Source organism: Schistocerca cancellata, chromosome 4 (assembly GCF_023864275.1).
Source record: "Schistocerca cancellata isolate TAMUIC-IGC-003103 chromosome 4, iqSchCanc2.1, whole genome shotgun sequence".
In the NCBI taxonomy this organism is placed as follows: Eukaryota; Metazoa; Arthropoda; class Insecta; order Orthoptera; family Acrididae; genus Schistocerca; species Schistocerca cancellata.
Genome location: NC_064629.1, coordinates 853,062,751 through 853,351,108, shown reverse-complemented (window position 1 = coordinate 853,351,108; position 288,358 = coordinate 853,062,751). Strand labels below are relative to the sequence as shown.

The window sequence follows — 288,358 nt, the reverse complement described above, 5'->3', positions numbered from 1 at the left end:
ACTGGCTGTGTCGATGTGTTCTACTTCAAGTACATGTAATTCTCTACCTATGTCAGGTAGTGACTAGTGACTATATGCTATACATAGGCAGAAAACACATCAAAACTCTTAGCAAAAAAAGGTTGTGGCAAGTGAGTTCTGTAAGTGTGTACCATGTATTTCCTAAAAAGTCCATGCACATACTCACAGCACTCTGAATGGCTGGGATAGGTTTGATTCCTGAATGTGAGCGCACTCCTCAGTGTCCCAGTTGCTATATATCTTTACTATTTTTGGGTAGTCTAGTAGCAGAGGAGGTATCTGACTGTTAAACATTGCACACCATTCATTGTGTAAAAGCATTACATTCTCAGTCATCACAACTACATTGAACCCTCAATCTGAAGATGAACCTATGCATTTAGATTGTATGTTATACAGAGTAACATCACCTTAATAGACGAAATATTTCATGGTGCTGATAACAAGAACAGTTGATGTATATCACTATGCTGCCATGTGGTTTAGTCTGAGATTCATAGTGGTGCTGCATTTTAAGTGGTGTATTTTACACATCATCTTTTGGTGGCATCTTATCAATAATGCTTCTCATGTACAACATGAAGAGGAATAAGCATAGCTGTCAGATGTCGCTCCAGCAAGCACTTATATGACACTGTGTGCACCAATGGCATATCTCTCTCTCTCTCTCTCTCTCTCTCTCTCTCTCATGTTCAGGTGGGCTGCTGTGCGACACTATATCTGCAGAAATAATTTGCAATATGTATACACAAAGGTCTCTGCAGTGTTCCGGTGCTGGAGAAATGTCTCAAACAATATAATGTGCACAGCACGTAATATGCATCAAGTACAACACACTGTTATGTGAAAATAACACACTGCTTACCTGGAATTCATACTATTTCATAGAGTTTGTAAAATGACACACTGGCAGCATCTCGAACAGCCACTGTGCAATGCTGTATTTGCTGAGAAAATTACATCTTCTCTGTGTGTTGCAAGGGCAGAAAATGTATCATGATTCAACACAGGCCGTAGTGCTTAAAATAGGAGCAGAAAACGGGCACACAAACGTGGGGTTTGTGGAGGTCTTTCAGCACCATGATCAGCCCTGGGAAAACACTGCTGTAAGGCATGGTAACACTGAAATGAACAGGATGCTCCAGACACCAGCAAAATCTCACATAAGTGTTGTTCCAGATGATGCTAGTGGTAGGTGGGGATACAGTACACATGGCCTGCACCTAAATTGAAAGGGGAAAGGTAAGTTAGCTTCTCTATTAGCAGATACTGCAAGGGAAGCCACAGTCACACAGGGGATGATCCCTGTAGTTAATGTGACCAGGCAGACAGGTTCTTTAGGTTAAAGCCAAAGTCCAGACAGACAACAATAAAGAAAAACAGAATAAAAGAAGCTTCATGTATGGTAAATAGGGATAAAGCTAAGGGTGGTATCAGTTTACTTCATCAAGACATCAGAGAAATAAAAAATAAAGTAGATGAGCTGTTAGTGTGATGATGATCTCAAAAACAAGAATGAGATTGATATACTGTGTCTGACTGGATACTACGTTGCTGTGGGGATGGAAAGTGTCAGTATAAATGGGTATAATTTAGCATCTTACACTTGCAGATCTAGCATGAACAAAGGAAGAATTGCCATTTACACAAACCAAGGGTTAAATACAAAACTGTAGAAGTAAGCAGATTTTGTGTTGATCAGCACTTTGAAGTTTGGGCATGTGAACTCATCTGGATAACGCAGTGTTTATATTAGCAACAGTGTACAGGTCCCCAGTAGGAGATTGGAAGCTATTCATAGAAAAGTTTGACTCCCTATTATGCTGTCTGTCAGACAAAAAGAAGAAGTTATTAATCTGTGGTGATTACAATGTAAACTTTCTAAGCAATTCTGATAGGAAAAGCAAACTTACAATCAGTAATCAATATCCCTACACATATAGCTCAAGACAGTAGCACTCTAATAGATAATGTATATTTACAGCAAGAGGCTGTAAAACTAACACATGCTTCCCCTGTGATAAATTGATTATCAGACCATGATGCACAACTGATTAACTTACAAGTTAGGTGTACATTTCACAAACCATTAAGTAAAAGTGCAAGACTGCTCAACCTGATATCTACAGAGCAGTTCAGAGAAAGTTTAAGAAATGTTAATTGGGAAGATGTATATAATGAGGCAAATGCTAATGATAAATGCAACATATTTCTTGATAGATTTATATCCCTTTTTGAACATTGTTGCCCAAAAAATTACTAAATGTAACACCAAACCTTGGCTAACTACAGGTATTAAATTATCTTCAGAAAGAAAAAGAAAACTATATGAGACAGCAAGAATTAGTAAAGACCCAGAAGTAATTTTACACTATAAAAATTATTGTAATATACTGAGAAAAGTTATTGGAAAATCAAGAAATATGTATATTAGCGTTGAAATTAACAACTCAGGCAGTAAAATCAAATCAACATGGAATGTGGTTAGAAGGGAGACAGGAAAAGTAACCACTGGGGTTGGTAGTATTACTATTAGAGAATGAGTCCATCTTTAAAAAACAGTAAAAAAATTGCTGATGTATTTAATAACAATTTCTTAAGTGTAGGAGAAAGAATTGGTGAGAATAGTTCAAAAGAAAAAGCAAGCAGTACATGGAAGAGACAGTTCTGAGAAATCTAGGTCACATTAATTTTCACCTAACATCATCTTGTGAAATAAGGAAAAATCATTAAATCTTTAAAAAATAAATGTTCTTTGGGGTAGATGACATCTCTGACAAGATATTAAAACAATTTGGAGCAGTTACAGCTGATTTTCTGCATCACATATTTAACGCATCACTAACACAAGGTATTTTCCCAGACAGGTTAAAATATGCCACTGTCAATCCTCTCTACAATCAAGGGGACACTACAGATGTCAATGATTACTGGCCAGTATCCTTGCTTACAGCATTTTCAAAAATCGCCAAGAAAGTAATGTACTCAAGAGTGGTTAGCCATCTCAACAGTAATGGGATACTTAGTAAATCATAGTTCGGATTTCAAAAATGCTGTTCCACTGAGACAGCAACACACAGTTTCTCTGCCCACATAATAGAGCCTTTAAATAGCAAAATGTCACCAATAGGAATTTTCTGCAACTTATCCAAAGCATTTGATTGTGTGAACTATGACATTATGTCACAGAAATTGCAATTCTATGGTATAAATGGAACAGCATATGAGTAGTTTAAAGTCATATCCACAGAACACAAAGCAAAAAGTTTCTTTATATGGTTTAAGTGATTTAAGGAAGTTTGTCACTTCATCTAACTGGGGTGAAATTACATTAGGTGTTCCACAGGGTTTGATCATGGGTCCCCTTCTGTTCTCGATATATGTGAATGACCTGCTTCTATCTGAAACAGGAAGCTGAACTGACACTGTTTGTTGATGACACAAGCATCATTATTAACCCAGTAAAAGAAACTCCAATGGTAAATGATACAAATAATGTCTCTGGAAAAGTTATTAATTCGTTTTCTGTGAATGGGCTTGCTCTGAGCTTTGAAAAAACACAGTACATCCAATTTTCTGCTGCAAGGAGTACAGTTCCTTCAATAAATATAACACATCAAGAGAAGTCAGTAGACAGGGTAGAGAATGTTAAGTTTTTGGGTCTACATATTGATGAGAAACTTAATTGGAAAATTCATATTTTGGATCTCCTAAGCTGACTAGGTTCAGCAACGTTTGTAATCAGGATAATTACCAATTCTGAGGATACAGAAATTAGTAAGCTAACATACTTTGCAGACTTTCACTCTATGATGTCATACGGAATAATATTTTGGGGTTATTCAACACAAAAAGTATTGACTGCTCAAACGAAAGTGGTTAGGATAATGCATGGGGCTCATAGTCACATATATTGAGGCATCTGTCTAAACAGTTAGGAATTTTTACAACAGCCTCACAGTAAATTTATTCACTAATGAAATTTATTCTCAACAACGTGGACCAGTTTGAAAACAACAATGACATTCATGATTATAATACCAGAAGAAAGAAAGACTTACATTATCTTCTGCTTAACCTACCTTTGGCACAGGAAGGGGTAAAATATGCTGCTGTAAAACTTCTCGACAAGCTACCAGATACCAGCAGTAATACTTTCAAAAATAAATTGAAAGCATATCTCTTTGACAACTCCTTCCATACCACAGACGAATTCTTGAATATGAATGAATAAAACTATAGTTATATCATGTGCATTTTGTGCCATTTAAGGTGAAGGGGTAGGTAATAAAATTTTTAAGCTTCTTTTTTATTTTTTTAAAAAATACCTTGATTCATGTGTGCATTTCTTATGCACTTGACATCTTCCGCATCATAACGGTTCCCATGAGATTGAGCAATGGAACACATAACTAACAATCTAACTAACTAACTAACTTGACACTGACATTGGTATGATGCCAGTTTTGCATAATTGGAATAATTTGTTACACCAATAAAAAATTGACCAAAGGGTCTCTTCACTGCAGAGCACAGAATTCTAATAACTCCTATTAGATGGGGAACAGAAGGAAGCTCGATTCCCATTGGAAGACCTCCCCCTCCTCTCTCCTGAGCGAACTTTCTGCATGTCAGCATCGACCTTCAATATGACATGCACAGATGTAATATGCTACCAGCCAAGAAGTACTAACAGACGCTGTGTCAGCAATTTCAGCCAGTTCTCTCCCATTTTACCAGAATGCAGGCATAATACATGATGTCCCACAATAGGTGCCTAGGAGGGATCCACAGATTGTGTGGTGCATTTCCCCGCTGTTGCTGCTGCGTCTCCCAGTTGTTGCTATGCATAGTTCTCGGACACCAGCACTTTTTGCATGCCCACTACACTGTGTGACTGAGTTTTTTGTCAATTTTAATCACTTCTAATATTGTTGCTGGATGTCTTTATTGCAAATGCACCAAGTCTGGGGCTTTCCCTGCACCTATGTCGATGAGCATAATTTTATGTGGAATGTCGGCTTGAATTCATATGAAAATTTCCCAGTGTGCATGTTCCCAATGATCTGACAATACACAGATTAGTGAAGAAATTTCAAGAGGCTGGAGCCATGTTACACAAACAAAAGCACAAAGAACCTAGTGTTTTAACTGAAAGTAAACTAGACAAGATAGGGTAGGCCTTGGTCAGAAGTCCAAGAAAATCTCTGTGCCATTTGGCACATCAGACTGGTTTGTCAAGAGTATCTACGTACAAGCTGTGCACAAACTGAAATTGAAATCATATAAAATAATGGTAGTGCATCAGCTGAGGAACACAGATAGTATTGCTCAACATCATTATTGCAACTGGATGTTACAGTCTGTGCATGGTGAGGAAGTTGATCCTGAGATGCCATTCTTTTCTGATGAAGCATGCTGCATTTGTCAGGGTACGTACATTCTCAGAACATTTGACATTGGAGTTTTGAAAATCCTCATGAATTATATCAGCAAACTCTGCATGATGTGAAAATAGGAGTGTGGTGCGCAATTAGTGGAAGACAAATTATTGGACCAGTCTTTTTCCACAAAACAGCATGTTCTGACAGGTATGTGAATAATAAAACAATATAAAGCATCTTTCCCCCCCCCCTCCCCACCTCTCCCCCCCCCCCCCCCCCCCGAGAACTAGCACCTAACAAAAAGATATATGGTTATTTCATGCAAGACCACACATCACCAATGCTTCTATGACAGACAGAAATACAAAGTGTTTTTGATGATAGGATAATTGACTGGTTTCCTCGTTCTCCAGATCTAAATCCACATGATTTTTATCTTTGGGGAATGTTAAAAACATGGTGTGTGCAACCAATACACACACATTCGAAGTGTAGGATGACAGGACTCAACTAGTCACTTCCCATATTTCAGCAGCTGAAATTCATTGAGTGCTTGCTGATGTGTTCAGGATGTGTCAGGCTGCTCTTTCCACAGGGAGACATCATTTTGAGCAGCTACTATAGAAAAAGGTAACCTTAAGTTAATCAGATGGCAATGTAGTTTATGCTTAACTCGGAGGAAGTGTGCATGAAGCTGACTACCAGCAGATTAGTGTCCGATAGTCGGTCACGATGGCAACTGGAAGATGTAGTGGTGGTTGCCGGTGGCTGTGTCACGTGATCCATGGAACCCTCTCGGGAGTCTTTCATGAAACACACTGTATTTTCATTGTATGGAGTTCATAGACCCTGGGGGATTGGAGCTTCAAATTTGTGAAGCTACTTCATTAAGTTCAAGCAATGACAACTGCTCTGGGCAGTGTTTACTAGTGCTGCACAGTTATCCTAACATCATCAAAACAAGTTCGAGTGAACATCTAATATGCTCAGTTAAATTTTGATGCTCTAGTCAAGTGAAAAATGTATTTGTGATGATTAAAACCATCACAAGCTGATAAGGTAATCCCTAGGCCACCAACTGCTGTAAACAGCTGATCCTTTCCAGGGAGGTCAGGCCACTGCCTTCAGCAGGGAATCATGCTAATCACCATCAGCCAAACTAGTATGTGGCTGCCCAGGAAGAATAACAGATTTTCTGGGCAGATTTTCATCTGATGTGGAGAAAATGCAGACCACACAACCCAGTGTGATCCTCCACTGTGGACTGCATGAAGAAGAAAGATGGCAAATGACATTTTTTATCGGTTACTGGTGGCTGCACAAAATCTCCAAAAACAATGAATGACAGTACCCACCAGCACAAATTGTATTCATCGTGGACTGTCTGAAGAGAGAAAAGTATTTCCTCAGTATGGATATTCAGAGTAGCTACTAGCAGATCTAATTTGACGAGGCTGACTGATAAATCATTGCTTTTGCAACATCTAATGGCCTTTATGAGTTTTAAGTTATGCTGCTTGGTGTGTGCAGTGCTCCAGCAACCTTCAAAGGCATGATGGACAACCTGATTCCACAATGGACTAATCAATTTTGTTACCTGGATGACATTGTTGTTTTCTCAAAAACATAATGAGAGTATCTACACCACCTGACAACAATGCAGAAGGGTGTCAATGATACAAGTCTTCTCCTGAATCTGATAAGTTGCTGCTTTTTCACTTAAGGAATGGAAAAAAAACCACCCTTTAGGAGATTTCAAATTCATTCAAGAGTTATTGTTGCGACAGTAAGCCCAGACATGTCAACACAAACTGTTGCAAACCAATTATTAGCACACATGCCTGTAGCCTGTCTTCCACAGCATCAACATACATGGCTGGACTGGTGCCATCAGAGGATTGCTTGGCAAATGAAATGGCATGCCAAGGTCTTCAGTGATGAAAGCAGATTGTCTGCATGCAGAGCATCATTGCACAACTGACGCAGCACACAATGGATCTTATAGCTACACATAGGCCAGACCTTATCGACGATGTTGATACAGAAATGGGGATTAGCGATCATGATGTCATTATAGCAACTATGATTGTGTAAGTTAATAAATCAGTCAAGAAGGCTAGAAGTGTGTTTCTACTAGGTACAGCAGATAAGCAGTTATAAGCAGCTCACTTAGGCAGTGAACAGGCATCACTTAGTTCCAGTAAGATGGATGTAGAGGCATTGTGGACAAAGTTTAAGCAGATTGTAAATTGTGGTCTGGAAAGTTATGTGCCTTGTATGTAGATACATGATGGAAAAGACTCATCATGGTTTAATAATGAAATCTGGAGAATACTGAGGAATCAGAGGCTGTTGTACTCTCAGTTCAAAAGGAAACGCACAAATGACTGCAATTGAAGGTTAGCAGAGATTCATGCATCTGTGAAAAGATCTATGTGTGAAGCATACAACAGCTACCATTGTCACAGCTTAGCAAAAGATCTGGCAGAAAACTGAAGGCCGTTCTGGTCTTATATAAAATTGCTACATGGGTCTAAGGCTTGCATTCAGTCCGTTCTTGACAACTATTGTAGGGCAGTTGAAGATAGCAAAATGAAACTCGAAGTTTTAAATTTCACATTCAAGAAATTGTTCACACAGGTGAATCATACAAAAATACTGTCATTTGACCATCAGAATGACTCCTTTAAGGACGACATAATAATAAGCATCCCTGGTGTAGAGGAACAACTGAAAGATTTGAAAGCAAATAAATCACCAGGTCCGGATGGAATTCCAGATTGATTTTGCAAAGAGTACTCTATGGCATTGGCTCCTTACCTAGCTTGCATTTATCATGAATCTCTCACCCAGCACAAAGACCCAAGTGACTCCAAAAAGATGCAGGTGACTCCAATATACAAGAAAGGTAAAAGACTGGACCTGCAATATTACAGACCAAAATCTCTAACTTCTGTTTGGCGCAGAATCCTTGAACATATTCTCATTTCGAACATAATAAACTTTATTGAGTCTAAGAAACTCATGTCCACGAATCAGCATGGTTTTAGAATGCATTGCTCATGTGAAACTCAGCTTGCCCTTTTCTCACGTAATATTCTGCAAACTACGGATGAAGGGCAACAGGCAGAGTCCCTATTCCTAGATTTCTGGAAAGCACTTGACATGGTGCCCCATTGCAGGCTGTTAACGAAGGTGCAAGTATATGGAATAAGTTCACAGATATGTGAGTGGTTCGAAGCCTTCTCAAGTAATACAACTCAGTATGTTGTCCTCGACGGCGAGTGTTCATCGGAGATGAGGGTATCATCAGGAGTGCCCCAAGGAACTGTGACAGGATCGTTGTTGTTCTCTATATACACAAATGAGTTGGCCGACAGAGTGGGCAGAAATCTGCAGTTGTTTGCTGATTATGGTGTGGTGTATGGTAAGGTGTCAAAGTTGAGTGACTGTACTTAGATACAACACGACTTAGGCAAAATTTCCAGTTGGTGTTATGAATGGCAGCTATCCTTAAATGTGGAAAAATTTAAGTTAATGCAGATGAGTAGGAATACAGTCAAGTTGTTTAAATATGTGGGCATTAATGCTGCAAAGGGATTGGAGATGGAACAAGCATATGAGAACTGTGGTAGGGAAGGCAAATGGTTGACTTTCGTTTATTGGAAGAATTTTAGGAAAGAGTGGTTCACCTGTAAAGGAGACCGCGTAGAGGATGCTGGTGCAACCTATTCTTAAGTACTGCTTGAGTGTTTGGGATCCATACCAGGTCATATTAAAGGAAGATGTCGAAGCAACTCTGAGGTGTGCTGCTAGATTTGTTATGGTAGGTTTGAACAACACGTAAGTGTTACAGAGATGCTTAGGGAACTCAAATGGGAATTCCTCGAGGGAAGGCAACATTCTTTTTGAGAAACACTGTTGAGAAAATTTACAGAAACAGCTTTTGAAGCTGACTGCTGAATGATTCTGCTGTTGCCAACACACATTGTGCGTAATGACCGTGAAGACAAGATATGAGAAATTGGGGCCCATAAAGAGGCATATAGCTAGTCGTTTTTCTCTTGCTCTATTTGTGAGTGAAACAGGAAAGGAAATAGATAGTTGTGGTACAGGGTACCCTCCACCACGTACCGTATGGTGGCTTGCGGAGTATCTATGTAGATGTGGCTCTTGTGTTGCAGTTCTCCAAAAGGGCCATCCCGCCATTCAGAAGGCCACAGTTGGAGTCCTCTCAAAGTTGCTCAGTTGGCTGTTGAAAGCATGAATGCATCTCTGTTGCATGTTTGCTGGCTTGCTTCACATCATTACCTATTAAAGGGTAGTCACAGACGGAGCTCTGGTAGCTATGCCACTATGCTACCTGTTCGTGGACAACACTGAAATCATTAACAGTACATCTACTATCCCCCAAGTGGAACATGTCATCATGGGATCAAAATTGATGTCATTTTTCCAGGTGTACTATTCCCCCACCCCTCTGGCAGTGTATTTCCCAACTCCTTGGCACATTCATGATGTGATAGGTTTCCTCGGAATTTGCTCCTACTACATAACCTTAATAAAGGATCACGGCATGTTTGAGAGCATGTCATTTGGAATCATCCTTCCACACACACATATATCTTCTCACAAGTGATATCATTTAGCATCCCCTCCCCATCCCTCAATCATTAACACATATTTACCCTTGTTGGTTTTCACTTCTAATTATGATACAGCTTCTATAAAGATTTTGCACTTGCATGCCTCTGGTGCCCCTCTCAGCTTGGCACCCCAAGCAACTGCATGTGTGGCTTGGGCCTTAAGCTGGCCCTGCAAAGACTGTCAATTGAAAGACACTGCCACTACAAGAACTGCTGCAAGCAGATGAACAATTTCTTGGAGCGAGGAGAAAGAAGGACCTTTCTATATCTTTATGGGACACCTTTTACTGACAGTGCTACTGTTAGTCACACTGACCCAGTCTCTCAGTTCAACATCAGCATACATTAAGAAAATATCTGCCAATATCTTACTCATACAGTAGTTGAGGCCATTCAACTGCAGATGTTAAACATAGTGCTCCATACTTTATGGAGCACTGGCAGTCGGTATAACACTGATGAAAGTGTAGCAGGCTAAGTGGTCAGAGCACACTACTGTCCACTGGAACGCTGCCAATCCAGTTGCTCCATTTCACCTGATTAAAACTGAATTCTTGAAGAGGTTTCTGATGTGGACAAATGGGAATAAATGGATAACAGTGTGCACTGACTGCTGAGACTGCTACATGGTCACCACTTCTCTACCAACTGCTAAAGCTTCACGAACCACCAGGTCTCTTGTAGAAGACATAGTTTTGAAGCATGGAGTACCACATCTGCTGTTGAATGGCCTCAAGGTATGTGCGAATAAGACCTTGGCATATTTTCTCAATGTGTGATGATGTTGAACAGAGAGACTGGGATATGATACTGCCTATTCAGACATTCGTGTACAATACAGCAAAGCAGGGCACTACTTATTCCATGCTGTTTTCCTGATCTGCACTCAAGAGGCTGAAACAACAATGGATACTTTTTTTCTGTTTCAGCTTAACAATTGTCAGGATAATTATGTCAAACATTTCATCAGCTGAACTGAAGAACCAAGACAACTGGTTTGCATATGAAACTTGTGGATTAAGGATAAGTCTGCAAACACTAAACACCATCCTGTAAGTTACAATCCAGGCAACCTCATATGTATTTTTACACCTGTGCAGAAGGAATTGCTGTAGGTAAAATTTTGGATAACATGGTTTGGAGATGACAGCAAACTATTACTAATTATAAATTAATAAAACAGTTAAGATCACAATAATAATATATTTAGAAATGACGACTGATTTCAGCCTTTATGCGGGGCATCTTCAGACTTACCATAATGCACCATATGATTGCTACTGGAGGTGCATGGAACACTTGCATAAACTCACGGGCATCGACTATGGAATTGTTCTGTGCACCATTGGCTGCAGCCATATGTTTTGTTGAATCTGAAAATGGCCAGCATAAAGGCCAAAACCAGTCATCATTTTTAACCCTCTGCCAGGCATGCATTTTTTTATTGCAGGAGCAGTCGCACAGTGCATTTTGTGCTCCACTTTCACTGCTCAGTTCTATAGTTATTTTCACACGCTATCACACTAGTATTGATATTAACTAGTTTATTGTTTTTAAGGGTAGATGTAGTATCACTCAAAATGATAATAATATCAAAATAACAAATTTTGTTATGCAATTAATACAAATAATTTATTATGGACACAGTGGAAAATACTAAGAAATAATGTTACATATCTAGCCAAGAAATGTCTATATGCTGTTGCTCACTTATAGTGGGAAAGAATTTTTCATCATTTAACATGGCTGTTAATTATGCTTTATTTAGAAAAGAAGATATACATCTAAACATATAAATGACATAATTCTAAAAAGATCTATGTTTCACTATCAGCATTGAAAATTACTATATTCGTAGTGAATGCCTACAGAAACCGTATTATAGCAGATTACAGACAGGTCATGTTCATTACTTAGTAATTTAAGAGTTGTCAAGATTCAGATCACTAGTCATCTGAGTCTGCAGGTGTAACTTGACACTTTTCACAGGTGTAACTAACACTCATATGCTTCCTGCTAACAAAACTATTACAAGAATCACACTTTATTGCTGTGTTAATATTCTTGGCCCTTCCACAAATAACACAGCATCGCCGTTTCTTAGCTGAATGCTTCTCAACTTGCTGAGATGTTTTCCGGTACCTTTGAAGGAACAGCAATACTTCCTTGGGAAGGTTCTGAATTTTGGCTCTTTCTATTAGATGCGGTTTCATGAAGTCATGAGCCAGGGTATTCAGAAATACTCTTCTCGTATCCTTTCGATTTTGTCCATTGGAGTAAAAAAGGATCTTGGTTTTGATACCTGCAATGTCTATCAGACTGAAAAAGATTACCAAAGTCCACCTTCTTGTTATGTGCGCCACACATCTGGTCGATTGTATCAATGCCACACTTAGTGGAATTGTAATCTAACACAATCTCTGGGTTTCAAGAATCTTCATTGATAATACCTGAATGGTGTATAGTTGACAATAACAAAGCCCCCTTTTTCTTCTTTGGTACATACAAAACCAACAACAAATCGTTTTTATATCCAAAGAGGGATGAATCAGGTACTCGATTTTTCTTAGGCAGGAATTCCAAGGGAATTTCTTGTTTATTCTTTCTGAGTGTCCCAACACATGTAAGCCTTTTACCTAATAGCGACATAGCCAAGGGACAACTTGCATACCAATTGTCCAATAGTTATATTCCACTGGGCCCCTCTATATGACTCACAGGTCTGTGAACTATTTCTGATGCTGAATTTGAGACTGCTTTCCACAATATACCTCAAGGTTGCTTGTAATAAATGTTTTTGCATCACAAAGTGCAAATATCTCAATGCTATATTTGGCAGGTTTGTTGGGGATATATTGCACAAATCCACAATGACCATGAAAAGCTTGAAGTTTCTCATCAGTGGCTGCAAACTCACCAATGCTGTATGTAGTTTTGCAATTGGTTGCAAACTCATCCAGAATCGAATGTATGGTGCCAAACTTATCAGCTCTTCTCCTCTCTTCTCTTGTGGTTTTATCATCAAAACGAATGCAATTCTGCAAGAAGAAAAACTGCTTGTAGCACATCACAGCTCTCCCAGTTTCGATTCGTGATCCATCAGTATTCCATAGTTCCATTGCATTTGTGTGGTTTGCTTTCTTCATTCTGAAGAAATAAAGTAACCCAAGGAGTGGCAGTATTTCACTTCTCTTCATTTCTTTTTTGTCTCTTTCTCTCTGATAGTCAGACAGTTCTGGTTTGAGCTGAATATATTTGTTTGTACATTTCACAATAGTATCAATCATTTCCATGTTAATTATCTTGAGGAATCCAGAAACCTTGGTTGTTACATCCCTGGCAATAGCCTTGGGTCCAGGAAAAATATTTACAATATTTTTCCTTCTCACTTTGTTTGTGACAGAGCTAGTACTTTTCCTCCATTTAGAAGTTTTGCCTCTTCTCACAAACCAATCATGAATAGAACCTGGCTGACAATTATTGCCTTCATTTTCATCTGACTCATAATTATTTTGAACATGGGCCATTTTCATACAAGGGGCTGAAAGACATTTGATTTAGGATATCAGCACCATCATTGCATTGGTGCTAGGTCAACACTGTTTTTTTTAATGTCTTTTTACAGCACAGTATTCTTGGTACATATTAGTCTGAGCATTACGTAGTCTGCATTAAGTTGTTTTAGTCTGATTTCTGTTGTACTCCTCCATCTCAGGGTTAGGGAACTCTTGCTATGTTAAATGTTACAGGATTCAAGTTAGCTTCTTACTTCGGTAGAGAAAATATGGAGAAAGGAGAAGTTGCCACATTTGTCTGAAACTGTTTTGATTTCAAGAGCATTGATATTAATAAATTTTGCTCAGAGCAGCACTTAGAAGCTTGTGCAACAGAAGTAGTATCTCATAATAAGTCCTTAATAATAATAGATATATACAGATCACCTTCAGGAAATTTTAACCTCTTTATAAAACATCTGGAAGCTCTGCTGTTCCATCTCTATGGTAAAAAAAAAAAAGGAAATAGTGGTTGCTGGTGATTTTAATATGGATTTATTGAAAAGCTCTGTCAGTGAACAATTATTGCAGTCAGTAACACTATCATTCAATTTAGTTCCTACTGTGAACTTTGCTACTAGGATATGTAAATGCTCTGAGACTGCTATTGATAATATCTTTGTTGACAAATCTAGGGAACAAAGTCATATCACAAACCCAATAGTAAATGTGCTATCTGATCATGACATGCAGCATCTTGTGTTAAGTGTTGAAACTTATCAGGATAAAAAATCTATTAAATCTGAGAACAGGAGGGTAATAAACAAGTCAAAAATCGAGGAATTCAGGAAACTGCTCAAAGACATGAACTGGATAGATGTTTACAATACTTCTGACTCAAATGGAAAATACAAAGCATACATTAATAAAGGTACCTCAACTTTTGAAAATTGTTTTCCCATAAAGGTAACTCAAGTCACATAGAAGTCGAAAGATAAAACATGGATTACACAAGGAATAAAGACATCATGTGGGAAAAAAAGGAGACTGTATCTACTATCTAGGAACAGCTCTGATGTTAGAATCATAATGCATTACAAAGAATACAGCAAAATACTGAAGCAAGTAATCCAGAAATCGAAGCAGCTTTATTATGAGAAAAAGATCATTACATTAGGCAACAAAATAAAAACTGTATGGGATATAGTGAATACAGAGACAGGTGGGGCCAAAAAGAGAACAAGTACGTGTAGTGTTGCAAACCTCTTAAACAAGTACTTCATTTCTGTTACTGACAGTTTGGAGTTATCATGTTTGGTGAACGGTGCAATGGAGCATCTGAGGTCAGTCTTTAAAAATAACTTCAGTAAAATGGAAATGACACATCTCCCAAAGAAGTAGCATCCATCATAAAATCCTTAAAATCTAAGTATTCTAATGTGTATGATAACATATCAACTAAGTTAATTAAAGAGTGCTCTTGAAATTCGAGTTCTATCTTAGGTTATTTGTGTAATCAATCTCTTATCAGGGGAACATTTCCAGACTGGCTAAAATATGCTGAAGTTAAGCCTCTTTATAAGGAGGGAGATAAAAACTATCGACCAATTTCACTTTTGCCAGTTTTCTCAAAAATATTTGATAATGTTGTGTTCAAGCAGCTCCTTAGGCATCTGACTGCAAATAATATACTGTCCAAGTCACAGTTTGGATTTCTTAAGGGTTCTGATATAGAGAAAGCTATTAACACTTACAGAGAGAATGTACTTAATTCATCAGATAATAAATTAGAGGCTACTAGCATTTTCTGTGCCCTGCCAAAAGCCTTTGACTGAGTGAACCACAGCATTCTCATAAGTAAATTAGAATATTATGGTTTCACTGGCAATGCTGTGAAATGCAGTTCAGAACCTGTAAGAGATTTCCTTCCAGCATGTGTATAACATATGAAGACATGCAGATCGAAGAGGTTGACAGTGTTACATTTCTGGGATTAAAGCTCGATAATAAATTCAGTTGGGAAGGGCATACCACAGAATTGCTTAAGTGCCTAAACAAGTCTGTATTTGCAGTGAGAATGATGTCAGATGTAGGAGATATAAATATAAAAAGACTTGCATATTTTGCTTACTTTCGTTCTGTTATGTCATATGGGATCATATTCTTGGGCATCTCATCAAACTGAACAAAAGTTTGTAGGGGGGCAAAAGTGTGGGATAAGAATCGTTTGTGGTGTAAATTCAAGAACATCATGTAGAAACCTGTTCAAGTAACTTTGTATTCTAACTACTGCTTCTCAGTATATTTATTCTTCAATTCTTAGTAAATTGTTGCAAGTAATACATCTCTATTTCCAACAATAGCTCAATACATAGTATCAAACACCTAAAATCACTTACCTTGGTCCAAAAAGGGGTCCAATATTCAGGAACACACATTTTCAATAAATTGCCAGCAACCAGTAAAAACTTGGTTTCAGATAAAGCACAGTTGGACAGAGTTTGAAAGACTTTTTGATAGGCAACTTCTTCTACTCCGTAGATGAATATGTTAACAGACTGCTAAGCCAGCTTAAGTAAAAATGTGTTATATTTCATTTTTGACAGTACTTGGTCACAACAGTCACGATAACATATTTTGTGTATGATAAATGTATTAATGTGCATAACAATGTTTCATTCTGACAGCATGCTAATTATGTAAATATTAACTGTTCCAGTTCACCACATTGTGTTCACGTATTTCGACAATCTCCTGACCAGCGATCAGGGTAGTAAGTATTATATTCAAACATTTTATGTTTTTATGTTATACTTTCTGACATGTTCCACACCTACAAGAATCATCTAATTTTTTGGGTCTATGGAACGAGAACTGAACCTAATCTAATCTAATGAAGACTACCACTGTTTACTTTTTGGAGTGATAGAGATTCTGTGTTCCAGAGACACTAGAAAACTTGCCAAATGCTTAACAGAGGGTATTCTGCCACATGGCTACTTTACAGCAGAAAGGTCACAAGTTCACAGCTAACTTCCATTTGCTAAACCAGAAGAGGAATCATTTCCACAGTATCACTTATTGAGTAGTAGTTTTCCACTGCTAGCAAGTGGTGAAAAAGAGGGAAAAAAGTGCATAACCATTAGTACAAACAGCACAATAACAATATAAACACGAAAGTGAAGTCTTTTGTGTAAATGTAACATAACAACGATACATTTCCAGAGCTGGGAATAACGTAACATACAACAATACATGGTAATACGACTGAAAGTACAATACAACTCAACCATACAATTGTATATGGCCCTAATGGTTAGACTAATGTACACCTGGAGTACTATGTTCCATAAAGACATAAAAGCATTCTGTTGACTGAGTGTCAATGCAACGACTATGCTCATATGAACAACTGAACGTCTCTCAGCCTCTCATCTGTCAAATACTCATCTCTCATTTTCTGCTCTGGATCTATGTTTCTGCTGGACTCGTTTTCATGAGTATCACTACCTCTCAAAATATGTGAAACTTTTTCAACTCCCTGTATATATGTCACAGCATTCATCTATACACGGTGGAGAAAAATTGTGTCACGAAATTTTAACCCTGGATAGCTGATGCCAGTAGGAACCAAAATTACTAATGTTGTGTAGATTGACAATGCACCATTTTTAAACTACAGATACTTTGCACCACACACTCCAATTGGCCACAGGATTGCACTGTTGCCAGATGCTCTGGACAATGCATGACTGCAAATGCTTTGCCTGCCGCAGATCGTGATGTATCCAAGACGGCCTGCACACTCGGTGGAAGCACGCCAGCCTTCTGCTATGGCGGTGAACCCGCCGGGGTCCCAACACATCCATTTTAGTTTCATGATAAGACCTACCAGGAACAAACATGTCAACAGCTGTTAGTTTGTGTACAGGAAATCTTTTTACAAATTGTGATGGCCCTGAAAGGGTCTTTTTTGTAGCTAGGGCATTGTTTACTTAAAGGAACTGCTCGAACTGACGACCCTCTGATGTGACACAAGCTTGGTAACGTTCAACGGTGTTTTGCCGAACTCTTTCAAAGATTGCTGGCATTGCCCTGATGTGATTGGTGGCATGTTCAATGTGATCCATTGATTCCTCTTGGTTTCTAGGTGGTTCGTGTCTGAACTAGAACCTTGAAGAATCCCCACAGGAAAAAGTCCGGTGGCGTGAGGTCTGGTGATTGCGGGAGCCATGTCCTATAAGGAACTCTGCCAATTACCCAGCCATCGAAGAGTTCATTTAAATACCCGAGCACAACAGGACTCTTATGTGTGGACATCACATCATGCTGCAACCACATGTGTAGCCATATGTCCAGGAGAACATCTTCCAGCAGGCCGGGTAGAGTCTCTTGCAAAAAGTGAAGGTAATTTGCCCTGGTACGTCAAGAAGGTAGATGGACCAGCCCAGTCAGATAGTCACCCACAATGCCTGCCCAAATGTTGAGTGAAAATCATTCCTGGTGTCTGTGAATGTACGTGACATGAGGATTTCCCCTTGCCCAGTAATGAACGTTTTGAGTGTTGTAAAGGCCATCCTGATGGAAGGTGCACTCATCGGTAAACAACACAATGGCGGGGAAGTCAGGACCTTGTACAGCATGTCGCAAAAACCACCAGCAAAACCCTAGCCTGTATTCATAGTCCGCCACAGGATTTAGATCTTGGACAGGGTGGAAACTAAATGGATGCTGGCTGTCATCCATCAAAACCTCCCAGACTAACTGATGAGTGACCCCCATGTCGTGTCCAACCACTCTAGTACTTGTCATAGGTGCTTCCTTGAAGTGCTCGAGAACAGTCTCTCCAAATGCAGCATCCTGTAGTGTTTGAGGTCTTCCAGCATCACCATGATATCCTACTAACGAGCCTCTTTTGCCAAGTAAACATTTGCGGGTGTGAATGGTGTCATGCTGGGTACCATTCCTCATACAATCGTCAAGGTTCACGCACATTACTGTACGCTACTCCATAAACAAGAACCATAACTCATTGTTCCTCAAACGAATGCTATGCCGCCATGCTTACTGCATGACTAAATCACAGGTGACGTATGTGTGCTCCGAAGTGAAGCTTACATGTGAACGCCTCTGACGTGAGGTACAGACAAACAGCAAGACCTATTCAACACATGTGCATATCACGTTGGGGCAGTGACAGGGTGAGGGACATTTGTATGTGTGAACCGACATCCATAGTGCTGCACATGAACCGACAAATGGCAACAGGGTAATCCCACGGCCAATCGGAGCATGTGCACCAAGTTTCTGTAGTTTAAAAATGGTGCATTGTCGACCTACATAACATTAGTAATTTTGATTCCTAATGGCATCAGCTATCCAGGGTTAAAATTTCATGACACAAATTTTCTCCACCCTGTATAGTCATTTATTCCATCCCTCAGTGACCATAATGGTACCGAAAGATGACAGAGAGAAATCTGAAATACTGAATTTGGTCTTCTGAAACTGTTTGACGATGGAAGATAATAGTATGTTGCTTCATTTGAAGCACTGCATGAATGCTGAAATGGCAGATATTGAAGTAAGTGATTGTGGTATAGAAAATCAACTAACACAGCTCAACGGCAGAAAGGCAACTGCACTCAATGAGATACCAGTCAGATACCAAGGATTATGCGAAAGAACTTAATCACCTTCTAGTAGTAGTTTATCTTACATTCCTGGAGCAATTAAGGCTACCTAGTAATTTGGAAAAAAAAGTAGAAGTCTTTGCCATTTTCACAAGGCTTCATTGTGCAGATGCTTACATTGCTGACATCAATCTGTTGTAGAATGAAGGAATGTGTTTTATGTTCAGCTGTTGTGATGTTTTTGGGGAACAAAACTCTCCTCTATAAAAAGCAACATGTATTTCACAAACACATAGGTTGCAAGACTCGCATTCCTCTATTCTTTCAAGTTCCAGTAAAGAGCAGTGCATTTCATCATTGGATTGTTTACTTGGTGTGAGTGCATTTTGGAGAGGTTCAGAAAACTCCTGTGGCAGATGTCACAAGAGAGTCATGCATCACAGAGATTTAGTGTTGAAATTTCGAGTTTTAATGTACACAAAACAGGAATGTATCAGACAGACGACAGCTTGCTGGTATGATAAGGATGAACATCTAACCGTGCAGAAGAGCAGGAAAAAGGGACAGTCACCATCTTTAGTACTTGCAGGTATCATCAACACGTATACCTTTTACAGCATGCTGTGAATTCCAACCAACAGTTGTAGTTCACCCCAAATGGATACTAATATTGACAGTAATAATTATTACTACTGATTTTATACAGGGTGGTCCAGTGATCTTGACCGGGCTAGATATCTCACAAAATAAGCGTCAAACAAAAAAACTACAAAGAACGAAACTTGTCTAGCTTGAAGGGGGAAACCAGATAGTGCTATGGTTGGCCTGCTAGATGGTGCTGCCATAGGTCAAACGGATATCAATTGTGTTTTTTTAAATAGGAACCCGCATTTTTTATTACATATTCGTGTAGTACGTAAAGAAATATGAATGTTTTAGTTGGACTACTTTTATCGCTTTGTGATAGACGACACTGTAATAGTCACAAACATATGGTTCACAATTTTAGACAAACAGTTGGTAACAGGTAGGTTTTTTAAATTAAATTACAGAACGTAGGTACGTTTGAACATTTTATTTCGGTTGTTCCAATGTCATACATGTACCTTTTTGAACTTATCATTTATGAGAACACATGCTGTTACAATGTGATTACCTGTAAATACCACATTAATGGAACAAATGCTCAAAATGATGTCTGTCAACCTTAATGCATTTGGTAATACATTCCTCTCAACAGCGAGTAGTTCGCCTTCCGTAATGTTCGCACATGCATTGACAATGCGCTGACACATGTTGTCAGGCACTGTCGGTGGATCACAATAGCAAATATCCTTCAACTTTCCCCACAGAAAGAAATCCGGGGGCGTCAGATCCAGTGAACGTGTGGGCCATGGTATGGTGCTTCGATGACCAATCCACCTGTCATGAAATATGCTATTCAATACTGCTTCAACTGCACGCGAGCTATGTGCCGGACATCCATCACGTTGGAAGTACATTGCCATTCTGTCACGCAGTGAAACATCTTGTAGTAACATCGGTAGAACATTACATAGGAAATCAGCATACATTGCACCATTTATATTGCCACCGATAAAATGGGGGCCAATTATCCTTCCTCCCATAATGCCGCACCATACATTAACCCGCCAAGGTCGCTGATGTTCCACTTGTCGCAGCCATCGTGGATTTTCCGTTGCCCAATAGTGCATATTATGCCGGTTTACGTTACTGCTGTTGGTGAATGATGCTTTGTCGCTAAATAGAACGCGTGCAAAAAATCTGTCATCATCCTATAATTTCTCTTGTGCCCAGTGGCAGAACTGTACACAATGTTCAAAGTCGTCGCCATGCAATTCCTGGTGCAATCGATGTTGATGTAGCATTCTCAACACCAACGTTTTTGAGATTCCTGATTCTCACGCAATTTGTCTGCTACTGATGTGCAGATTAGCCGCGACAGCAGCTAAAACACCTACTTGGGCATCATCATTTGTTGCAGGTCATGGTTGACGTTTCACATGTGGCTGAACACTTCCTGTTTCCTTAAATAATGTAACTATCCAGTGAACGGTCCGGACACCTGGATGATGTCGTCCAGGATACCGAGCAGCATACATAGCACACACCTGTTGGTCATTTTGATCATAATAGCCATACATCAACATGATATCGACCTTTTCCACAATTGGTAAACGGTCCATTTTAACACAGGTAATTTATCATGAAGCAAATACTGTCCGCACTGGTGGAATGTTACGTGATACCACGTACTTATACATTTGTGACTATTACAGCGCCATCTATCACAAAGCGAAAAAAGTGGTCCAACTAAAACATTCATATTTCTTTACGTACTACACGAATATGTAATAAAAAATGGGGGTTCCTATTTTAAAAAACGCAGTTGATATCTGTTTGACCTATGGCAGCGCCATCCAGTGGGCCAACCATAGCGCCATCTGGTTTCCTCCTTCAAGCTATAAGAGTTTCGTTCTTTGTAGTTTTTTTGTTTGATACTTATTTCGTGAGATATTTGGCCTGGTCACTATCAATGGACCACCTTGTATAATCCAAATAAACAAAGTCATAATATTGACACCATTTATTAACTTTTAACCATAGAGTAATATTATTGTGAATATTTGCATGTATAACCACAGATAACTGCGATGGCATGGACTTTTACTTGCAAAGTAATTATTGCTGTGGATATCCAAACTTGAGCAAATCTCTGACCATCTTGGCTGCCAGAATGATCCCATGATCCCTACCCCATCCCAATCAATAACAGTTTCAGACTTACACTACTTTCTGTTATGACTCGCCGATTATTCAAAGTGCCGCCGCGCAATTACGCACGTCCTCTACGTGCGGCGCTGTCTGCCAGCCATGCAGCAGCTGCGCCACCTAAGTGGCCAGCCGAGCAGCGGCCGCTAGACTGAGACTCAGTGTTTAATCGAATGCCGACTTGTACACAGGTCAACTTACTCAGTGACTTATATGTGTTGTTGTGTTGTCCGAAATATGTGTTAAATTTGAAGATTTAACAATTGGCGATGAGGTAGTGGATTTTTCCTTTTCACCGTTGACTCACAGGGTTCCATGGCTACTGTCGAGCATCTCCTTGAACAGCAAACGCTTCTAACAGCGGCGATTCGCGATTTCATCGCGATGTCAAATGCGGGGCGTTTCTCGTCATTGGCTGTACCTCTTTTTCCACCTTACGACGAGATGGCGGAAGACTGGTCTGATTATGAAAAACGTCTTCGACAGCACTTCTTGGCATTTCATGTCACGGACGAACAACCATGTAAGTCTCTGTTCCTTTCCTGGATTTCACCTCAAATGTATCGGTTGTTGTCGCAGTTGGCTCCTTTGAAGGATCCTGCGTCTTTGTCCTTTGCTGAAATGTGCTCCCTTCTGTCTGTCTATTTTCAAAAGCAAACGCATGCGGTAGCCTCTCGTGTTGCCTTTTATCGTTGTCAAAAACAACCAAATCAGTCCTATCGCGCTTGGGCTGCTGAACTTCACGGCCTCAGTCGAAAGTGTCAATTTGTTACTGACGTTCACAAAGAATCCTATGCCGATTCCATGGTACGGGATGCTATTATCCGGTCGGCGCTCGACAAAGAAGTTCGGCAACGTGCCCTTCAGTTGGCGAATCCGACTCTAGATGAAGTTCTCTCCATTGCGCAGTCTTTTGAAATTTCTCGCGCCGCTGGGGCGCAAATAGAAGCGTAGGGTGACGTCAGGGAAATACAACCTCTGTGCGCTGTTGACGATGCATGCGGCGCGTCCCCGCCGGCCGACGTGGCCGCAGTACGCTCCCACGCGCAGCCTCGGCCTAGCCGTAAACAACCCACTAAGAAACTGCAGCAAAATCCCCGGCAACTTCCTTCATGTCCGCGGTGTTTTACAAAACATTCACGCGAGGATTGTCCCCAACGTTGGGCTGTGTGTCACAATTGCAAAAAGAAAGGTCATGTGTCTTCCGTTTGTAAATCCGACCGCATACATGATGTTCATGAACATGACGCTGATTCTGATTCTGTGTTGTCTGTCAATTGCACATCTTCCCTTTCAGTGAAGTTATTCCTCACTGTCCAAATCCTTGGTCGAGATGTTCGCATGCAAGTGGATACCGGTTCTGCTGCCACTATCATTAATTCTCAGACGTATCTTCAGCTGGGTTCTCCACTCCTGTCCCCTGTCACTCGGCAATTACGGACGTACAATAAACAGAAGATTTCTCTCTTGGGACAGTTTAATGCTGAGGTATCTTACAAATCCGTCGTTTGCACTGTTCCCATATTTGTGGTCGACCAGAGCAATGCAGAAAATCTTTTTGGTTTCGATGCCTTTCGCGTTTTTGAGTTCTCCATAGATGACTCTGTCAATATTGTCTCTGACGCTATTCCTTATGCTCAACTGGATTCCTTGTCGACGACATTTTCGTCCCTTTTTTCTCCTGGGTTAGGCCGTGCAAACGACTTTGAAGCTCATATCACGTCATATCACGCTCAAACCCACTGCTCGGCCTAAGTTTTTTTGGGCTCGGCCCATTCCTGTGGCCCTTCGTGATCGGGTAAAACGGGAGTTGCATCGTCTCACTGCTTCAGGGGTCTTGCTTCCTGTCACTTCCAGTGAGTGGTCCTCTCTTGTCGTTGTAGTTGCTAAGCCCAATGGTGATATTCATCTCTGTGGCGATTTCAAAGCCACTGTAAATGCTCAATGCCTCATCGACACTTACCCTATGCCCCGTCCTGAAGAACTGTTCACTAAACTCGCTGGAGGACAGTATTTTTCTAAAATTGACCTGTCGGAAGCTTATCATCAACTTCCTCTCGACGCTGCTTCCCGGCAGTTTCTGGTCCTTAACACGCCTTTCGGCCTCTATCAATACCAACGCTTGCCATTCGGGGTTGCTAGTGCCCCTGCTCTCTTTCAGCGATTCTTGGAACAATTATTGCTTCCTGTCCCGGGGTGTATCAATTACATGGACGACATTGTTGTCACTGGCTCCACCACTGAAGAACATCTTCACAATCTCCGCACACGTTTTAATGTCTGCTGGTCTTAAGTGTAATCTTCAGAAATCACAATTTTTTCAGGCATCTATCACGTACTTGGGGTTTCAACTCTCTCGGGATGGTATTCGTCCGCTTCATCACACTGTTGCTGCGATTGATGCCCTTCCTCACCCTACATCTGTTAAGGAACTGCAGGCTTTCTTGGGGAAAATAGCATACTATCACAAGTTTTTACCGTCTGCGGCGTCGGTGGCTCAGCCGTTGCATAAAAACGTGCCTTTCCACTGGTCCGCGTCATGTGACACGGCTTTCCGGAAATTAAAGACTATGCGGAAACAGGCCCCGTGTCTGGCTACGTATCGACCTGGCCAACATCTTGTTCTTGCCACAGACGCCTCTCAATACGGGGTCGGTGCAGTCCTTGCACACCGTTTTTCTGACGGTTCGGAACAACCCATCGCTTATGCCTCCAAAACGCTCACGGATGCCCAACAGAAGTATTCTCAAATTGAGAAAGAAGCTTTGGCCATCATTTATGCTCTTCATAAGTTTGGTGTTTTCTCTATGGCTCAAAATTTCATCTTGTTATGGATCACAAACCGCTTGTTTCCTTGTTTCATCCATCAACGTCACTTCCCGACAAGGCTGCACACCGCCTCCAGCGTTGGGCTCTTTACTTGTCCCGTTCCAATTATGAGATTCATTTCCGGCCAACGGCCCAACATGCGAATGCTGATGCTTTGTCTCGCCTTCCCATGGGTCCTGATCAGGCATTCGATAGGGACGAACTTTTGTGTTTCCACCTGGATGTTGCCGAGCAGCGAGTTGTGGACGGGTTCCCCATCACTGGGGACAGGCTGGCGGCTGCTACGGGTTCTGACCCTATCCTCTCCCAGGTTTTACGCTATATTCAGAAGGGTTGGCCAGATCGCCCGTCCACTAAGACTTCTGAACCGTTGTGGAACTACTACACTTTGCGCTACCGCCTCACGGCTAGGGATGGTGTTATCCTCCTCTCCACTGACAATGCTTCGCCGCGTGTTGTGGTACCTGCGTCTTTGCGTGCTTCGGTCTTGCGCCTCCTTCACCAGGGGCACTGGGGTGTGTCTCGCACAAAATCTCTGGCACGCCGTCATGAGTACTGGCCTGGCATCGACTCTGAAATCGCACACATGCTCGCTGCCTGGGGCCCTTGTGCGTCACAGGCCGCTGCCCCGAAGTCATCTTTGTCACCGTGGCCTTCGCCTGAGAAGCCCTGGGAGCGCATTCATGCTGACTTTGCGGGACCCTTTTTAGGTACTTATTGGCTCCTCGTAATTGACGCCTATTCTAACTTTCCTTTCATTGTCCGTTGCACGTCACCTACCACCGCGGCAACCACCAGTGCTCTCGCCCGCATTTTTTCTTTGGAAGGCCTCCCCTCTACTCTTGTTACTGATAATGGTCCGCAATTTGCCTCTTCCGACTTTGCGGATTTTTGTGCTCGTCACGGCGTTACACATGTCACGGCCCCGCCGTTCCATCCACAATCCAACGGTGAGGCTGAACGACTGGTCCGCACATTTAAAGCTCAGATGCGGAAACTTCTGATTTCTTCTGCTGCTGATGACGCGCTTCTCCAGTTCCTGGCGTCTTACCGTTTCACCCCCATGGGCGATCACAGCCCGGCTGCGCTCTTACATGGCCGACAGCCCCACACGCTACTTCATCTTCTGCGGCCTCCCGCCTCACGGCCGCGGGTGCCTTCACTTGGCCGGTTCACCGCCGACGGCCTCGTCTGGGTACGGGGATATGGCAGGCGGCCAAAATGGAGCCCGGGCTGCATCTTACGACACCGTGGCAGACACCTGTATGAAATCCAGATGGACACGGGTGTTGCAGTGCGTCATTTGGACCAGCTTCGGCCTCGGGTGCCAGCAACGCCTGTTCTGACTGCCGCCACACCACCTTTGGCTCTACCTGTTGCTAGGGATCTTGGCATCTCTCAATACTCACAACGCAGCCCTCTCACCGTCATCGCGATGCCAGCACCAGAACGGACGGCACCAGGAGACGTGCCCATGCAGGAATCGGAGGACCATCCTCTGTCAGAGTACATCTACTCGCCTCCTCCTCCAACGGACGCCGACACATCGCCGTCTCCTGTCATATCAACTGGACTTGCCGCAACGGGCAGATTGGTGCAGGGGGTCCCAGCAGATTCGACCCCTACGTCTCCTGTCATCTCGACCCGTTATCATCGGGGTCACTTCCGTCCGTACGGGAAGCCTCCTCCTCGAGACTTTACGGCGAGTCAAACAACGCCTATGGACGTTAGCCATCTCCAGGACACCTCCATCAAGCCCAGTGCAACAATTTCAAAGGGGGGAAAAGTGTTATGACTCACCGATTATTCAAAGTGCCGCTGCGCAATTACGCACGTCCTCTACGTGCGGCGCTGTCTGCCAGCCATGCAGCAGCTGCGCCACCTAAGCGGCCAGTCGAGCAGCGGCCGCTAGACTGAGACTCAGTGTTTAATCGAATGCCGACTTGTACACAGGTCAACTTACTCAGTGACTTATATGTGTTGTTGTGTTGTCAGAAATATGTGTTAAATTTGAAGATTTAACACTTTCACATCTGCAGATTTTTTGGTTGTTTCAATTCTCTCAATCACCCTCTAGCTAATATGAATTTTGAATATGGTAAGGTAGTTTGCATTCACAAAAATGATAATTTTCAACAAATACTGGTTATTAAATAACATGGTTGTTTTATTGGTTTATACAATTTTATACTCTCCTCATTCCATTTTACCTTGCTGCATAACATGGTTAATGACAAGTCACAGTTCCTGTAGCTAACATGCATATAATCACAGCAATAATGAATACAGGCACATACTATTAATCACAGAAAGAGAAAAGCAATATGCTGTGAGAAAATACCAGCTGAAATTTTAAAGGAAATAGAGCAATATCATGACTCACCACTCTTACCAACAGAACATATCATGAAGGCATCAAGTTCGAAAATGTATTTAAAACTCTTCTACTCCCTTTACCAAAGAAATACAATGCCAAAGAATGCGAAGATTACAGGACAGTTAACTTCATATTGCACATTGCGAAGGCTATGTGAACACATTCATTCAGAAAATCAGAAAGAAAAATTGAGCAAAACATGGGAGAGGATCAGATTGGACTTAGGAAATGAAAATTAAGATGAGATGCCATTGGATATGTGAGATGCCATTGGATATGAAGATGATACAACAAAGAATTCTAAAAGTCAACAGGGATATGTATATCTGCTCTGTTGATTGAGAAAAGGTGTTTGAAGAGCAGACTGGGGTATCAACTTGAAGATCTTAAAAGAAACTAACATAAACTGAAAGGACAGAAGACTGACAAATAAATTCTATTCAAGACAGAGTATGGTGGCGCGGATTGGTGATAAAACAGATGAAATGATCATCAGAGGAAGTGTAAGTCAAGGGTGTTGTTTGTTATCAATGTTTTTCAATATTTATACTGAGGAACTAATAGGCAATGGATTATAAAAGCAAAGCAGAAGGAGAAGAAAGAATAAATACAATTAAGTATGCAGATGAGCAACACTGTTCACTGAATCAGAGAAAGAACTACAATTTCTGATTGACAAGACAGTAAAAGTGGGAAAAAGAATATCAAATGTGGTGAATGTGGGAAAGACCAAAGTAATGAGACTCCTGAAACCTGTAGGCTCTGCCAAAATATCACTGGAAGGATGCAAAAATATCACTGGAAGGATGCAAAAATATCACTGGAAGGAAAGACCTTGGAACAAGTAAAATCTTTTGGGTACTTCAGAGGACTGGTGGCAAAAGATGGAAGATGTGAGAAGGAGATAGGAGTAGAACATCTATGTGTAAAAGAGCTTATGAAAAGGTATAAGATTCATTGATGGCGTCAGAATGTCTGATGTAATATTATATGACAATGAATTATCAACAGTACAACTGACTGGGGTAAAAGACTTGGATAGTTTTACCATGTAGTCATGGAGAAAAATGCAAATAGTGAAATGGACTGACAGAATCATTGCGAGGAAGAGAGGGAGAGGAAGACGATCACTTGAAATATTTGGCAACATTAAAAATTCGCAGAGGACAGAGGAAACTGGAGAGCATCCAACATATACCTGTCATAAGACAAATAATGTGTATCAAATTCAACAGCAGGGCACCCAAGAAAGTGAGAGAGAGTTTTTTTATATCAAGAATCCAACAGTAGAACGTTCACAATGCTTCAAAGGAATTTTGCTTCTGGACTATAGCAAGCTAAATCAATCTACAGCATATAATACTGTGGAAAGGGTATCAGAACATAAGACATTGAACAAACCTGAGTGAGACATATATTAAAATAGATTATACTGAATTATGGGAGGTATCAGAATTATTACAGTACCAGTTATTGAATTCTTACCAAAAATAGTGTGTACATGATCTGAAACCTTTAGGTCTCCTTTTTAAAGTAAATTTGTAATATTTTCCAAAGCAGTGTCTCCTAAATGTTGTACTTTAAATAAGTTTTTATCTAAAAAGCTGGATGTAAGGGAGCCACATACACTATGTGATCAAAAGTATCTGGACACCTGGCTGAAAATGACTTACAAGTTTGTGATGCCCTCCATCGGTAATGCTGGAATTCAATATGGTGTTGGCCCACCCTTAGCCTTGATGAAGGCTTCCACTCTTGCAGGCATACATTCAATCAGGTGCTGGAAGGTTTCTTGGGGAGTGCTACACTGAGAAGAGGTAACGATGTCGGTCGGTGAGGCCTGGCATGAAGTCAGTGTTCCAAAACATCCTAAAGGTGTTCTGTAGGATTAAGGCCAGGATTCTATGCAGGCCAGTCCATGCACAGACCATGCATTATGAATAAGTGCTCGATTGTGTTGAAAGATGCGATCGCCATTCCCGAATTGCTCTTCAATGGTGGGAAGCAAGAAGGTGCTTAAAACATCAGTGTAGGCCTGTGCCGTGATAGTGCCATGCAAAACAACAATGGGTGTGTCGTATCGGCTGCCGCACAGCAGCCTTGACGGTGCTACAACACGCGCGGCACACAGCGAGTACTGCTGGCGCCGAACACGATGTCAACAATTGGCGCAAGTGAACGCGTCGTTGCGGGGTTAGCCACAGCGTACACACCACTATCGATACGGACTACCCTGGCGGCGCTGCCCTTGCCACCAGAGTGAGCAACCGTATAAGGGCGTCATCTACCAACACTCTGATTGGCTGGACCTGCGGATTTAAGCGAGCTCCCTGAGCCCGTTTTACCAGTTCAATCTTCACCGATGACTGTGTTACTACCCAGATGTTGGATTCACGACGACCGAACCGTACTGTGGCCTCCCTGGCTGGAAACTTGTGACGCGTTGGTATCGACTGGTTGGCAGTGGTTTGGACTGGTATTCTCTACTAGTGACTCTGATTTCCCCTTGGCGCTACAGCCAGCGAAGTGTTGTGTAGTCGAACTTAAGTTTTGTTTTGAGGGACAGAAGGTCAAATAAATTTGGTTATCACGGAATATTTGTTGTGTTATAGTGCGGACATAACGCAACAGGGTGCAAGCCCCCTCCATGACAAACATGACCACACCATAGCACCACTGCCTCTGAATTTTACTGTTGGCACTACACATGCCGGCAGATGACGTTCACCGGGCATTCACCATACCAACACCCTGCCATCGGATTGCCACATTGTGTACCGTGATTTATCACTCCACACAACATAATTCCACTGTCATTTATGAGCAGCCGCTCGACCATAAAATCAAAGTTTTCTCAACTCCCACCTAACTGTCACAGTACTTTCAGTGGATCCTGATGCAGTTTGGAATTCCTGTGTGACGGTCTGGATAGATGTCTGCCTATTACACATTACGACCCTCTTCAACTGTCGGCGGTCTCTGTCGGTACACAGACGAGGTCGGCCTGTACGCTTTTGTGCTGTACGTGTCCCCTCATGTTTCTCTTCTCTATAACATTAGAAACAATGGACCTAGGGGTGTTTAGGTGTGTGTAAATTTCATGTACAGACGTATGACACAAGTGACACCCACTCACCTGACCACATTCTAAGTCTGTGAGTTCTGCTGAGTGCCCCATTCTGCTCTCTCACAGCGTCTAGTGACTACTGAGGTTGCTGATATGGAGTATCTGGCAGTAGACGGCAGCACAATGCACCTAATATGAAAAACACATGGTTTTGGGGGTGTTGAGATACTTTTGATCACATAGTGTATGTGCAATACTGATAGTTGTAATTAATCATACTGCAGTAGTGACTAACAAAATCAGAACATCATATCATTGAAAGGTTAAGCAGAATTATGAAGAAATGGTCTAAAGAGACTGCAGCTTCTGAAAAAGAGATGAACTTTTTTGATGTTTTCTACAGAATGTTCTGCATTTCTTAGCAGATAATCAACTGGAGCATTGGCAGAACACTTTCCCTGCTATTTAATCCAAATTTAAATTCAGCCATTTACAAGTTTCCTACATGATTTTGTGGGAAGTTAAGTTTACTTTTAGTTTATGAAACATTACACTCCAAGCTCAGACTTTCCAGTCGGCTGAAATTTGCAATAAGAGAAATTAGTACGCTGCAAGTTTGTTAATAAGTCTCCATGGGGCTACAGTATCTGGGTCCTTGATGCAAAAATATTCTTTCACTCTCACTCAGACCACATTTCCTTCACTTTTCATAAATCTTTTGAAAATAGATCCTCTTTATATGTTATTTAGCTTCACAACTGAACTGGGTGAAATTGCATAATCTTCAGCCAATGAATAAGCATTTATAAGGAGAAGTGTTTAAATCCTTGCTCAACCTTCCCAGTTAATCTTATATGGTTTCCCTGTGGGATGTGAGGATTATGGTTTCAACAAAACCATGATCAGTTTTTTCCTCATCCTTGTTCAAGTTAGATTTCTCAATGACCTTGGTCTCATAAGGCATTCAAAGGACATTATTCATGGAAACTGATACTCAAGCATAATGTGTGCCTCTGTTGCAATGATTAAAAATTCAACTGTTAAAAAAGTAGTGCAAGAAAATGCATTTATTGCACAAGTTGAGTACATCACACATTGTCAGATATACGGGTCAAAAATATGTACAATACTTAGAAACACTACTATCATTCAGTGAGTACAACAACAATATGCAACAGGTACAAGGTGACACATATAGCAATGATGGAAAGTTAGCACACTTCATCATTATGTCATTTATCAACTAATATGATAGCTACATGATTGTTGTACACAATTATACATTACAATGAAATGCTGAGAGGTATATTCTGAGGAACAAGATATTTCACAGACACAAGTGTATTAATGAACTTTTCTATAAACTTTTCAGTTCAGGATGCAATTTGGAAGTTAGCAAACAGCCATTATATTAAACTAGACGAGGACAAATAATATTTTATAGCACATAATTGAAATACAATCGCTTTATAAGGTCTAAGAATTGATATATGGGCACTTTTACAAATTATGCTTTAGTCTGCAACATGAAATATATCAATATCACCAACACTTTAAAAAAAATCCATGGCAATAAAAATATATGTATGCATTTGTATATGTTGTATCATTCTCTTCTTGAGACTATGGCTTCTACTATGTGGTAACATATTTTCACATCATATTCCTTTCACAAATCTGCTATCACACTAATTGCATATTTTATTGAGACAGTGCCTCATTTTGTAATAAAAGGACAATGGGAGACAAAACAATAATTTCCATCAATATATTCTGGCCCCTTCACATTGTACATGAGATATTATAGTATGGAATAGCCCATATGTCAGTTTCTGAAATAGGAAAGTAAAGAGTAATGTGTGTAAAAGCAGTGTTGATAAATATTGTGTAATGAGTAACAGAATCATGGTAACATTCTTATGGAACTGTCTTACACCAATAAGCAAACTCAACCACTACTATCAACACATTTTTGTGTACGAACATTGTTTACAGTTTTAGATGGTGTAGCACAACTTGGATGCCCTAGTTTAAAAAATACATGTTATCATGGTATCACAAGAGGAACAAACAAATATGTATAATTATTACAAATAAATCTTTATATTATTGATACACATCATCTGAATTTCATTAATAAAAAAGCTGCATGAACATTATTTGTGAATTAGCTGCATGAATATTCATAATGAAAGACAATAACTAGGGCAACTATTTTTTGTTAACTCCATTGTACTTACATTCGCATACATGATTTTATTATTTAAGAGGAAATAAAAGTAATATGAATGCAAACAGTGCACAGTCAAATTTTTATATCCCACCTGACAAGAAACGTTGACCCAAAGAAACTTTGCAACAAATTAAAACAGACCAGGACTCAAACTTGATGCTTAACTTTTGTGGGCAATACTTTTCCTTTACTACTAAGACATTCTCAAAGTCAAATAATATGGTAGTGACATAATCTGAATGAATAATCAGACTATGTCAATAAGTTTATTCTGTGCTAATGGAGATCATAAAAGATTTTACACAACAATCCTGAAAGATACAGTTTTTCAAATAATCAGAACCACTTGCTCCACAGTTGTTCGCTTAATTAATTACAAAGGAAAGAAGAATGAGATTATTGAAAGTGGCAATCCCGCCACATTTCTGCAACCCAGGACTTGTGAGATGGTTGTAATATTACTATTAAAGGAGTCTTCTGTGTTATTCATTAGTTTACGACAAAGGAAGAATAGTAATATTGAGTGCATCAGCTGATTTAACACACAAATCACAACTATTGCAAATTATACAATTTCTCAAATACTGTTGCTTTGCAGGGTATTCAGCCATTTAACAAGGTACTGCATTTTCCATGTACACAGTATATGGTTCTTTGCAAATGGAGAACTTATCTCCACAGATAGGCAGTTCAGCACAGATTGCTGGTACTATTATGATTCTCATTGTAACTGCCTTCACTGCTCTATCAGATGAAATGGTTTAAATTTAAAATTACCTCCAAACTACAACAATGTTGATAAAATTTATTACTACAGTTGCTTTGCTGTTTCCCAACACTTGTCAATATGTCTTGCACTTGCCTGATAAAATATTAAGACGTAAGGCAGACATCTCAACGTGTCTTGTAAATGTGGTTTTGTTTCTAGAAATTCAAATTCAGCTGTACCCCAATTATCATCTTTTTCCATTTTTTATTAGCTTCTTTCATTAACAGTCCATACATCCAAATGTGGAGTCAACTGTTGGAAATCTCATGCAAAAGTAGAAACATTATAGTCAAACAGAGAGTTGCACTGGTACAGTGGCAGTTCACCAGACAGAACAAATAATTAAACATTCATACATATAAACATGTTGGGAACCATCATATCTCTGATTCACATTCCAAGGAGGATACTTTGTTTTCCCCATATGGATCCACTGACATGAACTGATGTACTCAAGGTTTCTCATTCAGCAGTGGCAGTATAAATTTTATTCCTCACTTTCCTTACTCCACTATCCTCAAACTATATTTTTACCCAAACAATGGAAAGTTCAGGATGGAATAACAACAATATTATGAAAATGATAGATTTCTACTCATCACAGATGTTGAGTCACAGACAGGCACAATGAAAAGACTGCTAAACATTTACATTTTCAGCCACAAAGCCCTCTTGGACCCAATTTTTTATGCTGCCTACTGACTTAAAATGGATGGTTCTCACAAAGTACAGAACTACAGTCAGTCAAATAGTTCCTCATGAATGTCAGGATATAATGCAAGCCTACATCAAAAGTAAACTATTTTCCTTAATTTCAATTGGATATGATTCCCTGAAGAAGTTGTCAGTAGCAATTGAGAGCTGTTTTACTAACATACAATAACATATTTTTATAGTTCCATCTGATATATATAAATCACATATTCTTATTTTTGAAGGATTATTATAATTAAACTTTCTGTGAGATTTTACTTGCTTTGGAAGTCATAACCACAAGAAACTGCAAAAGGCTTTTTGGTCGACTGTTTGACTGAAGAAGAAAGAATAGCACTGTTCCCCACAAAAATATTCATTTTTGCTTACATACATGGTGTTGACACATGTGTCACAAGAATTGAGAACTCTATTCTCCCCCCCCCAAACCCCCTTCCCCCACCCCCCAGTATACGAGAAATTTTTGTATGTATTGTGGACTAAAAAAATGGATTTGTGATGATAGCTAACGTTCTTCTTGGTGGGTTCTTTTTCCAATTTATTTATTTGTTGTTAGTGTTAATGATAACTAACACATGAAGCAGTGTAGGGTCTGTTTCGTGTAACACAGAGGAAGAAATAAGCTATAGCCTTGTTAAATAAATCAGACTAGCAATCACAGTATCTAGTATCCCAACTACATCACCACCTGACATGGGTCATGGTATACTGCTTTCAGTGAAAGTATAATGGGTACTGTTCTTCAAGGCATTTCTGACTTTGATATTATAATCCTCTTCATTAACTAAGTGAAGATCTTCCAGGCAGCTAGGAACAGAACATGTTAACTCCTTATTCTCCAAATAATAATATGTTTGTATCCTCTTCATTAACTAAGTAAAGATCTTCCAGGCAGCAAGGAACAGAACATGTTATCCTCTTAGTCTGCAAATAATAATATGTTTGTATCTATTCTGTGTTTACATTGTCAATGAAAATGAAATAAAACTAAAATTACATGATGCCTCAGAACATGTATGCTTTGTAATTTGTTGAATTCCAGAGTACACTTGCTTTGGCCCCTTAGTAGCCACATTTACTGTCACCAAGTGAGGAATGCAACAGAACTGCAGAGGAAGAATACTGGCATGGCTATCCTAACAAAGGGTTGCCTCATTTTCTGGTGAATCCCATAAAAGTTGTAACAAGGTCAGAAAAATTTCTTATTAGTGTTTCCAAATTAGATACTGAGCTTATGATTCTCCTCAACTACATTACTGACACTGGGATGACAAACACTGATGAATAAATACTTTCTATAATCATCTCTATTAGCTTGAAACCAAACTACATTAAAGGAAATCAGAGTGACTAACAATCAAAAGGAATGGAAATAGTTAACAAATACATTACTGGGACACATAAAGATGAGAATTCAATCAAATTACATAATGGGTATTATGTGTGGTGGAGAACGATTAAGTAAAATGTCCAGATTTTGTTAATGTAATAAAAATGAGATTTTTTCCAATAATCATTAATTGCATCTCTCATTTCATTATAAATACAGCCTACATTTATTTCCATTCAGGAATGATGAGGAAATAACACACTCAACAGTTTACTTAGTGTCAATTAACAGTTCAATTTTGATTTTGTATAAGACACTGCTTCTGTGGAAGCTGAACAATCAGCTGAATAAAATATTGCATATTAATAATTATTTTCTTTTTTCATAAATATGCACAGGCTCATAGTTCACAACAAAGGCTGAAATTTTGAGGTTTTGACAATATTACCCTCTGAAACTAAATAAATACTACAAAAATACTTAACTGATTTTTTTCCCACTACAGTTCTTCACTACCTTGTCTGACTCTGAGTCTTAGAAATGGGAATGAGGATGCAATGGGCAGCAAAGTTAAATTTGAAAGCAGGCTGGGCTACTCTGACCCCACAGAAGAGTTTTTATTGAAAATCATACAGTTTATACTGTGGGAAATAATTATATACTTGCTTCTGTTACATAAACTCATAAGAAATGGTTAGCATGCAGACATGTTTAAAAATGAACTAATTTAATGGCCTGTAATCTGACTCATTTCACATCATTAGTCTGGCCTGGTGGCACAGATTAAAAATCCAAAGGTATGGGTATGTTCAGCGGTTGGTCTTGGAATCACTTATTACCTCTTTCTTCTATGGCAATGAATTCTTAATGTGAAAAATGCCACATTGCATTATGCCTCATGGACCATACTAAACTGTATGTCTCCCTACAACTGGCTGCACAAGTCAGTCAAGAGGTTGAAGGAAGGTAAAAGCATACCAACTATGCCTATTAAAGCATTGTTATATTCAAACTAACCTTCAGGTTGAGAACAGCTTTTTACCTTACAATATTTTAATGAAATGTAGATTATCTAAGAAACATAAGTTTTCCATACATACCCAACAACAAAGGATGACCGAGTTAAAAAATGGCAGCTAATGTGCATTATCAAAAGGATGACATTACCACCTAATAATAAAGGATGCTGGTTACAGTTTTGTATGCATTTGGGATTGGGGTCCACAGAGGTGTATTAAAAAGAAACACCCTAGTTGAAGGGGCACTGGTATGTGTCTGAAGTGATTTAGAGAACTCATGAAGAACCTGGATCTGGATGAGTGGTTGGAGATTTAAATGTCACTTCTCCAGAATGTGTCCAGCACATTACCCACTATACCCCCTACATTGGTTAAATTGCTTGGTACCATTTAATATTTTGAACTAAATGAGAAAAGTGGCTGTAAAGCACTATATTTTTAAACACAAAACAACATCTTATTTCTAAAAACATAGTTCAAGCCCATTTCATCACTTCATTCCTATAAATAATAGAAAGAGATTCAGACGTAGGGAAAAGTTGAGGTTTGTAATTATAAGTTATAAAGTGCATGTGATGGGTGTAGTTCAAGGTATATTGGTCAAACTGGTAGAAATTTTGAGATACATTGTAAGGAGCACAATAAAAACCCACACTCCAAATCAGTGTAAGTACCCACCTACAGGAAATTGGGAATTCAATTACAGTTCTCCCCTCTAATCTTCAGATAATGCCTCGAGAAACAAAGGGCTATACATTTAATAGTTTGGAAGAATTGGAAATTTATTACTCCTGAAAAAAATTCCCAGTGAAACACTCAAAGCACATATGAATTTATGCCACAGAAACATTTCGGCAGTTACCAGAAGCATATTCTCTTCATATCACCTTTAGATGTCAGTATATGCATCCCTTGGCTCATTGGAGGATTAGTTTATTAAAATTATACAACCACTTTCCATCCTTCTCATTGGCACACACCACTTGGCCATTCTCTAACTTTGTGCATGCGCTATTTTCCGCAGTCTCACAACAGCATTCTGCCAGTTTAGCTCAGTTTGATGCCATGCTACCTCCATAAGCAGTCTACATATAAGGTATGTGTTCAGCCTTGCTTCTTTCTTTCTGGTTCCTGTTTGAAGTTAGGCTATGTTTATTTGATTTTGTTTATTTGGATGTTCTTACGGCACCTATGGTTTTTCCAGTTTCTTTCGTTTTTAATATTTACTGAGATATCTTTTACAGGTTGCTTTTTGGGCCCAGTCATTATAACTTGGACCACCGCTTTACAGTGAGTTACTTATTTTTATTGTTTTGATGATGAATAATGGGACTTGCCTACATCTGTTTTTCCTGTACAACATAATGACTTAAAATAAAAGATAAGTATACTATTCATAGCAGCATTATGTGATTCTGATCACTTATTTTTATAAAGTGGTTATTCTGAAGAGTAAATAGGTTATTCCCCCATTGTACAGATTACTTGAAGATGCATATTAAGAATGAAAAACTGGTCATGACCTTTCAGTAGAGGACTTTAACAGCCTGATCGTAAGACCGTTTATTCAGCATTATAATTTTCAACTGATCTGATACTGATGATTGTTAACTAGTTACTTACAAGTAAATTATTATAAATGAAAATGATGGTTTCACATTGCACTTAATGTTTGCTGTTCTGGAACTTCCCAATAGGTAAGAATGGCTCATGAGGATTTACAGCAAAAGATAAGGCTCCAAGCTGGAGTCCCAGTCAGCACACAGTTTTAATCCACAAGTAAATATCAAAGTGCAATGCTGATCACTTATACAGTTTCAGAATTTTAAAAGTGCATAAACTAGAACTGAAACATACTTTTGAGAAAGTGCTTGAAGGGTAGTATGTGATGATGTATTAAATAATTGAAACAGTCTCCAATTACTTCAATAGAATGTAAAAGTTCAAAGTGATATCATTTTCACTTTCTGCTGAAATGGTGCCAATTACTATTTACAAAGCCATTTGTAGCCGTCATAAAGCAGCTGGTGGTAAGGACAGGCATTCATAATTCTACATACAGTGAAGTCATCTACCCCAAAAATGTTTTGTAAGGCACAATGGCATGTGTGGTTCATGAACGTACTACATTTCACCAGAAGCAAAATTACTGTACTGACTTTAACAATGTTCAATTTTATCACTTTCTAAGAGGTGCTATGGGAATTTTGAAGAAGCCAACAATTGAATCAACAGACTTATGGATACATAAGACTGAAGGATGAGACGTGTTGCAATAGCAAACACAAATAATGGAGTCACCTGCTGCATACATGTCAATGATGATTAGTCTGTAAATGATTTCTCAGTTCTCTCATTCCCTGATGGGTATTAACTTGGGGTCATTCTCTTCTATCCCACAAACAAAAATGGAAATTTTGTGAAAGCCAGTTTAACGCACACACTACTGAAACATGTAGAACCTGCTTTGTTGGAGAAAATTTCAAAATAACCTGAAAGAATATCAACTGAAAATTTCTTAACATAGAGATCCTTGAAAATATGTTTAAATTTTTGGTAAATAAAATGTCCCTAATGATGTTTGGTGACAAAAACTGTGTGTATTCTTGAATATTATTTTTTTGAGATATAATGTTGTTGCACAGAATGAAGCAGATTAAAATTAGAGCTGAAGTTTCAATCAAACTTTAAAAATCCAAGGGAGCAAATGTAGTAAATAAAATGGCTGAAAGCTGGTCAAAATATTGGTTCTTATTTAATTTCATTTCTAAGTATCACACTGCACTATAGCCCAAGATGATTTCTTTTATTCTGACACTGGCTGCAGAAATGTGTTGAGTTTGATTTAAAAATATTTATGCATTTCTGAATAATATTCCTAATTTAATGTTTGTGATACATAAGACTAATAACAAATGAGGCAAGCTGCCAAGGATAATTTCTGTTATCAGGAACTTCAACAACTTTTATGGAGCTATTCTTAAACAACAGTCTAGGTATTACAGGCTAACTGCTGGGTTGATCTTACAGATATGTGGAACTAACGTGTGTTGTCTACCAGCATTGAAGAATAAAACAGAATATTATAATCATAACAGTTACTGGTTTATGTCTGTATCGTTGCAACAAGCCTGTGAGTATGAAGAACAAAACATTGGTGGGCATATAGAATGGAAATCTTATTACAGTTATTTTGCATACTATAATTTTGATAATATAACATGAATTTTTGACATTTGATTGTTTAAAATTCTACCAATCTTGACTGGCTTGTACAGTGTTGTGTGTTTCAGTGACTATCTATGTCACCGTAAATATAAAATATGTTGAAACATCTATAACTGGTATTGTCAACACAACACATTATCACATATGTAATAAGAATATAACATTTTATAAACATTACAAAAGAAGAACAGCATCTGCTTATCATATATTGAAACAGTTGGTACAAGCCTGCCCCCCCCCCCTCCCTGCACCCCCCCCCCTCCCACACACACACACACAGAGAGAGAGAGAAAGAAAGAGAGAGAGAGAGAGAGAGAGGGATGTTAAATCTCTAGCTTTCAGAACTTTTCAAGCTGCTTGTCCATCAGTATAAAGTGACACACAGGGAACAGAAATAGGTAAAAGAGAGTTTTACAGATATCTGGAGGAAGAATATTTCACCTTTAATCCTAGAGGTGAGAGCTAAAATTTTACAGTTTCTCTTTATTTCAATTTTGTGTGTGCCTACTAATGCAGGAACTGTTCGAATAGCTTTGAAAGATAAAGATTCAATACAAATTTCCCCATTTGTGCATGAACCAGTAGTGTTCTAATTTGAGCTGTTTCAACCACTGGTAAGTTCACACTTTTCTTCAGTCTTAAATAATGCTAACACTTACATTTAACTTTATATTTTTAATTTAAACACATGAAATGTTACTTTCTCACTCAATACAAAAACTTACTACTACAAAGGGTGAGTGCCAAAAGACACATATTTATGTTTTCATTCTTATTTCTGGAGTACATTATGGAGTCAGCAACTATAAATGAGACTTGTTCTTGAATCAAAACAGAAAAATCAATAATTCAGTACCACACTTATGGGTAAGCTCAGGACCTTTTCCACTTAGCACCTTCAACTGTCCATGAGTTCCTTCTGTTTTGTTTTCACATATATAAGCAAGCTGGGTAGTAAGCAGTAATGAACAGTTTCTTTTGCTGGTTTCTTGGCTTAAGACTTTCACAGTAGGATGGTTGAGAGATTGAGAATGAGGAGTAGCCTCAAGCCATTATATGGGGAACTATGAAAAGCATTCAACACACTACAGATGATTACTTCCATTCTCATTTAAATTTTCATTAGTGCTAAATGATTTTATAATTAATTTCTCATACAGTTACAATAAGAAAATTACTTTTTCATGGTTGTGGTTACAAACCAATACTTTTCTGTGTATTTAAATAGAACATGACAGCAATGCCCGCTTCTGTGGTGGAGGTCAACAAATTGTAGAGGACTCATGTAGTTCCTCTACCTTATGCTGACAGGGTGGCTCCATGAGAGAAATCATTTTCACTGGCATGTTGGGTTTGCTGCACAGGAAAGGTAATGTTCCAAAGACAAATTGTTTAACTGTGTTCTAAGCCAAAGCAAAACTACCCAGCAATATCTTATCAAGTGAAGGTCAGTAGTAATTTCTTCATTCAATGGAAACATTAAATTAACCGGTGTTCTACTGATTTTAAGTTAATCCCATTTCCAACAATGCAAACATTATATTATGCTTAATATACACACACAGCCATTGGTTTTTACAGTAACACATTAGGTACAAATAAACTTACGAACAATGCAGTTCTTCGTGGCTGTAGTCTTGGATAAATATTTCATGCCTTTGTTGCCACTTAAATCTCTGAAACATTTACCCACACACATAAGAAGTTGTAAGCTGAGATTAAATAATGGCCTACAAGATGTCTAGTGCTGCACGTGTAAGCAAACTGTGTATGTACAGCTACATGAAATGGCCTGAAAAGGGGAGCAAACATGATGATGAAGATTTCATCGCTGAAATGTATGCTTTCATAATTTGAAAAACTATGCACTGAAAATAATAATTTTGTGTTATGTTATAACTCTACATATTTGCTGTTTAGTAGACACATTGTAGTAACTAATGATTAGTCAAATTCATTAACTGCTAGTGTAAGTTAATCAACTGCCAATGGATCCGTTAACTGTTCAATGAAGTAATACAACACAGTTAACTGTTCTGTTCCAATAACAACAATCAAATATGTCTCATTTGTATTTGCACTCCATTCCCTACAAATTAAATAATTTAATCATGGCCTAAGACTGAATTTGTCGACAGTCTGCATATTACTGAAATTCTGTGTAGGTTGTCACCATTTGCTTGGAAATGTACTCTTACACCTATTCTTCTGAGCTACTTAGAATTATCAGTTCTTCTCTCTGTCTTCAGAATACACAAATACACTTCGTGTGTGTTTTCACCACCCATACCCCTACAGTTTTTCTATTTCATGTATAACAATAAATCTAAGCAGAAGTACTAAGTAACAAACAGATTAGAATTAATTATATAATTGTACTTAAAAACTGCATCAGCATGTGTTCTATAGGTACACAACTTTAAATATAACACAAATAAGACCAGGACAGGTAATTTTTAAAAATGTCTTTGTTTTACAATCACTAGGACAGTGACAAAGGCGTACTACATTCATTAAAAAATTACTTAAGAGCTTTAAAACTTGTTTGGTGTAGTGAACATAGATGTTTCTGAAAATAAAATAACACATTTAATGCATGACAATATTTATCACAAACATGGGAGAAGTACTTTAGCCTATTATAATTTTCTATAAAGTAAGCTGTTTCACAACTGACATTTCAAATACTCTATCTTAATACTGTTGTTTTGTTTCCACTTTACCCTGTACAAGCCAAATTCTGATCACAGTTTACAGCCACATTTGCACATCCTGAAAGTAAAAACTTCAATGCAAAGAATGTGTCTGAAAAAATGTTACAAAACAGTACTGTATGCGCACATTAAAAGTACATCTATCCACACAAAACATATTAATTCTCTGTTTCACTCTTAACTTACAAAATAATTTTGTCAAGCAAATCTAGTAGACTCTCTCCTGTGAAGTATGAACAGTTTAGTCACTGTAGTTTTAAGAAACATTGGACTTTGTAAGAAACAGAAGTGGGCCATCAGTCATCAGGCAGAATATAAGGTACAATGCTAGGGAAATGTTCCCCTAAGAACTTACGTAAACACGAACAAGTACACGTGGGCTCCCTCCCTCCCTTTCTCTCTTCCCTCCCCCCTCCCCCCCCCCCCCCCACAAACAAACACACAAACACACACACATGAGAGAAAGAGAGAGAGAGAGAGAGAGAGAGAGAAAACAGCAAAAATTCAGTGAGATGAAACACATAAGCAAAACATTGACTGTAAGTGTACATTTTAAATGACTGAGTGTGGTAACAATGAAGAAATGCTCAAGGTTCAAGTTGCTGCCATGGCCAGGTTAATAGAATCTGTTACTGCTTTTTCTTTCAACTATGCTGTCTGTGTGTGTGTGGGGGGGGGGGGGGGGGGGGCGCGTGCAAGTGCATACACGCACACAGGAAAGGGGAGGAGGGCACAAATGCATGCACCCCCCCCTCCACACACACACACACACACACACACACACACACACACACACACACACACACACACACACACACACACAAAAGCACATTTGCTCATGATGCATACGTATATATATCCAGGGTGTTCATGGTTAAAGTTCCAGTTTCAAGTTTCAGAACACTGTAGAAAAGAACCACTGCTCAGAAAGACGTCAAATTTGAACAGCATATTATTCGTGCAGAGGGAAACACCATGGAATAAAAAAGAAATTAACAAAAATTTGACTGATAGAGAGTGCTATAAGCATCAGAAGTTGTTCACCAATGGACGTCAAACATGCAGCTGTTCCTCAGTTTGCATCTGAGATGTCCAACATAACTGTCTCCACGAAGGATCGCACATTGCTGGTAAAGCTCTGTTACAAGAATGGTGACTGTGCGCCAGTAACCCTGCGGAAGTTCCAGATACTCAAGGATATGAAGAAGGTTCTGCAGAAAATGATTACAAAATTCAAAAAGACAGGTACTTTTGAAGTGCAATGTGGCAGAGGGAGGAAAGCAGTTGATCCTACATTTGTCGAAGATGTGGCCAAAGCACTGCAGGAGGGGTCAGTGGTATCCAAATATGCATCGCATGGGAAACCGTTCAAATGTTGGACATGCCTGTGAGCATGTTGCATAAAATACTACAAAACATCCCGAATTGCTATCCATACAAAATCATATATGTTCAGGAATTGCTTCCTGCTGACCTGCCAGCAAGACAAATGTTCGCTCTGGAATTTCTTGCTTGCATGGAAGTGGACAATCAATGGCCATGGAACATTCTGTGGACAGACACAGCCTGGTTCCACCTCCACAGACATATCAATATGTACAATTGCAGAATATAGCCAACAGAAAATCTGCACATAAATCAACTGGTACCACTTTATTCTGCAAAGGTGACTGTGTCATGCAGGTTGACTGCATTATTTATCATAGAGCTGCATTTTTTCGAGGATATGAATCCTGCGGATCCTGTTACTTGTACCATCACTGGTAAATGCTATGAGAATCTTGTGCGCACCAACGTTATTCCATTCCGTCTGCAGCATGGATGCAAGAGTCAGATAATTTTTATGCAAAATGGAACTCCTCCACACACTGAATAACCAGTGAAGTGGCTGCTGCAGAGGCATTTTGCAAATGCTAGAATTATCAGTCACCGTTTCCTACAGCCTGGCCATCTATATCACCTGATCTTAATCCATGTGACTTCTGGCTGTATGGTTATCTGAAAGATGTTGTGTTCAGTGCTCCAATTATGAATGTAGCTGAAATGGAGGACCACATTTTGCACCACATTCTGAACATGACTCCCGTCACACTCCAATCTGTTGTGGAATATGCTGTATTTCTATTTCAACTTGAGGCAGAAAAGAGTGGACAGCATACTGAACATGTCTTGCACCAGTCTCACAACAATTATAAGTCACTGTCCTTTTACTCTTTATGTGGTTTCTGGTCCCAGGACAATTAAAAACTGATATAGTTTTGCTTTCTATGTGGTTTTTGGAATCAGGACAATAAAAAACAGATTTTTCCCATCAAATGTAGCATGACTTTGCCACATTGGATGGGCTTACCTAACTAGCAGCGCCACAACTGTAGACTGCTGAGCTCGTACAGACATGCACACTGAACAGTACGGATGGTGTAATGTGCAACTCAAACTACAGCTGTCACTTTGCGATTCATCTGTCATTTTTACTTGACACCATTTATTGGTAAGGTGGTGAAATTTTCATTAATCTCCCCCCCCCCCCCCCCCAGGGATTCTTCCTGTGTCAATAACATGCTGTTTAAATTTAATATCATTCTGAGCAGTGGCTCTTTTCCTATAGCACTTCGAAACAGGAAATTTAATTATTGTGAAGTTCATTAATTTGTTTGTAATGTCACACATAAATAGACAGACAGGATGATGAAATCTAAAAAGGAGAATGAGGTTATTCCTCTTAAAAGGTACCAAAAGGATTTCTGAGTTTAAAATGCCAATTTATAACTATCAAAAGTAGCTTATAATCATCTTTTACTTAACTTTAAACATATAATTGGAGTTTAATTCAGGCCACTGGGCAAAATACAACAGTCAGCTATTATATACCAACATCTCTCTTTCTTTTACTGGACAATGTGTACAGACATAAATTTCTTCCTGGATGAAGGGTAGAACATAGAAAGTTGTCATCATAATTTGATGCCTATGTCTTAAAAGCAGGTGTAGATAAGGTTGCATATGAAAAATACAAAAACTAGATGGGTGAGGAAGTCACAGTGGGTCACCAGAGGAGAGGGAACAGAAGCTAAAATTCCAAAGAGACTACGATGTGGAAATATGACGATGAAAAAGACTGTAGTGTTTGTACACACAGATTACTGTAGCTCTGCAACAATCAGTTAGCATCCAGAACAAATGTAAAGGACAAACAGGCAGTAACAAACAGAAGGAAAGTGCGCAATGGCAATGACAAAGAAATATGGCAAATAGTAAACAAAAATGAGGGTGGCCAAAAAAATATTTAACAAGCAGAGTTTTTAGAGTGAAATTGCGTATGAAACATTAGTAAAAGGAGATGTTGACTGGCTATAACAATGAATCTATGGAACTAAGATGGACCACAGCTAGAATATACAAATTAAAAGCTGGGAAAGAGTGTGACTTTTCACAGACTGCCAACCAAAGTCAAAGCAATTTATATTTTTATTCTTTTATATAAAGAATGCTTTCACACCCCACTCCCCCCCCCCCCCCCCCACTAATTTTCATTCTACTTGAAAAAGTTTTACATACACTAGTAACTTTGTCAAACTCCTCTTCAGTGTGTAGTAATGGTTCCTTCACACAGGCATTAGTTCCTTTCCTTCTAGCTCCACTTTGTGACAGGAGGATACACAATACAAATGTGCACAAAGGTTTATAATTACAATTATCTATTTCATCGAGTAATTATGAGCAATTCACAATAGTGTGATATAGACAACAAAACCAAGCTGCTTTTAATGAGGTGTGTGCTCTCTCTTTTAATATTAGTTCCAAATATGAAATCAGCATGTACTTCAATTTAGACCATCACTGCCAACACTTTGCTGTGATGGAATTCCCACAAATACAAAAAGTATTGTACTAAATTTTCATTCTAGTTGAAAAAATTTTACATACATTAGTAACTTTGTCAAACTCCTCTTCAGTGTGTAGTAATGGGTACTTCACACAGGCATTAGTTCCTTTCCTTGGGGACTAATGACCTCAGCAGTTGAGTCCCATAGTGCTCAGAGCCAGTTCCTTTCCTCCTAGCTCCACTTTGTGACAGGAGGACACACAATACAAATGTGCATAAAGGTTTATAATTACAATCATCTATTTCATCGAGTAATTATGAGCAATTCACAATAGTGTGATATAGACAACAATACCAAGCTGCTTTTAATGAGGTGTGTGCTCTCTCTTTTAATATTAGTTCCAAATATGAAATCAGCATGTACTTCAATTTAGACCATCACTGCCAACACTTTGCTGTGATGGAATTCCCACAAATACAAAAAGTATTGTACTAAATTTTCATTCTAGTTGAAAAAATTTTACATACATTAGTAACTTTGTCAAACTCCTCTTCAGTGTGTAGTAATGGGTACTTCACACAGGCATTAGTTCCTTTCCTCCTAGCTCCACTTTGTGACAGGAGGACACACAATACAAATGTGCATAAAGGTTTATAATTACAATCATCTATTTCATCGAGTAATTATGAGCAATTCACAATAGTGTGATATAGACAACAAAACCAAGCTGCTTTTAATGAGGTGTGTGCTCTCTCATTTAATATTAGTTCCAAATATGAAATCAGCATGTACTTCAATTTAGGCCATCACTGCAAACACTTTGCTGTGATGGAATTCCCACAAATACAAAAATTACTAGAGAATGGGTGACATAGTTGTGTCACAAATAAGTACTTGCACTCACTTTTTTCAGTGCTGAAAACTCTTGAAAAAGGTGTTTACTTTATTAGTACATCATTTAAATAGATTTAGAACATCAGCAATCTTTTTTCATTTCTTGTGAGATGTTCAACATAATCTGAACTGTTATCTACCAGAAAATCTTTTATTTTGAAGATTATTTTAGATGATTGCTCGAATATTACCAGTGAATAGTGATGGATTAGACTTTCCCACAACATTCAAACAATAAAATTTACTTATGATTCTGTCATGATATAACTTTTTTAAAAATCTACACTTTGTTTCTATGTAAAGGTTTTTCTTATTCAACTAAATACTCAATGAAATTAAACAGAGTGCTAAACCACCATCCACTAAACCAAAAATGCAATGGTAACATACTGTTCTCCATATTGTGATAGCCGATTGATAACGAATGTCTGCTGTGAAAGAAAGTAATTATAAATAAAGATGCTCTGGCCTCAATACTGTCGAGTCTCAATGCAGCACCACAAAATTATAAAAATAAGTAAATCAATAATCGTAATCTAAACATGGAGTTCATGCAATCTGAAGAATTGTTTAGTAGTGCTAAGTCCTGAATATGGTATTAAATAAATCTGAGAGTGAAGAGAACTGCTAGGCAATTTTCTATGATTGAAATCCTTAGCATGTCCAAAATAAGACAGAAAAATCTTATGAGATCTCTGTTTTAATAAGAGAACTATGGCACTACTAGCCATGAATATTTGTTTACATCATCAATCAAGCTTTATGATGAAAATAAGGACAGCTGTAAGTACAAGCTGTGATAATTAAAGCTGACGGGAACAAAACTTATTGAAATTAGCCCTCAAACACATAAAATTTGTTATTTTTGAAAATGCATGCAATATATGCATTAGGAGCATGGTAGTATAAATTCCACATAATGATGACACGAAAATGAAGTTATTCAAAATATACTAAAGATATATCTAGTCAAGAGAGGCAATTTTTTCCTAAATGGAGGCAACTGCGACCATAAATTATATATTATATTTTCTGAGAGAGAGGAAAATGGCAAGTTTTGTCATGTTTTGTACTGAGAAAAAAGATGTGTGTTCAGGTTAATTAGGATTAGTGCTCCTACAGTATATAGAAGAATACTACATACTGTATACTGTATTCCGCAAAAACCCTTTTCTTGTGTGTACATTTATGAAGAGTGCAGTTTCATGGCCAAATGTTACATATATTTAACTACATTAACAAGCTAATGGTTTCAATTTTACATTAATTAATTATATAGCCACCAGCTGAAATTAAGACCCAGTACTTTATACACAGTGTGAAAACTGTAGTAAAACAGTGCATCGTAGATACGAAAATGGAAAGAGAATAATTTGAAGTGTACAGGAATGAAAGCACAAAAGTTAAGCTAATTCAGAATGAAGCGCACCTTTTTTTTCCCTTTGCAATAGATGTAAGATATGAATAGAAACACTTTCTCAAATAATTACTGGAAGAGGGAGACACCATACAAATTCTAAATCAGTTCTATATTACCAGATAGAACCAGCTGAAATACACTCTAATTATTTTCCAAAGAGAGAGAGATTTAGTGATATACTTCTGACATTCAGCAATGAATCACATACAAAAATAATGTGCTGAATTGCAAACATACAATACGATAACTGCCCCTAACAGAGAGACAGATCAGTATTTAATTAATAGAAGGAGTATGAAGCTGTAAATTTACTGGATTTTGTAATGACACACATTAATGACCTTCTTAAATAGTTATCTGTCTATAACCAATTACAAGTATACATTAACTCATTGCTTTAATTAAATATTCTGGTAAATAGTATGTGAGTGGTACTTATGACATCTGCTCTAATGTACAGGCTACGAATAGTCTGCACTCCAGAACAGGTGTATACATCACCAGTTGAAGAAACAATTAATCTAGCACTGTAGCTGTATGTTTCCTCAACCTCGATCCCATAAATCCACCCTAAACACAACAAATTTGTCATCTAGTGAAACAGCTGCTAACTACAGTTAATTACATTCTTTATTTCAGGTAAGCATTTCTCTGCCTTGGTGTCCTGCATTTATCTGATGAATGAGGGTCCACTTCTATTTTCAAGGTTCTAAAGAACCAATTTACTTTTGAGACGATACTTGCAACACTTCCACTCTCTAGATGTTTCCACGAAGGTAATACTCTGTGAACTGACAATGTAAGTCAAAGGTACACTGAAATGCAACATAACAGTCATAAAAACACAAAGAATATGCATTTGTCACTTATGCTTTCAAACTCTAGTAGTGTCCATTCTTATAAATTGTTTTCACAATGAAGCTAAGATTTTAGTTTAATGGAAGATACTTCTCTGTTTTTCAACCATTACGTCATGACAGAGAAAATATGTAACAATGTTCAAAATTATAAAAATTACAATGAATGTATATATATATATATGCAACAACTGGGGAGAGACTCACAATGACAACTGGAATACCTGAAGAGAGGAAATGAAGAGGAAGTAGGGTATTATTTAATATATAAATGAAATTTAGAGCTCTGGTTTAACCAAGAACACTTGAAAAATACTGGTGATTCCACAAATGAGAAATACACATGAAGTGCCTGCAAAAAGGATTTACAGAAATGAGTTATTCAGTCAGGTACCACAGTTATCTCATCATCATCTCTTGCACTACTTAAGTTATTAGCTTTATCAACTAGTTGAGCCTGTCTCAGATCAGGGTCAGTAGTCTCAACATTTTCAGGTGATTTTACAAGATTACACGATTCTTCGAAAGAAAATGGACTATGGCAATCACTGTCACTTTTTTCACCAGCTGCAGGAGATCCAACTTCGTTCACATGAAGTTTCATCACTGTCCGTGCATCATCAATCACACTCAAATTTCCACACTGAAAACCACAAGCACTTTGACTGAAATCTACATCAGCTGAATCCCACAATTTAATACCACTGCCACAGACTGATGTTACGGGACACCACATTCGGGTATCACAATCATCATCATCATCATCATTATCACGATCATCCTCACCTGTAACAACTGGTAGGCAAGGTTTGGCTAGATTAAAATTTTCATCCTCATGATGCCTTATTCTCGGCTGGTTGCCTTTCTCATATGATACTGGTGAAATTTCCTTTTTATCATCACATTCACTAACCTTGGCTTCTCCAGTTTTATTGTTATTGATGAAATCTGGCACTGGAGATTGTGACGCTCTAACTTCGGGACCTTCTGGGATTAGCTTTCCAGATTTCTGAAGCATTGCATCTTTAACTGCATTAGCCAATGGCCCTGCAGTCAAAAGAAATGCTGCATCACTATTTGATGTAGGCTGTTGATTTATGATAGCAGCTGTTGCTTTGTACTGAGGCTGGGATTTGTTGAAGAAGCTGCCTGGTTGTTGAAACAATCCCATAAGCTTTTCTAAATTGGAAGTTGCTTTTTGGTCACTGACATGGATGTCTGGTGGTGCAACCCATGAAATCTTTCTTTGTGGTTGAGGAACTGTGCTATGTCCAAACCTACTAACTAATTTCGAACTATTTGAATGAGTTTCATTTGTTGGATTAGAACTGACTGTAACTCCTCCATCTGAATGGGTTGTCACTTTTGGAACTGGAATTTCAAAATTTGTGCTCTGAAGAGAAGAATTACTTTGGATATCTGTTACAAGTTGATTATGCTTTTCAGTGAAACTTTCTGGATCCATAAGTCTCCTAACCTCCATGTCATCATTATCTTCAGAAGTGTCAGAAGCTAATGACAGTAAACTTGCACAACTGGACAAACTTTGCATTTGTTTTGCAATGTTCTGAGATATTTTGGATGTATCGATGAGTTGAGTCGGCATACCTGGAGAACTCTGGGTTGCATCACCTGTAATTATTGATGACGATAATGATGAGCCAGACAATTCACTTGCTCTAAGGGCAGCACTTTCATCCGTGAGGCCGCCTACAGATGGCTTCAAAGGTGTTTCTGATTTCTTAGATTCATCTGACATTTCTAAATGGTTATTTGGAGATACATCATTGTCATTCAACTTGAAAGAAAAGCCAGGTGTGACAGTCCTCCCAATCCTCCTGTTTATATCTGGATTTAAAACACTTGGTTCAACAGAAGTCACCTGGAACCGGGATGATGATGCAGATGGTGATGCTGTTACTGGACATGATGATGGAGATGATGATACTTCGAAGAAAGTTGTCGGTGAAGACATCTCGGATACTCTTGAGACCTATAGACACAGTTTATTTTATCAGAATTTAATGTAAAGTTTGTTGCATAATTCACGCATTTTAAAATGATTAAAAATATGTCATTTGTAAACCAACAATTGTGAATATTCCCCATCATACACTTAGTACTTGCATATTTCTCTTATGAGTATGTTATTCTCAGCCACATAATTAGTTTTGAAGATAATACAAGTATGTACAGAAAATGTTAAGCTACAGAAAAGATCTGTATTAATAATAATAATAATAATAATGCAGTAGATAGGTGGCACAATAGTACTAACATTTTAAAACTGGAAAACTGCATCATATGTACGCATCTATTAAACAGGAGCATGCATTGGAGAGATACTCATACTTATTCCACTGATAGTTCTGCTCATCAAGAAACAAAAACATCTGAACAACAAAACAACTGTTCTAAAAAATAATAATATATTTACACTTTCAGAACATTTTTATGGAATATTTATGATGAACAATACTAATCTTTCTTTATTTTCCTGACTATAGCATTCTATTCACAGCGAAGGATTAAAACTGCTCCACAGTGTTTCATGGAATGAGAACACGTATCATTGTGGAACGTGATTTGTTGATCAGATGGGGGTGTTACCTTCTGTGATCCCCTTGGTGCTATTTGAGAGGAGTACACTATGTGCAGGCACCCTGGGTTTCATCCTTTCTCTTCCATTCCTCATCGTCAACGACGATGACAACAACAGAATGCCAGAATGCTGGTGTCCTTATTTTGTCAACAAAATTGTGTACTGCATAATGATTTCTATTTTTATTTCCCAAATGTGTGCATACTTTGGTAGTTCATCAACAGGTGTAACACGTACCTGTTAAGTGGCTGACCCCATTTAATTTGCGCTGTTTGTGCTCAGTAACAAGTAAAGCATAAGCCTGAAAACTACATTCACAGGTGGCAGGCAAATCAGTACATTTAGTTGTTACAATACATAAGAAGGAGAACATATTTTTCAATAAAAGTAGAAAATATGCTAAACATGTGCACTGTTATTGACTGGGTGTCATGACTATCATATGAAATAAAACTTCCTGACAGAGTAAAACTGTGTGCCGGATCAAAAGTTGAACTTGGGGCCTTTGCCCTTTGCAGGCAAGTGCTCTACCATCGAGCTACCAAAACATGACTCATGACCCATCCTCATAGCTTTACTTCTGCTAGTACCTCACTTCCTACCGCCTGAACTTCACAGAAGTTCTGCCTAACTTGTAGGACTACCACTTCTGGAAGGAAGAATATTGCACGGACTAGGCTTAGCCACAACCTGGGATATTGTTTCCAGAATGAAATTTTCACTCTGCTGTGGAATGTGCGATGACGAGAAATTTCCTGACAAATTAAAACTGTGTGATGGATGTGGACTCAAACTCAGGACCTTTACTTTTTACGGGCAAGTGCTCTTCAATTAAGCTACCCAAGCATGACTGTCCTGCCAGTTAAGCAGGGGAACTGTGAAGTTTGGAAGGTAGGAAATGAGGTCCTGGCAGCAGTAAAGGCATGAGAATAGGTCATGAGTTACGCTTGGGTAGCTCAGTGGTAGGGCACTTGCATGCAAAAAGCAAGGGTCCTTGGTTTGAGTCTCAGTCCAGCACCCATTTTAATCTGCCAAGAACTTTCACATCAGTGCACAGTCTGCTGCAGAGTGAAAATTTCATCCTGGAAACAATCCCCCAGGCTGTGGCTAAGCCATGTCTCTGTAAATCCTTTCTTGCAGAAGTGCTAGTCCTGCAAGTTAGGCGGGAGAACTTCTGTTATATTTGGAAGGTGGGAGATTAGGTACTGGCAGAAGTAAAACTCTGAGGGTGGTTCAGGAGACATGCTTGGGTAGGTCAGTGGTACAGCATTTGCCCACAAAAGGCAAAAGTCCTGAGCTTGAGTACCAGTCTGGCAACATAGTTTTAATCTGTTAAGAAGTTTCATATCAGCACACACACTGCTGCTCTGTGAAAATTTCATTCTGCAAGCACTTTAAGTGTATGAAAAATAATAAATCAGATTAAGTGGAGAAATTTTTAAATTTCTGAGACTTTGAGAGACTACAGCATTTCATTACTACAGCATTGGTATTACAAGCATTGATTTCTGAAAACTCACAAGTAGCCATTATGGAACAAAATGAAAATGACTCTGCAAATGAACAAAGTTGTTCACTAATATGAAGCTCTGGTTGACAACCTTGATAACCTAGTATGCTTGGGGCTGTGTCAATGCTGGATTATCAAATATGCCAGATAATGAAGGTTATTTATAAAAACGTGGTTTAAAAAAAAGGCATATAAGTAAAACCTACAGTTTTAATGTACAAAAACAAGTGACTGTTATTTGTTTAATAGAATAGGAGAGACTACAGTATTAAAAAAATTAAAGTATGTATTACTTTTCTATAAAAATAACACTGAATTAAAAGCCGAATACTGTAATGTTCTATTAAATCAATTTAAGGCTCAAAGTTTTAGAAAAGTTCAATATACACAATTTTTTTGTATGCCAGTTATGAAATACAATAGGCACCACTGGTTTGAAAGGATCAAGAACAAACTAATTATAAAAACTGTTACCAAGGATTTGGTGCAGTTTAACTGGAATACGTTGGACTGGTATTTAACCCCAGTGGTTAAGCTGAAAGTTTGTCCTGAGCTCTCCTGAACATTGCAGGAAATGCTAACTTGTTTCTTGGAATGAGCCCCCCTTTTTTTTGTTTTGAGAAACATCATTTTGTATAATCTGCAAATTCATAACTTCAGAAGTGCTGTATTGTTGGTTACTCTCAGTGACTTTCATAACAGTGCTTCTGAAACCTAAGCCCAGGAGATATGAGTTTTAGCCATATCTTCTTTATCACTCTCAGTTTCTGACAGCTTCTGTGGGTTGAAAACTCTTTGTAACATCAGATCATCAGTCTGCTCTTCTTTGATTGCTGAATATCTATCAATGTCAATCCATTTGTCAACTTCTTTGACTGAAAATGCACTCAGTTCATAAGTGGATGCTGAATTTATCACTTTTACAATTTCAGAGCGATCAGTTCTCGACTCCTAATTGTTTACATCACTTTCCATCTCGGCTTCTTCGAGCAGTTTAGGCCATAGTTTTCTCCAGGACATGTGCAATGTTGCATTTTTCACACAGGTCCAAGCAACTGCAGCAGTTAAAATAGCATCTTTGATGTTAACATTGCATTGGAACTTTTTGATGATGCAGTAGCTTAGCAGCTTTTGCACAAAAATTCCTCTGTACCAGCACCTGAAATTTTGTTTGTTCCCTCAGTCCATGGGTTGAATTAGTGCTGTAACACTGGCAGGAAGATACATGAAAAAAATTCTACATGAGACAAAGTCAGATTCTGGAGGGTGACCTCAACAGGTGTCAGCATGAGAATCACCTTACAATTTGTAGATAGTCCAATTTTTTGAAAGCTTTCTTTCACAACTGGACAAAATGGTGAAAGAATCAGTCTTTGAACAACTCGGCCTTCATCTAGGAATTAATCTGTGCACCGTAAATATCTGGGATACGCGTCATATTTTTTTCAGGTTTAGGCTGTTGATGTTTCCCACTCAAAAACAAAGGAAGTTTATGATCATCTGACACATTTTCACACACTAAGACAGTTATTCTACCTTTATTCTTTTTCAAATGCATTGTGATGGACCTCTCAGCTTCCACTAAGGTTGAATTTGACAAACATTGCTGTAACAGTCCAGTCTCATCAGTGTTGTAAATTTGATGTGGGAACAACTTATGCTCATCAACAAGCTTTTGAAACATCGTTTTGTACTCATCTGCAACACCCTCATTAGTTGATTTCATTTTATTATACCAGAAACATCTAGTTTACGGATGGTCTGACAGATTTTGAATTATGAAGCAACCCTTTCAATAATGGAAGAACTTGATGTGCGGGCATAACTAATTCCTTGTAAAAAAATTTGGCTTTTCAAATAACATATGCCTGATTGATGCATTTCCCTGTGCTCTCTTAGCAATGAAGCACTTATGCAAAAATTCATCTACAGTTCCTTACTGAGGTATTTTTAGAGTATGGCTCATGTCCGGGCTTTTAACCGAAGCAGATTGTGACACAAATTTCTCTAGCTGTTGTTTTTATTTTTTTAATATCATATAGAGTTGAATAAGTGATACTAAATTTACTCATAATATTGTCTCAGTTCTTGCCTTTTTCCAGGATTCATATGATGTCCAGTTTTTAGTGAATTGTTACATTTTTGCTCTGTAAAACGTATTCATTGTACATATGAACTTTTTACTGTGTTGTAATCTTTTGACAGTCATCCAAGCAGCTGAATATCGATATAGTGCAACGATTTTATTAAATAACTACTACATAAAACCTCGCAGCACTGATTCAAATGTAAGTACTGTAAATTTAGGTCTAGTGAACAAAGAATCACTGATACTAGCACAAAGCTAACAATGCAACTGGCTTATCTTGACAAGAATATAATCGCTCAGGGAGGCAGAGAACTATTACTGATGAGACGCTGAACCAAACAGTTCCAATGTTTCTCAAAGGCATTCGAGTGTACTGCCAATTGCGCCAAGCTAAAAATATGAGAAAACTTCTGATGAACAAGGTGTGATCAAAAAGCAACAGGAATTATTTTATTAATTTTGCAGGTTTATACATTCAATTTTCAAATTTTTTTACATCTTTTTGGTACACGTGTTTCTGATGTATGTTTGCATTTTCAGCAGATCTGAATATTTAGTTTATTTTTGATAGTCAGAAATGTATAAGTGTTTTTGAGTACGTGGTGAATTTTTACTTTATAAAAAGATGGATCAAATGATTTGTATTAAATTTTGCTTGAAAAATGGAATACAGTGTAGTGCCGCATTCAAAATGTTGACTGTGGCTTTTGGTGAATCTGCTATGAGCAAGACCAGAACTTACAAGTGGTATAAACATTCCTAAGAGATGTGAGAGGACGTTGAACATGACGACCGTCCTGGATGCCCTAGCACATCAATTACTGACAATTGTGTGGAAGAAGTAACAAAAATGGCTCTGGAAAATCACCAAATCATCATCAGAGAGGTAGCTGATGATGTCGGCATATTCTTTGGATCATACCAAGCGATTTTTTCAGACGTTTTGGGCATGAAACATGTCGCAGCAAAGATTGTTTTGAACCTGTTGAATTTTGAGCAAAAAGGACATCATGTGGACATCACTCAGGAACTGCTGAATGAAGCTGAGAGTAATTCAGAACTTCTCAGGAAAGGTGGCAAAATGTGAGTATACAGATATGATGTCAAAACTGAGGCCCAATCATCCCAATCAAAGAATGAAGAGCCAAGACTGAAAAAAATTTGACAATTTTGAACACATGCGAAGGGTGTTTCTCACTAGTTTCTTCCATTACAATGGGATAGTGCACCATGCATTCCTGCCTTACGCTTGTACGATCAGTAAGGAATACTAACTGGAAGTTATGCACTATGTGTGTGAATCAATCTGAAGAAAATGACCACAATTGTGACAAAACCACTTATGGAAACTGCATCATGATGATACTCCCGTTTACACCTCAATGCTTGCTCGGGGTATTTTGGCAAAAAACAAAACCATTATGTTGCCTCAGCCACCTTATTTCCAGGACATAGTCCCCTGCGAGCTCTTTCTGTTTCCAAGACTGAAGTGAGCCATGAAAGTATATCATTGTGCCACCCTTGATGAGATAAAAACAAAATCACTGAAGGAGCTGAACACCATAATGAAAAGTGAGTTCCAGAAGGACTTACAATATCAGAAAAAGCACTGGTGGAAGTGTATTATATCTGAGCGGGATTTATTTGAAGAGAACAAAGTTGATGTTGACCAATAAATAAAAATTATTTAAGAAAAACAAACATTCCTGTTAGTTTTTGATCACGCCTCATGTGCTGGACTATTGACACTGCCGGATTATTGAGTGCCAGATTGTCGCAGTCTTACTGTACATAAAACTGAAAACAATGAGTTGATGTGCAGCAATGTGAGGAAAAGTGAGTAAAGACAAACAGGTTAAGAAAGTTTAAAAATGCATAAATGAGAATCGAATAGTGCTCTTGAATAACTAGCACAATTTGTGAAGTAACTGAGAGTTTTATACTTCCTATATGGACTAGGAACATCTCATCCTTAACTATTCTGGTGCAGCAGAAACATTGTTTTGTCATTCATTGTCAGACCTTAATGAAAATAAAAAATGAATTAAAAGAGCAAATGAGAATTTAAAAAAAGAGCCTGCAAAGAGCTCTTTATCTTACACACATGTATCCATGTTAGATTATAGTCTGAATCATCATCTGTGATGAGTAACGAGTCATTTCCGAAAAGCACAAATTCATTCCCAAAATGTATTACTGTGAACAGGTATCTGTGTTGCATAAACCATAACTTACGACTTAATGTTTTTAAAAAGGAACTGTACCTGGAAGCGATTCCGAGATGGACTAGGGATAGGACTCGAGACAGGACTAGGGCTTGGAGATGGAGCAGGGCTGCGTAGACGACCACCACCTCCACGTGGTCGCGTTTCTGGCAAGAGGTGATGTGGCTGTGGCTGCTGGTGATTAGCTGTTTCCACATTCCGCATCAATGTTTCACAGGTTAACGAGATTTTTCGAGAAACAGATTTTGGAATACGTAGTCGACGCTCTGGCACTTCAGCTCCAACTGTGTCTTGATGTTCCGATGCTTGCTCTTGATTACGAGTGCAGAATCTACGCACTTCAGCCACCAGTTGTTCATATTGTTTATCGTCATCTTCCTGTACAACCATGAAGAAGTATTAAAAAATGAAACACTCTCACAAGTTCCACCATAAAAAAAACTTAACAGATAATAGCACAAATTCATTTAGAAATTACACATTGGGGTATTTTGAAAGTCTGGTATCCAAGTGAAGGACATCACTGGTTCAAGTATATTAAATTACATGTACTATTCATTCCAGTAGATTCATAGTGAGGAGGTCCGTCAGGATGCAGAACATGTCCAAAAACAAAAACATATAATAAATATTTACATAGAGAAGAAAGATATGCTAACGTACCTTCCACAGATCCCAAGTGAAAAGTCCTTATGAGTGTGGAATAAGTCAAAGAATCTTGAACATATTTTCATTTCAAAGATAACAACATGTTTCTCACTACACATGTAGATTTTCAATACACTGTGGTAATTATTAGGCTATAAATACTTTTGGATTAAAGAAAAGCATAAGTATTGAGTTGTCGACAGGCTCACACTAAAGAAATAAAATTTGCTATTTTTTAGAGCCATTCTTTGATGAGCTAGAGTAAAATACACACACAAAACACACACCTATGCATCTACATCGTGCTGGCTAGACTAATGCTGTATTTTTGGGAGTGAACTGGTTGCAGTGGGGGTAGCATCAGGTGGGGAGGGTAGAGGGAGAGAAAGGCGGGAGGCAGGGAGAGGGACTGGGGGTGAGTCGCTAGAGGCTCGTAGGGAGGCAGCTTGTTTGGTGGCTAGGAGTGTGGAAAGGAGAGGTGGCAAGTATATGGGCTCAGCGGGTAATTCACATTGTAGGGTCCAGCAGGGAGTTTTGCAAGCTGAAGATGGTATATGGACATGAAGTGGGACAGGGTGACAGGACAGAGGAAGGGGAAACTGTCAGGTGAAGGGTCAGTGAGTTACCTGAGACTGAGGCCAGAACAATTATAGGAGTAGAGGATGTGTTGTAAGGATAACTCCCAACTATGTAATTCAGAGCAGCTGGTGGTGGAGGGAAGGATCCAGACGGCCTAGGTTGTGAAGCACCCACAGAAACTGAGCACATTCTCCCTATTGATAACTCAACATTTCTCCTTCTTGCTGAGTGGTCTCCTTTAATCCAAAATCAATAAATTCTACAAGAAATTTCCTACAACATTTATACCACATAGCAGCTCTCTTCCTTCCAAACCTTGTGCCATCCCTGCTTTGTTACTGTCCATCAATGGCCTAACCATGGAAATCTCCTTCTCTGGATACTATCCATCCTTTCACAACAACCTTCACCTTTTCAGATTACACCAGTCTCTATCACTCACAAACCTAGTATTGCAGAAAAATCTTTCCATGATACAGGCATCCCATAACCACCTCTACTCCCTCCACAAGATACTATTACTGTGCAATTCCTGGTACATAAACAAAATCTTCAAAACAGAAACCTGTGCACGTCAACACCTACAGCAGCATTCCAACCACCACCTCCATAAATTGTCAAACCTGTTGACATCATAGCACCCAGACCCTGCCTAGCTGACCTCTTCAACTTACCACATCTTCTAAAACTCCCTCCCAACACCTAAAAAAAAAAACCCAGAACCTCTAATAAACCAAAGAAATTGTTTTTAACCTTTCCACCAAAAACCTCAGTGCCATAGAAGTTTCAGCCCTACACAAAGGCCTCACTTCAGCCCTACACCCAATTTTAACCCATGTTGGGATTGTAAAAGACCTACTATCCTTATCCCAATCCCCGCATTGGAAACACTTCTTTGCCACCAATCCCTTCAATCAAAGCCAATCTAATCCGAATACTCAACCAAGCCTCTCCCAGTTCATACCACCATCAAAATGTGACCCCCCCCCCCCCCCCCCAAATCTTCCACCTTGTGCGCCCACTGAAAGAATTTCTGCTCTTGTTGACCAATACCTCAAGCAACTGCCAGAAACCTAGCCTCCTACATCAAAGATACCAACCACTTCCTTCACCAATTCTCCATCCTTTAACTCCTGAATCCCTTCTTGTCACTGTTGACTCAATTTCCCTGTACAACAACTAATCCCCTATGTCCATGGTCTTGCCACTATTGAAAACTCCCATCCTCCTTCACACTCCAAACCCACTACCTCATTCTTCATACACCTTTCTAACTTGATCTTGACATGCAACTACTTTTCCTTTGAAGTGGGGGTATAGAAATAAATCCATGGCCCAGTCATGGCCACCTGCATAGCACCCTTCAATGCCAACCTGTGTATGAGATATCTGGAGGAATCCTTCTCAGCCTCTCAAAACTCCAACTCCTAGTCTGACTCTGGTTTACTGATGATATCTTCATGATCTGGACTCAGGACCAAGACATCCAACTCTCATTCCTTCACAACTTCAACAACTTCCTTCCCATTCACATCACTCTGTCCTCCTCAACCCAGCGTGCCAATTTCCTGGAAGTTGTCCTCCTCCTCTCCGATGGCTCCATCCACACATCTGTCCACCTTAAACCCCTCAACAACCACTGGTACCTGCATTTCAACAGCTGCCATTCCTCCCACACAGCCTGGCCACCTGGATATGGTGTATCTGCAGTGACAATAACTACCTTTTCCAGTATGCTGAAGGTCTCATAAAGGCCTTCACAAAGTCACTATTCCCCAGACTTTGTCCACAAATGGATTTCCTGTGCCATATCCCCACACAGCCCCAATCCTCCTATCAGCCCCAAGAACCAGCTACAAAGGAGCACCCCCTTTGTCACCTAGTACCATCCCAGGCCGGAACAAATGAACCACATCCTTTGTCACGATTTTCATTATGTATCATTATGCCCTTAAATGAGCGACATCCAAGATCCTTCCCATCCCTCCTAAGTGGTGCTTCAGTGCCCACCCAACCTCCACAACAACCCAGTCCATCCCTCTGCCACTCCTAATCTCAACCCCATGCCACAGGGATCATATCCCACCTGTCCACCTGGATGAATGGCCACTGCCACACTGTGGCTAAGAGCAAAGTGAGCCATTCTGTGGCACAACATGCAATTGAATATACCATGCTTCATTTCAATGGCTGCTTCACAATGGCCAACTGGCTCCTCCCCTCCATCTTTTCTGAAATATGCAGATGGAAGTTATCCCTACAACACAGTCTCCATTCCCAAAATTATCCTGGCCTCTATATATGGTAACCTACTATTCCCACACCCCCCACAACCATTTCTGCCCCGTCATATCATCTCCTCCCAATTCACATCCCGCCACCCTCATTGTGTGCCACTGTCTGCCAACACACCCTCCCGTCTTTGTCCCTTCTCTGCTCCCCATCCCCCCACCCCAACCTTCCAACATTGCACTGCACGTGGCAGCCTTGTACTGCCACCATCTAGTCCCTGCATGCTCTGCCAGACAGTACTCTTCTCTTCCCCCACCCATAGCCTGCTATCCCTCTCCCTTTCCATCCCTAATTTGGAATACTGCTTTTATTCAACATGACAATTGCATTCTGGCCACAGCAACAGGAGATAGTGGTCATATGTGCATGAAGTGTATTTGCTTTTGTGAATACGCGTGTGTGTGTTTTTTTTCTGAATAAGGCTATGGCTGACAGACAACAAAACATAACTTTAAAAACAAAGTGAAATCATGTTTGTTCATATTCCCCACATACCACACAACAGTTCTAAATCATCATCAAATAGGCGATTGAGTACCCTGAAGATCATGCACCAACCTCACAATGCTCTTCCATAGATGGCGATCTTGTGCAGTTTGGATCCAGTTGTCACGGACTCCAAGCTGGCAAAGATCTTTCTGTAGCTCACCCTCCCATCGCTTCCTGGGTCTTCCAATTGGATGGCTACCATCAGGTCTTCCCATAAGTATGGCTTTTACCCAAGAGGTATCTGGTCTTCTACCAATGTGGCCTGTCAAGCTTATTCTCCACGCTTTCAGTTTTTGAACGATGTTCAGTTGCCTCATCAGCTAATACAATTCTCGGTTTTTTTCTACGTCACCACGAGCTCCCTTCCTGGACAGGTCTAAAGATTCGTCTCGTAGTTTTTCTTTCGAAGACCGATAGGTTTTCTTCGTCCTTATTTTTGTACTTAGGGTACAGTTTTGAATGTATTGTGGTCATAAATTTGACCTGTTGCGCTTCACAGCATGAGAGTAATTAATAGTATTCACCAAACACGCAAATAAATAAGCGTGGATATTAATGTTTCCTGGCTACCAGCTGTAACTAGTTAGTAATATTAACAATATAATTTTATGTTCGTAGTCTCTGAATACTATTAATGTATACATTAATAAAAGTACAGGGCTATTACAAATGATTGAAGTGATTTCATAAATTCACTGTAGCTCCATTCATTGACATATGGTCACGACACACTACAGATACATAGAAAAACTCATAAAGGTTTGTTCGGCTGAAGCCGCACTTCAGGTTTCTGCCGCCAAAGCGCTCGAGAGCGCAGTGAGACAAAATGGGGACAGGAGCCGAGAAAGCGTATGTCATGCTTGAAATGCACTCACATCAGTCAGTCATAACAGTGCAACGACACTTCAGGACGAAGTTCAACAAAGATCCACCTGCTAACTCCATTCGGTGACGGTATGCGCAGTTTAAAGCTTCTGGATGCCTCTGTAAGGGGAAATCAACGGGTTGGCCTGCAGTGAGCGAAGAAATGGTTGAACGCGTGCGGGCAAGTTTCACGCGTAGCCCGCGGAAGTCGATGAATAAAGCAAGCAGGGAGCTAAACGTAACACAGCCGACAGTTTGGAAAATCTTACGGAAAAGGCTAAAGCAGAAGCCTTACCGTTTACAATTGCTACAAGCCCTGACACCCGATGACAAAGTCAAACGCTTTGAATTTTCGGCGCGGTTGCAATAGCTCATGGAAGAGGATGCGTTCAGTGCGAAACTTGTTTTCAGTGATGAAGCAACATTTTTTCTTAATGGTGAAGTGAACAGACACAATGTGCGAATCTGGGCGGTAGAGAATCCTCATGCATTCGTGCAGCAAATTCGCAATTCACCAAAAGTTAACGTGTTTTGTGCAATCTCACGGTTTAAAGTTTACAGCCCCTTTTTCTTTTGCGAAAAAAACGTTACAGGGCACGTGTATCTGGACATGCTGGAAAATTGGCTCATGCCACAACTGGAGATCGACAGCGCCGACTTCATCTTTCAACAGGATGGTGCTCCACCACACTTCCATCATGACGTTCGGCATTTTTAACCCTCTTAGTGCCAAATACGATCTGATCGTGATCCAGATTTTCGGCGAAAAATGCCAGTAACGATCTGATCGTGATGCCTTTCTCATTCATTTTTTCCGCGCTTGAAGGCAAAGTTGTTAGTATTTCCTAGCGAATGAGAAAGGCATCATGATCAGATCGTTACTGGCATTTTTCGCCGAAAATCTGGATCACGATCAGATCGTATTTGGCACTAAAAGGGTTAAACAGGAGATTGGAAAACCGATGGATCGGTTGTGGTGGAGATCATGATCAGCAATTCATGTCATAGCCTCCACGCTCTCCCGACTTAACCCCATGTGATTTCATTCTGTGGGGTTGTGTGAAAGATTCAGTGTTTAAACCTCCTCTACCAAGAACTGCGAGCTCGCATCAACGATGCTTTCAAACTCATTGATGGGGACATGCTGCGCCGAGTGTGGGAGGAATTTGATTATCGGCTTGATGTCTGCCGAATCACTATAGGGGCACATATCGAACATTTGTGAATGCCTAAAAAAACTTTTTGAGTTTTTGTATGTGTGTGCAAAGCATTGCGAAAATATCTCAAATAATAAAGTTATTGTAGAGCTGTGAAATCGCTTCAATCATTTGTAATAACCCTGTACTTACAGTAGGGTATGGCATGTTTCTTATATCCTTTCAATTTGCATCAGAGAAATTATGTCACGTTATCTGTGACCATAGTGAACAAGTACCAGAAGAAGGTAGAAAGGGATATTTACATATTACAATGACTGTCTGCTGTACTGTTTGTAGCTCTGTGTAAAATATCTGTCAGCAGTTTCCACCTACTACTGCTACTACACTGGGGCACTTTCAACAGTTTCCTTTCTTCTCAATTATTCGAGATAGAAAGCACAATTGGTGAAAGAACCTCAATCAAATGGTAATTTCTTATGTAAAACCTACATTTAATAGACATTATGGTACCATCTGCACAGTTTCCTTACTTACTGATATTTCATTATTTCTTTATAAACTCATAATATTCAGTATTTATGAAACCATTAACACAGCTACTTTACATTTCTTTATTCATGCAATACCATGCCAGATGTTCAAAAGAATGTAAGCTTTTTATCATACACAAAATTTAATTTGATGAATATTATATATAGACAAGTAACTGTAGTGATATATGAAAATAGTAGTATTTCATACCATCTTTTTCTTTGGTCTGTCATCCAGATCCACTTGCGTTACACTGTGATTAACTTTCAAGGAGTGCGTAAGTGCTAAAAGGCCAGCTAGTTGAATGTTGTTATCTCTGAGATCAATCCGCTGTAAAATATTTGATAAAGAATCTCATATCACTGGATTTCAATGTAAAACTGTAGTTCTGCTACACACATTCAATAAGAAATCTATCAGGCAACCTACATATGCATTTTTTCTATTACCAGCATTCAATTAATAAAGCTACAATTTCTTTAACTGAAACTAATCCTCTGTGTGTCACATACAAACAGAATGATAAGTGAAGCATGTACATAATGACAATTAAGGATACAACTTATTGTGCTCAGAGAGTTCTGCCCATGTTACTGAATTCACATATAAGTCAAGAGGTAGTTCAGCTTTACCAATGCTGTACGTATCCCACTGAATTCTATATCACTACAAGACACACTTTCTATTTACAGTACATAGAATAATAGCACAGAGTACATAATTAAAAAACTGCTCTCTCTGAAAACTATAAAAATTGCTACATATTCACTTCTAGTCATCTAAATGCTATCCTGACAGTAAAAAAAGAATATTAAGTACCCACTAAGACAATTTCTTATGTATTTTTGGACAGTATAAGTGTCAACTGTTGAATTACATGTGGCACAAACAAGTAGACATGCAACTGACAGTGCACCACATAGAAAGTAAAAACACTTTACTGAAATTTTAATACAATTTCTATTACAATCAAATCTCAATATTCTTAATAATTATGTATTCCATTAATGATTCACTTTCACAGCATGTGAAATATCTGGCAAGCTGTAAGCCTTACCTAATGTCGTCACCAGTCTTATCGTAGTACTTCATATTTAACACTTACACTAATTTACACACTACAACTGCATAAACAAAGATGTCCCAGGTGAGACATGTAACTCTGTTTTCAGTTTATAATGGTTTACATTGTTCTCCGGGAAAGAATATGCCTATACTGCTGCACTACCAGCTGATAATCTGAGTTTAGGGTTATGATTGGACATTTATCATTTGCTTGTTGCATCAGACAAAATACTTAATACAGGTAGACATTCTAGCAGCCAACTGTCATATTTGAATGCTTCACACAAGACTGTAATCAAAATCTGTTAAGTTACAGGTGAGATAAATTTGAATATTTGTGGTTTGTATTCACTGCTGTACATGGCATGCAGAAGCTACTCTAAATCTGCCATATGTAAGGACTCCAAAATGAATTTATGTCTAGTGTAATGTTTCATTTAAAAGTGTTGACTTATCAAAACACTGTATAGATGAAATATATGAAGACTGTGCAGGAGAGTTTCATTTCTCAAAGAAAAAACTTTTCACTATGGGCATCTGCAAATGATGCTGTTCAGACTAGAGTTCTTTTCTTCAGACCTGACCCTGCATTAGGTTTGGTTCTTAAGAAAAACATTAAGTTGATTTTGTATGAGGATTTCAATATAAACCTTCAGACTGATTCTCCAGAAAAACAAATGCTGACTTACTTGAACCTTACAACTTAGTGTAGGCAGTATAGTTTCCTACTAAAATTCAGAGAAACAGTAATAAGTCACAAATTGTTCAGCACGAGAAAAATTAGTAATGGCTTGTCTGATCCTGAAGCACAGGCAGTAATACTGACAGGAATAAAGGCAGAATCATATCTCAAAGCACTGAACAAAATATTTAGAGATACGAGTCCACTTGTAATGCAGACATTTAAAGCCAATCTCGAAGGGGAAACTTGGTAAGAAGTCTGAAATACAGACAACTTGAATGATAAATATATTTTTTAAAACTTGTATCTCATTCTTTGACAGATCTTTACTATCAAAAAATTGTAGCCAGTCACACAGTACTAATAAGTAACTGATTTGAACAAGTAATGATATTATAATATCATGTAAGAGGAAATGGGAGCTGTTTATTTATTTAGTCATATGTCTCACAAGCAGTATAAAAATACAGGTGTATAACATCAGTATATGTATATAAAAAGAATACAGCAAGACAGAAACTATATGTAAAACTATCTAAATGGCAATATATAAGTTTCTCATCCACGTAAGATCTGTATCATCAGCTTTAATGAGATCACTCCAGCTCCCTTGATAGGAACAAAAGGGGCATTCATCCCTAATAAGCTTGACTGACTGGTTCTGAGTCCCACAGTCACAAACTCGAGACTCTGTAGTGCCCCACTTGTAAAGTGAGTCTCTGCACTGACCACGGCCAGTGTGAGTTCTGTTCAATTTGACCCATAGTTTTCTGTCAAGTTCTGTGCCAGCAGTATCACAGTTATACTTTCAGAACCACTCATGCTGTTCAGGATTTTCAATAAGTTTACAGTTCTTATTCCGCAGGACTCTCATCTCGATATTACTGTCATCTAGCTGTTCTGCTTGCCACAACAGTGGGTTTCTTGAATGAAGTCTATTTCATTGTAGACTTGGTATGTCTTCCTGTATGGGTAATTCCAGGTTCTCCTGTAGCTTGCGGTATTCCCTAAGCAAGGCCTCACTTTTATGGATTGCGGGTGGATAGATGTTGCTCAGCAGATGAAGCCAATAAATGGGAGTTGGTTCTATTGTTTATTATTAACTGCATAGTGTGGTTCAGCTAGACACTGATAAAGTTGGTGTGGCAGCTGTGTAGCCACACTGGAGCATAATACTCAGCTGCTGAGAAGACCAGTGCAACGGATGATGTGAGCAAGGTATCTGCTGAAGCTCACCATGTCATTCCACACAATTTTTAAATAATATTGTTATGAGTTATCTTGAGAGCAGTATTTTCAAGATGCTTTTTATATGAAAGAGTGCGGTCAAGGGTGACACCAAGGTACTTAGAGTATTTGATATGGCAAGAAGTGTTTTCATGACGATTCACTCTGAGCTCCTTGTTAGCTTGTTTGTTGTTCAGAAGGTTGGGTTGTTTGGGGGAAAAGACCAAACAGCAAGGTCATCAGTCTCGTCGAATTAGGGAAGGATGGGGAAGGAAGTCAGCCGTGCCCTTTCAAAGGAACCATCCCGGCATTTGCCTGGAGCGATTTTAGGGAAATCATGGAAAACCTATTCAGCATGGCCGGACGCGGGATTGAACCATCGTCCTCCCGAATGCGAGTCCAGTGTGCTAACCACTGCACCACCTCGCTCGTTGTTGTTCAGATGGAATTTACATACATCAGTTTTACTTGTACTGGGTTTAAGTCACCACTTAAAATAGGATCTCATAATGGCTGAATATTCTGTGACAACTGCCTCCACTTGTACATGATCTTCGGTTTTACAAGCAATAGTGATATCATCCGTGTAGCAGAATTCTGTTGACCTGTTATTGGGGTGATTGGAGATATATAGGTTGAATACTAGGGGATTAAGACAGAGCTCTGGTAGACCATTACTTAATTTCCTCTCCTTGCTCACATTTTCACCCAAGTAAGTGTGGAAATACCTATTGTTTATCATGGTGTTGATGGAAGTTACAGTTTTTTGGTATCAGATTGTTTTTAGTAATTTGTATACCATTCCTTCTCTCCAGACTGGGTCATATTCTGTGGTTAGGTCTACAAATGTGACAAATATCTTCATGTTTTCTTGGTAACTAGTGTCTATGAAAATTGTTAGGACCAATACCAGATCGCAGCAACTTCTCTGTGGCCTGAAACTTGCTTGTTTAGCGGGGATATTTTCCACAATGAATCCACTAATTCTATTAAAAATGAGTCTCTTGAAGAGTTTGTAAGAATAGCTAAAAAGGGAAATTGGCCTGAAACTTTGAGGTTGGTCAGCTGATTTACCTGGTTTCAAAACTGACACTATTTTTGTTCCCTTAGCTCATTGGGCAGTAGTCCATTATCTAGGATGTTGGAGAAGAAGCTGACCAGCCATTTTTTCCCACCATTACCCATGTTTATCAGAAATTCCAGGTGCACATTATCCAGACCAAGTACTTTAGCATGTTTAGTTTGTTTCAAGGCCTCATCCAATTTCATCAGTGTAAATGGTGAAGAGAAATTAGATTCTTTTGGGCACTGAGCTTTTACAGAGGTGAATTCTCATTTTATTTTGGAAGTATGTTGTTTGTCACAGGATGATCTAGATGTTTCTACTATATGGTTAGCGATTTGGTTACCTGAAATACCAGATTTCTGACTAGGTTTATTGGAGGCTCCGCCAAGCTTACACAGAAGGCTACATGCCTTTCAAGTTGAATGTTTTAAGTTTACATTTTCTACTGTCTCGCACCATCTTACTTTTCTAGCCGTGTCAAGACTTCGGAGGAGGTCGTCTGCAATAACATTGTCACCAGTTTTGCTCTATTCTTCATAAAATTGTTCGCAATGTTCATTCCTTGCTGGTATATATTCCTTTCTGTACCCACAGGGGATAAGTTTCTTAGCAGCAGTAAGAACAGCCCTGACAAATCAAGGGTAATTTTTGGGTGGGTTCTGGTGGAATAAAACAAATATATTTATCAATGTGGTTGGCAAAACACCGCCAATTAGCCCAGCGGAAATTCCATCTTGGTCGCGATAAAGGGACAGAGAGCCCTATATCGAGCATTACTGGCCTGTGATGGCTGTGTGGGAAATTATGTATGACTTCTCTGCACATAGGCAGTGGATGCCCTCTATAGTCCCAGTACATAAAGCAGAAATCTGGGTTGTAACCTCTTCGCCAAGCAGCCATCTGAACGTGGTCAAATCCTTGGCATCATAAACCAGGTACAGATTTTCATGTTCAGCCCAATTACTGACTGTAATACCACATTCACTGTCACGTGCATAGTCTCAAATGACCATGGCGAATATTAAATTCTAGCATAAAACAGATGATGGGCAGTAATTGGTAGAACATCCAGTGGCTACAGCACATTTGGTGGCTTACAAATATTATTTATAATGATGTCCTCCATTTGTATCGAGACATACTGGATCTCATTTTCTGTGTTTGTTGAAATAAGGTGAGCATGCTCAATATTGCTCCTTGCACAGGTGGCACCACCATACACACTGTGATATGTAGCACCCACAAGATCGTAGCCATGAATTCTATCTCTTTTACGCAGGTGTTCTGAAGCTGGAGTGTGTGTTTCTGTATTACAACTATTTAAATATCATTATTTACAGGAGTTTAGATAGGTACTAGCTTTTAGCTTGGCCAATGCCTTCTATGTTTACATGGCATACTTGGATTGAAGGCCAAGTCTTTTAATCACATGGTCCGGAGAAGGCCCATTTTTTTTAAGGTTTTTTGATTTTGATTTGTCTGCATGTTTGTAGCCAGGAAATCCAATATTTTTGACCTTGCTGCCGATTTGTTCTAGATCATTTACTGTTACATGGGGTACACATGTAGTATTCTACTATGGGCGCAAGAAGGGAGCTGTACTTCAAATTATGATATGGGAGCTGTATCATAATTTGAAGTACAGTCAAAGACGAATAACAAAATTTTGCTACAAACAATACTGCAAATTGTTGAGGATTACTATTAGACAGGGTAAAACAAAGAGAATGAATAGCTTTCAGAGCAAAATTGAAACTGTATGGTCAACTGTGAAAGAAATATCGGGGCAGAATGTGGGTGTTCGACATATTACAACTCTCTCACATGAGAATAAACCAAAGTTGGCTATATATTTAATAATCACCTCTAGTCAATAGCCGGAAACATATATTTTATTAGTAAGCCTACAATTAAATATGCAGAAATCTTAAAAAGCTAGTGTTACAACACTAATACATCACATGCATTCTACAGGAAACAAGCAAAGATGAAAATGAATCAGTTATTATGCCATTAAAGAGTAAGGACTCCCATGTGTTTGATGCAATCTGAAGTGGGATTATGAATAAAAGTGCACCACACATCAGTTCTGTACTCAGTCAGCTGTTCAATGTCTTTCAGGTGTGGCCAATTTCCTGATGGACTGAAACTCTCGTTAGTAAAACCACTTTATAAAAGGGTAAGTGAGAATATAAACAATCAGTGGCCAGTTTCACTGATATCAGTTTTTCCAAATTTTTGAGAAAGCAATGCATAGCAGAGTGGTAACATATCTCAGTACACATAATTCGCTGTCAGACTCACAATTTGGTTTCAGGAAAGAGGTATACACAAAAAATGCAATTTATCCTTTCGTGTGTGAGGCACTGGCACGGCTAAACAACAGGTTGAGGACAGCAAGTATTTTCTCTAATTTAACAAAAGTATTTGATTGGGTGGGTCGTACAATACTTCTGCATACATTAGAATGTTATGGGAATAGGGAAAAAGCTCAACAACTCTTCACTTTATATCTGAAAAATAGGAACCAGAAGCAGTTTCCCAGTGTCAACGTGATGGGGGTCATGTAAAGTGTGGGTTGTCATGGAATCTGTTCTGGGTCAATTGCTTTATCTTGAACTCTACTGACAAACTTTAGAGTTGGTAGTATAGACCAAAACCAGATAAAATGGGTAAACATGGGCTCTAAAATGCATACCTGCAGGGCTATGAGCACTTGTTCAGTTGAAGAGAAGTGTTTCAGAGCAGCAATGATGGGAAAGTGCTCATCGCTCTTAAGCTATGCACTTTAGACTTTTTTCTTGTTTTGGTCCACACTACCACCTTTCAAAATATAGAAAGCAAAGAGCTTTCAGTAAAGAAGATGTGTCTCACAGTAATAAAGTCAGTGGAGTTCTTGCTCACCCTGCATATCAATGACCTTCCACTAAACATGACAGATGACTCAAAAATATTTATATTTGCACATGACCCAAGTGTTATTGTCAAAGACATGGAATGTAATATAAATGATATAACTAATAGGGCAGCCAGTAACATCAGCATGTGGCTTTCAGAGAACAGATTAACTCTTAACAGCAACAAAACCAATGCATTCAGTTTCTAACACAGAACTCTTTAGCCAATTTTTATTGTCGCAAACTGGCCAAATGATCAATGAGGTCAAACATTTTAAATTATTAGGACTGAGGGTATATGGAAGACTATCTTGGATGTATCACGTTCAGGAGGTGCAGAAACTGAATGCTTCTACCTTCACTTTAAGAATGATCTCCACTGTCACTGGCATTGAAATGCAAAGACTTGTTTACTTTGCTTACTTTCCTTCTCTTATCTTGTATTTTTGTGTATTTTGGAGCAACTCTTTGCACTCACCAAGAGTATTCCCAGTTAAAAAAAAAAAAAAAGGGGGGGGGGGGGGGGGGGGGAAGGACATTTACACTGATCTGCAGTGTCAGTTTGTGAACTTCATGTAGGCTACTGTTTAGGTGTCATGGAGTTCTAACTCTGTCATCCATGTACATATCCATCATGGGATTTTGCTAACTCATTCAGAAGAAACAGTAACATTCATTCAGTGACACTAGATGTAAAATGATGTGCACTAGGATAACAGTTCCTTAAGCACTATGCAGAGAGGTACACACTATTCAGCAGGTTTCATTTTCAGTATGCTTCCAGCAGAACTGAAAAAAAAAAAGCTAAGTGATAAACCCCAAGTATTAACATTCACATTGAAAGGTTTGATTGTGGCATGCTGTTTCTATTCTGTACAGAAATTCATAGCAGTAGTTTAGATTTTTTGTGTGTGATGTGTTATGCATTTGCATACTCTCTTGTAAGTTTTTATGTGGTTTAATATTTTGTTTACAAATTTTCTAATTAGCATTCTTTAAACTGTGTACTGATTTATTTTGCAACCAAGCAGCTGAATCTTGCATAGTGCCATTGACTCTGATAAATAAATAAAATTAAAAACTGTCTTACTAAGAAATAAAAGAATGACTGGTGGTGCTCAAAGTACTATGCAGATAGCTTTAAGAAGTTATTACCTTTGTAACTAATGTAATATCATCCTCTGTTCCCCATGCCCCATTCCAACTTTGTAATCTAAATAGTGATTATTGTGCACTACAATTCTTATGCTACCCAGATCAGGTAAATACTAAATCAATTTAGATCAGTGTGTCTTAAAATGTCTTTCACACTGCCAAGGTTTATTCTATAGATTAATTTTCTGTCCTGTTCCACTGAACATCTTTTTGTTCAATACACTATGTAACGGCTTTGAAATTTAAAAGTAATTACCTTTATATACAAGAAATATCAAACGTATTATCTGTCTTTTACCTGAATAACATTATTATCTGCGATGCATTCTGCCAAAGCTATGACACCCTCACATGAGAGGTGTGTTGACTGCATACCCAAACGTAACAAACTACGGTTCTGCTGAAGTGGCTCCTTTATAATATGCAGGCATTCACTGCTTAGTGTGTTATGGCCTACATTCAGTGTTTCCAATGTTTTACTGTGAGACTGTAAAAAAAGAACAATGTATGTAAATATTCGCAACAAAGCAATTCACAACATGCTTCAAAGTGATAACAGAAATTTTGTGATAGCCATAATCTGAAAGCTGTAATTTTGTGACAGCCATAATCCTGAAGGCTGTTTATTAGTTATCTTAGTGGGAAGACTAAGCTAAATACATTACAAGGCATTCTTATTTCAACCAGTATCTTACTGTTGATACTAAAACAACGGTATACTTAATATATACTATTTTGAAAGATGAAGAGTTTTTAAAATATATAATACCAGCACTTTTAACAATTAAGCACATATTACTGTGAGAAGGGTAAATTTGCAGAACAGAACATGGAAACTTATCATGTTAGCAGCCATCAGGTAGGCCCTCCTGTTACGGGTTACTACTTCCTCCACTCCTTCTGGTAGTACTACTGTAAAAGGGAAGTGTTAGTGTTGAGAGTTTACTGCAGCAAGTTGCAGTTTTGAACTGTGCTTTGTGTGCAACTAAAAGATAGTCAAACAGACACCAGAAAATGTTTCTTCATTATATGTGCAGTGTTTTTCACTTCAAAAATACATTTTTTGTTGTTAAACAAACAAATATAATTTATCATTATGTGAGAAATGGACAAGCTACAAGTGCTGCACTGACCGCGACATTTGTTCGATATAATTAACCACTCAAAGGGCAAGAACCAAGTCACCCACATGTATAGGATCTGTGCACAGTAACAAACAATAAAAGTATAATATGGCACATATCAGTGCTGTGGACATAATGACAACTGACAAGCAGCACCAAATGACAATGAGACGAAGAGTGTAGGGAATCTTTGAACAACATGATGGACAGCTCTAGCAAAAAGATGTGACTAAGGGTAGTGTCAAATCATGCATTAATGTATGACAGCATTGCACACACACACACCACACACATTTGGGGAAGAAGTGGTGCTCCACACTTAACTAAACATGCAAGTGGGCTTTCAATTGACTTTGTACACTTTCCTGGTGTAAAAAGTCTTGAAAGTCTCCTTGGCTTTGCTGTGGGATCCTAACATCAACTTGAATCAATATTTTGGTGATCTAACTGTCCACCATCTTCAGGAGAACACTGCTGGTCCTGAGTCCCACTGAAAACTGATGCCATGGCTACAAATCATCATCCTACAAAGACCTCCATACTGCACACAGTGCATGCTCAACCCATCACAGACATTATTGATGATAAATTGCTGGGAACAGTACCTACTGTAAAATATACTCTCACATATGTCTTGCAAAATGACCCAAGACTGGGCTGGTGGCATCACCCTTAGTAGAGCACCAGCGGCAACAATACATCGCACTCAGTCAGGCTGGCCGCACCAGAGAACGTTCTTTTTTGATGTGGGATAGCACAGGATTCCATGTCCTGCCAAGTGGAAAACTACTGTCTGTATTAATAAAACTGTCTGCCAACCTAATTTCAATTGCTTCTTTATAAACACTGTTCCAAAGACTGGAAGTGTTGCCAACCATTACAGTCTCATCAAATTTCATTCCATGTCTCTCGTTTAGGCAATGAGCTGCTACCGTCGATTTTTTGAGCTGTTGTAGCCTCGTGTGATGGCGGTGTTCCACGCACCTGTCCTAAACTGTGCAAACCGAACAGCCGATGTAAGCCTTCACACACTGACAAGGAATTTTATATATGCCAGGCTTTTTAAGCCCCAAATCATCCGTCACAGAGCCCAGTAGTGCCCTAATCATCATAGATGGGCAGAACACTCTCTTCATGTCAAAATTCCTTAAAATTATTCCAGTCTTAAATGATATGCCCCCAGCATAAGGAATAAAGGCCACAGGCCTATGTTCCTTTTCATGCACCTCTGAGTATGGTCCAAACTCCACAGACAGACAAATCTGCTTCCCAGAGTGTCTATATTCCTTAGAAACAGCCAGTGCAAGTTCTTGGGTTAAACTGTTTGCGTCAGAAAAGGCATATGCTCTGTGCACCAGAGTCCAAAGCATGCCTGGCATGGTGGATGGCAATTCTTATCATGCAGATACTGTTCAGTGTGTGTTGGCTTTCGGTGAATACTACGTCCCAGAGTACCATATTGTTTTTGTAAACCATGATGTCCAAAAACAGAAGCCTCCCATCACTTTCAACCTCCATGGTAAATTTAATTCAGGGATGAAGACAGTTGAAATGATTCAAAAATCTGTTGACAGCATTACATCCATGATGCCAGATGAAACAGGTATCATGTATGTATATTTTGAAGCATGCTGGTTACAAATCTGAAGTCTTCAGTGTCGTATCCCGACTATGGGAGTTGAACTGTAGCCACTCTGTCATTCTGTTCTGCAATTCTGCCATTAGAAGAAAAATACATGGACGTTGACACATGACAATAAAGCTTCTCCAAACAATTTCAAGGGCTTTCAACTGTCATGGGGGTGGGAAAGAGCAGCACCATAGTGGATGAGTGACTTGTGACAATGCATAAACAATGAGAGTGGTGCCTTACATATATGGGAGTGCAACAAACATATCAGACAAGCAGTGTGCAGGGGACTGTAACAATAGTGGTTGTTATGCGATCTTATGTTTTCCCAGTGTCTTTCAAACTTGTAGAATTCTCTGGTGTCCGGCCAGGTCACATTGTAACTACTACACAATACTTCAGCAAACAGATCTGTTGTCATCTTCAGGTGGTCCCAGACCACTTGAAGATGGTAAGTCTGTTGGAGTGATTACAGTATGACCTAGCCCAGCACCTAAGAATTCTACAAAATAGTGGCTGTGTTTACAGTAAGTATCGGCATGGATATTTTGGAAGCTGTTGGTGAGACTGAACAGCTGCAACCAGTAGTAGACAATCACCTGAAGATAATGTTTATGTCTGCAATATATTCAGAAGTGGCCAAACCTCTGTAAAGATCAAAGGGAGAAGTATAGCATCTGGAAGGGATTTAAATGAAATCATTAAATGTATAGGCCGGACAAGTCTTGCTTCAATCGGTCCAACAGCAATTGCTGCCTATGTCTCAAAAACTATGATGGTGATCATAATATAGCAGCATGCATAGTTGTGCAGCACAATAAACAGAAGCTAAGTTTGATGATCTGGAAACCCACTGGATACAACATGTGATCTCAACTCCTATATGTTGATGGCGGCTTCATAGCCCAATGTACTGCTTCCTTATCAGACAATTGCCATGCCAAACTGGTCGTGAACCTGACTTCTCTCCCAATAACCTACATCTCAGTATTTGAAAAGGTCTATGACTGCAGAAATCTTTCTTTTTCATCATTTACCAATCCAGTCTAGAACACAGTTAAGAAAAAAAGTGTTATGGTTCATTATAAGAACACATAGCAACAAGAAGCAATTGGTTATAGTAATGGAGAAATTAAGCAGCAACATGTGCTCCTTACTACAGTACATGGTAGGCCACTAAAACTACAACACCATGAAGGCAGCATGAAACAAATCTCAAAAGACAAGATGTGCACTACTTACTTCAACATGCAAACAATTAGCATTTTAACACAACTACACCAAGTAGGTAGGAATAATGCCATATACATTCTGCATATAAGTCAGCATCTATCAGCACATGTTGGAATTCGACAGTGACAGAAGATCTATTGAGACTGCGGTTTTCTGTTCTGTCATATTGTTGCTTGCATTGGTCAAGAGCACACAACTGTCATATGAATATGAAATTAAAAGGTTCAGGAGGGCCATACTCAACACCATACAGGATCTCAATGGCCCGACATCTACATCAAAACTCTGCAAGCCACCTGACAATGTGTGGCAGAAGGTACTTCTGGTACCATTACCTGATCCCCATTCCCTGTTCCATTTACATATGATGCATGAGAAGAATGATTGCCGGTAAGCCTCCGTATTAGCTCTAATTTATCAAATTTTCTCATTGTGGTGATTTTGCAAGACATATGTGAGGATATTTTACAGCAGATACTGTTCCCAGCAAGTAGCCATTAATAATGTAGTAGTACAGTAATGGAATTTTTTCCTATGTATGCATAATAGATTATATTTATCTATGTTCAAGATCAGCTGCCAGTCCCTCTACATTCATCAATCCTCTGTACGTTCTTTTGCAAATTGTTACTGTCTTCTGGTGCTGCTGCCTTGTTATAGACAACTGCATCATCTGCAAACAGTCTTGAAGAGCTTCCGACACATGGTACTAGGTCATTTATAAACCGTGTAAACAGTAATGGTCCTATCACACTTCCTTTGGGTAACCCAGAAATTACCTTTACATCTGTCAATTTTGTTCTGTTAACAGAGATATGTTAAGTTCGATAAGCCAGGAAGTCTTGAATTCAGTGGCAAATTTGGTTTGATACTTGGCAAGCTCATATTTTTGATGTTGAGGAACATGGCACCAACATGAGTGCCAATGTCTAAGCACTGTGGATATCATGGAGGAACAGAGTGAGCTGAGATTTACAAGATCTCTGTTTGTGGAATCCATGTTGATTTTTATAGACAAGATTCTTGTTCTCCAAAAACATCATAATACATGAGCATAAAATATGTTCCATAATTCTACAACAGATTGACATCATTGATATAGGCCTACAATTATAAGCATCTGTCCTACAACCCTTCTTGTAAGTGCGAATGACCTGCACTTTTTTCTGTTGCTAGGAATCCTTCCTTGTTCCAGCAACCTACAATGGTAATGTTAGAAGGGGAGCAAATACTTTCACATAATCTCTGTAGAATCTCACTGGTATCTCAACTGGTCCTGATGCCTTCCCACTACAAAGTGATTCCATTATCAGTTATCTCAATATCTGCCATTTTGATGTTCTTACAATTGTTGAAAGAGGGACAATATTGACAGATATACTGTATGCTCAGTCATGCAGAATTGTACAGCCATGTCATATACCTAGAAGTAGGAAGTACGCTTGTTTGCTGCATGGCACACAGTGCAACAATGGAGCACCACTGACTTTCAGCCACTATTATCACTTCACTTGTCACGGCAACAGAGAGAGACATGCTGACAGTGGTGCGACCAAAGACAACACTGTACACAGGATTGGCACTTTGTTGTCTTTTCAGGTGAGTTCCTGTTGTAACATACAGCCTTGCAACAAATATATATGTATGTCTCTGACCTCTGAGGAGAATGGTTGAAGATTGTATTTGTCACCACAATACAGGCCCAGCACTTGGTGTGATGGTATGGGAGTATTACTTGATACACAACACAATCATCTCTAGTTTGTTTAGCGGGTAATCTGGACAGCAGATGTTACATTTCTGACATGCTAGGGCTAGTGGCTATGCCCTACATTCCACGTCTCCATGATGTTATGAAGTTTTTAAACCTGGTCAGAAAACTGGTACCAAATGTAGACATGAAGTGGCTCAAAAAGAATCATTGCACCAGCATAAGCGAAGATCACCATCCACTAATGACACTGATGTTTTTGAAGCTTGCTTTACTGCTGATACTTCATTATCACCACCTGGAGAGCCACCACCAAAGCTTCAATGGACCAGCAAAAAGGATTCAGTGAGATACATAAACCACAAAGTTATGAAAGCCCAAGGCACAAATATTAAGGTAACTGCCACAGATGCTGTTGTGAGCCAAGTAGATATTGCTTAAATACAAATGGAAGAGTACCAAAAATGTAAAGATATGGGCATCTTAATTGAACAACTTTAGATTAAGCTTCAAACTTCAAGCAATTGCACTGGTGATGTTCAAATTTAAGCCCTGAGCGCAAACAGCTGGACTATTGGAAAAAAACGGCTAAAGAACTCAATGTTTCAACTAAAATGGTGAAGAAGAGCTCAATGATGATGCAAAAGTTCAATGATAAAGTAAAATAAAATTTCCTCACTTTTTTTGAAGGCGATGAGTTTTCTTGCTTATGCCCAGGGTGAAAAGATTCACTAGCAGAAATGCCTGCTCCTTTGTAACCTGAAAGAATGTTCATTCAGTATGTGTATGTGCAAGTCATCAAAATGTCAAATTAATGCTGGCTTCAGCAAACTTCCACTGAAGATGACTACAAGCATTTGATGAAAAAAACTGTATGCTGTTTGGAATCAAAATATTGTATGCTGCAATGTTGTGGGGAATGTAAAGGAAAAATACAACTAGAGGCCTTCCTTGAAGATGACCCTGAAGAGACAATGGAATACAAGTAATGGGCCCATACTGACAGACACATATTAGAGACACGTTAGAGAAGATTTCATGGAGGCACTGATTTTGAAAATTACCGGTTTAAGAAGCCGTCACTTTGTGTCAAATTTATACCTTAAGCAGCTAAAAAGAAATCTTGCAGAAAATGAATTAATTATATTCATGGATTTTGCTGAGCATTATTCATTTGTTGTTCAAGATGCTGTGCAAGAATTTCATTGGGAGAATACTCTGGCCCCATTACATCCATTTGTTGTCTATTCTGGTGGCAACAAATGTCTGCCAAGTATTACCATTTGTATGATCAGTGACTGTCTCCGTCATTATACCATTGGTGTCCACACCTTTCAAATAAAGTTAATAGCGTATTTAAAGACAGTGATTGAAAACATTAAGAACATTTATCATCTTAGTGATGGTTCAGCTGCTCAGTATAAGAATTTCAAAAATTTCATCAATTTATGTTTGCATGAAAAGGATTCTGGCATCAATGCCAAATGGAATTTTTTTGGAACAAGCTATGGTAAATCACCTTGTGATGGTACTGGGGGAACAGCAAAAACACTAGCAGCCCATGCTAGTCTGAAAAGGCCCTTAGATGACCAAATACTGACTCCATGTAATTTGTTCAAATTCCATAATGATAGTATTCCAGACAAAGTTCTTTTATGCACCAAGAGAAGAAATTGCAGAAATTCAGCCTGACCAAGAAACAAGGTTTGGTATGGGACATACAATGTCTGGAACAAGAGAAAATCATCATTTTAAACCAATTAATTGTAATCAGCTCAAAGTAAGCAGAGTTTCCAATGATGCTACAGCATTCACAGATACTGCCTTCAAAGCAGATGAAGAAATTCCAGTAATCTCAATTGCAAGTTTATAACCAGGACAGTATTTGCATGTATGTATGACAGTTTTTGGCAGGTTGGAAAAGTGTGTGAAGTTTCACATGAACTACAAGGTTTCCTCCATCTTTTTTAAGCACCCACACGGTTCTGATCTCCCTTCAACTCACCAACTCCTAAAGACACGTGCTGGACTCCTAACCAACATATTTTCATGACTTCAGAAGCGCCACCACCATGACCACCACCACCACCACCACCATCATCATCAGGAAGACAATACAGTTATCCACAATCTGCCTTAACAAAATTGTTGAACTGTTTAACCAAAAATGGAACTGACTCTTTAGTATTTTTGTTTTGCAAATTTGCTGTGTTGTGTATTATGCTTGCTTTTATGGCCTGTGTTAAATTAATGTTTGAACAAATTTAATTATGGGAGTTAATGAGAAAAATATTTCACTTTTCAATCTTCTCGAAATGCTAAAATAATAACTTTTGAAATGTATTTTTACTCATCAAAATGGAAGACCTAGAAATCAAACAATATAGCTTTTAAAGCTTAAAGCACGCACTTTTCAGCTGTGGCAAGAAAAAAAGGGTTGAACAACACACAGGTGAGATATTGCCCCCTAAAGATAACCTAAAATTTGCACACAGAAAATTTTGGCCAACTTTGCAGATACATATATTTTCATCTAGGCATCCAATGTTAATTAAATTTGTCCATATATAGACATCATAGGTAGGAATAACCCTCTAATGTCTTGTGGTTACTGGTTCAATTTTTTAGCCACTTTAGACGCTTGTATCTGCATTTACATGTGGCTTAACATCTTAATTTTTTTCCAGGTGTGATTCAGTATAAAAAGTTTCCTCTGTATATTAAACAAATGACCAAATATCTGATAGAACTTTAAAGAAAGCATAGCAAATGTGGCACATTTGCACCTTCATATGTGATGCAAAGATGAGTAGCCTCTCTTTAAAAGCTCCTAAATATTCAACCACTGAAGATATTGGACTGAAAATTGGTATATAACCATCAAAGACCACATAGAACCATCAAACCAAATTTCATTAGATTTGGAGATGGCTGAGTGGGGACCCCTGGTCCCCTTGACGTGGGGTTGGGTTGTTTGGGAGAGGAGACCAGACAGCGAGGTCATTGCTCTCATCGAATTAGGGAAGGACAGGGAAGGAAGTCGGACGTGCCCTTTCAAAGGAACCATCCTGGCATTTGACTGGAGCGATTTAGGGAAATCACGTAAAACCTTAATCAGAATGGCCAGACGTGGGGTTGAACTGTCGTCGTCCTGAATGCGAGTCCAGTGTGCTGGCCACTGCGCCACCTCACTCAGTTGACATGGAATGACCCTTTTGTAAGTTGAGGAAATCTGCTATCACGTGACACCGAAGTACAAAGACCTTCCTGATGGTAGACTCCAGTCGTAGAAGGTAGCCTGTTGTGATTTGGACCTTCAAAGTTTGCACTGAAATGGTGGAAGCAAACTTCTTGCTCAGACACCAACAAAGTCAGTGATCGATGGTCGATCACTCTTCTGGGAGTTTGCATATGGTCGCCATTAAAATGATTGGTCTATAGTTGTCTATATAGTGAGGTCTGTATAAGGTTTTGATATTGGTAGAATGATAATTCTTGTCCATTGGGTGGAAAAAACTCCCTCTTGCCAAATCTTCTTATTAAACATCATCACGAGACTTTGTTTGCTATAGTCACTAAGGTGGTGAAACACCTGGTTGTGTATGGTATGTGAGCCTGGAGTGTTATCTTTTTATTGTACTAGTGCACCCTTTGAATTCCTAGCATGTACAAGGAGCATTACGTCTCTACCTGTCAGGTGTTAAAAGAGAGCATGCTACATTGTGTTGAAATTCAATGTAGAGTAAAATCTGGGTGAAAATTTTTTGAAGTTGACATTTTGGCAGAATTGCCAGTAATTTGGCTATGTCAAAGTGCTTCTCAGTCTAAAATCCATGTATTTCAGCTGGAGCATACTTCACAGTTTTTCCCACACCTGGGCATGTGTTGCATGTGCAGTCACTGAAACAAAGTATAGTTCGCAACAATCTCACTTCCATTGTTTTATTAAATAACGTGCTTCTGCTCTTAGCCATTAATATAAAGTTAGATTATTAGTAAAGGGTTTCTCCTTAGTCATTGTCATGCTTTTTGTCCATTTGTGACGGCCTCACCCATTTCTTGATACCAGCATGGTATAAAGATGTGTCACGATGGTCCAGAATAATAGGTTTTGCATTATATGTTGCTAAGGTAATCACACAGTCTTTGCTTCTTGCACTATCTTGTCAATGTTCCTTTCCTTGGGCTATCGTGACATAGGCTTCAGACATCGAGGTATCCCAACTGGCTCTCTGTAGGGACGACCTTGGAATGACCACAATAATAGGTTATCTATTGCATTATATGCAGTATAGGTAATCACATTTGTTGCTTCTTGCACTATCTTGTCAATGTTCTATGTGCAGAATAGTAAGTTATCACAATACTTACTGCATAGATAATTACAATCATAGGTTCTTGTACTACCTTGTCTGTGTTCTTTTCTTGGGATATCATCATATAGGCTTCAGGGCACTAGGTAACATAACTGGCTTTCTATAGGGACCACTTTGGAACGTGGCATTGATAAAATGACGGGGCAATGATAGCTGTTGCTAAAATCACTGTGGACACACCATTCTATCATAGAGAGGACATCAGAGTGATAAATCAATTGGAGAATAGGTGCCTAGACTGGCGGTAAAATGCATGTGGGTACCTGCATTAATTAGACAAAGATTACAATCCATGAAGAGCCATTCGATTAATTGACCTATGTTATTTGTATTCTCACTGCTAAACAATTAGTTGTGAGCACCAAAATCATCCAGCTGGATAATAGGGAGGGTAACTATTGTAATAGTTCTTTCACCTCTTCATAAGATACACCCCTACTTGGCAGAATATATAAGTTGCAAATCGTTACCACAGTAGGCAGTTGGATTCTAATCACTACAGTCTCGAGTGTGGTGTTAAGAAGTACCTGTTCACTAAACGTGGATGATAGACCAATGTGCAAATGCCACCTGAAGCCCTTATTGTGAAACTTTGATTGTGCTCAGATAACTGAACTTGTTAAGACAACTGCTTGCAACAGGCGGGAAATCCAGGTTTGAGTCTCGGCCAGCACAAATTTTCATGTATCTTCATACCTAATTTACCTAATGCCAGAAAGATTCCGCAACTGTGAATAAATTTTATTACAAGATTTTAATTCTTATGATGATATGTGGAATTGTACATCTGGTTTAATAATGAAATTCAGAAAATGCTGAAGCAAAGGCTGTTGCACTCTTGGTTCAAAAGAGGACACACACATGATGACAGGCAAAGATTAGTAGAGATTAGTGCATCTGTGAAAAGATCTATGCGCAAGCATACAATGCTACCACTGTTATATCTTGGCTAAAGTTCTGGTGGAGAAGCTGAAAAAATTCTGGCCTTATGTAAAATCGCTAAATGGGCCTAAGGCTTCCATTCAGTCACTTGTTGACCAGCCTGGTTTGGCAGTAGAAGAGACCAAAAGAAAGGCTGAAGTTTTACATTCCTTGTCTAAGAAATCATTCATGCAGGACTATCATACAAATGTATGATTGTTCGACCATCATACAGAGACCTACATGGATGGATGGAGAAAAATGTAAGGCAATGTGGATGAGTAGGAAAAAAACCTGTAATGTTATGATACAGTATTACCAGTATCACACCTGACACAGTCACGTCATTTAAATACCTGGGCATAATGTTGCGAAGCGATATGAAATGGAACAATCATGTGAGAACTGTGGTAGGGAAGGCAAATGGTCAACTTGAGTTTCTTGGGAGCATTTTTGGAAAGAGTGGTTCACCTGTAAAGGAGACCACATATAGGTTGCTAGTGTGACCTGTTTTTGAGTACTGCTCATTTCTTTGGGATCCAAAAACAGGTTAAATTGAAAGAAGACATCCAAGCAATTCAGAGATGAACTGCTAGATTTGGGAAGCCCTGGAGGGAAGAAGACATTCAATTCAAAGAACACTACTGAGAAAGTTTAGAGAACCAGCAATTGAAGCTGACTGCAGAATGATCCTACTGCTGCCAACATATATTTTGCATAGGGGCCACAAAGATAAGATACCAGAAATTAGGGCTCATATGTAGTTGTAAAAGACAGTTGTTTCCCCTCACTCTATCTGTGAGAGGAACTGGAAAGAAAACGACTAGCTGCGGTACAGGTACTCTCTGCCATGCACCATACAGTGGCTTGTGGGGAATGTATGTGGATGCAGATGGGGAGTAGGATGATGATTAGACCATTCTATGGTCTTCTTTAACCTTTCTCTTAGTGACTGTTATGTATAGGTGGGTCAGATAAAATACAGGATGAGGATGTCCCAGGGAGATGACCTACTCTCTGGTGATGCCAAAGGAGGATGGAGAGCCTCTGGCTGCATCAGTTGACAATGCATGGGTGGGGTTGAAGGTAGGTGATAACTTTTCCTTCAGAAGGTTTACAACTTTCTTCAGAGGAGGCGCTAGTTGCAACTTTTGCAAAATTTGTCATCATATCTACTCAATGAAGCCGTTCATTTTTTTTTTTTTTTTTCATGCTTCAATGTATGACTTGTGATCGAGGTCTTAGTTTCCTCAGTTTTCTTTTACTTTCTAAAAATTGGGCAAAGTTATGACCAGGAATGGTGGTGAATCAAACAGTTTGTGCAGATAGGAGATGATTCACAAGGATGATCACTGTGAGGAGTTCTACGACAATTTGCAGAGATAGGTTCTAAAGTACAGCAGGATGATATGTGATCAATACAGAAACACTAGAAGAACCTCATGAGTGGTGGGAAGTATTGTTTGACATCACATCTATATACAATTAGCTTTACTTTTACTGGTAAGATGTGTCCTTCAAATGCTAATATGACTGCACCTTTGTCAAATGGTTTTCCTTGGGCACTCTCTATACACATCATACAAAATGGATGCTGCAATGTTCCACATTTTCTCTGAGTTCTTCATTAGATTAATGCATTAGACCTCTGTGAAAGATAATGCTCTGAGACTTATTAAGGCTTTTGTGTGGGGTAATAGTGACAGGGATATCTCCTAGCTTGGTACAGGTTTGGAGCACTTGAGGTTCCTTCAGTCACTGCTTTAATTAATACAAATAAGAAAAAGAAGAAGAAGAAAAGATACTGTTCACTGCCCAAGAAAGGAGTACAAAAATTTGAATCCCCTACACTACCTATTGATTTTGTGGTTTTCAGTATTACTTATATTCTCTGTACCTTGTATAATGGCAATTTATTTCTACCATTTTATCTATGTATTATAGCACAAATTTAAAAGTTGTAGATTTAATTGTTATCTAAAAAATGTACACGATACATTCTTATCATCTCTCACACCACTTTATTTATTATACAACTTGACAAGATAGACATAATAGCGTGACTAAAACACAGTTTTAATTTATTTATCCTCCAAATTTCCTATAATTCAAGTTATGGGTTAATTCACTACTGCATGTGAGTAAACAGAGAAAATGTGTGTGCTTCACATTCCCTAAATTTCAGGCTACGGGTTAATTCTCTAGTGCGTACTAGGAAGAGTGAGTGAGTGAGCATATGTGGTGTGTGTGTGTGTGTGTGTGTGTGTGTGAGTGAGAGAGAGAGAGAGAGAGAGAGAGAGGGAGGGTGTTTTTTTTTTTTTTTTTTTTTGGGGGGGGGGGGGGGGGGGCGCGGCGGCATGAGCGCATGCATGCGTCAGAGAGAATACAATTGCAGAGCACATACACTACTGGAAAAGTTGTTTAATTGAGAAGATCACATTCATCTTACAGCACAAGAGGATCTTTATTCTGAGACTAAAAAGAAAAATCCATGCAATTAAATTCTGGAATATTCAGAGTCATTTTACACATTACTCTTTCATTTTTTCCCCCAATTTCTTCAAAAAGAAGAGGGTTCAGACTCCAAATAAATGAGATTTAGTGCCATGTATTCTTGTCTCTGGGATCATCCCAAACCCTTCGCCTTGTGGTGAATTGACATTAGATATGTATTTTAGTCTTTAAAATACGAGTAAAATGTAAAATGAAATTCTCATTTCTAAAGTTTGAAACACTGACTCATCAAGTTACGAAAATTCTATGCAGGTCAACATTCATATATATTTTAAAAGAAAGATGATGAGACTTACCAAACAAAAGCACTGTCAGGTCGATAGACACACAAACAAACACAAACATACACACAAAATTCAAGCTTTCGCAACAAACAGTTGCTTCGTCAGGAAAGAGGGAAGGAGAGGGAAAGACGAAAGGATGTGGGTTTTAAGGGAGAGGGTAAGGAGTCATTCCAATCCCGGGAGCGGAAAGACTTACCTTAGGGGGAAAAAAGGACAGGTATACACTCGCACACACACACATATCCATCCGCATATACACAGACACAAGCAGACATTTGTAAAGGCAAATATATATAAAAGACGCAAGATGGTCGGAACTCGCTGGAAGTGACAAGTAACAGATGTTTCCACACATCATGCAACTCCTGTAGTTTACAATGAAGTGGTTAGCGGGCCGACTGTATTAACATTCCAGAAGTGTCAAAACTGGATTGGTGTCTAGCAAAGGAACAAACAAAATTTAGCACACTGTCAGCGACAATTTCATATGAGTTTGAGGCTAATTCAAGTAAGGATTCAGGAAGGAGACAGCATAGGCTTTGCAGAAAACAACATCCTGGCATTGAACTGAAATGTATTTAACAAAACTACGGAAAATCTAAATCAGGATGTCAAGACAGATATCTGAATCCTGCTCCTCCCAAACACGAATACAATGTCTCAATCACTGCATCACCTCCTTTGGTGATAGATGGTAGATTTGAGTGCTAGTGCATTGACTGGAATTCATTAACATGCTCCTTGAACCACTGTTATGCACAATTTTGGCATTGAATTATGGATGAATGACCAATTGCAATTCACTTTCTATTCACGTGTGGAGTACGAGAAGAATGGTAGCTTAAATGTCACTGTGTACATGGTAATTAATCTTGTCTTCACGGTCCCTTAGAGAGCAAAACATAAGGGGTTCTTTTATATTCCTAGATTCCTTGCTTAATACTTGTACTTCAAACTTTGTAAGTAGGTTTTCATAGGATGGTTGCCATCTATCTTAAGAAATATGCGATTTTAGGTTTTTCAACATCTTTATGATGCTCTTCCATGGAATAAAGAAAACTATGATTATTCTTGCAGCTCTTCTTTGCATACATTCAGTATCCTCCATTAGTCCTATTTGGAACAGACTTGAATAATAGTCTAAGGTGAGTCACGTGGGCATTTTGTAAGAAATCTCCTTAGTAGAGTTATTGCATTTCCCCAGTATTCTATCAAAGAATCAAAGACCACCACATGCTTTACCTATGAATGAGTCTATGTGATCATTCAATTTCATATCTCCACTAACTGCTACACCGTGGTATTTTTGTGAGTCAGCTGATTCCAATTGTAACTCAATGATGCTGCAGTCAAAGTATATAACATTTTGCATTTTGTGAAGTGCACAATTTTATGTTTCTGAACATTTACAGCAAGTTGCCACTCTTTGCATCAGTATGAAATCTTATGAGGATATGACTGAATATTTGTGGCTCTTTTTTTTTGCGATAGTACTTTACTGACAATTGCATCAACTGAAAAAAGTCTGAGGTTATTATTGACACTGTCTGACACATCATTAATATGCAACACTAAGTAGAAGAATTCCAACACAATTCCCTGGGGTACACTTGAAGTTGCTTCTACACATATCAAGGACTCTCCATCAGAGATAATATTCTGCGTCACTGCTACTGAAAACCTCAATCTAGTCACAAATTTTGTACAATACCCTATATGATTGGACTTCCTTTAATAAATGTTGGTGTAACACTGAATCAAATGCTTTCCAGAAACAAACAACTACTGCATTCATCTGACTGCACCAACCCATCATTTTCAGAATGTCATATGAGAAAAGCTCAAGGTAGGTCTTGCACAGTCGATGTTCCTGGAGAGTACAGAAGATACCATTCTAGTTGAGATACCTCATTATATTGAAGCTCAGAATATTTTCTAAGATTCTACAACAGATGTCTATGGTACTGGAGGATAGTTTTGAGGGTAATTTCTTCTACGTTCCTAGTGTCTGTGTGGCGTGAACTCAAGAAAATCCTTCAGAGATCTGTTCAGGGAACTAAGGATACTATTTCCCAATATATTTATTCCTTAATGAAATCTGCCATAAAATATTCCTTTTTATCAAACCAACAGCTCAATTAATGGAATCAATACTAAAAATAATAATAATATTCATAAAGATTTGAAATCACTTATTTTATTCCACAGACTTATCATTTATTCAGGAATAGGCATTTTCAATAACTTGCCAGCAGCCATAAAAAGTTTGGTTACGAATAAAGTTCAGTTTCAGAGGAGCCTAAAAGATTTTTTGGGCACCAAATCCTTCTACCCTACTGATGAAGTTCATAGAAGAATCAGTTGATGTACACATTATTATTGACATCAAATGTCATGACTGCTCATAAAATCTGACATCTTTACATCTTTGGTGCAATAACTTGATCAATCTAAATACGTGTTGCAAACGGAATTTTTTTTTGTTCGATGATGTGTGTCTGCAATAGCTTAAGAATCATCACATGCACCTCTGTGTACTATACCATTACAAGTTCTGTGACTAGTTACCACTTAACTGAAAACATACTTAAGATTTTTTGATTTATTGCACACTTAGGAACTGAGGAAGGATATTGGTATCTCTCTTTTCTTGTAAATATGAATTATTATCGGTTCTTGTTTTATGACATGTTTTACATACTTGAGGATCTCCTCACTGTGGATACATGAAACAAAAAGTTCATCTAATCTAATTTAAGTCATGAGCATCTAGACATGAACTCCAGTGCTATGGACAGTGTTGGGTCATGTTAGATAACTCATACAATTCTTGTGGTGAATCTTCTTGTGAGTGGGACAAATTACTACTACTACAAATTACTACTACCACAGGATTCAATTCTGGGAGCACTCTTGTTCTTGCTATATATAAATGATTTTCATATTCCATTGATAAAGCAGAAAGGGTCTCTTTGGTGATGATACACATATAGTAAATGAGCTCAACAGAGATGCAACAGAAGAAGGAATAAATGAAGATTAATTGATCCTCGATAAATGGCATATCCATTAATGTTGAAAGTGATACAAAATAGATCAAGCACGTGAGGTTGCTAGTAGGGAAGGAGAATGGTCAACTTCATTATTTTGGGAGAATTTTAGAAAAGTGTCAGTCATTTATGAAGTCAACCACATACAGAACACTAATGCAACCCACTTTGGAACACTGCTCAAGTGTTTCAAAACCGCACCACGTCAAACTACAGGAAGCCATTGAAGCAATTCAGACACATGCTGCTAGATTTGTTACTGCAATCAAAACACGGGTATTACAGAAATGTTCCATGATCTGAAATGAGAGTCCATGGAGGGAAGACATTCTTTTTGTGAAACACTTTTGAGATAATTTAGAGAATAGGCAGTTGTAATTGACTGCAGAACGATTCTACAACTACCAATGTACATTTCGCATAAGCGCAGTGAGAACAAGACAAGACAAATTAAGGTTTGTATTGAGTCATACAGAGAGTTGCTTTTCCTTTGCTCCATTTATAAAGTGGAACAGTAAAGGGAATGATTAGTATTGGTGCAAAGTACCTTCCTCCATACATCATATTATGGCTTGCGGAGTATGTAAGTAGATGGAGATTTAGACTAGGAACTAATAACAACAATAACAATAATAATAATATTAATCTGTACTACTATATAAAGACATAGTTTAAAACTGCTGTCAAAAATTTTGAAAGACTCTTGACTGATTTACTTCAGATTTTTACACAATACTTGGATAAAAGTTTGGACAAACATATAATACGCATTTTTTAATACATATGGTATATAAAATGTATACTACTATACAAAGGCAAATCATTGTTCACCATTGTTACCAAAAATCTGTCTACATTTTTTTAAAACAACACTGCACAGATTTCCTGTTACAACTGACTGTGAGAAAGTAAATGCTGTGCAATGCTCTGCTGATGAAGTGTGGTTTCATTTTCTTTCTTGCAGTCAGTTTTAATTACGATAGCGGCACATTCAAACATCAGACTAACTGTTTCTCCCATATATATTATTTCTCCTTTTATACATAATTTTAAACAAAATTTGTACACACAAATATGTACTGTTTTGTTTTCTTTCTCACAATCTGTTTTAACAGAAAACAGGAAAGTTGTATTTATGGCTTATGATTATACTACTACTACAGAATCTGAATCCTCCTGCACTTTGTAATCCAACCTGTTTGCAAATTAAAACTGTGCAAAATACTGTCTCTGAAGCCACTATCCTCACAGACCCAACAGTAGGAAAGGTCTCTCATACCCGACATACAAATGATCCCAACCAGTTCACCCATTCACTTTAAGCTACTTCAGATCCCAATCATGGTTTTGTTGGCACGTCAAAGAGAGGGGGGGGGGGGGGGGAAGCAGATGGACAGAGAGAGGTTGTGGAGGGTGCGGGGTGGGGGGTGGGGGGAGGTGAATGGACACAGCAATAGAGGGGGGGGGGGAAGGAAGAGATGGACAGAAATAGGGTGGGGGAGGAGGAGATGGGGAGAGTTAGGGGGAGGAGGAAGAGATAAGACAGAGATATGGGGGATAAGCTCCAGCTCTGGAATTTGAAAATGAGGAATGCCCAATTGGAAATCAGGGAACCTAGTTGTAAACGCAAAAATGCAGATTTCAGAAACAAGAGCATATATTGATGTTTTAGAGAGTAAGTAATTAGCTGCCTTCAGAAGTTGGAGATGTGATTCAGTTCTCTGATAATGTGAGGGGGATACTTCCAAAGCAAGGTTCCTGCTACCAGGAAGACTTATGGAAGCCTGATGTGTGAAGGAGGGAGATGAGAGGATTGTAATCTGGTGGGTGTGCTGTTCCAATAACAATGTTCAGGTCATGGAGAAATAAGAGGGACTGTATACACTGAGCAAACAGTAAAGTAGACAGACAGTATGGAAAACTGCACTTCTTCATATGTATTCAGGATAGTTGTGCATAGTAAGGTGACAAAAGATCAAAATGATGAACATCACAGGTGTATTGTGTGCAGACGTTTCATCACCAGCTCCAAGTCCCATCAGCTTTCCTGAGAAAAACATTGAAGCATAACACTGAAGTAAACAAGAATTCCAATCACAAACATTTGTACAAGTTTCTTTTACAGGCCCAAATGGAAGAACATTTTATATTTCTGTAGGGGGTGGGAAGATAGTGGTGTCTTCTTACAAGATGTTGCTCTGTGTTAAGAGCAATGTTTGTGGCATTTAGGATTCCTGAAATTTAGGGCTAACGAGCAAAGAGTAACCAACAGGGATAACTTCGGTTTTGGATGGATAGAACTTTAACCCCACTTTCTGTACTCATTTTGATGATGCATACATATCAACAATGACATGCTCAATAAATGTTCTAAAGTTCATTGGTTTTGTACTTACATATAACTGGAGGTCATCACCATGCAAATTGTATTTACAATGGGACAGAACTGATGATATGTCATTGTTTGGATCATAAGTTATTTTTACTGCAGCAAACATTGAGTTTCAATATTTGTGGAAGCCTGATTCCTATTTGTAGTTAAGTAGTTGGTAAGCTGATCAAGGACTACATTTTGTAAGGTCTTGGATAACAGCAGTAGAATACAAATAGTGCAGTAGTAAGAGAGTGTTACAGCAGTGTCTTTCTTCTGTAGTGGTTTGGTAATTCTGTGTTCCAGGCAATTGTCAAAATGAAGGATGAGTGAAGATTTCTGTTATTGTGGTTAGTGGTGCGTTAATAATATGCTTCCTCATCAACCATCGTGTAAAGTAAATACTACATAAACCAAGTGTGATGGATTTTTTGATATTATTATCAGTAACACGATTTTTTCTGTGTAACATCATCCACCCTCTCGAAATAATCAATAAGTCTTATTTTTTATCTGCAGTTCAATAGTGGATGTCAATGAAGACAAGGCAGATTCATTCAGAGTACAGATGGCCTGTGTCTACTCGCAATTACAGTATGAGTGTGAATTATTTTGTATTTATTATAGATTAGCTGTCTGTATGTGTCTCACCTCTGGTTGTAAGCATAATGATTTTCTGAGGTTGAGTTTTGCTTGCACTTCCAATATGTAGCACCTGAGGCTCTTAAGCTGTATTAGCTCATCTGTTGAACAAAACCCTGATTTACTTCTCAGATTTTTTTGGCTTTGGGGAATTTCATACTGATGCAAAGAGTGGCAACTTGCTGTAAATGTTCAGAAACATAAAATTGTGCACTTCACAAAATGCAAAATGTTATAAAATTGTGCCCCTCACAAAATGCAAAATGTTATATACTTTGACTGCAGCATCATTGAGTTACAATTGGAATCAGCTGACTCACAAAAATACCACGGTGTAGCAGTTAGTGGAGATATGAAATTGAATGATCACATAGACTCATTCATAGGTAAAGCATGTGGTGGTCTTTGATTCTTTGATAGAATACTGGGGAAATGCAATAACTCTACTAAGGAGATTTCTTACAAAATGCCCACGTGACTCACCTTAGACTATTATTCAAGTCTGTTCCAAATAGGACTAATGGAGGATACTGAATGTATGCAAAGAAGAGCTGCAAGAATAATCATAGTTTTCTTTATTCCATGGAAGAGCATCATAAAGATGTTGAAAAACCTAAAATCGCATATTTCTTAAGATAGATGGCAACCATCCTATGAAAACCTACTTACAAAGTTTGAAGTACAAGTATTAAGCAAGGAATCTAGGAATATAAAAGAACCCCTTATGTTTTGCTCTCTAAGGGACCGTGAAGACAAGATTAATTACCATGTACACAGTGACATTTAAGCTACCATTCTTCTCGTACTCCACACGTGAATAGAAAGTGAATTGCAATTGGTCATTCATCCATAATTCAATGCCAAAATTGTGCATAACAGTGGTTCAAGGAGCATGTTAATGAATTCCAGTCAATGCACTAGCACTCAAATCTACCATCTATCACCAAAGGAGGTGATGCAGTGATTGAGACATTGTATTCGTGTTTGGGAGGAGCAGGATTCAGATATCTGTCTTGACATCCTGATTTAGATTTTCCGTAGTTTTGTTAAATACATTTCAGTTCAATGCCAGGATGTTGTTTTCTGCAAAGCCTATGCTGTCTCCTTCCTGAATCCTTACTTGAATTAGCCTCAAACTCATATGAAATTGTCGCTGACAGTGTGCTAAATTTTGTTTGTTCCTTTGCTAGACACCAATCCAGTTTTGACACTTCTGGAATGTTAATACAGTCGGCCCGCTAACCACTTCATTGTAAACTACAGGAGTTGCATGATGTGTGGAAACATCTGTTACTTGTCACTTCCAGCGAGTTCCGACCATCTTGCGTCTTTTATATATATTTGCCTTTACAAATGTCTGCTTGTGTCTGTGTATATGCGGATGGATATGTGTGTGTGTGCGAGTGTATACCTGGCCTTTTTCCCCCGTAAGGTAAGTCTTTCCGCTCCCGGGATTGGAATGACTCCTTACCCTCTCCCTTAAAACCCAAATCCTTTTGTCTTTCCCTCTCCTTCCCTCTTTCCTGACGAGGCAACCGTTGGTTGCGAAAGCTTGAATTTTGTGTGTATGTTTGTGTTTGTTTGTGTGTCTATCGACCTGCCAGCGCTTTTGTTTGGTAAGTCTCATCATCTTTCTTTATATATATATATATATATATATATATAAAAAAAAGCGCTGGCAGGTCGATAGACACAATAACAACGTTCAGGTCATTTTTCCCACGTGGAATGTTTCCCTCTATTATATTCATATATATATATATATATATCCTGCTTCTGCTTGTAAAAAAAAAAAATATGTCAATACCCATTCAATGTTTTTATACTAAATGCTAATACTGAAATAAAATATTCTTCTTCATTCGTTTATTTTCTTAGTAATTATTAAATGTTCCATTTTTGTTGGGTACTGTACCTTATAACTGCAACTGCCTCCAAAAAACTCTGTTTACTCATTCTTTTACATATATTACAATCCAAGAATCAGAATGACACAAAATAAAATGCATTTTGTTATAGCACTGTGATACATACCAGCAGCCTTGCAAGGTGCTTTGAAGCATTAGTTGTTAAATGGTTGTTCCATATCACAAGAATGCAGAGTCCCGCCCCAGATGGCTGTTCAGCTAGTCCATCAGCTATATGGCAAAGGCCGGCATCTTGAATGTTGTTGTTACTGTAGCAATTTGTTCATTACAATGAATAAACAAATGTAACAGCAAAAAAGACAGTCTGTATGTTCATTAATCATATCTCACCTAATATCAAGTAATTGAAGGGTTTCATTTGCACGAAGCAGGGCACCAATCTGTATAGCATCTGTTGGGCCAAGATTGTTGTCAGCCAAATACAATTCTTTCAGAGCACTGTTTAATTTCAGAGCAGAAGCTGAAACAGTCACAAATTTCAATAATAACATGAGCAATTCTGTATATACAAAAATAAAGCAGATTATTTCAGATGACCTTTTGATTTCTTAGGAAAGAGTTATAAAAGACAAATTTCCAGCTATACAACTAAGTTATTGACTATAGAGATGTTACCAGTATTCTGGGTAAAAAATTACTGCTACTGACATATTATGCTGTGTTACCAGCCTGTGGAGGGCATAAGAATTTGAGATGTGTCTAAACTGTGCAAGTGCCTGACTACAAATCCAGTGGCATGAAGTTTTTTTTCCCAGTTGGCCTTCGATTTTTTCCTGTCACTTCTTGTTTCTTTTACCTCTGGCAATGAATTGTTAATGTGAAAAATGTCAAGTTGCATCATGGTTGGGAGTCCAAATTAAACTGTGGGCTCCCCTTTAACTGGCTGGGTAAAGAAGGCAAGGGTATATAATCTCCAATAGAGCTACATTTAGTAGAGCTCTGTGGTGTTCAAACCAATCTCCAAGTTGAGGACAGTTATTACTTATGTCCAAAGGATGGAAAAAGAACTTTTTTTACACGTTCATAAAAGGCTATAAAAGTTGGAACACACATAATGAACTCTTAGAAAACAAACTGAGCACTTCTGTACTTGTCTGGTGGCTGTTATTCATCATGGAAACAGTGAAATATGGAAAATAGTACATCATAATTGTTTTGAATCTGTCAATAGATATGGCACAGTTTTTTACGTCTTAAGGAAACTCAAACAGTACATCATGGATACTAGGGCTGTACCCTCCCTTATCTTTATGAAGTTATTATCTTTTTATACAACAATCTGACATTTTTTAATAAAATCATTCTGACTACATTTGCAACACATGAAAACAAAGAAAACTTTTTCTTTTCTACACAAAAACTAATGAGATTAAGCAACACAAGCAATTATATGAGAGATAGCTGTGGTGTTGGAGAGAGGAGAACTAGGGAGGGAGGGGGGAAGGGGATAGGGGGGAGGGGGATGAGAGAGAGAGAGAGAGAGAGAGAGAGAGAGAGAGAGAGAGAGAGATCTTTGTGAAAGTCAACTGCAGGATCCATCGTGCAGGTATGGGCTTTAAATGAGTACCCGTGTTAAGGGCGTAATGTGAGTATCAACAATCGGGGGAAACCATTGTTGTTAGGATCATCTGCCATGGGTCACAATGTACTGATGACATGGCCTACTAACACTTACTGCAAGAGGTGAACATGGAGTAAATCACTGTGTCAGATGACGAATGACAATGATGGTGACAACAACAATGACGACGACAACAACGACAACAACAACAACAACAACAACAAAAACTACAATATATTATATTGCCCGTTTAATTATACCACAAACAGAATGCCATTCTGTTAAACTGACAATACAGATCAAGTTAATTTAATATGTTTGTGAGCTAAAGTTGTTATAGTCAATCAGTTTTGTCTTTGTATGAAGAAGCATTAAATGTAAACATAAATGAGAAGTATTTAACCCTCTCACACCCTTCTGGATTCAACTGTATACATTAACTTTCACTGTGACTTAGCTGCAACAGAAGTATTTTTCCCCAACGAAAACCTGAGGTACACATTTGTTGATGTTCGTCCTTTTCATCATGCACAAGTGCTGCCAACCATTGGGCACCACTATGAAAATATCAGCAAGTCAGTGTGCAGCAGCTTGTGACCACCAGAATACAAAGATGTGGTTGGTTCGCTATATTCCACTGTATAGTTGAATATTGTTATTTTTGATGGTAATTATTGAATGATCATTTTACTATTTATTACAATAGAAAATATTTCATAATTAGTTATCTTAGTCCATAAAATGAACCAAGTGTACAAAGTATGTTTTGAAAACAGGTACATATTTTTGTATAAATATTGCATCCAAAAATCATTAAAAAATCGCCTAAGAGCATTACCACATAAATAAAAATGTTCTCTTCTCCAGAAAAAATTCAGGTCTGAAAGAGTTAAACTGTCAGAATTACACTCTTGAGCATACACTACAACAAGTGGACATCAAAGTGTGCTCTAAGAATTTACTGGAAAAAAAAGTTACTGGATGAAGTCACAACTATTGAACAGTTAATGAAAAAGATTTTAATAGCCTTGAAAGTTACATGTCACAAAACACTGTATCTTGAAGCCAGTTAAAGGATTAGATATTAGTTGTTCAGCCATTACATGATGTGTCATGTAGTTCTAAACATCAGAATACATTTGTTTAGGTAACATACTTAAGTGATTAACATTGCAAGATCACAGGGTAATGTAAGTGCAAGATAAGTCACTGCAAATGTGAAATGCTGGTTTATTAATAATCAGTGTAACTGCCAGAATGTTGAATGCAAGCATGCAAAAATGCATGCATTGTGTTGTACAAGTGCTGAATGTCAGTTTGTAGGATGGAGTTCCACGCCCGTTGCACTTGGTCGGTCAATACATGGACGGTTAGTGCTGGTTGTGCATGTTGTTGGATTTGTCGTCCAATGATGTCCCATATGTGCTTGATTCGAGACAGATCTGATGTTCAAGCAGGCCAAGGCAATATGTTGACACACTGTAGAGCACATTGGGTTACAACAGTGGTACATGGGCAAGCATTATTCTGTTGGAAAACACTCCCTTGAATGTTGTTCATGAATGGCGGAACAACAGGTCGAATCACCAGATTGACATACAAATTTGCAGTCAGGATGTATGGGATAGCCATGAGTGTGCTCCTGCTGTCACATGAAATTGCACCCCAAACCATAAATCCAGGTGTAGGTACAGTGTGTGTAACACACAGCAGGTTGGTTGCAAGCCCTCAACCAGCCTTCTAACCAACAAATGACCATCACTGGCACTGAGGCAGAACCATCTTCCATCAGAAAAACATAACAGATCTCCACCCTGCCCTCCAATGAGCTCTCACTAGACACCACTGAACTCACAAATTGGCGGTGGTTTGGGGTCAGTAGAATGCATGCTACAGGATATCTGACTCGGATCTGTTCTTGAAGTAACTGATTTGTAATAGTTTGTTGTGTCACTGTAGTGCCAAATGCTGCTCAAACTGCTGCCTTGTCATCTTGCGACCATACATCTCGTGACCACCACTGCCAGCAAACATGTACAGTGGCTACATTTCTGCCAAGTCTTTCTGCAATATCACAGAAGGAATATCCAGCTTCTCACAGCCCTGATACATGACCTCATTAAAACTGACTGGGGTGCTGACAATGGCATCTTTGTCACCTCAAAGGCATTCTTGACTAGCACCAATTCACCATATTTAAGATTGAAGGTAACTAATGCTCATGACTGTTGCAGCGTGTATTTAAAGCAAACCTGATTTGCACCCTCACAGTGGTGCTACCAGTGCCACTGTTATCTGACTGCTGTGAAATTTTAATAGACATCATCTTTCAGATGTAGAAACATTGCAATTTATGTCACACAACTCCTTCTTGGTGTTCTGATTTTTTTTTCTCTCAGTGTATATCATTGCCTCAATGTTGTATTTTATCTGGATTTTGGAGGAATAGTAACTGTGGCATACCTAACTTTTGCTTGTGTAATCACCTCTAACAGTTAAGGGGGCTGGCATGGGGTAGTGGGAGTATGAATATGCTGCACTACACATTTATCTCCTAACTTATCTTAAAACAGCCTATTTTATTTTTGGACTCAGTATACTACTTTTCAAAGATGTGATGGAGTCAATCGCTGCTACAGAATCAACAGGTAAGAATCGCAAAAACTACTTCATAAATATTTAATAGATACTAGAAAGTCTTAAATCTGAATATTTTAAACATTCTGGAACTTGTTCATTGTTATAGGACAATGACAGCAGATTTTCATATTATTCCTTATAATAAGAATCTCACATTGTATATGGTACCTTCTGATTAAGTGCATATATAATGAATCTACTTTATCACGTATACAGTTTTACAATTCACACAACTGTGCCAGTTCACCATCAAAATATCTGAAATTTTTTTAGCTGCATCGCATAATGAATGCAATATGTAACATAAAATGCTTTGCACTGTATGTATTGCAGATGAAAACACCATGGCAACAAAATATTTATATAAATTACACACAGATTATTAATGGAGTCCTGATTATAGCTTCTTCGTATTTCTTAAGAGCAGTATGCATCAGATGAAACAAGAGAAATGTAAATTAACAGGTTACTATATATACTCACTTTCCCACTAGTTTCTGTGTAGCACCCAACAGAGCACTATATTCTAATGATGACAGGAATGTTAATTCACACTCAACATAGTCAGATACCGCCCAAGAAATTGAAGGTAGTGAAGTGGGAATTTTCTTCTATGCTTGCCCAATGGATCTGTCGTCCATCATACAACAACTGAGCCTTGCCTCCGCATGTTGCTCCAAAGAAGACTAATGGATGACATTCACATGATGATTACTGGCAATTTAATGCCAGAATGATTCCCGGGTGGTATCCTGCCTGACACATTGAAGATTTCTTATTCAGTCTTCGCCACAAACACATAATCTCAACAGCAGACTTGATATGTGTTTTTTATTAAATACCCATTGCTCCAGAAGAGACACCTGAGATCATTGTCTGTACTCCATTTGGCCCACTGGATTATGCAATGCTATGCAAGCCTTCAAGCACTTTATGAACAGAGTCACATGTGATGTCATCATCTGTCATGTCCATCCTGATGATGTTTTGGTGATGTCCAGCTTTGAAATGGAACATTTGGATCATTTACGACAAATCCTCACTTGCCTCCATTGATTCGGTTTAGTCATCAACCTATTGAAGTGAGTGCTTCAAGAAATGGAGAAACAGAAGTTTGAAGAACCAGGAATTCAGCTGCCACAGGAGAGAGTGGAAGCCATGAACAACATCCCACAGCCTGTGAGTGTTGAAACTTTCTTGGTCTTGCTAACTATTATTGACACTTCGTGCACAGCCACATGCTTTTGGCCATCCACCAACCTCCGAGGATGTCTCCCGCAGTCGGAGACGAAACGTCAGGAGAGTGTTTTATACTTAGACCACGGCCTATCAGCCCGGAAGTTTTAAGTGAAGATCTTCTTACAAGGTTCGTCAAAACCACGTGGCTAACTACAGTGGACTAGCAAGAGCGGAAACTATCTTTAACAATTTGAAGACTGCTACATCTGAGAACACATGTTTAGCGTACCCCATTCCACAAGCATCTCCCACCTTGATGATTGATATATCTCCAACTGCAGTAGGTGCTGCACTTTAACAACAAATAGACCAATATTAGTAGCCATGTTCTTCAGTCATCACAACAGAGATAGTCAACATGACTGCAAATTACACGTAGCTTATGCTTCTAGAAAAAAAATTCTGCCAAATGCTTGAAGGCTGACAGTTTATGTTGGTAGAAGTTTAAATATCTTAGGAAAAGCTTTTCTAAGGGTGTTTTCATAATGACAATTAAATACGGTCAAAGCAAATGATGCTTCCATCAAATCCTTTCAGATGTACAACACATTCAATTCATGATGTCAGTCTGATACTGTAATTTAAACAAATAAATAACTATACAGCTATTTTCAGTTCTTATTCTGGGAAATCAATCTGATGTTTCAAACACAATGATGGTTCAAATAGCTGTGAAACTGATAATTCCAACTGGATTGATCACTGCCAAGAAGTTTTTCTTTGACAGTTCATTCCTGATGATCATGATGCATTTGTAGACATCTCGTGCACACACCTTTCTTGATTCCCTTAAATATCCCCATGTTGTGGTTGGTTCTTCTTGTTTCCAGTGATATTCCTTTGTTGCAATTCATTAATCAGATCATCATAATGAGGCATGACTTAATTAAAAAAAAAAAAAAAATTGTAACCACAAGAGGAAATCTTCAACTTGCAGGAAACCCTTCAGTTTCATAGCCTTGTTAACTGTCATGTAATCTTTAGTATCATTGTCAATATTTTTTGCCATGCACTCAACAATTTCCTTTTGGTACTTGTATATAGTGGTTATATTCCAAATTTGAAATTCCAACTGATGGAATGAGGACAAACAGGAACACATTTATTCTCTATCTCATCAAAAGTGGCTGTGCCTTTAGGAGACTGGGGAAAAAAGGGTATAAATTTCTGGCGAAGTTACTGAAAAAAATCTATAGCCGTTTACTGCCTGTCACACAATGTTCAACAGTTATATTTAACTGATTTGCATAGCTGTGAATAAAGTGAGTATTTTTGTACACATTTTTAATTCCAAACCTCTTTTGTGGTAACTCATAACAGTAGCACTGCTGTAACTCTGAGCTATCAGTTTTTCAGGTATTTCATTTACTTTCAGTTCGTCTTGTTGATTGAGAGCAGCTACAGTTACATTATCTACAGTGTGAATTTTTGGTTGTACAAAGGAAACAAATCTTTATTTATTTCCCCCAGTAGCTCTTACTGAATTATTATGACCAGCTGTGACAAATTTGCATACCGAATTATTACGACCAGCTGTGACAAATTTGCAGTCAGTCAGTGATTGCAGCTTCGATTACCAACAATTTTTTCTTTGACAGCTCATTCCTCATGGTATTGAGGAATACCTCATCAAGTGATTCTAGGAATTTATTTTGAAGAGTTTTGGGCATACGTAAGAAAACATGGTTTTCTGATTTCTCAATGTGCTGCTTCAAGATGCATCCAAACTCTTACATTATACCAACTGAACTTTCAAAAATTCCGGGGTTCTTGCAATTTTCTGTTTCTTCATGGCCCCTTCAGGCAAGTTCGAATTTGCCACAAAATTTAACACCATCTATCAGTTTACTCAGTATATACCAATTCTTTGAACATTTCAAATGTGTCTTTATATTAAGGCAGTAAGCACTATCACAAGTCGGCACATATTATATTAAGGCAGTAAGCACTAGTTGGCACATAATGTCCACTTTTCTTAGCACTGAAATTTCAATAAAGCATTTAATTACTTTTCATTGGAGTTATGTTTTTTTCACTATTGCATGAAAATTTGTGGTACCATTCTCAGTTCATGTGCTATCACTTTACTTTGTAACGAGACAGGTAAAACAGAAAATTCTATTTTACACATCACAACCAGTCAGCTGCATTGTAGATTGTTCTGTTGAAATTGTGTGTATAATGTTGACTGGATTTACACAGTTTTTGTTCTTGATTAATGTTTGCACTATGTCTGAGTAAATCAGATTCTTTCACTTTTTTTCTGAGCTCATGTTCCAAATTTTTGCCTAATAAATTGCACACTGATTTCATATTGTGCTGTTTCAGACCTGTGGTCTGCTGCAGATATTCACAATAAAATAAAACCCACTAGATCACAGGCACAATGCACTTGCACAAAGAGACTTCCTAATAATGCACTTTCTTCCACAATGCCGTCAACTAGCTAGTACACTAAAGGTAATGGGACATATTTCATGTGCTTATTTCCTCTAATCATAAGTGAAACTCCCACTGGATGGTGACAGTTATATTACCATATTATGGTGCACTTCAATGAGACGTTTGCAAACTTATTCCCATAGCAGATCAAACTGCCAATGCCAGAAACAAAAAACTATCTAAACCGTTGTTGTTGTTGTTGTTGTTGTTGTTGTAATCTTCAGTCTAAAGACTGGTTTGATGCAGCTCTCCATGCAACTCTATCCTGTGCAAGCTTCTTCATCTCCAAGTAACTACTGCAACCTACATCCTTCTGAATCTGCTTAGTGTATTTATCTCTTGGTCTCCCTCTATGATTTTTATCCTCCACACTTCCCTCCAGTATTAAATTGGTGATCCCTTCATGCTTCAGAATGTGTCCTACCAACCGATCTCTTCTTTTAGTCAAGTTGTGCCACAAATTCCTCTTCTCCCCAATTCTATTCAGCACCTCCTCATTAGTTACGTCATCTACCCATCGAATCTTCAGAATTCTTCTGTAGCACTACATTTCAAAAGCTTCTATTCTCTTCTTGTTTAAACTATTTATCATTCATGTTTCACTTCCATGGCTACACCACATAAAAATGCTTCCAGAAAAGCCTTTCTGATACTTAAGTCTATACTCGATGTGAACAAATTTCTCTTCTTCAGAAGCCCCTCTACATTTTATATCCTCTCTACTTCTACCATCATCAGTTATTTTGCTCCCCAAATAGCAAAACTCATTTACTACTTTAAGTGTCTTATTTCCTAATCTAATTCCCTCCACATCATCATATTTAATTTGACTGCATTTTATTATCCTCATTTTGCTTTTGTTAATGTTCATCTTATATCGTTCTTTCAAGACACTGTCTGTTTCGTTTAACTGCTCTTCCAGGTCCTTTGCAGTCAGTGACAGAATTACAACGTCATTGGCAAAACTCAAAGTCTTTATTTCTTTTCCATGGATTTTAATTCCTACTCTAAATTTTTCTTTTGTTTCCTTTACTGCTTGCTCAATATACAGACTGAATAACATCAGGGATAGGCTACAACCCTGTCTCACTCCATTCTCAACTACTGCTTCTTTTTCATGCCCCTCGACTCTTATAACTGACATCTGGTTTCTACATAAATTGTACATAGCCTTTCTCTGCCTGTATTTTACCCCTGTGACTTTCAGAATTTGAATGAGAGTATTCCAGTCAACATTGTCAAAATCTTTCTCTAGGTCTACAAATGCTAGCAATGTAGGTTTGCCCACTATCACTATCAAAACTTTAATACTAAATATCAATCAATAGTGCATCAAAGCATATCAGGATTTTGACAGTGAAGTTTCAGCTGCTCTGATCACCCCTTTCTGATGCAAGCAATGGAACATGAAAATAGTGTGGAGGCTGGCATGACACTTTTAGGCAGTCTGATCAGAATCAAGCCATTGGGACACCCATAAGAGCTGCACTAGGTATAAGAATCATGCCCCCAAACCTCTGCTACATAGAGCAAACTGGCCTTTCACCTTGAGACCAGCTACTATCTGTTCGAAAAACGTCACTCCATATCAACAGCTCCATCTCAGAGCCTTTAAACTTCAAGCTGCGCCTGCACTGGGATGCTACTGGGCACCATTTCCCTGCCCACAAACCACCTGCCTGCAATTTACAGGAATTGCGTGACCTGTGAATAGACATCTAGTGCCACATACCGTTGAAAACCTATCACGGACCTGTCAAATCCACACATTTGGCCAAGTACTCCTTGGCCATTGTCAAGCAGTATGACTACCTTTGGGATGCTGATACACCCCTTATATACACTAGCTGCCTGCTGTGACATAGCTGGTGCCTGTGCCATCGCCATATAGGGCATTGGCTGAGCTGCAGGCCACCATCTCTGTTTAGGATGTTATTGGTGATTTTTATTTCAATAGCTTCTTTAATTCCACAATCTCAAACCTGTTTGTGCAAGCCATGATGGATGTTTCATCAAATTTTATCCGGTGTCCATTTTCTACAGCATGATCTAAAGCAGATTTCTTGGGACGATGTAGGCAATACAGCCTCTGATGTTCCTTCCTGCATTGTTCCACAGTGCATACTCCTTGTCTGACATAAGACTGGCCACACTTGCAAGGTATCTTGTAGAACTCGGGTGTTCTGAGACCTGCTATGTCTTTCAATGGTCTCAGTATTGACACATTTTCATCAGAGGCCTGAAGATTGATTTGATCTCATGTCATTTTGGCAGATGGCTCATCTTACCCAACATGGAGCCAGAGCATGGCAAGAAAGCAAATTTCTTTTCCTGCTCCTTGTCGGTGGTCTTGTTGCGAGTCTTAAATAAAATCATTTATTTGATGGATGTTGTAGCCATTGTTGCTGAAGACCTTGTGGGTGGCTCAGCTCATGTGGCAGGTTATCAGCATCTGATATCATTCTTGCATGATGCACCAATGTTTGTAAAACAGTGCGCTTCTGTGCTGGGTGATGATGGTTGATGGCATGCAAGTACAGATCAGTGTAGGTAGTTTTTCTATAGACGCTGGGACCAAGGCATCAATTTCATTTGAGGTGGATGAGAATGCCAAGGAAGGGCAATGCGTCATATTTTTGTACCTCCATTTTAAACTGGATATTACTATTAATGTCGTTGAGGTGTTCCATGAAATCGTCAAGTTTCTCACGTCCATGGGGCCAAATGATGAATGTACCATCAATGTACTAAAAGAAACAACTAGGCTTTAAAGACGCCATGTCTAAGGCAATATCCTCAAAATTCTACATGAAGCTGGTACTAGTGCTAATGAGTTAATTGCAACACTGTCTGTCTGATTGTAATACTGGCTGTTGTACAGAAAATAGATGTCAGAGTGTGCCTAAATAGCTTGACCACTTCACTGACAAAGATAAGTCACATGCTGAAACAACACGAGATCAAACTGATGTTCAGGCCTCAAACAAAAGTCCATCACTGGGACCAGTTAAAGACACAGCAGGGATACAAGACAGCTTCTGAGTCTGGCCAGTCTTATGTTGGACAAACAGTACACACTGTGGAAAACACAGGAAGGGGCATGATAAGTTTTATTGCCTACACCACCCTGAGAAATCTACTTTAGCAGGTCATGCTTTAGAAAACGGACATTGGATAAAATTTGATGAAACATCCATCGTGGCTTGCAGAAACAGCTTCTGGGGTTGTGTAATTAAAGAAGCCATTTAAATAAAAATCACCAATAACAGCCTGAACAGAGATGGTGGCCTGCAGCTAAGCACGGTGTGGGATCCAGTGATTGTGCGGTCAAAGCCGGCACATCGACGGTCAATATATGCCTGTATATGGTGATGCTGCATGCACCAGTGATGTCACAGTTGGTAGCTAATGTATATATGGGGCGTATCAGTAACCCACTGCGCATTGCGTATGCCCACTGACAGAGTGAACAGCAGCCAATAGGGAACATTGTCAACTGTGGACTACTTTGCTTCCCCCTTTTACTGGTGGATGTGGGAATATTTCTACTGACAAGCTCAAAACACAATGCACTGAAGATACTCTGACCAGCAATTAGACAGTACCATTCAGTGCCTGCACCTGTACATTACAAAGTTCTGAAGACTTAGTGCCAATTTAGCAAACATTATTTATGGGGAACTTGAACAAACCCAGAGTGTCTGCAATATTGGTGACAAGATCAACAAGCGCAAAGAGACAGCAAAATTATTTTAGATATTGTTGTAGAAGATATCAACTGCCATGTACCAAACTGTACCAAAGTTCAGTACCATTTGTAACATACTCTTAATAAATATTATTTCTTATAGTGTTTCCACATCTTTGCTATAGTGCTACTCAAGCAAACAAGCATTTATTTGCAAGCATGCAAATCAACTACCATTAAGAAACCACAGCAGGGAAATTGTTCTTTGCTATCATGTATTTTTGTCCTGAATTGATAGTAGCATTCAGTTACTAAACTCACAACAATTCTCTTAGTCATAAATGATGGTAATATAATGTTATCCTAGCTAGAAAGTTCATTGTCACAGCAACAGCTTGGATAATTGTTGTATGGGTATAAGAATGGTATACATCATTCGTGTAGATGGCCAGTTCAACTTCTGTTTTGAATCCACTGAGGTTATTCTTTTGGTTGAGGTTGTATCCTCATAGCACATGAAAAGCAGAATGTTAAACATATGCTTGATGTTGGTGCAAACATATATGTCCTCCCTGCATGTATAGCGTTGTCCTACAGTTCCAGCTCTTCCAGCAAAACAACATCGTAATGAACTTGGAGGTACCACAGCAGAGTGGTGCAAGAAACCACAGTATAGGGGTCAGTATGGTGTTTTTATATAAGTCTGCAAGTGGTCTACGATGACACCACAGAAATCACTCTGGAAAGGTGAAAATGCTACACCGACACAACACACCCTGGGGTGTGAAACAGGTGACACAACAGAAAAACTGAGGCAATGATGTCATGGTTGTCCAATAATCACACCTTGCATCTTGATTCTAATGTGACTTAGGGATGAGAAGTGCTACCATTTGAGAAACAACAGTGGACCAAGCTAGCATATATTACTGCCCATTTTAGACACACAATATCAATCACTGCTGGCAGCCAATTACGAGGGGAGTTCTATGCCAGTCTACACCAAGAAATGGGCCAACAAGCTACCACACGCAAGCTGTTGTCCACACTAAGTCTGAATGCTGTTGACTTCGTGCTTTCCACCTGGCAGACCAGCTGCTGATTAACTTAACAACTACTACAGGGGGGGGGGTCTACCTTGTGGGTCTTTGCTTCATCCGTGGACCACCTGGTTGTCCAGACCTCATGATCTATGTGGGTAAATTCTCTCGTTGTCCGTCATCGCCTGTGTGGGCACACATCACCGCTGTTAAGTCACTGTCGTCCATGCTGGGGTCCTCAGTTTGATTCTGGACACTCTGTTGTAACCTGCACTGAACCGTGCATTCGCACCAGTCAGAGTGGCTGTCTACTCCAGATGCCGCATATCACCCTGCTTTGGGACCCTGAGTCACACCACTGGAGTGCTGACCATGTTACCTCATGCAGCCACCACACCCCGGGAGAGGTCATTTGCTGGCTATGACAAGAGGCCGCTTGTTGATCCAAGCACGCTTCACCAGTCAAATCCGGCCTTGACCTTAGGGGCAGTGACAACTGCCTAGCACCACCACAAACATTGTATTTTGGTATGGAACAAAAGACTAAGTCACTGCTGTTTTTATGACAGGATGTTGGGCATCCACCTGGAACCTACCCACCAAATCACTGCAACCACGACCAGAATGATGAACTGGAGGCCTTTCTGACTACCAGCAGCCCAGTTCCATCACCCACCATACAGGTCATGCACCCCTTGCCTCTTACAAGATGTAGCAAAAATGGACCATTGCAACATTGACAATTGTGGTACCTCATGGAGGAAACAGCAGGGACTTCTGTCTACAATTGGTATCAAAAATGTTCCTGCCACAGGCAGCTGGATCGAGGATGACAGTTGTGGTAACATGCCGTATTAAGAACAAGGTAGGGTGAGTGTAGAAATTACTTTCTAGCAATTATTTTTGCAGGTAGGTCTCCTACCAGATTTCTGCTTCTGGTTTGCATGTGCAGTGTGCAACAACAGCCTTGGCAGATTCTGACAGGAATGCATGCTAATGTGTGCCCAGTTAGTATGGGCAATGTATTTTGTGAGCACGGGGTATGGCTCATATATAAAGTAGTAAGCATGGGCAGCCACTCAGGTGGAGAAATTAAGTTACAGCAAGAAGTGTTATAACAGTGTTACATTTAAGTGTTTACGGCACCAATGGCATCTTCATCAAGCACACTGAGGGTGCTGCACACAGTTATGTGGGAGATGGCACATTCATATCTCTTACCAGCTTGCTGGTGGCATGTTTTCTCTTTAGTTTCTCACTATCTCTGATGGGTGGTGCCACACAAACACACCACTGTAGGACAGTGAATTCACATGACCTTACAGTCTGCTACTACAATTGGTCAGCACATCTTTTTAAGCAGTCAAACTCAAGAGCTTTGTCCCAGATCCCCTGGATTTTCAGACTTTTATCAACCTTAGTATAGAAGACTGCAGTGAGAAAGTATGAGTAAATCAATGTAGCATGACATTGCTAAGCATTGTTACTAATCAGAAACTACCTGATTGTTTCAGCATTCAAGACTATTTACTTCTATCAAGAACATTACTCTCCTTGTACATAACTGAGCACTGTAGAAGCGCTCACAGAATTTCAAAGTGATTTATATCTCAATTATTACGTGCACATGTTATAAGTAAACTTATTAATGTGTTACCTTTTTGTTTATGTCCAATTGTGTTCCTTGGCCATCTCAATTACCGATACAAACAAAGCCTGATGCTTATGTGTGGTAATTTTTGGAAATTCATAAAATTTTCAAAATTTTGTGTGGAACACATTTTACAGTGTCTTTAATTTTTTGTATGCAATGGAAACTACTGGATAGCAGTCAATCACCTCACTTGTTCAGTTTCAGAACCAACAAATCAACTCCTTGCTATCAACTACTGGCAGACTGCTTGATGCTCAACAAACCCAGCAAAAGCCAATGACTGAAGAAGTGGCTGTTTTCATAATGAATGGGATGGTCCAGGTAAAATCAAAACAGGCCCTTTAAAAATAAGTGTGTGCAAAAAGTTAAAGAACAAATTCAGAACAGTAAAAAAGAAACTTCCAAAAACGAAAATAATTGTATGTGCACTAATTAACTGCAGAGGCAAGAAACACTGATTAAAGAAATAGGTAAAAACAACAGATTCGAGGTGTCTAACATACAGTATGATTCTCCAGACAGCATGCATATCCCAGTGCACTTCTGCAGACAATACAAGTGAACAAGGAAAACTACCGGTGAGATCATCAATGAAAAAGCAATCCACTGTTTCTGAAAGACAAGTACTGCATAGCAAACCTAAAAATACAATATTTATTGACTCTGAGAGCTATGGCAGAAACTGTGCTGGAAACATTTGAAATCTCGATTCAGGTAAGTATGAAACTGGATGGAAGGTAATGCAAGGTGGACCCACTAATGCATTATTACAGAATGCCGTGACCTGTATAAGCTGACAAATACAGAATTTGCCGTTATCTGTGCAGGGGCCAAAGATATAGCAGAAAAAAAAAACAGAGCTATCATAGGCATAAGCCGGCTGAGTCATCATGTGTAACTCAAGAAATCCAATCCACAAAAAAGAAAACTAAGAAAAGTTGTGAAAGGCTTTTACAATGCAAGTTTTATTGCTACACCTAGCAAAAAAGAGCCGTATACAGCATATGGACTGCACCTGAATGCAACTAGCAAAGAACTAATGGCCACAAGGATTCATGAGTCACTGAAATAGAACTTGAAAGTGTACAAAATATCAATGGAACTTAGCTGGAAAGATAATGTGGCAGATAGAGAGTCACTGAAAACAGTTACTGGTTCAATTCCCACAAGAACAACAACAGAATCCTTAAATGCAAATACTATATCTATAGATAATGTAATTATTCAAGAAAAAGTTATTGAAAAGAGATCAATGCAAAAGTTAAAAGGAGTATCGAATGAAAATAATCAGCAGCTAGGGTGGCAAAAAAGAAAACATCTTATAAGCAGATAGACCAAGTTTCAGAAAGAAGAATAAGAACAACTCGAGCTTAGGCAATGGGAATACCAACACGCAGTATACGGCAGTCAACCCAAAGAAAGAAACCACCATAAAAGGGTTCAGGTCCTTTGGTGGGATCAGAAGTTGTTTTACTAGAGAAAGCAGTTAACAAAGTGAACCAACAACAGAAGAATAGGTATGGGACTAACATAACACATACCGTCACAATGCACTGTGACTAAAAGCATTAAATGAGCCTACAACCTCAAGTATAGAGATAAATAGATCCCAGGGGAATACAGATAGAGACAAACTTCTTACTTTTACACAAATTATCACATGCTGAATTAGAAATAAGCTTTTGGAATTAGAATATTTGTGTAACATTCACAATGTAAATATTATACCGTATGTATATCTGAGCATTAGTTAACCCAAGCTCAAGTAAATCAAACAATGGAAAATCCAGGATGGAATGTGACAATACCAGAAGAAGAAGAAGAAGACAAAGAAGAAGAAAACTAGCATTTGCAGGAAAGTACTGAAATTAGTGTGTCATAGCTACTTCTAATCAGTCATAAGGTACAAAATTAAATTTTGGTGTAGCTCAAGCCATATGTCTCAAATATAAACTTCAAAAAACTATCATTAGAAATATGCGCAATATAAAGTGAAGAAAACCATGTCAACCCTCCTAAAAAATCTAAGTATATTAAGTGTTCTCTCATTTTACATCTGCGAACTGATTATCTTCATACATAGTAACCCTGATTTATTCATAGCAAATCAATTTCAACAGGTTTACAGTAACAAGAACCAAAATAATTTTATGCTACCCGTCTACTGATGCTCAAACTCCATGGTATATGGGTATGAAAATTTACAACAAAGTAAAAGGAAAAGAATTGCTCAGTATTAATTTAGAAATGGCGAAAAAATCTTACATGACAGACTGGCACAGAAATGTTACTATTCAGATGAAGATTTCGTGGAGGACAACTTGAAAATTTGAGCAGGAGAGAACATGTACTTAGGATATTATAGTTTGTTATTTTTTGAACAAATCATCAGTTTGTGTCAAATATGTATTCAGTACAGTATATTAATGATATTTTAAGGAAAACTGCAAACAAATTTTTGTGCACTGACAGATCTCATGTACATTAAGTCAATGACTTGAAACTGAATGTTATGAGACAATAAACTTCTAGTCTATAAACCAAAGTCTGCTACTTGCTTTGTACATGTCTGAGCGTATGTGATCATTCCATTTTATATCCCTTCAAAGCATTACACCCAGGTATTTGTATGAGTTGGCTGATTCTAACTGTGACTCAATGATATTATAATAGGACACTACAATTTTCTCATTTTGTGAAGAGCACAATTTTACATTTCTGAACATTTAAAATTATCAATCTTCGCACCACTTTGAAATCTTATCAAGATCTGACTGAATACTTATGCAGCTTCTTTCAGACAGTATTTCATTATAGATAACTGCATCATTTGTAAAATGTCTGAGGTTACTTTTAATATTGTCTGCAAGGTCATTAATACACAACATGAACAGCAATGATCCCAAAACACTTCCACATCTGATGATGAATCTCCATCCAAATAACATGTTGTGTCATTCCTATCACAAATCCTCACTCCTATCACAAATTTTGCCTTATACCTCATATGAACATGCTTTTGAAAATAAGTGTAGATGTGGTACTGAGTCAATGCTTTTCAGAAACCAAAAAAATACTAAATCTACCTGACCACATTGATCCAAAGCTTCCAGTAAGCAGTCTTACATTTCTACATAGAATGGATCACTGACCTCAAACACATGACTAGGAATTGCAAATTTAAATGCTGTTGTGGAGCCTCATTTCAACATGAAATGCTTTGCGATGTCATTATTCAAAACCTTGTTAATAAAAGAATATGGACTAAGTTCTAAAGCGCCACAGTCCTGGTCTAAATGACATGCTAAAAGTAACCGATGCTCAAGAAATGCAAGACTTTGCCAAACTAAAATTTAATGTGCTTGTTGTCGCAATGCTGACTGCAGATTGCTCACAGCAGTCCCAGTTTTGCAAGGCACAGTACAATGGCCATCACAGACATAAATATAGTGTGATACACCCAGCAGCTTCCTTGGCTAATTTAAACCGTTAGAAGTCTTGTGTGGAAAGTTAAGTAACACATGACTGCTAGAACTGCTTTCTCCACTATGCGGAATGCCATCAGTGCCACAAATCAGAACACACACAGAAAGTGTGCATGCAAAAGAAACACTAAATAAGTTCTGTTCCACACAAATCCTGACTGGAGAAAATGGAAATAAATATTACCTCTCATTCTGAATCTATACCCACTCATCCTGGCAATTGACACAGGAACTGTGGATGAATGCGATGAAATTACACAGCAAAACACACAGTAGAAAACTTATCACATTCTCACCAGCTCTAGTATGTTTTGTCAATAATAACTCAATAAAGACAGTCTTCCACAAGTCAGAAAAGACAGTCACATTCAGAGGAGAAACCACAAGATGTTGATTTCTTGCAGATTTGCAATCAATCTGTACTACTTCAGTTAGTTACTGGTGCTTCACTTACACTGATTAATCAACATACTTATGAGCAATTGGGACACCCTCAATTACAAAAATCATGACTGTATCTTCTGGCCTATAATGGAGAAGTATCTCGGTTCTTGTAACATGTAATTTGCATGCAGAATGTAGAAATATACATTAATGCCATTCACTGTAGTTTAGTCCCAATATTTTTGGCATGGATGCTTTTGATTTATTTGTTTTAGATACTCAGGACAACATGCTTGCTATTGATACACAATTATCCCATGCCAGTATTAATCAGTTATGTGAAAAATATGGATATTTGTTCTATGCAACACTGAGACATGCCAAGAATTTTCACACACACATTATGCTCGAGGACAATACAAAAACTAAGTTTTACCACATTCACCTGGTACCCTACACCATTTGCGATGAAGTTGCTTCTGAACTCAACATATTAGAACAAACTGGAACTTTGAAACCAGTTTCTGCAAGTCAATGGCCACCTCCCTTTGTGACCACAAGAAACACAAGCAGGAAGGCTGGACTTTGTGCCTACTTTAAAGCTAGAGTAATACTCTCAAGTAATGAGTGAGTCCTTCCTGCTTCTATGCATTGACAAGCTTATTGAGCACCTGGCAGGTCGACGATTCTTTTCAAACAATGACATTGATGGAATCACTAAAACTAAGCAGCTAGTGAACCAGCATAGGACATGACAGAGGTGTGATAAACAAATAGTAGATATGATGGCTCGCTGACACTCATGTGTGGATAATAGGCTGAATTTTTCAATTGGCCTTTACCTAACAGTCCTTGGCAACATATTCATACTGCTTTTGCTGGTCCTTTTTGGAACACATGACATTTCATGATCGTCAACGCATACAGCAAATATCCTTTTGTCATTCCAATGCATCTGACTACTAGCACTATCGACACACTCACTTCTATCTTCTGCTTAGATGATTTGCCATAAAAAATTGTTCTGGGTAATGGTCTGCAATTTTCTTCATTAGAATGTCAACAATTTTGATAACAAAACTGAATTCAACATTTCTGAATGACACCATTCTCTCCTCAATAAGTGATGAAGCTGAACATTTCATTTGCACTTTCAAGGCTCAGATATCCAAACTTCATGCTTCACACTTAAAGGAAAGTTCTTTGCTGTTGTCTTTGAGCGCCTATCGCTTTCAGCCTGGCTCATGGCACTTTGCCAGCGGAAGTTTTACATGGTTGTCACCACTGCTGCATCTCTTTCACCCTTGTCACTCTTGTTTCTTCACCTAATTTTGGAGTGAAGGTCCGCACAAAAGATAAAACCTTTCTGTCATGTCTATAACAAGACTCAGAACTGGGAAAGTAGCATAGTCACTCAGACATTGGGCTGCGCTCTTTATACCATTCACATAGCGCCGAGCACCCATCAACAGCACCAAAACCAAATAAGTTTCTGTGATAACTCTGGTTCTGCCGCAGAGTTTCATTCTTCAGACATGTGGCCTGCAACCCAGCCTGCTGTACCCACACAGCTCATGCAGGTGCCTGACAGCACATGGGTCTTCCGATGATTCTGCCATGGAGATAGACCCATGCCCGCCTACGAAGCAGCTGCGAACTCCACAGAAACTATCACATCCTTTGCCATTCAAAGCAGTGAGGTCATTCAGCCAGAGATCGACCGTGCCAATGCTGCATCCATATGTGCCAGCAGATGAACATCCTATCTTCAAATTTTCTGCAGATGTTCCCAGTGGTTCATAAGACAAATATAGGGATGCACCCTCTGCCACTGCGCTACAACAAACCCCATCAGCAGCACCATGGCGCAGACCTCCCCCTCGCCGCAGCCTGCACCCACCCTATGTGATGATGGTGCACAATTTTGGGTGGAAGAAATGCTGTATCGACAGCGTCTTCATCGACTGCACCCAGCGCGACATGCACAGCTATGTAAGAGATGGCACATTTCAATGTAGCTCTTTTACTGCTTGCTGTCTGCAATGCGTGTCGCAATACATACACCAGAGGATGCTAAATTCACATGATTTCACAACTTGCAACTCACTACCTGTGACTCTAATTAACCAGTGCAATCTTTTAAGCAGCCACACTCAGAGCTTCACCCCCAGATTCAGTGCATTTTCAGACTTGTATCAACCATAGTATGGAAGCCTGCAGTGAGAAAATACATTGGTGTAGAACAATGCTACTAAACATTACCACTAGTCAGAAACTATCTGACTGTATTAATATTCAAGACTATTTGTTTCTATCAAGAACATTACTCTCCCTGTGTATAGCTCAGCACTGCAGGAGAACTCACAGCACTTCAAAGTTATGTGTACATATGGTAAATAAACCAATTAACATTACCTTTTGCACATTTCTGATTGTCTTTCTTGGCCACCTCAATTACCGACACATCAATGTCCTTCTTGTCATCCTATTTTGTTTTTTTGTTGTTTGCTTTTTGTGTGTTGGATAGAGGTTCCACAACTCTAAGTAAAATGCAGAGGGTGTTACCCTTGAGGAGACATTGGGCGAGCTTTAGCAGTTCAATTAGCTCAGTTCAGAGCAGATAATGCATATACGTTTAATCAATTGAAGACCATAAAAGGGGACAGGGCTTCTTAGAATTTACCGGCTCCCACAATTACTGTTGCCTAGTTAAACTTCTTGAGAATTTGATGGAGATGAGACATAAAAGAAATGAAAAGAGGTGAGTGCTGTGGCCACCCACTTCAAACATCATAGGGCCTACCGCATTGGCATCCCACTTCATGTCCAACCAACATGGGATGCCTGAATCACAGGGCGTATATTGACCAGGAAAACCTATGTCGTCTGTGTTGTCAATACAAATACTTACTGGTGGCCACATCACAACACCAGGTCTCCACCAATGACTGCCAGGGAGCGCTACCTGTTCACAGAGCCTGCAGAACAGCTTCCCCAGAGGTTGCAACTGTCCCAGGAACTACTCTGATATGCCAGGCATGTGATCGCAAATAGTTCCGGGAGATACACCCGCCATCGGGCTTCATAAGGCGGTACACTGCCGGCAAAAGGCAGTTTGATTCACCACTTGGAAGGATACTTTGCTGCTGCCCCAGCAGCCATGGCCAGATGCCTTTTCTAGCTGGCTGATCTCTTGTAGATGGATTTGGTATAGTCGACAAACCTCTTAATGTTCTACAATTTTTTATTGTGTTTACTCCCCGTGAAGAGCCAGGTCTTTTCTATTATTATTGTTTGTTATTTTGTATTTGTGTCAATCTGCAGTTGGGATTGAGTTGGTTGTTCTTTTGGAGATTGTATTATTGTTTCGTTTTGGTGAGTCCAATAAATTGTTTTCGGACTTGTGTTTTCTGCATTTCTATTCTGCTAGTGCAGATACTTCAGTGAGGTAGACGCAGGGAGCATACTACTTTTTTGTTTTACTTTTGAATCGAGAAAAAGGAAAAGGACATGCTTTGGATGAATTATGTTAGGAAAGACATGATGGAGAATTAAATAAGTGTAATGCTTTTGTGGAAGTGGACAGTCAGGGAGAAGTAGTTAATATTCAGAGTTTAACTGATGCAGAAGGTGGTAAGATTGTGGAAGTTAAGGATAATAATATGAGATTATCAGTCCCAGCATGTTATGAGAATTCAGAATTTTAATCAGCTGAAGTGCCAGAAGATGTAAATGTTTGCTGTGGAGACAAATGCATGTATGAATAGCAACATGAATGTTACTGATTTAGGTGCTGTGTTATGTACCAACTGGAGGCTATTGTGTCGTGTAGTGTGTCGCTGCAGCCTGTAATTTTGTTGTACATACTGCTCAGATACTGCTGTGCTCATGGTAATTAATCTTATCTTGTCTTTGTGCTCCCTATGGAAGTGATTCATAAGACACAGTAATATATTTATGGTTTCTTGGCTGATACTGATTCTTGAAACTTTGTAAGTAGGTTTTCATTGGATAATTGGTATCTGTTTCCATACATCTGCCAATTCAGGTTTGTCAGTATCTCTGTGCCACTCTTTCATGGCTTAAACAAACCTGTCACCATTTGTGGTGTCCATCTTTGTATGTGGTCAGTATCTCCTGTTAGGCCTATTTGTTGTATGTCCCACATATTTGAGTAATATTCTAGGATGGCTCGCACAAGTGTTTTGTAAGCATTCTCCTTTGTAGACTGATGAAATTTTCCCAGATCCTACCAATGAGCAGAAGACTGTCACTTGCTTTACCTACGATTAAGTCTGCGTGTTCATTCCATTTCACATCTCCACACATTGTTACACCCAAGTACTTATATAAAGCTAATCGAGAAAGTAAGTATCATTTGGGAATTAAGAAAGATTAGCAATTTGTTTTCATTTCTATTTTATTACAGAAAAATCTATACATCTTAAACTACTTTCCAACATATCTGGATGTTTATCTTCATCTCAACATCATTTGCGGTCAGCCAGCAAGAAATTTCTTAGAATGAGAAAAGAAACGGAAGTCAGATGGAGCTAGGTTGAGACTGTAAGGAGGGTGACAGAACTGTTCTCAGTGAAATGAATTGAGCAGCATCATTGTTCTGTGTGTGATATGTGTTCTCGCACTTTCATGCTCAAACACAATGCCACAAATCAATAGTTCACACCTTCTGTTCTGTATTGCACACCATAACTTCTTCAATGTCTCACAGTAAGCTATGTCACTCATTATTATGTCTTGTTCCATCCAGTCAACAAACAAAATTTCTCGACAGTCCAAAAACATTGTGCACATAATTTTTCTTGAAGAAATTGGTTTTCAAGGAACCAGTATGCTCCCATTCCAGTTTTATTTCAGGTGTCTCGTAACAAATCCATGTCTCATTGCCTGTGGCAACCCATTTCAAAAAATCATTTTCTTCGGTTGTCTAATGCTACAAAAAGTCCAAGGCTGCTCCCATGTATTTCTGTTTTTGAATGTCAGTTGGCGTTTTCAGTTCCCTTCGTGACCACAATTTTTTGCAGTGCAAATGTTCAGACACAGTGTGTAATAAAGATCATGAAATGTTTTGAAAATGTATTGACAAATCATAAATTGTTACACACCTATCGAAATGAACTTGTGCGTCAATCCAGTGCACCAATTCTTCAGTGATCAATGATGAGCATCCACTGTGCTCTTCATTGTGGATGTTTCCCTTCCTTTGGTAAACATGCTGACCCACTTTTGCACCATACCTCCACTCATCATGTTCTCTCCATAACTTTCACTTATCTGATAATAAATAAAATAAATAATAATGTATTTCAACATGCACCCATTCTACAAAATATCCTGGCCCATCTTAATGGCATACCTAATTTCAACCATTTGGCACACAGACCACATCCCTGGTTCAAGACCTGTTCTATTCACCCACCGAGCACATCCTATTCCAATCCTGTCACAGGCATATTCTACCTTATCTGAGACAGGACCCCCCCCCCCCCCCCTTGTGAAAGCATTTACGTCATATACAAGCTCTATTGACTATGAACCAACTGTCCACCCAAATGAATGGCCTTGCTGGGAACTATCTTTACACAGTTATCCTTCCCACCGCAGGCTTCGCATGGTTTCAGTGTCTCCTAGCTCCTACCACACACCCAGCTTCAGCTGTCTCATAGCCCACACTTAACCTCCCCAATTCGCACTCAGATTTTTCTCGCTGTGGTCTCGTTCTTTCAATCCACTCCTCTGCATAATTGTGTGCCACATGAAATTCATCCTGCCTACACCCGGATGACCTCACCGGTGTCACATACCTATCTCATTCTCTTCCTGCCTCTCTCTCCCTCCCGCCCTCCCGTATGTTGGTTGGGTATGGTGATAGTTCAGTTCCCCTCCGGAATAATTCACAATCACTGCTGCTTGGTCATGCTGTTTGTTGTTGATAGTTACTCAGTTATCAGCATTTTTGGTCTGGATGCCTTTTTGTTATTTGGATTCTCCATCAATGGCAAGGTACAGGTCGTTTCTGCCTCAGTTCCCTGCCACAAACTCGATGAACTTCGTAGCATTTTCGCACCTATATTTTAACCTGGCCTGGGGTGCACCACAGATTTCCAGACTTATACCTAATTGGATCCCAACACTGTGTGCCGTTTCTGCCAGGTGCAACCTATTCCAGCCCCCTTACGGATGCCATTAAGCAAGAACTTGATTGCCTCCAGAAGGCTTAAATGACTGAACCTGTTAATGTCCTTAGTAGTAATCAAGAAATTCAATGGCTCCCTCCAGCTATGCGGACACTTTAAACTGACAATCAATGCCCAGGCACAAGTGGAATTCTTGCCTATATCACATTCTGAAGATCTTACAAAGTTTGTTGGAGGAGAATATTTTTCTAAGATAGACCTTGCTGCAGCATATTTGCAGATCTCACCATGTGAGGAGTGGCTAAGCATCATGGTTATCGACACTCCCTTCAGCTTATACAAATACAAGCACTTGTCTTTTGAGATCTCTTCAATTTTGGCAATCTTGCAGAGATACCTGGAAAATACCTGCTTGCACTATCTGTCTTGATGTCTTAACTGTCATGGGCACTATGCATCAAGACCACCTGCAAATCCTTTGCACCTTATTCACTATGTTGTGTGATACAGGGCTAAAGTGCTGTTCAGATGAATGTTAGTTTTTTCACGAGCAAGTGGAATACCTTGGGCATATGCTCAACAAAGGACTGCAATGTCACAGCTATTGAGTCTCTAGCCCATCCCCAAAACTTACAGGAGCTGGAAGCTTCTTTGAAACAGGTCAATTATTATTCTAAGTTCTTCCCACGAGTGATCCACATCATGCATCCACCTAACCAGTTGCAAAAGAAACTAATTTAGTGCAGATTGGTGGCTGCCACTCACAAAGCTGAAGTGCACAATGCACTCGGCATCCTGTCTTACACACTTTTCACCATCATGTCCATGGGTTCTAGCCATGTAAGTCTCCCCATATGGCACTGGTGCAGTGCTGGCACACAAGAACGGTACTGTGCAACCGACTGCCTATGTGTCAAAGATCCTGACAAGTTCTCAAAACAACTACTAGCAGACAGAAAAAGAAGCTTCAGCAATTATTTTTGCAATTAAGGATTTCCTTGTTTACTCATTCAGGGCAAAGTTTACACTCTTTGTGGACCACAAACCACTGTTAGCACTATTCAGGTCATTCTCCCATCTTCCATAATGGAGGGCACAACGGCTCCAGCAATGGGCACCATCCTTCAGCTCCTACAATAAAAGCATTGAATACAAGCCCACAGCACAACACGCAAATGCAGATGCTCTACCTTGTCTATCCACAGGACAAGACCTGACTTTTGACCAGCAGGAAATCTCATGTTTCCATGAAGACATTAAACGGTGACAAACTTTGGATGGGTTTCCATTGTGGCTGCTCAAATTGCTGCAGACATTTGTTGTGTCCCTATCTTACAGCATGTCACCCAATAAATACTCCATGGGCGGTCCACATACTATACAACGAATGCCAATCTGGAAGTCCCGATTTTGGCTCACCTCTTCTGTTTTTCAGTTTCCGCTGATATTCTCCTGACTGACACTGAAGCAGATATTCACTGTTTCACCAAACTGACCTCCGTATAGTGTCAGTTTTTACAACTCCTCTATTGTGGGCACTGGGGAATGTCACGAATGGAGGCCCTCACTTGGCAACATGCCTACTGTCCAGGGCTAACCAAGAATGTGAAAGCCATGGGTGTACATCTGTTCGACTTGTTCCTGGTATCAGGCTGTTCCACCCCAATCTTTTGCCCCCCGATCCAAGCCCTGTCGCCACTGGAACCACAGTCATATGTTCTTTCCAGGCTCTGTGTGGCTCACTGTCATGGATGCTTACTTTAACTCCTCATATGTGGTTAACATGGTGTTCACCACAGACAGACACTACTGTTAATGTCCTCAACTGCATTCTCATCATCACAGGGCTTCTCCGAACCGTCATACTGGACAATTGGCCCCAACTCATGGCAACAGCTTTCGAACATTTCTGCACCTCAAATGGCATCAAACACCTCTTTAATCCACTGTTTCGCCCATCCTTCACTGGTGGAGCGGTGCACATTGTGTATGCATTTAAACAGCAAATCTTAAAGGTGGCAGGGACCACCACCACCACCACCAACACCAACACCAACACCACCACAGCACTGCTACTGATGTTCCTGAGGACATACAGGACCACTCACTTTCATTCATGACCGTAGCTTAGCGGAGCTCCTCCCTGGGAGGCAACTGTGAACTCCCTCCACCTCCTAGTCCTGCAGTCCCGGACACAGCATGTCAGATGATATCCACCAGGCACAGCAGTATGGGCAGGCTTGTATAGGGCGAAAGACACATGGATACCAGCTACAGTGGTTACCACCCATGGGCAGAGTCTTATGACTGTTAAAACTCCGAAAGATTGGAGTGCTGTCATATCAACCAACTTCGGCCCCACCTACTGACTGCACCGCTACCTGTGGTAAAACCTGACCTGGAAAGCCCACCTTTGTTGGTTCCACAAATGGACAGGTATAATTTGCGCTCCCAGAATATAAGCGGCAGTTTCCATGGCCACAGGCACAGAGGTGGAGGTCTTCATGCAAACTCCACAACTTTGGCCACTGTTGCCTATGCCGGTGCAACACAGTACATTGCCAGGTGCTCCCGATTCCTCACATCAGCCACATCAAGTGCCAAGACACCAATCGCACTGCTGGTTCACCTTACAAAGCATTATCCAGGATGCTTCCAGCCCTACAGCACTGTTTCAGGGGGGAGGAATCTGGCATCCCACCCTGGCAATCTAGAAAGCCGGATGAAAAGCATGGAACGCAATCTTGGCAAACAGGCAGCAGTGTTATAGCTATGAGCACTTTTATCACTGCACACTGGTCTGGCCACGATGTGGTGCTAGACAAGCCCATCTCGCCAGGCAATTAATACTCATCACAGCATTATAAGTCATGCCGTGCTGCACGTCCATTTTCAGTTGTCAATTTGTGGCACTCTCATATCATTCTCATTACACATAGTTAATTTTGGTCTTGTAGTTGCTACATCTTAGATTTTCACTCCATGGTATCTTGTTTGGACTTTTCTATTCTGCTATGCAATCTCCATCATCCATTTTCCTCTTGCTGTTTCCTTCTTGTTCACAGTCGGCGAACCACCGTTGATGAACCCTGGCCAGTCAGTCCAACCTGAGTGGGTTTCTTTGGTTGCTCCCAATTTTCTACTGAATCTTGGGCACAATAATGTCTGCACAAGAAAGTCACTTTTATATCTGCCTCCTACAGGGTAACATTATCAAGTGTGGAGTGATAACTTCTGAATCCATGCTGGAAGTGACTTAGGATGCCTTAAGATTTTAATGCCACTACTAGAAAATCAATGTCCACAAAACAAGTGAGGGAAAGATCTACTGTGGCTACTGAAGTCTTTCCCTAGTTTGAGGAGTGGTATTAAAATTACGTCCTCCCAAGAAATGGGAAATTGTAAGGTACACGTGCTGTGCTGTGGTGTGATCGGTACAGCTGAAATTGAACACACTTTGCACACTGTGATTACAGTGCAGACACTTTTATTTTTCCAAGATGATTGGTTTCCACACTCTTATGCTACCATCATCTCATCTAAGGAAAAAACATAAAGGTGATAAAGAAGAGATAGAGATAGATAGATAGAGAGAGAGAGAGAGAGAGAGTGTGTGTGTGTGTGTGTGTGTGTGTGTGTGTGTGTGTGTGTTTGGAAGTGCGGAGTGAGACTAAAATTCATATCACAGATTATACAAAACATAAAAAAATCCACGTACTTTATAAAACTTGTTATAAAAGTCAGGCAGCAGCCACTGGCCGAGACAGACGCAGCAACAGGAAAGTTTTTTACAAGTTCCTAACAAGGAGTGAATTGCATAACTTCATCTGTGTGCTTCGATAGTTTAGTTTCTTGAGTTTCTGCGTGTTAATTTATCATCTGATAGCCACAGTTCTTGCATTTTTGTTTGCGTCAGAAAGTAAACCAACTTTGTAAACATATTAAAAGTTCCTAATCAGGGGTGAATTATTTAGTTTCCATTGAGTGCTTCAGTAGGTAGTTTTTTGAATCTCTGCATATTAATCTAATTTATTAGACACAGTTCCTGCATTTTCGTCAGCATCTACAGGAGAGTTCCACAGCACGTGCTGATGGTCCCTTACCTGGGTATTTTAGTTTTCCACGGTCTTTAGTGTGGATAGGGACTGTGATTGTTGTGTACAGATGCGATCCGAGTTGGTGACACTTCGCTTTCAGCTCCAGGCTGTGATGGCTTCATTTACACAGCTTGAGCTGCAGTGGATGGGCACCACTGCTGTGGGCTGGCCGTCGCGGTCCAACGGGCGTCCAACATGTCTGAGTCCTCTGATTGGTCCTCACTGGTGGCCAGCCTAGTTACTGCTCGCACTGAGGTTGACCCATCACCTGCCGTCGAGTGGGAGGTCGGCCCGGGGCATAGAAGGCGGTGAAAGACTTCCAGGGAACTGCATGTAAGGCCTCCCCAGTTAGTCTGACAAACAGGTTCCAGGTGCTGTCTGTGGCTGACACTGTCACTCAGCCAGATGCCGTCACCTGTCCTGTTTCAGAGGAAGCCTCCCAGCCTGCAAGATCTGGGAAATCACAGAGGGTGGGATTATTGATATTTGGGAGCTCAAACTTTAGGCGCATACCCTGTGGAGTCATTCCAGATGTGGAACAGGTCCTTCCAGATGCCATGAGGAGCACAGGGTGCAGCCAACTGCAGATGGTGACTCACATCGGTAACAATGATGTGTGACACTTTGGATTGGAAGAGGTTCTCTCTGGTTTTGAGCGGCTAACAGAAGTGGTAAAGGCTTCCAGTCTTGCTTGTAATATGAAAGCAGAGCTGACCGTTTGCAGCATAGTTGACAGGACCGATTGTGGACCTCTGGTACTGAGCTGAGTGGAGGGTCTCAATCAGAGGCTTAAACAGTTCTGCGACCATGTAGGCTGCAACTTCTTCAACTTGCGCCATAGGGTGGTTGGGTTTTGGGTTCTGCTGAATAGGTCGGGAGTCAACTACATGCAGGAGGTGGCTACATGGGTAGCAAGGGCTGTGTGGCGTGGACTGGATGGTTTTTTAGATTAGAGGGTCTCAGGAAAACACAAAAAGGGCTTGAGTCACAAAGGGTGCAGGCCGAACACAGGAAGAACGTATATGTAATAGTTGTAAATTGTCATAGCTGTGTTCCGAAAGTACCAGAGCTTCAAGCGCTAATAGAAAGCATTGATGCTCAACTTGTTATAGGCACTGAAAGATGGCTAAAGCCAGAGATAAGTTCAGCCGAAATTTTGTGAAGAACATAACGGTGTTCCAAAAGGATAGGCTAAACACAGTTGGAGGTGGAGTTTCTGTTGCTGTTAGTAGCAGTTTATTTTGTCGTGAAATTGAAGTAAATAGTTCCTGTAAGTTAGTATGGACAGAGGTCACCGTTGGCAATCAGATTAAAATAATAGTTGGATCCTTTTACCGGCCTCCCAATCCAGATGATACAATTACTGAAAGATTCAAAGAAAACTTGAGTTTAATATCAAACACGTACCCAACTCATGCAAGTGTAGTTGGTGATGACTTTCATTTACCCTTGATATGTTAGCTAAAATACACGTCTAATTCCGGAGGTACGCATAAAAGCTCATCCGAAATTGTGCTAAATGCATTCTCTGAAAATGAAATTTCAAGCAGTTAGTTCATGAGTCCACACGAATAGAAAACGGTTGTGAAAACACACTTGACCTCTTAGCAACAAATAATCCTGAGTTAAGAACGACCATCAAAACTGATACAGGGATTAGTGAATACAAAGTTGTCATAGCAATATTGAATATTGTAATCCCCAAATGCTCAAAAAATAAACAAAAAAATACACCAATTCAAATAAAGCAGATAAAAATTCAATTGATGCCTTCCTGAGAGACAATGTCAACTCCTTCCAAATTAACAATGTAAGTGCAGACCAGATGTGGCTTGAATTCAAAAAAATAATATTGGCAGCAATTGAGATATTTATACCAAATAAATTAACAAACAGCGGAGCTGGTCCTCCTTGGTACACAAAACAGCTCAGAACACCGTAGCAAAAAATTGCCAAGCCAAATTTAAACAGACGCAAAATCTCCAACATTGGCAATCGTTTACAGATGCTCAAAATTTAGCACGGAATTCAGTGCGAGATGCTTATAATAGTTTCAACAAAACTTTTGTCTCGAAACCTGGGAGAAAATCCAAAAAGATTCTGGTCATATGAGAAGTATGCTAGTGGCAAGACAAAAGAAGACACAGTAAATATTCCAGAATTTGAATCAAGAATAGCTGCGAACATGAGTAACGTAGAGGTAGATATCCTTGGAGTAGTGAAGCAACTTAAATCACTTATAAAAGCAAATCTTCTGGTCCAGACTGTATACCAATTAGGTTCCTTTCTGAGTATGCTGATGCAATAGCTCCATACTTAACAATCATATACAACCATTCGCTTGACGAAAGATCTATACCCAAAGAGTGGAGAGTTGTACAGGTCACACCAATATTCAAGACAGGTAGTAGGAGTAATCCACTAAATTACAAACCCATATCATTAATATTGATATGCAGCAGGATTCTGGAACATATATTGTGTTCAAACATTATGAATTACCTCAAGGATAATGGTCTATTGACACACAGTCGCCACAGATTTAGAAAACATCATTCTTGTGAAACAGAACCAGATCTTTACTCGCACAAAGTGGTGAGCGCTACCGACAAGCGATTTCAAATTGATTCCATATTTCTGGATTTCTGGAAGGCTTTTGACACTGTAGCACACAAGCTGCTTGTGTTGAAATTGCGTGCCTATGAAATATTGTCTCAGTTATGTGACTGGATTCGTGATTTCCTGTCAGAGAGGTCACAGTTCATAGTAACTGATGGAAAGTCATTGAGAAAAGCAAGAAGTGATTTCTGGTGTTTCCCAAGGTAGTGTTATAGGCCCTTTGCTGTTCCTTATCTATATAAATGATTTGGGAGACAATCTGAGCAGCTGTCTTAGGTTGTTTGCAGATGACACTGTCGTTTATCGACACGTGAAGTCATCAGAAGATCAAAACAAATTGCAAAACAATTTAGAAAAGATATATGTATGGTGCAAAAATTGGCAATTGACTCTAAATAACAAAAGTGTGAGGTCATCCACATAAGTGCTAAAAGAAATCTGTTAAACTTTGGTTACATGATAAATCAGTCAAATCTAAAGGTCATAACTTCAACTAATTACCCAGGAATTACAATTACAAACGACTTAAATTGGAAGGAACACATAGAAAATGTTGTGGGGAAGGCTAACCACAGACGGCGCTTTATTGGCAGGACACTTAGGTAATGTAATAGATCTGCCTACACTACACTTGTCCATCCTTTTTTATAATACTACTGTGTAGTGTGGGATCCTTACAAGACAGGACTGACAGAGTTCAAAGAAGGGCAGCACGTTTTGTATTATCACGAAATAGGGGAGAGAGTGTCACTGAAATGATATGGGATTTGGGATTGACATCATTAAAACAAAGGCATTTTTTTGCTGTGGAGGAGTCTACTCACGAAATTCCAATCACTAACTTTCTCCTCCGAATGCAAAAATATTTTGTCGACACCGACCTACAAAGGGAGAAACAATCACTATAATATAATAAGGCAAATCAGAGCTCATATGGAATGATATAGGTGTGCATTCTTTCCGTGCGCTATACGAGATTTAAATAGTAGAGAACTGTGAAGGTGGTTTGATGAACACTCTGCCAGGCACTTTAATGTGATTTGCACAGTATCGATGTAGATGTAGAAAACTGCTGTGTTACATTACTTGAAGTCAAAGCATAAAAGGCACACCCCACATATACATGTCTTGATAAAAATACAATGCACACAGTTGATAAAATCCTCGTATCGCCCATGTATGTTGGTGGCGAACATGATTCTCACAAGCTTGCCACACAGCACTACGTTGATGGAATAGTATTAAAATAGAGGTGGCAGACCTACTGCAAAGTTATCTACCTCGCTGCTGGATGGTTTGTGTAGTAAATGCTAAATGATCACATGCTGTGACTACAAGCAATGAATAGCGGTGCACCAGAAATAAAGATGGACTTTTCAAAGTGGCAGATATAACAGTTAGGAGTGCCACCGGGCCACACACACAAAATTACCATGTGTTTATGCTCCATATAAAATATGTAGTAATTATATACTGTGTGTTTACTGACAGTGAGGAAACAAATGCAATAATAAAAAAATTATAAAACATGTACCTTTAACTAATAAAGCAATCTGACATAAAAAAAAAAACTGGACTGGTGTGAGTACAAATGCTAAACTGGCCAGACTTGGATGGGCCCTGCAAAGTATCATATAAAGGAAAAAAAGGGAAGGGTGCTGAACTTACTTCAAAAGTCATCCAATCCTGATGCAGATACAAGCCTCACTAGATGTGAGGTGTCTACTACAGAAATCAACTGAAATGATATATACTATAAAAAACAATGTAGATGATTACAATAAAATTAAACATATAAGTGGGTCATAAGAAGGCATATGTGAATATGTTATATAGCATGTAGAGGGTGTCTGTAATCCATGCTGTGGTCAAGAACTATTGTAAATGGGGGTATATAAGCAAATAGCAATAACAAAAATCAAGTGGCTAAACTGAGTCCCAGGTACATAATGGGAAATTGTCCACTTTATATGGTATTATAAAGGTTGAGGGATAGTAGAAATCCTTAGGTAACAGAAGAAATATTGAATTAATTGATGAAAGGAGAAAATATAAAAATGCAGTAAAAGAAGCAGGCAAAAAGGAATACAAACGTCTCAAAAATGAGATCAACAGGAAGTGCAAAATGGCTAAGCAGGGATGGCTAGAGGTCAAATGTAAGGATGTAGAGGCTTATCTCACAAGGGTAAGATAGATGCTGCCTATAGGAAAATTAAAGAGACCTTTGGAGAAAAGAGAGCCACTTGTATGAATATCAAGAGCTCAGATGGAAACCCAGTTCTAAGCAAAGAAGGGAAAGCAGAAAGGTGGAAGGAGTATATAGAGGGTCTATACAAGGGCGATGTACTTGAGGACAATATTATGGAAATGGAAGAGGATGTAGATGAAGATGAAATGGGAGATACGATACTGTGTGAAGAGTTTGACAGAGCACTGAAAGACCTGAGTCGAAACAAGGCCCCGGGAGTAGACAACATTCCATTAGAACTACTGACAGCCTTGGGAGAGCCAGTCCTGACAAAACTCCACCACCTGGTGAGCAAAATGTATGAGACAGGCGAAATAACCTCAGACTTCAAGAAGAATATAACAATTCCAATTCCAAAGAAAGCAGGTGTTGACAGATGTGAAAATTACCAAACTATCAGTTTAATAAGTCACAGCTGCAAAATACTAACGCCAATTCTTAACAGATGAATGGAAAAACTGGTAGAAGTCAACCTCGGGGAAGATCAGTTTAAATTCCGTAGAAATGTTGGAACATCTGAGGCAATACTGACCTTACGACTTATCTTAGAAGAAATATTAAGGAAAGGCAAACCTATGTTTCTAGCATATGTAGACTTAGAGAAAGCTTTTGACAATGTTGACTGGAATACTCTTTTTCAAATTCTAAAGGTGCAGGGGTAAAATACAGGGAGCGAAAGGCTATTTACAATTTGTACAGAAACGAGATGACAGTTATAAGGGTCGATGGGTATGAAAAGGAAGCAGTGGTTGGGAAGGGAGTGAGACAGGATTGTAGTCTCTCCCCGATGTTATTCAATCTGTATATTGAGCAAGCAGTAAAGGAAACAAAAGAAAAATTCAGAGTAGGTATTAAAATCCATGGAGAAGAAATAAAAACTTTGAGGTTCGCCGATGACATTGTAATTCTGTCAGAGATAGCAAAGGACTTGGAAGAGCAGTTGAACAAAATGGACAGTGTCTTGAAAGGAGGATATAAGATGAACACCAACAAAAGCAAAACGAGGATAATGGAATGTAGTCGAATTAAGTCGGGTGATGCTGAGGGAATTAGCTTAGGAAATGAGACACATAAGTAGTAAAGGAATTTTGCTATTTGGGAAGCAAAATAACTGATGATAGATGAAGTAGAGAGGATATAAAATGTAATTTGGTAATGGCAAGAAAAGCGTTTCTGAAGAAGAGAAGTTTGTTAATATCGAGTATAGATTTAAGTGTCAGGAAGTCGTTTCTGAAAGTATTTGTATGGAGTGTAGCCATGTATGGAAGTGAAACATGGACGATAAATAGTTTGGACAAGAAGAGAATAGAAGCTTTCGAAATGTGGTGCTACAGAAGAGTGCTGAAGATGAGATGGGTAGATCACATAAATAATGAGGAGGTATTGAATAGAATTGGGGAGAAGAGGAATTTGTGGCACAACTTGACAAGAAGAAGGGACCGGTTGGTAGACATGTTCTGAGGCATCAAGGGATCACAAATTTAGCATTGGAGGGCAGCGTGGAGGGTAAAAATCGTAGAGGGAGACCAAGAGATGAATACACTAAGCAGATTCAGAAGGATGTAGGTTGCAGTAAATACTGGGAGATGAAGAAGCTTGCACAGGATAGAGTAGCATGGAGAGCTGCATCAAACCAGTCTCAGGACTGAAGACGATAACAACAACATAAAGGTTGAGTTGGATTTTCTTGCCATAACCTGTTGAGGCATGGTGTCTTATATCGCTCCTGTCTAGAGCCTGTGTATCGGGAGAATAACTCATGCATGCACAGTAACAGATAGTCTGAAGCGGGTACACTCAAGTACGTAGTTCTAATTTTCATCTGCTAGAGGACAGTAGTGCACAGTGACATTCAAGAAACAGGTCATGATTTTTTAAAATTGTTCTGTTTATTTCTTGACAGCTTTTGTGTTTCTTTATGTTTGTACAGTTGTGTATATGCTTTAGTAGTGTGAATGATGCATAAATGTGGTCTAAAGTAAATATGTAGATCATTGTTCTACTGATGAATGCTGTATGAACTAGCGTGAGAAATTTTTAAGACAGTGTGAATGCAGACGACGGGGAATTTTGTATCATAATATGTTAAGTAAGTTTATGGTAAAAGGAAAGCTAATTTGAGTGCAAATGAAAATAGTTAATGACAAAGTATAAACAAAATATCAGAATCTTAAATATTTATTTCCAGAAAAAGTACAGTTCAGAAGTGTGTTATTTGTTGATTGGTTTGTCATAGAAAGTGCGGACTAACGCAGGAGAGTAATATTTTTCTATTGGCCTTAAAGACAACTGATAAATCAGAATGGAGTATTCTTTGCACGTATTTTCTCTTGGAGATAGAGAATGCTTACAGCAGTCTAAAGAAGTCGGAGCCCAGCCTTTCAATGGTATGGTCATGTGTAGTATGAGCTGTGAAGGAAGTTATAATTTGCCAATTTTAGTTGTGCTACATATTTCAAAAGTGTTTTAAAGTGATGGCATATTTATTCTGGTGTGTTTTTTTAGAAAGTACGGATTTTTTAAGTTATTTTGTGTATGAGAAAAGACAGTAATTCTGCATGGCATATTGAGCAGATCGGTGACTAATAAGTTGAGTGCATTTGACATCGATAAACTTAATAGTATGGCGAGCATTTTCATTTAAGAACAATTCGTGCTTCATAGTTGTTCAGATTTCGGGAAATACATTACCATAAACTTGCACGACTGTGTTATGATCAGCATGAGCTTGGCAGTGAACTTGTACATTATCAAGGTTCAGAATATACTGAAGTTTTCCCAGTATTTCCACCTTTCATTCAAAATTAAGACCTTTTCCCGATTCTTGGAATAGCCATGTTGTGCGAGTTGCAGTACAGTAGTTTTCTGCTTGACTTTCCTACTGGCGATCTGCTGCAACAAGTTCACACGTAGATCCAGGTACAGGATGAAAGGAAACACGTCACCGCACTGTTTAGTGTTGTAACATGCCGTAAGTACTTTACCATAAAAAGCCTTTGCAATATTACCAGCCTGTTCCTCACTACAGAGTGACAGTCCTCATTCCAACAAACTGCAGGCTATGTCTTGTGATAATGTGAGAGCCTAAGAATGGATGACATTTGAAATGTGATAAATCCATGATGTTGACTTTATTAGTGTTTAAAATCAGTCATTTCTCTGTACACTTCACAGTTTGCCATAGCAAATACCCATTTCAGCTGTGTTCTGTCTGACATGTAAACCCAAATGGAAAAGTCTTAACTCACATGGAGGTCATCCTTAACTTCCCACTGAACCATGTCTACAACAGCAGAAAAGTAGAATGAGAGCTTTTTGCTTCTGGAGAACATTGCAACAAATGTTGAAATATGACTCAGATCTTGTATTCAGATGACATGCGTTTCCTCACCTTATAAAATTTGCTATTACTTGATTCCTTGGCCTAGTGATGGCTCATGGCCGATAATGACCAATGAAGTATTCTAGAAGGAGGAATGGATTAATTAGATGACTTTGTTTTGCATTCAACAACTTCATTTGGCTAGAGAAACATGGAGCACACAATGCCTCTCCCATGGACATTTTCTATCACAGCATTTACTTTAGTGGACAGATCAAAGTCAAAGGCAGGGGGATTGGTATGTTTTACAAATGAACATGGCTATTCTGTCTTCATCCTTTCTCTCCCTACACATGTCCTAAAGCATGCACATTCCACAGAAGAATATGTACATTTTTATCGGTGAGGTTTCAAGTTCTCTTGTTATTCTGCATAAGTGGGTAGTCTGCCATAAATATATTATGTGTTTGATGGACTAACTGACCCATTCAGATATTGTTGTCTCTATCTTTTGTGAGAAAAATATTCATCGCCAGGCAGTACCCTGGTTCTAACTTGCAGTTTAGTGAGTGTGTTTTTAAGTCTGTTCTTATTTTTCTTTGTACTTTCTTATACTTTTCGTGTCAAATTTAGATACTTCACAAAGTAGCATTTGCAAGTACATCTATCATTTAGTGCAGCAGTAAGCAGTGTCTGCATATGTAACCTGCTCTTTTACTTACGTATCCAGGGTTTAAGAAAATTATGTAAATACTTGAGCTGTAGTGATTTATACATTATCTGCACCTCTACTTTGAAAAGTAATAGGCACTCCATGCTTGACACTGTGTACATTTCTAAACAGATCACAAATACTTGTGGAGCTGAGTATGCTGCACCCTTTGTTGTATTTTGCAGGGCAGTGTGGTGTGTTGACATTGTCACTTACAGTACCTCTAGGGTTTATAATGTAAAGCCACACTTTAAAAAAAGTTGAGTGTGCCCAACATTAACATGTTTAAGTAGTACTGCTGAGTTGAACATTCATGTAGAAGCAGTAGTTACTTTTTGAATTTTTTGTTAACAATTTTTATTGAGTTTTGAAGATTACAGTGTCACTAATTCTCCCATTTCTCCTGAAAATCTGTTGTACTGACATTTAAGTTTTCTGCACATCACAACACCCTTGCTACAACAACTATGCAGCTCTTATGTAATGAGATACTTTCTTCCCATTGGGTTGTTTGGTTAACTGGAAACAGCAGCATCCACAAAGAATTCTCCATTGCAAAGATGCCTTCAGGATACATGGCTCATGATAGCCCTAGCTTTTAAAGTATACAGAAGGAGAGATATTCTTAAATGTGCTTTCTATCTACATATGTATCTATCAGTCACAACAGATGTATTTTTTCCACAAAAGATGAGCCCTGTTAATTTTTTAACTGAAATTTAATCATCTTTCTATGTAGCTTTGGTGTCAGAGCTCCGCAAATACCCACTACAACAGCCAGTAGACTTGTTATTTTGGTCGTTAGATTCAGGTTGGTCCTATAAGACAAAAGAATAATTGCAGTCAAGCCAAACAGAACCCAACCTACTTCGGCAAGCTTAATGCAACTGAGGTGCTCAAGATGCTCCAGTTATAAAAAACTAATGTCCATTATAATTCAACAGCCACACACCTCCCTTACACACAGCTCACCTCAAGGCTGAAAACTATATTACACAAAATTCAGTCTGCATCATAGCCAAGAGCCCAGTTCCCTGCAATATCTAACATTCTACCATTAGACAAAATGGAGGTCACTGGTGTATTTTCTGTCTGCCATGACTGGTGACAGTAAACAGGTTCATGAAGTATTGCAAATAAAGCATAACAAATGGAAAGACACACTGTGTTATAATTTGTGGCCTTTTTGCTGATTAACAAATAATGAAATTTGATCAACATATGGGTGGTTAACATTATGGTAGGTGAGTAATTTCGGCACAAATGAAACATAATGTAAAATATGCACTTTGAGGAGTTATCAGAAGATAGTGAGCTGTAGTTCAGCAGCCATGATATAGACTGGACGTCAAATCGAACAGCTCTTAGCCATCTAATTTTCAAACTGTTATTTTATTTGGCTACCAGTTTATCTGACTACAGTGGCAGATTTTGGTTGAAGTAATCACTGTATCAAGCAGAAACATACAGATACCAGTATTTGAATGCTGGTCCCTATTTTGACCAGAACCGAGGTTGGAATCTGCCTACAAGTTGGTCAGAGGGTCTGAAGATGGCATAGCAAATCGCCAAAACTGGTAGCCAAATAAAATAACAGTTTGGAAATTAGATGGCTGAAAGGTGTATCATTTGACATCCTTTACTGAACAGCCGAGTCCTGCAACCATCTCTGAAAAGATGGACATACAGAGACATGATATAGATTAGTTATATGTTATACTAGATGAAAAAGCACACCTGGGGGGAAACAGTTAAAGCACAGTGCCTTAAACTGAGAAAAAATTGCACATATTACACTTTGTTACTATCCGTGTCACAAGTGAAAAACAGGGTTTTAAATCAAATAAACACATTTTTCTACAAAAATATACAAAAATATTTGTCTATGGAATAGAGGAAGTTGTCCACAAAAAATGATTTCAGCTTAGATTAAAAAATTGTTTAGACACATTCCGACATTTTATGTTATTTGGCAAATTATCAAAGATGCCTTATCTTAAAAGTAACAACTGACAGGCTCATTTCTTCAAAGTGAACAGTGTCTTTGACCTTAAAGCATGATTGTCTTGTTGAACACACTGTGCATTCGCAGCCTACCCAACACTGCACAAAAGCTTTCACGAACAGGAGCCAGCAAGCTCCACCTGCTCGTTATCTGCAGTATAGCCAACTGACGAAACTGGAAGCCTGAGGCATTTGATCATCAACTCATTTGAGCAGAATGGATAACTTAAGTGTCTGATCTACAGTAGTAGTCACAAATCACTCAAAATCGTTAAAAACCACTAAATTTTGAAACACTCAGAATTTGTCGAGGATAGTTAAAACTGTCAAACATCATTTGAAGCTGAAGATATCTGCCTACAACCACAATCAGTCAGATGCTAGGAAGCATATTATACCATAACTGATTTTCCTAGACACACCTCCAGATGTTCATAAATTCAAATCTGACATTTGTGGAGGCAAGGGAAGGCACATTACAGTATCCTCATGCTCAACAAATCATTATTGGACATCTCCATTTTGAAAGGTGTAATACACTGCAATGAACAATGCCTCTTCAAGGGAATGTGCACTGTCATCTAAAAAAAATTCATATAAATTACAATTTACCATTCCTTGGAGTGCGATCACAGACCACACTAAAAGTCACAACATGACTGCCCAAACTATTGTAGAACTTTCATTTTAACAGTTAAAAGAAAATAGCTTGGATTGTATACTTTGCATTGTGTTTTGAACACTTAAAAATATCCTGTGGTAAGAAATAGAAAAAAAGTAGACTACTTAGATTACAGTAAATGGCTGTTAGTCATGGAACTACTCTTCTTTGCATTCATCTGGTTCACATGAGGTCTGGTGTTAATGTTTACCAAAGTTTTTTTGTTTATGCACTTCCTTCATGTTGTTTATTTTTCCACAGTGTTCTGCAGATACATATTCACCTATTGAACACATTTGTAACTGAGGTCTTAGTGACAGTAATGCAGTAACAATGCCCTTTCATGCCCTCATTTCTGTATAAGTGAATTAACTTTTCATCCACTGTTGTATGGAGCAACTGATTTTTACCCATAACTTTTTATGCTGTTATGATACTAGAGACAATAGCTCAGATATTCCTAGTGGCTTCGGGATTGTTTTCTCAAATGTTCCTACTAAATCTGCACTAACAACTCACCACAGTTGCAAAATTGTAAGAGTAGAACACCTTACCTATCACAGACATATATGGAAACTCTCACAATGTTTCATATGATGTAATGGTAAAGTAAAAATAATGACAAGTTTCTTATCGGTGAGGAGGACAAAAGAAAGAAGAGGGAAATTATGAAAATGAAGTGTTTGTGGCAAACATTCCATATTATTTAGTCAAGTTGCCACATTTTGAACCTACTTTCAGCATTAGGCTAATTATAAATGTCATCTCATTCAACATATTGAAACCTGTTCCAAAGTCTTATATTGCCATTTCGTCAACTAGTCGCATTGTTTTTCAGTGACTGAATCTGAACTGTGAATGCAGTTAAGATATTTGTTTATGAAATGTGAATGCAGTTAAGTTATGTAATGTGACTTTTTATTAAGGGTGGAGAAAAACAACCTGATAATAAGGTCAGAGCAGGGTATGAGATGTCAAATTCAGCAAAATTTCATAGACAGTAGTGGTGCTACAATCATAAAAGGCAGCTAATCAGTTATGAGTACATGGAAATTTGTCCAGTAAACGAACAAGTTTGAATGTGCCCAGAAGTGTGGTTTTTGAGTTGCTACTACATTATGCTGTGGTGGTTGTCACTTGAGAGAAATGGGAATGTTTACACCCAACAAGGCTGAATAAAAGATGTCACGCAACAGCGGGCAGACTGGAACTGAACTCTTTCATTTTGCAACAATGCCTCCAACCAGTGTCACAGCAAGAGCTCAAAAACTCGATGTTAGTGATAGGTTTGTTTGGAATGTCACAAAGGAAAAAAGTTTACATCTTTAGCATTCATAAAGAGCCAAGCTTTAAAAGCAGAGGATTATTATCCTATGTGAGAACATATTTTTCTGCCAGTGCATTAAGGCAGTGCTAATATGCCTTATCCTGTTTACAGATAAGGCAATTTTCATTAGGGAAGCAGTATTTAATGTCCAGAACTGTCACCAGTGGGTGCATTAAAATTTGTGTTACATTTATGAACAATACAATTATTCACAATTTTTGCAAGTGGAATTGCACATACTGTCAGAAGTTGTTCCACGGCACAAATGCCTAAGGATGTTGGTCTAATAGGGTGGTGCTCTGCTGCATTCCACTCTAGTAGTCAGATGACATTCAAATTAAGTGCTCAGGCACATGCTGGCTGGGCACAGTGGTCTCTGAGAGTGGCCTCCCAGATTGGCCAGTTTAACACCTCTTGACTTTTCGTGTGGGATTTTATGAAAGGCAGTATCTACAAGACAAGAGCTGGATGCAAGAATTTTTGAGGCCACAACAATCATTCACAACATGACACAAATTTTTGAGCAGTTCCCCAATCATTTCTTCAACGATAACAATTTTGTAGCAATGTTCAAGACAGGGATCTCTAACATTAAAAAAAAAAAAAAAAAAAAAAAAAAAAAGTGATATGATAAAAAAGTCTTTAAAATTTAATTTCGGTTTCCTTTTTGCCCACTATCTCGGTTCACACTTACTTATCTGTTGAATAGGATTCTAAAATTCATTCACACCCTCTGTTCATTAAAACATGTGGCCTTTAGATTTCATTCTTAATAGCACTGTGCCTTACTCTACCACATGTCGAATATCTTACTGCAATGTTCTTTCCGCAGCACAGCTTATTATCTAACAAAATTAATGTCATTATCACACTTTTAGAGCAGTTGATTTAACAGTCAAGCCATAGCATAACAGAAAATTTGCATCTATCATAACCAGCCATGGATAGGAATTTGAAGTATGCCCAGCTTTGAGCATTCAGCTAAAACCATTATTTATCTTCAAATAATTTAAGTAATAGCTTTGCACTTCAGCATAACAAGTATTAGCTTGGGCAAGTCAGTTTAAATGCACACACTTCCACAAAGCTCATTGCTGACTGGTTGTCATTTCACGGCCATAGTTTCATAATCACGCATTTCCAACTTATCGATATTTGGAAAATTTTGTTCAATTTACTCTTATCTTACTACAGGATTGTATTTCTCCATCCTGTATGACGTAAGCTGATTAACCATTTGCTACAGGATTGGCAAGTCTTCATATTCCTTCAAATTTTTATATTCAAAAATTTCCTATCACAATATTATTACCTTCAGCTTTTTGATTACGGAAATTAAAGACTGTTGCTAACTCGTAAGTGTCTAAAAGCTATTTTTGGCACCTTTTTCTGTCAAAATGTTTTTATTCTTCTGTTTCTACGAGAGAACCTGTAATTTTCAACCACTTTTCAGTATTAACTAATGAGTGTAGACAGCAGTATGTTGTCTGTAGGAATGAAAAGTCACGTGGAAACAAATTCTCTCAGGAATGCTACAGGGGTCTGTCCTGTACCCACTCTTGGTCTCCTTACATATCAACAACATGTCATTGGTTCTGTCTTTCAGAAGATATCATTTCTATGTTGATAAACTGCACCTTTACTTAAGTTTTGGATCCAATGATATCAGTACAAAACCATCATCCAAATTAATTACAATACACCTTCTGAGTACAGATGGGTGAAAAACTGTGCCTATGCATAGATGTGACGAAGTCTCATGTAATTTCAGTATCTCAGAATATAATTAGTCCTGACTTATGCAATTGTTGCTACCAATTCTTCTTGATGGCAGCCTACTATTGCATCAGAATATGTGAAGAACATGGGTTTAGCATTAGATTAACAGATCAACTACATAGAAAATACTGCCACCACACGTAGGAAGACTTCTGCTTGTCTCTATGCACTCCAGAAATTTTGGAACATACTCCAACATGATGTGAAATGAAAACTTGATTATCATTCACCCCTATGTCTACCTCCCTGACACATCATTAAGCACCCCTCCCAGTACATCACCATCTCATCATAATTGCAACGCAAGGTCTCACATATCTAGTGTGCTAGCTGTATCTATCCATAACATTAAAACACTGTCAAATTACTTCTCAATTTAGCTATCAGCCTCTGGGACACTCAACCTTGCACTCTATGGTCCATTACAAATAATGTATCATTTAAGATAAAGCCAGAGCACTTCCTTTTCTCATCCTCCTCATTTTCTCTATTAGATTAACATTGCTCTCCATCAAACAGTAAAGCAGACACTCACTTCTATGTTTTTTTCTGCAACAGCTATTACAGTTTTTATTATTTGTTTCATAAATATTTATAAGTACTCAAATTCATATTAAATCTAAGGCCCTTAAAACAAGTGGCATAATGAATGTAACATAAAATAAGCAGAATTCCTACTTATATATAATGCTTTCCTAAACACATTTCTCATGCTCTTTGAGAGTTGCTTTCCGTTAGAACGTTCTAGCAGTAAAAGATAGCCCGGGTGGCTGACTAGTGGGATAAGGATATCATGTAGAACACAGCGAGAATTATATCAAAATGTTACAAGTAGTTAAAATCAAGCTACAGTAGCCCAATGCACATTCACAAATGTGATGCAGCATGTGAAGGTTGCTGTGTGTGGACAGGTTACTCCTGTAACCGAAATTGCAGATCTGAAGATGGTCATGTGAATAAACATTTTTGCAATCAAGACAGATTATGAGTAACATTATCTGGTCAGCAGCACAAGGTTGACGATATAAAGTCAGTTCATAGTAAAAATATTTCTGTTACTGATAAATCAGATATTTGTACAGTATTTAACAACCATTTTCTGAGCATTGCTGGTGACTTAAATAAAAATTTAGTTTCTACATGGAATCATATAACTCTCTTGGCAAATGCCTTTCCGAGACTGATGTCTGAAATACTTCTCTGTGATACTGACAAGGGGAAGATTGAGTCAATAACTAAATCACTGAAGACTAAGGACTCTCATGGATATGACGGAGTGCCTAGCAGAATATTAAAGTACTGTGCTGCACATGTTAGTCATATTTGTAATTTTTCCTTTAGGAATGGTCAGTTTCCTGAACGATTAAAGTACTCAGTAGTAAGGCCACTTTATAAAAAGGGAGTAAAGGGTAATGTAGACGATTTTAGACCTATTTCTATGCCATCAGTGTTTGATAAAGTTATTGACAAGGCTGTGTATGTAAGGATAATTGATCATTTTATATCACATAATTTGCTATCAAATGTACTGTTTTGCTTTAGAAGTCGTTTAACAACTTTTTTCTCTGTAAGGTACTGGATGGGTTAAACAAAAGGTTTCGAACACTACCCATATTTTTTGATTTAAGTAAGGTGTTTGATTGTGTTGATCACAAAATATTGCTCCAGAAGTTGGGCCATTATGGAGTATTGGGAGTAGCTCACAATTTGTTCACCTCTTATATTAACAACAGACAGCAAAAGGTCCATTATTCGCAGTGTTGAGAATGGCTGTGATATGGGGTCTGAGTGTGATACGGTCAAATGGGGGGTGCCCCAGGGATCAGTGTTGGAGCCACTCCTTTATTTATTTAAATGATATGCCCTCTAGTATTATGGGTAATTCCAAAATATTTCTGTTTGCTGATGACACTAGCTTGGTAGTAAAGGATGTTGCGTGTAACGTTGCTTGGTTTCACATAGTGCAGTTTATGACATAAGTTCATAGCTTGTAGAAAATAAACGAATGCTAAATCACAATAAGACTCAGTTTTTACAGATTCTAAGACAAAATTCAACAAAACCCGACATTTTAATTTCACAGTATCTGATTAGTGAACTGAACAGTTCAAATTTCTACATGTTCAGATAGACAGTAAACTGTCGTGGAAAGCCCATGTTCAGGATCTTGTTTAAAGACTTAATGCTGCCATTTTTACCATTTGAACGGTACCTGAAGTAAGTGATCGCCCAACACGAAAATTAGTTTACTTTGCTTATTTTCATTCGCTCATATAATATAGTAATATATTTTGGGGCAACTCTTCCCATTCGAAAAGGATATTTTTGGCTCAGAAACGGGCAGTTTGAGCAATAAGTGGTGTAAGTTCGCGAACCACTTGTCAACCCCTGTTCACTAGACTGGGTATTTTGAGATTGGCATCTCAATATGTGCATTCTTTACTGCCGTTTCTTGTTAGCAATATCAGTTTATTCCCAAGAATAAGCAGCTTTCACTCAGTGAATACTCAGCAGAAATCCAACCTGCATTAGGATCAGACTTCCTTAGCTCTTGTGCAGAAAGGTGTGCAGTATACTGCTGCATCCATTTTCAATAAGCTAACACAATAATTCAAAACTCTTAGCAGTAATCCATGCACTTTCAAATCAAAACTGAAGAGTTTCCTCGTGGGTCACTCCTTCTATTCTGTTGAGTTGTTCCTTGAAAAAGTAAGCTGATTCTTACATTATATTGTTGACCGTGTTTACTGAAACTTATGGTTTGACTTTTTTGGGTTCATAAACATTTTATTTTTATCTGTTATTACTTTTATGTTGTAATTTCATGTACCGACATGTTCCATGACATTGGAGACTTGCTCCTCAATTTGATCCTACAGAACTTTATGCGTAAATAAAATAAAATAAAAGGCCTAATGGTCATAATCTTTCCATGGTAAAAAAATTAAGATATTTGTACTGACCAACAAAGAATGGGCTTATTTCTACATTTTTCAATTTATGCTCATTTCTCATGAATACAATCACATCATATTTAACCATATTTGAGCTACACTCATACAAAAATAGTTTATAACCACCAAATTCAGATTTCAATCCTAATAGTGTTCGGAGACTCAGATGACATCAATTTGCTTCCACATCTCAAGATCTTCTAAGCAATCAATCATTTCTTTGATTTTTAATATATAATGAACGTAAATGTTACTTATCTTTTAACTCTTTAAATAATGATGTATTTCAACTCACTAAGAATAACAGTGGGTCGTCCAGCAAGACCACAGTTTTCCAGCTTCAGCACCTGCAACTGAGTGCCAATTCGTAGGGCTCGGCTAAGTATAGGCATGAACTGTTCATTTAATGTTAAGTTCCTCGCCTCAAGCTGCTCTAGGCACAGGGTCTGAAAGAAAAATATGATATAAGAATATTGTTTCATTCAAAAACACTGCTTTAATAGAATTTTGTTTTCATGTTATTTTGAGATTAAAATTCATGTAATTTTGAGCTATACCTATTTATAAAACAAAAACATGTACCAATGCTGCTTTTAAAACTGGGGAAGGAAACTATTTTTTCCTAGAGTGTGGAGTACAAACTCTGTAGCAGAAAATGTCCACAGGATGTGCTCTAAGAAATCTCATAGGTACTGATTACACAATGAAGAATTTTGAATACAATTTTATTTGCTCCTTTATGATTACATTGTGTACTGTAAATGTATATGTAATATAGAACACATCAAAAATAGAAACCATTCATTATCACTTGCTTTCTAAGAAGTGACCATTTTGATTACACTCTCTAACATCACTTATAAAGAACAATGTACAAAAATTTGATTTAATAGGTGATCTTTAACACACTAAAATTCTTTGAGTTTCTTTGTCAAGTTACTGCCATGTATACTATCATACAGGTTTTAGGAGAAGTTCTTAGTAACCTGATATCAGAGTACTGAGGTCCTTTTTTAAGTAGTGTCAATTGGTTGGGTATGCTTTGTACATCATTCTTCCACAGTGCTTTGCGGGTGTGTGCACTAGCATTTCAAATCGACTTTGACCTCTCTTTCATGATGTATATTATTGTTTTATATAAGTACAAAGGTGTACAAGTTAAATGCCTAGATTTCTGGAGCAGTTTCTGCATGTTTCAGAAGTTCTTCTGAAAATGATTCTAATTGCCAGTTTGTTGTTGTTGTTGCTGTCACAATATAACCCAGGCACAGTTCAAAGAATCCATGGTACACTGTACATAGAAGCTATTTGCATACTGCAATAGCTGTTTCAACATAAATATGATGGATCTGAGTTTCTTACAGACAAAATTAATATGCTGCTTCCATTTCAACTCCATTATCCACAGAATCTAGTGGATTCTACTTCTTCCAAGTTTCTATCACCAACCTCGAAATCCATTTGTACATACTTTTCTTGGTTGATGAACACTGTATATATAATCTTTTTTGGGTTATATCACTGTATTTTCCATGAGCCATCGAGCTGCAGTGTTTCAGAAATATATGCTCTTCTCTCCAGAGGTTGCACATTTTGGTCACTGTTCCTTATTGTCAAGTCATATGCATACAACATTTTCTTCCCATTCTCTTCAGCACCTGTATCAGGCTGTTCCTGCTTGCTCACACGCCTGCCTGCCTGCCTTCCTTCCTTCAAGCAGCAGGGCAGGCACAGGCACAAGTGAGCAGCAGAGGACAAATGGCTGACACACAGGCAGTCTCACAGCTGGACCACAAATGTATGGAATCGTGCTACAATGGCAGAGCGCAGGCCAAGCAGGTCGCACATGTGCGGCACGTATGCAATCAGGCTGCCTTGCAGGTAGCCTGCACTACTTGTGCCTGCATGTGGGCAAGCTAACGGGCGCCAGTGTGTGCCCATGCCCTTTGGCCCTGCATTAGAAGAGTCTGACCTATATCATTTACAAAAAGATTAAATAGTAATGGCCCCATTACTGAACCCCATGGAACTCTATACTTGGTGGCTTTGATTTTTTACTGGTAGGGGTTGCATATTGATATATACTGTTTCCTGTTGCATTGGTATGATTGCATCCATTCATGTGCTTGCAGCCATATGGTTTATGGTTCTATAAACACAGCTTTCATTATTTACTTTGAATGCACAAATTTTTCCAAGGGTTTTAAAGAGAATATTTATAAAATTCAGTCAATATTAAATCATATTTTTGTAAGTTACTACCAAAATATTGCAATAAGCATCATCATTATCCTCCATAAAATATTGAAAACTAAATACCTTCTATTTCTTGTAAACCCATAGCGCAAATGAAGCACTGAATCTATTTCATTTGAGCTCAAATAGAAAAGTCAGTACAAAGGTAAGCACAATCACATTTAAACAAACCAAGAGTCTGATAGTAAAAGATTCACTGCTTGGGGAGAATCCAGTTCACTAGGAAAACCATAGCCATTTGACAATCACATAACTTATGTTACCCAATCAGCACAGTGACACATTTCCATCAGATGAACATGATGCCAGCAAATAACTATCAGTGCATTCCTATCGGATGAATATGATGTCAGAAATCTCTTCATTTTAGTGCTAATGATCAAAACTGCACAAGAATGTTTTACTAATAATCACTAATGAGGCTGTAAAATGTATGCAAGAATGAGTTGTTAAATCATACAAAATATGATATTAAATTCTTGAAATACACACTTTCGGTAAGCAATTTATCTATCCATGTCATGAATGAATATCTAACACTACATTCATGAATGTGTCTAGTTTAGTAACTGTAACAGTCACTCAGTGTCTGTTGTTCACTGACTGTACCAATGAGGAGGAGAACTGTGTCATGTTAACAAGGTACTGCAGTCTGTTAACTGGGCTTTCACATGTCACTGCGGCTTTAGTGAATCTTGTTAGATAGTAATCACTCATCTCATCCCAGCTTGCCACTAAGATTAACGCACTGTAGAATCAGGGGTTTACAAACATAATGCTACAAAATAAATTTTGTAATAGTAGAAACACTTATCATTGCCACCACCAAATTTACATTGCTGATAACTGTGATGCCTCATGGTTCTTAGAGTACGTTTACATTCATTCAACAATTGCCAGCTTTAACATTAAGACAGTGGAGAAGTAGATACATCAAAATGACTCTAAACTCTCGAAATGTTCATGTGATTAACTATGGTCATCTATTGGGATTGGAAGAAATCTGTTTTGGAAAGAAAATACCCATCAGGTGGTCAGTTACAGAACACATGGAAGTTTGTTTTGCTGGTACAAGTTTGTTTCTTGTGGCCTGCCATACACTCTCAGTAGTGGTGTTTTTGTTACAGACAACAAACCTTGTTATATTCTCCACACACTGCAGGAACTTTTGCTTTTATTCCACTATGGAATTTAGTAAATAGTTTTCCATCAGTTATTTTACACTGTCATGATACTATGTATAATGGTCCTAGATATTCCTAGCAAATTAGAAATTGTTGTTCAAGAAGTTTGAACCACAAACACATTGACAACAATTGCTCATTACAAGACCTGAGGTTTGTTATGATTGAGGATCACCCTAGACCACAACAATCTAAGACATTCTGGTGACTAAGAACACTTTCAGAAATGTCATAACACAATCGTAAACCACATAATGTCAAAAGATTAGACACAAATCACTTAAACAAGTTCCACAAACAACATATTTACAAAGGGTGGCCATATTATTTGGTAAGGAGTGTTTATTACTCTTGTTTCAACATGTGCAGGAACTAGAATAAAGAAAAAATATGGTTATGTATGTTCTATTATATCTTCTTCTAGCAGTGACAAAGATGCAGTAAGTCTGATCCACCACTTGGTAAGGATGTCAATATCACTGGCACAGTGGATACTGCTGGGAGTCATGACCTGACAGAGGTTATACATTATTCTGGAGACAGCTGTAGATGCTGAGAGCACTGGGAAATTCCGTCAACAAGCAACTTATCTAGTCTCCCACCATGTACACCAAAGCAGATCACTTTGCTTCAAACAACTGTTCGGAACATGCCACATTAGGCCAGTTTCACCAACCTAGCCTTGTATTTGGATTTTGTATTGGATTAATCTCTGGACAGCTCATACATTATGGTTGGTTCGCAACTTTTTGAACTCCAGCACAACTTTTGGGGATTGTCGTACGGCCTGTAACTGAACACCAGTGTATGTATATTCTGAGATACAAAAGGTACTCCACAAGTTCACTGATTAGCTCAAAATATATCAGTTTTAGTTTTTTGAAGGTATCTGTATGGAGCGCAGCCTTGTATGGAAGTGAAACATTGTATAATAGGCAGTTCAGCCACAGAAAAATGGCGCCAATTCACTAGGTAGATTGAATAACTAGTAAGGTGTATGATTTGAACTGGGGAAAAAAGAAATTTGGGGCACGTCTTGACCAAACAAAGTGATTGGTTGAAAGGACACATCATGGGGCATCAAGGTATCATCCATTTTGTAATGGAACTGTTGGTGTGCTGTGTTTCATGAAATATTGCAGATGGCAATATTCCTCATATGTACTTGCAAACAGATACATACAAGGGTGCATAAGGAAGTGTGAATCTTCAAAAATTTTGTGTGAACATATTGAGAAGACATTAAATGTGAAAGGATGCATTTTTGGAGCTTCTCAAACAACACTGTTCAACCACTTCTGCACTGTATTTGAGAGAAATTAAGTGTCACATTAACATATTTTCCTTAATTTCTACATTTTCATACAGAAAAATTATTCTTGGAACCGAGAGGTGTCTGAAATCTGAAACACAAAGCCCTGAAACATTTAGCAAGACATGTAATGTGTATTGAAAGGGCAGATTAGATGCCACAGAAGGGGGGAGTGTTCAGTGCAGCCAACAACAATATTAAGTCTATCAAGGCTGAAATTAAGTCTGTCTGTGAAGTTATCTGGACGCATATTAACAGGTCTAGGTGAGCTCTAGTTAATTACCAGATGTTTCACCAGCCAGCTGACAACTCCGTGACAGTTTTAGAAATCATTCAAAGAAACTCTATACTCAGTAGTGTGGAAATATCCACATCATGTAATATTAGTTGGAAGTGACTTTAACCTACTGAGCATAGACTGGGATGCCTATGGATTCACTGCAGGTGGTCTGGACAGGCAGTCTTGTAAAGTACTTTTGATTACTTTTCTGAAAGCCGTCTTGAGCAGCTAGTCTAACAGCACAGCCAAGACGCAATGGAAATATTTTAGACCTTGTAGCTTCAAATATGCTGGACCTTACTGATGATGTCAGTATAGAGGCAGGGATTACTGACCATAATGTCATCAAAACGGCAATGGTAATTGAAGTTAATAAATCCATCAAGAAGGCTTGGAGATTATTTCTGATAGAATGAGTAGATAAGCAGTTGTTAGCATCCCACTTAGAAAATGAATGGACACTGTTTAGCTCCAGTATGATGGACGTAGAGGAATTATGTGCAAAGTTTAAATGGATTGTAATTCATGCGCTGGAGAAGTATAGACTAAGTGGCTAAATGATGGAAAAGATCCACTGTGGTTTAATGACAAAATTCAGAAGTTGCTCAGGAAGTAGAAAATGTTGCATTCTAGGAATACAAATGACGACAGGTAACTGTTAATAGAAATTCATGTGTCTGTAAAAAGATCAGTTTGCAAAGCGTACAATAACTACCCCTGCCATACCTTAGCAAAAGATCTTGAAGAGAACCTCTGAAAATTCTGGTCTTACTTAAAATCACTAAGGGGGTTGAAGGCTTTTATCTAGTTACTCACTGATTACTCTGGTGTGGCAATAGAAGACAGCAAAAGGTAAGCTGACATTTTAAATCTCCTATTTAAGAAAGCATTCACGAATGGGGATTGTACAAACATATTGTTCTCTGACCACTGTACAGCCTCCTGTATGGAGGACATAGTCATAGGGTTCCCCAGCATGCGGAAGCGGTCGAAAGAGTTGAAAACAAATACGTTACCAGGTCTTGATGGAATTCCAATTTGGTTTTACAGGGAGTACTCGACAGCACTGACCCTTTACTTACATTGCATTTGTTGAAAATCTTTCGCCTAGCGCAAATTCCCAAGCAATTGAAAAAAAGTGCAGTTGGATACTGTACATAAGAAGGGTAAGTAATATCACCAGTGACAGTTACATTTTCAGCAAGTACACCAAGTCCTTTCATCCATACATGTATTTTTTCATATTACTAACTTTTCTACAGGAGCATGTATACAATGTAAATGGCATATTACTATACACACAGCTAGGTCTACTTTGGGTCTTCGGGTCAATACCGCACTGCCACGTCTTGTAGGTGATGACATCTCGGTTGGTGAAAGATCCAAGTCCAGGAAGGGAGGTGTTTTCACAACTAACTATGGCTAGTGTAGACCAACCACTACCAGAATTTGCAGTAGCGATGTCCAGAGTAAAATTAACCTTGCAGGCACGAAAGAATATAGGTCCATTCAATATGACAGCTTGCACAGTTCCATTTCCTCCAAGTTTATTCTCAAGGCGGTGGCAGCGTTGATGAGACAGATGTCGATGAGGCATAGTGCTTCAATGCTGTTGCAGATACAGCTCACAGTGGAATGGTTCCGCTGGCGTGCACTGCCCGCTTATATAGGAGAAGAGTGACCCTGGTTATGTAACGCGCTAATAACGGACTTGCAGGCACTGGCAGGGGAGCGTTATCCCGTACACGTGTTGTAGTCTCTCTAGCAGCACGTGTGCCCTGGTGCGCCAGCCTGGCGCCGAGCCTAGTTGGGAGGGTTGCATCACCAACTGGCTAGGCGTTCAGCGGGCAGTGCGGCACTATGCTTTCGTATAATCACTATGTGGACGATGTGGCCTATTCTACACCTCATTTTAGATTTGTGAGACGATGCTGTGCTGATTACATTTATATGTTTTGACAATGCCATTATGGCCTTATCACTTTCGGACATTGTGTAAAAAAGATCTGAGGATGGTCATTACGGACTGAAACCGGTCATCATCTAAAGAATTGATATTATGATCAGAGACTGGAATAAAAAACATCTGACAGTATTGGATCACCGTTTATATACGCGATTATGTCGCAGTTGGTGAAAAAAGGGTAAAAGAATGTATCCACAAAAATATAGACCAATATTCTTAATATCTATTGGCTGCAGTATTCTTGAACATATTCTCAGTTCGAATATAATAAATGTCCTTGAGATGGAAGAGCTTCTACCCACAAATCAGCAAGGATTTATAAACCATTGCTTGTGTGAAACTCTGGTTGCCTCTTTCTCACATGATATCCTGTGAACCATTCATGAAGGGCAACAGGCAGATTCCAGTGTTTTACACGTTGCTTCACTACAGACCATTAATGAAAGTATGAGTACATGGGATAGGTTCCCAGATATGTGAATGGCTTGAAGGCTTCTTAAATAATAGAATCCGGTATGTTGTCCTCAATGGCGAGTGTTCGTCAAGACAAGGTTATTGTCAGGCGTGCCCAAGGGAAGAGTGATAGGGTCGCTCTTATTCTATATATACATAAATCATCTGACAGACTGGGTGAGCAGCAATCTGTGGCTGTTTGCTGATGATGTGGTGTATGGGAAGGATTCATCATTGAGAATGTAGTAGGATTCAAAATGAATTAGAAAAAAATTTCTGGTTGATGTGATGAATGGCAGCTTGCTTTAAATGTAGAAAAATGTAAGTAAATTCAGATGAGGAGGAAAAACAATATTATAATGTTCAAATACAACATGAGTAATGTACTGCTTGAGACACTCAGAAATTAAATGGACATAAATGGAATGAGCATGTAAGGGCTGTAGTAGGGAAGGTGAATGGCTGACTTAGCTTTATTGGGAGAATTTTTGGAAAGAGTGGTTCACCTGAAAAGGAGACTGCATACGGAACACTAGTGTGATCCATTCTTCAGTACTGTTCGAGTGTCTGGGATTTCCATGAGGTCACATTAAAGGGAAACATCGAAACAATTTAGAGGCAGGCTGCTAGATTTGTTACTGGTACGTTTGATCAATATGAAAGTATTACGAAGTTGATTCGTGAACTCAAGTGGGAATCCCTGGAGGGAAGACAATGTTCTTTTCGTAAAACACTATTGAGGAAATTTACAGAACTGGAATTTGAAGCTGACTGTATAATGATTTTACTGCATTTCGTGTAAGGACCATGAAGATAAGACACATCAGAGCTCACAGGGAAGCATAGAGACAGTCATTTTTTCCATGCTCTATTTCCGAGTGGAACAGGAAAGGAAATTACTAACAGTGGAATTACTAACAGTGGAATTACTAACAGTGGTACAAGGTACCCTCCCTCCTGCACCAAACTGGGGCTTGCAGAGTATGTATGTAAATGTAGACACAGAGTTATACTCTGGAGTAATCCTCCTCTTAGAAGGAAGGATCTAGTTTTATAGAAGAAGGAAAGACAAATGATTAACTGATAGACAAACACACTGTCTGACAAAAAATGTGAAGCACTCAGAAGACATAGTCTGATGTCAATGTAACTTTCTTCATGCACACACCACTGGCAGGTTTGAAAATGATTATGGTTGCAATTCTCTGTGACTAGTATGATGACCACCATAGTGCAGAAGTGTTATTCACATTTAGTATTTTTACCCAGACTGGTATAGTATATTAAGAGCATGGAGAGTATCAGGTGCTGAGTTATCACTAAAAACGACACAGAGCTGCCACCTACTCATGTGAGACAGCATTACAAGCACCTGGAAGAGATTGAATGAGGCCTCTTTGTGGATACCCATTTGGCTGGCTGGTCAAGTTGTGCAATATCCAGATTAATGGGGCATTCGGATGTGACAGTGGCCCACTGTTGGACTTCACGAGAATGATAGGGCAGGTGTAGTCATTGTCAAGATTCCAGTCGACCATATCTGACTACCACAAGGGAGGAACACCGTATCACTCAGCCATTCGAGAACAAGTAATGAACTTCCTGCAACATTCTGTACCATCACACACCAGTGGCTGGAGATTAACAGCAGCCCGACAAGGCAGTTACTGTCCGAAGCATATGCTGCCATTAATTGCAATAACAGAAACAGCTGCATTTGGAGTGGTAGCAAGACCGAGAAGTATGGACTGTTGATGAATGACTTCACATTGTGTTCAGTTATCAATCACGGTTCTGTACTACCCCAGATGACCATTGCCCACGAATATGGTGGAGACTCGGAAAGTGTCCCATTCTTTCAATGTTTTGGAGTGGTATCATAGTGTGAGGAAGCATCAGGTATGACTTGAGGTCACAGATGGTAGTGATTGAGGGAACTCTGACAGTACAATGATACATCACGTCCTGCGTCCTCATATGTTATCTGTCACATGAGGTATTGTGATGCCATTTTTCAATAGGACAATGCTTGTGTACACAGGATACAGGTCTCTATGAAGTCTCTGTGTGAGGTTTTGGAGCTCCAATGGTCAGCAAGATCTCCTGATCTGTCCCCAATAGAATGTGTGGGACCAGCCTGGATGCCAAGTCTCTCACAGTGCCAGTATCCAGGACATCAAGAACCAATTACTGAGTTGTGGACCAGCTTGCCACAGGAGAGTATAAAATGGCTTTATGACATCCTTCCCAACTGAATCAGAGCACGCATCCGGTCTACAGGAGTGCAACGTTATACTGACAAGTGGATTCATACTGCCAAATTCTTTGTAAATGTTACTCAATTTTGTCAATGTTATGAAAAGGATAGATTGCTACTCATCATATAGAGAAGACATTGAGTAGCAGACAGGCACCAGAAAAGACTGCTGAACTTGTGAGCATTTGCCAAAAGGCCTTTTTGAAAAGTAGACAAAATACATGTATTCATGAAAGCACAACTCATACACACATGACCACTGTCTCTGGCCACTGAGGCCGGCAAATTTCATAATACTGTCATTATTCCAGCCTGAATTTACTCAATTTTATAATCACTGAAATAACATCACACATCCACTCAATCTGTGAAGTTTCATTTTGTTTCCTCCTTCCCCTTCTAGATGATTAACTTTTTTTGTTAGCTGATATATATTTAGGGAGTTATGCATCTTAGCTACAGCATCAAAGTACATAACTTATAAAATTATGAGAAAGAATGGTTGGCACATACTTACCCTCAGGAGGCTAAATTCTTCACCCAGCCGAAAGATATACATAAAATTACAAGAAACTAGTCTAGCATTAAGAATTTTAGGTTCCTTCCAAGGGGAGGAAAGGAGGATAGCTTGGGGAAGTTTAAAAAGAAAGGGCAGTTCACTCAGACTCCTTTTGTAGGGATAAGAGCCCATTGCAAGTAAACCATTAAAAGTTCAGAAGGAATAATGATTTACATAATTAAAATACCAGAAGTAACATTGACTTTTGTTACTGTTCATAAAAACTGACTTAAGTTTGTAAAAAGGTGAATAATGCTGCAACCAAAAACTATGACCATTTACCTAATGATATAAATCATGTGACAGATGATAAACGCAATTTTGAAAGTAAGCTACAAGTACTCCTTCCTGGCAATTATTCCTCTCACACTGAATATTGATGTCTAGAGACTTTTAGCATATATAAAGTAAAAAAATATATATACTTACTTCTCTTATTAAGCTGTATTTTCTCTTGTATGAAACAATTTGTAAATGGACAGGACTGAACAACATTTGCACAAAAATTACACCAATTTTTAAAGACTGGTATACCGATGGAACAAATGCTCGGACAATTGTGACCGTGACTCCCGAATTAGCTTTTTCTCCCAGAGGGGGGGTTCTTATCATACTTTCTGAATCACACTCATATAAAACTCTGGTAATTTAAGCATTTTTGAGTGCAGATTAAACGTATTTCTACTTTAAAACTCCTTTTGCACTGTAGAGGCATTCTTGAATATAAATAGGCTGTCAATTAAAAACTTATAAATGCTCACCAGGTAGCCAAAAAAATATTTGTGTATGAAATGTATGCAATGTTTATTCAATAGAATGGTCCCTATCATAACCTCAACCAAAAAGGATCAATGGAATACATTACTAACAAGAAAGTTATGCTGTGATTTCCTTTATACCCAGAGCTTCAATGACATTTTGACTTGTGGCATTAGGCAGCTGAGAAAAGATTACAAGCAATGCTTACCTTCTAATGTAGTGTTCAGCTCTGCAGATTATCTGAATGCAATAAGATACCAACAAACCTCAAACCAGTTGTGGAGTTGTAACTACTGAACCTTGTGTAGTGAGTCAACGTGAGCCGCTGAATCTTATTTGAATAATTTAATGAACACAGCAGTGAGAAAGATGAGCCAAGAATGACTAATGAAACTTTTCTTCGACAGGGTAATTACATCATACAGTAGTATCATACATGATACACTATGTCTGGGCCATTTTGATGAAGGTTTCACATTTATTCTTTGACCCCACAGAGCAAAGAAGTCCTAAATACTGACCAAATACTATCATCACAATTACTAACAAAGTAATGGTGAGATAAACAGGTCAAGAATTATATTTGTAACCAGTCAAGATATTTCCAAACACCTTACCCTCTTATCACTCATCACTCTTACGGTGGGTAGAACTCCTTAACAGAGGGGTGTTAAAGGGTTCTCTGAGATTTGGTGCCTTCAATAATTGACGGAGGCTTTATAAGACTGTCCATTTGTCTCTGTCAGAAACCAAGACATATCACAGTGGTATCATTAAATTCTCGTTACAGTCAAATAACACCAGTGTTGTCACACATAGTGGTTTGCCATTTGTTTTCTTAGTTACTTTTTCTACAGATTTACCTCCTTGTGTGAGGGCTGGTGGTGGGTGCTGTGTCTCTCCTACAAGACAGCAACCTGCAACACAACTGCATTCCATGGGTGGCCACCCTTCACACACTATCTCCCACAACAGTCACAAGTGCATCTTGCCAAATACTGATCTGTCCTCGCCTTGTATTTTGGTAAAGGTTCCAGACAACAAGACAGTGACATATTGTTCACAAAGTCTCTGGCAATCACCACAAGAGGCAACTGGTCTGCTGGCAGCAGAGTGCACTTCCATAACCATGGTGCTGTGACCACAGGCATTATTTTTCTACACAATGTGCCACATTTCTGCACAGCAACAGTATTTAGGCCAACGCACAACCATGAAATGTCAGTTCGCTTTTAGCTATCAAACTGACTACTCCTTTGTGTTCTCTGACCTGGATGCCAACCACAGTAGTCATCCACCAATCAATGCTCTCGCTAAGGAATATCGTCACACAGTCTTCATGCTGTGTTTAACTTTTAATCCCTATTGAGCTTAGGAAAGTGACTTTACTTCCTCAGAATTTGGCCTTACGCCATCTAAGTGCACATTGTCTCCCCTTGTCACAATGAAGATTCATTGTGTTATTAACTTCAGAACAGTCGAAGGGAATCTGGACTTAAAACATTTTTGCTATTCACTTTGGCCTTCCAACACTTAGTCTTTATTTACATTCTTTGTTGGGATTCATCTAACCAACTGCACTTTCATTTGTATGAAACATTACCTCCATGAATGAGACTTGTTTTTATGAATGTGTAATAAACTTTTCCTGCATTGTTTATCAAGGCTGTATTCTCACTGCACCTCAACTGGCCCACAACATATGAATTGGCAATGAGAACTTTTCCTGACTCCAGTGCACCCCCCCCCCCCCCCCCACTTCCTTCCTCCATGTTTTGTCCTGTATCAGTTGGCAACAAGGATTTTTTTGGGCCCCAACCCCCCCCCCCCCCCCCCAACCTTCCTAGCTTCGTCCTGGAACATTTGGCAACAAGGTATTTTCTTTTGGACTCAAGTTTCTCATCCATCAAAGGTCAATAGCATTTTCTTTAGGCTCCAGAGCCTCACCATTTTTGTTCCACCACTGGCGATGGCTTCTATGTTTCGTCCCACCATTTGATGATGGTGATACAACATTTTCGTCAGCTTCGGTGACACTGTTGTCTCCAGTGCCACCACTCAATGTTTTTGTTCCATCATCTGGCAACAAGGTGGAAAATTTTCATCAGCTCCAGCACCATCAATGGCTCCTGTGTCACCTCCCACCATTTTGTCCTATCAACTGGCGATGAGTATGTTCATTCTCTACATAGAAGCAACTTTCTCAAATTCTATCTTTCTTGCACAACTTGCAGCAGATTCACAGACATCTTTTGGAGAAATTAGCCAGCATCATTACAACACTGGAGGTACCCAGATACAGCCCCGATGCACCTCCAGGGTGAACCACCTCCCGATAGTTCTATCACAGATTCCTGCTTCTGGCGCTGCACCAGAACCCAAATCTCAATTCTTCCTCAAGCATGGACCTTATGGTGACTCCCACCAGCAAACCTTAGTGGTTGAGCCATTCCCTTTCTCCTGGCTGAGCCCATGACTACTTCCGCACACAATTCCTGATCCTCTTTTCTGTGCCTTATCTATGCACACGTTTTATGAATATCCTACATGTGCATAATACAGGCACTCATTTCCCTATTTCTCCAGTACTCCTGCATCCAACTATGCCCTCTGCACACAATAATTTTACATCTCAAGTGCTCCTGCACTCATCCATATGCTTCGGACATGATCATTTTGCATCCCTAGTGTTTCTGCCCTATGGGCACAACCATTTACTTCCCAAGTGCTCCTGGACCAATTTATACCCTCCGGGCATTCTCAATTTTTAAAAATTGAGATTTTTGTAGTTACAAATAAACAAGCGTGTTGCCCTGCCCCCTTGTTGAAATAGTTTGGTCAGAATCCAATTGCTGTTATTACAAGGTGTTGAAAACTATGAGTTTTTGCAACATTCGGAAAAATTCCTCAGCTGAGTAATAACATTTCTGCTTAGGAGCGCTACTTAATTTCCTTTTTATCAACTCAGTTTCAACTTTTCAAAAATTTGTGTCTTTTAGCTTCTGGTATATTTTCATTCGCATACACTGTCTGTGTGAAAAGATGAGATCTATGTACAGTAAGCACGAAACTTTCTTTGTCCCTTGTTTCATACCTGTGCTCAAAGTTATTTAGAAGGAACAGATTCATGATCATTATTTCATGTAAGTACAATGAGTGAACACTCAGGATCTTTAGGTCTCATAATAGTGGTCAACAAGATTCTCTTGGCCTTGCATTCACATGTTTCTGATAATTTTTTCTGCAAGCATAATATTCTTGTCATGTATTAGAGAACATTGTAACACACAGAATTACTTAAAAGAAAACCAAATTATAAAAATGGAATAATGAAATTCTATAACGAAAAGAACACTGAAAAACCATCAACAACAACACTAAACAAACATGTAGTATAAGAACATATATCATTTTACACATCTTGGTAAAGGGCATGGAAATGGGAAAATGTACTGTAAGCCATGACCTGTTACTAGGAATATTTCAGAATCCAACTGGAAATGATTTTATAAAGCCACAAATAATGAAATGAGGATTGCTGGATCAGGTAAAGATGTTGGTAACCCCAGCTACTAAACTTCCCAATGCATTCTAGACACAGAAATATAACAACATACCTAAGGTTACTTCAAGTACTCATATATGAAAAATGTTGGTCCATTATTCCACTCATTTCACTGAATTACATACTTATCAGCCAGTTAACTGAACACAGAACATTCCTCCACACAGTAATAGTTTACCAGGAGTAGAGCCTTCATCTTGTGTTTGTAAACCTGCAGTTTGCCACTAACAGTCAATTATTTCGGATGTCTATTGAAAATGTCTGTTAGAGACACTGTAGACTTTTTGGTCATTAGTTAAAGATGTACTTGGAACATACAGATCATTCCTCCATCTTATGATTGTTGAGTAGACTGAGTGCCATTAAACCAACATGAAATTGTGGAAACAATAACTCTCACACGTGGAAAGGTGTACTGTGATGACATGTAAGAATTTTCCAGCTCCTTAAATACAAGCCTACATGAGCTACATGAATTAACACCATGTATGTTCTTCAAGGTCACTTTTTTTGCTAAATACATTCATTGTGCATGAACTGGTTTGTGGAAAATGTATCTTCTCAAGACATCAATGAATGAAAGTATATACAATAGACAAATTTCAGTGTATCACTTGAGCTGATTGGAGTGCATCAATCACAAAAGTAATAAAAAGTAGAACTTGTCCACTCATCCTTTGTAAGTGATTGAGAACATGAGTGTCCCATGAGAGCATCTCATTTATTCCCAGTCTCAGATCTATGAGGTCTTCCGCTACACTGATTGTGCCACCATTGTAAGAGAACTATTGCTCCATGGACAGAACAGTGCGTAATATATTTGATGAACTGTGTTTTATTGCCATTAACATTTCACTTGCTAGATGTGAAACAAGAGTTGCTTCTCCACAGAACATGATTTCATATACTGAGTAGTTCCTGACTGGATCAGTAAAATTATGTTAGTACCACTCCAGACAAAACAGCTTCAAAGCTATCTATGAAAGCTGAAGGTAAGTAATACATGTTTATCACAAAAAGAAACAGTTCTAGTATGAAACCCTGTGAAACAATCCATTTTACAATATTTCCTGTAATGTAATACACTAATTTCTTTAGCAATAAATATACCATAGTTTACATTCTCAGAAGCCTGCAATAAGTCACAAATGTATCAAAGCGCTGTTATTTTTTATCAATATTTCCGAATATTTTGTGCAATGTCAACTGAAGAGGTGGTTCGAAGATCGGATTGTGAATCAAGTAGTACTGTATCGATAAATAATTTTTCATAGAGCAATATGAAGTTAATCAAATGGATGCTTACCCAGTTGTAAAGGAATTGTGAGATCATGATGCACAATTAGTCACGAAAAACAACATGCTTGCGTACAGATCTGAGAACAGAATATTACAGCAAAAGCTTAAAAACTGTTGTCTGGAATCAGTTTTATAATGAGCCAAATGCTTATTTTAAATTTAATCAATTTCTTGATAAATTTGTATCCAACTTTCAAAACAATTATCTCAAAGAATTAAGTAAGAGTTATTTTTAAATTTCATTGAAGAATCCATGAACCACTGAAGGAACTGAACAGGGTAAGTCTCAGGAATATTTTCATATAATAAGTAAAAAACAGTTATATGGTTAGAAGAATCAACATGCATAGTGTCAGAAAAGACTATTTGAATGTAAGATAAAAACACTATGGAATAAAATAAAATGAGAATTAACTACAGATAATTTTCCTTGATTGTGGTACCATTAAAGATAATAGAAAATAAAATGTATTTTAATAACCTTTTTATAAACGGGCATTATAACTTTAGTTCAAATAGTTTGGCAGGAAAGCAACATTGTACATCAAAGAAGCAGTGCTGAATGAAATACTCTACTGAACTTAGGATAACTAAAAACTCTCTATAAATACGAAAAGTCTAACAACACTGATAATATTCTCCACACACAATTAAAAAGTTTCTGTCCACTTGTAATCTATGTTACCATTCACACATACAACTCTCTAGATAAACTAAGTTTCTGATATAAGAGTAATAGCACAATAAGTCCACATGAAGAGTCATGGGTACTTGTAACAGCCTTGCAGTACACACAAGTTTTTGAGAAAGCAATGTACAGCAGAGTAGTGCCACATCTCAGAACAAATAATTTGCCATCAGACTCACAGTTTGGTTTTAAGAAAGGGGAATACACAGTAAACAGAATTTATTCTTTTGCTTGTGAAGCACTAGCAGGGCTAAAACAATGGGTTGAGGACAGTATGTATTTTCTCTGATTTAACAAAAGCATTTGATTGGTTGGCCATACAATGCTTCTGCATAAGTTGTGACATTTTGGGTTTAGGGAAAAAGCTCAACAACAGTTCACTTCATATCTGGAAAGCGGGAAGCAGAGGGCTGTCTTCCAATGTCACCAAACATGGAAGAGGTTTGAATGTGACAGTAGTCATGTAAAGTAAGGACTGCCATGGTGCATGGTGTCTGTTCTGGGTCATTTGCTTTTTATTGCTATACTGGGTGAACCCAAACTCCATCAACAAACTTTCAGAGGTGGTAGAATGGACCAAAAACAAGAAAAAAATCTAGTAAACATGGGCTCTAAAATGCATAGGTTGAGGGTTATGTGCACTTGTTCAACTGAAGAGAAATGTTTCACGGTAGCGAAGATGAAGTAGTACTCATAGCTCTTACGGTATGCACTTTAGAGCCAATGTTTACTGAACATTTTTTCTTGTTTTGGTCCATACTACCACATCTCAAAATATGGAAAGCAGATATTTTGCAGTACAAGAGATTCGTTTCATAGTATCAAATACGAAGAAGTGCTTATAGCTCTAAATGTATGCGTTTTAGATCATTGTACTTTCAACTGTATGCATTTACACGATTAATTACAATATACCCTGAATATCTTGATGTAGTTTATAATTAATAGTTCCTTACTATCTGAAATGTACAGTAACATTCAGCAATATAATGTTAGATGGACAATGAATCACATTATTGATCAACCTGTGATTTGCTTAAATATGCAAGAATTGCACAAATTTGAGAGCTTGGGTTGAAGTCTAAGTTCAGCACACAGTTTTAATCTGTCTATAAGATTCAGGCAGGTTGTATGGAGAAGAAAAGAACATGCTTCACCTATTTTTTCTAATATTAAACTTTGAAATAAATCTGCAATTTCTGCTTGTGCCTCAGTTATTAAGGAGACACCGACTCTCAGCCCAAACTGCAGTAAGACCCAGTTCGCAGGATGTTCTCTCTCAGTCTTGGATATGTCATGTTGACATGGACTTATGTTTTTCTAAACATCTTAATTGTATTTTCTCTGTCTACTTCTTCGCAAATTAGTTTTTCTATTATCATAATTCACTGAATTCATTATTCTTCACTGAGGAAACATCATAAAGTCAGTATACAGTCAATGCTTCACTAATCTTTCGATTGCTCAAGAAATGTTAACAAGTGCCACTGCTACTGTCCCTGTGTGCTCTGAACACGTTTACACGCACCTTTGATGCTTCCATCATGTGCTCTAGGTGTGTGTGTGTGTGTGTGTGTGTGTGTGTGTGTGTGTGTGTGTGCACAGCCACTTGCCTTTGTTTTTTACTAAGAAAATGACATGCTGTTGTGGTTGTACAGAGGATGAAATCATGAAGATAGTGACAGGCAATTATACCTTGTATTTGGCATTGCAGGATAAAAAAAACTGAAGTAGGTTTACAGGCACCTCCAGATAAAGACCATTTCACCAGTGATGCTGGAGAGACTAGTTGGCAAGTGAATTTCACTAAATGTAGCTATAAAGTGTTTAAAGACTGTAAATAGACAAAAGTCTTGATGGAAACTGAAATAATTAAAACACCTTCTGATGTAACAACAAACAGGTTTCCATTACGGTGGAGCAGCTCATATGGCATACCATAAATACTAGTGTGTGTGATGTCACATTATTCTTTTTTATGAGATATTAAATCAAGTACAGCGTTCCCTCGCGGGGGCAGGGAGGGGGGGACTGTAGCTACTTCCATGTCTTGATGACTTAATATGCACCTCTTTGCATTCTACCATTTGCAAGAAACCTTGTTTCAATATCTTGAAACTGTTTATGAAACAGATTGTTGTTACGATTACACGATTCACATTGTGCATGGACACATTGCGCACAACCCTCCCAAAAATATAAAAGCCAAAGTTTCAAGAATGGTAATTGATATCGCTCTGCTCTCAGCTGTAAATACATGTTCACTATGTCAGCTATATTTCATACATAGCAATGAATGACCTAAATTAACAATACACCATGTGTTTTTACCTTTGCAAAATTCTTAAAATTTGATGTAATGATTCACTTAATTTCATGCCGCACACTAACTACAATGAGTAATGAAAATAAATTCAGTCCTCTACTGAGTGAAGATGTCTCGTAAGATGTAAAAGTATCACATTTTTTCACCACATAGCTTTTTTTAAAATCGGATGATAAGTATTTCATAGTGGATGGCATGTCTCTTCAAGCACGTTGCTGATAGGTTGTCTGATGCAGTTGTGCTGCACACATGGAACAGAGTACCGTAATCACATCACACCACTTCCTGTTAATTGTTTGGCAATCTGTCCTCCTGTGACAAACTGTTCATGTTTGCTATCGTATATGAAACAGATCATTCATGAAATTATGGAAGATGTCTCATGAAATGGAAGCAACAAACCTGGATGGCTCTAAGCACTATGGGACTTAACATCTGAGGTCATCAGTCCCCCAACAAACCTGGAGCAAAAAAAGTTACTCCTACAGTTCCCAATGGCTGCCGGTGTTTTAGACGGATATCACAGGATAGATTCACACCTTCCTTCAGTTATTACAGTTATGAATATTTGAAAGACAGCAGCTAGTATGGAAGAGTCACTATGTAAGAACACTAAGTTACTAAGGTGAATCCAAAGTGACATGTTGCTTTCTTCATTGGCTTCTAAAATCCTACTAAAAACTCCAGGAAACCTATGTGTTTGTCTATGCAGTAATTCATTTCTAGAGCAGATTTAAAGTGAAAAACTTAAGTTGTCAGAGTAACTGCATTTATTTTGTATTGGGAATGGCAAACCCAAGGCAGCAGACGAAGTCGTCAAATCCACTGCTCCAGCAGTATTCAGTACAGGTGAGCCAGACCATGTGGCAAAAGAAGTACACAGGTAACGGCCTAAATACAGTGTCTCAGCATAGGTAGCAGTATAAGGCAACAACAAAAGTTTCGGCATAGGTAGCAGTATAAGGCAACAACAAAGCCACACTCACCATGGAATGCAGCGAGCAAATTTGTAGCAGTCAAAGGGCTAAAGACACCAACATTAAGTGTGTTTATTACTCAGTTACTAATGTGAACTGTTTTACATTAATGTGGAGGGATGTACTATTAACAAAAGCTTGACTGAGTATGAGCACTGTATATGGCTTAGGCATGACAAAGCAAGACAGCCGAACAGAAACACAAGCATGACAAATGAATACAATTTAGCCAAGCCCACATACCTGATCAGCAGACCATCACCAAAGAGAACTATGGAATAAAGGCAAAAATTGTACTAAAAAAATTAAAAGAAAGGGCTAAAAATAAAGGGAGAGTGTCACTGTAGGGCAAGGGGCACAAAAATCAGCAAGAAAGACGAGTACCTCAATCTCAAATAGGCATTACAGTTTAATATTCCAGGCAGAAACTTAAAACAGATACTGTAACATCTGGAGATTCAACGCAGAGCACAATCATCTTCCTCATGTGAACTACATCAGCCACCACACTCCTCTCATCACCCTAGTACATTTTCCCCTCACACACTGGAACTTTAACCAATGTCTGATTTTTGCATGCATTGCTTACTTTGATAGCAAATAGACAAATCAAACGTTAACATCAATTTTGTAACTACACATGTACAAGGTACCTTAAAATACACTGCTCTGTAAAACTTATCGCCGACCTAGATAAAGTAACATAAAATATTAACAACTTGGTGGAAATGAATGAAGGGGCAGAAGCATGTTGTCAGGGGTCTCCCAGTTGTGCACAGAAAGTTGCATGTCACCTAGCGTGAGGTCAGTGGGACTATAGTGCCAAATGGGATTCACCATGCAACACATGACAGTTGAAGGAATAGGAAAAGACAGTGTATATCAATCAGTAACCAGTTTGGTGCACTGTGGTGATGTTTTTCATTACAACATGGCCCAAAGGCAACATTGGATGGCTTCACACAGGGAAGAATCATCAGGGAACCGGAAGAAGGATAAAGTGTGACTAGTGAAGCACAGGAGTATGGTATTTTTCGCAGTATTGTTTCGTTAGCATGGGGAGCAATCCAAACCAAAGGTACTGCTGCTTGAAGGTGAGGGGGGTGGTCAACAATGGTCAACTACAGCAGCAGATGTCGGCTAGGTACACAATATCATGCTGCTCAGTGATGTGGCAAATGAATGGAGGTTGTCCCTTTGCCCAATGACCAGTATGTGTGTTCCATCTACACTCCCACATTAGTGGCACAGTTTGCGATGGTGCCAAGAGCTTATGGATTGGACCAATGAGGAGTGGGGTCACATGCTCTTCTTGAGTGAGAGCAGATTGAGTCTGGGTAGTGATTCCGGAGACACCTTCACATGGTGGAGGTGGGAACACACAATGCACCCTGGAGCATTGTTGAACATGATCGTTTTGGTGGTCATAGTGTTGTTGCGTAGGGAGACACAATGTCGCATGGGTGTACTGACCTTCAAATCTTTGTACACAGTACACTCACTAGTCAATGCTTTGTTACCCTGTACTCCTTCCCTGTGCTCTTTTTAAGTGCACATTTAGCTCTGATTCCAGTTTTATGGTTGACAATGCACAATGTGCGATCACACTGAACATCGGAGGTGGAGGAGCTCTTGGAATGAGAGGGTATTCAATGAATGGACTGGCCTGCCCATTCCCCCCACTTACATTCCATCAAGCCTGTGTAGGATGTATTGCAGCACATCCACATACTCCAAACGACCAACCGGCAGTTATCAATCGTACTAGTGGAGGAATGGTATGCCCCACCACAAGATCTCCTTACCAACTTTGTGGACAGTATGGCAACATGTTGCAGAACGTGCACTGCTGTCTGTGATTATCACACGCCCAATTAAGAACCATACCCAACCTTTTGAAATGTTCAAGGAATCATAATAAACCATGGTAACTACAGTGTAATCATTGTCTCTGAATAAAAAGTGTCATTTATGTTTATCTCAGGTTTCTTTCAGTTACCTTCTGTGCCATACTTTTAACAGTTCTTTCTATGTATGGTCACATTTCATTGAGCTATGTTACTTGATAGCGACACATCATGCGGAAGTTATTTTCGTTCTTAAGTGTACATATGCAAGTTATACCACAAGACTATGAATGACAAAAAACATGTGCTTTTGAAGTCAATGATATGTGGGAAACTAAAAACCAAAATGTAGAAACCGTGTAGAAATTTTGAATGAACTGTCTCTGCTATTTTTTCTTAATGATTGTAGCATACAACTAATTAAACATTATAGATATTTCCCAAGGAGTAGTTTCGACAGGTTTACAAGCTGATATCCATGTTTTTATGTATGTTAGAATTTACTTACCTTTTAGAGAGATTACTTCCAATTCTGGGGCTCATTACAGTTTGTTACTGTGCCTCACAGTCTGCCATTCAATATGACCATTGGGGTTTACATTTGTGGAGGCTCTCTCTCCAAAAATTGAGGAAGTAAATGGAAAAAAAGGAACTGAAAACTGAATCAATAAATAACGTCACATGTATCATGTTCCATCATGTGACTGTTGTTCATATGCATAAACTGATTTATTTTGGTTACTGGTCATATATCAAAAAGGGAAGAACCATATGCTGAATATGTGCTCAACCTACAATATGGTCTTAGTTTAATCACTTGGTTGTGGAAGGGTGTCCACTACTGATGGAACTCTTGTGTTTTTAACGCTTATATTATTAATAAGTTACTTTTGAACGCACTTAATGCTTATATTAATAATAAGTTACTATACAAAAATATTATCACAATGAGTAAAAGATTATAAAATCTTCTGTACAGCAACTTAAATGTATTACTAAACTTGAAAATACAGTTTATCAAACAGCAAATTTCATTCCCACAAGCACATCCCACAATTTTTATCCAACAAACTTACAGTATGGTACTGAAGAAATAGGTATGGTTAAACAGTGTTCTGCAGGTGCAGTTACTGCACCTGCACTCTTACCCAGCATGCCAAAGATAGAGGGGAGTTGGACAGATGGGTGTAGAGGAAAAGGAAGATTTCAGCCAAAATCTATTACACCAGCATAGTCTCCATATCAATCTGAGAAATATACCTACCTTCCTGACAGGTCACATGTCCACAATATTGCTCACAATACGAGTTGTGTTATGTAAGATTTATGATTTGCATTAGATATAATATATTGTCTATGCACTAGTCCTGAAAGTGAACACACAGAGAAGCCAAATTTTTCATTGAAAATTGGGATTTGCTTTATTTTTAGATATAATTTGAAAGATTGTGCAAAATGTTTTATTATGGTGCTATTCTGTTATATGTTGGAAACAAACACTCATAGGAATTCCATTACAATACCAACTACAAGGACAACATCATGCGCTTGTCTTCTGGGAGGACTGTAACATTCCTAGAGACAGTGGAAAAGAGGGCATGTGTCTGTCAGTGGACTGTGGGCCACATTTGTACATTTGATGTCATTAATTATTTCAGTTCTTTAAATCTCTCAATGTAAGAAATGAAGCATATGGTCACTGATATGCTCGTGATTTGGGGCATTTCTCGTAACTCAAGGCAATCAGCTATGAAGCAACAATTCAAAACTTGAAACAAAGTATGAATAGTTTTCAAACAATTTGCAACACTTTATCCAATTCAAGACTCATTTTGTTTTATTTATCGGACCATGCAGTTTTCAGCTTGAGCCAGTAAACCTATGGTGAAACACATGGCTCAAGGGCCTGTTTGCTCAATTCCACAATTTAGAAGATTTCTTGGAAATATTAGCTCCTCTTGTGTGTTATGTACAATTAGATGTAGAAATGCTACAGGCAGTTTATTTCAGAGTTAATTTATTTAGGATTATTTTTTTCAGTTATTGCAAATTTTGACCAATACTGTTTCATATTTTTGAGTTCTAAAATCCCATGCACCTCATTTCTATCAACCCTAGGAGTTCCACAGTTAAGTTGCTGGAGCAAAAAATCTGGCATAAAATTTCTGACGATATAAGAATGGGACTCTACATTATGGTTATTAATACTCTTGTCACAAGATTTCTGGAACTATATGATAATAAAAACAATACTGAAACACTGGTACACAGAATCACTAAATAAAAACCAATCTCCCCCATTACAGCTCAACTCACTCACTCATTTATACCAGTCCATAATATGATCAAATTTTGTACATAGCTATGTTTGAAAATGCATTATTAAAACATAATAACAGGACACAACAGAACTAATGAATCAACAAACTATAGCTGGCTGATCACTTTAAAAAATGAATGGACAAAAATTCTCTATCAACTTTAGACATTATTTCAGGTAAACACACAAAATTTTAAAACACTTACAATATTACTCTCCCTATCACTTAAAATAGAAGGCAGATCATCCAGAAAACAGAAACTGTTCTGTTGTCATGACATGAAATACATTTAACTCAAAATCTGTATGCAACAAGAATTGAACAAAGGTGGCTCCAACCTCCAAAGCAGGAATCCAGGTTTCATACGGTTGTACACTATATTGATGTAAGTTCAAACTACCTTATCTTACAAGAGTAATTAGATACAGCTACAGCTGGATGGCGTATACTACCAACCACGGCTAACTGACCCTTGCTCCACCCATCCTTGCTCCCATGGAGACATGATCCTTTATCTCTATATCAAGATACCATCATGCAAGAGGGATCTCTATATACATTGTACCACTATGTCACCCACAGTGGCATACTTAAAGCTATGACTGCACACATTTTCTTGATTTCTCTGTTCTTCGGTACCCAGTAAAACATCATCTCCTTCCCCAGCTGTTGCAGAGAGACAAATAGATTTCAGTATCTTTTTCACTAGTTTATCCACTAGGTACAAGCACTGCATAGTGCTCTTTATGTCACACATGAATCTACATCAAAAACTAACTTGATTCGGGAACTGAATTTTGAAGATACCTCATGGCAATTAATTAAAATATCATATGACAAATTTTTAAAAATCATACTTTGTAATTGTTTCTAAGCTGAAATAAATCCATGTCAAGGGGGGAGGGGGGGGGGGGGAGGCAGACAGACAGAGAGAGAGAGAGAGAGAGAGAGAGAGAGAGAGAGAGAGAGCAGATTCCATGTATAGTTGAGGACAGTGATATTGTCTGCACCAAGTGCCATCACCTGAGCGGCAATATGGAATGGTGGTAATTGCAGGACAGACAATACTCTTCATGCATGACATACTGCAAGGATCTGTCACTGAGTGGCAAGTATTAGCTAACCTGGCTCAGCATAGAAGTTGAATATAGGGCTGGTTTTTGAAGCACCAGTCTCCATCCTAAAATCCTCATGATGCACAGTGTTTAACATTTTGAAGCATGTAGACCTCAGTGAACCATGAAGTATGCATTCATAATGAAGCTGGGATTACTCAAAGGAGTAGTAGAATTTGATCAATGTGATCTGTCTGCTACCCCAGATCTATGACTAATGCACTTCAGGATATTCAATGGTTTAAGGTAATTGACCATTAAAATATTTATATGCTACAACTATGTCAACTTTTCCATCAAAAGTGAAGCTCAAAAACATTAATGCATTTTTTTTTTAAAACGAGAACAGTGTCCTCCATTTCACACATACAAAATTCTCTAAGAAAAATAAGGCTGACCACATACTCTTTGTTCCTTGATATGCAGATAGCAAGGACACAAGGCAGGTGATGGATCTGAGAAGAAGAACAAAGGTAGCCTATCCCCACAAGCTGACACAGTTCCACCAGTCAAATTATATTACAGGAAGAAGGAAGGAGGGGGGTTTGATGTCCTGTTGATGATTAGGTCATTGGGCACAAAATATAAGCTGGGAATGGGGGAAGGGAATTGACTGTGTCCTTTCAAAGGAACTACCCCCTCACATTTGTCTTGAGCAGTTTAGGGAAACCACAGAGAACCTAAATCTGGATGGCTGGATGAGTACATAAATGCCATTCTCCTAAGTCCAATATGGTAATCACTGTACCACCTGACTTGGTCCAAAGGTAAGACAAGCTGGAACCTGGTTTACAGTAAAGGTAGCAGAGGAAATATTCCAATATTGCCTGGTCAATGTCTTTGGCTGCTGTTTGTAGACATCTTTGCTACAGAACAGCAATTAACGGTGGGCAGCCATCGTGACAGAAATCATCCTGATGGGCTCTCACCCATTTGCTGAGACAATGGTATAATGAATCCTATCCAGTAACACACACTCTCACTCTCTCTATCAGATATTTCTTTTGATTCTTGACTCTGGTGATCTGAATGCTCCTAAGGTTAACAACAGTAATACACTGAACAATCTGCCCCAAATATGACCCTGATTGCATAGCAACACTTATTCTACAGAGGGAAAGGCTACCTTTTAAGCAGTCATGAGAGCTTTGGAATAGATGTGTCAGTAGCACGGTTAAAGGCTATTTACAACACATTTGCCGGGAAAGCTTGAAGAGTCACATGGTTGATAATATTGGAAATGTGATCCACCCAGTTCTGAACTTTGTCTGTGTTAAAAACAGGTAACAGCTGATCATTTTTGAATATTTTCTGATAAGCATTCATTGCAGTGCCCTCTTTCCATTTGAGGATTGCTTTGTCTGAAAGGTGGTCACCTAAGTGGAAGTCATCAACTTCTTTTCATTCATCAGTATTTGTAAGGAAAGGGGAGGAGAACTGAAGATCAATGACAAAGAATGACACCATCGCAGTACTGAAATAACTATTATCACCCATATTGACAAGACACAGAAGATTAAGTTCTGCAGATACTCTTAACTTGACTCCTGCATCAGGTGCATACAGAATGCCATACCACATTGTGCTCTCTCTCTCTCTTTCTTGTGAAAGTTGTAAAATCAGATTAGTGAGAGCCCCTTGTCAAGTATCACACAGGTGACAAGTGGTATGTATTGTTGGCATGACAGGTACTTGACCTTTGGTTCAGTTGGAAGCTGCACCCCTTTTGAATACGGGTATCGGTAGATTTATACTGTGTCCCCTGTAGATGTAAGCAACGGGGTCTTTACTGTGTTAAAAGTTGTTCAATTGGGAAATGGGAGCCATTTTAGCTGTTAGGCTCCCTCTGTCCATTAACACTTGCTTCACTTGGTGATCTTATAATGATGGATGGCTTATACTAGGGGATTGTATATTGCCTCAGGTTGACCTCAATGTCCATATTAAATTTACCGGTTGGTCAATATTTGACACATTGGACAGGACTAATTTGGTATGGACTGACAGATTTGGCCATTTTCTTTTCTTTTCTTTTTTTTTTTTTTATGAAAGATCTGTTACTTTCCCCTGAAAGTTGTTCCTCCGGGACTAGATGTGATAACTTAACAGCCTGGAAGATACTAGATACATTTTCTTTGCTTGCTTGTCGGCCCAAAACTGCTGGATTAGATATACTGTTATATCCCGTGTTTTGTGTTTTTGGCAACTTGAAAGAGAGAGCAGACTTTACGGCAACCTCATCATTAGTGGAGGAGGAGGTGTGGGGGGGGGGGGGGGGGGGGGGAGTGAGTGAGTGAGTGAGTGAGTGTGTTTTGACTTTATGGGCACTCAATGATGAGATTATCGGCACTCTGACATATATTAAAAGAAACAAATGTGGACAAAATCGCTAAAATTGTTCCAAACAATGTGGATGAGACCTACAAAACGATACTCCTGCACCCATACTCACCTCGCATTGACCCACACAATCATTCAATCTCACATGCATTAAGTCAACAGAGAATTGATAAAAGGTGTTATACCAGGGTTAAAACACAGGTGGAATGACAGAGGAGGTAAGACAATGGCACAGGCAAATGTGACTAGCTGACCACTTTCAAAAAATGTGGGTGAGCCCATCACCTGGTTAACACATTAAGAATCTTAGGAAACACACTGGGCGATTCACAAAACTTTAAAACTTTAACCACATTCGTTTGAAAGTCACTTAAATAGAGGGCAGGTCAGTCGGCAAATCTGATGCCACCCTCTGATCTGAAAATAAAACACAATCTTATAAAATATGGCATGCAGTTAACTGTACACTACAAGCACCACACACTGGAGGGTCCTCTCACCGGAGCAAGAAGCCACGCGATATAGGGCCATGGCCTGTATGAAGACAAGTAAGGAAGACTTTGTCCTATCTATGTGGCTGGAAGGAGGTACACCACGGCCATGTTGTGGGCTTTACTAGACGGAGCTTATTGTCTGTCACTTCCGGCCATTCAACCTCCTATTGACTCATGACTCTGAATCTCAACAGTGAGGTGATGACACATCAAACTAACTGATGATTCTGACATGGATCCTTGGCTGCTACATCTGTGTTTCATTCCCCATAACACCTATGTGCCCTGGCACCCAGCAGGTGTCCTCCCTGACCAGTCATTGTAATTGCAGGAGGGCATCCAGGATATTATGGACTACTTTATCTCCTGGGTACAAGCACTGTAGAAAGTAAAGGACACTCAGAGAATCAGAACATACAAGGAATTTTGTACTTGAAGCACATCTCATGAGCTCCAGTGCCTGCAAGATCACATATTCTTCCACGGCAAAAACAGTAAAGTCTTGAGGTAGTCGGATGCTGAGCACATGATCGGAGAAAACATCAGAGCAACCAACAGAGTCCCTGTGTTTCCATCCATCTGTAAAGAAAGCTGTAGAGTTGTGGTCCTCAGTCAAAGGATCATTAAATAATGTATTAATAACATATGTAGGAGTGCAACCTCTCCTTTACTGCACTAAATCTAAAGTTAGTCTGGGCCTCTGCGGTAACCAGGTTGGCAGGCATTTAAAACACTGGATTAGAGGTTATACTTGCTCCATACCAAGTGATTACAGTACACACCTCCCACGGATCCCAGACAGCCTTGTTGCTCATGGACAATTGGAGAAAATGCATTCCAGAGGTGGACAAGCAACAGTATGGTATACAGGTGAATCTGGAGCCATGAGTAACTTATTGCCTGATGCACAACAAGGAGCTGCCACCAGAGGGAGAGTGTCGGTTCCCCCCAGTTTCAGCACAGGAACTAGGTATGGGGCGGGTCCCTCAAGCACCTATGGCCAGCCTAATCCCCTCTTTGTGGGTAGCGTCAGGAAGGCCTCACTGATTTATACATTGTGCACTCATAGTCTAGCCACATACACACAAAATCCTATAAAACTGGAGCAGATGCACCCTGTCTGCTCACCAAGTCTTGTGACTAAGGCACTTTATGACATTCAGTGCCTTCTGGGTTCTGGCTTTCTGTCTCTTATGTGTGGCAATCATGGCAATTTAGAGTAAAAAATGAGGCCCAGAAACTTCACTAAGTCTTTAAAGTTTAGAACGGTACCCCTCATATGCAAGTTGGGTAAATTAAAAATACGACGAGAACAATTAAAGTCAACGTAAACACACTTATCTGCAGAAAACTGAAAAACACATCTTTGCAGCCCACTCCTCTAACCTCTGCACTGTAAATTGCAACTGACAAGTCACTGTAGCAACACTGGAGGAGGATCAGAAATCTGCAAAATCATCTGCAAATAAGGAGCATTGTAAAGCACCCCTTACTGAGGACATGATACTGTGTATGGCTATGGCAAAGAGGGTAACAAATCACTGCTCTGAGGGACATCACTCTCCTGCTCACAACAATGTGACAGTGTGTCACCAATTTGGACTTGAAAAACCATTTAGACAGGAAAGACCATATGAAGATGGGGAGGTGGTCACTAAAGCCCCACTGATGAAGTTGCTCTAGAATTCTGTGTCTCCAAGCAGTGTCAAATGCCTTACTGAAGTCAAAGTACATACCAATACAGTGACGTTTCCATAGGGAAGCCTGCTGAATAGCCACTTCTAGAAGGGTCAGGTTATTGACAGTGGACTGAAATCTCCAGAGCCTACACTGAGAGTGCGTAAGGTACTGAAATCCTCTAATTTTAAGGCATGGTTTGCATGACATTCATGATTTGATGTGGAAAAAATCCATTTTTTGTGATAGTTCCTTTAGGCTTTCAACCTGAAAGCTGTCAATTTCAACCACTATGTTACACATTTATGTCTGCCACTAAATTAACTGCCCAATTAAAACAAGAGCAGAAACAGGGCATACAGTATACTTATCTTAACCTTGCTCTCATGATGCTTTGCTGGTTGTATCCATACAACTATCTTCTACAGTGACGTCAATATCTTCCTCAGCTGTCTCTGTTGATTTGTAATCTGCTGTTACAGATGCAGACAACAATGATGACGAGGTTTATATCATCACATGTATAAACTACATTTGAATATTGACTGACACATTCCTTTGACAATACTCCTTGCCATTTAGCAAACATTTATTCAAGTGTAATTTATATGAATCAATGTTTCATCTAAATAAACCATGAGCCACTTCAATTCAAGTGTTTCATATTCTTTTAAAAGTCTAATGTCATCTCATTTGCAGACGATAGATTATGACTTGTTTGTCCTGACACCTTTTGAAACCAAAATACTACAGACAAAAGTTTTTTCTTCACGAAATAAATCTCGGGTGAACAGCCTGGTGTGTGTGTGTGTACAAAGGACACAATATTTTGGCATTCAACTTTGTTGCCATCATCAGGTGTGCTGATGTACATCATTTCGTCATGAAATATGCTGGGAGATATTGAAGAATCACTTTTTTCTTAGTTTCCTTGCTACCCTTGAAATTCAGGTAGTGTGATAAAAGCTGTGAAGTTTATGCATACTTGATATTTCCTTGTGTCACTCATAAGATCATGGAAATCATTGAGTAATCCCACATTCGTTCACTTGTCAATGAAATCTTAATTGTGTGCACTTTGCTTCTTTTTCTTTGGAATAGGTACTTGAGCCCCACTCCACCTGACATTGTGACCCTCCTTCCATAATTTCCACACCATCAAATTAATGAACTTTTGCTTTTGTTAAAGCATTCTGTTGCCTTTTATGTAGGTTCTAGGATAGCTATTGAAGGTTTCGCTTGTTTGAGCATGTTTCGATTGAAAAGAAAGTATTTCATAAAGGCCGATAGTCGTTAGTTTTGTTTACATTTTAGGCATAAATTTTGTGTGAGTGTAGATCTTTATTTTTGACTAGACTTAGCAGTTCAAAGTTAAATTAATTCATGCCTGTCACATAGTTTAGGTAGTCAATTAATACTTTTAAAAGTACGTTTAAAAGTTTGTTGACATTAGTGTTTAGTTGTGTATTAGTACAGGTTACTAAAACTTCTGTGCTCTTGTGCCAAGTAATTCCCTGCTTCTGTGTAATTTTTCCTATCAAACCATGTGCAACAAATGTGGCAGCTGCTGTAGAAATCTGAAGGAGGGGGTGTTCTGTGAAGACTATAGGTTATGGTTTCATTGAGGCAAATGTAGCAGCGAGGAAATGGTTCTTCCATGGCAACGCAGGTAATGTAGAAAGAACAGAAAAATTGCTCAACAGAAGGCAAAAATTTGTGCCCTTAAGGTTGAACTAGAAAATGCAAAGGTGGAATTATGTAGGTTAAAGGAGGAAAAAGAGATGGGGTGCTGGGAAAAAGTAACAAGCAAAAGGCAAAAAAGGGGAACTGTTGAAAAAACTTCCGAAATTCATTAGTAAATCAGTTTGGCTTGCTATCTGAAGCAGTGGAGGAAGGACCTAATCCAGATGTAGTTGAATGTACACTATGTGATCAAAAGTACCTGGACAACCCCAAAAACATACGTTTTTCCTATTAGGTGCATTGTGTCGCCATTTACTGCCAGGTACTCCATATCAGCAACCTCAGTAGTCATTATACATCATGAGAAAGCAGGATGGGGCGATCCGCGGAACTCACGGACTTCGAACGTGGTCAGGTGATTGGGTGTCAGTTGTGTCATATGTCTGCACGCAACATTTCCACGCCCCTAAACATCCCTAGGTCTGCTGTTTCCAATGTGATAGTGAAGTGGAAACATGAAGGGGCACATACAGCACAAAAGCGTACAGGCCAACCTCATCTGTTGACTGACAGAGACTGCCGACATTTGAAGAGGGTTGTAATGTGTAATAGGCAGACATCTATCCAGACCATCACACAGGAATTCCAAACTGCATCAGGATCCACTGCAAGTACTGTGATAGTTAGGCAGGAGGTGAGAAGACTTGGATTTCACAGTCGAGCAGCTGCTCATAAACCACACATCATGCAAGTAAATGCCAAACAATGCCTCACTTGGTGTAAGGAACATAAACATTGGATGACTCAACACTGGAAAAACGTTGTGTGGAGTGAAGAATCACAGTAATGTGGCGATCCAATGGCAGGGTGTAGGTATGGTGAATGCCCGGTAAACATCATCTGCCATTGTGTGTAGTGCCAGCAGTAAAATTCGGAGGCGATGGTGTTATGGTGTGGTCATGTTTTTCATGGAGGGGTTTACACCCCTTGTTGTTTTGCATGGCACTATCACAGCACAGGCCTACGTTGATGTTCTAAGCACCTTCTTGCTTCCCACGTTTGAAGACCAATTCGAGGATGGCGATTGCATCTTTCAACACGATCGAGCACCTGTTCATAATGCACGACAATAGCATCCCTGTAATGGACTGGCCTGCACAGAGTCCTGACGTGAATCCTATGGAACACCGTTGGGATGTTTCGGAATGCCGACTATGGACCAGGCCTCACCAACTGACATCAAAACCTCTCCTCAGTGCAGCACTCCATGAAGAATGGACTGCCGTTCCACAAGAAACCTTCCAGCACCTGATTAAACGTATGCCTGCGAGAGTGGAAGCTGTCATCAAGGCTAAGAGTGGGCCACAACCATACTGAATTCCAGGATTACCAATGGAGTGCACCATGAACTTTAAAGTCATTTTCATCTAGGTGCCTGGATGCTTTTGATCACACAGTGTAGATTGAAGCAGAATATTAGCTCAAAGAAAAATGACAGGTTGGGATCAAATCAGAAAAGGAAAAGAGGAATTCTGTTTATAAGTAGCACACATGGGAGGGGTGTAGGCTAGCAGCTTCAGGTGAAATTAGGTACCGGGTACCAGGTCACAAGTTTTGTGAAACCAAGTGCTAGCATTAGCCAGGTGACAGAAAACCTGGGTCAGCTAAGCAGGGACTTTGAGAAGGAAGATCAGGTAATTATAGTTGGGGGAGCATGAAACAGCCTGACTATGAATCCAAGATATAGTATTAGGAGTGACTTGGATAAAATACGAGCAGAAACTCTGCACACAAATGTGGGGTTTGTGAAGGGCTTTCAACACTATGACCAGCCCTGGGTAAACAGTACTGTAAGGCATGTTAACACTGAGCTGAACAGGATGCTCCAAACACCAGCAAAATCTCACATAAGTGTTGTTCCAGTTGATGCTATTGGCAGGTGGGGATACACTATACATGACCTGCAACTAAATAGGAAGGGGAAAGATAACTTAGCTTGTCTATTAGCAGATACTGTAAGGGGAACCACAGGCGCACAAGGGATGATCCATGTGGTTAATGGCACCAGGCAGGCAAGTATTTTAGTTTAAAGCCAAAGTCCAGTCAGACAACAATCAAAACAAATACACACATCAAAAAAGTTTTGCATCACTTCGATTCCGAGAGTTACAGAACCTGTGCAGAAAGTTGGAACAGAGATCAACATAAATATCATTTCCGCCCTTTTTATTGCTCATGAAAACCACACACTGCATGTTGTATCACCATACAGCGAGACCTTCAGTGGTGGTGGTCCAGACTGTTGTACACACCGGTACCTTCAATACCCACATGTTGTTGGGGCCATCTGTACCGCACTGTATGGTGTCATGGTTGCAAAGATGGACCTTGCATTGGAAGTCGGGAGTGAAGTTGCACATCATGCAGCCTATTGCGCACAGTTTGAGTCATAACACCATGTTTTGTGGCTGCACGAAAAGCATTATTCAACATGGTGGCGTTGCTGTCAGGGTTCCTCCAAGCCATAATCCGTAGGTAGTGGTCATCCACTGCAGTAGTGGGAGACCTGTGTGAGGCATGTCATCGACACTTCCTGTCTCTCTGTATCTCCACTATGTCCGGACATCACTTCGGCTCACTCCGAGACACCTGGACACTTCCCTTGTTGAGAGCCCTTCCTGGCACAAAGTAACAATGCGGACGCAATCGAACTGTAGTACTGACTGTGTTGGCATGGTTGAACTACAGACAACACGAGCCGTGTATGTAGCTGCTTCCTAGTGGAAAGACTGGAACTGATCGGCTGTTGGACCCCCTCCATATAATAGGCACTGCTCATGCATGATTGTTTACATCTTTGGGTGGGTTTAGTGACATCTCTGAACAGTCAAAGGGATGGCGTCTGCGATACAATATCCACAGTCAACGTCTATCTTCAGGAGTTCTGGGAACTGGGGTGAAGCAAAACTTTTTTTGGTGTGTGTAGAATAAAAGAAGCTTCAGGTACAGTAAACAGGGACAAAGCTACGGGTAGTACCAATTTACTTTATCAAAATATCAGGTGAATACGAAATAAAGTAGATGAGCTGTTAGTGTGTTTAGATGATCTCAAAAATAAGAATGAGACTGATATACTTTGTGTGACTGAACACCATGTAACTGTGGAGATAGAAAGTGTCAGTATAAATGGGTATAATTTAGCATCTTACACTTGCAGATCTAGCATGAACAAAGGAGGAGTTGCCATTTACACAAAACAAGGCTATAAATACAAAACTCAGAAGTAATCAAATTTTGTGTCCATCAGCAATTTGATGTTTGTGCATGTGAACTACAGTGTTTATATTGGCAGCAGTGTACAGGTCCCCATTCGGAGATTGGATGCTATTCATAAAAAAGTTTGACTCCCTATTATGCTGTCTGTCAGACAAAAAGAAGAAGTTATTAATCTGTGGTGATTACAATATAAACTTTCTAAGCAATTCTGATAGGAAAAGTGAACTAGAAGTGTTAATGACATACAACTTATGATCAGTAATCAATTTCCCTACATGTATAGCTCCAGACAGCAGCACTCTAATAGATAATGTATGTCAAACTAACACATGCTTTCCCTATGATAAGTCGATTATCAGACCATGATGCACAATTGATTAACTTACAAAACCTAGCAGGGTGTACAGTTCACAAACCATTAAGTAAAAGTGTAAGATTGCTCAACCTGGTATCTACAGAACAGTTCAGAGAAATGTTAATTGGGAAGATGTATATAATGAGCTAAATACTAATGATAAATGAAACATATTTCTTGATAAATTTATATCCCTTTTTGAACATTGTTACCCAAAACATTACTAAACGTTACACCAGACAGATTCCAAAGGAACCTTAGGTTACAACAGGTTATTAAAGTGTCTTCAGCAAGAAAAAGGAAATTGTATGAGACAGCACGAATTAGTAAGTAGTAATTTTACATTATAAAAATTGTTGTAACATACTGATAAAAGTTGTTAGAAAATCAAGAAATATGTATGCTAGAGATTAAATTAACAACTCAAGCAATAAAATCAAATCAATATGGAATGTCAAAAGATGGGAGACGGGAAAAGTAACAACTGGGGTATGTAGTATCACTATTAATGAGAATGAGACCATCTTACCCAACAGTACACAAGTAGCTAATATATTTAACAACCATTTCTTAAGTGCAGGCGAAGAAACAGGTGAGAATAGTTCAAATGAAAAAACCAAGCAGTACATGGAAGAGTCAGTTTTGAGAAATCTCAGTCACATTAATTTTCACCTCTTGTGAAATAAGGAAAACCATTAAATCTTGAAAACATAAATGTTCTGTTGGGGTAGATGACATCTCTGACAAGATATTAAAACAATGTGGAGCAGTTACAGCTGATGTTCTGTGTCACATACGTAATGCATCACATTTACAAAATTTTAAACAACCATGCATTATTGTTGATGATGGGGAAGATAGGGTCAACAGGAATAGCTACATCTCTGAAAAGTCGCAAATGTGGTTGCAGTACCATATGCTTGTACTTCTTGCTGTTAATTGCATTCTTCCAAACACAAATTAAGATATGGAGCCCCCTACATCACTCTAAAATAAGCCTGGCCACACCAAGACCCAACCACAAGCAAACTATTCTCTTTCCAAAATGTACTTATGTCTGTACCAGCTACCAAATTCCCTCCTGAACTAAAATTTTCTTCATTAATTTATGGACCAATCTCTATGTCGGTGACTTCATAATGAGCAGCCATGTCTCTGCTTTGCGGTGAAATGGGTTCTGGAAGTCTGGCATAGAGACCAAAGGACCGATTGGTCTGGACTTCCCACATGGAGCTTGGAAATTGCTGAGAACTGCAGGAGACAAGTGTGTTGCCAATATCCTTTGTTTTTGTAGTGCAGATAACTCTTGAAAATTGGTTGATCTTGTACTGATATGAATGTGATGAATCACATTCCTATTTGAAGAGTTTCATGTAGAGAGCGCACAACCATGGTTCTGTGGAAAAGAGAAAGTCATTTAGAGTGAGTGATGACCTTGTCTTTATATTTTCCTCTTTCCATCTATATTTAACTTCTGTACTGTTGTAGTATTCTCTTGAGTGATTTCAAGAAAGAAGGAAAAGCCTACATGACACTGTCAGCACATGATTTAAACTATTATCCTACTGCTAGTTCTGTGTTTTATTGTCATGACAGCTTAGTACATCATAACAGAGCAGAGAATTGTTTAAGAGTCTGTAAAGATACATTCTCACAGTGTTGTCATAATAATTCGGTTTTTCATCAATAAAAAAGAACAAACATTTTGTATACATAATGTTCAGCAATAAATCAGGTTATCAAGTTCTTCTACCACTCCATTCTGACACAGTGACATCATTTCTGTTCCCATGCATAACACACTAATGATGAGATGTTTCTTACCTTCTTGATCATACGTGAACATGCCTGCCATCCTCGAACACCAATATTGGGGTTGGAAGATATGTTCAAATGAACAGCTGCCTCATAATATTCTACCATGTCAAATAATGCAACTGACCCCTGAAATAAGAAAACAACAATGAATAGCTGAGGTGATTATATTCTTTGCCAACTTATCATGGCTTACAATCTAATATTATCCAGAAATAATTGAAAATGACTATGGAACATAGCTAAGACTTAATTTTAGTATGCAGTAACTGACAGCAGATGCCCAAGAATAGATTGATAATAAACCTGAAAATGCAGTTACTAAAACAGACAAAATATGACAGATTGGACAAATGTCTTATAGTAATAATTCTCATAGCTAAAGATGTCAAACAGCAGTCTCAGCGTTTTCTCTGCAAAGAGACTGTAAAAGGATTAATCATTTGGGTTAAATGTTCTGCCAATTAAGACGTCACTTGAGGTTAAGCACAAGCTCATATAGGGCCAAGATACCCTTTTCAAAAGGAAACATCATAGCATTCACGGACGCCATGGAACACTATACCGAATGGCCAAGTAGGAGTTTTAATCCCATTTCTCTCCATGTCCAGTGCCTTATCCAGTACCACAACTCAGTATGGAAACTGTAATGAGCATTGCAATAATAATAATAATAATTATTATTATTATTATAATTAACATCATCATTTCAATATTATGTTTAACTATTTTACAACCAAAACTCCTGATTATTGTTTGCAGGGACATGGCAAGCACATAATAAGTTAAATGGAAATTTACTTCCCATTAACACAAAACCCAAAGCAATCACTGCCTTGCAAGGACAGAACAAATGAGGGAAAGAGTGACCCACTCATCCTGGGGTCTGAATGACCATTCCTATTTCCTCCATGAGGAAGAAGCTAACAGTACTGAAAGGCAGGATTAGTGTTTTCAGATTTTTCTATCTCCATCGACAGCACTTGAATTTTGGACCCTAAGGTAAGTACTGGCCAGTCACTCTGTCTCTTCATAATTAATGTTTTTATTAAGATTTATGTGTCCTGTAATGACAATTGTTCAAGATAATTGCAATCAGTATACCTATTTTTTACATTTTTTGAGTAACTTCGCCCGCATCTCGTGGTCGTGCGGTAGCGTTCTCGCTTCCCACGCCTGGGTTCCCGGGTTCGATTCCCGGCGGGGTCAGGGATTTTCTCTGCCTCGTGATGGCTGGGTGTTGTGTGCTGTCCTTAGGTTAGTTAGGTTTAAGTAGTTCTAAGTTCTAGGGGACTGATGACCATAGCTGTTAAGTCCCATAGTGCTCAGAGCCATTTGAACCATTTTTTTTTGAGTAACTTCCTCTTTGCTAAGTTCATCGGAGCCGTTGAAACTCACCCAAACATTATGTTGGCAGGACACCTACAGCAACTGTCTATTTCTAGTATTAGAATCATTGCAAGGAATATAGCAACACTTAAAAACACTGGCAGTTAAACTCATTTTAACATTTATTCATTTGTTAAAAATTCAATTACCACATTTTTTCAAGTCAAATGGACAGTTAACAAATCTTCAAGCACTACTTAACGGATAATTAAAAATAAGTTTTGTGATTCTCAGGAATCTTCAACTAAATGATTACAAATTTTTTTCCCCACATAGGGACGATACCCGATAGGCAAAGTAATTTAGTAAAGCTATAACAGATCAGAATAATTCAATCATTTCTTTTAAATCCAAAGAACTGTAACTTCTCAAATACATTACTGTCAAATTTTCTTTCTAAGGAGCTTATACCAAAGTAGAGAAATTTGTAGTCTGAATTAGCTGTTACAAAGGAAATGATAGAAATAAGTTCTTGTAATTCAAGAACAGAGAACCTGTCTTGCTAAATTTTATTAATCACCATATGCCTCCAATCCAGTGTCCCCAACAATTTATAAGTAAGTTCTTCAAGCAAATTACAATATTTTAACCGCTTTTCTGTGGAAAATATTAAGATCCAATCTTAAAGCAAAGAATCCCACAGAAATATGGACAATTTATCACAATATTTTGCACAGTGTTAAACAGAGTACCACAGAACAACAGCACAGAACCACAGAGGAGAGTTCAGTACCATTTTGATACTAAATAAGGATTTTTAAACACCAGCTTCTGCAAAACACAATCTTTCTCCATTACCCAACTATTTTTGACGCATATGTCATGTTCCAATCTCATTTCATTTCTATAAATATAACACTTTTTTTATTTATTGAAAGTCGTGCAACATGTACCTCTTCATTTTACAGTGATTCCTCACCTGAAACTACATTTGTTTTTACAGATGGGATTGTACATTGACATGAACATTATGTATATCTGTGACCTGCTGCATACAAAAATGTTCAATAACAAAGTAATAAACATTCATCATTTTGACATTCACATCAAGTGAGAATTATGTGACTCTATTGCTTCAGACTGTGTGAAAATGCTGTTTTATTTTTAAGTGGAATTATATAAATAATGAAATCATTACTACAAATAAAGAGTTGTAGTATTTGTTTTATGGCTCATGCACGGTTAATTAATATGGGCACTGAAATGTTCTTTTATATTTTACTTTGTATTTCTAGTTAATGAAGTACACCTGCAAACTGAAAAAAATTAATAGCACAATAGATTTTCAGATGAAAATTACATTTTGAACATTGTTTTCCCTACTACCACAAATTCTTTGCAAAATATCAGATTTTGTAGGCCCCTAAGTATTTGTATAGATTACAAGCTATGAGTTTTACTTAGTATAGTTAGTTGCATGTTCCATGGATCACAATTACAATTTGTCATGATGTAGAGCGAATCACTTTTATAATACACTTTCTCTGTGAAAAATATCACAACACGTTGATCATTTACATGAGTGTCTTAAACTACGTTTGTTTACATAACAGTGAATTATACTCAACTACTCTCTCTCTCTCTCTCTCTCTCTCTCTCTCTCTCTCTCACACACACACACACACACACACACACACACAATATTTTTACACGATAAAATAATATTCTATGGAATAGGAGTGGTTGTCAACCAGATGTAATTTCAGTTTGTGCTTGAGGTTCATTACATTATCTATTAACGTCTTTACATCACTGAATAGTTGATCAAAGATTGTTACAGCTGAACACCTCACTACTTTCTGTGGCATAATAAAACTGAGTGAAGAATACTGGAAGCCATTCCCCATCTAGCTTTATTTTTAAGACTGTTACTGTTGTTTTCAAACTATGATTGATTGTCGACAACAAACTACATAAGGGACTAAATGTACTATTAGGCTGTTGTTAGTATGTTCAACAGTTCATAGAGCTGTATACGTGAGAGGTCTGGTATTATCCTTATTACACAATTCTTTGTAACCAACATTTGATTCCTATATTATGGGTTAATTCGCAATATGACAGCATAAAACATTAGTGGATGAATACAGGAAAAGTAAACCATCTTTTTGATATTTTCATCTCCAAAATCCGATATTACCCCTAATACAAAACTTGTAAAGCTTAGACATCTAACAAGACCTATAATGTATAATTTCCAGTTCACTTTCTTTTCAACATAAGCAGCTAACAATTTAGAATATTCTCTTTCATTTACCAATTTACCCTAACATACTATTTCTAATGGTGTGGTCAGGCACTGTGCAGCACTGAACTGCATGCACTGAGTTTTATCTAAATTTAGTGACATTCTGTTTGCAGAGAACTAGTTATTAATTTTCAAGAAAATTTTATTTACATTTTTTGACTGATGAAGTTTCCCCATTAGGATTGCTTACAATACTTACAGTGTCAACAAAAAGAAATATTTCTTCTTCTTGAACATATGATGGAAGATTATTTCTATACAACAAGACAAGAGCAAGCCCAATATCAGCCACTATGGTAGGTCTGTAGTGAATAATCCCCATTCTGAGAATGCTGCTTTGCTGCATACACTCCTTGAATTTCTTAATGTGACACACTGCATCCCTTTGGTTACCACTAAGACTTCTGATAGTGTAATATTTGAGCTTCTCTAGGGAAATACTGGCTACACTTTGTGGAAAGAAGCTTCTGAAATTCAAGTTGAGACACGGCATCTTATTTTGAAAGCAATGTGTTATAGGTTTTATGCAAATAATCTTTCCTAGTACCATTGAGACCTTTGAGGAGGTGGAAAATATTGAGACTGGTCAATATACACACATCAAAAAAGTTTTGCAGCACTTCAGTTCCGAGAGTTCTGGAACCTGTACAGAAAGTTGGAATAGAGATCAACATAAACATTATTTCTGCCCAATTTATTGCTCATGAAAATCACACATTCCATGTTGTACCACCATACAGCGAGACCTTCATAAGTGGTGGTCCAGATTGTTGTACACACTGGTATCTCTAACACCCAGTAGCATGTCCTCTTGCATTGATGCATACCTGCATTCATCATGGCATACTATCCCCAGGTTCATCAAGGCACTGTTGATCCAGATTGTTCCACTCCTCAACGGCGATTCGGAGTAGATCACTAAGAGTGGTTGGTGAGTCACGAACTCCATTAACAGCCCTTTTCAATCCATCCCAGGCACGTTCGGTAGGGTAGATGTCTGGAGAACATGCTGGCCACTCTAGTCAAGTGATGTCGTTATCCTGAAGCAAGTCATTCATAAGATGTGCACGATGAAGAAGAATGCCTCGCCTATATGCTGCCGATACTGTTGCACTATAGTCAGAGGATGGCATTCATGTATCATACAGCCATTACGGCACCTTCCATGACCACCAGCAGCATACATCGGCCCCACATAATGACACCCCAAAATAGCAGGGAACCTCCACCTTGCTGCACTTGCTGGACAGTGTGTCTAAGGCATTCAGCCTGACCGGGTTGCCTTCAAACACGTCTCCAACGACTGTCTGGTTGAAGTCATACGCAACACTCATCGGTGAAGAGAAAGTGGTGCCAATTCTGAGAAGTCCATTTGGCATATTGTTGGGCGCATCTGTACCGCGATGCATGGTGTCGTGGTTGCAAAGCTAGACGTTGCATTGGACGTCGGGAGTGAAGTTGCACATCACGCAGCCTACTGCACACAGTTTGAGTTGTAACATAATGTCCTGTGGCTGCACGAAAAGCATTATTCAACATGGTGACATTGCTGCCAGGGTTCCTCCAAGCCATAATCCATAGATAGCGGTCATCCACTGCAATAGCAGCCCTTGGGCGGCCTGAGTGAGGCATGTCATCCACAGTTCCTGTCTCTCTGTATCTCCACCATGTCCGAACAACATCACTTTGGTTCACTCTGAGATGCCTGGACACTTCCCTTGTTGAGAGCCCTTCATGGGGCACAGTAACAATGCGAACGTGATCAAACCACAGTATTGACCATCTACGCATTGTTTAACTACAGGCAACATGATCTGTGTACCTCCTTCTTGGTGGAATGAATGGAACTGATTGGCTGTCGGACACCCTCCGTCTAATAGGCACTGCACATGCATGGTTGTTTACATCTCTGGGCGAGTTTAGTGACATCTCTGAACAGTCAAAGGGGCTGCGTCTATGATACAATATCCACAGTCAATGTCTATCTTCAGGAGTTCTAGGAACCGAGGTGACGCAAAACTTTTTTTGATGTGTGTATATTGACATCTGTCTTACTACCTTTCTTGTATGGGGTGTGATAATGGCAGGTTTCAGTCTGTCTGGAAATATCCAATGTGATGATTATGTATTGCATATGTAACTGTTATGCAGAGCACGTGTGTGTATAACCGGGTACTAGTTTTAGTACAATACCTGATAAATTGTTAACTCCATGAGGGTTTTTGGTTTTGATGGAGTTAATTACATTCTTATTTTCTCTGGTAAAGTGTGGAGTAATTGTAATTTGCCTTTATTATGTGACACTGCTTCTTGCATGTACACTCATGATCCAAAACATTATGACCATCTGCTTAATAACTTGTTTGTCTGTCTTTGGAACTGAATACATTACTGATTCTGCAATCAGGAGTCCAACAGTTTGTTTGTAGGTTTGTGGAGGTATGCAACATTACACATCTACGCATAGGTCGTGTAATTCAAGTAAATAACGGGCCACTGATAAGCATACACTGTGATGGCACCTGATAGCGACCCACATGGGTTGCATAGGATTTATGTCAGGTGAATTTGGTTGCCAAGACATGAACATGAGTTCACTAAAATGCTCCTCAAACCACTGTAGCACAGTTCTGGCTCCGAGACATGCACAATTATGCTCCTGAAAGACATCATCATCATTGGTGAAGACATCAAGCATGAAAAGATGCAGGTGCTTTGGAGCTGTCAGCGTGTCCTCGATTATGATCACAGGTCTCACACGAGCACAGCAGAATATCTCCCATGACATAACACTGATCCCACCATCCTGCATTCATGGCATGCTGCATGTTTCGAGCTACCTTTCACCTCAATGATGGCATTTGTGGAGATGCCCATCTACCTAGTGTAGCAAAAATGTAATTCACCTGACGAGCTGACATATTTCCATTGGTCGACGGTTGAATCCCGATGGTCCCATACCCACTGCAATCGTAACTGACAATGACACTGGATCCCGGGAACATGTAGGGGTGATCTGCTGCAGAGCTTCATGTTCAACAATGTACGATGAATGCTGTGCTCCAAAACACTTGTGCATGCACCAGCACTGTGCTCTTTTGGCAGACATGCCACAGATCACCATCTATCCTACTTTACAGAGCAGACAAGTCTATGAACTGCATGTTCTGTGAAGAGTCATGGACATCCAACCATTTAGTGCCTAGTAGTAGTTTCAATTTCACCCTGCCTCTTTCCATAGATGGTTACGATAGTAGTACCCGAACATTTGACCAGCTTTGCTGCTTTTGAGATACTCGTTCACAGGCTGTGTGTAATAATAATCTGCCCTTTGTCAAAGTCAATTATCTCAATGGATTTTCCCATTTATAGCCCACATCTTCACTAGGGTGATCCCCCACCCATGTCTGCAGCGCTTAAATACTTTTGTTACTGTGTCATGTGCCTGCAACACCATCAGGTAGCATCCAATGTCATGGTGGGCAGTGGTCATAATGTTTTGACTTATCAGTTCATTCTACTACTTTAACCCTTTATCTGTCAACGCTAATATTCCGAGCTACGTCCAGGACGTGGTTATTAAACATGTAGGGTAATCAACTACTATAATGTATTATTTGGCAGATTTCTTTAATGATGAAGTCCTCGCATTCCTTAACTGATTTCCTTATTTCTCTCATAACTATTGCCCACAAAAGATTAACTTTACTATCCGATTTATTAATTTAAGACATTATATAGAGGTTTGTTTTTTATTTAAATCACTTTCCTTAGGACAGCATAGTACATGAAACTAGTCCATTTCTCTGGTTATACTAACCATTTAAAACAATTCCCTTTGCTTTGTACATTATATTTTGATTCCTTCTGTAAACCAATGCTTTTTCTGATTTATCAATGCCATAATTTATTGTTTTCTTTGGAAATCTGCTATTAAAGCTTGATAGAAATCCACCCATAAATGCATCAAATTTAGAATTGACAGCTATCATATTATACACGTCTCTCCAATCAACTTCCTGTAATGTTGTCTTTAAATTTTGTTGTGTGTCTCTACCAACTGAGCTAGCCAAGCATATTGGTAGAGCACTTGACCGCAAAATGCAAAGGTTCCAAGTTCGAGTCTCGGTCTGGCACACAGTTTTAATCTGTCAGTATATCATTGATTAAGCATTCACATACGTATATGTTGTCTTTTAGCTTAGTGTTTTTCTACGTAATTCTAGGGGAAAAATTAACAACAGAACTAAGGTTTATTTGACATTTCCCACGAGTTTCTTTTATATGAATCTTTCAGAAAATTAATATTAAAATCTAATAGTGGCATAGCAATGACTCACATTTTTCTAAGAATTTTATCATTTCTCAATGGAGCATGGAGCTCTACGTATTGTAATATTTACAAATGACTTCGCCAGTAGCACAAATTTCCAAGCGCAAGCTACCCATTACTGATCCAAGTAAAACCTCCTGGATTCAATAGTGTGGTTTCCCCCCCACCCCCTTCAAAGATAACAACTCCTCCTTTGTCCATATTTTTGCTTACAGAAACGGGCTGCTAATTTATAATCATCTATGTTTAACATATGGGTCCATGTACTTACATTGTGTACAGACAGATGTAATACATCAATCTTCCTTTAGAGATTCTCTGTTTTGTAGACCGGTAAGAAGTTTATTAACTTTCAATAAATGATGTATACAACCAATAAGTTGCATAAAGTTTATTGTAATAAGCCTTGGCCAGGTTTCAATACCGACAGGGGTGTCTAGAGGTACTGAAATCTGGTGAAGGCTTATTACAATAAATTTTACACAACCAATTAGCTGTAAATATGATTTATTGAAAGTTTATTTATGGTTGCTGCTTTCAGCCATGATTAAAATTGTTTATTAACTTAGTTTTTGCATGCTCTGACATTCTGATGCTCCACACGCGCGTACATGCATGCGTGCTATTACTTCATTTGTTTGGGCCTCTTTTTAAGCAGTTTGTCTGAATACGATATTAACTTCTTGCACCTATAATCAGCATACAGAATATGTTTCCAGGTATGTGAGTGGCTCCAAGACTTCGTAAGTAACAGAAACCACACTTGTTGTACTCGATGGTAAGTGTTCACCAGAGGCAATGGTACCGACAGGAGTGCCTGAGGAAAGTGTGATATGACTGGTGTTATTTTCTATATACATAAATGATCTGGTGGACAGGGTAAGCAGCAGTCTGTGGCTGTTTGCTGACAATGCTCTGGTGTACGGGAACGTGTAGCCATTGAGTAACTGTAGTAGGATTCAAGATGGTCTACACAAAGTTTCTAGTTGGTGTGATGAATGGCAGCTAGCTTTAAATGTAGAAAAATGTGTGATAATGCAGATGGGAAGGAAAAACCAACCCATAATGTTCGAATACGGTATTAGTAGTGTGCTCCTTGACACAGTCACATGGATTAAGTATCTTGGCATAATGTCGAAAAGCGATATGAAATGTAATGAGCATGTAAGGGCTATAGCACGGAAGGTGAATAATTGACTTTGGCTTATTGGGAGAATTGTAGCGAAGTGTGACTTATCTGTAAAGGAGGCTGCATATAGCACACTAGTGTAAACCATTGTTGAGTACTGTTTGAGTGCTTTGGATCTGCACCAGGTTGGATTAAAGGAAGACGCCGTAATAAGAGTCGGTCTGCTAGATTTGTTACTGGTAGGTTTGAAAAACACACAAGTATTACGGATACGCTTCAGAAACTAAAATGGGAATCGCTGCAGGGAAGGTGACATTCTTTTTGAGCAGCACTACTGAGAAAATTTAGAGAACTGGAATACTGGCATTTAAGGCCGACTACAGAACAGTTCTATTGTTGTCAATGCACAGGACCATAAAGATAAGATTAGAGAGATTATGGCTCGTGGAGGGATACAGACAGTTGTTTCCCCTTTGCTCTCTTAGCTAGTGGAACAGAAAAGGAAATGACTAGTAGTGGTACAGGATACCCTCTGCCACACGTCATAGGGCTGCTTGTGGAGTATGTACACTCGTGTTCAGAAAAAACAGAGCACCCTGAACAACTGGAGACAGGATGTTTATATTCACAGGACAAGTACATTAGTATGTTCTGCTGAAACGACTAGCATTTGAATCATGTTGGCCTGCGGGTTCAAGGTCAACATCGATATCGCGATGCAACACCACCTACTGGTGAAATGTAGCCTGTGGCTCTTGTTGTCACTATAAACTGAAGGTAATGGATCAGTGTGACCTGTGTAGGAACACAGGAAGCCTCGCAGATGTACGCACGAATTGCACCATCAAGTAAGTGAGTTTGAAAGAGGGCACATTATTGGCATTAGAGAATGTGAAGCATCCCTCCGGGAAATTGCTACTCAAGTGAGACTAAGTGTTTTGCAGTGCAGAGGCAACAGCGTAACAGATTGTAAACTATCAGGGGTGATAGTCTGTTGCCGTTTATTACAGTATGGGTTACGTGCATGTCGTCCACTTCTCTGCCTACCTTTGACGAATATGTAGAAACATGCTAGAGGGCAATGGTGTCTGGAATGACATCACTGGGAACAGGAATGGCATCAGATAGTGTTTTCGGATGAATCCAGGTTCTGTCCGTTTGCAAATGATGGCTGCATTTTGGTTCACCTCACACAGAGGGAGTGGTATCACAGTGACTGCACTACGTAAGACATACAACACCAACTCAAGGCCTTATGGTGTGGGATGCTATTGAATATAACCACAAATCACAGTTGATGTGTGTACTGTGCACTGTGACCAGTGTGATCTACATGAATGACGTCATGCAACCCATAGCCATACCCTTACTGTACACCACCACAGATGCCATTTTTCAGCAAGACACTGCACAACCACATTTTGCTGCATGAACACGTCTTCTTGGTGTCAGAGGATGTCAGAGTTTTGCCCCAGCCTGCCAGATCACCTGACTTGTCGTCACTCAAAAATGTGTGGAATATGGTGAAACGACAAGTGCAGCGCTGTGGCCCAATGCCAAACACCACAGATGAAACAGGTGAATACATCATGGATGGTTATACTACAGGACACCATTCGCACCTTGTACATGTCAATGCTGTTGTCCATGGAACAAGTTATCAGGACCCATGACAGACCCTGTGCCTACTACGCAACAGGACACATGTTGAACTGAGTTGACTGAAATGCTAATCATTTCTGCAGAACATATTAATGAACATTTTCGGTGAATATGAACATTCTATCTCTAGTCTTTTCAAGGTGTTCTGTTTTTCTGAACATGAGTGTATGTAGATGTAGATCAGAGGAACTCTACCACTGGATCATTTGTGGTGGTTCAAATCGCTCTGAGCACTATGGGGCTTAACTGCTGGGTCATCAGTCCCCTAGAACTTAGAACTACTTAAACCTAACTAACCTAAGGACATCACACACATCCATGCCCGAGGCAGGATTCGAACCTGCGACCGTAGCGGTCGCGCGGTTCCACACTGTAGAGCCTAGAACCGCTTGGCCACACCAGCCAGCTTGTGGTGGTGCACCTCCTCTTCTATATATTTTCAACTATCAGTTCAGCATATCAATCTTCTCCCCTCCTATATATTCATCACTGCTAACAACCATTTGAACAGAAAAGGGACTTCAAAAATCGAAGTAACAATATATTATCATTAAATACAACAAACTAGAGTTAATTAAATATCCCATACTGGGTTGTTACAATTAACTTGCAGCTACTCACAAATAAGTACAGTAATTATCGCATGGCAGTGAAATTTGGTAGATACGCTAATGCATTAATGCAAACCAATTTTCGCTGGAAGAAAGAAGTTCCAATTTTGGCCGCCATGTGAAAATCTGGTGTCTTGAACAACACAAGCAAGAAGTATACTTGTGTTTCCACATGTAATGGATTAGGAATGGGACGTGGGCAGAAAAGGTGAAACATGTGAGAAAGGCATAATGTTGACTCTATTATTAACCACCACTTACACAATATGTTCAATACGAGCACCAGAGATATCAACAAGAAGCTGTATCCATAAAGTGACTTGGTCAACAGTTGCTCGCAGCAGTTGCGGTGGAATCTGAGCAATTTGTTCCTGTATACTGGCCTTCAGATCATCTAAAGACCAAACACGTCCCTGGAAAATGCATTCTTTTAGATATCCCCAGAGCCAAGAGTCATATGGATTCAGATCATGTGATCTTACAGACCATACATCTGGAAAACCTGTGAAGATAACACATTCATGGAAGGTTGCATTAAGCAGCTCTTTCACTGGGCAAGCAACAGGATGTGTTGCCCCATCTTCCACAGAAAGAGTGGTTTCCACACAGTTGTGCTCGTCCATAGCAGGAATCACATGCTGTACAGGGAGTTCTTAATAATGTGCAGACGTCACAGTACACATCACAGGCTCTTTGGGTGTTCTCTTCAAAGAAGAATGGACTGACAATGAAGGTGCTTGTGAATCCACACCACACAGTCACATATGGTAAGTGCAATGGCTCTTTGTGCACAGCATAAGGTTTAACAGTAGCCCAAATTTGGCACTTCTGTGTATTCACTGCACCCTGTAGTGTAAAATGTGCCTTGTCACTCCACAGAATATTGTCTGGTCACATGTCATCAACTTGAATCCATGCCAGAAACCTTAGACCAAATTCAGAATGTTGCTGCTGATCATGAAGTTTCAGTTGCTGCACCATCTGGATCTTGTATGGGTACCAGTGTAAAGTAGACCACAACACTTTCCGTACTGTTGACCGTGGGAAAGACAATTGTTGTGATACTGCACGAGCACTAGCACTTTCCAGGAGACATGCTAAATGGTCAGTTACAGGAACAGCTACATTGTCAATAATTTCCACCGGGATAGGACACCTTCCTCTTCCAGGTGCCACACCCAGTTCAACCATGTTTTAAAATTTTGTTATCATCTAATTTAAAACATTTAATGACATTGGCGTCTCCTAAGACTATTCAGTCAGTGGTACTCTCTCAATGCAGCACTGTAATTGCTGCTGTTCACATAAAACAAGTTCACTGCAGTGTGCAGTGCCAGATCTGCACCTGGTGGCCAAAACTGGAACTAATTTTTTCCCAGCATAAATTGTTTTCGCATTAACATACCTACCAAATTTCACTGCCATTCAATAATTACAGCCCACACTGGACCTCCATAAGTAGTTGCACATTAATTATAACCATCCAGTATTACTCGTGTCTTTGTGATTGGGTTTTACAGACTCAATTACTGTTGTTTCTATGTGATTTACTCTAGTGATGATGCCTCTTTTAAATCAGAAAACAGGGAATGAGAATGGGCAATGCTCCATCTACTTAAAAATGAGACTAATGACTAACAAACTTATTACACATATTAACTCTGAAATTTCCTCTTCAGTGGAAATACAATACTTGCAGGCTGGAAATAAGTTCAAACTGAGCAGCAGTATTAGCCACATCTTACACAGGATGTCACATCTTCAGCTGACCAAAACCTTTCGCACTGTATCAGCCAGTATTGATAATATCCTGGTACTTCATCTAGTGTACCATTTTTGTGTCACCACTTTTCCTATCTTTTAACTTAACACCATGGGCATTACTGGTCATATTTCACCACTGTATATCTTGAGCATATCTTTTTTTAGTTTAACAGTGTTGAAATCCTCTTTATTCTGTTACGGTGTAAAGTCAGCATTGGTACACCCTTCGGGAATGATAGAGAAGAGATGGCTATGAGACAAGGTCAGCCAACTGTACGCTGGCTGACCTCCCTCCAAGATGACAATGCGACAGCAGCAGCCCTAGATAAAGAGGACATAAGTGCTGCGACCGACTGGTGGCACCCACTTCATTAACGTTTGCCACTTTGTTAGGACTCTCTATGTAGCACAGACTCGTGTTTGTCTATTCTGACAAAGACTGATTATTTTGTATGTCACCCTTCGCTAGCGACACATCTATCAAAGTTAAGTATTGTAAATTGTCTTATTGTAATAAAACTCATTAATAAGAGATGCCAGCCGGAGTGGCCGAGCGGTTCTAGGCGCTTCAGTCTCGAACCGCGCGACCACTACGGTCGCAGGTTCAAATCCTGCCTCGGGCATGGTTGTGTGTGATGTCCTTAGGTTAGTTAGGTTTAAGTAGTTCTAAGTTCTAGGAGACTGATGACCTCAGAAGTTAAGTCCCACAGTGCTCAGAGCAATTTGAACTATTTTTAATAAGAGATGTCCGATTGTTCGTCTAGCTAACCAAGTATGCAGGATCCCTAGACACAACATATTCACTGTGTTATTCTGTATACATGTCTACATTCAACTTTTAATACTAGGCAGTAACTTATTTGCCTTTGACTTTAGGTAAAAATTGAAATAAATTATGTGCATTCTGAAATTTGTATTTGACAGTTTTTGGGAACATATAACACATACAGGGTTCCTTTATACCAGGACATAATATAAAATAATATCCAAACATTTATTTTGCAAAAGATAAACTGATAGGCATACATATATACATCATTAAAGCTCAACAATAACTGCATGAAACACTTCACATTCAACTTAAAAGTTTATGAATAAAAATGTTCTTTCGTGCCTTTGCTGCGGTGTAACAGAGGTTCTTAGACAAGATCCCAAGAGCAGGTTGTCCATTGCACTGACGTTCAGGCTGTTTTGAGGCCTTGGCAATCGTGTACGGAAGTCTTGTCACCCGTCAGACCCAGTCGTTTAACAACAGTTTACTCAGCTTTCCACTGATACTCAGGGTTGGAATATAATTATATAATCTATTCAAATAATGGTTACTTCTGGATATGTCCACTCATTAATCATGTGAAGGTAAGTGTACTGATTGTAAGAGTCATAAAACACATAGGTGGACCAGGTAGATGGCTGGATAGCACCCCTGCCCAAAATCCACATGCACTAGAATGCTTTAGATTGTTTCATTACAATGATTATTGCTTTTGACCAGAAAAAATTATGATTCCATGAGCTGCAATAAGTCACATATTTAACACAGGTTGCAATATTATTTTGGTGATTTTTATGAGGGAAGTGTGACGGTATCAGCTCAAGAGCATGCACACACACCTCTGTATCACAATCCTTCATTTAGTATCTGAGGAACAACATGGAAAGATAGTCTTTCTGTGTGTGGTCTCTCATATTTGATCATGAGAAACTTGAGCCATGGTTATTTATCACTTCTAACTGCAGGCTAGTGTTAAGAGACTTTGCACAGTCTTTTTTTTTTTAGTAGGTACACCTTTTTAGTGTGGTTAATTACAACCAGAATGTATGTATACTCTCTACAGAAATAAGAATGTTCACAATTACAATACTATAATAAAAAAGATCACATATTCTTCAGTCGGATGAAAAAGAGGTAAATTCTTTTGATAAGAATTTTATTACTTATCCAATGATATAAAATGCTGAACAGATATCAAAATTAACTTTACAAACAAATTAAAAATGTTCTTCTACACAACTAATTCATATATGAGTTTTTCTTTACAGACTTGCAGCAACAGAGTGTAAATGCGTAGAGCGTAAATGCATAACACATTTACTAATATTAACATGCTGACTGCCACACGCTTAGTGATGGATGCTGCACTGGCAGGCCAGGCACATGGCGTTAGGCATGAGAATCAGTTAAAGTAACATATTTTCATTTTGGTACAAACTTATCTGAAAATAAGTACCATGGACTCACATACAGAAATAAATTTTAAATTCCTGTAAACTGACTCAATGTACAACACTTTGATAAGGTATGTTAATGACTGACAGGATTTTTAATTACATAGCACTCCGGCCGGAGAATGTATGTTACACTATAGGAAACATTATTTTCATTTAATACTAAAATGATGAACTAAAGCAATATTGTTAAAAGGCTGATAACAAGACAGCATATACTGCCCCTCATGTTATAAAAGACATATCCCATTTATTACACCACCCCAGTATTTTTACTCAAAGGACAGAGGAGTTCTAAAAAAAAAGAAGAGATGAATTTGATTGTCGTATACCCATATAGCTTGTACAATAATGTGCTAAAGAAGTTGCTGATATTTCACTACAAAAGAAAATAACATGGCGGGTTTTTGAAAAGATGTAACCATGACAAAACTGGAATCTGATAGGTTAGATAGAGTGCGAATAGCTAAGTTGTGATGATCACTTTTTAAATGCAGGTCATATGCAACTATCTTCATACAATCAGTTTGGCCTCTAATAACCTATTATGAACAACAGTACTTGGTTCAAATGGCTCTGAGCACTATGGGACTTAACATCTGAGGTCATCAGTTCCGTAGAACTTAGAACTACTTAAACCTAATCTAAGGACATCACACACATCCATGCCCGAGGCAGGATTCGAACCTGCGACCCTAGCGGCCGCGCGGTTCCAGATTGAAGCGCCTAGAACCACTCGGCCACACCGGCCGGCGAGCAACAGTACTGTACCGGCAATAAATTTTATAGTATCTAACTCTGCATGGAAATATTCTACAAAAATGGGAACAGGTATGCAACAATGCAGCATGGAATGGAAAGCTGTATGTTTGTGTGAAGATGGGTTTTAAGTGCAAGAAGGTATTACTGTGTCTCGTGCAGTTTTTTTGGTAGATTTTGAAACGATGTGTTTGTGTACTAATGCCTAAGTCAAGATCTGGAAACTTTATAGATTTTACATCAATCTTCATTGTGAGCAGAATGTTTTAGTGTTGACTGTTTGTGTAACCACAGAATGTGTTGCATTGTCGTCTGGTCACCAACTTTTTCCTTGGAATGAGAAAGTGTTTTGTTGGTGCCCACCTACATGGTGACAAGTGATCATCATTACAAAATAGGAGAAATCAGAGCTCTCATGAAAAGAGTTCAGTGTGCTTTTTTCCTGCATGCTGCTCAAAAGTGAAAGAGTAATAGCTAGAAGGTGTTTCGTTGAACCCTCTGCCAGTCAATTAAGTGCAAATTGCAGAGTGATCATGTAGATGTAGTGCCTGTCCACACATACATAACATCATCTACATACCTGATACAGTATTCAATATTTGCGCTAAAGACATTCTTTATTAAATAAAGGTGTTTCAAAGTGACCCATATACATTTCTGCCAGAAGTTGACACAGATATGACCACAAAGTTAATCAATATAACTGCTCGCACCGAGTTCCCTGGAACTGGAACTAGTTTTGTGCTATGCATGCCTGAGTTAAAGTGTCTCTAGATCTGTGTAGCAGCTCTGTCAGACTAGCAACACATTCTCCTACTGGTATGTTGAAATTAAACTACAGGCATCAAGGGATAACAACTTAGCACTGTGTGGGATTGGTAAGGCTTTTGTTTTATTTGCAAGGTCCAATGAGATTGAAATAGCATACTGCAGTTTGCATATTCTCTCACCTTTAACAGGTTTGATATATTTTACATACTTTCATTCGGTAATGTCATAGGGAATAATTTTCTGGGGTAGCTCAGCTTTAAGAAAGAAAGTCTTCACTTCTCAAAAACATACTGTAAGAATAATATTGGTGTTCATCCACAATAATCTTGTAGGCATCTGTTTAAGAAATTAGGCACTTTGACTTTACTTCACAGTATACTTATTCCCTCAGGAAGTTTGTTGTAAATAATTCACTGCAGTTCAAAAGGAATAATGATGTACATAATTACAAAACCAGAACAAAAAATGACATTCATTACTCCACATTAAGGTTGTCTTTAGCACAAAAACCAATGCACAATGCTGCCACCAACATTTTTAATCAACTACTCAATGATACAAAAGTCTGCATGACAGCAAAGTTTTAAAAAAAAAAGATCCTCTATAAAAACTCCCATTCCACAGAAGAACTTCTATTTTCCTAAGTGTAAAAAGTGGCGAGTGGGAGTACTAACTCATATCTGTATTTAATACCTTTTTAAATGGTCAGCAAGTAGCCACATTTACACAATATGAATGTGTAATGTGAAAGTAAAAGTCATTCAAATGGTCCAATCAATCCACCAACCAACCAAAGTGTCCAGTTTTCTTTACAGCTTGTAGGCTGGAGCTGTGAATGTGGATACAACGGGATATTATTCAAATAAAGTGTGAAAGTTAAATATATTTGAAGGTCAGGAGATCAACAAGCATCTGGCACACAACCCTCACTTCACCCCTAGACCATGCTTGATGAACCAAGTTCAGCCTGCCTCTTAGTGCTGCGCTGCGCTGCGTGCTCGACAAACAACAGTGCTTGGGCCTGCAGTAGGCAAAACTTGAGGAGCTTTACAAAGTGTATTTACGGTTTTACACAAGCTGCAGGCGTCCACTTGGTATTTTCACATTCGTTTTTGATGACAGGTTTTTAACAACAATAATAATTAATGAGAGAAACAAATATGTTGAACAGTTTGAAAATTCACATGTGGATACATAGAAATGATTGCATGTGCACAGATGGGCGCCAATCAGCAATTGAGATTTCTATTCTTTGTTCACAATGTTATATCTACAAGGCATAGTTCAGAAACCAGATTTTGAAATGTATTACTCAAGGAAATAAATTCTTAAAACATCTATATTCTTAAAACATCTATTTTCTGAAAAGTATTGTGTAAGCATATGCATTTGCTCCTCCCACAAAAACCTTCATGGGATTGTCAAAATAAATCAACTGTAATGAGCTTATTTTCACAGCACACATTCCTGATGCCAAAAGCCTTGAATTGTTGACAACTTACAATTGCAGGAACCATATGATTTGAGAAAAATGCATCAAAATGTGTCAGATAATGCCGGGCTGCAAGAAAGCACCACAAAGTATGGGAATAATTACACAAGAGGGAATAGATAATGGTGCAAGGAACAGCCCAGTGTAGGGGTTAATATTAAATTATCAAAAATCATTTTAGTATGTCTTCACGGAAGACCCTCATTTCTACATTTCATTCAATTTGTTAACACTGCCTTATATTTATTTCATTGTGATTGTCTATGTAGTCCAAATTACATATATATAGTTTTTTGACACATGTACATCTTCTCTACTATAAAGCGTAATATTTCCTATTACTAATGTAATGGTTAGCTTATCTATTTCCAGTGTGTTACAACTGTCAAAGACAACTTTTACGCTGTTTTTGCACCACATTTTCCATATATAACACTTTTTTTAAGTTTATCTCCAGTATTCTGGTGCATACATCTTGCATTTATGTTATTTTGATTGTCAATGTAATTTAAATTTTGTTGTTTTGCTATATGTACAACTTCGCTTTAGCTAATCGCACTCTTTCTTACATGAATCTGCCACTTACGTAGTACTTACAGCAGTTACAAACTTATATTTAGGTGCAGGATGATTTTTTTATTGTTCGTATCCTCACCACCCTTTTTCCATGTATACACAATCACAATTTTTTCACTGTTTGGCCTAAATATTTTCTGGGAAGTTCCTTTCAGTTTTATATACCGATTGGTTTATGTATTGTAAGTGCTATAACAACTGTTCTGTCCAATGTCACATTTGCACTGTTTTTGCATCATAACCATCATATGTAATGCACTGGTGAGCAAAACTTAAAGGATGACAGAAACTTCTACATGGTGTGTCACTGTCAAGTAACACAGTTTGATGAAACTTGGAGCATACATAGAAAGAACTGCTACAGTACAGATGGTAACTGAAAGAAATACACAATAAGGTAAACAGAAATGACACTGTTATTCAAGGACTATAATTACCCTGAGCAGTAGTTACTCAGAGATGAAGAGGCTTGCACAGGATAGAGTACCATGGGGAGCTGCATCAAACCAGTCTTTGGACTGAAGACAACAAAAACAACAATTACCCTGAAGTCACCACAATTTGTTATGGTCCCCCGGACATTTCAAAACATGGAACATGGTTCTTAATAGGGTACGTAATCACCACAGATGATACTGCATGGTTTGCAACATGCTTCTATGCTGGCGAGAAGGTTGGTAAGGCGTTCGTGTGGCGGGGTGTCCCAATTTATCCACCAGTGCAGCTGACGACTGCTGGATGGTCATTGGCACATGTGGATGTGCTGCAATACATCTCCCAAACCCTCCCACACATGCTCAATGGGATTTAAGTTGGGGAAACAGGCAGGCCAATCCATTTGCTGAATATCATCTCATTCAAAGAGCTCCCCCACCTTCGCAGTTTGATGTGGCTGCACATTGACATAAATGAAAATGAAGTCAGGGCTGAATGCACCCCTGAAAAAATGCACATGAGGAATAAGTACAGTGTCTGAATAATGTTGACTGGTGAGTGTACCCTGTTAAAAGATCTGAAAGTCAGTATGTCCATGCGTTGTTATGCCTTCCTACATCATAACACCTAGACCACCAAAACAATCATGCTCGAAAATGCCCTGGGTGCATTACGTACCCTCATATAACGAGGGGTGGAAAGATGTAAAGGAGCCCAAAACATTGTTGGACTTGATAGTTTCAGTTATCCAGGTGTTGTAGTGTGAGGCACAATAATGCTCCATGGGCATACTGACCTCCAAATTTTCGAACATGGTGCACTCACCACTGAACATTATGACACTGTACTCTTTCACCAAGAGCACCTTTTCAAGGGTGCATTTGGCCCTGACTTCATTTTTATGGATGACAATGTGCAATTGCATCAAACAGCACAGGTGGTGGAGCTCTTGAGAGGAGGATGTTCGGAAAACTGAATGGCCTGCCAGTTCCCCTGACTTACATCTCATCAAGCACTACAAATGATGTATTGGGGTGATGTGCTGCAGCACATCTAAGTGTACAACAACTATCCAGCAGTTGTCATCATGAAAGTGGAGGGATCAAACATGCTAGCGCACACCAATCATAAGGCCAGCATGGTCACCACATTGTAGGGCATGCATTGTCGTCCGGTGATCACACACCCCATTGAGAACAATGTCCTGCCTTTTGGAATGTCCAGGGGACCATAATAAATTATGAACATGGTCAAAAACTTTGAAAAAGAAACACTGACGTGCAAAACTTAAGGACAAAAGTAACTTTCACATAATGCGTCACGGCCAAATAACATAGCTTGGTGAAACTTGAACCATACATAAAAAGAACTTCTACAGTATAGTACAGAATGTAACTGAAAGAAATACACAATGAGGCAAACATGACACTTTCATTCAAAGACAATAATTTATTGTCTCACGAGTATTTGCAAGTATTATTTGGCAATGGCTTCAAAGCCAAAACATTACTGTGGTGAATGTCAATAATTTTGTGATTTTGATAAGAAGTTTACATTCCAGACAGAATCACAGTTTCAACCTTCAACAAATTGTTAGCAGCTGTGAAATCCAGTGTAAAGAAAACGATTCACAATATACTGTTATTGTTAGAAACATTCCCTGAGCAGCACAGCAGCGTGGCTGTTTCAAATGACCACATTTTCTACATGGTCCACTCACACTAATGTGACTATCACTTATGATCAATGCCAATATGCAATAACCACTAACGGACAGCAGATGGCAGCATTAGCAGTGGAGGGTATATAAAGCATGTTGCATTTAGCCATCGTAATGTGGAAATGGACCAATTTATTTGACATTCAAAAGAGCATGATCATTGGCTTTTAGGCCAAGGGTGGAAGCATTTCCAAAATGGCTAAGTTTGTAAACAGTTTGTGTGCCACTGTGGCTAAAGTATATCATGCATGGCAAAATGGTGCTATCCAAATCTAGTGCTGAGGCAGCTGTGGTGCACCACATGGGTCATAGATGAAAGGGGAAATGATGGGTGCAGAAATATGTACGGACAAACAGATGTGCAACTGCTGAGCAACTGACTACCCATATGGACCCAGGGGCTACCAATAGTGTCTCCTCACTGATCATTCAGAAAATGTTTGTAGCTGGCACCTGGTTCACGCACCCATGCTGACTGTTGTTCATGGACGATGGAGGCTGCAATTTGCATGCCAATACCACAACTGAATGTCCACTGAGTGGCGATAGGTGGCCTTTTTGGATGGATCATGTTTTATGCTCTACTGGACAGGTGGCCGTTGGCATGTACAGTCACACAACATTCGGCTAAAGGGTCCAGGCTGGAGCAGGGAGTGTTATGATCTGGGAAATATTTTCGTGGCATTCTCTGGGTGATCTGGTCATTCAGAATGGTATAAGGGATCATCAGAAGTATGCATCTATCCTTGTGGACCATGTCCATCCCCTCATGCAGTTTGTTGTTCCTTGGCACAATGGGATCTACCAGCAGGACAATGCAATGTGTTACACAGTTCGTAGTGTACATGCATGGTTCGAAGAGAACAAGGACGAGTTTACCATACTCTCTCCTGGCCACCAAACTCCCTGGATTTAAATCCCACAGAGAATCGGTGGGACTACCTTGATCAAGCTGTACACACCATGGCTCCTCAACTGAGAAACCTAGCACAACCAGTCACAGCAATGAAGTTGACATGGCACCATATTCCCGTTGGTACTTTCTAGAACGTAAGTTGACATGGCACCATATTCCTGTTGGTACTTTCTAGAACCTAAGTTGACATGGCACCATATTCCTGTTGGTACTTTTTAGAACCTCACTAACACTCTTCCCACACATTTCGCAACAGTTAGCGCTGCAAAAGGCTTTTGGCAGGTGGTCACATTAATGTGACCAGAAAGTGTATTCATGTCTAGTATGACACATACTAAACACTGGCTACAACTATTTATTTAAAAAAAATGACCTGGATCACTTCCAGTGTATATGATCTTCAGAAACAAACAACATATTATTCTCACTGAATAAAGTTTTGTTTTGCTCTTCAACTGAATTATTCTGTCTACTCAGAAACTTTCGTTCATAATTATAACCATTTGGTTAGTAAAAAGAACAGTACATAGTTTATACTGTGAATGTGGCTCTTAATGTAAATAGATCATCTACATTACCATCTGAATTTTTTTTCTGTAAATGGAGACTAAATGTGAATTAACTTAACATTTTATTTTATTTCATTTCATTTCATTTTCTGTAGTACATTCAAATACACACAATTTCCTATTGGAAAACATCACTGTGCAATAAAAATCATGTATTTAGTAAAATATATATAAATGTTGGGTGGGTCCAAAACTGGTGTTTTTCTGTCTAGCATCTCTTTAAAGGATTGCATGTCAGTTTTTCCACTTTCTCTACCTGCTTTGAATTTGGTTTCACTATATACCAGGTGGATCCCATTCCAGACATTCCCAAGATGGAAAAGTGTAAAGCTGTGACCAAGGACTGAATATTAGATTTTCAAACGAGTAACCTGCAATGTATATGGAGTCACTCACTAACCTATACAAATCTTTCCAACTCATGTCAGTGGAATGGTCAAACTCACAAAAATGACAAACTCTTCCTTTTCACTGTAAGTTGTTTTAAACCTAACAGCTTGCACATATATTGTGTATAGAAGGCAGGATCCTTACTTGTGACTCAGACTATAGCTCCTTTTTACGTCAAATACATGTGAATTCTCCTTGATACCTCAAGGATATTTAATATGAAATAATATGAGAGACTAAATGAGCTTTTTTGCTATTTATTTCATCTGACAATAATACAATACAATACAATATTGTAAGTTAATATACCGTCAAGCAGAGCCTTAAGGAGAAAGCGAAGTCATCTTCCCACCTTTGTTTTATGGTATGTAGACCCAGTCTGCTTTGAGTGTAGCAACTGCCTAAATCAGTTAGAAAAATCACCTAATCATATTCCATTTTGGCTATTTTTATTATCAATACACGAAATAAAATTATCAATTTCTCATTCATGTACTAGTTCAGCCATTGTCTTATGGTTCAGGACAAATATCACATTTATGAGCCAGGAAAAAATATCAAAACTTAATGTGTATTCTTTGTATTGTATTCTTATGTAATACTCACAAACTACACAGTATGTGACGCTGATACCGGCTACACATATCGTATATCAATAACAACACTATTATACTGATCAAGCAAGCAAAGAATGATGGGGTATATGGGATATTCAAATCCCATAATCTAAAATACCATTTTACTGCTTTACAATTGAGTTTTCCCCTGTGACACTCAAACTGCAATCAATAGCAAGGTAATTATAAAATCCAAACGCTGTTCAGTTCACATAAAGATTGGAGGCGGAAATGATCATGACTTTTATCACAAAATGATTACAGCAATCATCTCTTAAGATATTGGGAAATAAGTTAGAGCTTTAATCAGAATAATTCTTTTTGTAGCGTAACGCTCCATTTACAAAAAGTTGACATCTCCAACTTGTCACTTTGTGAAAACAAGATAAAATATGCAACAAAAGAAAATTTGCATCTGTTGAAGTCCTGAAGAACATAAGTGTGTTGAATGACTTCATCCCAAATGAGAGTAATGTTATGCTAATTGCACACCACCTTGTATGTTAATGATCACATCAAATTTACTTTTTATGCACACAAAGATAATTCCTAGATGTCTGGTGCATAAGCTGAATACCAGCAGTGGACAGAACATTTACTTTTTTTTATTCACATTGCTGCCCACATAATGACTGATTAAACCACATGGGAAATAGATATTTAAGGAAAATTAAAACTCCATGTAACAATCATGGAAACATGTGGAACTTCAGGATAATGATATTAACAACACTACAGGGAAAAAGCTTTGTAAACTGGTTGATTGAACAATAAAAGTGTACACAGAAAATTTCTTTTCAATATTTACTATAAAATAGAAACCATCATACATTTTTTGATATCCAAATCTTGGAGAATGTTATACACAACAAACTTAGTTTCAATAACACAGCTGATTAAAGAAAACAGAAATTTCTGCTGGGCTCTACAACAAACAACTGAAATTATTCATGAAATTGAATAGGTATAATAGCAAAAACACACACATGGACAAAATTTTAAAAGAAGATTTTTCAATCAAATGCTACATAACTCACAAGTCATATAATCTAATCAACTGTCAACAGTAAGAATACTAAAACTGCCTTGGAAAAACATTTCTCTATACCTAGAAAAATTAAATGAATGTAAATAGTCAGAATACAGATTTTGATTTCTTACTTCCCTAGTTTTTTTAATACATAATATAATTTGCATACAATCTGTTATTACAGGATAGTTGTAGTTTTTAATGTGACATATACATTTTGAACAACAGTTTTCTGCTTTCCTTATTCTGACCACAGTCAGCTGCCTCCAGTAAAATCCGATTCAATCCACAGTTAATTTTATACTCTATATGACAAGATTAATTTCATTAATACTATGTGTTCATTAGAAAAAAAGCAATGAAAGTATGGTTAAATCATACTGTTTATTGGCAAAAGACCCAATGATCAAGTTCAGCCATTCAAATAAGTACAGAAAATAAGACCTGCAACTGGCACATAGCCTACTACTCTTCAGAGAAGGATCTGACAAATCTGAAGTCTCCACCCAACAAAACAAGCACCATCAACACTTTCTTATTTCCTCACACAGTATGCAGATGTGGTTTTTAGAATTTTTTTAAGGGCACTTCCAAATAATCTGGTGGCCAAAAACAATTGTACACAATCTCTACTTCTTCCTTTGTTGGCTAAACCTTCTGATTAAATGTTTTCCACCAGCAAGATTTAAACTGTCTACTTCTGGGTTGAGTAACACTACATTGCAACACAGATAGCAACGTAGCCATGGGGGTGAGTGTGATAATGAAACTTAACACTTTCTGAAACTCAAAGATTACTTTTATTTCAAAATTTTTTAAGAAATGTTACTCAGTAAAGTCTGATAACAGATTCCTGAAAGAAGTATACTTTGCCAGTGATTAAAATTTCATGAAGGGTCACATGACAAGCTAGCATAATTATTGCAAAAGAATACGATTATATCTTTTTGAAGCCAGTCATGTTTCCCTTAAATCTTCAATTAGTTTTGCGCACTTGCCTCAGTTTATGAATACACTGTGTACAGACACCAATAGTGGTTTGTAGTATTAGTCATGAAAACATCATGTATCATTCCAATAAAAACGAGAAAATGAAATCTACTTTGAAATGCCTCTTTAACAAGACACACTGTCCATATGGGACACATGCATGAGTACACTTGGCTTCCAGACAGCAACTCTATGGCTATGGGAACGTGTTTACCAGTTACATACCTGTCCTTCACAAAGATGTAACCAGTATCTTTTTCGCCACAAAGTGTACTTCATCTCCAAATAGACAATGTTGTATACTGTCTATAGTGATGCAAGCATTCTTTTGTTGCGATGACAATAGCACACTTTCCAAATTACCACAATAATGGTGAGATGTATGTGCACTTCCAGAGATACTGACGATGACTGATAAGAACCAACTGCCAGCCTTATAAGAATATTCATGTGGCCTACATCATTTTACAATGCCAGTAAGGAGTTTGTTTAATTTACATATTTCTTTTGTGACAGAAAAACTCTATCACACAAAAAGCAAAATTAAACAATATGTTGGTCACAAGATTTCAATAATGAAATGCTAAGGCCACATTTATACAGGCTGACCCAAAGGTCTGTTATCATTTTAAATTCATCAATTCATGGAATAATGTAGGTAGAGAAATAAAACTTGCCACACATGCCTGAAATGACGTGGAGTTTTACTGAAACCAAAAGTGAGGGCAAAAACTAGCCAACAGATAGCACAGTCACAAGTCAGTGATGCCACATGAGGGTGTGAGGCACACCGATATGTTACAGAATCACATCATCCCTACCTCGCTGATAAATACCTGCAGGATGGCACTCAACACCATACTGGTGCACTCTTGAAAGATTTCTCGCGCACATTGTTTCGTGAGGACTGCATTCTGAATTGTTGCTTCCATCAAGCTTGGCCTCTCAGGTCCCCAGACCTCAATCCATTAGTTTGTTGATTGTGGGTTTAATTGAAGTTGCAATTCTACTGCGATCATCCTACATCATAAAAGAGGCTAAAAGACAACATCCAACAGCAATTTGTTACCATATCTACTGATATGCTGTACAGTGCTGTTCACATTGTCCCTTGACTACATGTATTGTTGTTGAATGATGGCTGACATACTGGGCATTTGTTATAAAGAACATCGCCTTTGCTAAAAATCAACTGTTATGGTGATTACTGCTTTTGTATCATATAAACTTCTATCTGTTGGTCATTTTGTGTTCTTACTTTGGTTTCAATGAAACCCTCATGTCATTTCAAGCAGATGTATCAATTTTTTGCCTGCCTGCCTACATTATTCTGTGAAGTACTGAATTTCCAAGTGATAATGGACTTTTCCATGAATTAGTTTGTAGCTGCATACATCCATGTTGCTCCTCCATGTTCTGTAATGTCGTCCATCGACGTTGATATTGGTTTGTTTTCTTGGTCTTTTCTAATCTCTTTCTGCCCACTTACATTTTATTTTAATTTTCAATATAGTCACAACTATGTCTCCCATTTCTTGGTACCTTGATTCGTTCATTTGTTTTCCTGTTTCTTAGTAATGCCCAATACACACTTCTCCACTGCTTGCCGAGCTACCCACAGTTTATAAAAGATTCTCCCACTCAAAACACTCATGTCTCACTGTCATATGTCACGACTAGTAATACGCAATGAAGCGGCATACAATCATATGCTCTTTGTTATTCAGCAACAGGCTATGCACGTTTTGCTTGGGTAGGGTATCATCAGGTTATCTCTCAAGTGTTGGTGACAACAGTCATAGCGGCACAGAACAAGATCACACACACAAGCTGCAAATATAGCCCTAGACCAGAACAGCACTAGAGGCCCATCCGCTTTCAGCGTATGATATTAGATTTCTTCACTAATTATAACAACAAAGCGGTTGTTAGTACATCAGATTAGAGTTATATCAATTATCTGATCAGCCCGAGTTACTGTGTATTTGTGAAAGACGCTTCTTCCTTTTATATATTATGTCAATCATCAACAGCTCTATATTATATAAAAAGAAGACAGATGTAAACAAATACCCAGCTAACTTTCAGCTATGGTGAAAACAAACTAGCTAAAAAAAAAAGAAAGAGAGAAGAATAATATTCTACTCTACCAACAAATACTGACAGAACATTTGCATTTTACTGGTTATAGAATGTTGCATCTACTGCAGACAGACAAAATTATGCAAAGTCTGTTCAAATTCAGGGAAGAACAAACATGTAATGACATAAGAAGCAAAAGCATTTGGTGTAAGGAATACAATGTCAGCCTTCATATACCACAGTGTTACCAAGATTAACAAAAAATAAATTAGTTTTGAGTTGTTTGAAAAAATAAATGCGTCTTCTATGCTGCTTTTATAATTTTTAAGGCAACTGATCAAATAAGTTAATGAGCTGAACTAAAGAGAAATAAATACTGTCTATCTTTAAAATTTGTATTGTTTTTTCTCTCGCATTACACACTATATTTTCTCTTTTAAATTCTGTAAGGAACATATTCCTGTGCCTTTCTCTTAGTTTTGTAATTCTGTTAAATTACAAATCCAAACTAGGCCACTTTCATTTGTGAACATTGAGGTACGGAAATTTAACTCAATAATTAATGTAACTATTTTGAAGCTTCCTGGCTGATTAAAACCGCGTGCCTGACCAGAATCACACCTGGGTTGGTAGAGCACTTGACCTTGAAAGCACAGGTCCTGTGTTCAAGTCCCGATCTGGTACACAGTTTTAATTTCCCAGCGAGTTTCATATCAGTGCATAATCCCCTGCAGAGTAAAAAATTCACTCTAGCTGTAACTATATTTTATTCAGCAAACAGTTACATTTTTCATGACATGTAAGGTCAGAAATCCATTGAACATAAATATAAGTGAGAGAGAGGTGGAGGTCCTGTGCTAGGTGAGAGATTCAAGTTACTGCTCTTGTGAAGATAAGTTATTTAGATTGTAATAACAGTTACTTTAGAACAGATTACTTATTAAACATGTGCATTACTGTGTTTTTGAAGCCTACTGTTAAAAGTTTCACTTTTCTGTATGCATTAATCCAGAAAATGTGAGCAGCTTGTAGAGTCTGGTTGTAGTTGTTTACATTTTGATGCAGTAAACTTAGAAAATCACATTTAATTGTTTTGTTTTTCTTTCCAGCAATTTTAGTAGAACACATCCATTCATTATCAAGTTAATATTTCTGGAAAGTAGCATAGCTCTTAAGACACAAAGGAATTACAGACATTTGCTGCAATTAGGCCAACTAGGCAGATGCTCTGACCATTGAGCCATCCAGACACAGTGGTGATTGTAACTGCACGGACTGCCCTAGCAAGCCTCCTGTCAAATCCAAATTCTAAACTTTTCTCACATACAACAAATGAGTGCTCCTTGCATGTTGGAAAGAACAGACACCACACATAAAAATCTTAAGTTTCCCGAGTTCGAGTCTCGGTCGGGCACAGAGTTTTAATCTGCCAGGAAGTTTCAAATCTTAAGTAGTTTGATATAGAAACTTTTGCACAAGTAGTTTGTTTACATAGAGTTTGTGTACATTAAAGTTACATTTTATGGTGAAAAAGTTAATTAACAGACCCCTGCCCAATTTGTGTCCCCACATCAGCTAATTGTGTGCTGGTATCTCACGCCCTAGTGTATGAAATTGTGTGCCCAGTCAACTGTCACTTGCCCCTCTATTTGCACCCCTAGCTAGACCACAGACAGCTCCCCACTCTCCCATGAGCTGTCAGGCACTTTCCTCCAACCCCTCCCTGCCTCCCACCTCTCTCAAACCCTCACCCTCCCCCACCCCCCACCCACCTCCATCTCATCCCAGTACACTCACCGTGGACCACTAAAGAGCTGGCAGTCGACGGAGCACAATATAGGGAGACAGGCGTGTGCATGTGAGTGAGCGTGTGTGTGCATATTTTTCCTACAGCCACAAAAAGGAAATGCATTCCAAAAGCTAGCCAGGCTCTGTATCTTTTGTTTGTATACCTATCAATGATGCAGTGCTTCTGCCTTTCAGTGAGTTTTCTCCTTGATTCCTAAATAATTCATAATTTTCAACCACAACTTTCCTGCCTCTCAGTGGCCTGTGATATGGGAGTAGTTATGTCATCAAGAGCTAACCAATTACTGCCGTCATCGTCATTATTGATATGTTTTTCGATTCTTTCCTTATGTTTTTCTCTTCTTTCTTCTACCCTTACCGCACTTTTTTTTCCTTTAGTTGTTTTCTCCTTCAAGCCTTTGAAACTTTTTACTTTTACTCTGAACCTTTCTCTTATTTCTTCCTTCATTATTTCCAATTATCTGAGGTTTGCTTTAACTTCTTTGACTCATGTCATTGATGTTTTTGGGTTTTTGTCAAAAAGTTATAAATTCTTTTTTATTATCCTCTTTTCATCTAGCTGTTTTAAGTGTCCACTGAATTCAACTCTTCTCTTCCTCATTGTGTCTGATATTGGTTCTACTTTTTATAAATTTCTTTATTACTTCTTAATTTCTGTTTCCCATTCTCATATTTTGGTCCTTGGACTTTCCTGATTATTTTTCTTTCCTTCTTTTGAAGCTGACCTAATTGCTTAGCTGTACTTAATGAAAGGTGTTCTGAAGTACAAAGGCATTCTGATTTAATGACAGCATTGTAGCGCCAGTTTTCCTACTACGAGATAGATTTCTTGTTATACAGGTCGTTTGTTAGTCGAAAAGCCATCTCATTTTACTTGTCCTTGCTAAGTTAGCTTTTTCGTCCAAAGCATTTGGTTGTATTATTTCATCTAGATATTTAAATTTTGCAGACACGTTTTTATTCTTAGATAATCAGTGTCCACATATTCTGAGTCCTCTCCCACATCTGTCATATACTCTGTTTTTTTCACAAGATGCAGATTTTCTAGTACACAATTGAACATCAGATGCGACACAATACATCTGCTTGTTTTACCCCAGTTTTGATCTCAAACAGCAAGGCGGTCTTGCCTAAAAATTTAATGTTACGTTTTGTATTTGTTAATGTGTCTTTTGTGACTCCCACCGATTCGTTGTCAGCTCCAAACTCTTTTAAGGTGTCGAATAATGTTTTCCTGTAAACTGAATCATATGCTATTTTGAAGTCTACAAATGTTGTATAAATGCTTTTGGATCTCATTTTTCTATACCTGATTATAAATTTCGGATTTAAAATTTGTTTCACAGATGATTGTGCTTTTCTAAAACCTCTTCAGTACTCTCCTAAATGCTGAATGAGCTCGCTTTCCAGCCTGTTTTCTACAGTTTTTGAATAAACAACTGTAGTTGTTGGGGGCAGTTTTACTTCCTTTTTTGTGGACTGGATGAATTAATACTGTTTTCCAATCTTCCTGTATAGCTTCCATTTCCCAGACTTTTTGAAAGATGCCATATAGCTTCTTGGCTATTCTAGCATACTCCATTTTCCGTTTTCCATTATTATTATTATTATTATTATTATTATTATTATTATTGTAGTGCTAAAACTTGATTTATGGTAATTCTTTTGGATAAAAACCAGTAAAATTAGGTATTATATAGGTGGCAATAAAAATACACACAAAGAGGTCCAGATTTTTTTGTTAAAAACTTGTTGAGAGTGCCATATTTTATTATATACAGTACTAATAAACCCATGTGCTTTTTACATTGCATAATTTTGGAAGTGGAAGATTTTTCAATACCTTCACATAACAGTGCTAATTGCAAATAATCCAGATCCCATGTCAAGATGTACAAAATACAAATAGTCTGTTGAAATGACAACCCCTAGTAAGTAAAAGGCAGTGATTCACTAATGGTGAGACACTAAATAAATGACATTCATTCGTCATTCCAGTTGGATGATGGTAGAAGTGTACACAACTGATTATTACATTTCACACATTTTTGGTTCTTTTATACTAACATGTAATTCTGAGAATTTCTTGGTTTGATATTCCGAATATCATCTCAATAAGGTGCATTTGAATTATAATTTATTTATTGAAGTAGCGTGTCAAGAAGTGTGGTACTGAGAGATCCGATATTACCCCAAATATGGTACCCATATTTACGTATTTTGATAGACAAAAAAATCTAATCACTATCAAATCACATATTTTTCAGTAGAACATTTTTCCACTTGTGATTTCAAAATTTGTGGTTCTTTCAAAAACACGCTCGCTAATGGGAGACCACTGTAATTGCTATGCCTCCAAGGCAGAAGTAGCTGAACCTATGTTTTTATCAAGTTCACTGTAAATTTTTTCCCTTACTTTAATATCATCATCAATATATACAATGTGGCCAGAAAAAGTCTGAAAAGCTTGTAAGGGCGTTGCAGAGCAGGTTGTGGTGAGAAATAACTGTTACGAAAAAAATTCATACATTGTGCCATTTCCCAGTTAATTGCATTGAAGTTAGCAAATCAGGTCATAGCGCACATAAAAACAAGAAGCCCGCCAGAGACAGTGTCACCAAAAATGTTCTCAGTTTGGTTTCCTCAACAAAAACAAGAGAGCGATACGAAAGTTGGACAAGGGACTGTAGTAAGGATTGAACCCAAACCAAAGGCTTAGCAATCTCTTGCACTATCATCCATGTTATAAGAACAACTTACACTAATTCTACCTGGCGGGCTGCTTGAATTTGAACACGCAATGCCTGATACGTTACCTTCAATGCTAATTAACTCGGAAATGGTACAATGTTATTAACTTTCACAAATGCATGATTTATTATTCTCTCTCTTGCACCTTACAACAATATCTGGTCCCATTAAGAAAGAACTAATTACCCATGCTAGTTTAAACGTAATGGTACATAGTCTTGTCAACTACAGCAACAGAGGTCCTATGATTGAACCTTCTGGAATAATGCCTTTTGTAATTTTTCACTATGTAGGTGTTTCAGTATAAATTAGTTAAACCACCTAGTGTAACTGGAGTCATCATATGCCTTAAGCAGGAAATAACCACTCATGCTACGCCATGCAATTCATATAAAAGTAAGTTCTATGGCACAGTTTTATGATCGATACAATCAAATGCTTTTGAAAATTCATAGAACATATATTTTACCACTTAAAAATTTTATTAAATTTTTGCTAAATATCAGTCACTAGGAAATAAGAAAAATGAGCTTATCTTTCCCATTTATCTGTGATTCATAACATTTTCAGTATTTATATCTACATCCACATACACTCCACAAGCTGCTATACAGTGTAGTTAAAATAGTTGGTAAACAGAGAAAGAATATTAAAATATTTTGGCAAAATAGCACTCCAAAGATACATGCTTTGAGCAGACAATGATATCTGCCAACAATATGTCATCATTTGCACTATGAGAAGGGCAGTTGAAACAAGATGGTAACTTCTTCAGCTGTGTTTGCCATACAGGAGTGGATAGTTTTAAGATTTTTGTCTTCAGTGAGAAGACTGAACAAGTCAGAGCAAGTGAATAGATGCATGCCTGTCAGTTGTTGAGGATATTTGCTCTGATTGTCTGAGCACAACCATTTCTGGTGAGAATGTTGGACATACCGATGCCATTATTCATGAGAATCCGTGTACTTTTTAAAAAAACTTTTCCCATAGAACTTGAATGTTAGTGTCATATACACTCACACCATTGTTACGGAGGTTCTCAGGTTCCTAAAATTGTGTGCCCAGTAGATGCATTTCGTACTTGATGACAAAAACAAGATCCATGCAAAATTCCCATATCCTTTTAGTATTATATATTTCTGTAAGAGACAGAGTGTTGACACACACTGTCACAAAGGAAAAAATCTGGAAGCATCATTACATACCAAAAAGCAGAAAGAAGTCTTTGATGGGCAGCACATATGTTCTCCAACTAAGTCCAAACTATGTGCCACTACAGTATTTTCACACTTTTCTGGGATATGAATTGGCCAATGCTCGAACACTAACAGGAGAGGGGTGAAGAAATGAATGCTTCCTGGTGTAGCACAATGTTGGAAAGGAGTTAAATCTATTACCATAAAGCCATCACAAAGGACTTCTGCCAAGAGACATTAACCTCCTTCACAACAACAGTGAGGGCAGTGGTGTAAAATAAGTTAAACTGGAATAATCAAAGAGCGTTATTCACTTTATTATTATTACAGCAGTTTGAAAATGCTGAAGGCATATATTAATAGTTATGTCAAATATTAATGTCTACTACAGTTATATACACCGAGGTGGTGAAAGTCATGGGATACTTCCTTATATCGTATTTGACTTCCTTTTGCCCAGCTCAGTGCAGTAGCTCAATGTGGCATGGATTCAAGTCTTAAGAAGTCCCCTGCAGAAATACAGAGCCATGTTCCCTCTTAGCCATCCATAATTGCAAAAGTGTTTCTGGTGAAGGGTTTTGTGTATGAACTGACCTCTCAATCATGTGTCGTAAATGTTCGATGGGATTCATGTCAGGTGGTCTGGATGGCCAAATCATTAGCTTGAACTGTCCGGGATGTTCTTCAAACCAAACGTGAACCACTGCGGCCCGGAGACATGGTGAATTGTCATCCATAAAATTTCACTGTTGTTTGGGAACATGAAATCCATGAATGGCTGCACATAGTCTCGAAGCAGCTGAACATAACCATTACCAGTCAACGATTGATTCAGTTGGACTACAGGATTCAGACTATTCTGTGTCAACACAGCCCACACTATTATGGAGCCCAAAGTTTGATACATAATACATCCACAACTCAGAGGCATGATAATTAATTTAGAGAGCTCCGCTTCAGTTGCACTAATATTTATTTAAACCACAAGCAGCTCTAAGATTTTAAAATCCCATCTTCAGGTGTATGAAAATTATAGTATTTGGTAATAGATAACATGCAGTCAGGTCAGTCAGCGCAAGATTCCAATCACTTTATGTCGGCAGAAACTGTCTGCCGGTGGGCAGCCACATGGTAGGAACACCAACCACTACTGTGTGGAGGGTCACACCAGAGGTATCCATCACGCCAGGGGTGATCTCTAAAACTGTCCTATTAGCAGACCATACAAGCAGAATTGTACCATATTAATACCAGGAAGTGAATAATGCGACAAATAATTTTCTGGAGAGCATCAACACTTAGTTCACAGCTAACGGACCAAGTCTTAATTGCAATAGCACACAGTACATCTAAGATTCTTACACACATTTCTGATCACACTGCTATTCAAGTCTTACAATGATTAGGAGAAAACAAGCAGATCTATGGAACTGAGGATATGTGACAAGCTGTCGCCGAATGTTCCTGTTCACAATGTCCAATGGAAGATAAATGTTGCTACCTATGTGATTAGTACATTTTTTACTGTCAGCACCCGTGGTACACTGAAATGTATTAACTATATATACTTGCTGCCCATGATGCTATATATGATAAGGTATAGGACCAACTGCATTCAGGCATTCCAAAAGTGAGTAATCAAAACCATATATGCTGTTAATTCACAAAAATTCATGTAAACCTCTGTTTAATTAGCTGGAGATTCTTATACTTGCACAGTGGTAAGACTACACACTTCCACAGGTTGGAGAAAAAAGGGAAACACTCCAAGAAATGCACGCTTGAACATAAATGCAGATGCTAGTCAAGCCTGCAGGTTGTGCTGTTGTATTTGATCATGAACGACACCTGTGCAATATCCTCAACACATCACAGATGTCAGTCGTGATCAGGACAGTGCTCCATGAAGCTGTGAGTGACTTATGTTGGAGTTACGTGAATTTGAACATAGGCAAACTGCTGGTGCTCATAGGGTGGGTTCTTTCATTACCAAGGGAGCTGAAGCGTTTCTTGTTACAAGAGGCACTGCATCAAAGATGTGTACAGCATACAGGGAAAGCAAGAAAAACATCATTCAAAATCACAGTGTGGACAAAAGTGTGTGTTGAGTGATCATGACACACTGTCATTGAAGAGAACTGTGATGAAAAATAAGAGGATTACAACCACAAAAGACACTGCAGAACTGAATGTTGCACTCACAAACACTGTCGGCACAAAAATGAGATGAAGGAAGATTCGTAAGTTGGGAATAGTATGGTGAGCTGGGATTCCAAAACCACACATCAGTGATGCAAATTCCCTTAATAGGTAAATGTGGTGCCAAAGCCATGATACCTGGACTATGAAATAATGCAAGAATGCCATTCTGTTAGATGAATCTTCTTTCACACTGTTTCCAACTCCTGATTGAGTTTACACCCCAAACATGAATCACTGCGGGATTTAGTGATGATTCGGGCAGCCGCATCTCAATATCTCATGGGTCCCACGGTTACTCTGCAAGGCTGCATAATATCAAGGCTAATGTGACCATTTTGGCTAATTAGGTCTGTCCCATGGTCCAATGGTTGTTTCCAAATGGTGATGCTTTGTTCCAATGTGATGGCCCCCGTTCACACAGCTCGCATCGTCCAGGACTGGTTTTGTAAGCACGAGGATGAACTGTCACATTCACCCTGGCCATAACAGTCACCAGATCTCAATATTACGTGTTGTATTTTTGGTTGTTTCCCTGTTTTTGTTCAACTCCTGTACAAGGTTAATGGCTGACAACATAAAGGTGTCTGAATGGAATGACAACATTAATTAAGCAAACACAACCAATGAACAATACTTATATTATCAACTATTGGTTGAGAAATTGTGCCACACACTGCAATATATATTTCAAACACATTTCCAGGCAACTCAGAGGCTGTTCCTAACAAGCTGCAGGTTTTCAAACCCAAGTTGAAGGGTTTCCTCCTGTTCTTACCACTCCCTGCAGGTATACTTCAGGTTCAACAAACTGGGTTACGAAATTTTAATTCAATGAAGTTCATCAATTAATACAAAATGCTGTTCGTATAAGAGTGCTTAATGTCTACTTTATTGTGCTTTTATAATTATTTGGTTTCTCACACAGCTTTCCGAAATCATTAAAGGTGGTCAACAAGTAGTTCATACTTACATGCCATGACTTGTCTATTACTAAGCTTCGTCAAATAAGTTAATTATTATACCGTACATTTATTATAATTCTTATTTTAAGTGTTATCTCAGTCTCAGATTTTGGGAGTTAATTTTCCTTTTCCTCCCTAAGTTCTGTGTGTGTTATGGTGTGTTCTATGGTATTGTATCATGGATAAAAATTAAATATTTTTTATCACTTTACATTGACCATGGTTAAGGGTTTTCCATGAATGTTCTGTCTGATCTGAAGCATCAACGTAACTCAAGAACTTTACACAAATAGGTTGACTTCCAACTTCATTACCATCCAGAACTGCAACTGTGATTTAAACTGGTGTTTATTTGGTAATAAATATGCAAGCAGTTGCTTTTTACGATTTATTCAACCACGAAACATGTTTTCAAGCCACTGCAGGCTCATCTCCAGATGGAGGTGTTACAGAAACATTATCTTGTGTACCAAGTGTAGCTAGATGCAGTGCTGGTGTTGCTGGTGGAAATGAGGGAAATTTAGTAATCGGTGATGAAACATTTACGATTCCGAAAGTTTTTTATATTTTAGGTACTTACAGTGCTCTGCCTTCTGGTATTCACATCAGATTGCTTCTTATAATGTGCATTATTGCACTATGTACACAAATAAACACAGTATGTTGGTACACTTGGCTTTACACTGAATTTTTTGCAAAGAATACGGATATGACAGATATTGCACTTTTACTACATAACAGTATTTGTGTGTTTTTGCCAAAGACTATTATGTAGTAAAAGTGCAGTGTCTTTACGTCAAAGACTATTATGCAGTAAAAGTACAGTATCTGTCATATCTGTATTCTTTGTAAAAACATCAAATGTTTACATCCTGTGAGCCAGTGTAAAAATAAGTGTAGCTACATACTGTGTTTATTTGTGTACATAGAGTAATAATGCATGTTATAAGAAGCAATGTGATGTGAATACTGGAAGGCAGAGCACTGTAAGTACCTAAAATATTAAAAAACTTTCGGATTCATAAATGTTTTGTCACCGATTACTAAATTTCTATCATTTCCGCCAGAAACACCAGCACTGCATATAGCTACACTTGGGTCCACAAGATAATGTTTCTGTAACACCTCCATCTGAAGTGGCTCAAAAACACGTTCATGGTTGAATAAATCATAAAAAAGTGAATGGCTCCATATTTATTACCAAATAAATGCCAATCCAGATTAACGTCATTGCAGCTATAGAACACAATGTTAGTCAGCTACATCATCAAAATAACAATGATGAAACAGAATTTCATGAGGGAAATGCCAAGGACTTATAAATAATATCACTACATGACAGCATGTTTCAGAATATTGAATTTCAATAAATTAATACAGTAAATGGAAGATTCAGTTTCATTCCAGACATACTGGAAAAATAAGTAGAAACTGAAATGGGAGTTATTTATAAGAACTGCTTGAATGGAACAACTGCACTATAAGAATTACAAAAGAGCACCACCAACCTCATCATCAAGAGATGTTGCTTCCAAGTTAATATGCTTGAATTGGACACGCTTTAGGACTTCCTCCAAGCTTTCACAGTGGCCCCAAACTAATTGCTCACCTGCTAAGTCAAGAATTTCATTGCGACCAATATCCAAATCAATTTCCTGTAAACAGAGGGAACACATAAGCACACAATCACATGTTCTAACAACATTTTCAATGAGTGAAAACAAAATCCCCTTCAACTTAATTCTGCATAGCACACTAAGAATAATTATACAACAATTACACAGTTCCCAACTGCAGACTGTTCTCTTGTAAATACATGCTTTCTGCTTATTTATTTTGAAGAACTGCAATGCACACACAATGGGTTCCTATCCATTGCACTTCGATGAAAAAAAAAAAACACCAATTGTATTCAATACCATTTATTTTTTTCTATTTTCAACAACAATGAATTATTATCTAAATGTTAATGCATTCACCATTTGACTTATTTCCTTCAGGAAACATTATTGCAGCTTCAGGTTTGAAGCAATTCTGGAATTCACACACACATTTCCGCATTAGCACAGTACTTAGTTCACAGCTAACAGGCCAAGTCTTAAGCTTCTAACACACATTTCTGATCACAGTGCCAATCAAGTCTTACAGTTACTAGCAGAAGACAAACAGATTTCTAGAACTGACGATAGATGAGAAGCTTTCATAGAATGTTCATGTTGACACCTTCCTGTGCAGTATATTATTACACCACTATAATGGCAACAAATCCAAAACTGCAGTAGTTTATTCAGAAGAAAACAGTGTAACAATCAAATGGCAAAAGAATTATCATTTAACAGTTCTACATGACTGACTCCTAATAAAACGAAAATAATCAAACTATTAGAAGCAATGGATGGTTGATGCAGTATCATTTATACGCAATGTGATTCTTCAGTTTCTCCACCGTATTTCTTGCTCGAACAGTCCACAGGTGTACTGCCAGTCCATAGTTTCCAACGGGCACAATATTTCAGTGATCAGACATGTCACCATCGACAAACTGAGCTCCTGAGGGTGGGCGGTCTGTGCCCATGCGTCAGCAGTCGGTGAGACGCTGGCGTCGGCGTCTGTGGTGGCGTCGGTGTAATTGCCTCGTCCGCCCTAGTTACACATTCGTTTCCTTTGCTGAGCATCTTTTCAATTAGACTCAATGCTGGCTCCCACACCCGCTGAGGTTGTAGCTGTAATCCCGGTTGGTGAGTCAGTCCCAGACTTGATGGACTCCCTAAAGTCCACAAAGAAGGGGTGCCATTATGCCCAATTGTCAGCAATGTTAGGGCACCTACATATTTGCTGGCCAAATACCCGGCAGAATTAATAAGCCCTTATGTGGGTAAATGTCCTCATCACGTTCTGTGGATTTCGTAAAACGGCTTGACAACTTCTAGGAAATTTTGGATCACCTAGAGGAAGGATAATTCTTCTCAAGAATTGATCTTGCAGAAGCCTATCTTCAATTACCATTGGACAAAGAGACAAAGAAAATGTTTAATGAATACTCACATCAGCTTGTTTGAATACCAACACCTACCTTTCAGAACTGCTTCCGCACCTGCGTTGTTTCAAAAACTTCTCAAAAAAGTAACATCCAAAGTGTCTTGTTGTTTTAATTACAGTGGTGACATAATAGTCTGGACGCGAACACCAGAACAACACCTTCAAAATTTGGACTATCTTTTTCAAATTTTAACTGAGGTGGGCCTCAACTGTAACTTGCAGAAATGTTCTTTCTTCAACACAATGACTGTATACCTACACCATATCATCGACACCAATGGTGCTGATCCTTTAACAAAACATTTGCAGCAATTTCCATCTCCTAATATTTATGTTAACTGCGAGCTATTCTAAGAAAATTGACTTACTACATAAAGTTCATTCCTCATGCAGCACAAATTGCCATGCCTCTGAACGGCCTCAGATGTAAAAATGTTCCGTTCCATTAGACAAAAAGATTGTGACCGAGCTATTCAAAGACTGAAAAATGCATTGCTTCACCAATCTTGCCTTATGCACTATGATCCACTGAAACCATTTGTGCTTGCAGTCAATACCTCATCCCCTGGCATTGGCCAGTTTTGTCCCACAAAATTGGCCGAACAGAATGTCCAATCACATTTTCTTCCAGAACTTTGAACAGTGATCAGATTAATTACAGTCAGCTGGAGAAGGAAGCCCTGGCTATAATGTATGATTTCATCATTACCCGTATGGCAGAAAATTTTTGCTGGTCACAGACCATAATCCTCTTACTGCACTGTTTCATCCGTCAAAATAAGTTCCCGGTTGCACAGCACAGAAACTTCAATGTTGGTCACTGTTATTGTCAAATTACCAATATGAACTTCTGTCTTGCTCAATGGTGCAACATGCATATGCCAACACATCGTCTTGTTTCTCTGTCTGCACAGATGCAGTATTCGACACATTGGAAGAGTCCTGTTTACATATTGATTCTTCTGATTCACAAGCACTGGATTCTTTTCCTATTGGTTCACAGCAGATCACTCAAGCCACAGAGCATGACTGACCTCTACGATTGCTACAAAGTTTCATTCACGAAGGTTGGCCGCACCCTCAGAAATGTATCCCCGATCCCTTGATGTAAAGATACTCTGTGCACTGCAACAGTTTATCTCTTCTGAATGGTGTGATTCTGCTTCACACGACCAATGAACAGATCAGAGTGTTAACCCCTGTCTTGTTGCAACAGCAAGTGTCTTCTACACAGAAGTCATTGGGGAACAGTTTGCAGCAGGCAGCTGGTGTGCCAACATTGTGCATGGCTTGGTTTAGATAACCGTATAGAACATGTGATTGCACAGTGTTGTGCTTGCGTGGGCAATCAGGCTGCTCCGCACCAGGAATTTTTCTCCTGGCTACATTCTGATACAACCTGGCAATGTCTCCATATCGACTTTGCTGGACAGTTCTGGCAAACACATTGGCTGATTATCGTTGGTGCCTATAGTAAATACCATTTACTTATTCCAATGCTTTCAATGAATGCCAAAAGCACTATCAAGGGGCTTGCTTCTATATTTTCTCTGAGGTTTACCACAAACAACTGTTTCTGAGAATGGACCTCCATCTTCTTCCAAGGAATTTGCACAATTTTGCAAACACAATGGAATCCAGCATGTCAGGACAGCACCATTCTCACCATGGTCTAACGGCAAGGTCAAACATTCTGTTCAAACGTCCAAGATGATAATGTCAAAACTTCGAGCTTCATATTCATGTGTTGATGACTTACTGAAGTTTCTGCAACACATTTGCATGTGTAGCATCATCAGATCTTGCTGCATTTGCTTTGTCCGTAGAGCCCTGCTTCAGCTTCAGACTTTACTATGAAGTTTCACCCAAACATCAGACTTCAATATCGAGTGTACAACAAGCCACATTTATGAGAATCCGGTGGTGTTCTCAGATCAGCTAGTAGAGCGCAGTATACTATTCGTGGCCACACAAGCACGCATCAGCACCCCCAAAATCAGCTACAGCTCCATGAATCCAGTGATCCTGCCATGGATAAAACTGTTTCAGATTTCTTCACTGCACGGCATCTGGCCACCGTGATGCAGCCACATCCGTCCACCACAACAAAGCCTCCTATGTAGTTTACCAAGTGAGTACCTCCACCTGCAGTTATCTCACCAATAGAAGTCTCTGCCTGCCCACCTGTGACACCATTGCCGCTAACACCGCAGATCAGCTGTCCCACAAATATTGATGCTGTGACCATTGGCTCGTCGCCGGCACCCTCTGCAGTACCCTCCATGTTCCTACTTATGCCATTGGTTGCATCCTGCACCTGGTTTTCCCTGGTGCTCACAAGATGCACTGTCAGGATGCAGGTTGGTCTGTTCTGCCCCAGCTACGCAACCACTATCCACGGCACAGGCTTGCCCTCGTACCTTCCAAGTTGGGCGGGAAGGGGTGCGGTATTGGCCACTATCTAGTCAGCTGCATTTTCAAATACGCGCACCACCAGTTAGGATGCCACATTTTCTTTGCCACCACTGTGGCACGAGGGCACTACGACGCATGATTACAATGCTGCTGATGAGGTGTGAGCATCCCCTCTCCAGAGCTCCTGTGGCAGGTCTACTTAAGTTCGAACATTCATGGGTTGAGCCCATTTTGTGCGCCTGCCAGTTGAATAACATTTACAAATTTTCATAGCAGCCAGGGATTAGCATCTTCTCAATAACATTGTATTGAAGAGTGAAAGATTCATAAATCTTTTGTATCTGTGTATATTTCTACATTCAAATCTACTGTTAGCAACTGACACTGCATTTACAGCAACAAAGCGGTCACCCCCCTCCACTAGACCTCGGGTGGCTGTGGTGGACCAGCGGCATATGCGTGGTGGTGGGGATAGCGGTCGACATTGACGGGCACACTCCCAACGGATTGCCGCTATTGCAGGGTTCCATGCTGCGCTGAGTTGGTATCCCTCATCTCTGTTGACCAGATTGTCGTGAATCCTTATTTCTATGGATTCTTTGATAACACTTTCCCAGAAGCCAGATGCTCGACACAGTACCTTCGTGTTTTCGAAGTTTAAGGTGTGTTTTTCATTTATGCTGTGTTCTGCTATGGCTGATTTTTCTGTGTGACCTAGTCACACACATCTGCTATGTTCTTCGCAGCATTTAGATATACAGCGCTGTGTTTGCCCAATGTATTGTTTTTCGCATTCGCATGGTATGCTGTATACTCCTGGCGTGTTAAGGTTCAGCATATCTTTGGCAGAACCTAGGAGCTCCCTCGTCTTCGGTGGTGGTGTTTGCCCAGAAGTCGTGCAATTTTGGCCATCATCCTCCTCCTCCTCCTCCTCCTCCTCCTCCTCCTCCTGAGGTTCTCACTGCTTGCTTCTTCTTTTAAAGTGCCCTGTTGATCTGCATTTCACTATAGGCATTTTGGTGGAAGACTTCCCTCAGGTGTTGCAGCTCGGATGGTAGGCTGTCTTTGTCGCAGATTGCGCGCGGGGCCCTATGTACCAGGGTGGTCAATACTGTTTGTCTTTGTGCTGGATGGTGGCAGCCTGTTGCATGAAGGTATAAGTCTGTGTGTGTCTTCTTTCTATGTACTGCATGGCCTAGTGAACCATCTGCATTCCTCTTAATTAAAATATCAAGGAAGGGGAGGCATCCTTTTTCCTCCATTTCCATTGTAAATTTGATGGATGCTGTTGAGGTGTTCCAGAAACGCACCTAGCACCTGTTTGCCATGTCCCCACACGACAAAAGTGAATTCTCTGTTCATGAACAGCATCTGTTCCTCGCTCCTGCATCCATTTAGGAACAACACAGCGAACAAAGGAAGTCATAAAAACTATGATGCCAACAGAAAACTTATGTATGAAGGTCACTTAAGTCAATTAATGACAACTTTCTAAAATATTTTTGTTTCTGGAACTAATACTGCTCCATAAGAAGATAACTTGCTAAACATTGGTCCTGTGCTAGACAGCTTAAACCTTTATAAAATTGTTAATTTGTCTCATACAGTCACACAGGTGTAACTTGCCATTACATCAGATGTTTTACAGTACAAGTTAATTTCCTGCTCTGAACTCAGCGTTGCAAAGTCAAAAGTCAAACACACTGTACTCTCTCTCTTTTCAAGTGTTGTGAGATTGTATTGAATTTGTAATTGTGTAAGATCTAATAACTGACTTTTCAAAGAGTATAATCTTCCACAATTCTTGTCTTTCCATTTAATATTCAGCTGCTTTTTCATCCTTATTTGCATATAAAGAGAGGAAAATTTCACTAAGAGCTTACAGACATGGCGAAGTCCTTTGTGAAGGAGCAGTACAGCAAAGATTTGTACATGTGTACGTGCTTGCATGTGCGTGTTAAGTTATAGATTATGTTAAAGGCATCAACCAGTGTAGCAAAACAAAGTACTCTTTCCTCAACCTGAAGGTTGGTTTAAGCACTGGAAATAAACTCAGTGTAAAATCTGGCTCAATTGCTCAACTGCCAGAAAACTGCAGTCTGTACTCTCTAGAGGTTAAGAATGGCAGTCTTTATGGACACACAAACATATAGCTACAATACTACATTGCTGGCCATTAAAACTGCAACACCACATGCAAATAATTATTGTTTCAGTGCAATTGCATAAAGTCAGTTGGAGTAATACCAGCTATATTCTGTATACAAGGAAAGATTACACACATTATGTTTCTCATTTAGAAATCTGATCTGAGTGTTGGTTGTTTGTGTGATGATGTTATGCCTAGGGCTGGTAAATTTCATGTTCCATGGATCGTCTGCATGAGTTATCATAATGGTGAGAAACAAGTCACTGTACATTCAAATTATACATTCATACTTAAGGGGGTTAGGACATAAAAAAAAAAACGATTTTTCAAAAATATGCTTATTTTGTAGTGCACGTCTTCCTGAATAATTTTATGTATAAAACATATATATTTGAGGAGTTATAAGGTACGTAATTTGGTCTTAAGTGTATGAAGGTGCAGTGCCACACCCTTCTGCACAGCATTCTTCTGTCATACCTAAATGTATTTCGCTCTGTAGAATTCGAATGTAATGTTTGTGCCAATAGTCATACGTGAAACAAATACTTTCTCTGCTACTATCGACATGCATTGTTTTGATTGCTGGTTTTGTTTGTTCTATGTTTTGAAAGGCGTGCAGTGTGGTGCTGTGATCTTCAACACAATTTTTATTTTGCTGTGTTGTTTTGTGTTCGTTTGTGGCATATTATTGCACAGGATGCCTAGAATTCGTTGCTTCAACCGTAAACAATGTCACAGCGGCAACAGGTACACAGTAAAGGGTGTTACAACAAATGTTACACCAGTGGCACAAGACTGCAACCTGTCAGAGCCAGTAAACAATCCACCACCGAGTGCTTCTAGAAGGAAACTTGTTTTTGGTGCTAATGAAAATGGAGGCTGTGAATCCGAAGGTTCATGTAATATTATCGTTGATGTTAACATACTGTCACAATTAATATTGGACAATGTTATGTGCAAGCATTGCTTTGGTGTTCAGTGTGTTTCTTTGGTGGAAGATAAGAGTGCCAGGAAAGGCTTTGCTACGAACTTATCTGTGATATGCAGCAAATGCAACGTTGGTGTGTCTTGCATGACATCTAAAATCACAAACAAAGGTTATGATGTGAATTTGAGGGTAGCATATGGCATGCGCTGTATTGGTAGGGGACTCTGTGCAAAACACTGTGCAGTGATGAATCTTCCTCCTCCTCCAGCAAAGTTTGAGAGGTATTATGGCTTACTGATTGAGGCTGTAAAAGAAGTAGCAGAATCTTCAATGAAAAGTGCTGCAGAAGAATCTATTGTCGAAAATGATGGTGACAGGGATATAGTGGCTGCTTTTGATGGTACCTGGCAAAAAAGAGGGCACACTTCATTGAATGGTATTGTAATAGCAACATCTGTTGACACTGGTAAGGTACTAGATGTTGAAGTGCTGACTAAATTTTGTCATAGTTGTGTGAAAGGGATTGCAGATCATGTATGTAACATGAACTATAAAGGCTCCAGTGGAGGTATGGAAGTGCAGGGAGTTCTAAGCTTGTTTACCAGATCTGTTGCCTCTCGTGGCCTGTGTTATGTGAAGTACCTTGGTGATGGTGACAGTAAAGCTTTCCTTGAGGTTCAAAAGTGTGCACCATATGGAGCTGACACTATTGTGCAGAAGTTAGAATGTGTGGGACATGTACAGAAAAGACTTGGCACTAGACTTGATTTGTCAGGAAAAAAAAAATTATCTGATGGGAAGGGAATAAAAGGAAGAGGGCGACTGACGGATGCATGAATTGACAAACTACAGATATATTATGGTTTGGCAATAAGAAGGAACACAGGGGACTTGAAAAATATGAAACAAGCAGTTTGGGCCTTATACTTCCACAAAATGTCCACAGACAATAACCCTATCCACAACTTATACCCAAAAGGAAGTGAATCATGGTGTGGCTACCAAAGGTCAATTGCTGGTGGTGAAGAATATCATCATAGGAATTCTCTACCAACTGCTGTAATGGAAGCCATCAAACCTATATTCAGGGACCTTGCAAATGAAAACTTACTGAAGAAATGCCTTCATGGTGGTACCCAAAACCCAAATGAAAGTTTTAACCAATGTGTATGGGAAAGATTGCCAAAAACCGTTTTTGTGGGAAGAAATGCACTTGCTATTGGTGTTTATGATGCAGTTTCATGTTTTAATGATGGTGTGCAAAGCAGGAAATATGTATTAGAGAAAATGGGAATTAAGCCCGGAGTGAACTGTATCAAAGCTTTGTATGCGATAGACAGAGAGCGTGTAGTGAAAGCAGATTAATCATTTTTGGAGGTCATAAAATCAAGGAGAGTGCATCATAGAAATGTGAAGAGGAAGGAAGCTGATACTGAAAACGAAAAAGAACCTGCTTATGGTGCTGGACAGTTCTTAAACTATGCCAAATACAAGCAGAAACTTTAATCGCCACTTTCCGCAAAACACAATTTTCTGTACTTAGGTACATGTAACATCCAAAATAAATATCCTATTACTATCAAACTCTAGAATTTTCCAAATCTATTAAAAATTGTGGTAGAAATTGGGATAATTAACTATAAAATTTGAGTTTTTTCTAAACATGAAGTTTAAAATGTAATAACTCAGTCATTTTTTCATAAATTAAATAAACTCTAGAGTTTCGTACTCTTTAAGTATGATTTGTATGCTGTGGAAAATTCAATGAAGAATCTCTCTTACTTATGAAGAAAAGTGTACCTAAAGCAATTAATGCAGCCAATGGTAATGGAAAAAATGGTCGAATTTCACATATAAAACAAATTGCTTTTTTTTTTTCCGAATAACCCATTTGGAGGGTACGATGAATCAACTTTGGCTACTCTTCATTGTATTAGATTTCTTCAGTTTCCAAATTTCCTTCATCCTTTTAGAGTAGTGTTCCCTTTCTTCTTGAGTCCACTTTCGTCTAGTTATTTTCTTTCTCTCCTGAAATTCTGCCTTTTGAACTGCCTTCCTGAAATGTGTTCTGTTTTCTATTGTGTCTATTGTAGCTCCAGCATTTTCAATGTCCTTTTCTGTCTCTATGAACCATCCTGGCTTGGATTTGTAGCTATTGAGTAATGTGAATATCCGCTTGGTTAGTCTGTTGTTATCCATTCTGAATATATGTCCAAATACTGTAGTCTCCTCTTCCTCATTACATCAGTTAGTTTCTCCGTTTTCAGATATAGCTCTCTGTTTGGTCTTAACCTGTATTCAGCATTATCTTTTCTTTTAGCTCCCAGTATTTTCCTTAAAATTCTTCTTTTGACCTTCTCTAGTTTCTCAAGATCTCCATTTCTTGTTAGTCATAGAGAGCTTCAGGTCTGGCCACTGTTTGGTAGTGTCTTAATTTCGTGTTCCAGAACAAGGATTTTTTATTATAAATGTTTTTGGTCATATGAAACACTCTTTCCATTTTATGCACTCTAGTTTCTATAGCTATCTTTTCTTTGGCATTGTATGTAATCCACTCTCCTAGGTATTTAAAGGAATCTGTTTTGTGTATTGTGTTGTTGTCAACTGCAATATTTTGAGGAGCATCACAGATGTTTGTCATACACTTTGTTTTTTCATAGGATATTTGTAGTCCTACTTTGGCTGCTTGTTTTTGTAGTTCTCTTATTTGTTCTTGGGCATTGTCTAGTGAATCTGTAATCAATGCCATGTCATCTGCGAAGGCTAAACAGTGGACAGTGATCTTGTTTGGATTTCTCCCTAGTTGAATCCCTTTAGTATTGATGGCCTTCCTCCATTCTCGAACTACCTTCTCCAAGACACAATTAAAAAGCAGAGGTGACAGACCATCTCCCTGTCGAACAACTGACTTTATTTCAAACGATTTTGAGAGCTCTCCCCTAAATTTTACTTTCGATTTTGTATTTGTCAAAGTACCTTTAATTATTGCAGTTGTTTTAGCATCGAGTCCCAATTCTTTTAAGATATCAAGCAGTGTATTTCTGTCAATTGAATCATAGGCTTTTTTAAAATCCACAAAAGTAATTACATATTTTAAGTTCCTGATTTTCCTCATTTCTATTATGTTCTTTCAATTTAGTATTTGTTCTGCACATGACCTTCCCTTCCTAAATCCAGCCTGATACTCTCCTAGCTGTTTGTCAAGTATCTCTTCTGCTCTTTTTAAAAGCGCCTTAGACAAGATCTTATAGGTCACTGGTAAGAGGGAGATTCCCCTATAATTGCTAGGATCTGTTCTCTTCCCTTTTTTTTACCTGCTTTTGTTATGTTTTTCAACGTCCACTGCTGTCAGTGTGAATCCTGATACTTCTTGGTCATGCTGACAATTTTTTATGAATTTATTTGTAAAAGTATAGACAGTGGAAATTAAAATGTCCTGTGGTGCCTCTCCTGCTATAAGTCGGCCCGTTTGACGTCCTACCCCCCCTTAAATTTGTTTTTATGTTGACCATATATTAAACGGATGTGAATTAGTAATTCCTATGCACAACTTTTTATATATTGGCCCTACACAAACAGAAATTATTCTACTGAATGAAAAAAATTGTCAAGGAGAAAATTTTTCAGTTTGTTTTCAAATTTAACTTTGTCATCTGTTAAGACATTTTAACTCAGTGGGCAAGTGAATAAACATTTTGTTGTGCCACAGTAATGAACGTCACTTTTTTCTTCCAGTGTTTGCTATTATGTACATAATTGTTTATTTTGAACTATATTGGGTTATTGACAACAAATTTCATGAGCGAATAAATATACTGTGAGCCAATAAAAGCTTAAAACCTTAAACAGATGTAACAAAGAGAAAAATCTATGAGCATTCGTCTGAATTAAACAGCAGCACGATCACGACCTATCAAGAGTGCGATTTATCTATACAAGATTTGCCGCTCGTGTTGGTCAGAATCCAACAACTGTCATGCGAATATGAAAGGAGGGCCATACTAAATGCCATGCAGGAACCAAACAGCCCCACATGACCGCATATTGTTTGCTCAGCTGCACAGGATTGTAAAGCCATTTCACATGCCTTGAAAGAAGGAAGGAAGATTGGGTTTAATGTCCTGCCAACATCGAGGTCATTAGAGGTGGAGTGCAAGCTTGGATTGTGCCCAGGAGGGGGAAGTAAATAGGTCCTGCCCTTTCAAAGGAACCACCCCAGCATTTGCCTGGAGCAATTTAGGGAAATCACAGGAAACCTAAATCTGGATGTCCGGATGCGGGTTTGAACTGTCGCCCTCCTGAATGGCATACCTCGACTCAGGAAATGGGTTTCTTTGGGGTAAAGCAGTGTGACATCTGGAGCACCACAGCAACCACTGTTGCAGTTTCCCTTGACACGGCAGCAGTGTGAAGTGCGCTCAGAGTGATGCACCCAACACCAACAAAAAAACGACAACAATACTGGACGCATTAAGTGGCACCACACTATGTCTTCAAATGAGTCCCAATTCTGTTACAGTATCACAATGGACTTATCTGTGTGTGGAGGCTCCAAGAAGAATCAACACTGCCAGACTGCATTCATCATCTTTATATGGGCCCAGCACCTGGTGTGATGGTATGGGGTGTCATTTGGTATGTAACGCGATCATCTATGATTCGTACAGCCAATAATTTGGATAGCAGGCATTGTGTTTCTGATGCTTAAGGTCGGTGACTGTGCTCTATCTTTGAAGTCTTTGTGATGATATCTTTCAATATGATATTGCAAGACTGCATGTTGTCCTTGCTGTCCTGACCTACTTCAATGCAGAAGGTGTTCTGTTCAACTGTTACCCTGGATAGAACATTTTCCAGATCTCTTGACACACTGAATACATTTGATCATAGGTCACCGAGACGGTTGCACACCACCACTAACCATCCACTATGAAAAAAACTGGCACTGGGTTGAAGCAGGATGGATTGGCATACCCATTTTGGTCTTCTAAATTCAGTAACAATTACTGCTACTAAAGGTGGTAGCTCTGTCTACTAAATTTCACATGCTGTATACCCCCAAAGTGCCAACAAATTTAATCACATATTCTTCCTACTATATTAGATATTCACAATAAGAAAAAAAATCACTATTTGCTACCCTTCCCGGAACTGCAATTTTAATGGGTAGCAGTGTACATATTGAAAAGAAATGCCCCAAATTCAGCACACTAACATATTTTTATACCAAATAGAAGTCATATATCAAAAGGGATTTCCTAATTATATTTCATAAAGCTATAACAGTCAGCGATATATTTATTAATTGAGATAGTGAAAAACATTCAGATGATTAACAACTATTGTACACGAATCACATGCATTTATTCATAAAATACAGATGCTGGTCACTTGCAATAACTAATGTTCACAAATTCATTTACAGAACAGAGATGGTGTCATGGAGAAACAATTTTATGACATTTTATTTCTACAATAGATTATATTTCAGAGTTCAAGTCAGCCTACTTGGCATTTAGCACAGATTACTTTTTCCTATAACTATACTTGTTGTGAACATCACTGTTATTCTTAAACTAGACTGCTGAGGATACTTTCCATTCCATACAAAATGTACAGAAAAGCTGTTCTTAATATTTTCAACTGCTTGAAGAGATACTGATTAGAGGTATGTGAGTGGATAATTCTAATTACTATCTTCAGTGCAAGGGATACTTTTGAAGTGCAGTTTCTCTAAGGAAATCTCATCCCAAGCCAGGTAATGAATGCAGCTTACTACTCGAGCATTCTCCCACTGACAGTTACTAAAAAAAAGGATATATTTTCATGAAATTACGGATTTGATCCTATGAATCTAATTTTTTTCAGCCTACTAAAGTCACCATTTTACAACCTCTTTCACAAACATTACAGTAATGTTATTGCAGATTAGTCATAAATCATAATAAGTTATCACTTACCAATGTCCTAACCACCATTTTTGCAATTCACAGCAGTGCCACAGTCTTATGTTATTAAAAAAGGTTACTAACTCTACTTCTAAAAAGCCATTGCATTCCTTCAAATCATTTAAGTATCAGAGAAATCCCAAATAAGAACAATGAAAAACCAAAATGTCTTACCTAATCCACATTAAGTGAAGTACTGTTGTACAACCAGAATTCAGAATTACAGTTAAGAGGATGCAAAATTGGATGGCAGCTATATTAATATTGTAAATAGTCTTCACGGGTTTGCCACCGGCTCACGTTGTGCAAATGCCACAATATTTCCTCGGAGCAACTGTCCAACATCTTCAGGTGGTTCAACCTTGCTTGTGGCTAGGTACGACAGACGGTATCCGCACACCGACGCCCCATTTTTAGAACATGCACGCGAAGAATGCACAGCCGCGGAAATCCCGCATGCACAGTGATTTGCCCTATTCAAACTCCCTCTGTGGCAAACCCGTGAAGACTATTTACAACACATCCATTGGGAAAGCTTGAAGAGTCATATATTAATATTAATTATTAAAATGTGCCACACCACACAAAAATGGGAAATCTAGTAACATATGAAAGTTGGTTCTCCAGAGCTGATCACATATTTTCTGAATCAACTACCCATACTTACAATTTCAAAATGATTTTGCTGAAGAACCGAAAGAAAATAATTCACCTTTAAACCACTAAGTGAAGTAGTGTGTTATACTTATGCATGCATGATGTAGATATACTCGTTGACATACCTCCAAAACCTTTAGAACGGCAGGTAATGGCTGAACACCATGCTTACAACAAGATAGCTTGTATGCGTCGACAACATCCTTACGAGTTATATTCTCAGCTGCAAGTAAACACAGAACATTAATTTACAAATAAACAAGTTTCTCTATCACTCAGAGGAGGACTGTTAATGACAAACTGGTAGCAAAATATAAAGTAAAAGATTTGTGCTTCGAGTATGACTCTCTTTAAAAAGATTCCCATTCATTCACAAGTTGTAATGATGATAATGACATGAAACTTGTTAACTTATCTAGAAAAATAGCAAGTTGTATTGACTGTAAACACACAGTATATGGTTTTCATTATTCATGTATACAACAAAGACCAAGTAATATTATACACTTTAGATTTATCTACAAGCTCCAAGCCACAACATGTTATAACATACATAAATGGAAGAACAAAAAGGTATTTTTAAATGTTTATAAGTAAAGAACATGGGTGAGGTGAGGGGGGCTGATTGACATCTTATATCAATCTAAAATTAAAAGTATAACACAGTGTTAAAATCATGTTTCAAATAACCCAGATTTCAGGACCACTTAATTGGAGATTTTACACTTCAGTTACAATCCCCACTGAACCAAGGATGGCCACCAATGATGGCCATTTTCTGTCTTCCACTGTTTTTTATAATAATGCCAACAATATCCAAGATTATGCTGCTATATTGCCAAACCCTACAAAAGAAATCTCCTTGTGTTCATAAAAACAAAATCAAGCCATGTGATACGATTAATATCTTACAACAGTAGGTTAATACAAATAACACAGCCAACCACCTTAATATATTGTATGTGACAAAACTGTGTTCCTGACAGGTTGAAGCTTTGAGGCAGCCCACGAGGTACAAGAGGTATGTTTGGATAGCACACCTAGTAGCACAAAGCCTGCAAAAGACATGGAGCCAGGCTTGAGTTGTGGTTGCATGCACTGTTGTGTGTGTTATCACATATAATCAACACCTCATATACACCATATCAGTGGTTGTCAAACATTTTTGCCCAAGAGCCAATAGTAACATTGTGGGGCACACCCTTGGGCTGTAATGTACTGATATTGTTATTAAATGGTAACCTACATTAATTAGTATGTTATGAGCCCCCAATAGGCTAGCAAAAGTACAGGTGCAGCAAGTTAACCACCAGCTCCCAAATATTGATTGTTAAATGTCGGTACCATTTGGAAGACTTCTTGTAGACTGTTCTTTTTTTTCAGGCTGCTGCCTCTCTCAACAACCTCAAAGTTGCGAAACTGTAATTGACTGACAAAGTGTTGTCATGCTGTGTGTGTGAAAGGATGATTAATCAACTAATGACAGTAAAGAGTACCTACATCTAAATGAAATGTGCAATATGAGGCACAATCACAAATTTTTATTCACTGTTTCGGTCATTTTTGTTCTATGCATTGCATTGCATGAGAACGATGTTACTTTTCTACTTCTACAAATATGTACCAAATTTCAAGATGGCAGTCTCTATTGTGTGCATGCACGAATTCATGTAATTTACTGATCACACTGTAATAGCTGGTTGGTAGAAGTAATACACATCCACAAGTTGTCGGTACTGGAAGACAAACAATAAAACATCTCCCCGTTTCAGATCCTCTAACCTGGCAGTGACCGCACTACTTACCCCTCTGCTCCTGACATAAGCAGCCAACTTTACTTAGCTCAAAGCCGAATTCACCAACGTCTATTAAAATTAAGCACATCTTAAATGTTATTTCTGTAAATATTTTCATTTGTCACTGAGGTTTGTTGATTTGGTTGTTAGTTGCTACATACCTACTGTTATACAATGCAGCTGAGAACTGTGGGCCGCAAGAATACTTGGTTCTAGCTGCATGCGGCCCACGGGCTGCAGTTCCACAGCCCTTGCTCCATATTGTGAGACATCATTTCAAGCAATGACCACTCATGTACATAATCCTAACTCCTCAATATACATATTCTTATAGTACAGTAAAACCTGCTTCAACATTCATTTTTGACAGCTATTGGTTCCAACGATTTTGTTTTCCTTTAGTTTACCTTCAACTCAGTTGTTTCTTCAACTGAAATTCTCCAGTTGTCATGTTGTAATTTTAACCATATAACAGTCCGCCCCGGTAGCTGAGTGGTCAGCGTGACAGACTGTCAATCCTAAGGACCCGGGTTCGATTCCCGGCTGGGTCGGAGATTTTCTCCGCTCAGGGACTGGGTGTTGTGTTGTCCTAATCATCATTATTTCATCCCCATCAACGTGCAGGTCGCCGAAGTGGCGTCAAATCGAAAGACCTGCACCAAGCGAACGGTCTACCCATGGGAGGCCCTAGCCACACGACATTTCCAACCATATAACAGGTTTTGATTCAGTTATGAATCATTTTCAAGCATGTGAAGTGGTTATGCCAAAAACTACAGTCACATAATATAGTACACATAATTGGACGACAAGTGTAATCAGCTCAAGGCGCTATTGAAATGTGGTGTATTATGAAAACGTACATGGGAGATGAGTTGAGATCACTTCATCTCATCTGAGTCAGAAGGAAGTGATACACCACAGCCAGACAGCTAGTTTCACCAACAATAGCTTTTGTTTCTAGACTCCCACTGCTCCTGCTATTAACGCACAACCAGTTCAACAATAAGACAATGGTCTGTAAGAGCTTTAATACTTAATTCTTAATTTGGTAGTACTACGATGTGTGCACGGTGTGTGTAGATGCAGGAGCAGCTGGCTGCAGTTCACAAACAGCTGACGACACTTTTAGCGACTGTCAGCCTTCTTCCGACTGTTGCCTTTGAGTATAATGGTGGCAGAGAATCTGGCACATCATATGCAATACCTTAGGTGTTGCTTGTTTACAGCTCGGGCTCTGCAGCCAAGGCACCTTGCAGCATACCTGACGCGGACAATTAGCCCTCATTGCTGGGTGATGTACCCTTGCATAGGATACAGCAAGCATATGAGAACTTAAAAGAGGGTTCAGGTCAGTCTGCAATTTCTGAGTGGTTAGGAGTAAATGCAGAAAAACAAAATCCAGTGATGGCAGCCAAAAACTGTCACACAGCACCTGTGATAGATGCGGATTTTGGAACTCAATAAGGGTACATGAAGGGGATCAAGGTCTGAATAAGACATTTCATATAGTGGAGATGCTGAGCCTGCCCTGAGACAGCTGCTTAATGCATCTGCCAGTTTGTCTGCACCTCCCACAACAGATTACTTCCTGTAATCTAAATGTTACCACTTGCGACTGCTCTCTGATTTTGTCTCTGGTTTCCTGCCTTAAAGTGGCTAACCTGGCTTCCTATAGACTCACACTTAACAATGCGTAAGTGAGTTAGTCATTAATATATGATAATGAGTAGCAGGTTGTAAGGAGTTCGTGTCCCTCGAGGTAGAGTGTCAGTGTGGAGGCTGGACGTCTGGCCTTGCCCTCTCACCATTTGAGTGGACAGGTGACCACTCCGTCAGCAAGGTCTGAGCAGGCACATGGAAAGGGGGGGTTTGTGCGTTGGTAGTTATCGGGAGCTCCAATGTTAAGAGCTTTAAGAAAAAATGTCCGGTGCTTGAAAGAAGTACAATATGCACTCAGTACGTCTGCTGATGGTCCACACCTGAGATGTGGAGGAGGGCCTGTCTGCAGTTATCAAGGGTGGAAGGTGCAGTGGTCTGCAAGCTGTGGCTAATGTTGGCGCCAATAACGCTTGTTGCTTGGATTCTGAGGCCATCCTCAGTTCGTATATGATACTGGCGGAAGTGGTGAAGATTGCTTGCCTCGCTGATGGGATACAAGCAGAGTTCACAATTTACAGCATTGTACCCAGAGCTGATCAGTGTCCTTTGGTTTGGAGCAGAGTTTAGACTGTGTGACAGTAATGGCTGAAGATTTCTGAACCTGCATTATTAGGTGGAGAATTGTAGGAGATCCCTTGATATCTCAGGGGTGCACAACACACAGGAAGCAGCTACTCAGATAGCGGCATACTTGTGGAGTGCACATGGGGGTTTTTTAGGCTAGGCAGTAATTTGAGGTCCTATTGTTGAGGGTTGGCAGGAGAGCCAACACCGGGTACTAGAGGAAGCCGAAAGGCACGCGTTTTAGCTCACGCAGGCTGGCGTGAGGTCTGGAACAGGACAAGGAATTTAGACTTTACAAAAATGGACGTAGCTTGTGGAATACTTAATTTTAATCCATAAATGGTGAACGTCGCTCTTGACAGTACATGATTACAATATCAATAGTAACTGGTAATGGCGCCTTGCTAGGTCGTAGCAAATGACGTAGCTGAAGGCTATGCTAACTATTGTCTCGGCAAATGAGAGCGTATTTTGTCAGTGAACCATCACTAGCGAAGTCAGTCGTACAACTGGGGCGAGTGCTAGGAAGTCTCTCTAGACCTGCCGTGTGGCGGCGCTCGGTCTGCAATCCTGATAGTGGTGACACGCGGGTCCGACGTATACTAACGGACTGCGGCCGATTTAAAGGCTACCACCTAGCAAGTGTGGTGTCTGGCGGTGACACCATACCTATGATGAACGCTTATGTCAATACACACCAGGGATATCAGATCACGAACAAAGTAAAGACACTGTGACTCAAAATATTAACACAAAATATCTGATCAGGCAAATATTCGCAACTGAAGGCAGGCAGACCAGTCAGTCATGAGAGGTCACATCCATGCGAAAGATGGTTGTCTGGCATCAAGGAGGGTGCCCCGGCTGCTGGTCCTACACTCCCATGAATCTACTTGGTTCAAATTAATTATCGCATGTTTGTACCGGCTACCTGATTCCACCATGACAGTTGCAGAATCATTCGAAGAAAATCAATGTTCAGTAGCATGGAAACACCCAGATCCTGCACTATTTGTTGGAGTTTATTGGTTGGTTGGTTGGTTGACTGGGGGAATGTGGGGTAGTGGGGGTGGGGAGGGGTTCAAAAATGGTTCAAATGGCTCTGAGCACTATGTGACTCAACTTCTGAGGTCACCAGTCCCCTAGAACTTAGAACTACTTAAACCTAACTAACCTAAGGACATCACACACATCCATGCCCGAGGCAGGATTCGAACCAGCGACCGTAGCAGTCGCACGGTTCCAGACACTAGCACCTAGAACCACTCGGCCACCCCGGCCAGTGGTGGGGAGGGGGCAATGTCGAGGTCATTGGTCTCACGATCTAAGAAACAACACAAACAGCACAGTCCAGTTAATGCAAAAGAAAAACAGGCAAACAAAGAGACTAAAAGAACACCAGAGTGGCAGTAAGAGTACAAAACTGAAGGGGGAGGGCGATGGAAGGGGGAGGGAGGATGAGAGCATGGGGTACCCCAAAGAGAATATGGGGAATGGGACAAAGAGGGAAGATGGAAATTGCAGTGGAGAGAAGTGAAGTGGAGCCCAATCAATAAATCCATCCATGGGTGGACAGCATATAAGCAACATCCCGAAGCTGTGAGAAGAATAGAATAGGACAGGTAAGTAGGGAATGAGTTGGTAGCAGTGGCATAGGAAACCAGGAGCTGGGACTTCCAAACCAAAAGGGAATTGGGGGGGAGGACCCCCAGTATCAACCAGAAGACTACTGATAGAGCTAGTGCGAAATGCACCAGTGGCCACACGAATACCTCGATGGTGGACTGGATCCAAGAGGAGCAGTATGGAAGGGGCAACTGAGCCATAAACTTGACAACCACAGTCCAGGCAAAGCCCGATACAGGCGGAGAAGAGTCTAACAATGTGCGCCCAAGAAGTTTTGGCAAAGAAGTGAAGGACACTTAGTTTACAGAAACAGCCAATCTTCAGAAAGCAGATAAAGGGCAACCAAATACACTTGCTGTAAAAAAAAAAAAAAAAAGACCCAAGAAATGTAACTGGGGGACCATGGTCAGGTGTTGGGTGTCAAAGTAGAGCTCCGGATCAGAATGGACCATAGTATGGCAAAAGAAATTGGGGGGGGGGAGAGGTTGAAAACCACGTGAATGCGTCCAAAAGCACGCCAAATGGTACCCTGGAGTTGTCATTCTGCAGAGGCTACTGGGTGGGAACTAGCCTAGATACAGAATTCATCCATATACAGAGCAGGTAGGTTGGTTGGTTGGTTGGTTTAAAAGGGGGGGAAAGAGGTCATCGGTCACTTGTTCCCAGTAGAACAATTACCCAAGGGAAAGAAGAAAACAAAGACTATGTACGGCACAATAACAGGAGAAAGGAAGAATCAGAAGAATGTCAGAAGGACAACAAACACTACAATGAACAAAACAGGACAAGAAAACCAAAGAGAGGTGCAAGAAACAGGGAGAAGAGATTAAAAACAAGAAAGCAGATGACCATGGCTGGCTGACCATGAGAAAAAAAAGGAGAAACCAGCCACTCTGCAACACATTAAAGCCTCCACCCTAAAAGCCCTAGGGTGGAAGGCACACAGGGACAAAGGACAAGTGCTAAAACTTAGATCAAATAATAAAACTCACCCTCACAAATAAAACGTAAAACGAAATCAGCCAATGAAGCGTTGTCAGATAAAATGAGCGGCAATGAGTCTTGTAACCCAAGATTTTGTCGTTGGGCAGTCAAAGTGGGACAGTGCACCAGAATATGGGCCACTGTCAACCAGGCACCGCACCGACACTGAGGTGGGTCTTCACAGTGCAGGAGGTAACCGTGGGTCACCCAAGCATGGCCAATGCCTAGTCAGCAGAGGACAACTGATTCCCTGTGAGGGGCCCACATGGAAGACTTCCATACATTCGTAGTCTCCTTAATGACACACAGTTTGTTGTGCGTACTGTTATGCCATTCCATCTCCAAAAGCCGAAAAACCCTGCAGCGTAAATCAGAACACAGGTCAGGTTCAGAGATGCCCATCTCCAGAAGCAGTATCCGCGTAGCGTGCTTGGCCAGCCTGTCGGTAGGTTTGTTGCCAGGGGTCCACACGAACACCACTGATCGACGGGACCGGTCCAGGGCATAGATGGACTCCTGGATGGACACCAGCGAAGGATGGCGAGGGTAGCACTGGTTGATAGCTTGTAGGCTGCTCAAGGGGTCAGTACACAGAAGAAACCATTCCTCGGGGCATGAACGGATATACTGGAGTGCGCGAGATATGGCCACCAGCTCTGCAGTGAATACACTGCAACCATCGGGCAAGGAGTGCTGTTCAATATGGCCTCTGTGGACAAAGGCGTAGAAAAAATTACCATCAGCCATTAAGCCGTCAGTGTAAACCACTTCAGAGCCCCAGAACACTTCAAGAATCGAGAGGAAGTGACAGCGGAGAGCTGCAGAGTTTGAAGAATGAGGTCCCTATGAAAAATGACTCCCTGAAGCATAATCGAAGACTGGTGAGGAGTAATGGACACTGGGATATCGCCAAGATGGTCACTTGCATGAAGATTGGGCGGCAGAAGCAGTTTTGATCAACAGTGAACCTGACCGCATCTTTGTCAAACTTGTCTTTGATTGTTTTCACAAAAAATAATGGCTTGGTGGCACTGAAAGTGCCCCGTCAGTCCTGGTGCAGATCAGGTAGCTGGGAAAGGGTTTCACCCCATGCTGGCGAGCCTGGCCTTCCTCCTGGGGTGTAGCCAGGAAAGGGCAGGCCACAGGATTATAAGAAACAGCATTAAAAGGTACATTGCCAACTAAAGAGCCAGCTATAGAAGAATGGTGAGGTTTTTGAAGCTTAATGCGTTTCATTTGCAAAGCATACAACCTGACACCACCCACATCAATCAGAGGCTCTCCCCAGAGGCATCAACCAGCCACAGCAAGGACTATCTGGCACAGTGGCCATTTCTGGGAGTTACGACGCTCCAGAATGACAAGCAACCACTCCTAGCCATATGCGGGGAAGCAACAACTCAGGTATCAGAAGTATGATCCCTGTGTTGTCGGGGGCTCAGCCAAGACAGTACACAGCAACCCCACCACACGTGTTGGCTACATAGCATTAAAGGACAATGGCGTCAAGGAAAACATGGAAGAGGCGGTAAGGCTACAGGCTGGAGACACCATGTAAGGTGTTCTTCCCCACTAAGCTCACACTACGGAGAGAAAATTTAGAAAGTGAGGTCAAACCCCCAAAAGTGGACCAAAGAGGAAAGGTGAAAAAGAAAGACAAGAGGAACAAAAACCATAAGGAAGGATAGCCGGACTGATGTAAGCAAGGACAACCAAGAGAGGAGAAGGAGAGGAAGAGGTGAAGGGGCGAGAACAGAGAGGCAGGGGCACAGGGAAGGGAATGCAGCCTCAAAAGGAAGAAAGAGCCCTGTGTGTGCCATGCATGAAATCACAAATGAACTGTGAGCCCTCTGGGGGGAGTTGGAGTCAACTTTAACCTACCAAGTATAGACTGCGACATCATGGATTCATTGCAGGTGATACAGACAAAAGTGTTAAGTAATTTTAAACACGTTTTCTGCAAACTGTCTTGAAAGCTAGTTCCACAGCCTCAATGGAAATATTTTAGACCTTATTGACAATATCAGTATAGAAGTATCACAGCAATAATGATTACTGAAGTTAATAAATCCATTAAGAGGGCTAGGAGAGTATTTTTGCTAGAAAGAGCTGAGAAGCAGTTGTTAACATCCCATTCAGACAATAAATGGGCATCATTTACATCCAGTGTGATGAACTTAAGAGAAGTACGATCTGAGTACAAGGATTAAGGATGGAAAAGACCCACCATAGGGTAATAACGAAATCTGGAAAATACTGAGTTAGCAGAGGCTGTTGCATTTTCAATCTAAAAAATAATAATTCATGCTTCTATAAAAAGGGTGATGAGAAGCCTATAACTTCCATCATATCTTAGCAAAAGAGAAATTGTGGTCCAATGTGAAATCCCTAAGTGGGTCAAAGGTTTCTATCCAGTCACTCATTGACCAGAAACGTCACCCCTGAACTTCACTCCTGTCAGGCTGTATGGTGGGCGACAGTCAGGTTGGTATCCCACTGCTGGCCAGGGTGTCTTCAAATACACCTTTGCTGGTCACTGGGGCTCAATTCAAAGTGGGGCTCATCACTGACGACAATTCTACTCCAGTCAGTTCGAGTCCAGGGCGAAGTTGTCCCTAACAGTGGTGGGACACCAACTTGACTGTCGCCTGCTATACGGCCCAACAACCAGGAGTGGAATTCTGGGGTACCATTTCTTTTCATAGCTGGACCCCTTCGGTTGCCATCTGCGACACCCTTACAGCACAGCAGAATGTCAACAATATTCTAAACCACTTTTTTTGTCTTTTTTTTTTCTTCCCTGCATGGTAAGCCATCCTGAGTTTACATTTCAGCAAGATAATGCCCACTAGCACATGGCAAGAGCTTCTACTGCTTGTCTTTGTGCTTGCCAAATCCTACCTTGACATACAAGGTCATCTGATCTTTTCCCAATTGAGGATGTTTGGAGCATTATAAACAGGGCCCTCTGAGAACGTTTGGAGCCTTATGGACAGAGTTCTCCAACCAGCTCGGGTTTTGGTGGTCTAATGTGCCAACTGGACAGAATTTGGCACAATATCCCTCAGGAGTAAATCTAACAACTACATCGATCAATGCCAAGCGAAATAACTGCTTGCAAACGGGTCAGAGATGTACCAATGCATTACTGACTTAATCTGTGGATCTTTCTCTTGAATAAATCGTCCAATTTTTCTGAAACTGTAATCATTTGCCTGTCTGTACAAGTACAGCATACCTATCAATATTCATCCCCTTAGGGTAACTCCTTTGTGGTGCAGTGGTGTGTTTTGAGTTTAGTAAGTCACTAGGTCTGGATGGAATCCCTATTTGGTTTTCCAAAAAATACCTTTCGACCATAGCCCCTTACTTGCCTTGCATTTATAGCAAATCTCTTGCTCAGCACAAAGCCCCAAGAGACTGGGAAAAAGTGCTGATAGCTCCTGTTAAAAGAATGGACCCACAAAATTACAGACCAATATCCACAATGCCTATTTGCTGCAGAATTATTAAACATATTCTCAGTTTGAATATCATAAATTTCCTTGTGATGCTTCTGTGAAAAATTAGCAAAAGCATCACTCATGAGAAACTCAGCTTGCCCTTTTCTCACATGATACCTTGTGAACCATGGAGATATGGCAGTAACAGGCAGATTCTAGGGAAGTGTGATACAACAACTCTTATTCTCTACATACACAGATGATCTGATGGACATGATAAGCAGCAATCTGTGGCTATTTGCTGCTGATGATGATGTGGTATATGGGATGGTGTTGTTGAGTCACTGTAGCGGGGTACATGAGAACTTGTAAAAAGTTTCTAGTTGATGTGATGAATAGCAACTTGCTCTTAATGTTGAAAAATGCACGTTAATGTGGATAAGTACGAAAAACTACCCGGTAATGTTTGAATACAGTATTAGAGGTGTAGTGCTTGACACAGTCACATCAATTAAATATCTAGGTGTAATGCTGCAAAGCAATATGACATGTAAAGGGCATGTTATGATGGTAGTAAGAAAGGCGAACTGTCGACTTCAGTTCACTGGGAGAACTTTCGGAATGAGTGGTTCATCTGTAAAGGGGATCACATACAGAACACAAATGTGACCCGTTCCTGAGTACTGTTTGAGTGTTTGGGAGCCTCACCAGTTTCGATTAAAGGAAGACATTGAAGCAATTCAGAGATGGGCTCCTAGATTTGTTACCAGTAGGCTTGATCAACATGCAAGTATTACAGACAAGCTTCGTGAACTCAAATGAGACTTCCTGGAGAGAAGGCAACATTCTTTTCACCAAACACTATTTTGAAAATTTGGAGATCAACATTTAAAGTGAATTACAGAATGATTCCACTGCCGCCAATAAGAGAAATTAGGGCTCATTTGCAGGCATAGAGACAGTCTTTTTCCCTTTCTCTATTTGCCAGTGGAACAGGAAAGGAAATTAATGACTAGTGGTGGCCATACACCATATGGTGGCTGGTAGAGTATGTATGGAGATGTACGTGTAGATGTAGATGTGTCAACTTGATCACTGCTTTGGATCCACTGTGTCCTTGTACCCAAAACGAATGATCAACACACCCTGTGTTTGGCATTTTAGCAAGAGATAAACACACTAGAAGATTTGCAGCATTTTTTTGCTGCACTACTCATTCAATCACATCACTTTCTCAGATTGCACACAATTTTTGAAATTAATACTGTAACTTAACATCCGTATTTAAACATCAAGGCACGATCATGGTAAACAACTGAATAATAAAAGGTGGTCCCCAGCTTACAGCAACCTGCTACATGGTAAAATTGTGACATGTAAAAAATAGTTACATCTACAAAAGTACTCCACATGCCTGTACCACTACTAGTCATTTCCTTTCCTGTTCCATTGAAAAATAGAGAGAGGGAAAAACAACTATCTATATGTCTCCAGACAAGTCCTAATTTCTCTTATGTTCATGGTCCTTAAACAACATATACGTTGGTGGCAGTAGAATCTTTCTGCAGTCAGCTTAAAATGCTGGTTCTCTAAATTTTTTCAATAGCATTCCCTGGAAAGAACTTGGCTTTTCATCTGGGGATTCCCACTAGAGCTCCCAAAGCACTTCTGTAATGCTTTCATGTCGTTCAGACCTACTCATAATGTCTTCCTTTAATCCGACCTGATGGAGATCCCAAACATTTGGGCAGTACTCAAGAACGGGTTGCACTACTGTCCTATATGCAGTCGCCTTTACAGATGAACCACACCTCTCTAAAATTCTTGCAATAAATGGAAGTTGACTGTTTGCCTTCCCCACTACAATCCTTACATGCTCGTTCCATTTCATGTATCGCTTTGCAGTGTTACACCTAGATATTTAACTGACATGACTTTGTCAAGCACCACACTACTAATATGGTTTTCAAACATTATGGGTTTGTTTTTCCCACTAATTTGCAGTAACTTACATTTTCCTACATTTAGTGCTATCTGCCAATCGTCACAGCAACTAGAAATTTTGTCTAAGTCATATTGTGTCGTCCTACAATCACTCAATGACAACACGTTTCTGCAAAGAGTGCACAGAATAACGTGGAGGGTACATGTGCAATTGACAGGGCACTCGTGGGGAGAGGGGTAGTGGTGGGGTTTGCAGCAGGAGCTGCAGGCGAAATACAGAGTGCTGGAGGGGAAGTGCCATTCTAAACTGAAGCCTAAGCCCACATTTTTTGTAAATGTTAAGTGGGGCCCCTCCATGCCCGTACGTGCATGGTGAACATTCAAAAAGATCTACTGTCACCTCTGCTTTGGTTAATATCTAGAAAGAATTCCACTGAAAATACAACAAAAACACTGATTTATTTTCACCTGGTTTTTTTGACCATTTGTAACTTTCAGAGAAGCATCATGGGTGGCAAATTTTGAGTAAAACCTTCATTTCTCTTGTTGCTGTGTTAAAATTTGCTTCTTTTGCCAAAACACAATGTAATTTACACAATGTCACCTCACTAACAGGTGCAGACAACTGCAAGAGGATGTGGTTTATTAAGTGAGGAACTGGGAAGAATTAAGGTCAATAGCTTATGAAAAAGCACATCCTCAGTAAAAAACTAAATACATAATGTCTTCATTTACGCTGTTCCAAAATCCCACAACCTTTCTCATTTCACCAGCTATCGATGGCCCTTACAAATTACATTCTTTCATCAAAAAATGTCTGTAAGTACTGGAATAACATAGTAGATAATGAAGTTTTGCATCATAACCATAGGGCAAAATATTTTCCTATTTGTGTGCTATCATCTGGCAAACTCTCATTCCAATATCTCAAACCATTTATGAAATAAAAGGAATTTTGTGGATATTTCATTCAGACTTTATCGATGGTGCATGTGATTGCAAATGAGTGTGCTACATCAGATCAATTTTCTTGAGACTGTTTACACAGATACCTCTACCCAAGCCCAAAGGAAAAACCAGTATCCCAGCTAAATTTCATATGCGACAATGTATTATGTAATATGCAGCAAAAGCAAAATCATAGCAACCCCTACTTTTCATTGCAAAGTTTTTAGAAACTGATGCAGTGTCTTTCTTACACTATCAGCCAGAACATTATGACCGCCTACCTAACAGCCAGTAAGTCCAGCTTTGGCATGGATAACAGTGACAACACATCATGGCATGGAAGCGGTGAGGTCTTGGTAGATCACTCGAGGGAGTTGGCACCACATCTGCACACGAGTCACCTGATTCCTGTAAATTCTGTGGAGGAGGGTGGTGAGCTCTTGACACCACGTTCAATCACATCCCAGATGCATTCGATCAGGTTCAGATCTGGCAAGTGGGAGAGCCAGTACATCAGGGCCACCACATCAGTTGCAACTCACCACTTTGTTCCTCAAAACACTCCATCACACTCCTGGCTGATGACAAGGTGCATTATCTTGCTGAAAAATGCCACTGCTGATGGGAAACATGATCGTCACGAAGGTGTGTACATGGTCTGCAACCAGTGTCTGAGATACTCCTGGCCACTGGGGTGCCCTGCATGAGCTCCACTGGACCTACGGATAACCACGTGAATGTTCTCCAGAGCATAATGGGGCCACCACCAGCTTGTCTCCGTCCCGCAGTACAGGTGTCAAGGAGCTGTTTCCCAGGAAGACGGCAGATTCACGCCCTCCCATTGACATGATGAAGAAGTTATAGGGTTTCCCCAATCCATGCAATGCTCTACCAGTGCACCAATGTTCAGTGCCGATGGTCACGAGTTGATTTCAGTGGTAGTTGCTGATGATGTGGTGTTAACATCGGCACATGCACGGGTTGTCGGCTGCAGAGGTCCATAGTTACGACTGATAATTGCACTGCGTGTTCAGACACACTTGCACTCTGTCCAACATTAAAGTCAGATGTTAGTTCCACCACAGTTCACCACCTCTCCTGTTTCACCAGTCAGCCCAACCTACAACATCCAACATCTGTAATGAGGGGTGGCTGCCCAAGCCCACGAAGTCTGGACATGGTTTCACCATGTGTTGAAGACATTCACCAAAGCACTCCTCGAACACTTAAGAAGTTGTGCAGTTTCCGAAATATTCATGCTGAGCCTCTGGGCCATCACAACCAGACCTCAGTCAAACTCAGATAGATCACATGCCTTCCCCATTCTACACACAGACAGTACGCTAACTGATACTACATGCATTGTGCGTGCGTGTGTGTGTGTGTGTGTGTGTGTGTGACAGAGAGAGAGAGAGAGAGAGAGAGAGAGAGAGATAAGGCTAGAAGTAGCACAATTTTTTTACCGAATAGTTTCTGTAAAACTGTTTGAGAAAGACTGCGGGGCGTGCGCCTCAATTTTGCCATCACAGCACATCACTGACCAGCCAAAAGAAGGCAAACAGTGTCGAGCTCCCCTTATAAACAAACGAAAGAACTCGCAAAGCGCTTTGTACAAAAATTAGTCACCGCACACTGGCCACCTAATCCTGTGCAGAACCTACACCAAAGCATCATAGCACACAGCCACAGATGGCTGCTCACCCCGTCTGCCAGATAGTTTATGTATATAGAAAATAAGAGCACTCCTACCACATTTCCCTGGGGTACCCCTGGCGATATCCTTGGGTCTGATGAACACTCCCCACTAAGGACAACATACTGAGTTACTTAAGAAGTCTTCAAGCCACTCACCTATCTGGGAAGCTTTTCCATATTCTCCAACCTTCATCAACTCTCTGCAGTGGGCACAGTGTACTATGCTTTTTGGAACTCTAGGAATATGATATCTACATGTTGCCTTTCATCCATTGTCCACAGGATATTGTGTGAGAAAAGGAGAAGCAAGAGTCATGCTTTCTAAATCAGTGCTGATTCATTGAAACAAACTTTTCCATCTCAAGGAAATTTATTATATTCGAACTAAGAATATGTTCAAGGAGTCTGCAGCAAATAGATGTTAAGGATATTGGTCTGTACTTTTGTGGGTCCATTCTTTTACCCTTCTTATATACAGGAGTCAGCTGTGCTTATTTCCAGTCACTTGGAACTTTGCGCTGGGTGAAACATTCGCGATAAATGCAAGTTAGATAAGTAACCAATGCTTTAGAGCACTCTTTGTAAAACCAAACTGGGTTTGAAATTCGGGCCTAGCGACATACCTGTTTTCAACTCTTTCAGTTGTTTCTCTACAGTAGGGATGCCCATTATTACAACATCCATACAGAAGTCTGTGCAGTGGTCAAATGACGATATGTCTGTACGATTCTCCTGTGTGAACAATTTCTTACAATCAAAATTTAAAACTTCAGCTTTCCTTTTACTATCACACCAGACCGGTCAACGAGTGACTGGATAGAAGCCTTATATCTGCTTAGCGATTTTATATACGACCAGAATTTTCTCATGTTCTCGGCAATATCTTTTGCTACCATATCACAATGGTAGTTGCTTTATGCTTTGTACATCAATCTTCCAACAGACACACGAATTTCTACTAACTTTTGCCTGTCATCATTTGTGCGTTCTTTTTTGAACCATAGTACAGTAGTCTTTGCTTCCTCAGCATTTTCTGAATTTTGGCGTTAAATCATGGTATGTCTTCATCCACTTATTCAGCAATACTTCTCCAGAGCACAATTTACAATCCGTTTAAACATTGCCCATAATTCCTCTACTTCCATCATACTAGAACTAAATGATACCCCATTCACTAAGTGGGTGCTAACAACTGCTTATCTGCTTTTTCTAGCATCAATACCCTTCTAACCTTCTTGATGGAGTTAATTAATTTTAGTAACCATCCCTGCTATAATGACATCATGACCACCAATCCCAGTCTCTACACTGGCTCCATTGATAAGGTCAGGCCTATGTGTAGCTACAAGGCCTAAAATATTTCCACTGTGTGAGGGCTGCAAAACTAGCTGCTCAAGACAGTTTTTGGAAAATGTGTTTAAAAGTACTTTGCAAGTCTGACTGTCCATACATATGACACACAACACACACACCCCTCGCTTAACGAGCATCTCCCATAACATGTCAGCAGCAGCTTATGAACAATGTCTTTAGTACCTACTGCAGTCTGGGTTTGGCGCTATTTCTGCTACCATCTTAGTGCAACTTGAGATCACACATTTTTCTGACCTTATGTTCACACAGTGACTTTTTGTGTGCAAATTTTAATAACCTTTGTAGAAGTGTCCCTGAAAGATAAAGCCGCAAGAAGACGACCATAAGAGAAAGAAAATGACCTCAGAAAGGAAACATAAAATAATTGGAAAACACGAATAAGGTACAAGCATTGCTGATTTAGTGTGCACATACAATCAGTCTACATCAACTATTTGCACTATCCTAAAAAAAAGACAAAATTAAGGAGATAGACTGCGTAAAGGGACTGACAAGAGTATCTAAACAATAGTTTCATATTCTGGATGATGCTGAAAGATTGCTCCTTATATGGACAAATGAAAAGCAATTGCAAGGCGACACTATTAACGAGGTCATTTGTGAGAAGCTGAGAACGATTTTCGCCAGCCTCTTTAAGAAGAAGCCAGGATCAGCAACAGCCAGGAAAGTGTTTCAGGGAAGCCATGGATGGTTCAAGAAAGAGAAGAACCGGCACCCACAGTATGAGAGACACGGCAAAGCAGCCAGCTCTGATACAAAGGCAGCACAGAATTTCATCAGCAACTTCAAGATGTTCACAGATTCTGTGGGTTATCTGCTAAAACAGGTTTTTAATTGTGTTGAGATGGGTCTATTCTGGAAAATATGCCGAAGCGTATTCTTATAACAGCAGAGGAGAATACATTGCCTGGTCACAAGCCAATGAAAGATGTCTCACACTGCTATTCTGCGCCAATGCAAGCGACAATTTGAAAATTAAACCACTTCTTGTTTACCATTCAGAAACCCCACGAACCTTCAAGAAGTTTTAAGTCCAGCAGAGCAGGTTAAATGTGATGTGGAGGTCCAACACCAAGGCTTGGGTGACACTTTTTTTTTTGTGATTGGATCAATGAAGTGTTTGGTCCTTTGGTGAAAAAATATTTGCTTGAGATGGATCTGCCACTCCATTTCTTGCTTGTTATGGACAATGCTCCTGTCCATTCTCCAGGCCAACAAGACTACCTCCTTGAAGAATTTCAATTCATCATGATCCAATTTCTGCCTCCCAACACCACTCAGTTACTCCAGTTTACGGACCAGCAGATTATTTTTAACTTTAAGAATCTCTACACTAAAGCATTCTTAGGGCATTGCTTTGAGTTGACTGAAGCTACCAGTCTTACTCTCAGAAAGTTTTGGAAATATCACTTCAACATAGTTGTCTGCATCAAGATGACCGAAAAGACATGGGAAGGGGTAACCAAGAGAACTCTCGCTTCTGCCTGGAAGAAACTTTGGTCGGAATGCATCATCAAACGTTACTTGAGGCATTTGAGTCAGTACCTATGCAGCCTATAGTCAATGAGATTCTGTCTCTGGCCAAGCCCAAGCAACAGACATTGTCAGTGATAGTGTGAGCCCCAACTTGTAGACAACTGCAACCTGCATGCTTGATAGCCTTATGCAAGGCCTCTGGCACACATACCAAGTTTACATTGGTTTCCTTTCTGGCCCTGAATGTTAGGTCAACTAAGACGCTCCACAATGCACCTAATGCTGGAGCTCCTGATAACTAGCAAAGCCCTGCTCCCATGTGCCTGCTTGGACTCTGCTGAAGGAACAGCCACCTGTCCAGTCAAGATTAACAAGCAAGGCGAGATGGCCAGTCTCCACATTGACTCTCTACCTCGAGAGATGCAAACACGTTAAAGCCCACCATTCACTGTGCCGTGAGTTCCCATACATACATACATCAGGTACACTAGGAGGTGCCTCAGTAGCACAGCCAGGGGGCGAAACAAGTGACACCTGAGATGTCCCACGTGATTCCCAGATTCTCCACCACGATTACATCCTGAGGCAGCATCCTGAAGATGGTTGACCACTGACCAAAGTACATTCAGCTGTTCACAAACTGCAGCCAGCTGCTCCTGCGTCTGTACACACCATTACAGACAGAAACCTAGATATGCAACCCGACTGATGTGTCACCAACTGAGGCTGATGTCTTAATGGGCTGTGTCACTAGTTGTTCAGAAGAAATGACAACTGTGCTACAGACTGCCTTACTCTACACTCTACCAAGCGAGCTGACACAGTGGTTAGCACACTGGAGCTGCATTCGGAAAGATGACAGTTCAAACCTGTGTCCAGCCATCCTGATTTAGGTTTTCCGAGATTTCCCTAAATCACTTCAAGGTAAATGCCGGGATGGTTCCTTTGAAAGGGCACAAGTGACTTCCTACCCCATCCTTCCCATATTCGATGGAAGCGATGACATCGCTGTTTGGTCCCCTCCGCCAAATCAACCAAACTACTCTACACTTAACAGTTACTAAAAGGTGAGATTATGCCTTTCAAATACTAAAACACACATGAAATTTAAGAAATAAACTACTGAGAAAACACAGCAAAAACTATATACATAAAATATCATACAATGAAAACATAAAAACTAGAACAACAATAGCTACAGATTATTATGATCAAATTCAATTCTGGGTACTGTCAGACACTGGAGTGATGACTTACTCGCACCTAATCACCTCGTAACATAAATTTCTTTCAGAAGCTTGTAGATCAGAGAGATGAAGTCAGATTGCTAGGTGAACATTGTAGTGTAAATTATTCACCACTCTCTACCGAAAAATGTTCACAAAGGCAGGGAGACTCTTCCTTCTGTGTGACACGATTTTTCTAGAAAAATGAGTTCCCAAGAACTCTACCACAGTAACCCTTCATGTATAATTATTGACAATGCCCTGCATGGAATACAAAGAAGCACAGCATGTGTGTGTGTTTGGGAAAGTATACTACTGATGTGTGCTTAACTGTAAGTTAAAAACTGCCTTCTGCTAGTGCATGAGATATTTATTTAAAAATCTTTCCTTCTCCATTGTTATTTAGTTTTTAATGAGTCATGAATAGTAGTACACAGACTGGATGTAGCATATTTTTAACATGCTAGATTTGTGGAGTGACCTTGCCCAAGAACAATCATGAGCAATTGGATATGCAATTTAATCATTAAGTTAACACTTTAAATTGCCTATGAACAAACATGCCTGAACTGCTTGATTCAGTGGGCACATACAAAGGAATCAGTGAACACAATGTTATTCCAGCACCCATTGTTACTGATGTTCCAGAACTTAAAAGAAACTTTACAAAAATTCAGCATGTAGCCATACTTAAAAATTAAGTTGTGACGCATATGTAAAATGATTTGTTCCACATCATTATGATTTTTCATGCATACGATACATGGAACATGAAACTAACTATGCTTACTTGCTACACCAATTAACAGACTGCTAATCACTTAAATCGCTAAATAACTAGCAACAAATAATCAAGTGTTTAGGATTAAAATGAAGAGACTGGTAGCATAAAATGAGGTTTCTTTTAGGCTGGGTATTAGGTGATTCATTAAGTATTTATTTTACTTCTCCACAGTGGTGATATTAGGGCCTTCAGACCTTCTTTTACATTGTGCCACACATCTTGCAGTTTAGGAAGTTGACAAACACGTTTTTACATGACAAAGATTATATGAGAGTGTATAAATAGTTTATGTGGTAATAACTACCTTACTACACAATATCTATCTTACTACTAATAACACACAATCAAATGAAAAGCAAAAGAAATACAGAAGAAGAAGAAGAAGAAAGAGGAAAAGGTGGTGGTTCCAAATAACAGTACTGACTGCAGATTAAGGTGTATATGAACCCGGCAATAAATAAAGGGAGCGCTTCAAGACATAACCCACTCGTTTATTTTTTGTAACTGGGAAACCTAGACATATCTATGATGTAATGGGGTAGGCTACTCCACTACTGAGATCTTGTAATACAGGTTTTGTTATAAACACCTGTGATAAGAGGAGAAACTCTAAGTAATTTAAAATAAGAGAGTCACGCATCCCTTGATTGTTGCTGATGGGGGCAGGGGAATATTATATTTGAGGATGAATTTGGCCTCATTTATGAGGGACACTCTACAGTAAACAAAATGTGTGGTAGCCCCATCTTTACACTGTCTGTAACCAGGACTGTTTTCTATAGTTAGCAGTAATGTGGTCATACAGTATGGTGTCAGTATTGTATCTCACACAAGAATTTAGGGCAAGATCTAGGCACTGGTAGCTGTCGATATTTAGACTATGTAAAACATCACAATAATCTAATAATGGTAAAACTAACCCCTGAATCATTTTCCTTTTAATATTTCTGAAAAAAAAAAGACTTTTTTGCACTTTGTCAAACATGAAGTGACATACATGCCTTCCAGCACACAGATACATTATTTTCATTCCAACTGAAAAGCTCACCCAATATTACATCATAATCTTTAACTGAGGAGCTGAAATGTCAACAATGTAGGAAAAGATAGATTAGTACTTACCGTAAAGATGACACGTTAAGTTGCAAACAGGCACAATTAGATGACACTTACATATAAGCTTTTGGCCACAGCCTTTGTCAGTCTTCCAACTGTGCCTGTCTGCAACTTTGTGTGTCATTTTTATGGTAAGTAGCAATCTATCTTTTCCTACATTATTGATATTCCAACCTGGAGTTTCCATTATTTGAGGAACTGAAATAGATTTCTGTATAATTTAGAACAACAGGTGGGAAGGATTTCTCCCCAGATATGAATTGATGAGTAGTTGTTGCACTATTTAGACTGCTTTCAATTTAGTGCAGTTCAACTTCACTCCTACATTGTTCACCAGTCATAAGAAGCTTGGGGATCTTCATTAACAGAGAATATAGCTGTCATCAGATTTTTTTACTGAAGATTGTCCAGGTACAGAGAGTAATCAGAGCCTGGGATTACAGAAGAAATACAATTAACACACAGGGCTGTCTCATGGCAGTGAAGTTCTTGTATTGTGCCTTTCTGCCATTCAGCACTGCTGGGAGCCTGTAGGACAGGAATCACACCATATCTGTGAGCAGCTGGTTTACAAAATTAACACTAACAAAAATATTAGGAAGATGACAATTTGTGTGTGTGTGTGTGTGTGTGTGTGTGTGTGTGTGTGTGTGTGAGAGAGAGAGAGAGAGAGAGAGAGAGAGAGAGAGAGAGAGAGAGAGAGAGAGAATTCACAAACGTAATTCTAAATGGGAGTCCAGTGTCTTACCATTGTGTCAGCCCCCATGGAAACACCCCACTGATAATGAAGTAATTACAGAGGCAACAAAAGCTTTGATTGTACAAGGAGGCAGAGGGAAGTTGGTCATAGCCTTTCACAGGAATATGCCAGCATTTATCATTCACGATTTATAGAACCACAGAAATTTGGAGTCAGATAAGCCTTTGAAGTCAGTACCTCCCAAATGAGAGTTCAGTCCCTTAAGCAGTGTCACTGCAATGTGTGATACGCTTTAACATCTTCACTGACTGTGTCAACCAAAGTTTGAGGTACCACCCACTTGCTTTGACCTGAGACTTAACTGTGTTGTGTGACATGAAAGTGACGTTTGTAATGGATAGTGTTGGCAGAGGGCATGTTGGAGTATATGCTGGCACTCATGTGCGAGATGTTTATGTTTCTAAATTGTTTGTGAGCTGTGATAGTGATTCATTGGACTTCTTGAGTGCTATTTGTGAGAATAATATTGAAAGAATTTGTGACACTTTATTAGTGAGTTATTTTGATGTTGCCAGTTGTTTTCGGATTTGGCATTACTATATTTGTGTGCTGTGTCTTTTTACGGTTGGAGATTTAATTCTGTGTTTCATTTTTTGCCATTTATGACTATGACATCCAAGTTCATCATGGGGGATTACATGCTGACCACGATTACATTCTTACAGTAACTAAGTTTTGTAAAGTATATGAAGTATAACATTTGCAGAGAAGGGACAAAATTGTCCAAAGTTGCTGTAGTATCTCAGACTAGGGACCAGTACATGCAGCATTGCCTGTGAGAACATATGGTGCTTTATCTGGAGGGGTTCCTGGTTTAAGGAGTCTAGACTGGCCATTCGAGGATGTTGTCAACAACATACTATTTTTGCAGCCACTAGATTTATGCGTCAGATAACTTTGATTGGCAAGTTGTTTTATTTTTGTATTATAGTAAGCATGGCATGGGTCTTAATGTGCATAATTGTGTGTTTCTTGTTTACCAAAATTGGTGCTAATGCAATTTTTTAATAAATTTTTGGGTTGTGTTGATAGCTGTTGGTAATTACGTTGGATTACTATTGGTAGGTATCATGAAGTTTATTTTATCTACAGTGGTGAGGTTACATTTTTGATATTAGTTAGATGGGCGAGTTCTGGTTTTGGGGCACTGCACACTTCATTACAGATATACAGATCAAGTGGAATTTCCAGTACCTATCTTTGGTATCTTTGTGTAGATTCATGATATCATGGACTTCATTTGAGCTACATAGGTCAAATGCAATGTCCGGCACCAATTCTTTTCAGTTTTCTTTTTATTGTGGTTTTGTTGAGTGCTGAGAATTTGGTATGCTTGATTTTTGCATTAGTATTTGTTTTGGCCTGTATTAATTAGTATGACTGTCACACATTCAGTTTGTCCTCTCCCAAAACTCCTTGATCCCTGCAGTTGTCCCATTAGTTTTGGGTCATTTCTGCAATTAAATACTTTTCAGACTATGTGAGTCTGTCTGCATATACAATGAGTAAGACCATGGTTGCCATGTTTGAAATATGGGTGTCTGCCATCTTGATGACATCAAGGGTCATACGGCAATCTTCAGCTTTGCCCACTGACTCCCATTAGTGTTAAATCCAGTGCTTTGTGTCTAGTATTATAAACTGCCACTGCTTTCCTAAAACAACATTGCTGTAAAGCCTTTTTAAATATATAACAAGTGGTATCTTAAGCATGTGTCTCTCTCAGTTATCAATTGGCAATCCCATTTTGTATCCGTTTATGAACTGCTGAGCTGTCATCTACAAATATAAAAAATTCACTGATAGTGACTATCTTCTTACTTGTATTTCATGGATAAGTGTTTGCAGTGCTCACCATAAGGTCTTTTGGAAAGGCAAGATGTGACATAACTGGTTTTAAATGTGGTCACCAAGATAATAGAAGAGACATGCGATCAAATTAAACTAATTTCTCACATCATGAACTACCAACAACCTCAGCAGAATAATATATTTAAAACAAACAAAAGAGTGGTGATAACTTGCAATGGTTAATCTAGCTCTTCACTCATCCTCAGAAGTCAACCTAACCATAATCTTCCAAGAAGTGGCTGAGAGCAACAAAATAAACTATGAAGAATATAAAATGCACTTAATGTTGTTGCTAAAAACAAACCATCCATTTTCTCACCTTACAGTTGTCACCTGAAACTATCAAACCAAAAGAATGGTGAAAGTTTTACTGAGTAATTCAACCAATACAGTCCAAGGACATTATTCTGACTGGGGTGAAATCATGTATAGGGTTCCCCAAGGCTCAGTCTTAGGACCACTATTGTTACTCATATAAATAAATGATATTCTGCCTTATACACAAGAAGCAAAATTGGCATTTTTGCAGACAACATAAGTATTTTAATCAATCCCAGCACACATACAGAAACAGAGGAAATGGCAAAAATTGTTCGTAAAAGTATCAGTGAAAGTTTTGCTGTGAATAGTCTCATCCTCAGTTTTAAAAATACACAACATATTCGGTTCTGCACCAATGATAAGGGTAATACATTGTGGGGAAATAATAAATACGGTAGGAGCTTCAAAATTCTTAGTGTCAATATTGATCGGAATTTAAACTGGAAAAAGCACAGTTTGGAGCTCCTAAATCAACATACTTCAGCTAAACTTGCCCTTAGAAACATTGAAAATTTTGAGGAGAGAGAGAAATTAGTAAGCTGACATATTTTGCATATTTTCCTCCAATAATGTCATATGGAATAATGTTCTATGGAAACTCATCTTTAAGAAAGGAACTCTTCAGTGCTCAAAACCGTGCTGTGAGAATAATATGTGGTGCTAAACCATGATCATCTTTTAGACATCTGGTTAAGGAATTTGGTATTATGACTACTGCTTCACAGTATATTTATTCATTCAGGAAGTTTGTTCTAAATAATCCACTGCAGTTCAAAAGTAAGAATGATGTACATAATTACAATACCAGGAAGAAAAATTATATTCATTACTCCACATTAATGTTTTCTTCAGCACAAAAAGGAGTGCACAATGTTGCAACTAAAATATCTGTTAACTTACCCTATGATGTAAAATGTCTGACAGACAGCAAAGTAAAATTAAAACTGAATAAGTTTCTCATTGACAAAACTATTGAATCATACAACATTTTCTATTACTGTAATGTGTAAAAGGTTTCTTCTCCCCACATTCTTTGGCTTCACCAACTGACAATAAATCTGTGAATATATGCACCAGAATGTGACGAGACAGCAGCCATTAACATTACGTCACTGGTCAAGGCTGACCCAGAATTATTAACTCTGATATGTATTTTTTAAAAAAGCTTATAAATGTTCAGCATTTAGCCATATTTACAAATTAATTTGTGACGTGAAGATAAAATGACTTCTTCCACATCATTACAATTTATTGTGCAAATGGTCCATTGACCAAGAAACTCACTCCTACCACTGGCTTTGCAAAACACTCATTACGAGCATAAATATAGTAGAAGTAAATACGGAAGCGTCCGATCTCGCCCGTCTGCTTTGACCCATGACGTCACAAATATGGGGGAAATGACCATAAACCACGATTCCAATATGGCGCATATGAGGACGAAAATACATCAAAAAATAAACACATACACTTTCCACAAAAAGCCTAATGACACTAGCGGGACATTCGCGGGAAATGGGGTGTTTTTGGGTGGGGACAAACTACATATAAACAAATTTAGACACCCACCCGCATACAAAACCACACAAAACGACGAAAAAACCGACATCACGAAACTCCCCAACTACCACTAAAACACAATATCATCTGGAATCGGACACTTCCCTTGACCTATGTAGCTCAACAGCAGCTCTCGATCCCATAAATTAATATCAAACACTTCCCTTGGCCTATATAGCTCAAAAACATCTCCCGATACCAAACCAACATACACAGCCACACATTGGGATCTAACACTTCCCTTGACCTGCGCACTGTTAATTTTATGCGTCACATCTATTTCTGAACAAAAACAACAACTGATTAATTTTACTAAAATTACCACACGATGTACACCGAACAAAACTAAATTAACCTTCACACAAAATCGTTAGCTCACTGAAACGAATTCCACTACAAACACAGCCGACACTAACAATTCCGTATAATGAGCAAAAGCAAACAGCCCATTACAAATGGTTCAAATGGCTCTGAGCACTATGGGCCTTAACATCTGTGGTCATCAGTCCGCTAGAACTTAGAACTACTTAAACCTAACTAACCTGAGCACATCACACACATCCATGCCCGAGGCAGGATTCGAACCTGCGACCGTAGTGGTCGTGCAGTTCCGGACTGAGTGCCTAGAACCGCTTGGCAACCGCGGCCGGTCAGCCCATTACACCACACAAACGAAAACCTGAACATACCACCAGAGTGCACAACAAACCACAACACGACAACATCTACAAACACGCCACACTCACAAACCAAACTCCGCGCTGTCATGACATCACACACAACACCCTTACGTCACGGGTCAAAGCCGTCGCGTGGGATCGGACACTTCTGTCGACCCCATTCATTCTTACAGTGGCTCTATTTGCCACTTCAGACTATCTCCATGGGCCCTCAATCATATTACGCCATGTAAGTAGCTGTATCCCTTGAATAGCACAGATGTGACCTATCCATAGCAACACTACAAACCACCACTTTACAAGCATGAATTTAGGCACTCTGGTTGGTTTCAAACTGGTGTCCACACTATGAATGGTGAAGGAGAGTGACAGCTGTGCACAGATGACCATGTGTGGGGCTGTCTTTTTTTTAAACATTTCCATTAATCTCTTGAAAGAAGTGAAAATAGTTTTCTAACCTAGGCAGCACACAATGTTATTGACATAATCTGTAGAGCAACAATGTCATGCTCTTAATTGCATCCTGGATGTCCTCCTCTACTTCACAGAACAACACACGTCAGATTCCATTCTAAACGTCTACAACAATGTCTTCTGTCAGTTTTGTGGCAGCCTAGAGTTCTAAAAGGGATCACAGTTCTAATAGAACATGAGAATTATGTTTTACTAACTAAAATTCACTTTCAATGGCAAATGCTGCACCAAACTTAATAATGATAGGCAGATTTTTAACCAGTTTGACAAGTAATTTCTACAGTGAAAAACAATCAAGAGGCGTAGTGTTGCCAGTGACAGAGAAATTGTTCCCAAAATGGTTTGTATACAGTAGTTCTGTAATTAAGGAACAGTGCAGAAAGTTTCCTCAAGTTGCTACGGAGAATGCTGTAATGGTTCCACTAATAAGACCATGGCTGATTTCCATCTCTATCCTCATATATTCCTAACCTACTTTGTAGTTGTTTTAAGTACAGTGCACATGCACATATTATTGTGTGTTTGACATGTGCTATACTGTTCTGTCAAATGGCCAAACAACAAATAAATAAATAAAAAGTGTTTTACATACTGTTAGTTGCAGTGTGGACTTTCACCCCCCCCCTTGCATTAACTTTCTTACAGTGGTGAGAGAGCACGAAAGTACTCCAACAGACAGAAAAGGGTAAAGAAGGTCCTGTGATCTTCCAAAATCAACTTTCAAAAGATTTTCCGAAAGTAACAAACGAATCACAAAATTTCATCTACAGGTCACAAAACACATCATATAGATGCAATTGCTTTCCACAAATTAAGTTTATGATCAGATGAATAGTGTTAAGTTTGTGTAATGATATTGCAACACCACTGAAGAAAGTTTCAGAGTGAAGACAAATCATAGGTTCATTATAAGATTCACCTACATAGCAATAATAAGCCAACTATTGCAGGGGTATACATTACAGTTACTGTATGTCAATCATTGTCTGCTTTGAAGACGTGTGGCCATCTATGCAAAAATTAGTAGTCTTCCAGCTTACAGACATTGTACTTTATGACATACCTAATTTTTATACAGCAAAGTACAGTAACACCAATTAACAGATGTCATAAGGCCATACTTAAAAATAATCCTGTTGAAACCAACTTTTTTTAAAATGTAGCTACATCTGAGTTACTAGATATAGTATGAATATTTTTGGTTATAAGAACAGTTTGTTGCACAGTTCATGAAGGAACATTGCACTAATAACAATATTACAAACTAAAATCTTAAAGTTGGCCCCAACATGCAGGAATACAATAGAAAGCTGAAGTTTACAGTGGTATATCACGAAACAGGCAACATATCAACTGATAAATGGAACAATGTATAATGGAGCATCTCATTATCTGAATCTCGCTCAATTCTTCTCTCACTAGTATAGAGTGATTTTGCATCAGATGCCATTTAATTTTACTGGTATCTGTCCCTGTCTCATCTCCCCCCGTCCGCGTAGACACAAACACACATGTATACAAACAAGCATTCGGAACTTAACCGGAATAATATATCAAATAGGACACAGAAACAAAAAAACAAAAAAAATTAAACGGAATTACACATTTTGATGAAACAATGAAAGCATACCATTAAGGCACAACCTCGTTAAAACTGCTCTTATATATTCACTTACAAAATCGGCAAAATTGTTTTCATAATAAACTGTGCATTAATAAAAACATTTAAAACTATAGAGTATGGGACCAGTGATTACAAACTGTGTAACACAATAAATATTGGTGACAACGGGCCTAAGTCTACGTGGGCGGCAGGATCATATGGCACAGAAACAAAAGACAACAAGATGAAGGTAAAGATACTGACACAGAAAACATCACGGATAAAGTTACGACACTACGAGCAAACTATCTGATTCGAATATATATAATGTCTGGCTGATACTGATAAAGAAGCGATAAATAAAGCAACTAAATAAAGTTATCTTAACTGGTTGCTTTACTACAGTGAGAGGCTAAGACAAGCAGCACAACACACACCGATTTTACGGAAAACATTTATTCATTGTTAACAAAGAGAAATATTATTCTGTGAATCCACAATCACTGACCCTCACACAATGTTACAGTTTTTATTTCCATTTTCTTCTGGTGCTGGTAAACTAAATATCTATTTCAGACGTAAATCGACGTATGCAACAAGTACTGGCAAGACTATTTACCTGATGTACGGATAGAATTAATATGCATTACGCTTACCATATTGCCATGGATTTGGCGGTTCTAAATAACCGGTGATCAGCTGGTTTTCCTCAGCCGGGAAAGACACTGAAAATGAATATCTACGACTGCTCTTTGAATTCCGAACGCGTGAAGTTATTCTTTCGGCAGCTTCTTGCTGATCTTCTTTTGAAGGATCACTCATGTTAAATTGCAGACTTACATCCGTATACGTTCGGTTTCGGATGTAATCAGGAACCAAACTTGTCAAAAACGCAAGCCACTAAACTCAAATCACAACACTGCCGCCATATTGTCCAAAACTCATGTTAAAAACATAAATAGTAATATCCAACGATACATAAACAAATAACGAACTGACGCCAAAGATTTTCTACTATTTCAGAATCATGGAGCGTTTCAGCTATTAAAAACGCCGGTTTTTTTCCTATCCACTGTGATCTGCGAATGCTACTATACTGCGCAAGCTAAAAGTGATTCATTTTTTTTAATTTCTTTTTTAAATAAATACAGTTCCCCTGCAGCATCACATCAAGCCCGAATAACGCGGCTGTTCACAGCTTGGACGCGTATTCATTAAGTCTGACGCTTGAAGCCCACTTCTGCTGATTATTTTAGATAGTTTTTTTTTCCAAAATGGCTCTAATACAACGCTTAAAGGCTTAACTTTTAATGAGGTCAGCATCAGCTGCGGGGATTATAAGTAACGCCACGGCGTCCTGAAATAGCTGGAGAAGGACCTGATGAAGACCAATGACTACTGACATCTTTTTCTGTGAGAGATTGAACATGAGTAGAAGAACTGCTTGAGGAGTTAAGTATTTATGAAATAAGTAGTTCGACAAATGTCTGATTTAGTTCTTATTTAATAAACAAAATATAGCCTCCAGCAAGTTCGTAAAATATTTCAAGTTGTTCACCAAAATTCTTTATCATAATGACCGGTTTCGAGGGTTGGCCTATTACTGTTTCCTTTGATTCTGTGGCATTGTTATAATAATAATTATTATTAGAATGAAATTTTCACTCTACAGCGGAATGTGCGCTGATACGAAAGTTCCTGGCAGAGTAAAACTGTGTGCCGGACCGAGACTCGAACTCGGGACCTTTGCCTTTCGCGGGCAAGTGCAAGAGCACTTCAGAGTTCGAGTCTCGGTCCGGCACACAGTTTTAATCTGCCAGGAAGTTTCATAATAATTATTAGTATTCATATTATTATTATTACAAAATTATGTAAACCCTATAATGCCCCATGTTATATATGTGTAACATTGAGTGTTCATGGCATTATTTTAACAAATAAGTTAATATTTACGGCGAATGCCAGAATTACAGTTATGTAACAACGTAAGGAATGGTTTTGATGTCCCTACAATGGAAATTTAGTCATCTAATTTCTTCTTGTTCTAACGATACTAACAACATTACCGCCACCCCACTATGGAAAGGAACGGCTACATGGTGGTCAGGCCTTTGATTTTCAACAATAGCCTACTTCTTCTTTCCTTGTGACAAATGCAGTAATTTGTCAGTTGTGTATCAGAATCATTTCCATTCACATTAAAATGAATAACCAGTTGAAAAGGAAAATAGGGTAAAAAAATCGCTAGATCGTTAGTGTTGTTTCAACAGGTCATACAGTTTCTAGTGATGTGTGTGTGTCAATCCGACAAAAGTGAACCCTCTGTAAGGAAAATAAAGTACAATGATTATTTCGTTAAGTTTGGATTTTCGTATATAGGACTGTCCAAGACTACAGTCTATGGTTTTTGGCGACGTTCTTGATAACAGTTCTCTGAAACCTTCTCTGCTTAAACGCCATTTAGAAACTAAGCACTCCATCCACACAAACAAATCTGCTGATTTTTTACACGAAAAGCTAACAATTGAAAAAATGATTCAACTACCGCACTTTTGTATCCGGTGTAAACAACGACAATGAGAATGCTCTTGAAGCGTCTTATCACGTTAACTAATGAACTGCTAATACGCAAAACCTAGTTGAATAGATGAAGATTTAGTGTGTCCATGTAGCCTACATAAGATGTAGTGCAACGCATGCTTGGAGAATCTTTCACAAAAAAAAGTCAATATGGTACCATTGTCCGACACTACGATCAACTGACAGATCAAAGACACGTAAAATTACGTCGAAAATGAAATTTTTGAAAGAGTTCGTGCCAGTCCTTCTTTTGCGATTCAACTTGACAACTCGACTGATGTTGTCAGTTTAGGCATTTTGTTACTTTTCGTTCGTAGAAGAGGAACTACTAGTCTGCAGACCCATAAAAGAGGAGGAGATATATTCATTAAATTAACCGACAAATACTTTCGAAGAAATTCGTTGTGTAGGCGTTTGTTCAGATGGTGCGAAATCTATGACAGGGTGTGATGCTGGATTTTTTGTCAAAGTGAAATCGGTAGCGCCCAACGCTACTTGGACATATTGTTGCGTTTGTACACAGGCTCTTGTTTCTAAGCGCATGCCCGATGGATTGGAATCTGTGCTGGACGATGCAGTGAAAATAATCCATGTTATTAATTCTCATCCAACAAATTCTCTCACCTCAGTGCTTTGTGGGGAAATGGGACGCATTTATAACTGTTTATTGCCTCAAACTTCAGTTAGGTGGCTATCTTGAGGTAGAACTATTTCCAGACTGTATGAGCTTAAACACGAAGTTTACGTTTTTCTCAACAGCAATGCCTTTCATAAAGCAAATTGCATGGGAGCTTATTTGGTAGACATTTTCTCAAAAATTAACAGTTTAGACTTATGTCTCTTGGGGTAAAATATAAATGCTTATATTGTGCAAGACAGTATCGAATCATTAGTTGAAAAAAAGCTTAATTTTTGGGAAAATGGTTTAAGTAGGTATCATACCTAGTGCCTTGATACCCTTCAGGACTTCCTGGCGGAAAATCATCTTTCTTTGGACGAAAATGTCAATAAGATTATTAAAGACTGTTTGAAGAGACTTGGAAAAATCTTCACAGAATATTTCCCCGCTATGTTCAATAATAATAATTAGATTCGCAATCCTCTCGAAGAGTCAACAATTTTAGAATTCATATTAACGATAAATGAAAAAGAGCAGCTTCTTGAAACTTCCACTGATCTTCAGTTACTGAAACTCTACTATCTAGAAACAGCTCTGATGTCAGCATTTTAATGCATTACGAAGAATACAGAAAAATATTGAAGCAAATAATCCAGAAAGCTAAGCAGCTTTATTATGAGAAAAGGATAATTACATCAGGCAACAAAATAAAAACTATATGGGATATGGTGAAGACAGGGACATGTGGGGCTAGAAAGGAAGAGGTACATATAGCTCTAAAAATAAATGAGATAATGGTGACAAGTGCATGTAGTATTTAAATGTCTTTAACAAATACTTTATTTCCATTACTAACAGCTTAGTGTTATCAGGTTCAGTAAACAGTTAAATGGATTATCTGATATCTGTCTCTACAAATAATTTCAACGAAATCGAAATGACACTCACTTCACCCAAAAATAGAGCAGCCATCGTAATGACCTTACTATGAAAGTATTCTAGTGGCTATAATAACATATCAACAAAATTAATCAAAGAATGTTCATGCGAGTTGAGTTCTATTTTTAGTGGTTTGTGTAATTAATCTCTTATGAGCATAACATTTCCAGAATGGCTAAAATATGCTGAAGTTAAGCTTCTTTGCAAGGACAAGGATAAAGAGATACTGTCAAGCTATCGACCAGTTTCAATTTTGCTGGCTTTTCAAAAATATTTGAAACGGTTGTGTTCAAGCATCTTCTTAAACAACTGACTGCAAATAATATACTGTCTGAGTCACAGTTTGGGTATCTTAAGTGCTCCAATATAGTGAAGGCTAGTTACATATTCAGTAAGAATGTACTTAATTCATTAGGTAACAAAGTAGAGGTTACTAGTATTTTCTGTGACCTGTCTAAAGCCTTTGACTGTGGGACTCAAGGCATTCTCTTAAGTAAATTATAATATTATGGCGTCACTGGCAGTGCAGAAAAATGGTTTGAGTCTTACATAACTAACAGGTAATGAAGGGTGTCATTGTGAAATACCTGTTGAGTAAGCATTCAGTCTTCATCTGACTGGGAATTAATTACATGTGGTGTTCCTCAAGGTTCTATCTTGGGTCCATTGCTTTTTCTTGTGTACATTAATGACCTCTCATCTGTTACATTGCCAGATCTAAGTTTGTTTTGTTCACAGATGTTAAAAACATTGCAATAAGTTGCAAGTCAAGTACAGATTTAGAAATAGCTGCTAAAGTTTTCATTGACAAGTGGTTTAAAGCTAATTCATTAAACTTTGAGAAAACCCACTATATGCATGTCCGAACCTGTAAGAGATTTCCTTCCAGCATGTGTATAGCACATGAAGACATGCCGATAGAAGAGGGTGACATGGGTAAATTTCTGAGGTTACAACTTGTTAATAAATTCAGGTGGGAAGGGCACACTACAGAATTACTGAAGTGCCTAAACAAGTCTGTATTTGCAGTTAGAATAGTGTCAGATGTAGGAGATCTAAATATAAAAATACTTGCATACTTTGCTTACTTTCACTCTATTATTTCATATGGGAGCATATTGTGGGGTACATAATGTAAATTCAGGAATATCATGTAGAAACCTGATCAAGGAATTGGGTATTCTAACCACTGCTTCTCAGTATATTTATTCCTTAATGGAATTTGTTGCAGATAATATGTCTTTTTCCAACCAATAGCTCAATACGTAGTATCAATACCAGGAATAAGAACAATTTAATAAAGACCTAAAATGACTTACCTTGGTCCAAAAAGGGGGTCCAATATTCAGGATCTCTCATTTTCAATAAATTTACAGCAACCATTAAAAACTTGGTTTCAGATAAAGCAAAGTTCAAACAGAGTTTGAAAGACTTTTTGGTAAGTGTCATCTTCTACTCTACAGATGAATATTTTACCTGGGTCTGTTAAACCAGCTTTACTAAAAATGTCTGTCAGATTTCAGTTTTGACAGAACTTGGTCACAACAGTCAAGATTAGGCATTTTGTGTATGATCAAGTTATTAAAAGTGCATTACTATGTTTCGTTCTGCAAATATTAGAAGTTCCAGTTTACTGTGATGTATTCACATATCTTGACAATCTCCTGAAAAACGACCAGGGAAGTGGATATTATATTCAAATTTTCTATGTTTTTTATGTTACACTTTCTGTCATATGCCACACACACGAAAATCATCTCATTTTTGGGTCTATGGCATGAAAACTGCATCTAATCTAACTACAAATCTTTGTCATTAACTGGTTTTTGTTAATTTTAAAGGAGTTCCCAGTGTTAGCAAATAAAGCCATAACGACTTGATTATCCTTTTCATCTACATATTTGGGCAAAAAGTCGTTTTCTTCATGTGCCTATTAAAAAAATAAACACAGAAACAGTCATTATGCTGAAAGTGATTTAAGACTTAATTAAACTTTTGTGGTTCCTGACTTCAGAGCACTGTACCATGGAAAGCAAGCTCAACCTACTCATTCAGTTCCAAGAAATAGATGAGTAATTACAATGATAACCTGTATTTATTATTACATCTAGGCCTATGTGTTGTTTAACTTTTAAGCCTTAACTAGAGTAACTTTAAGGTTTAACCTATAACGATTAAGTTAATTTAAGATTGTTAAACCTTTTGCTTAGAATAAAATTCTATTCATGTCTGCTGTATGTATATTTTAATGTCAGTTGTTCACCCTACTCAGACCATTGCAGAAGGGGTTCACAAATTGAAAAAGTTTGGAAATCACTGCCTTACGATGTTCGAGTAGTACAAAAAGGGACGCTACATCATCTGAATGGGGAGAAATTACAATTGGAGTCCACAGGGGTCGACCATTGGACCACTACCGTTATTGCTTTATGTTAACACTAGAAGGGCCAGGAATTATGGTCTACCTAGAAGAACCAACCTGTCATTTTGATGGATGAAGTTTTATTTGCCTTTTTGATAAAGTAAACAGATTTGCATATATACCAGTTTATTTTGTACTACACTCCTGGAAATTGAAATAAGAACACCGTGAATTCATTGTCCCAGGAAGGGGAAACTTTATTGACACATTCGTGGGGTCAGATACATCACATGATCACACTGACAGAACCACAGGCACATAGACACAGGCAACAGAGCATGCACAATGTCGGCACTAGTACAGTGTATATCCACCTTTCGCAGCAATGCAGGCTGCTATTCTCCCATGGAGACGATCGTAGAGATGCTGGATGGAGTCCTGTGGAACGGCTTGCCATGCCATTTCCACCTGGCGCCTCAGTTGGACCAGCGTTCGTGCTGGACGTGCAGACCGCGTGAGACGACGCTTCATCCAGTCCCAAACATGCTCAATGGGGGACAGATCCGGAGATCTTGCTGGCCAGGGTAGTTGACTTACACCTTCTAGAGCACGTTGGGTGGCACGGGATACATGCGGACGTGCATTGTCCTGTTGGAACAGCAAGTTCCCTTGCCGGTCTAGGAATGGTAGAACGATGGGTTCGATGACGGTTTGGATGTACCGTGCACTATTCAGTGTCCCCTCGACGATCACCAGTGGTGTACAGCCAGTGTAGGAGATCGCTCCCCACACCATGATGCCGGGTGTTGGCCCTGTGTGCCTCGGTCATATGCAGTCCTGATTGTGGCGCTCACCTGCACGGCGCCAAACACGCATACGACCATCATTGGCACCAAGGCAGAAGCGACTCTCATCGCTGAAGACGACACGTCTCCATTCGTCCCTCCATTCACGCCTGTCGCGACACCACTGGAGGCGGGCTGCATGATGTTGGGGCGTGAGCGGAAGACGGCCTAACGGTGTGCGGGTCCGTAGCCCAGCTTCATGGAGATGGTTGCGAATGGTCCTCGCCGATACCCCAGGAGCAACAGTGTTCCTAATTTGCTGGGAAGTGGCGGTGCGGTCCCCTACGGCACTGCATAGGATCCTACGGTCTTGGCGTGCATCCGTGCGTCGCTGCGGTCCGGTCCCAGGTCGACGGGCACGTGCACCTTCCGCCGACCACTGGCGACAACATCGATGTACTGTGGAGACCTCACGCCCCACGTGTTGAGCAATTCGGCGGTACGTCCACCCGGCCTCCCGCATGCCCACTATACGCCCTCGCTCAAAGTCCGTCAACTGCACATACGGTTCACGTCCACGCTGTCGCGGCATGCTACCAGTGTTAAAGACTGCGATGGAGCTCCGTATGCCACGGCAGACTGGCTGACACTGACGGCGGCAGTGCACAAATGCTGCGCAGCTAGCGCCATTCGACGGCCAACACCGCGGTTCCTGGTGTGTCCGCTGTGCCGTGCGTGTGATCATTGCTTGTACAGCCCTCTCGCAGTGTCCGGAGCAAGTATGGTGGGTCTGACACACCGGTGTCAATGTGTTCTTTTTTCCATTTCCAGGAGTGTATTTATACAGTTTACTAGAATACAATTTTACTCTTTTCTGAAGAGTTAAATCCTACATTAAACATTTAATACCTAATAATTAATCCAAATATATATATGATAAGAAAATGTGAAATTGATAACTTCCCTTAGCCAAAACATAAAATTCTGAATAGCACAATATATATTAGAGAAAATATTTATAACTCTGATTTTGCTGAATCAAAGCCACCTGCTGCATTGTATCACCTAGTATTGTATATTCAGTTTTGCCTAAACATGGTCCACAAACATACTTGTCGCATTTTGTACATAAATGCTTTCTGTTATTCTTCCCTCTACATCCTTCAGTTTGACAAGTCTTATGAATGTTGTTAAGCTGCAGTACTATATTGGAAAGTATATTTTGTACCCCTGTGGCCTTATATGCTGAAGGCGACTCTTCTACCAACTTGTATATAAAGTAACATGTGCTTTCTTTTTCACTTTTTACTTCGCTACAGAGTACCCATGTCTTAGTGGCTGCCAAGTCCACAATACATCGAAAAAAATGTTCATGGGCCATGTGCGACATCCATAGTTCACAGTATTAAGTTAAGCCATCTGGTCGATGATGTCAACACCATAACTGGTGTTGATTTAGTACATCATTCATTCTGGTAGCTTTTGAGAATGTCTTTCGTTGATAGTAATTGTGTCACACATTTAACTCAAAAGAAGAACATTTTTATTGTTTTTCCCTTAATAGAATGTTAGAGTCATGAGACCTGACTCATAAAGTACAATTGTGTGCAAAGTTGCTGCACCAGATTTTGCTGGTTGAAGGACTCCCTTTCAGGGTTTCTTCACTTTGCCTGCATGCTTGCACTCTTATGTCTCAAACTTAATTCCACCACATCTAGTTGTGAAAAAACTTTCACATATAATACTTCTTCCTGCGGAAACATAGGTCTGTGTAACATGCATTACAACATGTTCTGCAAGAGGATCACCTGCAGGGCGCTGCTCATCTTTGCCTAAGTAAGGAAATCTATTCACCAGATATCTAGAATTTGTATCAACTGCAAGCCAAAACTTTATTCCAAATTTGTCTTTTTTATTGCTCATATATTGAACGAAAGAGCATTTATCGTTGCATGAAAACAGTTGCTCATCTCTAGTGATCTTTTCACTTGAAATGTAACATTGTAAGGAACTGGTAATGAAAGGATTCGTCACAGGGGTAGCAGGTGCAAAGCAGTCTGTCCTGTGCAAAGCAGATATCAGTAAGTTAAAATATCATTCATATTTTCATTCACTGATGTTGTACAGGATAATATAGTGGGGTAACTCCTCGCTTAGTGAAAAAGTATTCATCGCACAAAAACAGTAATTATAATTAGGTGTGGAGTTCACACACATACATCTTTCACACATCTGTTTAAACAGCTGGGAATATTAACCACACTCTCACAATACATTGATTCACTTATGAAATTTGTTATGAACACTCCATCTAACAACGTAATACCACCAACTTGACCTCATATTTTAAGGCAAATAAAGAACACTTACAGGATTTCAGCCTTAATAATCGATCCCACGAGAAAATTTGGGCCATTATTCTGATAATACGCAGTTATGATCCCCTGAATGTACAGCTTTTTAATTTCACATGCACCAATTGTTTGTCAGTCGCGCCGTCCCACTGCAGCCACCTAATAATGCCTGAGCGCTCTGTACTGTACTCTAGAATGACAATCATAGCCCTCCTATTTGCAGGCGAGAGAAGAGGAGAGAGGAGTTAGAAATCTTATCTGAGAACACATGTTGTTCTATGTGAAAAACAGGTAAGTTATATTTGTGCATAATATGTCACCTGATGCACATGCATGTTCAATATTATATTCTTGTACTGATATTCTGCAGCTAAATATGTCCCACAAAGTCGCAATGAAGAAACCTAATCAACTGAAGACTTATTATGAAATGAGGTAAATGATTTGGTTCGATAAGGATATAAGTTGAAGTAATGAGTCAAAATTTGTGCCAAGGCTGGGATTGGACCCAAATTTCCTGCTTACTAGGCAGATGTGCCACACACTACACCATCGTGACACTATGGCTCAGACAGCTCCATGGCCTACCCTTGTTCAGTGGCCTCCCTAACACAAACCGCAATTCACACCTTCAGAACATTTTCTCCTTCTAAAATCAGTAGGAGACCTGTGTTCAAATCCCAGTCTTGGCACAAATTCCTCACGTATTACTTCATCTTCTGTCCTTATCGAAGATAAAGTTGAGACTGATATGTCTCTAGGAAAGTGTAATTCCATCAAATCAACAGCTTAATGATGCCAATCATGTTGTAGAATATGGTATCTCCTGCAAATGTATTCTGCTTTAACAGTGTCAGCTTTAAAATCCAAAGAAAATAACGCACAAAAGTAAGGTTAACAATCATCTTTAATGACACATTCATTCGTTTTATTAATTTATACTGCATTTGTGGATCGCAAGTACCACACGTGTATGAAGGGCACAAATGTTCATGAAGGTTGAATATCTATGGAACGAGATAGGATTATTTGTGCCTTGTGTTATACATGCATGTGTGGTACTTGGCGTCATTCACGCGCCAGGCCTGAAGATGACGTGTTCGGAACGTCGAAACTGATTGCTAATAAAACAATCAAAATAACGGTTGTTGGTACAGTATTATTAGATTTCATCGACCAACCACTGTCCCATGGTCCCGAACCAAATGTGGAGTTACATTTGACGAAAAAGTACATTACCAATATCAAAATACACTCCTGGAAATGGAAAAAAGAACACATTGACACCGGTGTGTCAGACCCACCATACTTGCTCCGGACACTGCGAGAAGGCTGTACAAGCAATGATCACACGCACGGCACAGCGGACACACCAGGAACCGCGGTGTTGGCCGTCGAATGGCGCTAGCTGCGCAGCATTTGTGCACCGCCGCCGTCAGTGTCAGCCAGTTTGCCGTGGCATACGGAGCTCCATCGCAGTCTTTAACACTGGTAGCATGCCGCGACAGCGTGGACGTGAACCATATGTGCAGTTGACGGACTTTGAGCGAGGGCGTATAGTGGGCATGCGGGAGGCCGGGTAGACGTACCGCCGAATTGCTCAACACGTGGGGCGTGAGGTCTCCACAGTACATCGATGTTGTCGCCAGTGGTCGGCGGAAGGTGCACGTGCCCGTCGACCTGGGACCGGACCGCAGCGACGCACGGATGCACGCCAAGACCGTAGGATCCTACGCAGTGCCGTAGGGGACCGCACCGCCACTTCCCAGCAAATTAGGGACGCTGTTGCTCCTGGGGTATCGGCGAGGACCATTCGCAACCTTCTCCATGAAGCTGGGCTACGGTCCCGCACACCGTTAGGCCGTCTTCCGCTCACGCCCCAACATCGTGCAGCCCGCCTCCAGCGGTGTCGCGACAGGCGTGAATGGAGGGACGAATGGAGACGTGTCGTCTTCAGCGATGAGAGTCGCTTCTGCCTTGGTGCCAATGATGGTCGTATGCGTGTTTGGCGCCGTGCAGGTGAGCGCCACAATCAGGACTGCATACGACCGAGGCACACAGGACCAACACCCGGCATCATGGTGTGGGGAGCGATCTCCTACACTGGTCGTACACCACTGGTGATCGTCGAGGGGACACTGAATAGTGCACGGTACATCCAAACGGTCATCGAACCCATCGTTCTACCATTCCTAGACCGGCAAGGGAACTTGCTGTTCCAACAGGACAATGCACGTCCGCATGTATCCCGTGCCACCCAACGTGCTCTAGAAGGTGTAAGTCAACTACCCCGGCCAGCAAGATCTCCGGATCTGTCCCCCATTGAGCATGTTTGGGACTGGATGAAGCGTCGTCTCACGCGGTCTGCACGTCCAGCACGAACGCTGGTCCAACTGAGGCGCCAGGTGGAAATGGCATGACAAGCCGTTCCACAGGACTACATCCAGCATCTCTACGATCGTCTCCATGGGAGAATAGCAGCCTGCATTGCTGCGAAAGGTGGATATACACTGTACTAGTGCCGACATTGTGCATGCTCTGTTGCCTGTGTCTATGTGCCTGTGGTTCTGTCAGTGTGATCATGTGATGTATCTGACCCCAGGAATGTGTCAATAAAGTTTCCCCTTCCTGGGACAATGAATTCACGGTGTTCTTATTTCAATTTCCAGGAGTGTAGTATTTCACAAACCTCTTACTCACTCTATTGTACGTTACATTGAACCAGGGCATTAAGCATCTGCAGTGGGGCAGAGTGAGTGACATACGGCCAAGCTTGTTTCAGAAGGTCATAATTGCATACTTTCATAATTATGGCCTAAATTTTCGCACAGGATGGTATGCTGATGCTGATATCGTGCAAGTGTGCTTTATTCTCCTTAAAATGTGATATCAGGTTGGTGACGTTTCCTTATAAGTTTGAGAATAACAGAGATATCCACAAGTACAACACTAGAAGGAAAAATTATCTGCATTACACTATGATGAATCTACGTTTGGCACGGAAAGGCATTATGATTTCTTTTTCATGCGATTAACTGCGAAGTAAGCTCTCTGAGCAAAATATTAGTTACCCCGTTAGAAGAACACATTAGTCGCTTTGGATCGCTTATACCAGGTAGTCACATGATCATCCACCACTGATGGCAGTAAAGCGGTATGTATTTGCTAGTTGGTTGTACGAATCCAACGCAGCAAGAGAGGTCAACGTGACAGAATGGCAGAAAGGAGCTATCACATGTGGACGTGCCCGTGATGACACCGTGAATTAAGCTGCACGATTTGTTGGTGAATAATGAGACATATCAAAAATGGTTCAAATGGCTCTGAGCACTATGGGACTTAACATCTGAGGTCATCAGTACCCTAGAACTTAGAAATGCTTAAACCTAACTAACCTAAGGATATCACAGAAATCCATGCCCCAGGCAGGATTCGAACCAGCGACCGTAGCGATTCCGCGGTTCCAGACTGAAGCGCCAGAACCGCTCGGCCACACCAGCCGGCTGAGAAGTATCCAATGTATCTACAAAGAATGGTGTACTACTCACTGCCATCTAACATAGTGTAAGAAGGATTATTGTGAAAAGGTGCTAACTGACAGAGATCGGAGGCGAGTGTTACACTTTTTCGATAGCAATAGGTTTCATATCCGACAGGCGTGGGTGCTACAGTGAATGCAGGACCATCACAAGCAGTTTTCAAACGAATATTGCGAAGACAAATACATGTAATAGATATTTGCGTTCGAGTACCTCACAAAAGACCGTTGACACCTGCACTTGCAACTACCGCGCGGAGTGGCCGTGCTGTTTGATGCGTCATGTTACGGACTGCGCAGACCCTCCCGCAGGAGGTTCGAGTCCTCCCTCGGGCATGCGTGTGTGTGTTGTTCTTAGCATAGGTTAGTTTAAGTTAGATTAAGTAGTATGTAAGTCCAGGGACCGATGACCTAATCAGTTTGGTCCCTTAGGAATTCACACACATTTGAACATTTTGAACACTTGCAGCTGCACGACTTCAGTGATCCAAACAACACAGGAAATGGACAGCAGCTGACAGGAGGAAAGTAGTATGGTCAGACGAGTCCCGATGTTACCTCTCTTCTATGTTGCAAGGCGTCAATTGCAAGGACAGCCCTTTCTCTTACCCTCTCTATTTCATACTGATAGCCATGTTTCGTAGGCTGATTTTGATGAAGTGTTTTGTCTTTACGAAATTTACTTCTGGCCTTTTGGTGGGGAGTGTCAATAGTCCCGACTTTTTTGAAAGGTCTTGTCGTTTATGAGAGAAGTATGTGGGTTTCCTGGGTTAATCAGAGACTGGGATTGTGGGTTTGAATGTTGTCATGTAGCTAATTGTCGATTAGCGATTTGGGAGTTTTGATCCTGAAATCTCTTGGATTGTAGTTCCCAAGGGAACTTATTAGTGAGTTCGGTGATAGCCTGGTCCTTTCGTAGAACGCTTCGGCGAGATTTTTGAACCTTGTTTTTCGTGGTTCTAAATTCACGGCATCATGCAACTCTGCAGTGTGAAAACGGCTTTCTATGTGTATTCCTCTTTCCAGAGCTTTGTTTTGGATTGCTTGCACTCTTTTGATGTGGGTTTTTGCAGTGTAGCCCCATACAGGGCAGGAATATTCCAGGATGGGGCGCACTAGACTGCAGTGCAAAGACGACCCAGTGAGGCTTTTAATTCATAGTGCGTAGAGGATGCACTTGAGGCAGGAGGTGGTTCTATGATATTTGAGGGGGGGTGGGGGGGATCGTGGTATGAGTTGGACCCATTCATTCAGGTTACACTGGACATAAACCAGGACTGTCATTTCAACATTTTTACTTAAAAAGTGTCGCTTTTCTTCGATAGCTTCACAATGAGTCTGCTGCGGACACTTCTGTCTTCCGGACTGATAACAGCTGTCTTCACAGGGCTGCGCAGATACGTATTGGGTTTGACAGACTCTCAGGTACCCTATCATACCTCAATTGGTCCTCTAAATCACTCGATTTTAACCACACGGAAATGTATGGAACTATTTGGAACAACAGGTGAAACTTAGCAACTCACATACCAGCAGTTTGGTACAGGAGATATAAGGGATGTAATCATCACTGACAGACTACAGCCGGATATGACATACCTGAAGAAACTTGCGTACTTTCTTCCTCGTCAAATTGATGGCGTTATCAAGACATTATTAAAGCGATGTCTCATGGGGTGACTTCATCCTGGAAGTTACTGAATTTGTCTATTAACTGACTGAACTGTCTAGACTTACACGTCTCTAAATAAATCTTTCAGTCATTTTATTGCGTAATATTGATAGTAGACGTTCTCTCTTTCTTACATTTTCCTCGGTGTTGTACTCTGAGATGTTGTGGTGTGGTCTTCAGTTCGATGACTGGTTTGATGCAGCACTCCACACTAGTATGTTCTATGCAAGCCTCCTCATCACTTCACAACTACTGCCACTAAAATTCATTTGAACCTGCTTGCTGTACTGAAGCCTTACATCTACATCTACATAGATATTCGACAAGCCATGTACGGTGCGTGGCGGAGGGTACTCGGTACCATTACTTGTCATTTCTCGTCCTGTTCCACTAGCAAATAGATCGAGGGAAAAACTACTGTCTGTACACCTCTGTATGAGCCCCAGTTTCTTGACTCTTATCTCCGCGGTCCTTACGCACAATGGACACTCCTGGAAATTGAAATAAGAACACCGTGAATTCATTGTCCCAGGAAGGGGAAACTTTATTGACACATTCCTGGGGTCAGATACATCACATGATCACACTGACAGAACCACAGGCACATAGACACAGGCAACAGAGCATGCACAATGTCGGCACTAGTACAGTGTATATCCACCTTTCGCAGCAATGCAGGCTGCTATTCTCCCATGGAGACGATCGTAGAGATGCTGGATGTAGTCCTGTGGAACGGCTTGCCATGCCATTTCCACCTGGCGCCTCAGTTGGACCAGCGTTCGTGCTGGACGTGCTGACCGCGTGAGACGACGCTTCATCCAGTCCCAAACATGCTCAATGGGGGACAGATCCGGAGATCTTGCTGGCCAGGGTAGTTGACTTACACCTTCTAGAGCACGTTGGGTGGCACGGGATACATGCGGACGTGCATTGTCCTGTTGGAACAGCAAGTTCCCTTGCCGGTCTAGGAATGGTAGAACGATGGGTTCGATGACGGTTTGGATGTACCGTGCACTATTCAGTGTCCCCTCGACGATCACCAGTGGTGTACGGCCAGTGTAGGAGATCGCTCCCCACACCATGATGCCGGGTGTTGGCCCTGTGTGCCTCGGTCGTATGCAGTCCTGATTGTGGCGCTCACCTGCACGGTGCCAAACACGCATACGACCATCATTGGCACCAAGGCAGAAGCGACTCTCATCGCTGAAGACGACACGTCTCCATTCGTCCCTCCATTCACGCCTGTCGCGACACCACTGGAGGCGGGCTGAACGATGTTGGGGCGTGAGCGGAAGACGGCCTAACGGTGTGCGGGACCGTAGCCCAGCTTCATGGAGACGGTTGCGAATGGTCCTCGCCGATACCCCAGGAGCAACAGTGTCCCTAATTTGCTGGGAAGTGGCGGTGCGGTCCCCTATGGCACTGCGTAGGATCCTACGGTCTTGGCGTGCATCCATGCGTCGCTGCGGTCCGGTCCCAGGTCGACGGGCACGTGCACCTTCCGCCGACCACTGGCGACAACATCGATGTACTGTGGAGACCTCACGCCCCACGTGTTGAGAAATTCGGCGGTACGTCCACCCGGCCTCCCGCATGCCCACTATACGCTCTCGCTCAAAGTCCGTCAACTGCACATACGGTTCACGTCCACGCTGTCGCGGCATGCTACCAGTGTTAAAGACTGCGATGGAGCTCCGTATGCCACGGCAAACTGGCTGACACTGACGGCGGCGGTGCACAAATGCTGCGCAGCTAGCGCCATTCGACGGCCAACACCGCGGTTCCTGGTGTGTCCGCTGTGCCGTGCGTGTGATCATTGCTTGTACAGCCCTGTCGCAGTGTCCGGAGCAAGTATGGTGGGTCTGACACACCGGTGTCAATGTGTTCTTTTTTCCATTTCCAGGAGTGTATGTTGGCAGCAGTAGAATCGTTGGGCAGTCAGCTGCAAATGCCGATTCTCTAAATTTCCTCAATAGTGTTTCACGAAAAAACGTTAGGTTCCCTCCAGGGATTCCCATTTGGGTTCCCAAAGCATCGCCGTAAGATTTACGTGTTGTTCAAACCTACCGGGCCGGCCGGAGTAGACGAGCGGTTCTAGGCGCTACAGTCTGGAACCGCGAGACCGCTACGGTCGCAGGTTCGAATCCTGCCTCGGGCATGAATGTGTGTGATGTCCTTAGGTTAGTTAGGTTTAAGTAGTTCTACGTTCTAGGGGACTGATTACCTCAGAAGTTAAGTCTCATAGTGCTCAGAGCCATTTGAGCCAAACCTACCGGTAACACATCTAGAAGCCCGCCTCTGAACTGCTTCGATTTCCTCCTTCAATCCGACCTGGTATGGATCCCCAACAGTCGAGCAGTACTCAACAACAGGTCGCACTAGAGTACTATACGCGGTCTCAAATTCAAATGGTTCAAATGGCTCTGAGCCGGCTACGCGGTCTCCTTTACAGGTGAACCACTCTTTCGTAAAATTATCCCAGTAAACCAAAGTCGACTATTCACCTTCCCTACCACTATCCTTACGTGCTCATTCCATTTCATATCGCTTTGCAACGTTACGCCCAGATATTTAAACGAACTGACTGCGTCAAGCAGGAAACTAGTAATACTGCATCCGAACATCACAGGTTTCTTCTTCCTACTCATCTGCATCAACTTACATTTTTCCACGTTTAGGGCTAGCTGCCATTCATCACATCAACTGGAAAAATTTGTCTAAGTCGTTTTGTATCTTCCTACAGTCACTCACCTTCGACACCTTACGTACACCATGGCCTCATTAGCAAACAACCGCAGACTGCTACCCACCCTGTCCGCCAAATCATTTATGTATATAGGGAAATACAGCTGCCTTACCACACTTCCCTGGGGTACTCCTGATGATGGCCCTGTCTCTGATGAATATTCGTCGTCGAGGACAACACACTGTATTCTCCACGATTTTTATCCTCCATATTTGCGTCCATTATGAAATTCATAATTTCTGGAAACATCTCCTATCAATGATCCCATCTTTTAGTCAAGTTGTGCAAAAAATTTCTTTTTTCCGCAGTTCTATTCAGTCCCTCTTAAATAGTTATTCGATCTCCCCGTCTAACCTTCAACATTCTTCTGTAGTGCTACATCTCAAAAGCTTCTTTTCTCTTCTTGTGTGAACTATTTAATATGTACATATCACTTCCATACAAGACTACACTCCAAAATAGTACCTTCAGACAAGATTTCCTAACACTGAATTTATACTGAATGTTCAGAAATCTTTCGTTTTCAGAAACTTTTTTCTTGATATTGCCAGCCTGCATTGTAGATCCTTCTACATCGACCACTGTCTGTCGTTTCGCTGCACACATAGCAAAACTCATCTTCGACTTTTAGTGTCTCATTTCCGAATCTAATTCCTTGTGCATTGTTTCATTCAGTTCTACTACATTCCATTATGTCTGCCTCCATAGCTGAGTGGGTATATAAACAGTAGCTATCAACTCGGAACAGCCTTGAGGTGTGCACACAAAGGAAGCGGGTTGCCCACATAGCAGAGTCCACCACGAGGCAGCTTGAACCTGTGTGAAGAATAACAGCTGCTATGTAATGAGACAGCACAAACAGGTAGCCGGGTGGTAGCGCCAACTGATGCGGAAATGGCCCTGCCAGTGAGCCAAAATGTATGAGACACTGTTTGCTAGCGTCTGCTTGCCAGTGAACGATGCACTGAGCAGACAAAATCGAGGTGTGCGATCGGCAGTCTTTCTCAAACGATTTTTTTTGCATTGCTTATAGCATATGTCAGCATCATGGTGAAGTGCCCATCATTAGGTTAATCGTCACAGTTATGTGATATTTCACATTTAAGTAAAGGCCTGTGCGAAATTGGGAAAGTTTGTAATGAAAGTTAGGGATCACTATGATATTGCGTTTGGTGCGTATGAGATCTTACATTGCTTCATATGATATTTAGCTAAGATACTAAAAATTTTTGGTTAATTGTGGGGAGATCTACATTGAGGTGACAAAAGACATGGGATAGCGATATGCACACATACATATGGTGGTGGTATCGCGTACACAATGTATAAAAGAGTAGTGCATTGACGGAGCTGTCATTTGTACTCAGGTGATTCGTGTGAACAAGTTTTCAACGTGGTTATAGCCGCATGACGGAAATTAACAGACTTTGACCACGGAATGGTAGTTGGAGCTAGAAGCCCCAGACATACCATTTAGGAAATCGTTAGGGAATTCAATATTCCGAGACCCACAGTGTCAAGAGTGTGCCGAGAATACCAAATTTCAGGCGTTACCTCTCACCGCGGACTGCAGAGGCCGACGGATTTCACTTAACGAGAGAGATTGGTTGGTTGGTTTGAGGAAGGAGACCAGACAGCGTGGTCATCGGTCTCATCGGATTAGGAAAGGATTGGGAAGGAAGTCGGCCGTGCCCTTTCAGAGGAACCATCCCGGCATTTGCCTGGAGTGATTTAGGGAAATCACGGAAAACCTAAATCAGGATGGCCGGACGCGGGATTGAACCGTCGTCCTCCCGAATGCGAGTCCAGTGTCTAACCACTGCGCCACCCCGCTCGGTTAAACGAGAGAGAGCAGCGGCGTTTGTGTAGATGGTACAAATGGCTCTGAGCACTATTGGACTTAACATCTATGGTCACCAGTCCCCTAGAACTTAGAACTACTTAAACCTAACTACCCTAAGGACAGCACACAACACCCAGTCATCACGAGGCAGAGAAAATCCCTGACCCCGCCGGGAATCGAACCCGGGAACCCGGGCGCGGGAAGCGAGAACGCTACCACACGACCACGAGCTGCGGACCAGGTTTGTGTTGAGTTATCAGTGCTGACAAACAGGCAACACTGCATGTAATAAACGTAGAAATCAATGCGGGGAATGCAAAAAACGTATCCATTACGACATAGCGGAAAAATTTGGCGTTAATGGGCTACGGCAGCAGGCAAACCACGCGAGTGCCTTTGCTAACAGCACGACATCACCTGCGGCGCCCCTCCTGGCCTGGACCGTATCAGTTGGACTCTAGGCAACTGGAAAGTCGTGGCGTGGTCAGATGAGTCCTGGTTTCAGTTGGTAAGAGCTGATGGTAGCATTCGAGTGTGGTGCAGACGCCAAGAAGACATGGGCCCAAGTTTTCAACAAGGCACTGTGCAAGCTGGTGGTGGCTCTATAATGGTGTTGACATTAGCGTGACAAAGTGGATTCTAGCACAGTCTGTTGGTGCGTGGTGCCTACATTCATGGGCAAACCTACTGTTCTCTTTTCATTGACAGGTCCTTATTGTTCTGCTAAGAGGATTACTATTGAAAGACAGGTCTGTAACCTACTGTTCCCCCACCCCTCCACCTCCCCCTCCTCAACCCCTCCTTCACCACCACCTCTCCATTCCTCTCAAAGACACCTCGCCGATACAAGCACACTTTTGATCTCAATTTAATTATTTAATTAATTAAATCAATAAATTAATTACACCCTTCCTTTTGGAAACCTCATAGCTCTCCCCCTCCCCTCCTCCACATCGAAATTGGCAGGGAAAAGACTCGGTTATTGGCCATTTGGCGGAAAATCGATAGCAGTTACGGAATATTGTTTAAACAATTTAGACAATGTGTGGAATATTGTTTATTTAAACAATTTATGGGATAGAAGGCGATGTTTGTAATATACACTCCTGGAAATGGAAAAAAGAACACATTGACACCGGTGTGTCAGACCCACCATACTTGCTCCGGACACTGCGAGAGGGCTGTACAAGCAATGATCACACACAAGGCACAGCGGACACACCAGGAACCGCGGTGTTGGCCGTCGAATGGCGCTAGCTGCGCAGCATTTGTGCACCGCCGCCGTCAGTGTCAGCCAGTTTGCTGTGGCATACGGAGCTCCATCGCAGTCTTTAACACTGGTAGCATGCCGCGACAGCGTGGACGTGAACCGTATGTGCAGTTGACGGACTTTGAGCGAGGGCGTATAGTGGGCATGCGGGAGGCCGGGTGGACGTACCGCCGAATTGCTCAACACGTGGGGCGTGAGGTCTCCACAGTACATCGATGTTGTCGCCAGTGGTCGGTGGAAGGTGCACGTGCCCGTCGACCTGGGACCGGACCGCAGCGACGCACGGATGCACGCCAAGACCGTAGGATCCTACGCAGTGCCGTAGGGGACCGCACCGCCACTTCCCAGCAAATTAGGGACACTGTTGCTCCTGGGGTATCGGCGAGGACCATTCGCAACCGTCTCCATGAAGCTGGGCTACGGTCCCGCACACCGTTAGGCCGTCTTCCGCTCACGCCCCAACATCGTGCAGCCCGCCTCCAGTGGTGTCGCGACAGGCGTGAATGGAGGGACGAATGGAGACGTGTCGTCTTCAGCGATGAGAGTCGCTTCTGCCTTGGTGCCAATGATGGTCGTATGCGTGTTTGGCGCCGTGCAGGTGAGCGCCACAATCAGGACTGCATACGACCGAGGCACACAGGGCCAACACCCGGCATCATGGTGTGGGGAGCGATCTCCTACACTGGCCGTACACCACTGGTGATCGTCGAGGGGACACTGAATAGTGCACGGTACATCCAAACCGTCATCTAACCCATCGTTCTACCATTCCTAGACCGGCAAGGGAACTTGCTGTTCCAACAGGACAATGCACGTCCGCATGTATCCCGTGCCACCCAACGTGCTCTAGAAGGTGTAAGTCAACTACCCTGGCCAGCAAGATCTCCGGATCTGTCCCCCATTGAGTATGTTTGGGACTGGATGAAGCGTCGTCTCACGCGGTCTGCACGTCCAGCACGAACGCTGGTCCAACTGAGGCGCCAGGTGGAAATGGCATGGCAAGCCGTTCCACAGGACTACATCCAGCATCTCTACGATCGTCTCCATGGGAGAATAGCAGCCTGCATTGCTGCGAAAGGTGGATATACACTCTACTAGTGCCGACATTGTGCATGCTCTGTTGCCTGTGTCTATGTGCCTGTGGTTCTGTCAGTGTGATCATGTGATGTATCTGACCCCAGGAATGTGTCAATAAAGTTTCCCCTTCCTGGGACGATGAATTCACAGTGTTCTTATTTCAATTTCCAGGAGTGTAGTTTAAATATTTAGTTGAAGACTTTGTTGGGAAATCGACTGCACTTTATGGAATACTGTTTATTTAAACAGTTTGTGGGTGACAAGTCTCTATGGAATATTTGAACAATGGCGGCGTTTTTTCGTTCTGATCGCGCATGGGCTTAGTTTATATTTACTACTAGAGTCAGGGATGTTAAGGCTCTTATTTTTTATTTTCCTCACTTTCTGAAGCACTCTAGTGCCTAAGTACAGATGGGTAGATCAGAACAAATATGTATCTAAAAGTTCACGACATATTTTGAAATCCACTGTCGCTTTCTGCAGACAGACAAATTACCAAAATTTCAGCGCCGAATAACACACATCAACAAAAGTTTTGTATCACCTCAGTTCTGAGAGTTCCGGAACCTGCACAGAAAACTGGAATAGAGATCAACATAAACATCATTTCCACCCTTTTTATTGCTCATGAAAACCACATATTGCGTGTTGTAGCACCATACAGCGAGACTTTCAGATGTGGTGGTCCAGATTGCTGTACACACCAGTACCTCTAATACGCAGTAGCACATCCTCTTGCATTGAAGCATGCCTGTATTCGTTGTGTCATACTATCCACAAGTTCATCAAGGCACTCTTGGTCCAGATTCTCCCACTCCTCAACAGCGATTCGGCGTAGATCCTTCAGAGTGGTTGGTGGGTCACATCGTCCATAAACAGCCCTTTTCAATCTATTCCACGCATGTTCGATAAGGTTCATGTCTGGAGAACATGCTGGCCACTCTAGTTGACTGATGTCGTTATCCTGAAGGAGGTCATTCACAGGATGTGTAGATGTGTATGATGGGGACGAATACCTCGCCAATATGCTGCTGATATGGTTGCACTATCGGTGAAATGAAATGAAATGTCGTGTGACGAGGGCCTCCCGTCGGTTAGAACGTTCGCCTGGTGCAAGTCTTTCGATTTGACGCCACTTCGGCTACTTGCGCGTCGATGGGGATGAAATGATGATGATTACGACAACACAAAATCCAGTCCCTGAGCGGAGAAAATCTCCGACCCAGCCGGGAATCGAACACGGGCCCTTTGGATTGACAGTCTGTCGCGCTGACCACTCAGCTACTTGGGGCGCACAGCACTAGCGGTCGGAGGATGGCATTCAGGTGTTGTACAGCCATTATGTCGCCTTCCATGACCACCAGCAGTGTATATCGGTCCCACATAATGACACCCCAAAATAGCAAGGAACCTCCACCTTGCTGCACTCGTTGGACGGTGTGTCTAAGGCGTTCAGCCTGACCAGGTTGCCTCCAAACACGTGTCTGAAGAATGTCTGGTTGAAGGCATATGCAACACACATCGGTGGAGAGAGAACGTGATGCCAATCCTGAGCAGTCCATCCGGCATGTTGTTGGGCCCATCTGTACTGCATTGCATGGTGTCGTGGTTGCAGAGATGGACCTAGCCATGGAAGTTGGGAGTGAAGTTGCGCATCATGCAGCCTATTGTGCACAGTTTGAGTCGTAACATGATGTCCTGTGTCTGCACGAAAAGCATTATTCAACATGGTGGCGCTGCTGTCAGTGTTCCTCCGAGCCATAATCCGTAGGTAGCGGTCATCCACTGCAGTAGTAGCCCTTGGGCGGCCTGAGTGAGGCATGTCATCGACAGTTCCTGTCTCTCTATATCTCCTCCATGTACGAACAACATCGCTTTGGTTCACTCCCGAGACGCCCAGACACTTCCCTTGTTGAAAGCCCTTCCTGGCACAAAGTAACAATGCGGCCGCGATCGAACATTGGTAATGACCGTCCAAGCATGGTTGAACGACAGACAACACGAGCTGTGTACCTCCTTCCTGGTGGAATGACTGGAACTGATCGGCTGTCTGACCCCCTCCGTCTAATAGGTGCTGCTCATGCATGGTTGTTTACATCTTTGGGGGGCGGGTTTAGTGACATCTCTGAACAGTCAAAGGCGCTGCTGATGCATGGTTGTTTACATCTTTGGGCGGGTTTAGTGACATCTCTGAACAGTCAAAGGGGCTGTGTCTGTGATACAATATCCACAGTCAACGTCTATCTTCAGGAATTCTGGGAACTGGGATGATGCAAAACTTTTTTGATGTGTGTATTTTGTAAAGATTAAGAAACATAGATACATATTGCACTGACACTTAAATCCTTGAAAAGGGATCTACAGATCATGAATGAAATGAACTGCGGTAGAGCAGCCACTGTTTAAGACCTCCTGTGTGTGTGTGTCTATCGTCATGGTACCTCCATGAAGGTCAAAACACCGCATGTCCTAATTACAGATCACGTTACCAAATACCACCGATCACAGACCGGAGATTGGCCTTCTTTGATCTCGCACCCCTTCAAGCAAAGTATCAAGTGGCTGCATTCTGTTGATCGCCAAATTGCAGACTCGCTTCCTATCTCTGACGCTCTCAAGACACCACTCCTTGTTTGTCTGTGAGAACCAACGTCTCCAAACACGAAGATGAAGGTTTTTATCTCTCCACAGAATACTGTGTTCCCATTGGCTAATGCTGGAGACAAACGGAAAGTTGACGCAATTTCGACATAAAAAAATAGAGTGAAATAATCCATTTGCACTCCCTGTCAAATTAACTGTTTAACAATTAACGGGAGTCAAACATATGGCTTGAAACATTCACTTCCATCTTACGATTATCTTTCTTCATAATGAAACAGATTTTCACCGTTTGAGTGTCACACACAAACTTTATACAAAGCATGTAATGAAATTTCCGCCACAAACAGATCGTAGCGCTAAATATATCACACGTGTTGTATGAGCCCTCCTCCATCACAATGTTTCCACTAAACATAGTGAGAGAAAACAAAAAATACTGACGATCACACAAGCTCGCGATCACGAAGCTAGCGCCACTTATTGCCGGGCGCGGCTCTTGTTCGCCACGGCGCGCTGACCATGCCCGCTCGTACCAAACGCATGCGTGCTACACAATACAACTCTCGGAAAGTAATCGATAAATCGGAAATTTAACATCGCGGTTGTGTTTTTAAAAATGCCATCTACATCTACATCCATACTCCGCAAGCCACCTGACGGTGTGTGGCGGAGGGTACCTTGAGTACCTCTATCGGTTCTCCCTTCTATTCCAGTCTCGTATTGTTCGTGGAAAGAAGGATTGTCGGTATGCCTCTGAGTGGGCTCTAATCTCTGTGATTTTATCCTTATGGTCTCTTCGTCAGATATACGTAGGAGGGAGCAATATACTGCTTGACTCCTCGGCGAAGGTATGTTCTCGAAACCTCAACAAAAGCCCGTACCGAGCTACTTGGCGTCTCTCCTGCAGAGTCTTCCACTGGAGTTTATCTGTCATCTCCGTAACGCTTTCGCGATTACTAAATGATCCTGTAACGAAGCGCGCTGCTCTCCGTTGGATCTTCTCTATCTCTTCTATCAACCCCATCTGGTACGGATCCCACACTGCTGAGCAGTATTCAAACAGTGGGCGAACAAGCGTACTGTAACCTACTTCCTTTGTTTTCGGGTTGCATTTCCTTAGGATTCTTCCAATGAATCTCAGTCTGGCATCTGCTTTACCGACGATCAACTTTATATGATCATTCCATTTTAAATCACTCCTAATGCGTACTCCCCGATGATTGATGGAATTAACTGCTTCCAGTTGCTGACCTGCTATATTGTAGCTAAATGATAAGGGATCTTTCTTTCTATGTATTCGCAACACATTGCACTTGTCTACATTGAGATTCAATTGCCATTCCCTGCACCATGCGTCAATTCGCTGCAGATCCTCCTACATTTCAGTACAATTTTCCATTGTTACAACCTCTCGATATACCACAGCAACATCCACAAAAAGCCTTCCGATGTCATCCACAAGGTCATTTATGTATATTGTGAATAGCAACGGTCCTACGACACTCCCCTGCGGCACACCTTCTCTCCACTGAGAATGACATGCCGCGTTCTGCTATCTAGGAACTCTTCAATCCAATCACACAATTGGTCTGATAGTCCATATGCTCTTACTTTGTCTGTTGTATCGAACGCCTTGCGGAAGTCAAGAATCACGGCATGTACCTGGGAACCCGTGTCTATGGCCCCCAGAGTCTCGTGGACGAATAGCGCGAGCTGGGTTTCACACGATCGTCTTTTTCGAAACCCATGCTGATTCCTACAGAGTAGATTTCTAGTCTCCAGAAAAGTCATTATACTCGAACGTAATACGTGTTCCAAAATTCTACAACTGATCGACGTTAGAGACTTCCTGAATTGGTTCTCTCCGCTTCGTTCGGAAGAAGGGGGGAAGGTTCTACTGCGTGGTAGAATAGAGACAACAGCAAATACCAGTGCTCGACAGAATCCACTGCGATATATTGAGAAGCACTAAACATGACACATTGAAATGACGATCCAGTCCGTAGCAGTTAGCTGTCGTGGCTAGATGTCAGAGACAGCTAAAAACACTCGCACATCCCGCGCGCTCCTGTCCTGAGGTCCTCACTCAACGTGGCGGTCCCCCTGTACACCGCCAGTGCCGACGTAAAGAGGACAATGAAAATTTCCGCTGCGGCCGCAGCCGCAGTCGTGGACCCGCGTATATGTCACAATGCACTACCCGCGGCCATGGAGGCCATCCAGGGATGATTGAAGTGGCAGGAATTCGGATATTATCAATATCTCCAACGCAACCGTGAAATATTTTGAATCTCCTGTTGCCCTCACCCATCACCCTGGTCATTGGTCACTTCGCCAGCCCTCGCTGCCGCAGGCAACATCAGGCAGTTAAGCCCATTGTTTGTACACGTCAAAGGCTGAGCTAATCCGTTACTTCCGGTTGCCAACCCCCCGTGACCGACCTTGCAGGCAGCCGCAGTGCACTGCAAAACAAGAAGCTGCAGCTTGCACGTATACACTAATTGTAAACAATTCTGCCCCGATATAGATCCACCAGTTTAAAAAATCTACTATACCCAGTCCGAGGCAACGGTGTTGTTGACCATACACCTCGAATTTCTCACGCGATATCTAGATTTCTCCCGTTTATACGAGTTATTTTCGAAGATAAAAGAAATCGGATAATACATGTATTTTCTCGTCGCTGAAGTATCATTACTTGTGAAAATCCAGTACAGGACTACGGCACAGGCTATATTCCCCCTAAGTTTTCTTTCATCAGCTAGAAAAATATCTTTCTTTATATGTCACGTCATGCATCATAAGATTAGAATATTAAATTCATTTTTGGCTCATGACAGAGTGCTAAGATCTACCACTGTCGCAGGACGCCACCTCACTTTCGAACTCTCTCTCACAGTAACAAAAATGTCTCGCCACATACGAAGTCTCTTGATGGAACAGCACAGAGAAGTCGTAAATACAAGTTCTGTACTATATATATCAGTTTATAAATTTGGTAACACATCTGATTTTATTACCATGGTTGTCTCTCCCTGTGTAGGTGGACGATTGAAATACAGTTAAAAGATATCGCCGCAACAAAAAATAAACGCCAGGTGAAGAATCATATCTGTGGGACCCTAGCCATTGCCTACATCGGCCAGGAGGTATGTCAGTAATATCAAATTGATAGGCTAATTAATTAAACTGATCATGAGAGAGTCACTTTGATTGGCAAATAATTTTTCTTTTTCAGTAGTCGGATTACATTCACCAAGTAGTTCAAATGGGAATCCCTGGAGGTAAGACTATCGAGAACCGACATTTGAAGCTGACCACAGAAGGATACTACTGCTGACAACATACATTACGCGTAAGGACCGCCTTATTACAAACACGATGATAATGACTATATTACTGTCACCCAGCATAAAAAAAACGGTTATGGTTCTACAGGTACACACAAGAGTCGCTGATAGTGTTACGCTTGCTAGTAGAAATGCTGTATGCGATTTGGTATCAAGTTTTCCATTCAGCCATATACCAGAGTTGGATCCTATGGAGATGTCTTTTAATTATTACAGCCACTGATGAATAATATTCGTGCCACTCTCATATCCGAAAACTATTAATCTTATAAGTGACATGCACTTAAGTGGTGTTTATGGAATGAGGGGAGCCCTGAGCTATATCGTGATGGCTACAAGAGCCACATGCAAATGGAAACACTATTTGACATTAAAATCAAAGTAAAAGACTGGGTCGCCACCAACTCTAGCCACACGACAAATAAGAGGTTCGACTTAGTTGGAAAATTAATTAATTTGGTCATCAGAAAAAACTCATAAAAGAACATTCATTGTAATGTCATTCATAAAAAAAATGGGATGTAATTATTAATATGTTCCAGGGATTGTTCATATGAATCAAATATTAAAAGAAAGTAATAAGTGTGTGAACACTGTGAATAAGAGCAGCTTGCAGCAACATTCCTGAAAACAAGATATATTCTAAAGAAATTTTTAAATAAAAAGGAAACACTAATTATTGGACCTGTCTGTATGGAAAAGCTGGATGGGATAACAAGGAAACTACAACGTAAATAGCGTAGGTAAAGGAGACATAACATCGGTACACTGAATAAGACTTGAAACTTAATTATTTGTTTCTTAAGACATTGATATAAGACATCTAATAACTGCTGTTGCCTGGTAACTACGTACGATTGCTGCTGAAACGCTATACGTTTCACAACAGAATCTCTTAATTTAGAATTGCGGTCGTAATTAGAGGGGGGCGGGAAAGGTTTAATACTTGCATTCAGACCCACATTCGCTCTGAGGACAGCAAGGACAGCCCCAACACCAACATGCAACGAAGCAACGAGGTTTGTTCCGCTGTGTTGAGAAATGATTAAATAAAAGAGTAAATCTGAATATCACGGTTGAACCTCGGCTTGAAGAAACCACCTCAACGAGGGACACGCATACACTCTTACGCGCTTAACATGAAATCAAAAACCAACATCAGAGCAATAAGTAAACTCTAGGACAGAGACAGGGGGCCACAGAAAGTTTGGCTCACAGTTAACTCGTGTGCCCATGTGGTTCGCGGAGACAAAATTAATCGTAACGTGGCCAAATTTTAGCGACATTAAACCATGCAGCCGTGAACAATTAACATTTTACAGAGGACACATTTGAGTAAATAAAGGGTAATGGCAGAGGACCAACAAACTCTGCTATTAACCTACGTGGATAGTTTCCAATGGACATATAGTATTGAAACAAAGAAATTCACAAAGAGGTACAAATTATCAAGATTTGGAAAAGATTAGAATGTATTCACATGCAGTCGCAGGCACACAGACATTCACACTGAACCGAGGGCGCACTTCCTACGTGAGATCGCTTCAACATATGCAACACCTTTGAGCTACGTTCTTCTTACAGACCAAAGTCTGCAGTAGGAATCAAACTCAAAGTCTGCAAAAGCCGTGCATTCCTTGCTGCAATCCAGAAAAACAGTTTTTATAACACAAAACGTGAGGCCAAAAGCCGTACAAGGTGCAAGTTCAGTGAGATTGAAGCACAAAAAGTTCCCCTCTCGCTATGAGACAAAGCGCCACGCGGTTAAATTAACTCACCCTTCTTCGGAGAGACCACGGCTGAAGACCCTCGGAGAGCTGGAAGCAGTAAAATTTCTCCCACACAACCCCGTGGCCAGGAAAACCTAGAGATGAGGCTTCCGCCCCCAACCTAACACCGGTTACTTTCACACAAAGAGAACAAACCTCTTTGCCTACCTGAAAACTACAAGGGTTGGCCATTCTGTAAGACTACTGCTGATTCTCTGCAGCAGCCTAAACCACCATACAGCAAAATGAACCACACCCACATTCATTCACTCACGCACGCCAGAGAGTTTTGGTATAGGAGAACAAGGGATAAGCATCTTATGGAATCATAGTCGTGAGTTGGGTTACATATAAGAACCTGGAAGACTTATAATGGCGTTGTAAACGCATTTGTAAGTCTGAAAAGAACCAACATAACAGCCACATGATCCTTGCAAATCGTAGAGAGAAATAGGCTACAGCTAGATTGAATCATAGTTCAGTCTTCTCTGGTATGAAATTTAGCAACGAAAACACCCGAATTGTTCTGTAGGATGCAAAGTGGACTGGAAAGCAAGTAAAATGATAGTGAAAGGGGACTATATTACACTTTCATCAACCCAAACGCCCCGGAAAGACTGTGCCGTGAATTTTCTAGCGATGCTAGGAGATTCGCCAACAGTCTTCGAAACCGTTATCGCAACAGGCAAACAGGAGCTCAAAAGAAACGACTAATCTATAATATTTAAATTAATTTTGGATGACTTTAGTCACTAGTTGTGACCTCATGTGGTCCGCAGAGCAAACAGTTGGTTTACCATTAAATAATTAAAGATAAATGAAATGTATGACATTGGAAGTTGACATCATATCATCCAACTCACTGCAATAACAAACCTGAGATATCATCTTAAATATTGATTTAAACAGTTATAAAAGTGACTATTATAAGGTGATCTGTACTTAAGTCCTGATCATCAAGCTCAATGCAAGAGCCAAATTAAAAGCATTTCAAGCAAGATTTTAAAGAGAAAGCATGAAATGTATGTGACAAAACAGACAGCCATCGGTCATCAAAGTAAACATTTGAAATTAAGTCGTTAATTATATCTAACACTAAATCAAAGTGGCTGTCACTTGTGTGATCCACTGTTTTGCTCAAAGCAACAGCCAAATTATAAGCATTCCCAACAAAGTTTTAGAGAAAACGTGACCTGTATGTGACAAAACTGATCTCAGTTGGCCATCATAGCAAACATTTGAAATTAAATTGGTTAACGATATTCGACACAAAATCATAATTAACACAGAAACATACGTAAAAGGTACACAAAGTATAGAGGTTTACAGATAAAACACAATACTACAAGATTAAACTCGTGAGAGCACAGTTAGACAAAACAATATTATGTCGGTGGTTTGTAAGCATGACGTCGCAATTTTCGTTGACACATATCTAGTTTCACGCCATAAAACACTAAAGACATACGCGCGTCTATAGATTATCTCAAGACAATCACAGATCCATATTATGCGGTGAACAACACAAAAAAAAACACTTGCACTTCACTGACCGTGTGGTGACATAACCCCCGGATCCACTAGAGTGCACGCCATAGTCCCACAGAATGAAGGACCTCATTGGTGGAATGCCTACCACCAGCATAGCTGTCAGCATGCATCACTGTCGATGCGCAACAGCTACTCAGCAGTTCACAACGTCGTGGATGTACTTTGACGTGGCCTTTCATGTGTAATTCTGAACGGGCCGTGTGCTCACATAGCACTTTGGCAATCCCTTCTTGTTGCCTATATATCTCACACTGCCCGTGTTGAAATTTCATTAGCGACCACATTTCGTCTGTGTCTGTTAATGACAATGTAATCTCCTCCTTATTACCGTCAGAGTTACCTGCTATTGTGTCCGAGATTTTGGTTATCTCCTCCCGCATACTTAGGTGGGCCGTGTCCTGCTCTAATTGCATTCGCCCCAGATCTCGCTTGAGGACCATTATCGCCTGGTCATGGGCTTCTACCTGGGCTCTGATGTTTTCAGGGCACTTAACATCAGTGTCTTCCATTTGGGACACAAGAGCTATGTGGTCACTCTGGTATAGTTCCTCTAACGCGCCGAGATTCCCAGCGACCCTTTCTTCGTGCTCCACAACATGCGTGCTAATAACCAGGTGGACACACTGGACGGAGCTACTGCCTCAAATTGTTTAAATAAACATTGCATAGAAAATAAAAATTTATCTCCATCCTATCCAGCACAGACTGAGTCCTT

General features: G+C 39.6%; 1 protein-coding gene across 1 annotated transcript; it reads right to left on the bottom strand.

Annotated features, from left to right (window-relative positions):
- Positions 1 to 48,476: 48,476 nt before the first annotated feature.
- LOC126184971 (protein phosphatase 1 regulatory subunit 37) lies at positions 48,477 to 257,507 on the bottom strand. Its single transcript, XM_049927668.1, has 11 exons — positions 257,241 to 257,507; positions 228,823 to 228,920; positions 215,070 to 215,216; positions 176,942 to 177,061; positions 140,424 to 140,574; positions 94,445 to 94,574; positions 94,221 to 94,362; positions 72,629 to 72,817; positions 64,449 to 64,568; positions 57,715 to 58,053; positions 48,477 to 51,242 (listed from the first exon to the last, which is right to left on the bottom strand). Exons 1-11 carry the CDS (start codon positions 257,404 to 257,406, stop codon positions 49,632 to 49,634), a joined length of 3,213 nt encoding a protein of 1,070 aa, XP_049783625.1. The 5' UTR covers positions 257,407 to 257,507; the 3' UTR covers positions 48,477 to 49,631.
- Positions 257,508 to 288,358: the final 30,851 nt, after the last annotated feature.

What these genes read in the sequence shown, in the direction of transcription:
- LOC126184971 (XM_049927668.1), bottom strand. Translation starts at nt 257,406, where the DNA reads ATGAGTGATCCTTCAAAAGAAGATCAGCAAGAAGCTGCCGAAAGAATA. An exon ending in CCGTTCTAAAGGTTTTGGAG is followed by an intron (nt 215,217 to 228,822) that starts GTATGTCAACGA and finishes CTCTGTTTACAG; the next exon opens with GAAATTGATTTGGATATTGG. An exon ending in CAGATAATAATGTTATTCAG is followed by an intron (nt 64,569 to 72,628) that starts GTAAAAGACAGA and finishes AATATTTTACAG; the next exon opens with CGGATTGATCTCAGAGATAA.